The sequence below is a fragment of the Myotis daubentonii genome, chromosome 18, assembly GCF_963259705.1.
Source record: "Myotis daubentonii chromosome 18, mMyoDau2.1, whole genome shotgun sequence".
In the NCBI taxonomy this organism is placed as follows: Eukaryota; Metazoa; Chordata; class Mammalia; order Chiroptera; family Vespertilionidae; genus Myotis; species Myotis daubentonii.
In genome coordinates, this window is record NC_081857.1 from 22,127,470 (window position 1) to 22,415,827 (window position 288,358).

Below are 288,358 nucleotides of genomic sequence, written 5' to 3' on the forward strand. Positions count from 1 at the left end.
CATTTCAAAAGTTAAAAATCTGGGCGTTTGCTGGTGTGTTCAGTGATTAGAGCCTCAGCCTGTGCACCGAAAGGGTCTCGGGTTCAATTCCCGTTCAAGGGCATGTGCCTCTGTTGCAGGTTTGATCCCCGACCCCTGTTGGGGCACATGCAGGAGGCAACCAATTGATGTCTCTCTCTCACATGGATATTTCTCTTTCTCCCTTCCACTCTCTGAAATCAATGGGAAAAATATCTTCAGGTGAGGCTTTACAAAAAAAAAAATTAAATTATAAAAGAAGTTAAAAATCTGAGTGTCCTAAGAATTATAATCAGGGCACCTGGCCCTCTCTTCCGTGCCTCTGCGGTACTGCCCTGACAAGTTCTTTGGGATTCATAATTTTTTTCTCTCTGAAGAAGCTGCAAGAATTGAGTTAACTAAATGTACAAAAAGCATCCAAGAAACATCCTTTGGAAAATTTTGGTCCAGTCACAACGTGGTCTGGGCCTTTTGAAGACTCCTAAGGAAGCCAAAGGTCTCATCCATCAGATTCTGTGAAAGTATAAGATGTAATCTTCTGTCCCCTGCTAAAATAGGTAGGAAAATGAAATAGAAAACACAGGAAGTATCCTGAAATGGGGGGAGAAAGAATAAGAGGAAAACATGATACATCAATACTTATTAAAATCTTTATTAATTTTCTTTTTTCAGAATTGAAACCCATAGAACATATTAGAAATTTAGGTGTACATCTGTCTTGTTTGGCGACTTACCCAGCATGACCTCTCTTTGTGCAGTAGCTCTGGGAGGAAATCCTTGGTAGATCAAAACAGAGAGTGGTGTTCTTACACTTCCCTTTTAAGCAAATAAATTAGCTTCCCACTAAGTTATTCCCAGTTCCCCCCAAACATTCTGTATTTGTAACCCCTTAGTTCCTTAAAAACCTGTGGCAGCCCCTACCTTTCAACCCAGACTTGAGAAATTGGAGGAAGAAAAACTGGCTTTCCCGGTACAAGAAGTTCTGTGAAGTCAGGTCTATCTGGCTCTACATGTGCCTAGTGGGCTGGCTCACCAGAGTTGCTCGGTAGGCGTTTACTGAATGAATGATCTCTATGCACATAGGGTCCCCACTCAACGACTGAGAAGAGAACCTTTCACTAGCTTCAAGTTCTTCAGCAACATAAATCAGTGTTTCCCTGTGTCAAAATAAATACATTTTTTCTTGCTAGAATACATATATGACTATATACACACATATATCTTTACTCATGTTTCCTGAAGCTCAAGCTCCCAGGATACAAGTCAGCTAGCTCACTGATAGATGCTGTATTACCATTACAGAGGTGTGGTCACTTGCTGGTCAAACAAGAATACAATACAGGGACCATTGAGAAGGGAGGTTGAAGGAATATGGTGGATGGGAAGGGGAGGCCAAAAGCCTTTTGTTTCGGTTTTGAGAAAAGATGGATTTCTTTGGAAGAACATCGAAAAAATTGCCATGTATAGGATTAATCTTTCCCAAAATAATATGAAGTGGATGTACCCAAATTCTCCCATTTCTTTCTTAAGTTAAATTTGACACATTAATTCTGAATGCAAATGCCTAATATACTACTGAACAAATCAGATCCTGTCTATAATTTGTTTTGCACAGAAAATTACTTATGGCCAAACCCACAATATAGACTCACATTAATGAACAGTTTTAGAATGAAACCTCTCTCCTCATATTTCCCTACTCAGACTCTGGAATAAACATATTTAAGAAGTAGAAGGAGATAAGGAAATAGCAGTCACTTCTGGTTTTCCTAGCTCTATAACATTAAAATGTATTCACATCTACCTTTAGGTGTCAGCTAGACACACTCTACTTCGAGCTGACCAAAAACCTTTCCAATGACTTGTCTAATAGTGCTAGATTCTAATAAATAAACCATCAAGGGAACAGTGTTAGACACTTCTGAAGAGATATCTACCTGGTTTTTTCAAATAAAACTTAGTATTTCTGATTTTCAGGGCTATGTTTATGGTTTACTTTCTCTAAGGTTCACCCAAACATACTTTTCTTGCTTAATCCAATCCTGACTTCGAATATAAATTTATATTCTCAGTGTCATGTAATCAGCACAGTTATAACTTTAACCACTCCAGAGCTGAACATCTTTTAAGAGCATGAATTTTTAAACAGCAGGGAAGGAAGGAAATCATTCATTTTCGGCAATGTTTTAAAAAGGGATGAGACAGTTTCAAAGCAGCTTTCTCTCCTGCTCTTTTCTTCAGCACAGTCTTCTGCCTCAACATTATGAATAAAATTCGCAGTCTGCGAACAACTCTTATGCATCCCAGTGTGGCACACTAAAGGGACATGTGCTGAAAGAACTCTAATCAATTTAGTTCAGCGAACATTTACCTAGGAGAGTGGGGCTGACATCTTTCCCTCCCTCCCTCCCGCTGGCTCGCTGCTCCTGCAGGGTACGCACTCTCCAAGGTATCCTCCTGATCAACTGGAATTCTGGGCATGTACACAGTCAATAGCCTTACAACTGGAATCAATACCGCCTTTTGTCAACACTATTTTAGTGTTTTGTGCTAATACTGTCTTGTAAAATTCAATAATTTTTAAATAACTCAGCCCATTCTTGTGTACATCTCAAAATGTGTATACAAAGTACAAAAGTATCCTAATTTCATGCTCTTTTAAAGTAGTCACAGGATACTTAGTTATCATTCAATGCGAGGATGTTGGGACATAAATTCTAAACTGCTTTTGAAAGGGTGGTCTCCAATGGCTGGGATCAACCACACTGTTAAATATTAGTCTCTGCTTGACAGAAGCACAGAACTGGGACAGCACCCAGACAACACGTGGGACAGCACATAGCGCTGAGGACACACTGAGCGGGCACAACAGGCCTGCCGCCCTCTGGCCCTATATTTTGCTGCAACTGCTTACATGGCACAACCTCTCCGCCAGAACCCAGAACTAAGCCTGTGTTTTAGCAACCTGAAATCTGAGAATGCTAACAAGAGATAGAACACGGGTTAGAAACTCCAAACAAGATTAAATGATGAAATTAGGGGTTGACATAACTCAAAATCTTAAGGCTCTTCCTGGTACAACCTCCTTAGTTTTAAGGCTCAGAAGGCTTAAATCTTTGTTTCCAGTCATCCACATGGCTCAAGTCATAAGTCAGCCCAGCCAGCAGCAGGTTGTACACGTTCATCTGCCAGAGTGAGCTGGCTCTTCTCACAAGAAAGGCACAATCAGGGTTGCCAGTCTCTGGGAATAGCAGCTTCCAAGGCCTTACAGGCCGAGGTGGAAAGTCATCTCAGAAGAGAAACCAGGATGGCAGAGGTCACAAGTAACCTAACTGTTATTCAAGGTATTTTTTGTTTGCTTTGTTAAATGGAAAGGATTTGTCTCCTTTGGGCAAAATAAAGAAATAAAAGTCTCCCAAGAGAATCATGCTTGGGTTGTAACAATAAGTTCTCCAGAGACAAGTTTTTGGTTAATTGAAACACAGCTGTGAGAACGCAAACTTTACTCAGGTACAAGTCACATTAGCTTTTATACACCTTAAGAACTTAAATAAAACCCAGGGGAACCTGCTTTCGCTAATCCAGTCATCTCCCTGATTCCGGTCACCTTCTCTCTCCCTTCTTCTCTCCTCCAAGAATCATCAAAAGTGCTGCTGCCTAATTGCTGAAAAGCCCAAACATCTTTCCTGCTTTTGTTCTCCCTCTAAACATACCCCCTCCAACAGAACCTGCTCCTTTGGCTCCACAAAATGCCAGGTTTTACTTGCTGCCACTCCTCAGGAGGCAATAATATTCTCAATTTGACTAGTCCTGGTAAAAAAGGACTCAAGAGATTGCAAAGTGTTCTCAGAAAATCCACAGGTATGGTCAGAATGAACTCCAAATACCCACTCCAGAACCAATCCCAGCATGAACCTATCCAAACGTCACACCTGTTGTCCTTTGGCATGAGACTTAAGACTGACCAACTGCGATGCCCACTAGAATGGGCAAGGGCCGAGGACGTCAGCTAACTCAGCAGAATATTCCATGTTCTGAGCTAACAGTCCTCACTTCAGTTTCTACGATGGAAAACAATGAAATCCAAGGCCACTCTGTCCCATCACCAGAACTTGCTGCCGGACATTTCCAATCCATCTCATACCATTTGGAATCGATTGTGCTGTTTCTCTATCTTTGTAAAAAGAAGTTTCAGTTATTCTGTGCTGCAAATTACAAGTGAGAGAGAGGCATCCTGTCTTCCACCAGCACAGTGTCCATCCCAAACTGGTCCGTGCACTGCTTCACAGTGGCCAAGACACTCAGGAGCCGCTGGTCCACAGCGTCCAGGTGTGGGTCGGACAGCACTGGGGAGATGGGGTCATGGGCCATGGCAGATTTTAAGGCAGACTTCAGCACACCATTCTTTAGGTAATTCAGTCTATTCCAGGTAGAAACCCGAATGCTGGAAGAAGAAGGTTTCGAATGGGTTACATAAGACCTTTCACTAGTAAAGAGTTTAAAGCCTGCTTGGCAAACAAAAGTAAAGAAATTAGTATGTAAAATACCTCAACTAAAAAAATCAGTATGAGTAAGTCACATTATCACATTTTGATATTTTTTCTAGGTAACTAATGAGAGGTAATACAAAGATTTATACATGCTCACTGCCGTGCTATTTATAAAAAGGAAAATGTGAACTAAACTGAATGTCCAACAGTTGGTAAATAATTAAATAAGCTATGGCTCATCCACTCAAGTTAAATACCATGCAGACGTTAAAAGGAGTAAAGAAAATGTCCATGATATTGGGTGTGTGGGAGTAAAGAAGCTGTTTTACTCCAAATCTATGGGGAAAGAAAATGTGTATTTGTACACACAAAGACACACACACACACAAACACAGACGCACAATTAGAAAGAAGTCACTGTAGTGTGAACAGAAATTATCCTTACATCTTTTTAAAAAATATATTTTATTAATTTTTTACAGAGAGGTAGGGAGAGGGATAGACAGTTAGAAACATCGATGAGAGAGAAACATCCATCAGCTGCCTCCTGCACACCCCCTACTGGGGATGTGCCCGCAACTAAGGTACATGCCCTTGACCGGAATCGAACCTGGGACCCTCGAGTCCGCAGGCCGACGCTCTATCCACTGAGCCAAACCGGTTAGGGCTATCCTTATATCTTAATGGGTAATTTTATTTCCTTCTTTTTACATTTCTGAATTTTAAAAAATTTCTACCACTAATATTATAAATAGGAAAAGTTTACTATAAGGATACCAGTTTTCCTTATTTCACTGAGTAAAGGGGATCTTTTGTTTATCTCAGAAGAAAAGTACTGATCTGCCTGTGGGTACTGTGAGAACTACTAGGTATGCAGAAAAGTTGGACTCTGCAAGAGGCAGCCTGTTCGGCAACTATTTAAAAAGCAAAGGAGATCAAACTTTGGCTAAAGCATGGAAGCGATGAACAAGCAAAGAAACAGTGTGGTTTTGTATTTTTAAATCCACTACAAATGCCCCAAGCATCTGTCTGCTGTAATGGACAGATTTCCTTTAAGCATCTCTCTCTCCTAAGCTTTCTCAGCAGAGGGCGCTCGAGGAACAATGCAGAAATAAGGGGTTCTCCAGCTGCTACTGGCTGTTGCCCAGTGGGTCAGTCATGTGTGGGCGAGGTCATCATATGCAGATCTGCCCCGACCACATTCCCAGAACCGGCAGGCCATTGGTGATCTTGCAGCCTCAGCCTGGCCTGGTGAAAACCATCCTGAGGCCTGGCTGATATGGAAACCAGAGTGCCAAAGGCCACCTGGTCATTCTGGTACCCTGCAGACCCAAAAACATGCCTTGCTTGCAGCCTAGAGGGCTTCTATCTAGGCATCCATCCCTCTGTATTTCATGATGCCAGTTGTTGATTGCCTGTACCTTGCCTCACCCAGCATCTGCAAACTCATAGGCTTCTCTGCCATCCAGTGGGCTGAACAACAAAGGGGATACCCTTCCAAGTTTGTCCTTTCTTGGGTGCTCTCCCCTCAGCCCTCGTTTTCTTTATAGTCACTCCTACATCAGAGTTAATAATTCTTTACACTAAACTTTCCCATTTAACCCACTATGTTTTTTCCATCTCCTGATGGGACCAGACTGATAACACTAAGTATTAATATAAAAACATCCTCCTTGAAAGATACAGTTTTTGCTTGGCTGTATCATTGCTTCCCAATATTAAGATAATTAAGGGTTGCCTGGATAAGCTTTCTGCAGAACATTTTTGCAATTAAAAAAAGGCAAAAGCCCGGCCATGGTGGCTCAGTGGTTGAGTGTCAACCTATGAACCAGGAAGTCACGGTTTGATTCCTGGTCAGGGCACATGCCAGGTTGTGGGCTCAATCCTTAGCGTGGGGCGTGCAGGAGGCAACTGGTCAATGATTCTCTTTCATCACTGATGTTACTATCTCTCTTTCCCTCTCCCTTTCTCTCTGAAATCAATAAAAATATACATTTAAAAAATAAAAGGGCCCTAACTGGTTTGGCTCAGTGAGTAGAGCGTCGGCCTGCGGACTGGGGGGTCCCGGGTTCAATTCTGGTCAAGGGCATGTGCCTTGGTTGCGGGCACATCCCCAGTAGCGGGTGTGCAGGAGGCAGCTGGTCGATGTTTCTCTCTCATTGATGTTTCTGACTCTCTATCCCTCTCCCTTCCCCTCTGTAAAAAATCAGTAAAATATATTAAAAAAAGGAAAAAATCGATAAATAAAAGTACATTTAAGAGAGAAAGAAAAAAGAGAAGGTGTGTTGCCAGGAGGAGCAGTCTCACATGGTCCCAGGGACCCGGGGAATTGGCCAGTGGGAAGTGGTGCTGCTGAAATTGCATCTCCGTGGGGATTCCAGCTCATTCTCAGTGCTCACTTTAAAATTTTACTGCAATCATGATCTGAAAAGGAGCTTCTTAGAGCCAGTTTTTAATTTTATTTTGATTTACTTTTTCTTTGTTCTACAGCATCGACTTAAAAAAAATAACATCAGTTGCTAAATACGTATGGGAAATGTCACTTTTGGTTTATACAATTTCAAATTGAGATATGCAACCCTCAGGATGTTTGTGGTGGTGAGTGAGAGGACTTGAAACCATAAGGTAAACACAAGACAGCGACCATGGACACAGATTGTACTAGAATTTTTGGGGGGGAGGGACTATATTCTGATATTAAAACAAACATGGATATACATTACTAAATAGAATGAAGACTTTTATTCATACAGAACTCAAAATGAATTCTGAGTATTGGGTCACCAGCCTCCTCTTTTCCTTGATCCTCCATGTCAGGCCCTTAAGGGGTTCTAGGTTAGAAAAGCATGAAAAGCACTGCTCAGGTATTAGGAAGTTTTAAGGCCAAAAACACTCCTGTACTGTTATCTGAACCTGGCATATGATGTGCGTAACTTACATGCAACACTGATAGAGAGGGGCAAGAATGCTTCTCTCATCCAGCGAGGGGTTCCCAAAGCTGAAAATGAAAGAAAATCTCGGTGAATTAGGTAGAAGCATCAAAGCAAGAGCAAATTCTATAAGAAATCCAAATGTGATCCTAAATAATTTCATGCTCCTACAGCTCAAGTCACTTAAAAATAAACAGGGCATGACCAATTAGACACAGATTCCTAACAGTTTGTTCTGCAGCATCGAACAACAAATATACGCATTTACAAGACCCCTCTCTCCTGACAAAATACAGCAAGGTGCGGAGGCACAACCGTGGTACCACCGACAGAGCGGGAACCTGGAGACCGCTGACCCTGGAGAAGGTTAGTGTGGGTGGAGAAACACAGGCTATTCCGGTCAGGGTCCCGCCAACAAGCAGATGGTCATTACTTGTAAAAACAAGTTTCACTGTTCTCCTCCAAAATTACCGACCAGAAAAGGTTTGGATTATTCTGTTCCCTGCAAGTATATGAACAGATTCAGAATGCAAAAACTACTCGCAGAGGCTGAGAAAACAGTTAGTTCAAAGCAGATGTAAAAATGATCTTAGCAGTAATTCAGAGTCAGAAAAGGAGAACTGGCACTCTCCTTCCCAGGAGCACACCCTCCGGTGCCTTTCCCTTAACTCCATCACTTGTTTCCTAAGCCCATTTCTTCTAGGAATTACTTTTTCTACCTCCGTATTTTATCCAATAAATGTTCTCTTACAATTTGGGTCTTGCTATGAATTCTTTCCTAGCCAGAACCCAAGTACACAGATTGCTAGTTTTTTTTTAAAAAAAGGAGAACTGATTCTAGAAAAACTGTTAACCTCCTACTCTTCCTGGAAGCTCCTCATAATAACCAAAGGGTCTGGTAACCCAAAGCACAATGCAGGCCCTCAAATAATAAACGGCAAAGGCAACTCTTTCAATGTATATTTCCATAATTCACGTGATCTTTAAAAAAAGGATCATTTTTACAAGTAAGGATAAAAAATTTTCAGGAATGTATGTAGCACTGGCTACTTCCTGCTCTGCTGGCAAGGAGCAGGGTGCGGGGGGGAGGGCCGGGGAAGGAGGGCGGTGTTTGCTGGCCTCTCACTTTCTACAGCTGTCATCACCTTTCACAGAGCACGAGGTGCCCGTGCTCAGTGTAAGATGCTGGCATCATTAGCAAATGCTGCCCAAGTATTCTTTGCTGAGGACCCATGTCTCAGCTTAGTCTCAGCAACCAATGTTAACAGGACAATGCTGGGCTCCAAAGAAGTATTCTGTTTGGCAAACAAAAGTATTCTATTAAGTGTAACAAAAGTGTGGTAATGAACTGGGCACCATGGAAAATGCAGAGTGTAAATTGAAAATACAATGTGTTCTTCAAAGAGCCAGACTTAAAAAAAAAATGACAATCATTGATTCAAAAATAGTAAAATAATCTTATTGAAGATAAAAGTAAGTTGTCTCTATATATTATCACTAAGCAACTCCTCTTCCTCTCATGATAGCAAAAAGTCTGGGCAAACACTTCTACGAAAATAGCAAAGCAGCCTACCAAAATTTAATCTTTTAAACGGCATGAACCTTTGGGTAAAATAAGTTGAACAGTAATCAAATTTCATGTTCTATTATGTATTTCTCAAGATTCTAAATATCATAGTCAAGAAAGAATGATGTGAGTGGCGGCAAATCAAAGGCCTTGGTTTTCAGCTGTCTGTGAACAAAGCAGTCTTTGACTCCTGGGGAAAAAAACCCACTTTTCCATTTTTAGAGTTCTCAGATCCCTGAGGGTGGAAGGAGTGCAAACCTGAATAAGACAGAAGAACAGGATCGCCAACAGCAAAGAGTCCAAGTGGAAACAGGAAAGATGCCTTCTGTCAGGTGTGCTCTGGAGTTTTCCAGGATAGCCTAGAAACCGCTACCTGACCAGGTAGTCCTGTGGTCCTACCTTTTGGCATTATCGAGAAGGATGAGCATACTGGCACCCTCATCGTCTTGAAAACTCTCATAATGATGGCGGTCAGCATTGCCAATCAGGTAATCAAAAACAGCCGTGTCAATGATATCCAAGAGACGCGGGCCAGAGTCATAAGGGGATGTTTTCTTCACTGCGTCACAGTAGCTCTCATCGTACTCCCACCTGGAGGCAAGCAGCAGCACCCGGTTACTTACTAAGAGCCGACACTGCCCTGCATTGTCTCCACACAGAGGAGATGAAGCCCCTGGCCCTCCACCATTCTCTTAGTCTTGGACAGAACCCCTGGCTGCACATGGGCGGCGCCGGCCAGGCCCACGAGAGGACTAGTAGTGACTCACAGGAGCATTTACCTGGCCAGTTTGCCCTCTCGGTAAGTCCTGCCCCAGGGGTGTCGGTGTTTTTGCAGAGGCCACACATCTGGAAGCCAGAGGGTAACAGATCCCTCCATCATGTCTCCGTCGGCACAAGCTGGCTCTGTTTCTCGGCAGTAATAACACTTCCCATAGAAACAAGTATTATTTCCTAAAGGAGAGAAAGGAACCAAACACACTTAAGGGGGGAAAAAAGGAAGATTCCAAATTCTCCCTAAACAATGGAGAAGAGAGCAGCTTAGGTAAGCAGATATTGTGAAAACCAAGATCCTGAACTTATATTTAAAACAGTACAGGTAATTGAAGCACAAGGTATAAAAAAAAATTCAAAAGGTACCCAAGGGTATATATGAAAAAGTAAGTCTCCCTTTCTCCATGTCCTTCCTACCCAATCTCTCTCCAGGAGCCACTACCGCCAGTGTCTTTCTGAACTCACTTTAAGGAAAGGAAAGGAAAGGAATGCCCTCTTCTGTTTTGCCAGAGCCCTTGGAGGAGGAAGATGGCATGCACAGGGAGGGTGGGGATACCCTGGACCAGGGGAGGATTCGCACGTCCCGGGGCGCACAGAGCAGACAGGTGAGATTTCATGACGCTACTCAGAATGGTGCACAGTTTAAAACTTGAGAACTGTTTATTTCTGGAATGTTCCATTTAATATGTCCACCGGTTCTTCCCATTCTAGAGTATCTCTTAAATATGTTCCTTCTGACTTGCTGCATATGAATTCACGCCAAGAGCTCCCAGTGCTCAGGCTATGTTAGTAGCCCCCAGTGCTGACGGAGAAAGTCTCAACTTGTAGGTTGGTGCACAGGCCCTTTGGTGACACTATCCTGACCACCTGCCTTGCTCAGTCTCCAAGCCCACACAGAACCTTAACTTCAGCTAAATCACAGTCTCCTGAGCTGTCATGCTCTTCTCAACACTCTGTGTGCTCTGTCTTCCACCCCGGAACTGGATGGAAACAAAATCAGTTTTATTTTCATTGACTTCTATTTGAAACTCAGCATTTCCTTCAATTATTGCTACTATGGTAGGGAGCAAACTATAGCAGTACTGCCATGATCTGTGACTTTTTCACTAGAAGAAATCACAGTTTTCATAACATAGTAGCATTGTTGTTGCAAATACAACAGGTATCATTTGTAGACCCAAATACGGTAGTTACTAGATCTGCTACGTCTTCTTATTTAATGTGTTAAATAGCAAGGCACAAGGGACTATCACAAATTTGCTATTTGTAATTTTTTAAATTTATTAATACTTCCACATTATTGGTTTCATTTGTAAGTCTATGCATCTATTTATTTATTTTTTTTTAAAAAAACATTATTATGGGAAAGGATCGATAAGCTTCTCTAGATTGCCAAAGGAGTCTTTAGCACAAAAAAGGTTAGGAATCCTAACCTGGGATGTTCCTTCCCACTGTATCCTCCTGTGGGACTGCTACTCTCCCTTTGAGACTTGGTTGCCAGAGCACCTCCACTGAGTAACATCACCCTGCCCTGACTTCCAGGCCCCTTCCCCTCCACGGCCCTCTGTGATGTCTGGCTTCCCCACAGACAAAGCTCCTTGAAGGCAGGAAGGTATCATTCATTTTTTGACATTCAGCATAGAGTCTGCCACACAGAAGTTAAACAAAATGTTGTTGAGTGAATGAGTAAATATTAAAGAACATAAGCAAATTAAATATTTTAGAGTTTTAAAATCTGTGTTTGAATCCTGGATAACAATGAGTAGCTTTGTGACTTTGGGAAAGTCATTTAACTTTTCAGCTTCTTTCTTAAGTATGACACGCTGCTAAACCTCCTCAACTTACTGCACTTTTTGTTGAGGATCAAATACAGTAACTGCGTAAAAGTGCTTAAAATTGAACAAGCACAAGTGCTTAGAAAATATAAGAAACAAATCAGTGACACTGTATGCTTTTGGTTATTTGTAAGAACAGCATTGCTCTAGCCTTATAAGTTAAACTCTGCATGATGAATCTCTCACAATTCTTTTAAATATTCAGTTTCACCTCATTTTAAATGTAAACCCATTCTCTCTAGCAAAGCAACGTGAAGTTCATCTTGCAATGACTGTTTCAAGTCATAATGTGAAGCACTGTGTCACTGAAAATGTCACCATGAAGAGGCGGGGATAAGAGACCACAGCACCTCTGAACTCCCCCAATTCTCACTGTGCCCACAAGAACAGGAATGAGAATTTTAGCTCAGAGTGAGGTATACCAGAGAGCAGAGCCCAGAGGGACTGTAGCCAGTTCCATGCACATGAGTTACAGGCTACCCCCTGCAGAGTAGGAGAAGGCAGTGGTGATCTTCCAGGCCCAAATGCAATCCTACAAGGGAATTTCTGACTTTCACACAAAGTTGCCTTAAGGATTCCTCAATTCTAAGGAGACAGATCCCAAGAAAGTACATGTATATGAAAAAAACTACTCAGCCAATGATATACAGACAATAACAGTTTTAGGCCAAAAATTGAGTTTGAGGTCTAGCTAAGAACAAGCAGAAGGAAATAAAGTTACCAGCTACTTACATTATCAGTAAATGATCTCACTTCCTACTTCACAGACACAACAGAGTACACATTAGGGAAAACTTTCAGTTTCCTGCCATCTACCTTTAGATCCATTTCCCCCAGTAATCCAAGAGCAAGTTGCCTGGCTTGCTTCTGTATTCCCTTCAGTTCTTCAATTCCTAGAAGTCACGAACCAGCTTGCTCAATGACGCCCCAATTAACTTAATAACTATTCCACCATCTCAAAGTTCTTTACATCTTCTTACCTACAGTTAGGAAGGTGCTCAAGAGCTGCTCCGTGGCCACAGGCTTGATCTCTGTCCGAAGATTAACAAATCTGCCAACCACCAGCGGGGCTCGGCGAAAACCCAGAATCCTGGTTTGGAGGGTTGAAGAACAGAAGAGAAAAATCTTTGGGGATATAATTTAAACAGCAGTATTAAAAATTATGGTTAATTATGTTAGATGTGTAAAGGAATTGTTGACAGGTATAAATATTTTTTAGAGGTACATATATTTATGAGTTTAATATCAAGATGTATGTAACTTAGTTTAATATACACTTCAGCAAAAATGATAAGGCAAATCTGGCAAAATGTAAACTATTGTTTATTCCAGGGAGTGGGTATATGAGTTCATTATACTATTCTCTCTACTTTTGTTAGAAAATTTTCATAATAAAAGATTTAAATAAATTTTAACAAAGCTAAGAAAAACAAAACAACAACAAAAAAAGACCTGAATCTAAATCAGGGGTGGGCAAAGTTTTTGACTCGAGGGCCACAATGGGTTCTTAAACTGGACCGGAGGGCCGGAACAAAAGCATGGATAGAGTGTTTGTGTGAACTAATATAAATTCAAAGTAAACATCACTACATAAAAGGGTACGGTCTTTTTTTTTTTTTTTTTTTTTAGTTTTATTCATTTCAAACGGGCCGGATCCAGCCCGCAGGCCGTAGTTTGCCCACGGCTGATCTAAATCCATACTTGGGTTCCAAGCTTTGGATAAAACAGCACATTGACAGAAAATATGGCTTAATCTAAAAGGATAAAACCCATGGGACAAATTAAATACAGATACTTTTTTCTAATGGTCTAAAAGTAGAGCACAATAATTCTTTCTTTAAATGAAATTTCCTGTCTAGAAGAAATGTTGGAGGGGCAGGATCTGGAACACAAAGACAATTTATAATGAAGAAAATAAAGATCATCCATAATTCCAAAATCCAAAAATAATTGACATTTTGGCATATGAGCATTTTTTCTTTACAAGTATATATAAACACATACTCACTCTTGTGTATATATACACACAATATGCAGTTTTGTGTCCTGTTTTTCACTGATCATTATATCATGAGCCTTTTCTCATGTCATTACAAAGCCTTTAAAAATGGTTGTGTAGTACAGTGCTTACCAGAGAGAAAGGGGGTAGGGGGAGGAAGAAATGTGTCCAAGGGGGTCAACAGTATGATGATAAAGAGTCCTGACTTCAAATGGTGAGCACACAATGCAGTAATATACAGATGATGTATTACAGAACTACACACTTGACAAATATCTTATTAACTAATATCACCCTCAAATTTTTAAAATAATTTTTTTTAAGTGGCTATGCAATAAAAGTCCATTGTTCAGGGCTTCTGACTGACTTTGTCCTAAACTGAATCTTAGAAAAGCCACAAAAGCAGAGATCAACAGATTTGTCAAAATAACATAAAAATAGAGAGAACCTCCTGAGGCCAGAGAAAGTGGTCAAATCCTAATGAAATGAAGAGACAGCACCCCAGAGTATAAAAGTGTCAGGAGCCATGGACTGGAGGAAAAGTGGAAAATGTTTTCTCCCAGTGGCCACTATCAGGCCAAACAGCAGCCAGCTCAGTGCCGAGGAGCCAAGTCACAGAGGTGGCAGCTAACAAAAGGGGTCGGGTGACTGGCTACAGAATATTTTTCAGATTTGGAGGTAGAGAAGGAGCTCCCAAAGCACAAGTCATAAATGGAAACATCATCATATTTAATTAATATCAAAAGTAATAATTAAGTGGGTGATGTGCTGTGAAAAGATAAGGAGATACTAAATTTTGCCAATAATTGGGGAATTACAAAATAAAATACCACTTTACATATGTTAGATGAACAAAAACTGCTATGTTGGATAATATAAAGTATTGGTATGGATGTGGGAAAATGACCTTCACACACTGCTGGTGTCCATCAATAGGGAAACAGGGAGGGGTTTGGGGGATGAAGAAAATTGGAAAACAAATGAGGTCTTGGAAAGACTAATTCTGGTATTCCATCAAGTGATGAGTAGGATTTACCTAACTCTTTCCCATTAGTTCTTAAAAGAAGCAGTGAAAATTCATGGGATTGTGAACAAAACATTTTAACCTTTTCATGGCATTAGATGTTTTTTAGATTGCTACCAGCTACAGCTAGATTGTGGTATATGTATCTTTGAATTTCAAATATTTCTCCACGGTCCTTTCTAGAAACACCTTATATATTTGCATCAAAGGGTATGAATATTAAGTTTTTTGACACATAAGGCTAGAGTTCTTGAAAGATTGAACCGATTAATGCCAGAGACATCATCTGAATCTCAACAGATTCTTGCCAATGAAGGGTGTTTTTTTCTCATTTCTGCTATTTTCAGCAGTAGGAAATAGCATCCCATTGTTTAACTGGACTTTTTGTATTACTGATAAGGATGAGCGCCCTACCCCATATTCATTAGCAAGCAATAATTTCTATTCCATCAACTGTGTCCTTAGACCATTTTCTACTAGAATTTGAGTATATGTATAGATTTGCATAAATATTTATATATTAAGGCTATTAATGCTTAGATTACATTAGATTCAAGTATTTTCCTCTGGCTTGTTTGCATTTAAATTTTGTTTGATGTTTCTTGATGTGTAAGTTAATTTTTTTATTTAGTTGAGTGTGATTTTTTAAAGACTATCACTCTTATTCTTAGAATATCCTTCTTAATCCAAAAAAAGACAAAAATTTAACTTAATTTTCTTCCAGCTACATTTAAAAAACATTGTGAATATTTCTTTACAAGTCTGTCCACGTGCCTGATGAATGAATGAGCTGATCAGAAGAGCAACTAAGATAGTAGACAGTTCACTCACAAGGTTACTGCTGAAAAAATGTTAATTTCCCTAGCTAATTTATACATACAGAATTCATGTCTATTATTTTTTCCTTTGGAATTATTGGGGTTATTGGAGCTGTGCATATCTATATAATAAAAGCCTAAGCAACTGTTACGGCAAAATGACCAGAACGACCAGTCGCTATCATGCACACTGACCACCAGGGGGCAGACGCTCAACGCAAGAGCTGCCTCCTGGTGGTTAGTGAATTCTCCCAGAGGGGGAGTGCCACTCAGCCAGAAGCCAGGCTCATGGCTGGCTTCATGGCAGCGCTAAGGAGCAGTGAGCTGAGAGGTAAGGAGCAGAGAGCAGGTGGTAAAGAGTGAGGGATCCTGGGGATCAGGCCTAAGCCAGCAGTCAAACATCCCTCGAGGGGTCTTGGACTGCGAGAGGGCACAGGCCAGACTGAGGGACCCTCCCTCCCCAGTGCACAAATTTTGTGCACTGGGCCTCTAGTTTTATATAAAGGACAATAACATTCATTATATACGTCATGCTCTATGTTTCTAGCAAATGGGGATGAGTCAGTATTACTTTAGGCCAAAAAAGGTCTACTTTTTTGGTATTAGTTTAGGTCTACTTAAAAAACAAACAAATAGTGTTGCCAGGCTCAATAAACGACCAGTTCAATTTAGAGATCTGAATTCAAACCTTGGTTTTCATCCTGCCATTTTATTTACCAGTAACATCTTCATTTCATGATAATGACAAAGGAAGACCAGAATGAAATAACCAGGAGTTAATGTACTTTGGGCCCGGTTGGTGTATCTCAGTGGTTAAGCATCGACCTATGAACCAGGAAGTCACAGTTCAATTCCTGGTCAGGCACATGCCTGGCTTGCAGGCTTGATCCCCAGTAGGGGGCCTGCAGGAGGCAGCCGATCAATGATTCTCTGTCATTATTGATGTTTCTATCTCTCTCTCCCTCTCCCTTCCTCTCTGAAATCAATAAAACTATATGGAAAAAAAGAAAAATGTATTTTGGTATTCCTAGTACCACCTGAATTATGACGGACTCATCCACATTTCATGGAATCAGTCAATCAGCTCTCCAAAGTAGGTAACAAGTCAAAGTTATTAGTGTCACAGCCTTTATGTGGGTGAGGGGGAAGTCCACATGCCCTCTCCTTCCAGGATATTTTTGAAAGGAAACAATGCAAGTAAACCACTGTGACTACACACATACCTGTCCAAGTGAAAGGCTGCCACCTCTGCATTGTGTCTGTCATAACCAGCATAGGGTTCGCCTTCTACCACGTAGTCTCGGTTATACCTGCAGAGAGAATGGGAAGCACAGATGGAGACATGAACACATCAGTACCACAGGTGCCAGCACAAGGGGCAGTGCACAGAAACTTCCACAACACCTTCCCTGTCAACCCTGAGACGATCGTGGATGACATGAGTCAATGGTGGACAGGGTGAGGATGAAGTGGAGAAGAAACCAGTGTTCCCTCTCTACCGCAGCAATCATTCTATGAATAAAACATGCAAGATGTTATTTTACCCCATCGAAAAGACTTTCAAACTACAAGGTAATTTTCTGGAGGGCAAGGACCATCTTCGTATCTCCACAACAGTGGTAAGGTCTATAGTTGTTTACTAGAATGGCTACCGCTAAAGGCTTGTGACAGAAGTTTAAATTTCTTGGGAAATGGTCCTGAGACACCTGTTTCTGATAATAAGTAGGCAAAGGTGCATTTGAAAAGAGCTGGTCTGTTTCTCTTTATGTGTATGATGATATAGCAGAAGAAACACTGGGCTGGAGTAAGAACTGCCTGCCTGAGTAAATGAGCAAAACCCTTTTCTCTGGGCCTTAGATTCCTTATCGACAACACTAGGGGCTTGACTAGGAGGCAATTTCTAAGATCTGTGTCACCTCAAACACCATTCTACATCATATGCATGACAAAAATACAGGATAATGAAAACTGGCATATTTCTCTCCACTAATCATAAAAATAGATACAATTTAAACCTGTTAATTGAGAAGAAAAAGACACTTAATTCACCTACATTCCCTGTTTCAAAAGGAGACCTATTAACTGTATAGGGAACTGTCAACTAGAAATAAACTGAGATTGAAGTAGAGTTGCTCCACTGAGGACACATGGATCTCCAAAGCTGACAAGAATGTGGGGAAGTGGGAAATGGTACTAGAAAAGGCATGACCTTCAACATAAATGACTGTGGAATATGAAGTGAAAGCATGTCCACGAAACACATTTATCAAGGCAAAGTGATGAAACACTTATGCTACAAGACAGCCATGCATCAGCACCCGGCTGGACACCAGCTTCTCCTTAGTGGTGTCAATATACTCAAATGGATTTTTTTTTGTTTGTTTCTAGTGTCAAAGCATTGTTTAGGCTACCTGGCTCCCTCCAAATTAAAAGTCTCCATTTTAAAACAGAACCGCAGCCAAGCTGTCACTTTAAGCACCTCTCTCCCCACTTCAGCTGGAGGCTGCGGTAACACTGGGGGCAGTCCTTGGATACTTCATTTCTGACTCCAGTGGAGCCACAGGAACACATGTGGTGATGAGCAGCCTATTTCTCTCAGTGAATCAGAGGCTGTTCCAAGGGAAAGGTAAGACCAGAGGAACCCGGGAACTCTGCAATGGGCTGGAGAAGGCGGGGAGGGAAAGGACTAGGAATCAGAAAGAAAGAGCTTTACCGGAGTCAGAAAGCCCAAACCCTTAGCTCATGTTTCAGGTGTGTGAAATGTGGCATCAGAACTCTGGGTCTCATTTTTGGCCCCCATGAAATGAGCAGCTGGATAAGCTGAGCTCCAGGGTCCCCTTCAGCACTTCCTAAGACCACTCCCTCACTTCTACCCACTCCCCAGCCCCTGCCATCTTGTCCTCACTGTAACTACAGTATGTACCTGTGATAACCAATTTACTTCCAGAATGGAAACAGCTACATTGGAAAAAAAAAAATCACTTTTACAATGTAAGGCAAAATGAGTAAATAAAAGCGTCACTGTGGTCCTACATATCATCTATCTTCCATCCCCCACCTCTGAGAGCAGGACATGGACAAGCAGGTTCCAGCAAAGCCGGCACCTCAAAGGGCTGTGCAGAAAGGGGCAAGTCTCCATTAGCATTGAGGACCCAGCTCCTCCTCTCAGCACAGTGATCCATCTTAAGTCCCTGACACAGCAGCAAAATTCATACAGTAACGGCCAATAAATCACTCCTACCCTCTGGTGAAGGACATTAGAGTCTGAACAAGGACATTAATTTGCACTTACATGGGGACTAAATAGCCTCTGAAGTTCCTGGGGTCACAGTAGCAATGTGCTAGGTGCTTCAGGACTGGAGTCAATTTTTACGAGCACTTAACTGTACAGCCACCTTCCCAGTCTGCGACAGTGCCAGGTAGAGTCAGCACAGGTCAGTGTGTGCAGGGACTCAGCACTATCTCCACTGCAGGAGCCCATAGAGCTTGCTAGGTGGAGGAGAACAGTCCCCTGGAGCTGGGGGTGGACACAGGCTCTTCAGGAGGTGGTGGTGAGAAGGGGACCAGTCCAACAGAAATAAAAAGTTGGGTGCAGAGAGGAGAACTAGACTGAGGGTCCTGACCATTAGGCTGTGGACACTGGTTTGGTCTGGTGCGTAATGGGAAGTCCCTGGAAGTTTGGAAGCTGAGCAGCACAGGGGTAATATGGCATTGGGGGAAGAATAAAAGTGTTCGGCATGGTCTGGAAGAGGAAGGTAATGAGAAGGTTGTAAGAGATATGAGATGAAGCAATAGTGACTAAGGTTAGTTTATGCATTTATCTGAGACCTCCTCCCCTAGTCACCAGCCTGGCTCCTCTCCCTCCACTTATACCTCGTCTAAACACCCAGGTGTACCTGCAAAGCACCTGGACTGGTACAAATACTGCCCACTACCAGGACAACCTGACTTCTACACTTCTTGCTGTCCCATCTCATCCTCAATTATCTGGTATACAAACAGTGGGTGTGGAGAGGATATCCTCTTATTTAAACACAAAATGCCCATGACTCATCTATTTGCTTATCGCTCAGGCTACAAAACCAAGAGGTCAAAGACCACATTTCAAAACTAAGATAGTGATTTTTGATGATGGGTGTGCCATGTCATCACACTTACAGGAAGGCAAACAAGAGAATTACATGTGCAGCACACCACCAGCTGCTCACACTCCAACAGATCCAAACGCCAACTCAATTCATTGCTGCAGGGTGACCTTGTCAAGTTAGTTACTGTCCCTACGCCTCAGTTTCTTACTCCGGAAATAAGTACTATGACTGCCCACAGTTGTGATGAAGGTTACAGACATTAATAGATACAAATGTAGTTGATGCAATGCCTGGCAAACAGTGTGCATTCAATGGAAACTATACTCTTCCTTATTACCTGCCAATCAGATTTGTGTTCTCCAAAAGTCTATTGCATTTTTTAACTTTCCTAATTTCCACACCTTCCATAAATCATGCTTCCCAGTTCCAGGTAAATGCAGATCCCTTCAATTTCTGGGATCCCAATATATAAGTTCTCTGGCTGCCTATTATCTACTGAGAGTTGGGTAATGAAGGCACAAGGCGAACAACTCTGCTCACAGTTGTGTTTTGTACATCATTGCCTCGTATTTCTTCTCCTACTCCAGCAAGAGACCCAAAGTATGTGTTTTAATTCTTTCAAAAGCTCCTTCGAGAAGTGGGGAAAAAGGTTAGTCCACAGAAAATTTTAGATATTACAAACTTTGAGAAAATTCACCCTTTACTAATTCCTGGCAAATGAGTATGAATTACCATGTTAACCTATTTCAAATTCATATATTCGCAGAAAATTTTTCAAAAAATTAATTATATTACAGAACTGACACACAAATTATCTCTGTAAATCCTTACAGAAGTCCAAAGGTGCCGCTGTTTAACAACATACAGTCCACTCTCTAGTTCAAGTTTAGACCAAGGTAATGCTTAACGCAGGTAAAAGGAGCAATGAGATATCATTGTACATCTAAGAGAATAGCCAAAATCCAAAACACAGATACCAAATGCTGGTGAGGATGATGTGGGGCAACAGAAATCTCATTCATTGCTGGTGGGCATGTAAAATGGTATAGACACTTTGGAAGACAGTTTCTTACAAAATTAAATATATTCTTACCATATGATCCAGCAGTTGTGCTCCTTGGTATTTACCCAAATGAGCTAAAAACTTACAACTACACAAAAACCTACACATAAATGTTTATAGCAGCTTTATTCATAACTTTGCCCAAACTTGGAAGCACTACAATGTCCTTCAGCAGGTGAAATGAATAAACAAACTGTAGTACATACAGACAATGGAATATTATTCAGCAATAAAAAGAAATGAGCTACCAAGCCACAAAAAGACACAGAGAGCCCAGCTAATGTGGCTTAGTGGTTGAGCATCCATCTATAAACCAGGTGGTCACGGTTAGATTCCTGGGTGGGGCATGTGCCTGGGGTTTCAGGCTGGATCCCTGATAAGGGGCTTGCGGGAGGGGAGGGGGGCAAGCCAATCGGTGATTCTCTCTCATCATTAATGTTTTTTTCTCTCTCTCCTCTCCCTTCCTCTCTGAAATCAATAAAAATATATTTTTAAAAAAGACAGAGAAACCTTAAATGCATACTGCTAAGTGAGAGAAGCCAATCTGAAAAGGCTACAAAAGGTCTGATTCCAACTATATGGAGACAGTAAAAAGATCAGTGGTTGTCAGGGGCTAGGGAGAGGGAGAGAGAGGGATGAATAGGTGGAACACAGGGAATGTTTAGGGCAGGTGAGCTATTCTGTATGATACTGTAATGGTGAATACTTGTCATTATATGTTTATCAAAACCCACAGAATATAAAACACAAAGTGAACCTTATTGTAAAGTGTGGGTAGTAGTTAATAAAATAATATTGGTTTATCAATTATAACAAATGTACTACACAAATGGAAGATAATAATATGAGAAACTGGGGAGAGGGAATACATAGGAGCTCTCTGTACTTCACCCTCGATTTTTCTGTAAACATAAAACTGCTTTTTGAAAAGAAAAAAAAAAAGTATAGCCCTAGCCAGCTTGGCACAGTGGTTGCAAGCATGTCAAACTCTTGGTCAGTGGGCTGAATTTACAAATGAGTCATGCCGCGAGTTTGACATGCTTGGAGAGCGTCAGCCCTTGGACTGAAGGGTCAATAGGTCTCTCTCGCATCAATGTTTTTCTTTGTCTCTCCCCCTCCCTCTCTTTCTAAAAATCAATGGGAAAATGTCCTCGGATGAGGATTGGAAAAAAGTCTATTCATTAAAATTAAAGCAAGAACAAAACCCAGGTGAAAGAATTACAGCTTCAGTGCTAAGAGGGACTTTAGTCATTGATCCAAAACCCACTACAGCACTGGGTAACTCCTTCTCTAAAACATGTAGTTATCTAGTCTCTAACTGCACAGTTTTGGTGACAAGTGGCTTATTTCCCAACTAACTCAGTTTGTATCTCTAACATCTGGAACACAGTAGATATTTGATAAATTTAGAAGGACAGCTCTAACTGTAAAAAAAAAAAAATGTCTTATATGGAACCAATTCATGTTCCTAAAATTTCCCCTACTCGAAGACTCACAGAACATTAAGACCTAGAAAAGACTTCAGAGATCGTCCAGTCTACCCCTCTCATTTTACTGAAGAGAAAACCAAAAGAAGGAGATGACCCCTTACACAATCCCAAATTACACGCATCAACCAACTAGCACATATAACTTCTAAGATGAAGACTTACCGCTTAGGTTTGAAGACAACTTTCTGTCCTCCTTCAAGTATCAGTAAGGCTTTCAGCTGTGTCCCTTTGTAACCCACATCAGCTTTAATGATTTTTTTGGTGGCCATGGCATGCATGATTGCCCCCAGCTCGGGTGTCTCGTCAGGATACACTTCCCGGGGAACCACCCACTGGGCTGCAATCTCCCAGGGAGACTGCAAGGTGTGGTCCAGCTTGGATGCCAGCTCCACCCGCAAGCCAGCTATCATTCGGTGAAAAGCCCTCTGGTCCTCCCGGTTGGCAGCCGATGAATCTAAGTTGTCAATCAGGAAAACTTTGGTGAAGATAAAGATGACAAGGAGAATTGCTAACAACACGACTCGCTGCTTCAGCTTCATGTTGACCTCTTTCCTTCTCCCCAGACCCACTCTCTCTCACGTATCAGGGAGAGCAGGTGGTGATGGTTAGCAAGGAGACTCCATGATTATACACACTGGTCCATTTCTTCACTGAAGCACCTCCCACAATTCCTGCAAGCCCAAGTATAAAGCAAAATTCAATCAGAAATCCTGTCCTTCCCCCTGAAACTTTTGCAAGCCTCAAATACATTACGCCTTGTTAATCATATGCTTGAGAAGACCTAATAATTTAAAATTAACTAGTCTGGGGAAAAACTTAATAGGTAAGGACTAGGCATAATTAAAATGTAAAATCAAATACTCCCGTCTTATAAGATGCAGAGCCATCTAGGAGCCATTTGGACCGCTACAAATTCCTAAATACCAAAACAATGAGGAAAAGCGCACCGAAAGTAAAACATTACGAATTGAGTCAATCGGCCCTGGCCAGTGTGGCTCACAGCAGAGTATCGGCCCTCGAACCAAAGGGTCTTGGGGTTTGATTCCTAGTCAAGGGTTGAGTTGCAGGTTCGCTCCCACCCCAGTTGGGGTGTGTGAGGTAGGCAACCAATTCTCACATCGATGCTTCTCTCTATTGTTCTCTTTCCCTCCATCCCTCCCACTCTTTGTAGGAATCAATAGAAAGAATATCCTCAGGTGAGGATTAACAACAACAACAAAAAAGAATTGTATAACTTAACTTTCATTTTTACCTTTCAAAATCCATAAAGGAGTTTTGAATATCCAAACCACCAATATTTGGTAGCTTTCCAGTTCTTCTCTTCTCTGAAGATAAGTTTTATGACACACTGTAAGACAGGAACTCCTAAAAATGTCAATGAGAGTACAGAGGAGACTAATAACTTCTTCTCCGAATCCAAGTTCCCAGCAGTAATATCTGTCATATGATACGTGTCATATCTGCTGATCATGTACTTACATTCAACACCCAAACACATATCTCTACTTAATCAGCCTTCCACTAATTATTTTTCAAAATTAAAATCTCTGTAAAATATGGATAATCAAATCTGGACAAGCAAAGGAAAAAATATCCTTATACCATCTGGCTATGAGTAAAATATGACTGGAACACTGATGAAACCTGGTACTATAGCAACACGATTCGGTCTGGACTGGTCAAGCACGTAACAAAAACACTGATGCCACAAACATAAAGAAGTGCTACTTGCAGTTGGGGCCAACCACATTCAGTCAATTTTCAATCTAAAATACTCCAGATACAAGATCTGTGTAAGGGTGTCAAGAGCATACAATCCAGTCTCATTTGCAAGCTGACAGGGCCATTTGAAATCATGCACAAGCTTGCTCTCCGTGTGCTTACACACAGCCCAGCATTGGGCTAAGACAAAGATGACAAGAAGATAACAGGATGTCCCCTCACTCTCCAATTCATTTAACAACATAAACCATTAACCGAAGAAATAAAACCAATACAAAAGATAGGGCAAACGATTCCGCTTGAAACACATCCACCCCAACTGGAGACTGACTGTTCCCCTAATAACAGCTGAAACACACCCCCCAACGGTCTACTCGAGCAAGCGTGTTCTAAGAACCACTTTGAGGTGAGCCTGCTGACATGCAGCCTCTTCTTAGTGATTAACCAAGTACTCTTTTCATGTTAGTTTTCAAGAAGTGGAAAAACCATAGTCAAATTCAAGTTCTAATTATCTCCAGCCACTTGTTTTGTTTCACCATCATCATTTCCCAGCGAGTATGTAACACTATTAGCTGAAACAAAGGCAATTCAAGTGCATCCAAAATATAATTGTGAGTTATCAAATTTGGTGTGACATTCAGTAAAACAGTTCCCTGTGATTACTGATAACAGCAATGCTAGGAGAACAGGTTGCAGACTTTTGCTAGTCCCAACACGACCTGAACCACACAACTTCTTCAGTTATTTGTCCAACAGTACACATTTCAGGCTACAGTGATGAAAGGGAACATGGAAACCTCACTGTGTCAGCAATCGCTTCCTCAGCACCTCCAGCTGCAACTCCCTACAGTCCTGGTACAGTTTTAGAAAAGGTGTCGGTTCAACAGCCTTTCACTTGCCATAAAACATTCTTCAGAACTAAAGTCTGGTTAACCTATAAACTTCTAATGATGCTGCTCATTTCATTTATAGTAATAGAAATTCCCTCATGCTATATAAACATATCATATGTAAACATTTAGAATAATGGTTAAGAATACTGAGGTGTTTTTTAAAAATTACCAATATAGAAAGTTCTAGCAGCTTCAAAACTCATACAAAACAAACTGTCTAATTCTGCAATCTGAGTGTGTGCTTTTAAGTTCTGCAACCTATTAACCTTTGGAAAAGGCCTTAGAAGAACACATTCATCAATTCAGGGCTGCAAACAATTCATCCATTCTACTGGGATAGACGTTTCTAGCAAGTGAACTGAAGAGTTCAACTGTCAGATTATTTCACTATTTACCACTGCAGATTAGCAGGTAGGGCAGGTTTAAAAAAAGAGACTAAGGAAGTTTTCATGCTGAGATGTCATCAGATCCGGGTAGAATAAGATCACACACAATTTGGCACTGTCCTTCATCCCCACAGCCGCCAATTTAACTTAGTGCTTATCACCTTCTACTCGATCACTGAAAGAACAGCCTTCTGGGCCACCAGGTTCTCCAATCCAGACTAGATAATGCAGCAAAACCAGTTTTCTAATCACATACCACGTCTGATTTCCACAAATTCCTTAGCAAGACATTAAAGCCCTACCCTACATGGCTTCAGCCAATCTACATGGCTAGGCACACTCTCTTCTCAGCTTCAACCTAAATGAGTGTGTATCAACTGGCGTTGGCTATCCATAATCAGCTGTCCTCCTTTTTTATTGGCAATCTACTTTTCTACCTTCACTATTGCTACTGACATTTCAGAGAACACAAAAATATTTAAGAAATGGACAATGTGGAGATTATAGTGGATTTCTACAAAAGTTTATGATTCTGCCCTAGTTGGTTTGGCTCAGGGGATAGAGCGTTGGCTTGCGGACCGAAGGGTCCCAGGTTCAATTCTGGTTAAGGGCATGTACCTTGGTTGCAGGCTCCCCCGCAGCCCGGGCTCTGGTTGGGGCACGTGCAGGAGGCAACCAATCGATGTATTTCTCTCACATCGATATTTCTCTCTGTCTTCCCCTCTCTCTTCTATTCTCCCTAAAAATCAATGGAAAAATATCCTCGGGTGAGGATTAACCAAAAAAAGAAAAAGTTTGAGTTTGCAAGACTCCTCTTCCAGAAAAAATGTATGATATGGATTAATTCCATCTTTTAATGATGGTATATTTTACTCCTGTATCCTTGAGAGGGAGGGTGCCCAAGACAGGCTTTCCATGGTATATTATCTTCTTTGAGATAGCAGCATACTATACCGTCTACAAACTGGGTTTCTAAGATCCCATTTAAGAAATTAAAGCAATTATCACTGGGTATATTCCAAATTATTCATGAAAACTTCACCTGCATTCCCAGCTCTATTTCATGTCCTCACTCCTCTTCTAAATGCCTCTAACAGTGTAACACTGCCCAGTTATAGTATGGTCATTTATCTTAATGTTTCTGTTATGTGGAACAGAGCCCACCTCAAAGAATAAATAAACTCAAGGTAATAACATATTCAAAAAATGTTAAATAGAAAAGAGGCAGTGCAAACGGTAGTCTTCACACTAAAAGTTGGCATAAACTCCCAGATTCGAGTTCTGGAAGGTAGACCTTTATAAGGAATTTTCCTACGGAACCCTGGTTTCACTTTCGGTTCCATCACCCAAATGAGGCTTCCTATGGAGGTTCTATTTACTTTCATTCTCTACACACACACACACATCATCCTACATGGATGATAAACTTAGGACTGTTAAGATGTTTGGGAGAAGAGTGATAGATAATACAGAAGTAAGGTCCTAGTATAAAGTCCTCTGTTCAAGAGTCTGGAGAAATATATATAGAAAAACACATCGGTGCAGAGGTCTCTAAGTCATCGTGTGATAAAATTCAATGTGTGTGGCTGCAGAGGAACATGAGAACAACTGGCCCAATACACTACCTTACCATGGGCGCTCCCAAGCTACCAGCGAGATTCCGATCCTCATTTGTAGCAATGTCCCTTGAGTCTCCCTCTGGTCAAGTGACACCTCACACTACTTCTCTTAAGGTCACAGAGAAGAAATCCAAACCTTTGCTCAGATTAACTAAAAGTGAAAGCTTCAGTAATAACCTTTCTGTTTGTTTCCAATTCGATGGTTAAATCAAGTTCTTACCACATAAATGGAGCATAACATACCTTAAAAGTGTCACGTACCATAAGGAAAACGATCAGTATGAACAATTCAGTGAGAGGGCAATTGACAAAGGCAATGTGGCAAAGGGGGTGGAATTTATTATATAAACTAATATATGATCATGTCTACTCACACAAGCTCCCTGCCCTAGATTCTAAGTAGAAATTACAAGGGCCGTTTTACAAATTTCTTTGGTAATTGTTGATTTCAGCAAACCTCTGAAGGTTTGGTGAGCATAAGAGAGGTAAGACCTGAATTTAATTAAGTTTTTGATTGTCTTTGAAGACAGACACCAACAAACAACTTCTGCCATCAAGTGGTGGAACCTTTCCCTGAATCTGAGCTAGCTTTGTAACTTGCTTTGACCAATAGAATGCTGTGGAGGTAAGTAACTGTGTCGGTTCTGGGCTTAGGCCGTAAGAGACCTAGCAGCTTCCACTTGGGACCAAACCACTGTATAAAGCAGCTTAGGCCAGACTCTTGAATGATAAGAGACTTATAGGGAGAGGAATGCCTGGCAGCCCCTAGCTCTTCTGGCCACCCCAGCTGAGGTGCCAGACACAGAAGTGCAACCACCAAGGGTATTATAGTTCCAGTTAAAATGCTATTTGAATACAGCCACACATGTGACCCCAGCCTATACCATGTGGGCAGCTGTCCTACATTATTATAAGGAATAAATCATGGTCTTAAGCCACTAAATTTTAGGGTAGTTTGTAAAATCCAACATTCTCACATATATCCTGTCCATATCAACTATTTTGGGGACCTTAATAATATGGGGGAAGGGGACATAGGGAAATAGATTAAGTGACAAAAAATAATTTGCTCAGGGAGAGGGAATACATTAAATTCACTATTAAATAAAGATTGAATGAATTGTTAGGTCATATCTGTAAATTACTATTAATGCCTTATAGCAGCGGTTCTCAACCTGTGGGTCGCGACCCCTTTGGGGGTCGAATGACCCTTTCACAGGGGTCAGCTAAGACCATCCTGCATATCAGATATTTACATTACGATTCATAACAGTAGAAAAATTACAGTTATGAAGTAGCAACGAAAATAATTTTATGGTTGGGTCACAACATGAGGAACTGTATTTCAAGGGCCAGAAGGTTGAGAACCACTGCCTTATAGAATAGTAAACTCATTATGAAAGTAATGCCATTTTGTTTTGTCACTGTAGATATTTAGGAAGACACATAATTAAGGACTCTTAAAGGTAACAAGAAAAAAACAGATTCTCAACTGGATCACTAAATCCATTTACATATATTAGAGCAATTAAGGCTAGCCTTACACATAAACTCACACAACTACACATGCCCAGTTTATAAAGCTTAACCTTTATACTTCAGCCAAACCATAAATAAAAGCAAAAATCACAACCCTTTAATGAAAAAAAATTAGAAACACACTTTCACCTGGGCTAAGTCTGATATACTGCCCTTTGGTTTTGTAATTGGTAGTGACATTAGAGCATTGTGCTATATTATCATCAGCAGCCCCCTAGAAATAAAGTAGTCTCTCCTGATGGTTAGTAGCAATTATTGTAAGTAAAAGCAAGAGCTTTCAGAAACTTTTCCACTTAGCACTGTGTGCTACTATCCAGGAAGTCAAAACCTCCAATACCAAATGGCATCGTTTATCACCTGAACAAACCCCAAGTATCTCCAGGTAGCCAGCCCACCCTGCACTGCCACCAGCTGCCCACCACTACAGCATATCACACCTCTTTTTCAGCTTCAAATGGTAGTCTTCACCTATTACAACTTATATACCAAATAATAACATTAATCGTTATCTGCATATAGTTTTCCTTTCCCAGCTAATTCTCCACTTTAGAAATGGCTTCTAAATTCACCTCCTTATTTTAACTATAAACTCAGCTGTAGCAGAGGGATTAAGGGTATGTGCTCCTATTCGGAATGCCTGGCCTGAATGCCTGCTATATCCCCTACTGCGGGACTTGTGAAAGTGATTTAATGTCTAACCATTCTGGGCCTGCCTCTCATAATGAAAAATAAAATAAGAACACTGTTACTTAACTCACAGAGTTGTTAAAAACAAATGACATTACCACATGCATTGTGCTAAAATTAGTGCCTGGACAACCCATAGTAATTGCTTGTTAGTCATTATTACCATATCAACAACTCAAAGATGACTTCCTGAGAGGAGAAAGAATTACAAAGAAAATATCCCTCACTGATTATAGTCTTCTGGGGTAGTCAGGGGCTAAATACACTTGTTGCATTACTGAGTTCAAGTAGTCTTACATCCCTGAACCAAATCCTTTCCTCAATTTGAGGAGCAGCTAAGACTGTAAGCGAGCAGGGATGTTCAGAGTGGGTGCTATGTGAAGCAGTACACTGGCTCTGTCACTCATCTGAACAACCTGTTTCTCTCCTCTACAAAGTTCAATTTCACCACATTCCATCTAAGTGAAACAGATGGGAAGCATGAACTTACTCTATTTCACAAAAAAATGTTGAAAGAATGCCGTTCACAATATTCTTCAGTTTGGAAAATTAGCTGTGTTTTAAAGATGACAGGCATTGCATGTCCTTAAGCTCTTAAGCCCTAAGAATAACTTAAGCCCTAGCCAGTATGGGTCAGTGGATAGAGCGTCAGCCTGCAGATGGAAGGATCTCAGGTTCGATTCCAGTCAAGAGCACGTACCTAGATTGCAGGCTCGATCCCTGGCACTGTTCAGGGCACAGGAGGCAACCAACTGATGTGTATCTCTTACATCAATGTTTCTCTTTATCTGTGTGTCTCTTTCTCCATCCCACTCTCTAAAAATCCATGGAAAAATATCCTGTTGTTTTGAAGATTAACAACAAAAGAGTGAAGTTACAGGCATAGAAAATCTAATGTCCATAGAGTCCAAATTGTTCTGAGTGCTAGCGGTTCCTCCCTGCTTTCACTGCTACTTAAACATGTATTCATCTCTGTAAACTCAGAATCCTTTAGGTGAAATCCTCTAACCGTTCCCTGTGAAGGAAGCCAACTTGAAATACTCACTGGGCATTATGAAGCATTAAGGTAGCCTTTCCTCCTGGGTGTGAGAGTGAAAATGAAATAGGCAACGGTGCTTGTTCCCTCTTTGAAAAAAAACTCAATGCCTGCAACCTGTCCCGTTTAAACCTTGATTTAGGGCAACGCTCTAACCCTCTTCCTTGAAAATGGAAAAGAAAAAAAAATGTTTTTAGCTCATACTGCTAGTGAAATCTGTTCTTAAAAACCAATACAGGCAGTGTTCACTGATCTAGAAACTCTGGAAATGCCTAAGAATTTGCATTCTGTTTCAAATGGGCCCAGAATAATGAACCTTCTAAGTTTCAGGTATTTCACTGCTCTGTTATTAGTGTATAACTACTGAAGGCTTACTGCGGGATGCAATTCCAATACAGTGTGGAAATATCAAATTTCAGTTAATAGAATATTTTCCCTTAGATTTTCATGTTTTCCATCTTAACTGTTCAGTTCATTACAGTTCTTGGAAAGGTATATAAACTTTATGCAACAATAACACTTCATATTTTTTAACCTTATGTTCTAGAGGGGTGTCAAGCTGACAGGCCACAAATCACTTTAGAAACAACCTCAAGCAGGTCTCTGAATTATGGCTTAGTGGCTTTAGCCATAATCCCTCGAATACACACATATAAATACACACACACACATACACACACTCGCACCTTTTTGGTTTGCCTAGCTCTACTATTGTTGAGTTCCTTAAGGACAGGAGATATGTTTTACTCTCTTTGTACTTCCAAGTAAGCTAGCCCAGTGCAGGGCACATGAGAGGTACTCAATAAAAGCTTGTTGAATAAAAGGAGTGAAGAGCAAGGAGGAGAGACCTTTATGGTCTCTGCTGAAGAATTTCTTCATCTCTTTGGTTTATAGATGGCCTCTTTTTACAGACATAGGGAAACCAAGTCCCAAAATGAATCCAGACATACAGTACAGTAAAAAAAATGCAGAAATAGCAGTTATGTATACCAATTTTATACACTCAATTCTAAATTGCTGCCTTCTGCATACCCTGCTACCAGCTTTTAAGGCAATACTACTGTCAACCTGGATACTGGGACTGGTGGGACTGGGAGTAAAGATGAGCTGGAAATGCTCCAGGAACACTGGAGATGGTCCAAGACACTGTCCATGAGTGATACAAGACAGGGCTGGACCCAGACTTTCAAGTGGTATTGCCTATGCTTTCTGAAACAAGAACCAACGCTAGTACTTGCACATCATTTTTTTTTTCCTACAGAAAGGACAACAGGAACATAAATGCACCTATACATACTGCAAGTTCACTACCTAAACCAGGGGCAGTGGGGAACCTTTTTTCTGACAAGGGCCATTTGGATATTTATGATATCATTCACGGGCCATACAAAATTATCAATTTAAAAATTAGCCTGCTATTTTGCAACTGGTCAAACATTTAATTAACTCACCCCTAATGCCTTGGCAGGGCCAGACCCAGTCCCCCACTCCTGATCTAAACCAAGGATAGGAAACAAGAAACAAGTAAAAGGTTTCTGGGCAGCCAAAGTTCACCCATCAACAGGGAAGAGGCTGCAGACCCTCATGAAGCCTATTTAGCTGTTTTACATTCAGTTGCAGGAGGCAGTTATCTGGGTTGCTACTCCACAGATCAGAAGCTGCAAATTAAAAAGAGGGCAGCAGGGACACTAAGAACAGCAAAAGCACAGCTTTCCCACCTCTGAAGGAAGAGGCAGATCGACTATAAAAGGCAGATTGAAGAATTCAAAAAGCAGACAGGGTTAACAACCTGCATATTTCAATCACCTCAAAGCCCCACTCCATTACTCTGAGTAATGGGTGCCAGGAATGACCTTGAGTCAACAAAACAAAGGTTAAACTATACTGTTTAAAAAGCAAACAAAGCACATAATACACTGTAAATTTTTTTCCACAAAAAGTATAGCTAAAGTTTTTTTTGCACATAATATCTTATTCCCTAACAGTAGTAGACAAATGAGGTACTGCTATATACATAAAGCATAAAGTCAGCATTTGAGAGAATGGAATGATGGACTTCACTGCCTCACCTGTACTTGGTTCTATACACGTTCATCATTTCACATTCCTTGGCCTCCTTTTATAATGTACTCAAATTAATGCCCTCCCCTCCATACGGTTGTTACCTTTTCAGAAAGTACAGACCCCACCAAAGTACAAACATACACCGAAGCTTACTATCTCTTGTCTATATCAGCCTCCTTTTCTTATCTTATACTGGGATAACTGACACCCCTCCCCCACCCTCCCCCAAGACATCAGGTCCAGAACCAGGCCTCTCCTCTTTTACTTTTGGGTAGGAAAGATAAAATCATTGTTAGAGCTTTGCATTATATTCTCTCCTACACTCCTCTAGCAATCATATTGACATTATAAGTTGAGCAGAAGCTAGATTTAGTTGCAAAGTAAGGTCTCCTGTTCCATACCCCAGGTCTGTGCTAATGAATTCCTTGTCCTTGGCAGTAACACAGGCAGTTCAAGGAAGGACAAGAGAGAGAGGTGTAGCATGAAGAGCAGCTGGAGAAGCACCTCAGAGAGGGTTAAGTCTCCTCTCCCACCCCCAATATAAGGGACAAGAAGATGGACAGTCGCAGTCAATGTTACTGGCAATCACCAAGAGCTATAGGTCTATTATTGCAAAAATACTACCAATCTAACTTCTCAGTTAGCCTAGGCCAGTGGTTGGCAAACTCATTAGTCAACAGAGCCAAATATCAAGAGTATAACGATTGAAATTTCTTTTGAGAGTCAAATTTTTTAAACTTAAACTATAAAGGTAGGTACATTGTTATTAACTTAATTAGGGTACTTAATTAGGCTTAAGAAGGGCCACACTCAAGGGGCCAAATAGCCGCATGCGGCTCGCGAGCCGCAGTTTGCCGACCACGGGCCCAGGCGGAGAAGGCTGAAGTAAAATCTGTGAAGCTTCACCTCCCGGAGCACCACGGGCTGCTCCCAGGCTGCAGGTGGCTATCACATCACATAATCACACAATCTGATCTCAGAGCAGCTCCAGCAAGTAACACCCTTTACAGATACTCACCTCAACCACATATTTTCAACAGGAATCTGAAACATATTTTTTTGGCTTTTTTTTTTTAACATAGAAAGAGGAATGAAACAATTTAGTATATGCATTAGAATTTTTCCCTTTGTTCATACTGTTTTCCATTCACTCATTCAACTACCAAATATTTCCTGCACATCTACTATATGCTGTGTACAGTTAGGCACAGGGAGAAGAGTACCTCAATTACCATCACTATTACAACAAACTATAGCGCCTCATTACAACTGTGCTTTCCACCCCATCTACAAACCACCAGCACTTAGTCCCTGAGTGACGTGACAGACTGTCTCCAACTATGGCCACAGAAAACAGAGCAGCCTTCTGATTGTTTGTGACTGCAGCATTCACCGAGACAACCACTGTGGTTACTACTATAAAAAGGTACCAGTTCAAGAGCTGAAGTATCTGGCTTCAAGGTTTACACCACTGAAGTGGCAGGTCACACACAGTTTGGGAAGCTGAAGACTGCCCAGCAGGTAAAGGAAAGAGAAACAGTCAGGAATTTAAAATTCAGAAAAGATAAAGAGCAGAAGTTTTAAGGCTGTGTGAAAGAGTTAGAGTCTACAAATGGGAATCAAGAGAACAGACTGAAAGTCAAGGAATCAGCAATTCAATATGAAATACTTCTATGACATAAGGATTAGATGACAGCCCTGGCCAGTGTGGCTCAGCTGGTTGGAGCGTTGTCCCGCACACCAAAAGGTCTCGGGTTTGATTCCCCGTCAAGGCACATACCTAGGTTTCAGGTTTAGTTCCCATGGGGCATGTTTGGGAGGCAAATGATTGATGTTTCTCCCCCTCTCCCTTCCCCTCTCTCTAAAAAAAATCAATGAAGATGTCCTTGGGTGAGAATTTTTTAAAAAAAGAGGATTAGATAGGAACGGTAAACAATGATTTGTTTATTCCCTAATTCAAAGTAACTAGAAAGAAAAGCAGAGCCATGTGTTTTCAAGTTCTCATTCTCATTCATAGCTATCACCCTACGGGTTCCGGAGAAACAAACAGAACAAACGAATGTCACACTTTCACCAGCCACACTGAAGGAATGCTTCGAGCTCCAAGACTTCCCCATCACTTTTTACCGCCACCCATTCCTACCACTGCTCTTTACCGTGAGGCTGAGAGTCTGAATTCCCTGCTTCTGCTTTTTTCACTCTTTGATAAGCACTTTCAAACGCAGAAGGCCCGCCTGTGCACCGAGTGCACTGCATGGTCCCAGGGGCCAAAGTCCAACACCCTCACAAACTCTAGAAAAGTTATTTAAAACAAAACGTTAACTTTAAATCTACCTTGGATTGGCTCTGCGTCTAGGCAAGTAACTTCGCTCCTTTACACCTGTTCCCGGGTTTCGGAAAGACAGGTCTTGAGGATGACAACACAAGGTACGCGGCGCGCTCTCGGGCTTGGCTCCAAGGTCCCGCCTAAGCTCCGGGAATGTGTGCGATGCACACGCACGCGGAGGCAGCGAACCCAACGGAGGGAAATGTAGGCGTGAATCTACAGCTCAAGGAGAACAGGAATAACCGGCCAACAGCAGTCTTCATGACTACATCACACGTGCCTCGAGTCCTCCCAGCCAGCAGCGAAAGGGTCCCACCATTCCCACTTCCCTTTCCAGGTGAGAAACCACACCTCCGGGGAGAGACCGGCTGGGTGGCACGACCCTGACACCTGGCCCTGGACCCCGCTCAGCGCATCGGCATCTCTCATTCCCCCCGAACGATCAACTCCCCCAGGGTGATGCGGCCACTGGGGGACCGAGATCTCCGGAATGACCAGCCCCAGCCGTGCCCTGTCCTCTCCGCTTTCCCTCCAACTTCCTTCCACCCCTTCCCTTCCCCCCCGGGAGCCTCGCAGGGAACAGACGCCCGGATAGAACTCAACTCCCATCAAACCCCACAACCAAGGACGCAGCCTGACAAGCGCTCACATTCATCTCCACCGCAACGTTTCAGGCTTTCTCGAGGGCGGGGCCGTCACACCCGGAAGTGCAATAGCAAGCGCGACCGGCTCGGGACTCGGAGACCCATCTCACCCCCTGGCCCCGGGCACAGCGACCCCGCCTCCCGCCTGGGGCCTGCGGGTCACTCGCGTTTCCCGGCCACGAGGTGGGCCCAGGGGTGCACGATCCTCTCCGTCCTCCCCCCCCCGCCCCCCCGCAACTGGCGCCCGAGGGGACATGAGGGCGGCACCGGTGCCAATCGCCTCAGGTGACCGAGTCCGGCACGGGGGTCGGCCACTAGGAGGACCCCCCCGAGGCGTCCCCAGGTAAGGCCGGCGCCGCAGGCGAGCCGAGGACACTCGGGCCGAGGCCACGTCCCGTCAACCGCCACCGCCCGCAGGACCCGGGGCGACGCGGCCGGGGCCCGGGCCGCTCTCCCGCGGGGACCCGGGGCGGCCCCTGGAGACCACTCAGGACACGGGCGCCGGGCTCCTTGGGGAGGCGCCCCGCCCCCAGGCGGCCCCGGCCCCGCGCGTGCCACGCACCGTGCGCCGCCCGCACTTTCCCGCCAGCACGGCCAGGGGCAGCGCCGGGGCCACGGGTCACGCAACCTCCGCCCCCCTCACGCTGCCCTCAGCCGCTCACCTGCGGGGCCCTAGGCTCGCTCCGTGGCCGCGCCGCGCTGCAGCCCCCGCCGCCCCCGCCACCTCCGGGGAGGGGCCGCCCCACGCAGCGCTCACCGGCCCCAGCCGCCAGCACCGCTGCCGCCACTGCGGCTCCCACCCGCCCCCGGCCCGGCCATTCCCGGGGCCTCTCCCTGCGCTGAGCCGGCGGTCCCACCCCCACCCCCTGCCTCTCGGGCTCCCCGACCGTTGGTACCGTCCTAGCGTAAAGCCTGCCTCTCGACCAATCCGAGGGCTCACTCTTGAGGCCCCGCCCCTGCCCTCCGATGGGCGGGGCTCCAGGCTCCGCTCGGGACCGCCCCCCTTAACCCTTTCAGTCCTGGGCCGGCCGCTGACCAGCCTGCTCTCCTGCGCCGCCCTGCCACCCGCCTGCCTACAGAAAGTGGCCTCTCGCTTCTCCGGCTTCCTCTGTCCTGCTTTCCCGAAGCAGCAATGGGACTGCGGGTGGGAGGCCCTCAGGTCAAGTTCCGTTTGTGGGAAGCAATTTCCCTCTTCCTCCTGCCCTTTTCGTTTGCCTGGACTTCTGCCCACCTAAATGCATCCCCTTGCCGAAGAGGCCGGCCTTTCCCCCAGAGCAAAGCTCCCTGCTACGGTCAGTTGCATGTGACGAAATTGTGATTCGCTTACTGCAGTATTAGTTGTTTAACGTCTGTCTCCTGCAACGGACTGTAAGCCCCGAGAGGGCTGGGCAGTCCTGGGTCCCCAATGCTAGACACACCCGGTAGGTAGGCTCTCCCTGAACGGCCTGAAAGGTTCTCCCTGCCCTCCAGCTGTTTCTCGTCCACTGACTGCACACAGAGCATCCACTGTGCCCTGCACCCGCATTTATCCGCCCCACACTAAGCTTGGGCTGAGTGTTCCTGCCACTGAAATATTATCTTGCATGTAGCAGCACATCATGGCCTAAGACAGTGGTTCTCAACCTTCCTAAAGGGTTCTCAACCCTTTAATACAGTTCCTCATGTGGTGACCCCCGATTTCAAATTGAACATAATTAAAGCATACTGCTTAATCACAAAAACAATATCTAATTATATATGTGTTTTCCGATGGTCTTAGGCGACCCACAGGTTGAGAACCACTGGCCTAAGATGTGTGATGGGAAGACAGAGCCTTCAGACCCTTTCAGCCGACATAGTTCATCTAAGCCACGGAGAGTGGTGGGAAAAGTCCTCCTTACAGGCTGGAGGATGGGTTTCCTCATCGGGAAAACGGGAGTTAATCCTAGTCCCCACTTCACAAGGTTGTTTCAGGACTAATTGCAGAAACGGGAGCACTTCTCTCAGAAGATCCTAGAGATCCCTGACACCAGCCCCAGGCAGTCCAGTTAGGGAGGCAGCCCTTCTGCCGAAACCATGAATGACTGTGAGGAGCACACAGTCAAAGGCAGGGGGAGTTGTCCCAGCCTTTCACTGAAAGGTCTGAAAAGGTTTGGGCGTCATTCTCTGCCCATGGAGTACATAATTCTTGGCAAAAGGAGCTGGGTGGTAATGAGTCTTCCTTATTTCTCTGCACGGGAACATGGGCCGGCCTGCAGTCAGCTAATCTCCCTGAACCTTGTTCACTTGATGTTCAGATCATAAAGCAAAAGGGCACATCGGCAGTTCCTCTAAGACCCGGTACCCCAACGGTCTCTCCTTTCTTATCTGTCACGGACAAAGTCAGCGAGGCTGGGGAGAAGGCCAGTGCGTCCTGCAGCCTGAGTTTGCTAGCGATCCCTCCTTTTAAGGATATTCCGAGAGGATGGTTTACGGTTTCCACTCCAGTGCTTAATTTCACATCTGTCAAATCCTCTATCCACCCCCCACGCTGCGGAACAGACACCTTCCCCTCTTCTGTCCTCAGAGGAGAGCCATGGGTTCGGGGCCTCTGAGTCAAAGGCTTTCAGACGGCAGAACTGCCCTGCCCCGAGTGTCCCCTCCACTAGGCCACGCTCTCCAGGCTCTGTGAGCACACACAGCACCAGCACAGTGCCCGGCCCTCCAGGATGTCGGTTTCTGCCCTCCTCCTGTGATGGGCCCATTTCCCAACCAATCGCCAGTCAGTGTAGTCTAGGTATTGTGGGGGTTGCGATCGCTTGAAAAGGGGACTCTGCCTTCAAGGAGCTAGCATGATAGCACTCAGGAAGCAGCTGCAAGGAATGCGGGGGTGTCAGTTACGCAGCACAGACTGTGATGACTGGAAGAATTCGGGTCTAGGAAGTTAGTGTGGGCTGGTACCACCAGGGAGGGAGGACAGGTGAGCAAAATCTGGGTGGGAGGAGAGAGGGACAATATGAACCAAAGGTAGGCAGTGCTAGGTGAACTTGAAGACAGACACACTCAGCAGATGATACATGATGGGAGAGTTGTTCCTCCCTCCCTCCTTCTGACCTTCCCTCCCTCCCTTCCTCCCTCCCATCCTTAATTCAGTGAATGTCTACCAAGTGCCACACATTGAGCTAGACCCAGGCCGTGCAAAGACAAGGAAGGCCTGGCCCTCATCCTGAGACGCTTACAGTCTAGCGCTGACAAACAGAATGGAAGGTCAGGCAGAGCCCCCGTTAGAAAGGTCTGAGCACTTTGCCAAGACTTGCATGATGCCTCCTGCACAACTCATGCGATGTATTGTGCTTCTAGCCATCCTTGTCTAATGTCCCCCCTTCCCTCTCTTGTCCTTGTCCCCAAACTGCAAGGCCCTTAAAGACTGATCTGACTTCACTTCAGCATTATCTCCACCTGTGGGGTGCCTCATGCAGGGGACCTTCCCTGCACTGCGGTGTTGAAGTGCATCGAGTCAAAATCAGAGCAGGAATCTGGCTGCCCCCTTCAGCCAAGGGCGATGCACACAGGCCCTCAGCAGAGGATCCAGTGCAGAACCCTCCCGGGCTGCTGAATCCAATGGCCACTCCTCTGCTCGGCACTTCGTGGCCAGTCCACCTTTCCAGGCCCGTTTTCTGCTAATTCCTTACCCTCCACCCTAAAGGGCTCACTTACTCTCAGAAGCCAGCTCCCCCCGCCCCCTAATGACTGTGTTAAAGTCTTCCTCTGGAAACTCCACCTTACCCCACCTCCAGCTCCACCTGTGGAAAACATGACAGATCTCAAATGCCATTTGCTCATGAAGCCCTTTCCTGACCTTCCTTTCTAACTGTGGCTTCTTTCCTGGGCTTCTGCACCTCAGTCCCTTGTTTGCACCTTACAGGTTGTTTGGTGTGTATTGACATCTTTGGGGATATGTCTGACCCCTTCCCCCGGATGGCAAGCACTGCAAGGCTGGGGACAGTGCTTTATTCATATCTGTAGCTCGGTAGCCCCGACACTGTACTTGGCCCAGAGTAGACACTCGATACTCAAAAGGGAAGTTTTAGGAGAGCAGGTCCCAAAAACTTGGGGAACCGGGAACTTCCACATTTCCTTCTCGGCCCCTTCATCATTGTAATCATTTTCCTTAAACTGTTTCACAATTTCCAGTTTTCTGACAATTTGTCAAGTACTAGGACTCAGATAACAGTCCAGCAATAGGCAAGGTCTATGGGGAATATTGTCTCAAGATGCCTGCGCACAGGAACGAACACACACACATACCCTCCTTTTAAGAAAATACACCCACGGTGATGGATCCTACTGAAACTAGTGAATTCTGCATCAAGAGAATTGAAGGGAGCGGGTCCCACCAGGGAAGGAGGGCAGGTGAGCCAAACCCGGGTGGGAGGAGAGCGCATGCTGTTCTAAGGTGTAGGAGGCGGGAGAAGGTGAGGGGACATTAGTGAGTGCAGGATCACACCTGTCCCTTCCCTGCTAGGAACACTGAGTAAGGATGCGGAGGTGGCTGAACTAAAGTCACCTCATATTTCATTGTGGTGCCTGTGTACCTGGTTAGTGACGTCCGTCAGTAGTAGGTAGGTTATTCTCAGGCAATGCACTTCTTTACAAGTTTGAGGAACGTATTGCTTCTATAAAAACATTTGATTCTTGTGGCTCTTCCTAGTGCCTACTTGATACTCATGTGGCACGTTAAAGGGAGGGATAGCGGGGGAGGGATTGCTGCCTGGTTAGGTCTAACGGGTGGTGGGGATGAAGTGGAGGAGGGGGAGAAAAGGGTTATTGTCAGGGGATGGAGAGTTGTTATCAGAAAGTTGCTTTTAAAGAGTGCTTACAGGAGGAAACCAACCAACCTCAAACACACCAACAAAAGCAGTTCAGTGCCCTCCTTTCAACGACCTCAAAGTAATCAGGTGGCATGCAGGGATGCCCTGGCCTTGGATTTGGTCCAGTCGCCTCAAGTTGCTGATGTAGAAACAGGTCTGGAGTTGAAGTTAACCCGCCCAGAGAAGCACAACTGGTTAGCGTAGGATCAGAGCTAGAGATTGGATTCCAAGTCCAGTTCTGCCTCCTGATACCTACTGGATGGGCTCTCTGATACCCTAAGGTCACCTTCTCTCCTCGCCCAGGCCTCCTTATCAGAAAGGAGCCATGCCTCCCTGGATCTGGCTAGTGACGAACTCTCTCAGCAGAACGCATGGCTCTTACTATACAGGGTGGACACCAGAATATGAGAATAGCAGCCACCACCCACTCCAGCTGAGACAGAGTGCCAAGGAACCCCAACCCCCGACCCCCGCCAACCCGGAGCTGAGATCCAGACACCTGGAGAGGGCACAGCCATCCTCATGAGCCAGGGTGGTGCCTCTCCAGCAGAGGCAGGGCCAAGTCCTCATGAGCCAGGGCGGTGCCCTCTCTGGATCGCAGCTCTGGGAGTGGAGGGGAGGGTCTTCCTTGGCACTCTGTCTCAGCTGGGGCAGGCGGTGGCTGCTATTCTTGTATTCTAGAAACTTCTATTCACTTTTTACTAGCTAATCCCTCCTGACTCCAATCCACTGTTACAGTTAATAATCCTTGGTATTGAACTTTCTCTGTTCAAATACTGACTAGTTTTTATTTCCTAATTAGACCCTGATGGATATAGTCCTTTTCTGATTAGCTTTTGGGTGTCTTTTTAAAAAAGTTTTCATTTGTTTAATTTTCTCCATTGTTATTATTTCAGTACAAAAAGCTCTGCCAGCTGACTCTCGCTCCTCTTTACAAATTGAAGCGTTATTTCTAACGATCTTACCCTCTTTAAGAAATCCTTCCTTGAGCTTCCCGACTTTTGTGCCCGTCATGCCTGGTCTGCCTTCACGTCACGTTGGAAATCTCCTTGGACTCTCCTGTGTGCGTCCCAGTCAGCCAGTGATCCTAAATTTTGTCATTTTTGTCTCCTCGTTCTTCCTTCCTGTCTTTGCAGGTGTTTGCCTTTAAAAAATACCCTTTGAGGCCCTAATGACAGGCTCGGGTTTATGTTTCTTTAGTCTTGCTTTAAAGCAAATTTTAATTAACTTGTTATCCTTTGTGGAGAGTCTATATTTTTTAATATCACTGCTAAGATTCTCATAAGGAAGTGATTTTATTTAGGGGAAAAATTCTTTTATTGTTTTAGTGAGGCTTGGGGAGCAACCAAAAAAAGCACACACGTGTTTATTCGAGCAACTCTCCATATTATTACTTGTTCTTTTGCTGCAATGGTTCCTTAAACTACCGTAACATTTAAAAAGCTTTTTGGTATTCTGTGCTGAGGATCTACCGTAATTTATTCAGCAGGTTTCCATTTGTTGGACATTTAGGTTATTTGCATTCATTTGCCACTGAGAAATTTTTATAAGGGTCGTGGGGCAGGCCCGTGTAACAGGCAGCTTGTCACATACACAGAACAGCGACACACTCAGAGGCTCTGGAGAATCCGTGAGCCACTGGATTTATCTTCTTGGATGCCCCATCCAGCTGCAAGGGCAGAGCACCCTGCCTGCCTTCTCAGCTGGCTGCTAAGCGGCAGCTTGCCCAAGAAAAGATGAAGTTCATGATTTTCAACTTGTCTTCAGTTTCTCCTTGTCCCCCTTCTTCTCTATTTTAAGAATTTAACTCCTAATTTTGCCTTCAATATACAAAATGAACCTATTACTGGTTTCACTTGCGTGCAGCTAACTAGTGTGCTGGTGAGTAATTTTATGCCTCTGAGTTAGCCTCTGATACCACGACACACAATGTTCCTGTGCTCGCTCTCCCAGCTAAACCAGCGTGCTCACCCAGCACCGTCCTCCGCGGAGAAATCAGGCCCTCACTTCTGGTGGGTGCCCTGCACCATCCTGGCTCATGGGGCTTCAGCACATGCGTGGGGGAGAGAAGCCTTCAGCCTCTCCGGTTATAACACGCCCCCAATAACGACCTGGCGACACAGAAATCAACAGAGGCTACTCAACGGAAAGCTAAGTTCTGGAGAAACTTCCAAGGGAAGTGAAAAGAATTTGGACCCTTCAAGTCCTTACCCGCCTCCATCCACAAACACAGACTGGCAATTCACAAGTCAGTGCGAGGTTTTCCACATCCAACGGTTTGGAGGAATGAGAAGAAAAAAAAAAAGTCAGAAGTAAAGCCCGCCGTACAGTGCCTTTCCTTGTCCTTTGTGAGGCTCAAAAGAGCCGCAAGCAACAACATGCTCCTTCTGAGCTGAAACCAACAGGGGCTGCGGCGCCCCGGGACAGTGCCCCTTTCATGGGTGTGGGTGAAGACTGGGCTTATTCATAGAGCTTGCTGGGCTGTTAGGCACACCCTTTCTGGGCGCTGCCTGAGAGCCCCAGGGCTGACCTCTAGGGGGCAGTAAGGGGCCGCTCCCGAAGGGCCTTCAGGAGGCGCACCCTGAGGCTGAAAGCCGGTATGTCCTTGGGTGTGTGGCTCTAGCTAGGCTTTCCACCCACGTTTCCCCGATGCCGCCAGGTGCCAGGCCTGGGAACAGGGCACCGGCCCTGATGAGACAGACACGCTCGCCCGGAACCATGAGACCCTTTTCCATGCCTCCGGCTCATATAACACACACCCACCCGCCGGCTATCTGTGCCCGCTCAAACAGAAGGGGGGCGCGCAGGGGAGCCCTTTGGTTAGAAGAGGAGAGCCAAGGAAATGCACCCTATGAATAAAGCAAAAATTTCCAAAGATGCTCTTATTCATGTACCTGAGATTGAGAAAATACCAGTTTTCCATATTAAATATTTCACCACCCTTAAAAATGTTTTTCGTATTTTCTTGTTATGTCGAGGTGGGGGAGGTGCTGGTGAGGGTTGTAGGAGGCAGCTAAAGCCCCCCATCAAGCTCCCCTCCCCTCGGGCTGCCTCTCACCAGGCCCTACATGAGGCACCAAGAGTGGCATCCAATACTGTCCCTGCTGCGGAGGGGGTTGCTGTGTCCGGGGAGTCAGCACACACATTTAAAAAAACTGTAATACAGGTAATGAGTGCTGCTTATTAATCCTCCCACTGGATGATTCTGTCATTGTTTGTTGAGCACCTACTGTGAGCCAGCCACAGTCCTGGGCCCTGAGAGTGAGAGTCCTTGTTCCCTGGACTCACAGCGCGGGGAGACCCTAGGAGTAGAAGTTGCCTGATGAAATACAGATGGCCAGCGACATCGAAATTTCAGAAAATCAAAGCGCAAGTGTTTAGTATGTGTGTGTCTCCTGCAGTGTTTTGATTGGCAATGTCTGCCAGCCCTTCTTAGAAGGAGGCCAAGAGCCAGGGAACCCAGAGGGAGGACTCCCTCCAGGTCCCTGCTGCAGTGGCATCTCCTCGCCGAAGCCCCCGTGACCATCCCTGCACCCTCTCGTCCTGCCCCTGAGATATTCTGCAAGGATGGTGTGCACCTGTGTGTTTATCATCAGTCTCGCCCAGGAGGATAAAAGCTCCTCGCAGTCAGGGTCCTTTTCCTCCTATTCGTGGTCCCAGTTCCCAGCGAGTCAGTGTGTAGTCACCGATTGTTGAATCAATGATTATTCCTGGGGAGACGGGAGGAGGGCATGGGGGATCAGGGAAGGCGTCACAGGGGAGATGGCATTGGAGTAGGGGCTCAGAGAAGCACATGCGCTGAGGAGTGATAGGACATGACCTTGTGGGGAATGGTGGGCGCTCTGTACGCCCAAGGCTGACTGAGTGAAGGCCCTAACCCTGCAATTCCCTGGTGGTCCATGAGGTCTGGAAGGTTGGTGTCCACGGCAGCTCACTCCCTGGGAGGAGCCCTGGGTGTAACTGGTGATACGTTTTCCTCTGTGCCCTCAAAGGGGCTCTACATACGTTGGCCATGACCCCTGAGCAAATTCTCCCTTAGGGAGTCATGGGGCAGCTTGGCCGTTTCTGAGTGGTAATGTCTACGGATTAAAGAGCAAACACACAAGGATGGGCAATGCGCAAATGGAGTTTCACAGGATAATTCCAAAGGCATGGGAACAGTGGGGTAGGAAATGAAGCTCCTGGTGTCTGCTGAGCCAGGCCCTGTCTTGTTCCTTGAAGGCCTCTACCATCGTCCTACTTGAGCTCAGAGGAGCGAAAACCAGGGTCCATGAGGAGAAGGCAGAGTTTTGGCGTGGGGTTTTCTTTGATTAAAAAATTTAAATTTACACACAATAAAAGCCACTCTTTTTTTGGTTTCAGTGTATGCGTTTTTATACACGTACAGATTTTTGTAGCCACCGCCTTAGACAGGAAACAGAACAACTCCTTTACCCCAAAAGATTTCTCTCATGCTGCCCCTTTTGTATTCTTATTTCTTATTCTTTCCCCCTTCCCTAAACTCTGGCAATGACTGATCTGTTGTCTCTTCCGATATTTTTGTCTTTTCCAGAGTGTCATATAAACGGAATCATGTAAACTTTCAAGATTGAATTTTCACTCAGCACAATGCACTTGAGAGTCCACCGTGTGTGTATATATGTGTGTGTGTGTGTATGTGTGTGTATATGTGTGTATGTGTGTGTATATGTGTGTGTGCGTGTGTGTACGTGTGTGTGTGTGTGTGTGTGTATGTGTGTATAGTAGTGGTCTTTCCTTTTCATTGCTGAGTTGTGTTCCATTGTACAGATCTTACAGCTTATCCAGTCACCATCCAAGGACATTTGGGTTGTTTCCCGTTTGGGGCCATTATGACCAAGGCTGGCATAAACGTTGGTGTACAGGTTTTTGTGTGAGATAAGTTTTCTTTCTCTAGGCCAGTGGTCGGCAAACTGCGGTTCGCGAGCCACATGCGGCTCTTTGGCCCCTTGAGCATGGCTCTTCCATAAAATACCGACTTCTGTGCATGGGCCACAAAGTTTCAATCACACTGTACATGCGTGCCTGCACGTGGTATTTTGTGGAAGAGCCACACTCAAGGGGCCAAAGAGCCGCATGTGGCTCGCAAGCAGCGGTTTGCCAACCACTGCTCTAGGCTAACTACCTAAAAGTGGCCTGTTGGGTGACAGGGTAAGTGAAAGCTTTGCTTTTTAAGAAATTTCCTGTCTTCCAGATGGATGAACCTCCTCCCAGTAATTACCCCACAGTCCCGCCAAGGACTTGCCGTCCCGACTTGAGTCACTACAGACAGTGTTGCCTGTACTAGAACTGGGTGAAATGGGATCACTCATCATGTCATCGTGTGTCTGCCTTCTCTTCATGTCACACTATGACACTCATCAGGTTGATGTGTGCGGCAGCATCAGCCTTTTTGTGTTGCTGATGCTGCTCTGTGTGAACAGGCCTGGAAATCACGTACTCACTCTCCTGTGATGGACATTTGGGTTGGATCCAGTGTTTGGCTATTAGGAATAAAGCTGCTCTGAAATTCTTGTCTGTGTCTGTATGTATGTTTGTGGTGGACACAAGCACTCATTTCTGTTGGACAGATACCCAGGGGAATTACTGGGTACGTGTAGCATTAGCAGAAAGTGCCAAACAATTTTCCAAGAGGTGGACCAGCTTACAGCCCCAGCACATAAGACTGAAAGCTGTATGTGGTCAGGAGTTTGGCCTATCTAGCCTCCTGCTATATCCCCAAAGCCTAGAGGAGTGCTCGATACATATTGGGGGCTGGATAAAGGTTTGCTGAATGGATGAACATTGTTTAAAGGGCACCAGTCTGTCACTGCTGGAACGGTTCAAGTCCCAGGTGGGGATGTGGCGCGGAGGGAGCGTGCTGGGGTGGAAGAGCAGTGAAAAAACCCAGACAAGAGTGGGAGCAAATTTGGACCAGAGGCCTCTTGCCGGAGCTGGGAAGAGAGATGAGTTGTTGGCGAGGCCAACCTCATGCCCACACCTCTTAGGTTCCCGACAGGTGAGGTCTCCGAGGTGAAGCTTACAACGGATGCCCACTCCTCCTAGCCCCAGGGTCTCCCCTCCCTGCAAACACAGCCCGGCCCCAACAGCAGGTGCCTCTCTCTGCTCTGCGTCTTCTCTAAAGTCCGCCAGGCCACCTGAAACCAGGCCCTAACCAGACAGGGTCTGGGTGAGAATAGGCTGCCCCTTCATGAACAGATGGGGGGCCTGTCTCTCTAGATCGAGCAGCGGACGGAAAAACGCAAAATCCCGTTCGCAATGAGGACCTCATGGAGGCCACCAGGTGGGAGCTGAGGTTAACACCCCACAGAAGACAATCAGGTGAAAATGTCCCTCGTTCCTGAAGCTTCAATTTCCCCACCGTTTGGGAGAACAAGTGAGTTCTTAAACGCTATATGCACACAGTAACCAAATACTTATAACAACATGGACTATGAATGAGCTTGATTAATCATTCTAGCTTGGGGGCAGAGTGAAAAATCAACACCATCCCAAGCACATTCATTTAGTTCATTGATTTTTCGAACACTGATTCAGCACCTATTTTGAGTGAGACACTGTGCTAGGGATTGTCACACAGAAAAGAGGAGGCATTGGGCCCGTCCTCAAGAATTGTACACTTAGTGCAGCGGTTCTCAACCTGTGGGTCGCGACCCCTTTGGCGGGCGAACGGCCCTTTCACAGGGGTCGCCTAAGACCATCCTGCATATCAGATATTTACATGACGATTCATAACAGTAGCAACATGACAGTTAGGAAGTAGCAACGAAAATAATTTTATGGTTGGGTCACACCATGAGGAACTGTATTTAAAGGGCCAGAAGGTTGAGAACCACTGGCTTAGGGGCAGCCAGTCAGCTTTGAATGCAAGATCACAGCTACATAAGTCTTGCCATTCTGGGTCAAAGATGTGCCGACAAAGAAGTTTGTTGCCTTTCTTGTAGTGTTTCTCTCCTGTCCCCGCTGCTAATGGCCACCGTCAGGCCTCAGAGTATTAACGCAGCACTGGGTCTGAGCAGAGGGGGTAGAAGATGGAGAAACAGCTGTGCTGAAGCTCCGAGTCCTACAAAGATAGTTCTCTATCCTCCGGCCCTAACTTACCCCTTTCGTCCATCTCAGTGGGGACCAGAGGTCACACTGCTCCATCCTCTCTTTTTTTTTTAGGTCTCCCCACCCTCAACACACACAAAACAAAACCCCCAAACACTCCTCCCCCTTCAAAACAAAACTGCTCGGCCTCTTTCATGTGGCCAAAAAACACAAACTTCTGTTAAAGACAAGAAGACAGACCCAAAATGGAGTTGCTCATGCTAAGCCCAATGTCACCAAACTGAGACTTAAGTAAATCACAACTCATTTCTCCCAGAAATGGGACCTTAAGCCAGCCAATCAGGAGTCGCCTGGTCAGCTCTAGCTAGGCCACCTGCCTGATAGACCCCTGCCGTTCCCTAAAGGAAAGTAGTTTTGCAATAACCACCCCACTTTTCTGGCCGACATTCCTTGTTCCTGCTCCCTTCTGCCTATGACGTCTTTTGCTTTGTGCAGCTCTTCAGAGCACCTATCTGCTAGAATGGCTGCTTGAATAACGCCAATAAGGTCTTTAAAATTGACTCAGTTTAATTTTTTTTTTTTTTTTTTTTTTTTTTTTTTACATTTTCATTCATATAAGCTCATGCGAGTTAGGAGAAATGGCATCTCCAACATGGCAGACACTTCGGACACTCACACACTGAACTAATATTTGGTGACCGACTGAATGAATCTACAGTATTTATGTTCCAACAGCTTTAAATCACACACCCACTTCCCCTCCTCCCTTAAACACCGCAGAGGTTCCAGTGTCTAAGCCTGCTTTCTCCTTCACCATTTGAATCGATTTTCTCAAGTGCCATTAAATCTTTCCCGGGCACAGCGGCTTTCCTGGAGGATTCCGGGAGGGACGCAGCGCGGCTGGGGGTGAGGCAGGCCAACAGGCATTGTTCTGCTTCAACACATTTTCAGTGGTTTGCTTTCCTGCTCCCTAACACACCTGGAAAGCTTTTCATTCTGTCGTGCAACAAAAATACGTTGATATTTACCCTGTGCCAATCACTCTGCCGGAGGCCAGGGTACCGAAGTGAGCAAAACACAGTACAATCTCAGGCCTTAAATCTCAGGCCCTTTAAATACAGGTCCGCATGTTGTGACCCAACCATAAAATTATTTTCGTTGCTACTTCATAACTGTAATGTTGCTACTGTTATGAATCGTAATGTAAATATCTAATATGCAGGATGGTCTTAGGTGACCCCTGTGAAAGGGTCTTTCGACCGCCGAAGAGGTCGCGACCCACAGGTTGCAGCTCACAATGCAGAGAGGTAAGCGATAGGGTGGGGCTGGGGACAGACAGGGACAGGCACTAAGGCGGTGCGGGGCGGAGGCTCCTCCACCAGGCTTTGTTATTTTTTTAATTTTTTTCTACTGGAAACTTCCAAACATACACAAATGTTGAGAGGATACTACAACACACCCTCCCGCATCCATCACCCAGCTTCGACGACTGATGACAATATCCTGCCATTCTCATTTCGGCCGCCTCCTGCCCCTGTTCCCCTGTGGAGTATTGGACAACCAGTCCCAGGCATCATCGCTTCACCCATTTCTGATTTCTTTGTGCAGCTCTAACACGACTGATGACAATATCCTGCCATTCTCATTTCGGCCGCCTCCTGCCCCTTCCCCTGTGGAGTATTGGACAACCAGTCCCAGGCATCATCGCTTCACCCATTTCTGATTTCTCTGTGCAGCTCTAACAGATGAGGCATGCCCTAGGCCCGTGGTCGGCAAACTCATTAGTCAACAGAGCCAAATATCAACAGTACAACGATTGAAATTTCTTTTGAGAGCCAGATTTTTTAAACTTAAACTATATAGGTAGGTACATTGTTATTAACTTAATTAGGGTGCTCCTAAGGCTTAGGAAGAGCCACACTCAAGGGGCCAAAGAGCTGCATGTGGCTCACGAGCTGCAGTTTGCCGACCACTGCCCTAGGCAGTCTCAAAGGGGGCAGGAAAGCTTCCTGGGGACAGTGGCACCTAAACTGAGGCCAGAGGAGAAGGGCTAGCAGGCAGGCAAAAGAAATGGGGGAGGGATAGAGAGAGAAGGACGCAGTGGTGTGGCCAGAGCAAAGGGCAAGGTGAGGCAGGCCTGCAAAGCCAAGACAAATGATCCGGCTTCACTCACACACACACAATCCCCTGTCCCCCCCCCCCCCCCCCACACACACACACAGAGAAGAGCCGTGGCAGTTTTGAGCAGGGCGCGATGGGACCAGATTTGCCTTTTGGACAGTAACTCAGCTGCATGGATTGTGGACTGAGGTGGGGGAGACAGCGCTGAGGAGACTAGAGGGGCTTTTGTTCCCTGAAAAGCTACAGGGGGCAGGGGGCTGGGTGTGAACTCTGGAGCTCCCCAGCCTTGCCTGTGTTGCATTTTTATTGTTACTGTACAAACCCCAGCCTGGCTTCTTACAAACAGAGTGGCTTTGACTTGGCACATAACGGTTCAGCTTTTCTGAGCCTCTCAGTCCTCGTCTGTCCCAAGCACAGCATTTGATTTACATGGGACCTTGATCACAGTGGCGATGAAGAGATAGAGCCTAAATGAATCAAATGCTTCAACTGCCTGGCTGTGAGCCCACTCCTTCCTCCAGCCCAGATTGCAGCATTCAGGTCCCTTCCCTTCCAGAAAATTCTGTGGTCAGAGAAAGAGCACAGAATTGGGGCTGGGGACCCAGAGACTAGAGAATTCAGTGCTCCACCCCACCTGGAACCTTCTCGAGAGGCAGCTCCCCTGGCTGCCCCCATGCATGTTCCCAAACCTGCCCACAGGCCTCTGCTCAGCCCCTTTCCCTCACCTGGAATGCAGGTGTGTGCACGCATCTGTTTACTCTGCATTGCTAAGTGAGCACTCACCATGTTTGGGACCCTGTGCCCTCTGCGCTGTGATCTGGGGGCCTGAAAATGAGTGAGAAACAGCACTGGGCTCCCCTCAAAACCCTTCCTATCCTTTGAGCTCATGCCCATCCCCTCCATGGCACCTCTCGTGCCCATGCTGAGCTCAGATGGTCCAGAAGCCACAGCCCAATAACAGCACGGAGTTGAGGGCCCTGATGGGGACAGGTCACCCGAGGAGAACCCAGCCGATTCTGAGGGGACCAGGCCCCCCCCCCCCCACGGGTCCTGTGATGTGAGTAGGACAGAGCTGGGCTGGTCAGGGAGAGCCTGCAGAGGTCCTTTGGCTGAGGTCAAAGGGCCAGGGCACCACATTGGTGCCGACATGCCTCTCCTGCTGCCGCACCGCCACAAGTGGCCACACGGGGTCAGTGTCCTTTCACGCTTCAGTTGGCGCGGTGAGTCCCACAGCCCTCCCTGCCCCCTTCTGCAGCGTTTGTCCCTAAGGCTGGGAGCCAGGTGGCCCATTAGCCGGAGGGACCCAGTGGACAACGAGGAAGAAGATTACAACCACAGTCAGGCTGTTTCACCGAGAGCAGCAGGGGCCCTGCCCAGCTGCTCGCACCGCTGGCTCCCGGCTAATTCAAACACAGAAAGCACTCGTTTGGACCGACATGGGGTTGGCAGGAAGGTCTGCCAGAACAGGGAAGAAGTCTGACTTAGGCGCGTTTAGGAAGATGGAGTGTCATGCCCGGGAGGAACATACGTTCTATTCTGTCCGTCCCAGCAAAGAGGAAAACTGACGTGGTGTGCTTAGAATGGTGCGCGCTGCATCATTAGGTATATTCCTGATGACGGGAGAGGAGAACCTCCTGGCAGAAGAGAACTTTGACATCGGCAGGAGCCGAACCCTGCCCTTTACATTTACGGCGACGGGAAGAATCTCCCGCAAGCTAGCTGCTGCCTGTGCGTTTCGAACCTTGTTTCTCTTCCACTTGCCCCCGACTGCGGGGCCGGGTGTCGCCGGTCACATGCATCCTGCACGCTGACCTTTGGTGGGCAGTAGGGAGATTCCGAGAAGCCAGGCCGACACTGGGGAAAGGCACGAGGACGTGACTGCAAATCCCACCTAGAAAGGCACCCTCAATTCGGTTCCTCTTAGCAGATACTCAAGATGCCCACAGCCACTCCAAACACGCCCAACATGAAGGGAAGTGTGACTGACCAGGGATTGCCAGTGGGGAGAGACTGGCGTCTTCATTGATTACAGTTGATGTATCTCACTTTCCCAACTGGGATGAATTTTAAGCAATTGTTAACAGCCTCTCCCTTGAACCTGGAAGAGATCCTTGTAGGTGAGGGTTCCTGACGCCGGAGCTTCATGAGCTTCATGGCAAACCCACCCTGGCCTGGGAGCCCTCACTCTCTCCCCCTTCGGTCCTTCCTCGTGCCCCCAGGAACTGGCTTGCCTTCCATGCTCCACTGCCCGGCTGTGTCGCCTCTGGGTGGAAGGTGGAAAGGTCTTGGTCCCAGCCCTCTGGGCCTTGCCCTTCCTTCTAGCGGACACACAGCCCTTCCAAGCTTTCCACCCATTTGACAGCCAGAGGCTCAGACACAGGGAATAAAACAGGTTCTTCTCACAGGCCTTTGCCTTCTTGCCACTTGGGTGCCCATGAGAGACCAAGCCCCACACAGGTGTTGATGGTGCAACTTCACCTGAGGTCAGAGGGCTGAAGTGAGGGATCATGTTTCCGAGGAAGTCAGATTTGGGATCTCCTGGGGCTTTTATCCCTGGAGGTGGGGTAGAAGATCTAGGTGGGCAGGATGGGCAGAGCTTGGGCAGCTGGTGGCTGAGGCTGGGGCCACTGCCACCTGCCCTCTGGCCCCCCAGACCCTGCCCTGAGTCGTTCTGTAGATGAGGCCCGGTGTTCCAAGGGCAGAGGCTGTGTCTTATTTATCTACTTGACCTCTGCACCCAGCATGGTTCTTGGGATTCAGTTCGTCTCAATGAGTGAATTTGAACAGCAGGATGGAGCTGGGGAATCCAAATGCTCCCAGGTGGCCCCTGGCGGAATAACCAAGGAGCATTCCACCAGGCTCTGAGGCCAGCTCTAAAAAAATACCGGTCATCTAAATAAATAGATACGTGAATGAACGAGCAGTTGGGAAGGAGCTGGCAACTTGGAGGCAAAAGCCTCTGGTCGTCACAAGAGAAAAACAAGAACTCTTGGTTAAACAAGACGGATTGGAAACCTATTCTCTCTCCTCCTTCCCCAAACTCCACGTATGAAGTTTTATTAAGAGATTAAAAAGGTGTGAGTTCCCAAGGCCAAAGATAAGAGATGTCAACCACTGTTCAGAAGACACAGTGGGAAAAATGGAAGCAGCCTGTCGGGGTTGAGGAGGCTGCAGTAGACGCCAGCTTCCTCCGAAGGTGGGAAGAGATGGGACAGAGAACCAGGGCCAGTGGGGACCCTCCTCCTCTCCCTTCCCCTCCCCTGGAAGCTCATTAGCTGCAGAAACAGACCAGGCGGACCAGGAGGATGGGGAGAGAGGCACACAGTGAAATCAGGGACTGTGAATGCAAGTCCCAGCCTGTGCCCTGAGACCCAGGCGCCCTCCTGCGCTCCGTTCCAAGCAGCCGGCGGCTACCTTCTAGGGGGGAGGATGGAAGATTCTTCTCTAGAAAACCTGAGCAGTCCAAGGGGAAAGGCTTTCAGCTACTGAAATTTGGGTCCTCTCAACACATAAGCAGGCCCACGTCCTGGCCCCACACTCAGAGGCAGCCCAGGGTCCCAGAACGGGGGACGATCGCTAATAAACACACACACACACACACACACACACACACTCACATACACACTTTGCCTTCTGCTCATGTTTTAGGGGAAATGCTGAGAAAACACTATTTAAAACAATCACCACTTTATTACATCTCCAAAGTAAGTAGAATTATTCTTATCTGCTAGGGGTTGGACTGGGTTTTGAAAACCATCCTTTTTAATGAAAAAGGCTTACAGCAACTCCGGATCACTAATATTATTCACGTAGCTGTGGGTTTATGCTGAAAGTAATGATCTAAATAAGTTTTCACATAATTCAAGAATAGGGGTGTTTACTATGCACTTGTTTTATTAAAAACAAGTTTAATGCAAATGAAATTTCTTACTTTTTATTCCTTGGGTGTCAAGAGTTTTTAATAACAGGAAAAAAAAACACCCAGTGTATAGTATATGCAATCTGATTTGGGATTTTCCCTAGCAAAGCATTTTACTGGGGGGAAAAAACCCACCCTGATTTTTTCCCTTTAGAAGGTAATATATTTTGATTAGATTTTGCTTTTTTGGTTCATGTGGTTTTTTTATCCTTATCAGACAGCCCCCAACATTAAAGACAGACATCAAAATAAGCCTCCAAAAAGAAACAGAAAAAAAGCGACCCAGGAAACAATAGTGTAAGGTGCTGAAGAAAACAATTATAATCATCTTCAGGAAGATCAAGACCCATAAAAAAAATAGAGGATTCTATATATAAAGGAACAAACACCCAGAGAAAAACAAGTAGCTCTTGGAAATGTAACATATGATAGTCAAAGTAAACTCAGTGTGTGCGGGGGGAAGAGGGGGGGAGCGATGGAATATGAACTCGTGGAACTCCCCCCCAAAATAGAGCAAAAAAAGAGACAGAGATGGAAATAAGGAGGTCAAATATACCAAAGAAGTTTCACTGGGAGAGACCAGAGAAATTGAGAACAAGGCACAATCAATAAACAAATGCAAGAAACATTTTCAGCCCCGAGGACATAAATCACCAGCTGAAAGAACCCCAAGGACCAGCCGGAGGATGAAAACCGACCCACATGGCGGTACTTCATCCTGGCTTGTCAGACCGCCACGCACCAAGAGGTGATCCTATCGGCGTGTGAGGTAGAGGAACAGTCACCACAAAGACCAGCACTGACAGGAGATGAGGCTGCTCGCTGGCAGCCGGGAGCTAAAAGACAAGGAGTGACACCTCAAAATAATGGGGACAATGCCTTCTGCCCCGAATTCTGTTTGCAGCCAAACTTACTCCTGGGAGGGCTGACTAAAGGCATCTGGTCGTGCACAACTTGAAGTTAATTTACCTCCCACCGTGACCTTTTCTCAGGAAGCTACTGGAGCAGGAGCTCCACAAAAAATGAAGGAATAGCCTGGCGGGTGTGGCTCAGTGGTTGAGCATCAGCCTATGAACCAGGAGGTCACGGTTCAACTCCCAGTCAGGGCACTTGCCCAGGTTTTGGGCTCCATCCCCAGTAGGGGGTGGGCAGGAGGCAGCCAATCAATGATTCTCTCTCTCATCATTGATGTTTTTATATCTCTCTCCCTCTCTCTGAAATCAATAAAAACATTAAAAAAATTTTTTAAGTGAGGGAGTAAACCAAGAAAGATAGGGGCTACCAGCACCTCGGGAGGAGGAATTTCCAGGAGAAGGAGACAGCCCTGGGCTCTCTCAGGCCCAGGTAGAGCGGGAGCTGAGAGCGGGGGCATGAGGCTCCGAGAAAAACAAGTGTCCCGTTACTCAGTGCCAGGTCCCAGAGAGGGGGTTTTGGAGAAAAGTTAGTGATAGGCTCCTGGAGGGTAAAGCGAACAACAAAGGCAGTTCTCAATGTGGGTGGGCAGAGGGAAGAAGCCATGCGACCCAGCGTGAGGAGGCTGAGCTGGGAACGGTGTTTACCCAGTAATAATGCAAATACTGATTTAAAAAATACATTTTTATTGATTTCAGAGAGGAAGGGAGAGAGAGAGAGAAACATCCATGTTGAGAGAGAACCATTGATCAGCTGCCTCCTGCACACCCCCCACTGAGGATCAAGCCCACAACCCGGGCATGTGCACTTGACCAGAGTCGAACCTGAGACCCTTCAGTCTACAGGCCAACGCTCTATCCACTGAACCAAATTGGCTAGGACGCAAATGCTGATTTTTAAACATTGCCACCCATTACTGTGAGGTGGGAGTGTGTGAGGGTGTGTGTGTGTGTGTGTGTGTGTGTGTGTGTGGCAGGTAAGATAAATCAATCCTTATTTTTCATGGTGGAAGTTAATAAAGGCTGTCTAAAATGAAAAAGGAATGAAGAATTAGCCTTTAAATATGGAGGTGAAAATTTTAAACCAGCTAGAAGATGTACAAGTGGTTGCCCCTGGGGCCGGGGCTTGGAGGGCGACAGGGGATGCAGATGGCTCTTGGTTTTTGTTAGAAGCCTTGAAGTACCATTTAACTCTGAAAACCTCCTTTTGCTTTTATTACGCTAAACGCAAAAAATGGCAATTCCCCAAACCTCTGCCCCCCACAAGCCCTCTGCACTCAGAAGCCAGGTTGCCATGAATCTAAGAAAGGGCTTCATGTCCCTCTCTAAAGCCCACCAGAGTTCCCCAGAGCAAAAGCACCCCCTCTGCTCCTTTGTAGGAGAAAGAGACCCGGCCGACAGCGCATCAGCGGGTCAGGCTCTGCGCCAATTCCCCCGCCTTCCTTCCAGCTGCTGGGCCTCGGCCAAGACTTGGCTCTTTACTGAATCAAAGCAGTAAACCTAAATCTCCGGCCCCACCCCCCATACCAGATCCAGCCAAACTGACTTCGCAGGATTTATTAAAACGGGAGGAATCTAACCTACGAAGGGACATATACACACACACACCTCGAACCACCAGGCATCTGCACAGTCCCTATTGTCCTCCGGAGAGAGCAGAATGGATGGGCTGCCCTGGGAGGCCCAGCAGATGGGAAACGCATTACAGATGTGAGCCTCGGCGTCGGAGGGACACTTGAAGACCTGTGCATTTGAGGAGTTCAGGGGTATTCATGGGTTGCCTGGAAACCAGAGACCAAATAGGAAACAGGAAGCCCGAGGAGAGTGAGGCTTGAATATTTCAGCATCATTTCCAGAGTGAAGGCTGCGTGCCAATGGCTGAGGGCTGCAACTCTGGTCCTTATTTCTCTTCAGCCTCAGGTCCTCAGGACTCCTTTCACCTCATCGCACCCCTTCACCCCCATCTCACTAGAGGTAGATGTAGGCTTCTTATAGGGTCCATGTTAGAGTCCGCATGTGTGTGCACACACACACACACACACACTCACACACACACACACACATGCGCGCACACACGCACACACACACTCACACACACGCGCGCGCACACACGCACATGATGTAAAGCCAATTTCTGGAAGTTTCACTGAAGTATCATCTCACACCTCCAGGTTTCCTGCAGCTGCAGGGGCCGCCTGTGCAGGGCACTGATTTACTGCTTCCATTTGTGTGTCCCTGGGTGAGGCTGGGTCTGTCTGAGTTCGTCCCAGAATTCACTACGGGAGCCGAGTGTGGCCAAGCTCGGAGAGTGCCTGGGACACAAGGGAGGCCAGAGCATGAAACACAAGCGTCCCCCAGCCCAACTCACCAACCTTGTCTTTCTGTGCTGCAGACACAGGCCTGGTCTGTGTGTGTACGTCCCTTCATCGGTTAGATTCCTGTGCCCCTTACAGTCTGTGCGTCTGTCACTGCAAACGCCCGTGGAACCCCCTCCCTCCTCCTGCCTGAAGATCTCCATGGGGGCTCCCATTCTTTGTGCTCACCCCTCCTCCACACCCCATTGACCTTTGACTGCCGTTCTCATTTGGCACCAGCATCTGTGCACTTGACTGTTTGGGACCTGTGCGTGGTGTGAATTTCAGGGTCAGGCTAACCTTGCTCCCATCACTGATTAAATATGGAGCAACCTAACCTCTCTCAGCCTTGGTCTCTTCCTCTACAAAAACAAACAAACAAAAAACAAACAAACGAAAAACATGGCTGATCCTCTCCTTCGGTGATGTTGCGAGGACTAGGGGATATGAAATCTCTGGGTCTTGAGTAGGCGATTCTCCAAAGGAGGCGTACCAATAGTCAATGAGCACATGAAAGGAAGCCCAATATCGCTAGCCACCAGGGAAATGAAAATTAAAACCACAATGAGATACCACTCCATTCCCACTAGAATGACTGTAAGAAAAGTGAAAAATAACAAGTGTTGACGAGGATGTGGACGAATTGGAACCCTCATACATCACTGGTGGGAACGTAAAACGTTAACTGCTGTCGAAAACAGTTTGGCAGTTCATCAGACAGTTAAACATGGAATTACACATGACCCAGCAATTCCACCCTGAGATATATACCCCAAAGAATCAAAACCAGACACTCAAACAAGAACGTGTACAGGAATGCTCACAGCAGCAGTACTCCCAACAGCCAACGTGTGGAAACAACCCAAACGTCCTTCAACTGATGAATGGATAGTGTCCTATCCACACAATGGAATCTTATTCAGCTACAGAGGAATGAAGTTCTGACACATGCTACACCATGATGAGCCTATACCAGTGATGGCGAACCTATGACACGTGTGTCAGAGGTGACACGCAAACTCATTTTTTGGTTGATTTTTCTTTGTTAAATGGCATTTAAATATATAAAATAAATATAAAAAATATAAGTCTTTGTTTTACTATGGTTGCAAATACCAAAAAATTTCTATATGTGACACGGCACCAGAGTTAAGTTAGGGTTTTTCAAAATGCTGACACGCCGAGCTCAAAAGGTTCGCCCTCACTGGCCTATACGAAGTGAAGGAAGCCAGAAACAAACGTTCCTGTTATATGGGTCCACTTATGAGAAATGAGATGCGGTGAATCCACAGGAACAGAAAGCAGATTAATGGTTGCCCAGGGCTGGGGCTGGGGCTTGGGGGCCGGGGAGTGACTGCTTATTGTGTTCAGGGTCACATTAAGCCAAGGAAGGAGGGGTGCCTAATCCTTCTGAAAATAGAGAAATTCTCAACATGCTTTGCCAATGGTCTTTTCAGGGGGCAGCTGCTCTGGACTTAATTCTGACCAAGCACAAAAAAAAAACCACTGGAAAGTAGAGATGGCAGAGCTTGTGAGCAGGTAAGTGTACCATCGTAGAACGCTAAGCCACCAGACAGCCAGGGAGCACCAGGACCGGGACCTCAGAGTCTAGGTTAGCCGTTGCTGCATAACCAACCAACCCAGAACTTAGTGGCTCCACGAGAACCATTTACAGATGGGAGATAACACCTCACACCCACCGAGATGTCTCCTCTCAAGGCCAACAACAAACCCAAACCGAAATGACAGAAATAGGAAGCGCTGGAAAGGATGTGGAGGAACTGGAACCCTTGTGCACTGCGGGTAGGACTGTAAAATGGTGCAGCTGCTATGGAAAACAGTATGGGAGTTTCTCAAACAATTAAAAATAGAATTACTATACCATGCAGCAATCCCACTTAATGGGTTTAGACCCAAAATAACCGAAAGCTTGGAGATATATTTGCATACCCATGTTCACAGCAGTATTATTCACAATATCCAGAAGGTAGGAGCAACCCGAGGGTCCGTCAGTGGATGAATGGATAAACAAAAAGTGATACATACACACAGTAACATATGATTCAGCCTTAAAAAGGAAGAGCATTTGGACACATGCTACTCCATGGCGGAACCTTGAAGACATTATGCGACAGGAAATAAGCCAGTCACCAAAGGACAAATATTGTGCGATTCTACTACTTATGAGAGGTACTTAAAATAGTCAAAATCAAAAGGAGAGTGATGGTTGCCAGGGGCTGGGGGCGGGGGTGGGCGGGTGGGAGTTGGAGGGGTAGGCGTGGGGGTGGAGAGTTAGCTGTTTAACGGCTACAGAGTTTCAGTTTGGGAAGATGAAGAGTTCTGTGGACGGATGAAGGTGGTGGTGGCACAACAATGTGGAATGTACTTCATGCCACAGAACTGTACACTTTGGGGTGAAGATGGTAAATTTTATCTTGTGTGTATTTTGCTACAATTAAAAAGTTCATATACAGCCCACCCAAACCTAGAGGTTGAAGAGAGGTCAGGCTCAGCCTGGATGCATGGGGAGGGTGCAACATCGGCTGTGAGCACTGGGAGGTGAGTCGCTGGGGCCATTTTTGTAGACTAGCTGTCAGAGTTGGCGTTTCCGGAACTGGGGGTCTATGGCCTCTTCCATTCTCCTCTACCCACGTGTCTGGCTGCTCAGTCTGCCCCCTCTTCTTAGGTTCCTCATCTTTTTTTTTCCAATTAGCAATAATCGTGCCTCGGATAAACCTCATTGGCTACGATATTGCCACTGGGCAAAGCTGGGTTCCTCATCTTGAGGAGTGGCCCAACCGGCCAGCCCCCTAATACTGAACCTGGACTATTCCCTGACCTCTTCTCCCTTCCCTGTTCTGCCCCCACGTACTCTGCCACCAAAATCCCCTGCCTGTTCCGCAGCCTAAAAGCCTCCACTCTTCCCCAGCCCACTGTCACGGTCTTTCTCCAGCCCCCGCCACCCCATCTGTGGGCTACCACCAGCACCCCTCTAACATGAGTCTCCTCGACTGGTCCCCTGCGTCTCCCCTCCTCCGCAGTCCCTTCAGAGGGAGCAAGTCACCATAAGTGGGTCCCGCCCTTCCTGCCAGAGGTGCTCCCCAGCTCCCTGGGTCCTCTCGGGGTACAGGCCAAGCTCCTGCGCGAGGGACACCAGTCGCCTTCCCTGGCCACCCAAGCGAAGTGGCGCCCGGAACGTTGCGTGACAGGGTTCAGTTTCCTTTCCAGCACTTCTAATCACTGCTTTCTTACGTATTTGTCCTGCTCTACCCTGATTCCTCTTCTCCTTGTTTCTGCTTCTTGTGTATTTCTCACATTTGTAGCTATTTACATGTGTTCCCTCTCCTTACGTATGGAATTATTACTGATCTTGACTGTCTTAGATCTACAAAAAAGAAAGGCCATTTCATACGGACCCGGCTGTTAGATTATGGGCTGTTTGTGAGTGACTGCATCCTGGCGTCCTCACACCTGGCACAGAGTCTTAACTAGTCAGTCTCACGCATCAGGCCTTGGGAAAGGATTTCAGAAAGTCCAGAGGACAGGCAGGCACGGCCCCCGAGACGTGAAAAAGAAGTAGGATGCTTGAAGTGGAAATTCCGAGTATGAAACCAAGAATAACCTCAGTGAGGATGAGACACACGTCTACCGAAATGGAACAGGGTGCACTTTGTAAAAGGACACACATCTGTTCTGGGATGAGGGATGGAGACATGAGCATGAACGCGAGAGAAAGGCCAGAACACTTTCTGAGCAGGGTCAGAAGAGCTAAAGCCGAGATTTTCAGGAAAAAAAAAAGTTTTTGTCTGATTGGTTTTGGTTTATCATCGTTTGTCTATTTGTTTCCTATGACTGCCACAAATTTAGTGGCGTTAAAAAAAAGCACAAATTAATCATCTTATGCGATCAGACGTCTGACCGGGGTCTCATTGGACTAGAATCAAGGTGCCTACAGGGTGTCTTTCTGTAGCCTTTCCCGCCATCTAGAGGGCGCCCACATGCCCTGGCTCATGCCCCCTGCCTCCATCTTCAAAGCCAGCAATGGCTGGTGGGGCCCTGCTCCTATCACATCACTGGCCTCTTCTGCCTTCCTCTCCCCCTTGTAAGAGCTCTTGTAATAACACTGGGCCGCCCGGACAACACGGAATCCTCTCCCTATGTCAGGGCAGCTGGTTAGCCACCTGAGTTCCATCTATGTCTCTGTTGTCATGTAACATAACACATGCACAGAGTCTGAGGATTAGGACGGGAACATCTCGGGGGGCCATTCTGCCTGTCACAGATCTTTTGTTTGTTTGGAAGATTAATAAAACAAGATGAATAAGATGGAGCGGACGCCCTGCTTGGGGAAGGCGGTAAATGTTAGTGGATGTCAGAGCTCACTCGGCTGCTATCCGCTCCATAAAGGGGAAAGCCAGCCACCGGGAGAGGAAATTGCAGCCTGCCCTGGGGTGAGGTGGTGTCGCAGGTAAGAATCTTGGTTCCCCAGGTCAAGTGGACAAGAAAGGTCACCTCTGCCCTGGCTGGTTTGGCTCAGTGGATAGAGCATCAGCCTGTGGACCGAAGGGCCCTGAGTTCGACTCCAGTCAAGGGCATGTACCTTGGTTGCAGGCTCCTCCCCAGTCCCGGCCCTGGTCAGGGCTCCTGCAGGAGGCAACCAATCGATATGTTTCTCTCATATCAATGTTTCTCTTTGTCTTTCCTTCTTTCTTCCATTCTCTCTAAAAAATCAATGGAAAAATATCCTTGGGTGAGGATTAGCAAAAACAAACAAACAAAAAATAAATAAATAAAGGTGATTAAATGGTGTTGTGTTTAAGAAAAAAAAAAAGAAAAAAGAAAGGTCACCTTTCCTCTATCTTCTTCCAATTGGCAGGAAACTCAGTGTAAATTATCACCAAGGCTCCTCCTTTCCCCAGAATTCAGGGGCTGCGCTTCTGAACAATCAATCAGCAGCAGCACAGCACAGCACTGTGGGCCAGGCACGGTTTTAAACACACGCCTACGAACTCGTTTAATCCTCACAACAATTCTGAGACAATATAAACGCCCCCATTGACAGAGGAAGGAATGGAGACCCAGAGAGGTTCAGGGACTGACCCGAGGTCACACAGCTCTCGCTCATTATGGTTGTGGCTGACGCCCTCCTTGCCCAAACTCCGAGTGGTCCCTTGAAGTTTCTGTTTCAAAGCCCCCTGTGGGGTATGGAAATCGTTGCTGAGATGGGAAACTCTGGCACCTGTGCCCTAGCCTCTCCAAGGTCATCATGCAGCCAGCTATTAACCTTCCCATGCCCACCTGTAAGATGGCAGTACTGCTTTCAGGGGGTGACTGTGATGCAGGTCACAGCACTGCCGCTGTGGGACTAAGGGGTTCGGTCTTGTGCTCTGTGACTGAGGGCACAGAGGGTAGGTTTGTTAGGAGAAATGTCTTTTTGGGGGGAGAAGGGCTGTGTCTAATTTAAATCCAGGTGGGAAATAAGAGGGAGAAGAGGCACTTCTTTTCAAAACGCTTTAAACTAACAATGCTCCCTGCCCTGTACCCTCCCCCAACAAGACCAGCACGGAAGACACCCTGACTCACAGCCGGAGCCCATTGCCCAAGACTGTGGCTCCAGTGGACCCGGCTGGAGACCAGCAGGGCTGTCAGCTGTTTCAGGACGTGACAAACCAACCTGCCCAGAAACAGCTCCACGTCCTCCCCTGGCTCCTCACGCACCCCCTCGCCCTGCATGCCTCCCCCCTCCTCCTGAAGCCCGCCAGGCTTGCACCGGCTGTCCCTCCACCCAGACCGTCTTCCTCCAGGTATCTGTGTGGCTCACTCACTCCCTTACCTCCTTCAACGCTTCGCTCCAATGTCACCTCTCAACCTCGGCCCTCAAATATTTGTTGAATAAATAAAGGAATCATCAATGAATCCTTCTGTTGCCTTCATGCTAGTAAGGTCCTGAGTTAAAGAACTCCATTCTAGGCATTGATCTACACGTCATATGTAATAATAATTACAGCTATTAATTTTTTGAGTGCCAAACACGTAAAAGTTTATGAGGCAGGTATCTGAGCATTTACATGTACTTACCCATTTAATTCTCAATCATTTAAGAATTCATTACTGAGCTAAGAGCTGCTATGATTCCCATGGATCAGCTGGGGAACCTGTGGCCCAGGGAGGTTAAGGCCAGACCCGCTGGTCTCCATTGGACTAGTTAACGTCCTGGAGCTCACAGAGGATGAACCCAGGCAGGAGCCCTTAAAGGCCCCACTCAGAGAACACAAGCTGTCCACCGGAACCCCTGGTGAAACGGCAGGACTCTGTGCTCAGACCAGGGAGGGGCAGGCAGGTTGCCAAGCTGCCTCACTGGGTGAGAGGTCACTGGGATGACTCCATGCCTGGTTCACATCTCAGGAGGTTTTAAGTGGTTTGGTTGCCAGGAAAACTCCCTCAAATATGCTTTGGGGGAGAAACACCCAATGATATAAATAAATTCCAACTCCCCTCCTTGCCCTTTAATTTTTCAATCCATGTGTATTCTTTGGAAAAACTCAATCCATATGTTCCTCCGCTTTTATACATTGAAATGTTTCCTAGGGAGTATCCAACTTCCCCAAACCTCAGAGCTCCCCCCACTTTCCCTGTCTTCCACACCATCCCATCTCTCCCAACACTGTACAAACAGCAATTCCGTTCCAGCAAGAGCAAACCTTGGGGGATGCCTGAATGGCTCTGAGCCGCTGAGATGCCTATGGGGGCACCCCCGGGCCTGCCACCGCCCAGCCTCACACTCAGACAGGCTGCGTGGCCTCCTGGGTGTCCCCTGCCCGGAGCACCGCATGTGGCACAGGGGAGGCAGCTTGCAGGGCCTCCGGATCTCGTCATGCATTTGGAGACAAGACAGCCAGACAGGACGGACTTATGTGAACCAGATGGGGCCTTGGCCGCGCGTCCGATAGCGCTGCCCACTCCTGGGGTGGCTTTCCATCGGGCGGCTGGGGACAGGGGAGAGGAGAGGGGCGCGTGCGGCGTGGCAGGGCTGGAGTGCAGTCTGCCCCGGGGCTCTGAGCCAAGCTCTTGGTGGTGGAAGTGATAATTATGAATGCCTGACATTGTGTAACACTTCATCATTTAAGAAACGCTGTCAGCAGTTGGATGTAGCCAGTTTTTTTTTGGAGCCAAGACACTCGAATTGGGATTCTTTGTCCCAGGTGCGCACCCTGGGCAAGCCACCTCGCCTGAGCCTCGATTTACTCCTTGGTGAGATGGAGACAAGAACGACTCCCGCCTCACACGCTAGCTGTGAGCCTCCTGAGAAAATGCCGCGAACACACTTGCAAATTGCGAAGCACTCACAGCTGGGGGGGCCTGTAGAGGGGCCAACACCTCATCTCAAGCCGGATGCTCAAGAGCCTGCCCTGCCCGCGGATGGTATGGATTTTCAGGTTCCCGTGGTTTTTTTCTACAAAAGAGAGTCGATGCACGCTCTGGCCTACCTTCCTGTCCTGGACGCTCCCCGTCGCCAGCAGCACCTGTGAGTCCCAGGATTCTGGACGCCAGGAGGGCCGGTGGAGCCCCCGGGGAGGACTCGTCCTAAGGGAAGAGAGGGGAGAAGGCGGCTTGGGGTGGCCGTGCGAGGAGAGGGGCGGCTCCCCAGCAGGCAGGCCAGCAGACTAGAGATGCTGCGTGATTCCTGGAAGAGCCCGGTCAGACGGGAAGGGCAGGCCACGCGTGATCCCGTGCTGGAGACACCACCCACAGCGACCCAGGTCGCCTCTTGGCCTCTGGGAAAGCCTGGCAGTGCCTGGGGCTGGGAGACAGGCACGTGGGGCAGGGGCAGGGGCAGCGCACAGTGCGATCGTGGCCCCCACTGAGACACCCCCCAGGACTCCCAGCATTCTGGTGCCTAGAAGGGGGTCCCCGATAGCAGGCGGAGGCGGAGAGAGCAGCACTGCTCATCCTGTGACCATGAAGCCACTGGGCTCTTGTGCGCGGGAGGCAGGGCCAGCGGGATGGGGCCTGAGCTCCCGAGCACGGCCCGCGAGGCGTGACCGGCCCCCCGTCCTTCCCCCGCACCACCGGGTCCCCCCACTCACAGCCCGAGCTTCTGCCCCATCGGCTCCCCTGCCCACCGGCCCCCTCCTCACCCTTTCCTCTGAGCCCCCCCACCAATTCCTCTTTGCTTCTCAGGGCCCAGCAGAGCGCTTCATAAATGTTGGTGGAAAACATGTGTGAAAAAATGAGTAAGGGGAGAGCATGAGGGACTCACCCGGGATCCCCCAGGATTCAAACCAAGGCCCAGACCCCAAGTCTCCAGCGTCAGCTGCGTTTGGAGCTCCTGCCCCTCTCTCGCCTGGGCTCCTGTGGTTGCTCCTAGAGGGGTGAGGCCGCAGACAAACGCCCCCACAACCCCTGTCCAGCCAGTACACTCACCTCGCGCCGGGGCTGCCTGCCCATCGCAGGGACCTTGGCTCGGCAGCTGCCGGGGGCACCGCTGGCCGCTCCTGTCTCGGAGCCCTCCAGGCCCCCCTTCTGAGCAGGAATAAGCCGGAGGAAGCCACCGGAGCAGCGCCAGCCCGATGCGAGCCTCTTATGCAGACGCCTCCAGGTGAGACCTGCTTTTGCACATGAGGATCACCTGGGGAGCGTTGAAAACCACCAACACTTGGGTCTCACCCCACAGCAACTATGTCAGAGCTGCTGGGGGTGGGGCACAGGCTTCGGTGGTCACTAAACGTCCCAGGTGACTCCAAGGTGCAGCCAAGTTTGAAACGAAGTGATGTAGGGAACTTGAAAGGAATCAGAACGCCCCAGCTTCAAGCCGAACTGTTTGACGCAGACTCGGGTGCCTGCGCTGCCTGGGGTTTGTTTGCTTCTGATAGATCTCCATCCAGGTGGTCCTACTGTGCGTGGGATGGAAACCTCTGACCAGGCCAGAGCCCTCATTTTGCCCCTAAGGCAGTGGTTCTCAACCTGTGGGTCGCGACCCCTTTGGCGGTCGAACGACCCTTTCACAGGGGTCGCCTAAGACCATCCTGCATATCAGATATTTACATTACGATTCATAACAGTAGCAACATGACAGTTAGGAAGTAGCAACAAAAATAATTTTATGGTTGGTGGTCACCACAACATGAGGAACTGTATTTAAAGGGCCAGAAGGTTGAGAACCACTGCCCTAAGGACTCTGCAGCCCAGAGGGGTCCAGTTACTTGCCTGTGGACGTGTGATACAGGGTGGGACCAGGATGTGAATCCAGCTCCAGGAGCCTGGGTCCTAGTCCAACGCCCTTCCCATCACAGAGGGTACACAACACACAAGGAGACACCGTCTAGCTAGCCACTCGCTTCACAATGCAGGCGCTAGATCGGCTCGCTTGGCCAAGAGAGGTGGCAAGGTCATCTTGATTTTGATCAGAAAGCTTGCACGGGGCGCACGGGGCACACGCTCCTTCCCTGACCTTCATCAAACCCAAAGGGCGAAGTCCCCAGAGACTGACTCCATTTCATGGGAACGAGTTAGAGGTTTTGTGATACTAAGACTGACTCAGATGGTGATGGTAAGACGTGGGCTAGTTCACAGTAAAAATCTAGAAGAACGAACCATGCCCAGAGAGGTTTTCTGGGCCGCACACACCCTGGAAACTGCCTGGGGTTTCGATGCCTCTTGCTGTTTCACATCACTCTTTCTGTCTCTCCCATCAGGTGGTTCGGTGGGAGCATGATGGGCCCTGGGTTCCCCTCCAGACCCATCAACAAGTGCTGGGAACCAGTACTTACTGAGTGCCTGCCACGTGCAGGCGCTGTGCTTTCATGTCCTTGGCCTAACAGTCAGGTTGGGATCATTAAGTGCCCATTTCACAGATGAGAAAACGGAGGCATGGGGAGGTTAATAGCTTGCTGCAGATCACCTGGGTAGGAAAGTGATGGCGCTGCGGTCTAAACCTAGGTTGCAAGTCTGTGCTTTCTCTCCACCATGAGCCTCCCCAGGTCACTTCGGTTAGCTCTGAGCTCTTCTTCCTGTGTCAAAATTCTCGTCTTTTGAGACCGGGGTGATTTGCTTCCTGCCCTTGTCACCCACGCTGCAGCCTGAACTGAGCCTCATCTGCTTGTCCTCTCCATGGGCCCACCTCTCATTTTCCTCTTGAGCCCTGGGTCCAGGGCCCCTGGGAGGGGCCCAGGAAAGTGTGGTGGTCTCTGCGGCCAGCAGGGCCCCGATTCTCCAGGCCTGAGAGGAGGCACAGAGGTGTTAGGACAGCAGAGACCTTGCCTCTCCCCAGGACCTCGCCTCCTGTCTCCTCTGCAGGGGGTCCCCTCCCGAGGGACTCCTTTCAGCTCCACATCACCAGGGGGAAGGTGGCCACATGCTGTGATCAGCGTGCCATGAACTCACTTGGAATGGGACAGTGGACTGGCACTTTAATTCTATGTGACGTTTTTATTATTAACATAACTTTACCATAAAATTAAAGGAATTTGGAGAAACAAACACTCTGGTGCACAATCCTACCTACTCTTCTTACACAATTTTGTTTGTGCCTCTTTCCAAACTTTAGTGAAACACAATTTTCTACTTAGTTCTAATCAGTGTTTTATAAACCATTTTGTGTTCCGCGTATTTTACACGGAACTAGCTTATAGCATGTTTCCATACCGTCATCTTCACGTTGATCCATTCAAATGTCTGTAGTCTTCTAGCGCATTTATTTTGTGCCATAAATTACTCCCCGATAGTTGAAGGTTGGGGTTACTTTATAACGTGTCCATACATTGCTCTGGAGGACAGGAAGCCAGGGCTGTCGTGTGTGGCAGTGGGACCGGAACTGGGGTGGATGGAGGAGAGAAAGTGGAGGAAGATGCCCTTTGGCCTCCGCTGTGTCTGCACCGGCCAAGCTCATGAATAAGTCTTCTCGGCCGCCACTGTAGAGATAGTTGAGTCAAAGACACCGTTAGCGATTCCTACAGCCCCTCTGGCCCTGAAACCTTGGCCCTCTTTCCTGCTCCATTTGTAAAACTTGACCACGAGGAACTCTACTTATTTAGAGCTGATGAATGTGCACCTGTGTGAGGGTCGGGGTGGGGATGGGATGTACCCAACGCAGCAATGCTGGCTTGGATCTATTCGTAAGTACCCTGTGCGGATACTAAATGCTCCATGTGAATGATGTTGCGTCCTCTCACACGATGAGGTGGATGTTTGATGGAGGGGGCCTGAGGCTCAGGAAAATGTGCTCTTTCTAGGTGAGAGCAGGTGGAAATCCCAAGATGCTCATCCATGCATGCCACATTCACATCACTCCCCACTCTAGAGAGCAGGAAGTCTTAACGCAGCCAAAACTGCCATTTCTCAGCAACCTCAGGAGGCAGCTGGAACTCTGGGGCTAGCTCTAGCTCATACCCCAGCCCAGACAGGGAAAGGGACTGGGGTGGCGGTGAGGTGACAACGAGGAAAGAGGCAGAAGCTCCTGGGAGAACGGAAGAAGGCAAAGGGCTCTTTTTCTCTGAACACCCAAGAGGGCTCCTAACTCTTCCCACTTGTATCTGTCATGTTTAATGTCCATGTTGTGTCTCCATCTGTTCAAGAAATGTTGGAAGGCAGGGTCTGGGTCACACTCTATTTTTTTTGTTAATCCTCACCCTGGGATATTTTTTCTTTCTTTTTTTAAAAATTTCTTTATTGATTAAGCCAGATATTTTTTCAATTCATTTTCAGAGAGAGTGGAAAGGAGAGAGGGGGGAGGGAGGAGAGATACATCCATGTGAAAGAGACACATTGATTGGCTGCCTCCTCCAGGTACCCAAGTTGGGGGTGAGGATCAAACCTGCAACCTATGTACTTGCCCTTGACCAGGAATCAAACCTGAGGTCCTTCGTGTGTGGGTTAATGCGCTAACCACTTAGCACACCTGTCAGGGCTCACACTCTATCTTGAGAACTGATAGGCTACAAGCAATGGAGGCTGAGCTCAGTCTCAAAGGCTGGGGGAGACCCCAGGTGGTATAAAGAAATGGGAGGGCAACCCAGAAGGAAGATGGGAGCTCAACCTGGAAGATGGAATGGGTGGGGGTTGGGGGGGCAGAGAGGAGACAGAACTGGCCAGGTTGGGTTGGTGGTAGGGAAAGGTGAGGGACGAGGCTGGAAAGGGGGCCGGCCCCTGAACGAGCCGATTGCCTGGGGAGTGTTCCTTTTCCAGGTCTGACTTTCTCTGGCTCAGAGTGGAGAACCGTGATGAGGGGGTTGATTACATTTGGCCATTTCTTATAATCAGCGAAGGGGAAAAAAATAACCCAACACTAGATGAGGCAAACAACAGAGATCCAAGCGTCCAGCCCCTGAGTGAAAACAGGCTGTCTAGCCCGTCTCAATTCAGACAGCACTCGGAGGACCACAGCCTGCAGACAGGCCCGGGAAAGAGGCCGGAGTCTTCTCAGGGTGGGGCCCAGCCGCTCCCCGGCCAAGACGGGGTCCTGGGGGCAGGTGATGCTGGGGCCAGATGCTCCCCACAATACCCACTGCCAGGTGGCTGCTGGGGCAGTGGGGGAAGGTCCGTTCTCTGCACCCCCTCCCCGATTCTCATCTCTGTGGTTCCTCCAGAAGCTCCAGAACCTACCAGGGAAACCTGGGAAGACAGAAACCACCCTCTGGGATGGCCAGGGTTTGCCCCGAAAGCCTCGGTTGCCTTGGTGGCAGGTCTCACCACCCGCACCTGGTCTTCTAGGGTTGTCCGTGCGGAGAGGTGGCCAGCCCCTCCTCAGGGTCCCAACCTCTTGGGCTCTTTGCTAATTTTGGTCGGAATACTGGTGGTAAGTAAAAACATCAGGGATTCTGGGCAAGGACTCAGACAAAATGAGAAGCAGAAAAACAGCCGAGTCTCCAAGTCTCCCGAGCAGCGTAAGCCAACAGCCCAGGCCGCCGACGGCCCCTGGAGAACAGGCCTTGGCAACAGAAGGCCCAAACCACCTGCCTTTAGCTTGGGAGGCTTTCTCGGCCTGTGGTTCATGTTAGAGATTCGGCCCCGTGTCCAACTCACTGCTGACATTTCCATCTGAATGGAAACACTTCAGACTCAATGGGTCAAAGCCCAGCCCTCCCCAGGCCCCTGGCAGGTCTGCATTCCCACTCTGTTCTCTCTCACTTAGCGGCTGGTACCACCGTCCCCGCCCTGTAGGACGCATTCTTCCATCCAGACACCAAGCAATCCCCGCTCCCCATCGCCTCCGGGTTCAAGCCTCTTGCTCTGAACTGTCTGAAACAGACTCCTCAACGATCTTCCTACCTCGATCCTGCCATTTTCAAAACCATCCTTGACCCAGCCACCAGCGGAATCCACCCCACACACAGAGCCGATCACAGGCCCTGACCCACGCTACAGGGATGCACAGTGGAGAAAACCATGGGAAACCCAATTGTTGGGGGCAGCATCCTTCTAAGGGTGAGGTGGTGGCCGAGTTTCCATCGGTGGGGAAGTAAGTCAGTCTGCTGCCTTCCCCTGGCAGGAAGGGGTGGGGAGGATAGGTGAGAGCTGATTTATGACTCATTGTTTGGGTCACGGAAGGCTCATTCTGTGAGAGAAGCAGGCAGAAGCTACAGGGCACATTGCGTGAAGCTGGAAAGAAGAGTATGAATATGTTTCCTTAAAAATAAGTGTTTTCTCTCTCTGTTACCACCAAGGCAGTGCTCCTGCCCCTGTCCCCACCTCACTCCACCTCCCCATGCTCAGCCTGCCTGTGGTCTCCAACAGCATTCTCCACCCACAGGCAGGAGGAGGATTCCGGGGAGGATGGCTGCTTCCATATCTTGAGGCAGGAAAGAAATGAGATGGGTCTGGAACATCTTGTTGTTGCCAGAAAGCAGGAATGCTTTCAAGAATGCCAGGGGCAGTGCAGCAAGGACAAGGGGCCAACCCTTGACAATTTGGGCATTAATTAGAACAGGTTGAGCCAGGGAAGGAATGTGGGTTCATTACAATACTCAGAAATAAGACAAAACTCTATAGAGCGTACAGAGAAGTGGTTGGAAGGCCCCAAGGAGGGTGAACGAAGTGGGATATGCTAATCTGATCGACTTCAGAGTAGGGTATGTCATATGTCTTCTGTTTCTTCTCTTAATTCTATTTCTGGTCATCAAGGATTGACACGTGCTGTTTCTGTCTGTGAAGGCAGGGAAGAGGAAGTGCAGGGGACTCCGAGTCAGCCCGTCCGTCCGTTCGTTCAGGAAGAGGCAGGCACTCTCCCAGAACAGGGCATCGCAGCCTGGGGGAGGGGGGGGTCACACAGGACAGCAGTAAAACAAGCGCCCTGCTTACATTGTCCCCTCCTCCTCCCTGCAGGGATGGGACTTGGGGATGGCCCCCATTAGTTGTAATACATCACCAGCAGGCGCCTCACATTTTCAATCATGCTAACACATCGGGTCAATCCATCATGCTGACAGGACACTAGATGGCACAACGCTGGCCTGGCCAGCAGGACGGGGATTTATCTCCTGTCCGGGAGAATTCCCTGCTGCAAAACCAAAGACCTGCCCGAAGGGTACGGACTTAAAAAGTCCTGTTGAAGCAACAGATATCGTTTAATGGTGAAAAGGAAGCGTCTCCCAAGGTGATTGCTTCTCCCTGGAGTTGGCCACCGGGCCTCCGTCCTGATCCAGAATCAGTTGTTCAGCCACCCGGACGTTGCAACTCCGGCGCTTCGAGGCGGTTCTTTTCCTCTTTCTTTTGCTCTGGGAAGATTGTTAAGATCCCTACGAAGGTAAAAATAGTACTTGGTGAACTCACTGAAATCCTAGTAAGGTGTCAAAATTGGCACCCCCAGGAAGGCGTGGAATTTAGGATAAGAAACCAAGTGAAGTCCGCAGTATTAGCTTTTTTATTACAGGTTTTGATGTAAGGCCGGTAAACGGCGTTGGAATCATGATATTTTGCATTATTTAATATGGTTAGAGATTTTAAGAGGATCTGCTGTATTAAATTTGTGAATTGAATTAAATGTTTGGAGGGGTTTACGTCTGCAATCAATGGGAAAATACAATTTGCTAAATTCATGAATTAAGAAAAATAGACTTTATTTTTTAGAACAGGTTTAGCTTCATAGCAACATTGAGTGGGAAGTAGAGAGTTTCCGCGTACCCCGTGTGTTCCCTCCCTCCCAGACCCCTCCTCCCCCCCATCTGTATCCCCCACCAGATTGGCACTTTTGTTATAATCGATGAACCTGCCTGACACATAATCACCCGAAGTCCATAGTTTACATTGGGGCTCTTGGTGGTGTACATTCTATGGGCTTGCTTGACAATTGTATAAGGACATGTGTCTGCCATTACAGCGGCCGCCCACCCTGGGCCCGGCCTTACCTCCCGGGTTTTAGGTTCTCCTCCGAGTGGCCAAGGTTTCCTTTCCTGGAAGGCTGAGCGTGTGCGGGGGAACCTCTGGGGCCCAGGCCAGCCTGCCATCCATCTCACCGCTGCCTTCCTGGGAACCGCTCGGGGTGGGGGGCCGTGGCAGCTCCCAGAGGCCCTTTTGCTCAAATGGATCCACCTCTGAGCCAGGTGTGCCTGCCAGAGGGGCGCGGGAAAGTCCTGGGCAGGTTTGCGCTGAGGGAGGAAAGCAATCAGTGGTTTTACAGGGTCACGGTGGGCCCTCCCCGTTCCTCCCGTCATCCTGGCCTAAGACCCCCGGGTATCACCTACTCCGGTGTCCCCTGCCCCTTCAGCTTGTGACTGACCTGGGGCTGACACAGGTCACAGTCCTGCCGCCCCCCCCTAGACAAGCCAGGCCCCGAGGCAAGACGATGGAATTCCCTTTATGACTGTGGATGCGCTGACCGCCTCCCGACGGAGGTCACAGCCCGGCACACCGCGGCCCGAGACTGTGCTGAGCCATGGATGGCACCACCTCGGGAATCTGGTCATTTCCCAGGTGAGAAAAGTGTGGCTCAGAGAGTGACTTCGGTCCTAAGTTTTAGGGCCAGGATTTGAACTCAAATCTTTCAGACTTGGGGATGCAACGCTGCCTTCCTGTAACTGGCAAATTCAGCCTGATTCTAAAGTTCAAGTCTAACTTCGACTAGTCTTTGGACAAGACGCAAACCTTCTCATGTCACTTAGCTTTTGAGAAAGTAGGACAGTTTATTTTATCATTTTATTTTTCAGCTTTATTGAGGGATAACTAACAAATACAATGGTAAGATATTTAAAGTGTACATCACCTCGCATTTTGTCTTTTTTTGAACTAAAAAAAGGGGGTAAAAACATTTGAGTTCTACTCTCTTCACAAATTTAAATGATATGATTGTTATCATACTCAGACCTTGCTCATCTTACAGCTGAAATTTTGTACCCTTTTACCAATCTCTCTCGAACCCCCCTCTACAACATTTCTATTGACACATTATCAAAAAGTTACACTCAGTATAAAGGTTGTCAGCTACTGAATTCTTCTGCCTTGCTTTCTATTACTTGTGTTTTTCCACCTCCTCTCACCTGGATAGTATTATGCTGAATTCTCTGGAATCGATGTTATTTTAGGTAAAACAGCCGCAAGTTCATGTCATTTAACCGAATAACAGACAGTACAACTTGAAAAGCCTTCTCTGTCTTTATTGCTCTGTCTCCCCCAAACCCCAATCAAGTTTTACCCTCACTGCGAGGTTCAGCTTAAATAATGCCGCCTCCTCCAAGAAGTCTTTGCTGAATTCCCATCTGGAAGTCGTCTTTCCAAACCACCGTAGCACCTTATTTGCACTTCGTGCTGCCATTGTCCAAGCACTGTGGTTATTCGTCTATTTGTGTACATGTTATTCCATGTTATTCCTCTATATGTGTACATGCTATATGTGTACATGTTATTCCTCTATATGTGTACATGTTATTCCATGTTATTCGTCTATATGTGTACGTGCTTTTTCCTGATGAAGGCACCAAGCCTAATTTATCCCTGGCGGACTGGCTCCCAGCATAGCATCTGGCACACTGTAGGTGCCTGACAAGAGTTTGCTGAGCTCAGTTATGTCCTAGGAGGGACAGTGTCTGTCCTAGGGCTCCACACTGTAGCTTTAGGGGAATCTGAGTAGAGAGCAGGGAGTGGGGGGAGGGGCAGTACCCTTCCCAACACCCCTCCTACTCCTGGCTGTCAAGACCTCCCCACCCTCCTGTGCACTCTTGTGGGGGGGGGGGGTGTGAAGATGAACCTCTGGCCTGGCGTGAGTGGTGTGGGGGCCCAGGAGCCCTCTCTGGGTCACACTGAGCGCAAGGGTCAGGTGAGGATGACACCGGATGTGCCGGAGACAAGACTCTCGTCATATCATTCTACCCAAGAAAGGTCTCCCCAGTCTGGCTTGATTGGCAGAGCCGTGAGCCATGATCGGGTCACTGCCTTGTGCACAGTCTAGGTCAGTGATGCCGAACCTATGACACGCGTGTCAGAGGTGACATGTGAACTCATATTTTTGGTTGATTTTTCTTTGTTAAATGGCATTTAAATATATAAAATAGATATCAAAAATATAAGTCTTTGTTTTACTATGGTTGGAAATATCAAAAAATGTCTATATGTGACAGGGCACCAGAGTTAAGTTAGGGTTTTTCAAAATGCTGACACGCCGAGCTCAAAAGGTTCGCCATCACTGGTCTAGGTTGTGGTCAGCAGGCCAGTGAGTCAGAGGCAGGTGGCTCTGCGTTTCCCGGCTGGTTGCCTCTGGAAAGGGTCCCCGGCCCCCTTCCCTCCCGGGCCTGGCTAACGGGAAGGGATTAGTGAAGTTGCATTTCCTCCAGAGAGGTGACGTCCTCACAGACTGGGCCCGTTTTCTCGGTGGAAAATGTGGACTGCAGCGGACTGCTGACCCTTGAGGAGCTCACCTTAGCCTCAGCAGAGCTGCGGCTCCCACTGCATACCTCCCGGGTTCCCCTGCCTCCCTTTCTGAAAGCATGATGGGAAAGAGGTGGCGGCAGGACGAACGGGCGGACAATCTCCACTTCTTTGTGGGCAACCACCAGTGAAATGAGGCGCCAGGGAAGAACTCAGGCCGGGAGTCTGGGCTCCTGGGTCTTCCCCGTCCCAGCTGCACCTCTCCCCTCTCCCAACCTTGCCCGGAGGGTAAATCAGAACACGACCGGCGCATTTGAAGACAATCTGGGCGCGAACTCCAACCCCAAACACATATAAAGGTACTTAGGACAATCACAAAGAGCTGCATGATGCGAGGGATCAGCAGTACCCATTCCTTCCTTCACTCACCCACTGGACGTTGGGCAGTGTGAGGGGTGCAAAGGCAAGCGTTCATATCTCCAAGGAAGTCTGACAACAGTGACAGACAGACAAGCAGAATAACCAACGCTAGACAAAGACGCAGGCACTTGGGAGGGTGTGAAAGAGCATGGGTGTTGAGCTGGTGAAGAGCCCCCCCTCCACTGCCCCCCAAGCAGAATCTTGAGGGGCAGGAATTTCCCACTGGAAAACAGGATGGGGAGCCCAAGGTTCTGAGTCAGGGAGACAATGCACCTTTGGGGACCTCCACCTGCTGTACCTGTGGGTGGGGAGGTGCAGGGGGAGGGGCTGGGCAGGGCAGGCCACGGAGGGCCTCGTAAGCCAAGCGAGGATCTGGGAGTGTGCTCTGGAGATGAGAGGCCGTCACTGAAAGTTTTGAGCAGGTGAGTGATAGAAGTAGGTTTGGGGTGCAGGGTAGACTGCCGTGGCTGCAGTGTGACCCCGTGCCTGGGGGCCCAGCTCCATCAATAGGGAGGGAAGGTAATGGGAGGTCCAAATCAGGTAGCGGAGGGAGGGGCCTGTGTGGATGAAAGTGGAGAAATTGAAGGAGTATTAGGAAGCTGAATGTAGAGACTTAGTAAGTAGCTGGAGGAATGGAGTTAGGGAAGGTAGGAGGCTGGGATGGATGACCACTGGCTGAGGACAGCTGGTGAGGAGCCGGTGCCGGAGGAAATTGGAGCAGGGAGGATGAGTTCCACTTGGGGTATCCTGAGCCTCTTCTTTTTAAAGAGAGAAATAGCTTTCCCCCTTTATACTAATAGTTTGTTTCACTGCAATTTGCTTTGTTGCCAAAAAAGAAAAGAGAAAAAAATTCAGGCCCTGGCTGGTGTGGCTCAGTTGGTTGAGCATCATCCCATGCACCAAGAAGTTGCCAGTTCAATTCCTGGTCAGGGCACATGCCCGGGTTGTGGGCTGGATCCCCAGTAGGAGGCATGCAGGAGGCAGCTGGTCAATGTTTTTCTCTCTCATCAATGTTTCTCTCTCTCCCTCTCCCTTCCTCTCTCTAAAATGAATAAAAACACATTTAAAAAAAAATTCAGGTCACAGAAAAGTATGGAAGTGAATAAAAAATTCCTCTTAATCCTGCTACCCTGAGATAGTCAGTTAACATATTGGTGAATGCACTTCCAAATCTATTTTCTGTGATGTATGATTTTTTAAAACAACAGAGGGTAATACTGTTTGTAAAACGTCTGATGCTCAGCAGTATCCCAGATCAATACAATCAGAACCGCTGGGGGTTAGGGGTAGGGATCCGAGTTTCTTAAAGCTCCCCTGATGATTCTAATGCACGGCCGCACGGCCAGCTGGCGTGGAGAACCAGGGCCCTGGACACAAACGGAGAACAGGAGAGCAGAGCTCAGGCAGCCCTGGACTCCACGCTGCCCCCGACAGCTCCAGAAAGAATCCCAAACCTGTGTAATAACAAGCATCTGACCAGAAGACATTTTAGACTTCGGCTCTTCACCCTGGGCGATGGAGGGATGGAGGGAGCCACCTCAGTGCTCAAATTAATAGCATCAACCCCCGGACTCGGGCTCGGTGGCTGGTCATCAGGCCTGAGGACACCGGCAGCCACGGGGCACGGCTGACTTCGGCACCAGCAGGGAAAGGGACTGTAAGCTCTGAACAGGCCGTCGCTGTCCGCGAAGGGGAAAGGGTGCCTCCGAGTCACATTAGAGCTTTGAGTCCAAGAATTGTAAACATGCGCAGGCTGCCAAATCTCACTCTAAATATATTCCAGTGACCTCATGTTTTCATACGCAGCGGAATAAAAAGAGGCACTCTTATTCATCTTGGATGACAGCATCCTGAGCTTTTATGGGTGCCTCACGAAGTATTCGTTCAACCGAGAGCAGCAGTCAACGTTCCACCCGTCCAAAGTCACCACAACAGGCACACGGAATGCACCGAACGGCCATATTTATCTCCTTGCAAGCCGGACCCTCCAATGTATCCCCGAGCATCAGCAGCAAACCCTCCACCCCACGGGGAATCTCCCATCAAAGGAGCGAGGCGGCCTGGGGAGGGAGCCGCGCGGAGTCCGAGGTGATTAACATTTGGGTTTTGGCCTCTTTATCCGCTGGGGCCTCATCTGTTACTCGTTCTCTCTTTGGCCAAAGAGACCACATCCAATGTCCTGAAGGAGAAGCTGGGAATTCTTCTGAAAGCCCTTTTAGGCGAAGCCCAGGGAAAGGGCAAATGAAGCTTCACTCCTTTTAAGGCCACATCTCACCAGGAGAGAGGGAGAGAGAGGGAGAGAGGGAGAGAGAGGAAGAGAGGAAGAGAGGGAGAGAGGGGGAGAGAGGAAGAGAGGAGAGGGAGAGAGAGAGGGAGAGAGAGGAGGAGAGGAGAGGGAGAGAGGGGGAGAGAGAAAATGCTCCCAGCCCTAAGAGGAACAAAGAGTGGGTCCCAAAACCAGGGATCGTCTTGTTACCCACAGGGTGCCGGGACCATCAGTACCCTCCGCTCCCCACTCCCCAGCGTGGCTTCACCCCTCCAGGACCCGTGCTCCTGCCCTGTCTGTGCATAAATCAAGCAGCAGGGTAGCTCGGAAACATGACGAATACCTTGGCAGGCTCCTGCCTGAAGAGCCAGGGGGAGAGGGGAGGAGGGGGATCTAAAGTAACCAGGCTTGGCTGGAGGTGCGCAGGACTGAGCGTTCCTGGAGCCGCCCCAGCTGCTCAGACGGAGCTGCCAGGGGTCTTCCCCAGGGGCAGCCCAGGGCCGCTCGCTGCAGAGGAGGAGAGGGCGGCGGTGTCTGTCAAGAACATTATTCAGAAATTCTTGGACACATCTGAGCTCTCATTGTGAGCGTGAAGACGAGGGGCTCCGGGAAGTTTGGCTCGGCTGGCAGGGCCCCTGTACCAGCCACAGGTTTGAATGCTGCTCTTTCCATGGGGGGGGGGGGGGTTCTCCGCCTGTGTGTGCACACTGGGGGCCCCCACCCCTTCTGAGGACCCAGCCCAGGGAGTCTACAGTCCTGTGTTGAGCTGTTGGGACTCCCTTTTCCCTGTTTCCTAGTTTCAATGGCTCTGGTCCCTTGGTTCGCTGTCGGCAGGTCAGGACCCTGAAGGAAGGACCAGCAATGCCTGCTCTGACCTCCCTACCAGACTGTCCCAGGGAGGGCGGGGGGGGGGGGCGGGGGGGGGCGGTGCGGAGAGTCATTCATCACCTTTCCGCCTTCTACCTGCTGGGCCCTAGGCCTATCACAGGACCCACAGCAGGAGGCGCCTGAGGGTCCAAGCCCTTCCACCAGGTGCCACGGTCAGGGCTGCCCATGACAGATGAGGCCTCAGGACGATGCTGTCTAGATTCTTTGTTTTGTTTCGCTCTTGAGAGTCATGGAGAGGGTATTCCAGGTGCCACGGACAAGAGAGCCCAGCGCCTGCAGGCAGTGGTGCCCATGGAGGTGCTCCTGGGGGGCCCAGGTAGGTCTGCCTCAGCTCTGAGCACACGTGGAACAGAAGGGCTGACCCCAAAACCACCAGTCACGTCAAATATTCCCTCCTCTCTCCAAAACCTCCTCAGCACTTCACAGCACTTTTTAATTAAAATCTTTTGTTTTTATTTTTAAGGGAAGAAGCACTGTGAGACCCTCACTGCGAATACACACAACACTACCACCCCTCCCCGCTGCTCCCCGCAAACCCTCTCCTGACCTCAGTGCGGATCCCCTGAGATCCTGGTGGAGTGATTAGCTGACCCTGTGGCTGGGGCAGATCACCAAGTCAGGCCTCCGTCCAGGGGTTTCCTGTCACCAAAGCCACACGAGTGCAAATCCATTTTTCATCAGGAGAAAATAAAACCCACGGGCAGCATCAACTGAAAAATGGCCTTTGAGAGAGAGTTCTTTCCATTAAAAGCCAAGCACATGACAGCTGGTGACTTTTAATGGAAAGTAGAATTTGCTGGGATGAATTACTATCAAACCACTTGAGAATTTGTGTTTTTAATTTTTTCCTTTTTGGAGAAAGGCAGCACTTTGAAGTCCAGAAGAGCAGATGAGGAATGGAAAGTTCTGGTCTTGTCTCTAATTGTGGCCTTAAAAGACCTAGACGATCCTCAGCAAAACCATGTTCCAATATCTAGGTACATTCATTTCCTTTCCTCTTTACTTGAAGCTCATTGAATAAGCTGCTTAGAAAACAAACCTCTTTGTCCCACTATTCCTTTGGGCTCCATACCAAAAGTTTGTGTGTACTGAAGCATACCCACCATTCACCATTTAATAGAAAATATCTGATACAAAAGAAGCTAGTGAGTATTTGCTATGGACTGTTTGTGCCCTCCCCCAATTCATATTCTGAAATCCTAACTCCCAATGTGATGGCAGTTGGAAGCCCGGCCTGTGGGGGATGAGGTTTAGGAGAGGTCATGAGGATGGGGCCCCTGTAATGGGATTAGTGCCCTTTTAAGAAGAGGAAGAGACCAGAGTTTTCGCTCTCTTTCCACCATGTGAACTCATAGCAAGAAGACTGCTAGCTGTCTGTCACTCTTAGCACTATCTTTTTGGATATGTCTCCCCAGACAAGGGAAACAAAAGGAAAAATAAACAAACGGGACTACATCAAACTAAAAAGTTTTGCACAGAGGAGGAAACAATCAACAAAATAAAGAGATAACCTACTGAATGGGAGAAGATATTCGTCAATGATACAACCGATAAGGGGTTAATATCTAAAATATATAAGGAACTCATACAACTTAACACCAAAAAAAAAACAACAACCCCAAAACTGTTTGAAAAATAGGGAGAAGACCTGAATAGCTATTTCTCCAAGGGGAACAGTCAGAGGCTGAGCAATTCGGCTCCAACCTCCGTTTCCAACTTTGCGTGCTGCCACTTCACCATGTGAGCTCTTCCCAGCCTCACCTGTACACTTGCAGTTCTGGCTTTCCGTTCTCCTCTGTCCCAAATCCTGTCCACACACTTTCCTGGTCCAGCAGGCCCGTGTGGCGCTTAAGCAATCGGGACTGTCTGTGTTAACTGCTCTGGGTTTTGTATTTGTAGAAAGTCTGTAAAACTCTGGGGGCCAGATCCAGGGCAAGGCCTACAGGGAGGCTCTGGCCTGGCACAGCCATTGGAAAAGAAAAATTACATTTGTATGTTGACAGCATGTAAATTTCTTCAGCTAGAAACTGTCATTAGCAGGAATAATTAAAACAGGAAGCTGCTGAGTTGTTCTTTCTTTGAGTCACATAATAAATCACAACATTATTTGCCAAGCGTTTGCATGCTAGCACTGGGTACCAAAATTGCAAGTTGCATCTGACAGCCAGGGTCCACCAGCGTGGAGAAGTGTTTGGATCCTGGCTCCGCCCCTCGCTGAGTGACTAGGCAAATTCCTTAACCTCTCTGACTTTTCCTGTTGGAATTTGGGAAGAACTCTTATAGGAATCAATGAGATATTTGATATAAAATGAGTAAGGTTATAACCAAAGCATCAGCGATTCTATGAATCAGATCGCTACGTGTTTGAGCTATGCACTGGGAACGTATGATGGTGTCTGTATGGATACAGTGAGGACACCCAGGATAGGACTAGAGGAGGGTGGGCAGGAGACTAGCTGCAGAGTCACCTTTGCCGAGGGTGGGTTTGGGCCCCAGGTGCAGGGACAGGGTGACGGGAGGTAGCTGCACCCACACAGGGAAATAAATGTGTCCTTTCCTCCCAGCGACCTCCCTTGCTGACCTTGATGGCTGGATGACACACTGCCTGCGGCACGCAGTGATCCCTCACCAGGCCCTCGGCTGTTCTCGCTGCCGTATTCCCGAGAGACTGAGCACCCCGGTCAGGGACTGCCCGCCCTTCCCCAGGACCTGGCAGAGAGCAGGAGTTTAGCACATACTGGTCTTTACTGGATAGTCCCAAGCACCCACTTTTCAAGAATAAGGGAAGAAAGACGTCTTCCTAGGCTGCCCTGCTGACCAACCAATGGCCAATCAAGATGTTGCAAGGGAGCCGCTGGCACGGGTTCAGGGGCTGCTTAGCTCATGCACCGCAGCGGTGCAGGGGGTATTTCTGACAGCAATTCTGCAGCTCAGGGCAGATGGAAGAACAGCAAGTAGAGAGAGAGCTTGACTCAGAGAGAGCTTGACTGAGCAAGGCTCTGGCTTTGTTTGGCAGCTGTTTACCGGATACCATAGAAGCATGTCTTGCCCGGGGTGGTGTGGAGAGAGGCCTGTTAGCCAGTTAGGGAGAATGCAAGTGTTTGAGAATGCAAGCCCAGTTATTTTAAGACACTCCAAAACAAAAGCCATGAGGGAATCAATCTGGCTGTGACAGAGTTTATGAGAACCCAGCATCACTGAAGAAGGGGCTCTGCTAACAGAGGGAGAACAGGGCCCCGGGGGCAGAGGGCCTGCCGTGGGCCCTGAACTGACCCCAGGAGGGGTGGCCATCAGCTCAGCAGCAGGGGCCCGTGTTCTGTTTACCTAAATAAAGGGACAGAATGTTCCTCAAGCAGAATTGCAGTTGACTGGTGGGGGGTGGGGTGGGGTGGGGGGGCAGGCACGCTCTAGACCAGGGGTGGGCAAACTTTTTGACTCGAGGGCCACAATGGGTTCTTAAACTGGACCGGAGGGCCGGAACAAAAGCATGGATGGAGTGTTTGTGTGAACTAATATAAATTCAAAGTAAACATCATTACATAAAAGGGTACGGTCATTTTTTTTTGTTTGTTTTATTCATTTCAAACGGGCCGTATGCGGCCCGCTGGCCGTAGTTTGCCCATGGCTGCTCTAGGGGGAGGCAGCCCTGGGCACTCTGGCCATAGCAAGGGCAGAGCCCGGCCAGGGCTCCATGATCTTGCCAGTGTACTCCAGTCTCTGGTTTGGGGAGATAGCATCTCTATGGCTTGCAGAGGTTGCAATTCCTCTTTAATAAATAACACACAAGGAATTAGTGTTTCTCTTGAGACTGTTAACACCACCTGGTTGTACTTTCAAAAATTAATATACCCGGGGCACAAGCAGAAATCTTGAGATTTCTCCATTAAGTATGTTTTGTAGCTGCGTCATTCCTTACCAGTCATTCCTTACCAGTCATTCCTTACCAGCGCATGTCAAGGTTGCCTGCTTTCCCCCCTTTCTTCCTGTTTTTCCTCCTATCCCTTTCTCTTCTATTCTTCTCTCCCTTTTCTCTATTTCCTTTTTCTTCTCTTCTGTTTTTCTTTTATTCTCTTAAAAGAAAAAAAGAGAGATGAGGATGATACACAGAAAGTGTGGAAGTGAGCTCCTAGGGTTGGGCTGATCCAGCCTCTTAGGACCCAGGTTCTTTCCATCGCTCCCTCCTGCTCTGGGAGACAGCTTTGCTGTCAGACCAGTTGCCCTCTTGGTCGTAAGATGGAGCCTCAGTTCCAGGCATGACATTTTCACACCTACGTTGGTAAAGGAAATGAGTGGAGAAAATCAGTCACAAGACTAGGAGGAGTGGTGGGGACCATGGTGAATTACAGTGAATGCCCCTGCCTAGGGCATTCAAATATAAAACATTCCCCCCACCCCTATTGCTTCAAAATAGAAATACACTGTTACAAGCTGTTGAAAGTCATTGCTCCAAGCTTGCAGCTCGCTGCCCTGAGCTGCAGAGGATGGGTGACCTGCCCCAGACAAAGAGGGTGAAGGCTTCTCCGTCCCAGCCTCCCTGCTGTCCACAGCAGCGGGGACCCTAGGCTGCCCAGCCCCGAGCTTCACCTCCTCAGCAAGGTCCCCCGCTTCTTACGAGTTGAGGTGGCGTTGTCTCCTTTCCTGCCCTCCCATCGCCCAGCACATAGGCTCGTGCTCCCGACGGCACCCATCGCATTCTCAGGGAAGCTGCACCCTCACCGCATAGGACAGACCCTCCGATGCTTTCTTCTAATCCAATCTGTAGTTTCCAGTGGTTCTCCAAGCGAACCCCGTAAACCAGAACACCATCACCCGGGCTTTCTTAGAAACGGATATGGCGGGGCCCCACCTCAGACCTGATCAGAAACTTGGGGGTGGGGGATGGGACCTGGAAACTGAGGTCTTAAGCCCTCCACGGGACTCGTGTGCCCCAAAAGCCACTGTCCTGAAGTCCCTGCAGTTTAGAGGTCAAGGGGAGCTTTAAAAAAGTATTAACGCCTGGATTCAATCCCCTCCCCCCCTAAATTCTCGAACCCACAACCTAGGTATGTTCCCTGAGCGGCAATCGAATCAGCAACCTTTAGGTCTACGGGACGAGGCTCCAACCAGCTGAGCCGCCTGGCTAGGGCTCCCCACCAAATCCTTAGGTAACAGGTCTGGTGTGCAGCCTGGACTTTGGGATTTTTAAAAGTTCTCTGGATGACGCTAAATTGCAGCCAAGACTGTGAACCACTGATGTAAATAAATGTGGAGACAATTATACTGAAAATGATTAAGCAGAAATGAAGAAAATGAGACACACATACTGACAAAAAATGAAAAGTCCTCTTTATTGCTTCAAAACACACAGCTCACTGTTCTGAAGCACTGTCGCATTTGTTATGTTCCCTTAGCTGCCCTTGTCCCTTTTCTGTGAGTTCAGATAGAGTCGGTAAACCAAGCTTGGACGGTAACAGAGAGCCTCCAATCACCCTCACGCAGGAGGAGAAGGGGCCCCCTTGAAAGTCCCCTTAATGCACCAGGCCCTGCCGCCATCAGCCAGCTCTCGGGACAAAGGGCATCTTGGGCTATTTTAGCCAAAGTGAAAACGGACCAGGAGCCACTTCTTAACGAAGGAAAAACACGAAACCTTTGGAGGGGAATCAGTTTTAATTTAGTAAAACTAAGGACTCTCACATAGCATGTTTGTGACCCAAGAGCAGTAAATGACATGGAATTGGCACCAGACACAGACCTCCTTAGATGGATCGTGGAACCAAAGGTCTCAATTCAAATTGCACCAGGCCATAGTCTGGACTTTTTCTGAGGTTGTCTGTCCCAAAGATCCAGGGAGATATAACCACACTCAAAAGTGTAACTGTTTCTCTCTCTCCAAGTAGAATTCTAGCCCAAGTGTCATTTAGGGTGCATAAGGCCATCAACCTTGTGGGTGGTAACGGTTCATTGGTTGTCTTTATTGTGTAAGATGGAAGAAGCTCACGGTGAATCTCCAGGCTTTTCTTCCACACCTAACGGAAAAGGGTCCCGTTTTACATTAAAATCTCAGAAGTCTCCAGCAATACAAACCGCAGCTTGCTTATCGTCCTGCCACAATAGCTTACTAGGGACGATAACAGTTTTTGAACCTAAACTGGATGGAAAACTTGGCTTTTCATTAATTGTTACTTCCAGTTGAGCTTGGGCTGTGGACAAGTCAGCCCAAACCAAATTCAAATTTTATTGTGCACCAGGCACTGCCCTCAGATTCTGAGCGAGCCATTCTGCAGTGGTGTTCAGAAGTCATCATTTCAAACAAGCACCCCCAATGAAATACTGGTCTTAATAACCAACAGTAATAAGTGGGGATTCTTTGATAAGTGGCTTTTCTTCATGTTTTTCTCAACTTGCCAGTTTGTCTAAAATAGCTTATTTATTTGACTGAAAGGTTTATAAGATAAAGCTCAATGGTTGCTGAATGTAAGGACTGCTAGGAAATGTAATAGGAAAAAGGTCATATTCATAGTAAAAACAAAAACTAGTTTACCTGGAATAAGTAAATAAAAGCTGTGTGAAACCAGTAGAGAGAAAACTGGAGAGCTTTGAGGGACAGTAAAACCCTAAATAAATGGAGAGATATATTTTATGTTCATAAATGAGAGGAATAAACTTTTCAAAACTGTAAATTCTCAAATTAATCCACAAATTAAAAGCAATTCCAATAAAAATACCAACAGTGTTTTCATTGAACTTGACACACTGATCGTAGGGAAGATCATAGGTAAGGGAAATTGGAAGAACAATGTTATTAGCTCATCAGAGAGCAAAGCCTAGGTAGCTGCACAGTAATGAATGTGGTGCTGGCTCTGGACAAACCGCTACTGAGACAGGAAAGGGAACCGTAGCAGCTAGCATTGCACAGGTGACACTGCGTGAGGGAAAGACAGAATAACCCTATCAGAGAATTGTCCCTCTTTTGGTTACAGGATAGGGACAGTGAAAAAGTTCAAGGTCACTAGAGACTTAAGAAAATCCAGTCCTGTCTGGAGGTTTCCCATCGAGGCAAGGACATAACCAACACCCTAGCCCAGTGGTCGGCAAACTCATTCGTCAACAGAGCCAAATATCAACAGTACAACGATTGAAATTTCTTTTGAGAGCCAAATTTGTTAAACTTAAACTATATAGGTAGGTACATTGTTATTAACTTAATTAGGGTACTCCTAAGCTGGCCTTTGCTAAAAAAGTCCTCCATCTGACTGAGGTACGTTCGCTGAGGTCGACCCCTTCCAACTCTCCCATCCACAGTTGTCTTGTGTACTTGTTTCAGATAGACGAGTGTGGATGGGAGAGTTGGAAGGGGGTTGACCTCAGCGAACGTACCTCAAAACAATGTACCTCCCCTGCGCTGCGTCTCCCGACCGACCAACACCCCCCACTTCTTCTAACGCCACTTCTTCAAAAGAGACTCGCCCAGGCTGAAAACCGACTTCTGCGCATGGGCCACGAAGTTTCAATCGCACTGTACGTGCATGCCCGCACATGGTATTTTGTGGGAGAGCCACACTCAAGGGGTCAAAGAGCCGCATGTGGCTCGCGAGCTGCGGTTTGCCGACCACTGCCCTAGCCGGTGACTTATAGGAGACTCAACGCAGGTATTTTTGTACTTCTTCCAATTGAAAGCTCCATGGGGTGCCTGGCCAGCATGGCTCAGTGATTGAGCATCTACCTATGAACCAGGAGGTCAGGGTTTGATTCCCGGATAGGGCACATGCTGGGTTGTGGGCTCAATCCCCAGTAGGGGGTGTGCAGGAGGCAACCGATCTCTCATGGATGTTTCTCTCTCTCCCCTCCTCTCTCTGAAATCAGTAACAAACAAAAAAAAGTGAAGGATAAAAATGTAAGTATGGTAATAAATTATCCCCACACAACCTATATTTTTAAGTAATTTATTTCAATAGAAATATTTCAGAAAACTGTACTTAAATTCATTTTCAAGTTAGCATATGCAAACACACCGAAGATCTCACACTCACATTTGCATATTGAACAGAAACAAAAAGTGAGGGAGGAACCGAGCTGCACATCACTCAAGGAGGTCACAGTGCAGCCGAGTGCTTCGTCATGAGTACTCAAGCTCACTGGGGCAAAGGGTAAAAATGGCTTGTGTTTTCCTGCATATAATCATCACAGGGTACTTCTCCCCACAGATGTTTACCTCCTATAGAGAACACTGTGGATGGGTCCCCCCACCACTCACCCACACTTCAGTAGCCTGTACAACAATGAATTTGTCAACAACCAAAGTGTAGAAACTATTGAGAGCCTGGTGACTTCTTATCGGCTATGCTGTCAGACCTAAGTCAGTAGTTACTGGACTATCTTTGTGAATAGATCTAATACACAGTATCTTCAGGGGAAACTTAGTATTTCTGACCTAGTATCTAAAGCATGGCTAATATTTATGAAATTTTCTATTTAAAAAACCAGTTTAATCTCAAAGCACTCTAATTATGTATTCTTCGAATCTCATCACTACTTTGCAGCCCAAATGACCAGATCAAAATTTAAATTCTGCTAATTACTCACCCTCAAGGACCAGTGAGTTAACCCTTCATGTGGCTTTAAAGGCCATGTCTACAAGCCCTTTCATATTTGTGAAAATAGCATCTTGACTCAGTTGAACAACATTAGTAGTTCCAGATCTTGTAATAATCATAGAGGAGCAAAGTGTTTCCAAGCTTTGCTTTTCCTGAGAAATTTCCTTTAGTCTCTTAACTTCCCTTTAATTTATATACTGGAGTTGTTTTCACTTTCCCATCATGATGTTTTCAAGTGAACAATAACTGGTAGGTTAAGTGGCTGCTTGTTCGTTCTGAGTCTTATTTAAATATAAGAATGAACCAAACGAAATTTCATTTCTGACCAAAAGGATTCTCATCACAATAGCTTTCATAAAACCTGAACACATCTTTCTGGCTGCATCATATTCTTTTAGAGATTTCCTGAAAGGCCTTATAATTAAGTATATGCTCATAGCAACTACAACAACAACAACCAAAAACATCAACACAAAATAAACATAAACTCCGTGACGGGTAAAGAGTGCTCATCCAAAGAGCGACTTGGGTGGATTTATTTTTAATCTCCTGCCTGGAAGGAGAGGAGCAGGAAGGAAGCTTGTCTAAAAAGACTCAAAACCAAGGAGGGCTGCAACAATTACCTAGGAATATCTATACAGACTTTCTTAGACTGGATGTGAGACAGAGTGAGCTGGTGGAGAGAGGGGTAGATATCACTCCTGAAATAAAGGAGTAAGAGGGGTAGATAGCACTCCTGAAATAAAGGAGTAAGAGGACCCATGATTATTGTCATATTCCATGCCTATAATTGGTCTTCAAATTGATAAGGCACTGACCAAATTTTCCCCACACTATGACTTGAGATACCGTGTAATGAAACTGCTTTCAATAAGCTTAAGAGTTTGAACACAGAGATCTCTTTCATTAGAATTTTCTAAGTAGAAAAAAAAAGTCACTTTAGACACAAGCCATTTTTTGGGGAGTAAAAGCAAAAAATACTTGAATCATTTTGAAAAGGCTGACTTCACATGAAAAAAATTATCATCAATGCGATTAAATAACAGTGTTCATATCTGAAAGCTTAGAAAAAATCAGAATACCACTCTGGCTGTAAAAATCTTTGAAAGAAAAAATTACAAAAGAAGAGAGAAAATAAAAGCAAACCTCAAAAGATCACGAAATCAGGCAAACCTCACCATCTGCTCATGCATCAGCAGCGCTAATACTGTTCCACCGAGACACGGGCGAATGGATCTTCATTTCCAAAAAGGGATCCAATTATTTTGAAAGCCTTTGAAGCAGAGGATTTCTGTTATGAAAGATTATCTTCTGCTGAGCAACACTGGTACCCCTTGTTTGCAGAAGATAACATGGCAGTTTAAAAACTGGTTGTGAAGGAATGTGGCTCAAAAAACAGGAACCATGTCAACAGTAGATATCTTCTTTACAAAAGTAGATGGATTAAATGTTTTGATTCCCAGAATTAATATGATGCCTTAAGTTTTGTTTTCAGTAGCAAAGACATACAGCTTACAGATTTAACCTAAAAAATGGGGGGTGGTGTGGGGTGGGGAGAAAAAAGACCTCTGCTCAAGTAATTTGCCAGGTAAATTTTAGTAATCCCAACAGATCAACAGACCAGCCTGCCCATAGCGGGCCCCTGTTTCAACTAATCTACAGAGTGTGTACACTATACACTGTAAACATTTTCTCCTTCCATAACAATAATGCTCCTTGGTCTCTTTTATAAACCTTCTAGAAGAGGAATAAAGCTACTTATAAAAACTTTGCAGCTATAAACACTGTAACCCTTGGTGCACAGAAAGACTGAATACCAGAACAGTCCACACAGAAGGTAGTGCAATAGTCTATGGCATTTCCACACAGGAAAAACATTTGTCATCGAAGCACAGGCCTAGGAGAAAAAACATTCGAACTCAAACTGTTTGGATCCCTTTTTGTAATGTTTACACAAATGACATTTACATAGTGAAGAAAATGAAATAGGAAGGTGTGTTTGATCAATTCTCTTTCAATTCTTACATTTTGGAGATTACAGTAAAAAAATAATAACTGTGAAAAAATAAGCAGAGCTCAAACACACGGGGGCATGAAACCAAAAATAGTGCTCATTATGCAGTTATTTTTATAGTTACATTTTAAAAACTGGTATGTTACTTCTATATGAAAAATAAGCTTCCGTTCAAATAAACTGTTACATGCGATGTGTCTGAACTGTATTCTGGCCAATATTATATTCTACTATCCTGGGCCATATAATATGCCAACCATTATGCGTATCATAAACTAGCTTAAATTTAAATTATTGTTTCTATGAGCTCTTCTTGGCCTAGAGAGAAACAGATGAACTTAGTATTGACGGAAATTTCAAGCTTCTGGGTCACGAATTTACTAATTTATAAAGGGCAGGCCTAATAAGAGGGAAATAAATTAATCATCCCACTAATAAACTACCTAAATATTTACCATATTTTGGAGACATATTTTCTTTGCATGAATTATTATCAGATATCATTTGGTGAATTGCAGATAAAACATTCACCTACACTAGTTTAATCCACTGGTTTCCATTAGTTTCAAATGCTACAATAACCTCAAAAAGCAATGACTAATCTTTTGAAAGGACAAATTTGAAGACAAAAAAACAATGGCAACTTCTATGCACAGTTATGTTAAGAGCTTCAGGCAAAAGGACTGTTTACCAAATTGAACACTATTCTTCACCTGTGCAGGCATTCATTCATGTTTAGAGCTGAAAACACATCTTCCAGTTTAGCTCCCTCTTTGGCAAAACATCAGGCTCTGACTTCCAGGTGCCTACCTCCACAGACGTAGTTCCCCTATGACATATCTACTGTAGCTTATTTACAACAAACAAAACAAAGCAATAATTAAAAAAAAATCCACAGGGTTCTCATCCATAGTATTTTTTAAAAAGCACATACACTATTAAACACATTTCTTTCTGAAGAGAAATAAACAAAATAAGAAATTTTTAAAAATGCAAAATAAAAGTCAGATGTGCAAGGTCTACACAGTAATACTGCTGGCTCCGCAGGAGGTGTCCCTCCATGTACCCAACGTGGGTCAAGCTCGGGAGGTCATTCATTTAAACATCACTCAGCACAGGCAACACTGTCCTCTCCAGCCTGTGCCACTTTCTGCAAAACCAGAAACGACGGCCTTTCTAACTCTGCCATAAGAGAAAAATATCTGCACTCTTAATATCCCTTGGAAACAGAGCTAAATGGAAAAAGCTCTTCTGCTTCCTTTTGGATAGATTTTTTTTTTTTTTTTTTTTAGCTAATTAGTCTGTGGGCAATATTTTCTATTGATGTTTCATAGATTCAAGAATGAAATACTTATGATAAAAAAGTACAATGTTTTCTAAGAATACAAATGCACACAATTTTACGTAAGGCCCAAAGTAACAGAGCCTGGTAGGAGGTATCAGACAGAAGGCGTTCTTACTCTGGGCCAGTGCTAAAACCTATGATGCCTCATGAATTTATAACATCCAACATAGCCTTTGTTCAAATGCCATTTTTTGTTAAAACTCTACGGTATCTTATCTTCAATCTTCTTCTTCTTATTATTTTTTTAGTGATTCAACATTTTGGATATTAAATGCATTACTGCATAGAAGAGCCCTCATGAAACTACTTGGTCAACTACTGATTTCATAGCAAGTTTTCAGGAAAATGTTTTGCAATAAAGAAAAGTTGTATAAGGAGAGTTTTGATACTTTAAATTCTCAGAATCTCAACCTCTTACCTTTTCCCCTCTTAAAATTATTTTGTATACCTTATAATAAAATGAACACATACATATATGGAATCTCTTTTAAACAAATGTGACCCTGAATCTCATATTGAACAAAAATAATGAAAATGAATTTTAAAAAAACCTGGCATTGTGCACAATAAACAAGGTAAAGGAAAACATCAATTTATCTCCTTGGTGATAAAAATCACCTGTGACTGGTAGAAGAGCGAATCCAACTAAAATGAAAAAAGTAATGACTGTAAAATCTCAAGGAAGTTTAGGTTGGGATGCAATCCCTACTACGCAGATCTGTGGCCCAACAATGAATTCATATAGAGGCTAACCTTAAACGCAGTTAAAAACAACCATGTTTTCTGGAGCCTATGTGAAAAGTGTCTGGCAGGTGAACACTCGGCCTTTATACCCTTGCAGGAAGTCGTGTTCCCCATACAGTACTAAATCTCAGAAGTTTAGTGTTTAAAAATATCTTTCCTCATCCAAAACCAAACAAAATCCCTCCCAAAGTCCCAAACAAAGTCCCAACAACTCACATTACAACATTTCTAGTTCCTCGTGCTATGAGAGCATGAGGCGGCAGGCGAACGGAGGCCAAACACACTTTCGGGGAGGCTGCTGGAAGAATGCTGCTTATCAGAAGATCTTTACACTTCGGTTCAAAAACATTAATACCTTTATACCTTGGTTCAAAACCAGCTCCTCATGTAACCCATTAGAATGACGTTTTTCCTTTTTAAAGTGTATCTGAAAAAGGCGATTCCCCCCTCCAAAATTAACACAAAGTTAAAAGAAATGCAAATGAGCTACAATCTATTCCAAGCACAGCACCGCCAGGAGATCACACACACTATTTGGTGTTTGGTGTTGGTTTTCCTTGCGTTCTTTTAAGGCAGTGGTTTCCACAGGTCAGTTCAGAAATAAGAAGCGTGGTCCATGGCAGTTTGTTTTGCAACTGCAATTGGTTCTCTGGGAATGTCTCACTTCATTCCCTGGAATTAGTGCTTTTTTGGTTCAGAATCTGGAGGCAGAGAGGGAAGCTCGGCTCCCCTGGCACAGGACTGGTTTTCGCTGGCGCTGGTCCCCCAGGGCCGCGCTCCCACTGTGGAGCAACAATTCACCTCGTCTTCCTTAGGCTGTTACTCAAAAGTCATCAAGTTTGTAGGAACCTAAAAAATACAAGCATTACAAACATTTATTTTTATTAAAGTATTTTTCAATTACAACTGATGTTCAATATTTTATTAGTGTCAGGTGTACAACCCTGTGATGAGACATTTTATAACATAGGAAGTGATCCCCCGATATTTCTGGTACTCACCTGGCACCACCCAGTTATTAGAGTATTAGTGGCGATATTCCCTATGAGGTACTTTACATCCCCATGACTACTATGCAACTACCAATTTGTACTTCTTAATCCCTTCACTGTTTTCACCCAGCTCCCTATTCCCCTTCCCCTCTGGCATATGTCAGTCTGTTCTCCCTATCAATGAGTCTGTTTCTGTTTTATTTGTTCTTTTGTTTTTTTAGATTCCACGTATAAGTGAAATCATGGTATTTGTCTTACCCTGTAGGTCCATTCACAAACTAACAGCATTTAAAAGTTGTCCTTCAAAGTACCTTTTTAATCTTTCCTTGTCATTTTAAGTGAGCCCAAATGTTAAAATCTTCCTGACCTAAAATATCTTTTTGAAAAAATTATATTGGGGTGACATTGGTTATTAAACCTATATAGGTTTCAAGTGTACAATTCTATATACATCATCTGTATATTGCATTGTGTTTACCACCCGAAGTGAAATCTTCTTCTGTCACCATATATGTGACCCCCTTAAAGTATCTTTTTTTAAAGGTTTTTTATTGATTTTTATATGTGAGAGTGAAACATCGATGTTATGTTTATGTCTGTTCAACCAACTGGTGACTCAACTTTATTTATTTATTAAAGTACATATTATTGATTTCAGCGAGAAGGGAGAGGGAGATAGAAACATCAGTGATGAGTGAGAATCACTGATTGGTTGCCTCCTGCATGCCCCCTACTGGGGATTGAACCTGAGACCCTTTAATTCGAAGGCCAACCGTACTCTATCAAACCAGCTAGGGCTGTGACTCAACGTTAAACCTGTAGCAGGGATTGGGGAAAACAACACAATGAATTTATTCTCGTTGGCAGCTGAAAGCCTTTGTTTCAGTAAAATAAAAACAAAAAGATCCAAATGGTTTTGGGTTTCACTGCAACCACAGAAACCCACATCAACCTGTTAGTAGAACAAATAAAGATGAATCAGAATATATTTTATTAATTTGAAGTGCCCCCTCTTTTCACCCCTCTAGAACTACATTCCCTTGCCTCTCACTATATTCTACCAGCCCGGCTACATACTCTTATTTTGAACAACTGAAGCTCATTGCAGCTTCAGGGTCTTCGCATGGGGCGGTTCCCGTGGCGGTTCCTTCTTATCATTCAGGCCAATGTCATCACTTAGGGAGATGTTTGCTGCTCTCTCCTATTTATTTAAAGTTGTCTCTACTCCCATCGCTCTGCATCACATAATTCTATTTTGTTTTCTTGTATAGTTTTCACTATTTCAAAGTTTATTTGTTCATTTGTTTATTGCCCATCTCTCTAAAATGGGAACTACACATCTTGTTGATTGGTGTCAACAAGAAAAAGAATAAGAATAAGAACATATTCCCCCACTCCATTCAGAAAATTAGTCGACTTCTCTTTAGAACTCTTAAACACATGCCCAAGTTAGGGACTATTTGAGGATTAAGAGAAATGCTCACCTGTTGCTTGTTACTTTGGCAGGCAGCACTCAAATGCTTAAACCACAGCATTGCATTCATCCTATTGCCAGCTTGAAACTTGTATGAATTTCCTAAAATCATAAAAAACAAAGGGAAAATAATAAAAACTTAAGGACTCTGACATATAACAATTCTGCCAGCTACCAAACCAAACTAAAACAAGACTAGAGTTCTCCGTTTCAGAAGTCTATTTCTCCAACACCCGATTTTCCAGCACAAACAGTTCTCTCTGATACATTCACATGACGTCACTTATGCAGAAAGTAGCTGTTCTGCTGTCTGTGAATTGGAAGAGACGTAAATGCATTTCCTTAAGTGTTCGTTAGAGTAAACGATACCTAAATAAAATGGTTTGGCTTCTGTAGATGTGTATGTGTGGCTGAGTGTGCAGAGTATCGGTTCTCAATACTGCTTGGACGATCTACTAGCAATGTTAACGTGAGGTTTTTACAGGCCACAGTGCTTTAACACTAAGTGACTAACACTCGGACATTAGCTATTTAATGTGAATAAGGATTAATTAGCTAACATCAGTATCAGCTACCTTTTTAGTTACATCTGTTAAAAATTATTATAGCTTTCTAGGCCTATTGAGGGCCCTCAGGGAAAATATAAGAAGGCACCCTTTTCTCTTAGAAAATTAGAAATTCATCTGTGTTGTGTATATTTAGTACACCTTATGTTAACTCTAATTCAAGACTGACACGTAATTTTTATACGGTTCTATGCACTAAGGCAATAAACTGAGAAAAGAATGAATTCGCGTACTATAGAGACTGCCTTAAGTGGAGCTTTACTCCCTTTTCTCATTGACCTAAGCTCTTGTTACTTCCCAATTCTTACCAACTTCTACTTTCCTTTATAACTGCATTCAAGGGCCCAAGAGCCTAATCTATATTTAGACATTATACAACTTTTCTTTGCGATGTTAACATTCAAAGAACTTTTTCACTTTCAGAAGCAATGGTTTGCCTTCACCACATATTTAATTATTCCAATTAAAATACTGTTTTGCTTGCTCAACTGAGACGCAGACATCAGATTAATCTAAATAGAAAGCATTTCTACAATGGAGTTTGGCACAATTATTATTTTTTCTGTGTTCAACATATTTTGCTTACATTTTTATTTGAAACACTTCATAATACTCTAAAAGCAGACTACCTGTTGACATGAAATACATTCTGAATAAACAGAGGTCAAACTATAATGTACAGCCCATAAAAGGTAACGCTGCGTTTCCTTGCTGGCTTCCTGGGGTGCTTATCAACAGCCAGAGGTGGTCTGAGGAGCAGCAGTCATGCTGGGACCTGTTCTGACTGCCACCGGAGGTAGGACCCGCTGGCATGTGATTCTACAGCCACCCTCCAACATCTCTATAATATTTTTATGAGCAAAGTATTATCATTAAAATTATACTTCTTTGGAAAGTGCTGTAAGTCAAATAAGCAATTAATTTGATTAAAAGTAATGGAATAAAAATCATTTAAAGGAAAACCTCTGCCACATATAGAACTTAAGAATAACAATTTAATTCCGGGTACAAATGAAGGGGTACTATGTATATGGCAAACCACTGAGATTTTAAAGCAACAGTGAGCCATACAGAGATTCTCAAGTTCCCTCCCTCCCTCCCTCCCTCCCTCCCTCCATAAGCTTATTAAATAAGCATTTAATAAATATTGATCTCATTACTATATATTATGTGACAGAAATATTTCTCAAGAGATAAAACTATACACATCTTCCCCCAGTCAAGTATGAACCCAGTGACACAGGCTTTGGTTACTATAAAGTTACCTATAAGCCCCGGTTACTCTAAAGCAGTGATGGCGAACCTTTTGAGCTCGGCGTGTCAGCATTTTGAAAAACCCTGACTTAACTCTGGTGCCGTGTCACATATAGAAATTTTTTGGTATTTGCAACCATAGTAAAACAAAGACTTATATTTTTGATATTTATTTTTTATATTTAAATGCCATTTAACAAAGAAAAATCAACCAAAAAATGAGTTCACGTGTCACCTCTGACACACGTGTCATAGGTTCGCCATCACAGCTCTAAAGACTCACCTTTCTCAGAGTCAGTCAGCAGGAAGAGGTCAGGATGTTCTGGGTCATCAGCCATCATCACCATCCATCCTACCACAGACACATTCTTATTTGATGTTGATTTGAACTGAGAGACAGAAAGACAATGGTTATCTTGATGGCTCATCCTCTGCAAAGTTTACGTGTCAGGGAGAGTATCTTCAGTTTCTCCCAGTGAGAGATGAGACCTGTGACTTCGTGCTGGTCAGGTGTGCTCAGGGCCTCTTACGACTAAATCGGCCCCTGTGGAGACACTCGCCTGCCTTCCAGATCTTTCTTAGCTTCAACTCTTTGTCAACACCTAATTGTCCCACCGTCCATTCCCAAAGAGCAGGACTGCTAGTGGAACAATAAGGTCATCCATGTTGTTTGGTCTGTTACTGTGCTCCCCTCTCCCCCCTTTCTTATAGGAAACACAGCTGCCTTTTAATACAGATGTTATCTTTCCCCCAGTTTATGGAGATATACTTGACTTAAAACATTGTGTAAGTTTAAGATGTACATTGTAAGAGGGGTGTTCTCTTAAACTGAGTGTTATCAGACACTTCTTTATATCTAAATATTTAGACACACATTTGAACAAGAACTATATATATGCAAAAATATTCTTAGCATGTGTTTATTTTTCTAGTTTTTTTTATATTTTTATTGATTTCAGAGAGGAAGGGAGAGGGAGAGAGGGATAGAAACATCAATGATGAGAGAGACTCATTGATCAGCTGCCTCCTGCACGCCCCCTACTGGGGATCGAGCCCGTAACCCAGGCATGTGCCCTTGACTGGAATGGAACCAGGACCCTTCAGTCTGCAGGCTGACACTCTATCCACTGAGTCGAACTTGCTAGGGCAGTTTCTAGTTATTTTAAAGTTACACTTTAAAGATAAATCCCATTCATGAAGAGGCTGTGAAACAATGCTAACCATTTAGAGAAGAAATACTTACATGTTTTCTTTCTGTAGCTTTTAGAGACTTGGCAGTGTAGTAAAAAAGTTGTGTCCCACACAAAGCTGCCCAATATTTTGTCCAAGAGGCTACCTGGAGAGGACAAACACATGAATACATGACGGAAATGCTGCCGACTCCTCAGTGCCATGGTCGTTAGCTCTGCTCTACTTCAGCCCCCTCCACCTAACCTTAGAGCACAACTTCTGAAATCTTTAACTCAAGCACTACTATCACTTCCACTTAATATACTGTACTAGTACTTGCATTCAGATAATTATCCATCCCATCAAGAATCCTGTCACTTTTCATATTGTCTAGTACTGCCATGACCTTCCCATCCCATGTCCCCCTTCTCCTTTCTTCATGTTCTGTCTGTATTACATGGGTCTGCACTATACCCATTCCCTTCCAAATTCTTTAATCTCACTGCTTGCTCTCCTGACATAACCTTAACCCTAGTTAATCTAACCATCTTTTCTTCCCCAGCAACACTTTCTCATAGATCATCCATCTCACCAGGCCCATACTTCAAATACTATCTATATGCTAATGACTCTCAAATCTCCATCTCTGGCCATCACCTCCTCTACTCAACTTCTGAATTGTACTTATTAAAGAGCCAAACTGACGTCTCCACTTGCAGCCCCAGCCTTTCTCTGACTTCATCTCTTCCACCTACTGCCCGCTCAACGCTTCAACTACACAGGTCACCATGTCTCCTGAACTCAAGGTCTTCTCATGGCTAACTCACCTTCCTCACTCAGACCTCGGTTCAAATGCCTCCTGTGGTGACAACTCTCCTGACGCCATCACTGTCCATCCCATCTCCTCACTTTAAGGGCTATTTCTCCCACTGGAACGCCATCTCCATGAGGCAGGCGCTTGCTCACTGCTCTATTTCTGGCATCTGGCACACGTTAGTTGTGGTCAGGCCTCAGTTGCTATGCTATTCTTCGTTCACTAGCTAGCTGGTCTCGTGTAGCCTCTGGATTATAACGTAAGCAGCAAAAATCAGATTGCTTAGGTGCAAGAAGCCCTCTTCATCTTCAAAAACTTTAAGTGCAGCTATACATCAAAGTTTATTCCAAACTAGATGTAATGTTATTTGAGAAAAGAAAACAAATCTTTCTTTAATCATCAAACTACTGTGCTGCTGTTGGGGAAAAACTACTTCTTAGTTACATGTGAAAATCTTTGTTCCACCAAACTTTTTTTTTTTTTTAAACATAATTATGGTTTGGAAGACATTTAATATCTGGGCTTATTTCACGTGGGAAACAAACCTGCATTACTGAGTTCAACAACTAAGAACCACCACCACCACCACCACCAACAAACTAACTGAATTCCATTTTAGGGTTAACTTTCTTTTCTCTATTTTTCCTGAACTTATTACTAAAATACTCCTGTACAGTATGTACCTCAAGGTTCTCTGAGAAACAGTTTTGAACAAGAACTATATTAGAGGGCAGAGAAGTACAGGCATGCTTTAAACTCCCTACATGTATGATTCAACTGAAATCTAAATTAAGAAACATGGGGAGGGGGGCGAGATAGGGGAGGAGGAGGTCAGGGGTGGGTGGGAAAGGGGGACATCTGTAATACTCTAAACAATAAAGATAAGTTAAAAACAAACATGGAGAGGCAAATGTGTACCTTAAATCACTTCAAGTGAACTATGTACGTCATTTTATTTCAATTATCTTCATATTTCTTAGGGTCCTGGACATTTATATATTTTTAGAAGTGTTAAAATATGAAAAAATCTTACTGTAGGCTTTTTGCCTTCCTTTAACAAAGTTTTTCTCTTGAGAACACCTTGAATAGTAACAGCTCCTGGATATAAATGTACTGCCAAATCTTCTGATTCTGCAGAACTATAATAATGAAACGAAAAAAAAAAAAAAACAGGTAAGAAAGCTTTTGTGTATAGTAGTTATCAAATAGGTACTTAAATGAAATTTAATTATTCTTTTATTTCAAAACTTTGTTACTTTATTCAGAATGAGAAGACACTGACAATTATAAAGGTTTACTGATCTGAAATTTATAAGCTGTTACAAAAGTTAATCTGGAAGTTATTCAAGTCAGCAGATGGTTAAAAACACACACTTTATTACATATTTGAACAAGTATAATTTAGAAAGAATAGGGTAATTTAATTTAGTAAAGATCAAATAAATTTAAGACTTTGCTTCTTCTTAACATGCCACACTGCATCACTGCTGTAAACTTTCCCCCCATTAGAAACCTTAAGTCCTGGTAGGAAAGATGAGGATTCTATTTGTTAAAAGTATTTAAGCATGTAAAACTCAAAAATAATAAAAGCTCAAAAAAAGAAACAAGAAACACACACACATTTAATTCCAAATAGTTGAAAGTAGTAAAAAGCAATAGAAACATATGTTTTTAAATTGGCTTTCTGCAATCAAGTTTAATTACATTTAAATGCTTCTAATGCATAAATATTTGATTATAGCCTAACTCCCAAACCCAAGATTTCCTTTCCATATATCTTAAGAAAACCATTAAAAATAACCAAACATTTAAATATGCCTCCCCAACTGACTCAAGTTCCTATATTTAAAACAAGAGTAATTTTCATAGTAAAAATCTGGCATTCTCTGGTGATCTGATTTGAGTGACAGAATTCCTGTAACAGTGATGAAAACTAAAGTTTGCCAATTTATTCCTTCATGATTATTTAGGTGTCTTCAAAGTGACTTAAACGCCTAGAAACCATCAGAAATTTCAGGCTAGAGCTATTTATATTCAGGGAGGTATATAAGAGGAGATTAGACACCATCAAAATGACACAGGTTCACTTGTAAACTTGGCTATTTTGTTGTATTATCCATTTGTTGATTACCCATTACCACTAACCTACAGTCCCCGAATCAATGCGCATTACTCTTATTTTCTTCTGCAGCTAATACAGGGCAGAAAGAGGACTCAGTTTAACTAGATGAACAATGGAATGAACATGCATTTAAATACACAAGTATTATTTAATGAGACAGACTGGTCTAAATTCAGCACTTGCAGTTTATTAAAAAAAGTTCTTTCAAAAGGCAAATCTGACTAGCAAAGTAAATTCTTTGATTTTAGCATTTGAATAAGGCTACAAGTGGATTTTTGTATTGCTCATCCAATAACTTAACAGTGTTAGAAAGACTTGTGCAATTAAAAAGCTACCAACTTGGAATTATTTTTAAAACGTGACATAAAGATGCAAGTTTTAGCAATTAACTTTGTGGATCAGAAAGAATAATTCAAATTAATCTCTAGATTAAATCTTGGAAACTTTCCTAGGCATTTTTTTCAGTCTTTGAATCAATTAGTTGAGAAAGAACAGAAATGATGTGAGACCACACCCATGTAAGCCAATCACCAACACCAGAGGGGAGTTCTGTGGCCCCTGAAGGCAGGGGAATTGTACCTGCTGGCCTTCATGTGGCTTCGATAGCCATTTCGTGCCACTCGTGTCATCGGGCCGAGAGAATGGTACAATCTGTTCCTGTTGGATTCCATTATAAATTGTATATATTACATATACTTTAATTCACACAAACATCATCAGTACCTAGAACAGCATAATAATTTTTGTGTAATAAAGCTTTCTAAATCTTACAAAAGGTTAGTCTGTGATTGTTTCTGATCCTTTTTAAAACCATGCAGCATCGATTTAAAAAACTTGTTTCTTTTACTATTGATGCTAGAATTAATATAGCTGCTTAGAAAACATCATACATTTATATATACATTCACTTTCACAAATCTGCTAAAATAATTAAAGAGCAATTTATAACCAGGTACTACCAAAACTGAAAAATACTCCAAAAATACTTTTGTTTCTATTCTAGTGCTTGGATTCCAGTTTAAATATGACACCTGGATTCATATAAATAATTCATTTTTTATTATATGTCCCTATGAAGACACCTAAAAGCAATGTGGCCAGTAAACTTAAAAAATTAATGTTGCCAAAACACCCTATTTTCCTTCCTACCCTTTGTGTTAAATCCAAGAAAACGAATAAGAGAGACAAACCGAGTAATAAATAAAGGCATTATTTTCCTTCCATGTCAACTGAAATAAATGATAAAGCCAGTAAGTGATAACAATGGTATGAATTAATATTTACCCAAAATGGCGTATAATACTTAACAAAAGAAAATCAACACACACATAGACACTGATACTTCTTTGCCTGGGAAAAGCCAAAAGTTGATAAATGATATTTAAAACAAAAAGCATTATTTTAGCAACTGAAGCAGCAACCTATTTGATGTCTCTCCAGGAAGTAAGAACAGTAAATGGCATGTTTAACATTCAGAGTACTACTTTTAAGTTCATTATCTATAGGTAGTATTTTAAATCTTAGTTCTTTATTCATTTATTATTATTTCATGTCTGAGTCTTCTGGGCAGCTTCAATTTGCTCTCAAAATGTTTCAAGAGCCACTGATTTAAACTTGGCATGAGTATAGCACAGGGGTGGGCAAACTTTTTGACTCGAGGGCCACAATGGGTTCTTAAACTGAACCGGAGGGCCGGAACAAAAGCATGGATGGAATGTTTGTGTGAACTAATATAAATTCAAAGTAAACATCATTACATAAAAGGGTACACTCCTTTTTTAGTTTTATTCATTTCAAACGGGCTGGATCAGGCCCACGGGCCGTAGTTTGCCCACGGCTGGTATAGCAGATTTTTTTTGCTGCAAATGTCTGCAAAGCAAAACATTTGTCATAAAAAAAGAATTGCTCTGAAATGTGAAGGTAACAGCATTAAATACTGTCTTTGAAAATAACCTGCAGGGATGAGAACAAGTTACCCACACCACTCTGGTTATTCACTAATATCTCAAGCAATCTGAGAAACAATTTTCTTCATCAATATTTTTTATCTAAAGATTACAACACACTCTATAACCAACATGATGGTATTATGCTCTTTCAAGAGGGAAAGAACTAAGACAATTTGTATATATAGCATGTGCTAGAGGCAACTCTTGTGTTTTTCCCATTTCAGGCAAACCCAAATAAAGAGATAGAAAGTAAAAGTTGGAAGAAAAATAATATGCAAGAACAAACTGCTAAGAATCCCCCAAACAAAACAAACAAAACTTGGGAACACTGATAGTGTAGAAAGGCTTAGGAATACTTTAATATATTGGGTTTCCAAGTAAAATCTTAATCATATAATGGTGAGAATTCTTTATAAAGTGTCATCGAGAATGACGTTATAATTTTCCAATTAAACAACAAAATTCAAATGTAGTTTAATTTTAAGTATGTATTTAGTATAATTGTTTTCTATTAAAAGTCACTGATACGAAGTTAGATAATTAAATATTTCAATTCTATCAATTTTAATATGACATTCAAAATTCAATCTAAATGATATTCTCGCTTAGAAACATAGCTTGCTTAGTATATATAATAAATTACAACTACTTCGGTCAAGAGTCAAGTGCCGTATAAGTATGAAAATGGCAGGAATGAAATGGTCAGAGACAACATAAAAGCCCTAATGAACATTTAATATATAACATGTATTTGCACTGTTTGGCTACATTTTTAAGGTCATCTTATTTGGAAGTTCAATATAACATGACGTTTGCTGCAGGTCAGTGACCGCTTTTATAGCTTAAAGCAAAAGGAAAGGAGAATGCATGCTTAGTATCTCTCTATATAAAAGCCTAAGCGACCCTTACGACCATTGACTGGTTCACCAGTCGCTATGACACACAATGACCACCAGGGGGCAGATGCTCAACGCAGGAGCTGCCCCCCTGGTGGTCAGTGTGCTTACATAGCAGGAGTGCCGCTCAGCCAGAAGCTGGACTCATGGCTGGCAAGTGCAGCTGCAGCCACGGGAGCCTTTCCGGCTGCCTGCCGCTTTAGCACTGCTACATCCCTTGGGGGATGTTGGACTGCCGGCTTCACCTGATCCCGTAACAGGCAGTCCGACATCACCCGAGGGATCCGGATTGCGAGAGGGCACAGGCCAGGTTGAGGGACCCCACCCGTGCACGAATCTGTGCACCGGGCCTCTAGTTTCAGTATAAAACTGCTTCCTCTGTGCAAACTTAGTGACAATTTAAATTCAAACTTTAAACTGCTTTGCTTACAGTATAATTTAAAATTTACTAAGTCATTTTGCCCTTGACAAAGCAGCAGAGAAGGAAGTTGATCATTCTACTGAATGTCTTAAATTACTTAAATCACCCAGGATTTTAGAAAATAATTTTACTTTTCAACACATAAATAGATCCACCAAATAAACATGTATTTATTAGGTAAAACTCAATTCCAGACTTAAATATCAACTTCTAATTTTTGTCACCAGCAGGAAGTTCAAATAGTCCCTTAGAGTTATGTAATAAATATTATCTCTTAAATATCATACTGTCATAGGTGAATTATATTATTCATATACTTTCAGACAGACCAAAAAACAAAAACTCAGAGCGGTTCAAATGGACAATTTTCTTACCTTTCAAAAGCAGGCCATGAGGTCTCTTCACTTAGTTCAGAACCATCACTGCTACCTAAAATTACAAGTTATTCTATTTTTTAAACATCAGAATTTCAGTTTGAGTTTTTTAATTTTAAAAATAGTTTCTCTAGCTGTGCTTCACCCACATATTAATTCTTCATTCTAATATTATTGCTGCTAAATTTATTTTACAATATATTGGAATATAGTTGATAAGAAATCAAATTAACATAAAAATATTTTTGCATGTCTACTTATAACTCAAATTCATTCTGTTAGTAAACAAATTTCTTGTATGATCAGAGAATGCATATAAGTACAACATTTTTCCTTACTAGGTCTGTCATAATATAAGACCAATATAATTATGAAATTCTTAGAGGTCGATGGCATTACTTTGAACCAGGGACCTCTCGGTGCATGGGACAACGCTCAACCAACTGAGCCCCACTAGCCAGGGCACCATCACGAATTATTAACTTCAATATTACTAATAAGATGAACATATGTCTAATAGCTACTTTGCTTTACTCAAATTTTCTGTACAGTAGGTCCTTGGGTTATGTCAGAAATCCGTTCCTACTGTGCAACATAACGCGATTTTCACCGTAAGTTGGAACCCACCTATATAAGCACCTACGTCACTCACGTGGAACACATACACAGCAGTAATAAAGTGAAACAGTAAAAAAAATTGAAAATATAACAATTCCTGACCTTTACTTGTGGCAAATAAATAATAAAAAACATAAAGCACTATGTACATACGTCGAAATGACGGAACATTTTTTTTTTATAAATGGGAGATGGCGACATAACCATGAAACGACGTACGTTGAGTCCAATGTAACCCGAGAACTGTCTGTATTTGTAGTAGGGATAATGATATTTTTCCGGCTGAATTTTGTTAAACACCACATTTTAAATAAGTTGGAACCCTCCAGAGAAATATTTCTCACCTATTGATATTCCACTAGACAGAGTTGAACTTTCAGCTTGACCTCGAGATGGTGCGTGGGGCTCCATGACGCTATCATCTAATAGATGTGTTGGCCCTGCATTTGGGAATGTCGCACTCTTAAACTCTGCTGTGTTCATTTTATGAATGAAACTGGAAAGAAAGAAAAATATTTCATTACTGTTACTAATTCAGGATATAAAAGATACTCCTATATAAAGATCCAGGAAATACTAGTAAAAGATTTACCCACTATCCTGAACTTCTGAACTTTCATACTAATAAACACACAGATTTTATTTAGCACGAAGGTCTCAAACTAAGAGTGTAGGGAAAGTATTTTAGGAAACAAGGCCATATCTACTGATGTAATAGAGAATGCTTTAAGTCTCCAGTCTATTAAAAAATTGTTTTCACACTCACTTTCGAAAAATAGGTATTATATTTTCACAAAAATCATGGCAAAGGTGAGCCATAGGCCCTGTTTTGAGAAAAAAAAAAAAAAAAAAAGATCTTGCAAAGCTTAAGAAATTAAACATAAAATCATTCCCCACTGTTTATATTTAGGAATAGAAAGAATAATTTATATAAACCTTAATTTATGGTGACAAGCATTAATTGTCTTGATACAAATAAAGGTTATAATTTAAAAGTAAAATAGTATATTGCTTTCCTGATTTCATTTATGATGATGCTCCCTGATACTCATTTATCTCCCTAAAATGTGAAGGCACTGTTGGGGAAAAACTCATTTCCAAATTAAGGTAAAGAAAGAAATAAATGATTTTAGGCAAACAAGATATTTTCCTGTATACTGTATACTATAGTATACAAAAAATTATGAGGATACTATTTTCTGTTTAATAAAATAAATAGAAAATAAATCAACTGAAAATGATTTAAAAATTAGAAAGAGAAAATGAAAAGTGCTGACTTATAACCCAGGCTATGGCACTTCCTATGTCCATGAGGAATCAGGTTCCGAGGGGATGGCAGTGTGTGAGGTAACAAGGCTCCTTCCGCTGCCATACTTCTTCCACTTTGTGGAGATCCCAGTTCAGGACCTAAGGGGTCAATTTAAAAAAAGGGGGGGGGGGAAGAGAGAAATTTTTAAGATTGTCCTCCTATTTTAATCCCTTCATATAAAAAGTGGTTTAACTTTTAAGATGTTAATTCTACTTAATTAACTGAAGATGAGAAATAGTTCTTCTGTAAGTCTTAAAACACAAAATCCCAAAGCACACAAAATCTACTGATTTCTGTCTCTCTGATGTGCACTACGTAGGCAGTATAACTATTTCCCCCGTGACAGAGGCAGAAGCAGAATGGACAGAGTTGGTTGGGCTCAGGGTCTCCCACCACAGGTGACACCTGGACTGAGCGCTCAGGTCTCCCCGCTCTGGTTCACAGCTCTATTTTTTAGTTTACAGGCAGCTTCTTTACTCTTACTTCCAGCTTCCTTTTAGGTAAGATAAAAAACACAACTCCAAAGTACACAGATTTGCAAAATATCACTAAGAAAAGCAAATGTAAGAGATTTGGATAGAAATGTTTTCCTTGGCTAGGGATACTCTCCCCATGAAACACAGCCATGGCTTGTTCTCTCGCTTCCTTCATACATTATTAGATGGCTCTTCAAATGTTTTTTAGAACACAGAGTAATATGAAGCTTATTACCAAGGTCTGTGATTGAAATTTTAAAAAAGGCACTTATCAATTATTTACCAAATAATGAGTAGTCTTCAATTTTATATTTTTAAATATGTGTGGTATATATGTAATACCCTCATTATAATGCAACAGGTAAATTAAGGACTATGACTATATTTTAAAATATTTCAGTACTTAACCCAGTATTAAAGTAAAATTTAAAAAAATTAACTCACTAAAATTGACTTAATTATTCGAAATAGAATTTTCCATTTGACCACAGAAATTTCTAATGTAATCAATACTCATAGTCTAGCACAGTGTATTCTTAAAAAAATAAAATAGATATTTATAAACATTTATCTGTTATTTTCTGTCTGTGGTATCTATTTTCCTTGATTAGTCAGAATATCTTTTTTTCCTCTTTTTAAATTAAATTTATTGGGGTAACACTGGTTAATATGACAGAATATCTTTTTTTTACATTATTGACAAACTACAAGTAACAATTTTTTTTATTAAAAACCAAAAAAGCCCAAGCAGAAAAAAACATGTATTTTAATACTAAAAGTAAATGTTGCATGCAGTATAAAATGTGCTAAGTATTTACTTACTTTGCAGCATTTTCCTTCCCATTAGGTTACCTGATTTATTACGGTAACAAGAGAAAATGCACTAACCTACTAAGTCTTCCCTAGAAGCAGCAGAGCGTGGTGTGCTTGTCCCTGGTTCTATCTTTAATGAAAGCCTGAATTCCAAAAAGAAACAAAACACATAAAATGACCAACATTTGACAAGCTAATATTAACATCATGTATTTTCCCACAAATTAACTAAAAACATTTTAATAAAAGAGTCTCAGCTACATATTTTTCTTTGAACGCAAACTTGAATAGTTAAGTCTCCTATCTCTTTCACACTAAGCTGATCTTATGGTTATTCTAAGAAATATTAGAAAGGGGCATAAACATTAAAAAGTCACATTTAAAAACAGAAAAATCTCCCCAAACTACCCCAATGTTGTCAAACAATTCATCACTTTTAAAGATATTTGATGAATGACTAAAAGGTGATTTACACTGGAAGTTATAGTGATAACTGATACTTAATTCAGGAACTTTCACATATATTATTAAATATATTATGCAAATTCTTCCTAGAATCTTTACTAGAAGGGCTAATGACTTCTGTAGCACTAAAAGTTTAAAAAACACCTTATTTAAAACTCACCATACAAAAAACTAACCAACTCATCAAAAGACAGGTCTATACAAATAAAAAGGGTTGCTTGCAAAATTCCTGATAAATCCCTGCCCTAAGTCACAGTTTATTAGTTGGTACTTAACTTCCATATAGGATCACAGGCATAGTTTTGAATTCCACAGCAAAAAGAGATTATGATTCCTATCAATGGAAACTATTTCATGAAATAGGATACTAAAGCCATTGTGGAAAATTCTTTGGTGTAGTCCACAAAGCCTATTAGATGCATTTGTCTGAAAATTAATGAAGCCATTTTATTTTTAGCATTCTGTCAACTGGATTTATGAAATTACATAATACAAGTGACATTCATAATGATAAATCTATTATAGGTCTTTAACTTATCACTTCTTTGGTAACCTAAGAGGGGATTACATATACTTATATTCCAATCATTGGACAGTATTAAATGCATGTGTTGAATATGATTAACTAGAACTCTCTGCTTTTTCTTTTTACAGAGCAGTTTGATCACTTGGGCTGCAGACTACACTGAACTCATTCACCTAATAGTTATTGAGCATCTGCTTTGTGTTGGGCACTTTGGTCTCATGGAATAAAATAAGAGACGAAGGCAGACATGGTGGCCCTGCCTCCTGAAGATCATAGTCAAGTAGGTGTAAGACAAAGAAGTAAACAAAATAACTACATTTCCTGACACAGAAGCAAAATAGAAGAAACAGCAAGGAAGCTATGGGTGAATCACAGGGCTATCAGCAGCAGCAGCACATCACCGGCAGCAGCACAGAAGTGGAGCATCATAAAAGTGCAGCAGTGAAGGCTGGCCAGTGTCAGTGCCTTTATCATCATCAAAATACCGTGAGATAACAGTGATGCTGAGTCAATGAAAAAGATGTATCATCATCAAACACTACGTAAGAGCAGTGATGCTGAGTCAATGAACAAAATTATGTTCAGTATTAAAATGAAAGCACTTCTATAGAATTCCATCCTGATTAAATCCTATGCGTGTAATTTGTAATATCCACATTGACTGCCTATATAGATGAAGTTGCCCAAAACAGAGGCATTTGGATAAATGAAATGTCATTTTTATTTAAATCTCTTTCATCAGAAAGATACACTTTTCCCCTAATTACTTTAATGGCTCCTATCTTAAAATGCTCTGATTTTCAACACATTTAATTAGTAGGCTCACGCAACATAATTGCAGCTTTAGAAAAACAATCTATCTTCTTCAGTATCCCATCTGATGCCCCCCCACCACCAAGTGGGTTGGAGTCCTGCAGCAAACTCAATGTTTGATCATTCCCTCCCTGGAACACCTTTCCTTACCCTTCAACACGGAGCTAATTCCTACTCGGATTCAGCCTCAGGTGACACTGTCTCCTGAAGCTGTTCAGGTTTCTCTTCACTTCTCCCACATAAAGCTGAGTCGGGTCCGCCCTTATCTATGCTCCCATAACATACTGGGTATATCTCGATTATAGCACTGTTTGAGCTGTTTTGTAACCATCTGCTATGTGGATGTGTTTTGCATTAGATTGCGCCGCTTAAGCATTTTTCAGAAATTGTAGCCTTTTACTGGTATTAATTGTATTCTGCAAAATTCTTTAAAAATTATTGAAGTTATGGAACAAGGAAGTTGATCATCACTATCATCTGAGATAAAAGCATTTTTATATAATGCATTAATACTGAAAAGTAACCTACTCTTTCAATGTGATAAAATTTTAAAGACTTTGATTGGAAAAAATATTGGTGGAAGACACACCAAGTTAAATTTTAAACTTAGGAACAACTGGCATAATAAAGCTGAACACAAAATATATTTTTTTAAATTAACAAATGAAGCAAAAAACCCTACACAGAGTCCTAAAGGGAAATAAGTTCTTTACTCTCTCATGTTTAGAAAAAAGCTGGCAGCTGTGATGTATAGCATACCACTGAAAAATACAAAAGGTTAATTCCAAATTCCCTCCCACCTTGGTCAGTACTGTGGATGGTAATGAGAAGGAAATGAACACTATTTTAATAATGATTTTTAAAATCTTTAATAAAGGACTTGCTCTAATAAAGAAAAGGGTAAGTGTGGTGCTATATACAACTATATATCCAACCCAAAGGCAAGAAGGTTCAATATTCTCTCAAATCACAAAAACTATTCCAAGAAAGTTCAAAGATGTGTCAAATATCATCATTAAAAAAGGAGTAACTTTTCTACTTGTAGACGGTTTTATTAATTTTTCAGTCTGTTAAAAGATAAATTTCCATAAAGATTCAATGCTTGAATATATAACGGAAGACATTTAAAACTAGAATTATCAAACATAACTATTAACAATCTGAGAAAGATGGAATAGTTTTTAATAAAAGGATAAATGAGCCATGGCCAGTGTGGCTCAGTTGGTTGAGCATCGACCCATGCACTGAAGGTTGCAGGTTCAATTCCAGGTCAAGGTACATGCCCAGGTTGCGGGTTTGATCTCCAGTTAGGGGGTGTGCAGGAGGCAGCCGATTGATGTTTCATTCTCACATTGATGTTTCTTTCTCTCTCTCTCTCTAAAAATCAATTAAAAATCTTAAAAAACACACAGATGAAATATTTGTACATTGACTCAATCATGTCAAGTGATTAAAGAGAAATACATGTAAATACCTTTACCACACCACTGCAAATATATGGCTGGATTAGGCATTTGCGTGATATGATAGAAGACTTAGATGTTTAAATAATTGGGATGAGTGGGGGTAGGACAGTTATACAAACCATTTTTGAAGATCCAACCTACTTGTAATTATCATCTTCCACAAACTTTTGTAGTTCTTCTATATACTGAACAGAGTTCAGATATTTTTGGACGTGAGGCAACATGGGGATATCTAGGCAAAATGTAGTAAGTAATTAAACATCTGATAAAGTACATCTCAAGCACAGTTTTAAAAATTAAGCTGAGAAAATGATATTTAAAGGTGAATTAAGGCCACCTGGCTCCAAATTTAAATTAATTTTAGAAGGACATTACTGAGGAAAATTTTATTTAAAATAAGAATGAAAGTTGTATGGATTAAAGAAACCTCCACAAAACCCAAATAGCCCCATTTACAAAGTCCATCATATTTGAGAAATTTCTTAGAAAAAAAAAGTCAGACGTCATTGTGACTTATCTTAAAATCTCATCTAAAGGCAAGATGTAAGGCAGTTTTGTTTTCTTTTAAAGAAGCCTGGCTCCCATTTGTAAATGTAGTTTTTCCTCCCCTACTTAGAAATTTCAAACATTAATTTAACATTATAATTTGGTATATTTAAAAAAAATGAGAAAAGGACAACAGATAGTTTGATTTAATTTTCAGTAAGATTCACCCCCCCCCACTCCAACTTGTAAGAAGTTTTTGAGGTTTTCTTAAAAGTTTAGACATAGTAAAGTTAGCTTTAAGACAAATTTATTTTAAAGTAATTAACAGTGTAAACTCACTGTTTTATAATGCCGTAAAAATTATGTCAGTAGCCTATATTTATTTAATTCCCTATCAAATTAAAAGAATTCCAACATTTTTAAAATATTAAAAAACACACACAACCTTTTCTAATTATCTGGGCTTGTGTAAGCTGTTTCTATACATGTGCTTCCACAAAGTATAACTTGGAAAAAAATTATTTACTCAATATCAGGCTCAAGAAAAGTGAATAAACTGCTACCAAGGTCAAGGGTCTTAGCTCCTTCCCTAACTGACAAATACAAGAACTGTTTCCATAATAGATCAGGGAGATCAAATGGGATGAATAGAAAATAATTTTGTAAATTATGTTAGCAAAGTTGTTACAAAATAGCAAAAGAGCAAAGAAAAAACTTAAAATTTTAACTATAAAATACTTTGAGATCTTAAACTGGATGCTAAATATTAAACGTGAAATAAAACAGTCACTGTCATCCTTTGTGTTAAGATGTTTCCTGCTATGTGAAAAGTGGCCTTCACTGTGTGTAAATGAATTAGCAGAATCACAATATAATGGCTTAGTATCATCCTTCAGAAACTTACCATATTCACAAGACTGCTGTAAATCAGATATTATTCGAAGGATGTTATTCATCAAATTTGATCTCTGCTCATTTTCTAGAATGCTGCCAGTTGACGGGTATGCTGAATCAATGTAAGTTAAGTCTGACAAATAGATACCTGGAATGAAATTAGATAAATGAGTTTTCCTACTTGTAGTCTGGAAGAGTATGGCAAAGTGAAGGGGGAAAAAGCTGGCTTATCGAGGTATCTCAGTATATGCCTGCCATATTTAGAATGTAGCATTATGAATACACTGCAGCCTTGTAAAAACACGGCCACTGCGGCCTACATTTCCATGGCATTGGGGCCAAACTTGGAAATACAGGGGGGACAAAATCAGGTTCACAGCTGTTCAAATGGAAAATAATACAATAATTAATGAATAATAATACAAGAATAAACTCTGTGTTTCACATACTCACAACTATAAACCTACTTTTGCTCCAACCTTTTTTTTTTTTTTTTTTTTGGTAGAAGTCTTCTTCTGATACTACCTTAAAGTATGGCTTTAAAAAAAATTCTCACCCAAGGATATGCTGAGAGAGAGAGAGAGAGAGAGAGAGAGAGAGAGAGAGAGAGCGAGCGCAAGCTGGCTCTTGAGCAGTATCAATCAGTGGTCTTCCGCATGTGCCCTAAATGGGGATCCAACCCCAAACTCAGGCATGTGCCCTAATTGGGAATAGAACCAGCAACCTTTTGGTGCATGGGCTGATGCTGCAACCAACCAATCGAGCCACCTGGGCAGGGATCATTGCTTTGGTTTTTAAAGCTGTATCAATTCATACTTCCACTGACAGTATGTAAGTTTCTACTGATCTACACTTGATATTATCAGCTCCTTAATTTTTGCCAATCTTGTGAGTGTAAAATATTCATTTTCATTTCCTTGATTAACAATGATATTAAATGTTTATATTTCTATGAAATGTTTTTTGTCCATTTCCCCCCTCTGGGTTGTCTTTTTCTTACTGATTTCTAAGTTCTTAATATACTGTAGAAATGAACCCCCTTGGCAGTTAAATTTTATCCAGTTACTCTTCAACCTACAATCTAATCTGAAGTCAGTATTTATATCTCACTGCTGGAACTTATTCTGGTAAAGGGATAAATGGCCTCCTCATTATTAGATCTTTAAACATTTCGGTCTCTTCCTGTCTCTCTGTAGTCTTTTTTTTTTTTTTTTTTTTAATATATTTTATTGATTTTTCACAGAGAGGAAGGGAGAGAGATAGAGAGTTAGAAACATCGATGAGAGAGAAACATCGACCAGCTGCCTCCTGCACACCTCCCACTGGGGATGTGCCCGCAACCCAGGTACATGCCCTTGACCGGAATCGAACCTGGGACCCTTCAGTCCGCAGGCCGACGTTCTATCCACTGAGCCAAACCGGTTTCGGCCTCTCTGTAGTCTTTTTACTATTCCCTTTGTTCCTTGGTCTTAACTGGCTAGAACCTTCCTACTCTCCTCTGTTCTTGTTTTTTTTCCTCATGTTCCCTGGAATTTGGTATTCCTCATGGTTCTTTCATTAATCTTCCTACTTTACATGTACTTTTTCTGGATTATTTTACTTCTGCAGCTTCAACTACCACCTACTTGCCAATGACTTCCCAAATCTCTCTGTAGACCTGATCTCCTGACTTATTCTCCAGCCAAACTAACTGTTATTTGTTCCTAAACACTTGCCATTCCAATTTCCTGCTGTGCTTAGTGATATTACTAATTGCTAAAGTTTGAGAGCTCAACTCACTCTAGAGAAAAAACTCAGGAGGAATTTACTACTCATATTTTCCCAGATTAAACGACTAGTGAATAAAACATGATCGCTGAATGCTCATGCAACGTGTTACATAATATAAATCAGAGGCCAGAAGCTGGCAGTCCATCTGTCCCAGTGTTTGTAAAATCAGCAAGTACCACAGGAAATACCTCAAAACTTTCTTTTCCTAAAAAATGGGGAGATCTGCAATAATGAGGTACAGCAGAAAAGGGTGCAGACTCCACAACTATAATAATATCAGTTTGTCATAATCCTCATTTTCCTGTTATGGTCTGATTTACTTCACTTATTACATCACCTACTTCATTCTTGCTCTTTTTTAAAAAATTGATTTTTAGAGAGAGGAAGGGAAAGAGAGAGGGGCAGAGGGAGAGAGACACACATTGATCGGTTGCCTCCCGCACATGCCCTAACTGGGATCGAACCTGCAATCTGGGTATGTGCCCTGACTGGGAATCGAACCACTACCTTTTGGTGCACAGGACAATGCTCCCACCAACCAAGGCACACACCAGTTAGGGCTCTGCTGCCTTCTTGTAGTGAGCATTTGTCTTTATAGGCCCTTGAGTTTGCAACCCTTGGTATCTATGTATGTCACAGGAATTTAAAGAAACAATTCTGCAAAAGAGCCAGAAGCTAAGCTGATTTTAAATAAGGATATATGGATTAACAGTTGATGGTAGAGTATCAGAAAGATAAAGTACAAGCTACATCAGTGATGGTGAACCTATGACACGCGTGTCAGAGGTGACACGCGAACTCGTTTTTTGGTTGATTTTTCTTTGTTAAATGGCATTTAAATATATAAAATAAATATCAAAAATATAAGTCTTTGTATTACTATGGTTGCAAATATCAAAAAACTTCTATATGTGACACGGCACCAGATTTAAGTTAGGGTTTTTCAAAATGCTGACACGCCGAGCTCCAAAGGTTTGCCCTCACTGAGCTACATCAACATTGAGGGGAAAGCACATGGTATGTACACAAGAGGGAGCCCAAAGGTATTACCTAGCAGCAGCAATCAGCAATTATATACTCCAGTGAGAGTGTGGCATAATGCTCTGGAGTTAAGAGTTTAATCCCCCAGTCTACCACTTAGTGCTGAAGTACTAAGCAGAGTCAATTGAGATGCCTAAATTTGTGTTTCCCCAGCTACTGAGTTATCGAATCACATTTCCTGATTTAATGAAATATATTAGCATAGTTATAGTGCTCAACAACTAGTAATTCTCTCTCCAGCACCCTAATTTCATAGCAGAAGCACTGGGCCAGAGGTAGGTAAAAGTGACTTGTCCAAGTTTACAGTGTGTGTGTGTGTGTGTGTGTGTGTGTGTGTGTACCCCCGCCCCACAGGCCAGAGTTTTGTTTGCATTTATATCATATCAACCATAAGAATAACCTTATTCAGACAAGAGGCGCCATGTTGTAGAACAGAAGGAAGTGACATAGAGCATCAGAGTTTAGGTTTAAAAAATGTTAAATTTTTGAAATAATTTTATACATAGATTTCCACTTACTTTTGGTAATGATAAGCATATTACAACATTAGGTTTCTTATAACGTTTAAAATCTTCAAAAATGGAAACTCAGTGAAATGTTTAAAACTTCTAGGCTATAAAGAGCATTACATTCTTTAGGCGGCTGCCTCCTGACCCAGTGCAACTAGTTCTTTGTAACAAAAGACAAACTCATTAGCCTGCAGCTACTTCTAAGTGAGGTTGAGTACTGTGTTTTTTCAGTATTTAACTTAAAGGATCTCTGGCCAGCAGACTACAATGTTTGTTTCATAATTGCCGCTGAACTAGGATAGTTTGTTTCCAGATGGTGCCCTTCCTTCAACCTGCACAGTCTCTCCTTGTTCGAGCTATTCCACCCCCGCTGATCCCACTCCCCGCACTCCTATTTTAAGGCCACAGAGAGGAAATCCTAGGGAGGAGACTCCCCCACGCCCCCGTCTCCAGCAATTTTTTGGTGACGTAAGATGTGGGCTGAACCCGAGTCTACTGAGAAAGAGGGAATCACTATTCAAGGGCACTGTATATACAGTCTGGGTCAGCTGCAGCTGGTTACAGCGTTTCTCCATGTGGCAGACGGAGCAAAGCCACAATGCTTTCTCTGCTGGATTAAAGGCAGCCCACAGACCAGAACTTCCACTCCACTACTTAAGATTACATAGGTGGCTTGTCAAATTCGATTGATTAGTGTTGTAAGAAGAAAAAGAAGTTCCTTATTACAGCCTGGATTCAACAGCCCCAAACAAAGATGCAGTTGCCATTAAAGTCACAGATGAACAAACTCCTACACTGATTTTTAAAAGCAAGAATAAGAGCGGCAAGTTTCTGGCTTTGCTTTATCAACAGATGCAAAAGGTATTTTAATGCTTTTATTTTTACTTAAAAATTCTAATGTATGTCAAAAGGCATAATTATTTTACATCTGTCATAGAAATTTCAAAATCTCTTATTAAACAAAGAATTTTGGAATACACTAAAATTTATTTAATCTGGAAAAGTTTTTGTTTTTCAACTTTATGTAAAACCTGGTCATTACGTACTTTATGATTAATGTGTTATTTTTTAATTTAATGATCTTTAGTGACATGCTTATAGATTAATGTATATATGCTGGGTTTCAGAAAACAAGTGCTATAGTGACACAAGATAGAAAATTTAACGTAAAGATTTATGTGTAAGGTTTATATGTTTGGCATAGTGATGAAAAACAAAGGAATACAAACTTAAAGAAAAGTTATACACATTAGTCTTCACATATCTACAGGGTGTGAAGATTTATATACCATTAGATATCTTAAACTACAGCTAAGAAACACAGAAGATATAAAATTAACTGAAAGTCTTTGCAACACACCTCAATTATGGTATAACTAAATGTCAGCAAAAATTCTTGTAATGATTTAAGACAGGTCTATGATATTGTTAAAACTCAAAATTTTAAATATCTTCCCAGGTTTACATGTAACAGTAATTTAACTTGGGTAACAGAAATAAAAACTATTATAACTAAATTAATTAAAAAAGCAAAGTTATCGATACATAACCCTCCTAAAACCTTATAGATTAGGATTGGGGAGAAAAAGAAAAAGTGATATAAGTATTATGTAAGTCAGCATTAACAACAGAAAGTAAAACCCCAAAGATACAGTTACTTAAATACATGGTTAAAAGATAGAAAATATATGAATGTTATATAGAAATAATTTTGGTAACCATAAGCAATGACCTCAGGTACGCATGCTATCATTCTTTCAATATTTCATCTGGGGGCTTTAATTGTATTGTGAGAATTATTAACAATAAATGCCTGGTTACTAATTAGTAAGCTTTAACACCAAAAATACTTGTTATGATTTGGGGATCTTCTGTCCTTTTAAACATTCAAGATACTAACTGTAAGTATCTTCAATAAGCAAATAACAGTAAAGCTAAGATTTCCCCAACTTTTCATGTCCTTTCCGCAAACATTCTTAACTCTAAACACTGGGAAGATCTCTGTGAAATGTGTTTCACAAGAGATTCTGATAAAATTCCCAGCAATACTGGATCTGAAATACTTGACATCTTTTCATCGTTTGCTATGAAAAGTGCAGGACCTCATTAAATCTCAATTCTTACTGAAGCCTGAGGGTAGCATTTAATCTAAAACCCAAAGCACACAGATAGCTAGTCTCTTCCTAGAACACAATACACAATCTGGAAGTTCTTTATCTAAGGTATCTTCAATGCTTCCTAAATTCAAGTTGGCTGCCTCCTGCTGTTTTCAGGGCATGACACAGGCAGCGAGGTGCCTCTATCCGTTTCCCATCTGAAAGGAAGTCAATCCTGCTTATGTCTTCTCTCTACTAGCCGACAATGTAGCAACTATGAAGAGGAAAAAGTACCAATAAAGTTAACACAAAGCATGGAAGACTTTCCCCCAAAAAAACAACCAAGCTAAGACAGATTTAAACTCAAGTATACTGTAACTAATTTATAACATTCTCTGGGGATCTAGGAAAATTTTTAACATACACAGAAAGGTTTTATGAGGTAACACAGATTTATGGATCTTTCACTTTTAAACCTGAACATATGTGGGAAAATATTAAATAAGAGAATGTTTCAGAAAATGTAACAGTAACTGTATTTTTAAAACCAGTTCTTTACCCATGACGTAGCTCAGTCTACTACTTAAAAATTTGGCTCCTTACTCTGTTTTAGATGACAACAAAGTCAGTACACTTTAGTAAGGATAAGGGTGTTGTATTTATTTTTTAAAAATTTTAATTGCCTCCTTTAAATACAAATTGAGGTCAGATTCTCTTATGGTAGACAGTGACTTTGGTTATGATTTCATTGTACAGGAGCCCATACAGAGCTAAAGCAGACAGAATACACCTAAAGGAAGCTAGTGCTATTTTAATTTAGATTCGTATTTTCACATCTTTGTTCTTCTGTGAAAATAAATACTGATGTAAAGTCACAACAGTCTTGGATTATACGCTTAGTTGTTCTAAAAAATCTGTGTCTGGAAGGAACTCAAGCTTTTCAAATAGAATACTGTTCATAAAATTCTACTTGTTTTGAACTTCACACTACTTTCTAAATTTTTCTTGTTTTGATACCTTATTTCATAGCAGATTATGAAAATGATTTTATGATCTAAGAAATGAGAGGACTTGAGCACTAGGACAGTAACCACAGGAGAAATCTGTGCATTTGCCCAGGAGGCTGAGGGCTTCTATTGTACTGCCCTCAGTTTGTTTTATTTATTTTTGCCCTCAGGTTTTAAATTAAACCACATCTGAATTTCATGAATCTGTAAATATAATGAGAAATCTTGCATTGGTTTTTGGTGTGGGTAACTCTATGTAGTAAAGTCCTTTTAAAAATAAAATAGAAGACTCTTAAACTCTAAAAGATCAGAGGCAAAGTATGAAAACAAAAAACAAAGTATTCATCGACGTATGCTTTTGGTGAGCAGTCAGCAACAGAAGGTCTTTAATATACATATGGAATATTATTATGCTCACCCTTACTATCTAAACTATTTTGTTAAAAACCAATAATTCCCCACACTCCAACCATTCTTTATTTTCATTACCCTTCTCCCCTCATTTTGTAAAAAGAAACACAAAGTTATGACTCCTCTGTTGTTATGAATGACCAGGATAAAAACCACGGGTCTAGAGAAGTCACAAGAAGATCTGAATTCCACTTGAGTGTTTTAGCGTCTCCACAACTTTATTCCTTTGCAAAATGGTGTGATGCAAATAGTTAACATGTGCCAAGCAGATATAAATATAGGGGATTGTTGTAATGCTGCTGACAGAAAAAGGAAAGAACGTATTGCCATGTGATGTAGTGGTTAATGAAAAATATGGACCCTGGAGTTTCTGCCTGGGTTCAAATTGTGGCTCCATCTCTTAGGAGCTGTGTGACTCTGGGTGAAGCGCGTAACTTCCGGCTGCCAGTTTCTTCATCTAAAAATGAAGATCATATTAATCTACCTCCGAGGTCTGTAATGAGAAGCAAATGATTTAATACATGTGAAGGGCTTTAAACCATGCCTGGCATTTGTAAGTATGATGGCGTTGTAATTGTCGATAGCAGGCATAAACAACCTGGGCCCTAGCTTCTCCAAGAAATGACACTTGGGTGGAAGCAGAAAAGCTCTGTGTTAGTGTATCCACTGCCATCCTTCCAAAAGAGCAGACAGGATTGCAGTTTACACGAGAGGTGGGCTATACACAGCAGGTGCTGATGACCTGATGGAGGGACACGTTCTCTCTGCTGCTCCTCTTTAGGGAGGTAGCTACAGAGAAAGGGAGAGGCTCCGGTTCTTGGAACTAAACTAGTTCTAATGAAAGTTTCCACAAAACTATAGCATAGAGGACAAGTATTTCTCATCTGCCACAGCAAAAATGAAACATCCCGGGCAAGCACACAGTCAGTGTGTGTGCCACTGCTACCAACCCTCACTGAAGAGCCCGGGAACCTGAGTTCTTGACCTGCCTCCAGCATCACCCGCTTGTGCGGCCCAGGCCTTCACCATGCACTCGGGCCCAAAGAGGTTCTCGACTGGGGTGCTCTCCGAGGCACTTTCCAACTTTAACAACCACACTCAATTCCAGGTAGTTCCTTGCCTTGGTAATGGTTATAGAAAGGTAACATTTTACTAAAAAGCAATTCAGGAGAACCCGAGAACGAACCTGCTGAAATATATATAAGCTTAAAGCATATATAATATTATGGTTGAGAAACACGATACCCACAATAATGACTATACGCATGCTATCATTCTTAAACTTGTCCCCAATCCCAAAAGGACATCCTATAAAACAACAACAACAACAACAAAACGATGCCAAAACTTTCCCATTTTAGATTTACCTAAAAATGTTTATTGAATTTGATAGTTTATAAAGGTATTTAACCAGAGGGCTAATTTAATTGAAACTGCACAGTATAAAAATATAAAACATCGACTAGTAGTCACCTAGTAACTTTAACACTAGTTAGGGAACAATGTTTTAATTAATGCCTTACAAATATTGTGTGCCATTTTAAGAGTTTTCAGGTAGTAAGTGAGCTTTTTAAAAGTCAGAAAAGTCTCTGATTAGGTGCCTCTGCCCACAGTGGGCAATCACTGAGCTGGGAAGAAAAAGCAGGAAGGTGGCACTTGGAAAGGTAGTCTCTGAAACAAACGCGAAGGTACTATGATACTGAACTTAAGAAATTAATAACTTTAATTCTGGTCCAATTTATTATTAGATATTCTTTTTTACATCACTAACTTTAAAAGTAGATTACTATTTATTCCTTTTACTTCTTCCCTTCATTGGCTTGTTTTTTAGAAGGCGTTACACAAGCTCATTTCACAATGAAGGCTTTTATCTGGACCCTAATTGTGCTCCTCTTCCTATTAACGGGCACCGAACACTGTAGAGGAGAGTTCAAAATAAAAAAAATAACCCAGAGGAGATATCCTCGTGCCACAGACAGTAAAGAGGAGGTAAAGAAATGTGCGTACACGTTCCTGGTACCTGAACAGAAAATAACGGGGCCGATTTGTGTCAATACCAAAGGGCAAGATGCAGGCGCCATGAAAGACATGATCACCAGGATGGACCTGGAGAACCTGAAGGACGTGCTGTCCAAGCAGAAGCGGGAGATAGACGTCCTGCAGCTGGTGGTGGATGTGGATGGAAACATTGTGAACGAGGTCAAGCTGCTGAGAAAAGAGAGCCGGAACATGAACTCGCGAGTGACCCAACTCTACATGCAGCTACTACATGAGATTATTCGGAAGAGGGATAACTCACTTGAACTTTCCCAGTTGGAAAATAAAATCCTCAACATCACCACAGAAATGTTGAGGATGGCAACAAGGTACAGGGAGCTAGAAGTGAAATATGCTTCCTTGACTGACCTTGTCAATAATCAGTCTGTGATGATCACTCTGTTGGAAGAACAGTGCTTGCGGATCTTTTCCCGACAAGAACCCCATGTGTCTCCTCCTCTTGTCCAGGTAGTGCCGCGACACATTCCTAGCAGTCATCAGTACACTCCTGGGCTACTGGCAGGTAATGAGATACAGAGGGATCCAGGTGATCCCAGAGATTTAATGCCACCACCTGATCTGCCGACTTCTCCCACCAAAAGCCCTTTCAAGATACCACCAGTAACTTTCATCAATGAAGGTGAGTTACCACTTACTGTTACAAATGGAAGGTGTTAATATGTTTTATAGTTGAGGAAACAATACTCATTTTGGTGAATTATACATAATATTAAAATTTCTATTTTTATTTTCTACTAAGAATTGAAAACTAGATCTCTCAGCTCTAAGACTATAAATAAGTTTTCACTAGCAAAACCCGCCCCAAACTCCAAACCTAGAATTCATCCTAAGATCTCTACCTCTCTTCCTTAATTTCATTCTTTCCTTCGTTCAGTATCAGTCACTGATCTAGGTGCAAAAATAAACCATTCATCTTTGTTTCAGTTTAGTAAGCTCATTGCTAACTCATTTGTATTCAGAGTCAGAACTCCAGTTTTGATCCAAACTATTTATGGGAGTCTAGAGGATAGGAACTTCCTCAGTTACCAGCTGTGTGGCCTTGGGTGGGGAGGCAGAGAATTGCTCCATGCCTCCTTTTCTTCATCTGTAAAATGGAGATAACAACAGTGCCTGGAACTCAGATGTTATAAGAGCCTGTCAACTGGCCTCCATAGCTCCATTTTCTCTCTCCATGAAAATATATTCTACATTGCCAAAAAATTTGTCTTTTTTAACCACCACTTTGATCACATCACACTTCTGCTTGTATGTTCCCCAACTGCAAACTGAAAAAGTCCAATTTGTTTAGCCGGGTAAGACTAATATCCTCAAAAGATCCATCCTACTTCTTTAGCTTTCCTTCTGTTGATTTCCTTTACAAAAACCGCCCGCTTCAATAAAATGGATCAAGTCACTGTCTTCTTACTATTCAAATTATAAGGCCCAGACTAAAAACGGGAAAATAAAATAATAAAATAAAAGTAGCTACTCCTCCTTGAAGGCCCTGTTGACTCCCATAGGCTTGAAGTGATTGCCTCCCTCTATGAATGTCTCTTCTCTTTGTAACACATTTCCCATTAGCTCTTGCATTATCAGTTATCTTCACATGTACACACAGGACCTATACACATCTAAAAAGATGCCTTCCTACTATAAGCTCCTTCCCGATCGATGGGTATTGTGTCTCATTTGCAGATGCTAAATAGATGCTGATTGACTTGATATTACATTCTTATACAGCTTCTTGAAGTTGTGTCATTTCAAAAACCTTCAAGAAAGTACTTTATGCAATTCTATATACTGGATTCATTCAGTAACAATAGGCTAGAGTACCATTAAACTGTGCAAGTGCTGATCATTATTACTATCTCCACCACCTTTGTTTTCCAAAGGAAAGATATGTAAAAAATGATCCACTGAATACAGAAAGAAAAAAATATTTATTTTGTATATTCTTTTAAAAATGTATATATTTTTGTAAGCTCTTAATGTACACAAAATCAGTTGTACATATGATTTATGAATAAACATAATTGAAGTGTGTGGATTTTAATAAACTGGTGGGTGCATAGTTATGCACACATGGAGACAACCGTCATGGAGTATTTTCTGTGGGTGCTGAATGTTAAGTGGATGGCATCACTTAACATTGAATGAATGTTAAGAATGAATACTCACATATTCATATGCTGACACACTAAACATGCTTATCTGAAATGAGATATCAGTTCTAGGTTTTATTATACATTGAGCTGTAGTGCAAGAAAAATCTAGTATTACAGAATTAAATTCCATGCTAGGGATTCAGCATATCAAAAGTCCCATTAAACAGACTTTTGCTTTAATGAAACAGTGATATATATCCCTACTAAACCAATACTTAATGTAAAAAATAAGAACAGGCATAACTTTTTTCTGTTATTATTTGTTGTTATAAGCAAACATTTTTAGTTATTTTATTCTATAAATGTCGGTCTCTGAAATCCAAGGACATATTAATTACACTATAAGAATGTTCAATAGTACACTAATGAATATATAAGAAAAGTGCACAGAATTAAGAAAATGTGTTTTCTTTGTTATTGACCTTGGGTAAGTCACTTTGCCTGTCTCTGTTTACTCATTTGTACAATGAGCATTGGTTGGACTGGATGATTTTAACACCCTTTCTAGTTCTAATATTCTGTGATTCTTATCAACTATAACTTACTACAAGAAACAATAAACTAGTTATTTTCTTTTCTTAATAATGTGCTAAACTCTCCTAATATCCTATGCCAGACTGGAAAATATGCCTAAGCTGTTTGGGTACTTGCACAAAGAATGCAAAGATGGGGGGCTATTGCTGTACTGACATATGCTTCCAATACCAAGAAGCTCAGATTACTGGTGTCTACATGTAGGTTGTACATTATCATTCTAAAGGCTAAATACATCATTTTATGTATTATTTAAAATGTGTCTTAGCCAGTCACAAAAAGTCAAATACGTGTAATTTTATTTTTTTGAGGTACTTAGAAAAGTCAAATTCATAAGGACAAAAGGAAGAATGGTGGTTGCCAGGGGCTCGGTGAGGGAGGGAATGGGGAGCTGTAGAATGGGGCATAGAATTTCAGTTTGCAAGCTGAAGAGAGTCTGGAGATTGCTTGCACAATAATGGGAATGTACTAATGCCACTGAACTGCACGCTTACGAGTGGCTAAGTTGGTAAATGTCATATTATCTATATCTTACCATCATTTTTTAAAAAAGGTTTTTTAATGACAGTCAGTTTTATATTTTCTTTTAAATTGGTCTTTAAAAATTGACAAACTTATTATGAACTTACAGCAAGTAATGGCATAATTTTGTTAGTTCAACATAAATTATCTCCAGGAAAATAACCTTCCCTCTACCTTAAAAACAAAATGTTTGGGAATGACTACACACTGGCAAATTGCCATCAATAAAACTCTTAGCTGTTAATGATATTCAGTGGCTGCACGTTAGGTCAGTCTTTTATAGAAGAAAACATCACTCTTTCACAAATGGTAGCATTATAAAAAATAAGTTTACTCCTTACAGGTAAAGGGAGTTGGGAGTTTCTCTACAGTGTGTTAGAGCATAGACCTAAAAGTCAAGAACCTTGGATTCGGGCAAGGCTTTTCTGAGACCTGGCTGCCCCTTTTGTAAAAGATATTGTTGTGATGATTAAATGAAATGAATCATGTGAAAAAAATGATTTGTGTGTGGTCTGACCATCACTGATTATTAACTTTTGTGGGTGCACTTCTCTGTATGTGCTGTGCCATGACATGTAAAGGGATATAAAAGGTGAGCTTAAAAAAGTTAAACTTGAAAAAAATAATTAGAAACTAAAAATATGCTGTTAAGTGCATAATAAGCTAATTTTCAATGATTTAAAATGTTTCTTATTCGTAAATTTTAAAGATGCAATTGGTTTTAGTGGAATACTTATATTAACAGTTAAAACAAAAAAACTAAAGAAGTCTGGTTAATAAGCAAAGGGCCCATCCTACATAATAAAAGGCTAATTTGCAAATCGACTGAACAGTGGAACAACCAGTCACTATGACATGCACTGACCACCAGGGGGCAGACGCTCATCGCAAGAGTTGCCCCCTGGTGATCAGTGCACTCCCACAGGGGGAGCGCCACTCAGCCAGAAACCAGGTTCACGGTTGGCGAACACAGCGGAGGTGGCAGGAGCCTCTCCCGCCTCCGCAGCAGCACTAAGGATGTCTGACTGCTGGCTTAGGCCAGCTACCCTCGGGGAGAGCACACCTAAGCTGTCAGTCAGACATCCCCTGAGGGCTCCCGGACTGTGAGAGGGCACAGGCTGGGCTGAGGGAACCCCCCCCCCCCCAGTGCACGAGTTTTGTGCACTGAGTCTCTAGTTAGAATATAATTCTATTAACTAGTTATGAAAAACAATAGGTTAAGTTCTTTAATAATTTGAAAAATAAAAGCCCAGGTTGGTAACTGCATTTTGAATTTAAAGATTAATAAACAAAGTAAATCATATTATTACAAGAAAGAATCTATTATCACTTTAGCAAGTATCTGCCTCAAACTTCCCATTCCAGAAATGCTGTCAAATATATGTACCTTATACTTAACTCACAACCCAATTAAAGAGTTTACCTTTCAAAAGATTTTACTTGCTTAACAATTATCTGAAAGCTCTAAATTGGTGGGTGTTTTTTTGTGTGGTTTTTTTTTTTTTTGTCCTGTTTCTTCTATCACAAAGAGAACAGTATTTGGACAAAGTAATGAGAAATTTAAAAACAAAAAGGGCAGGAGTCTCCTTTTAACTTAGGTAATTAGTTTGTAGAAAAAGGGCAGGTATGTTAAAGTTGATTCCTAGCACAAGTGCTATTCAAAGTATGACATCTTTTTTTAAAAAAATCTTTACCTGAGGATATGTTTCCATTCATTTTAGAGGGAGAGAAAGGGAGAGGAAAGATAAATCAGCTGCTTCCTGTACACACCCAGTCCGGAGATGGAACCCGAGACCTTCCAGTGTACAGGAAGGTGCACCAACCCACTGAGGCACCTGGCCAGGGCTGAAATCTTTTATTTAACCCTTAGAGTGCCAACCAATATCCTAGGAACTATGCTAAAATTGCCAAGGCATTTTTGCTGATTTTACAGCAATTTAGGAAAAAAATTATGAATTGCAAGTAAATGAAGTTACTTACATATTCAATGTCTTCCACAAAATCGTCATTTTCACAGCAAGAATTGACATATTTAGCAATATCATCATCACTAATAAAAGCAGACTTAGAACTGGACACTGCAGGAGGAGCGCAATTGCGCTCCCCGGCACTCTAGGGGTTAACCCACTGCTTTGTTCAAAATATGGGTTCTTCATGAGACATACTCACTGGGAAATTACAGGTCAATATTTTTCTTTCTATGAATCAGATCTACTAACTGGAGTTTGTTAGCCCTGTACAAACTTTAATCATCAAAAAAACTGAGGAGGAAGAGACTGGTCCCTCAAATTCCATATACAGAATTCCAGTTTCTTGCCTAGAAAAGAATCAAGTTGTGTGTCATGGAAGATGAAGAATATCACAAGATTATTCAATACAAGAAATGGGTTAATAAAATTCCTATTTTAAAACAAAGGTACTTCTATACCCATTAAACCACTATGAATAAATTCCTAAATCATGTCAATTAATTTCTGATAATATTCAAATGAACAAGTTATACTTGATCTCTCAAAAAGAAAACTGGTCCTTCTACTAGTCATTTAAGAATTCCCACTCTGTACTGTTTTTTACAGTACAGAGAAAGTAGTAAAATATGTATTATAAGAATGATTTACAACCTTATTCTAGAGCAGAAAGTAAATGAGATATGTAAGTAATAATGAGAAACTATTTCTGCCAAGATCAACAGTGCACAGATTAATGGCTAAGACAGATTAATGGTTTATTTATAAAAAAAATATAAACAAATACTAAATTCTTATATTTACTATCTTTACTGAGGAGAAAAAAGGTAACAATAAGCACTACTTTTATTAATTTTATCCACATGTACTGGAGAAGAATTAACTAATTTTTCCTGAGCCTCTCTTTATATCAAATAAGTCTAACAGGCATCCACCTTGTAAATATGAAGCCCACTGAAAAATTCTGGGTTGAAAATCATTTTAAATTTGCACAAATGGAAGTCTTGTCAAATCAAAGCTGGATTTAGAAAACCCAGAACTCTTTGATTTGCTTCAATATCCAAGGGCATATTAAATAGCAGAAAGAAAAAGGTAATTTATAAATGTTCTGTCAACATTCAAAACCTTGGTATTTCTAAATATTTTATAGCATTGCCCTGGCTGCTTTGGCTCAGTGGACCGAGCATTGGCCTATGGACTGAAGGGTCCTAGGTTCGATTTCGGTCAAAGGCATGTACCTCGGTTGCAGGCTTAATCCCCTGCCCTGGCCGGGGCGTATGCAGGAGGCAACCAATGGATATGTCTCTCTCTCACATCAATGTTTCTCTCTCTGTCTCTCCCCATCTCTCCCCATCTCTTTCACTTCTCTGAAAATCAATGGGAAAATGTCCTTAGGTGAGGATTAACAAAAAAAAATAATGATAAATCTCTTACAGCATTTCAAATAACCTCATGAAAGTCAAAGTCATGAATATATACTTAAATATAAACTGTCCAAACTATACTCCAATGCATGCAGAGTAAATATTTACAAAGATGATATTCATGAACTAAACAATACAAAGGAAACTAAGCAAATTTCGGAAATGAGAGAGGTATGTGTACTGCAACAAAAACACTTCATGCAGACAGTAATCACACCACTAACAGGTTTTAAGACAAGAAACTCTGTCTGACCACTCTGAGTGACAACCTAGAAACCCTGGCTAACTTTGGAAATAACCATGCTGACTACTTCTAAACTGAAAGAACACGTTTCAGCTCCAGTGTCCACCTCACGGGCTCTCAGTGGCACCATCAGTCACTCCTACTAGAGGCACGCCAAACCCGGAACTCCTCTGTGACACGGAGCCCTCCCCTCTCCGCCTCAGCACATGACTCATGTGTGGCCTTGATCAGACTTCCTACCTCCACCAGCCTAACTACTAATCCATCTTTGAAACTCAGCTCCGATTTAGGAAGACTCTGATCTCTTCCCTAAAAATCTGGGTTAGCTACTTCTTAGCTAGTGATCCCATGTGCATAACTGTGCACAACCTGGATGTATAACTCCATCAAAGCACTTGCTATGCTGTAGCGAATTCTCTCTTTACTTGCCACTTCCCCACTTTCCCACTACACTCTATGGCTGTTTCTTTCTTTTTTTTAAAAAAAAAACACTATACTTTATTGATTTTTTACAGAGAAGAAATGAGAGGGATAGAGAGTTAGAAACATTGATGAGAGAGAAACATCGATCAGCTGCCTTCTGCACACCTCCTACTGGGGATGTGCCCTCTATGGCTATTTCTTTACCGCTTGAGCCAAAACAGTTTCTAGCCTATAGCAGAAGCAGCAAAGACATTTCTGGAAAAATTAATGCAGAACTGAGGAAACCACTGTGGCTTTTTTTCATTTAATTCAACAAATATTTGAGTGCCTAAGTGGGTTGAAACTGCTGATACACAACCAAAAGATACAGTTCGTGCCCATGGGAACTTCCATGAATATATAAATGAATATGTTACCATGCATTACACAAAATAATCTAAGAATGGACTTGGAAATCATACTTCACTTTTCCTTCCATTTCATTCCCACATATGAAATTTAAATTATCTAAATTTCATCCTATCTGAAATACAACTTCCTACCTTTCTCTGACTTGACTACAATGCATGTTTCTGTAATGTGACGTAGCTCATATGTGACTAGCAAAAGGGAGAATAGCCCTGGCCAGGTTGGCTCAGTGGATAGAGTGTCAGCCTGCGGACTGAAGGGTCCCAGGTTCGATTCTGGCCAAGGGCACATGCCTGAGTTGTGGGTTTGGTCCCCAGTAGGGGGTGTGTAGGAGGCAGCCGATCGATGATTCTCTCCCATCATTGATGTTTCTATCTCTCTCTCTCATTCTTCCTTCCTCTCTGAAATCAATAAATAAACATTTTTTTTTTAAAAGGGAGAATAATATCAGTAAAACAAAGGGGTCATTTTGGTTCATATGGGATTTTCCCAAGCATTTCATCAGTTTTATGCCACAAGTTAACTGCAACTGATGACAAAGTATGCTAACAGCTAACACTGGCTGTTATTTTCAGTGCATGATTTTGCAGAACATGGATTTTTCAGAAATACAATATTTTGCTACAATAGAAATTTCTACTGCTACAGTAGAAATGACTGTGTGTTCATCTTTGAACAGCCACATTAAATCTATAAATTAAATAAGCATATATTTATTAAATTATTAAATACTTATATTATTAAATAAGCTATTACTATGTGTCAAGGTTAGAAAGGAGAAAAGGAGAGAACTAACAGTTACTTATAATGACTACTTTAAGTGTTGTATCAAAAGGCTCTAATAGCCCTGGCTAGTTTGTCTCAGTGGTTAGATCCAAAAATGTGGGTATCACAAGTTCATGAGTCAGATATTCTACAAATGATTTTACAAAATGTTTTGTCATTTGAAAAGACATGAAGAACTTATCAGTGAGTTAAAAAATGAGAGATTCCATAAAACTCTGAAATATAACAGCACGTCAGAGCATGGACTCTGGGATGAGAAAGAAACAGTTTTAAGTCCAGGGTTTACTACCATATTTGATACGGGACCTTAGTCTATAGTAAACTGTCTCATCTGTAGAACATCTGTAAACTATCACAGGGTCATTGTGTAGATTAAATTTAAAGATTACTATTAGTCATAAAATCGATACAACTCTTTAGAAAGGCACACTGCCAACATTCCTGAAATGTATTCTCACGGACTATTTGTTGCATAGGAGGAAAAGTTAGAAGATTTTATAAGTTTGGGAAACTATGGTTTATTTCAGGGCTTTTCAGTATTTAAGGTGTGAATGTACAGTGTGAGTTTCCAAAAGGCTAATGGAACATTCAACAATTCTAAAACTCATCATGGCATGCTGTTTTTTACTATTTCAAAGAACTAGTGTATTCCACTGAAATCAAATTTTAAAAACAGTAAACTGGGGCCTATGTGGAACTGTAGAAGTTTCACACTCTCCTGATCCAGTAGATCAATCCCACAACATTTTTTATAAGAAAATATGAAAAAATGAAACCTAAGAAGACACTTTGTGAAATGTTATTTCTCACAGCAAAAATCAGATAAAACCTCAATGTCCAATGTCAGCGGAATAAATAATATGTCAGCATCATAAGTACCTAAATGCAGACTATGGAAATGCTTGTTAAAATAAAAAGACAGAATCCAACGTTCTGTATGTGTTATGATGATAACAGTACAAAACCGTGTGTATATGCACAAAGACTTGCAAGAATTGTGGGAAATGACACAAGTTAATGTTCTGGAGAGTGGGGCTTGTGCTAATCCTTTTACTTAGTTTTTAACTTTTATAGCATTGTGTATACAATAGACAAAAAGTGGTTTCTGTAAAGAAAGATACAAAGGTAAGGCTCCTGATTAAAAACTATTTTAATATGGCTGTTTTCTCATTAAGTTTCCAGCCAATCAATAATATTTTACTTACAGGTCCATTCAAAGATTGCCAGCAAGCAAAAGAGGCTGGCTACTCAGTCAGTGGAATTTATATGATTAAACCCGAAAACAGCAATGGACCACTGCAGTTATGGTGTGAGAACAGTTTGGACCCTGGGGGTTGGACTGTTATTCAGAAGAGGACAGATGGCTCTGTCAACTTCTTCAGAAACTGGGACAATTATAAGGTAAGTCAGTGAATCAGACAAGAGGACAGTAGCCATTCCATAAATTAGACACACAGGTAAAAAAAATAACTATCCATGTTTTTCGTTAGTGACGTTTGTCAAAAAAGATGATTCTCATCTCTAGTTTTAAAGTAAAAATTAAAACATAAAAAGGAAACTGAAGATGCATTTTAAAATGACCCCTTTCCATCTGGATGACTCATACATAATATGTAAGTGGTTCTTTGCAAAGACTTCTCCTAATTCCATTTTCTAAGGCAATGACTGCTTGTTTACAACCACATCTGTACCCATCATCAAGTATATTTAAGCAATAATATAAAGTATAGGACTTTAAAAAAATTACCCCTTTTCTAGGACTAATTACCTCTGATAAGCCATGCTAATGCTTTTTTTTTTTTGAGTGGTATATATTTTTTAGTTTAAGGATGGCAGATGGTAGAAACTATTATTTTCTAGATGGTTAATAATTCAGTCAAAACTGTGAAATGACATGTGATTATTTATTCTTAGGTGATATTTTACTGGCAGCTAAAAATGAGACATTAATATATCCATGTCAGAAGTATAAATTATTAAACAAATACTAATTAGAAAAATGAAATTCTGCAGCACAACCTCCTTGAAAATACATTTAGTGTTAAGATAAGGTTTGCTGAACTTAAACGCAATGGGAAGTGCTTACTGAAATGGGACAGTTATTTTTTCAAACATTAATCTACAATTTTTCAAAGGGGAAACTTTGGAGATTACTATTTGATCTTCTTATATTTACTTATAATAGAGCTAAAGAAGATTATTTGTTCTAAGAGATACTATCACTTTTATAGAATGATCATAATGTTAGATATCCTTTTGTTTGACTATGGTGGGGACAGTATATACTTTTAGGAAAAAATTAGCTCTTTGTATAATGAGAGCTATCAGGAACCTGTTTCAAGGATCTGGGTATTTCATTAGTTAATGTTTCTAGCAGCTCTGAGTCACTTTTATTCTCTTTTGCCTTTGTCTTATTTGTAGGGTTTGAAACTAGCTGTGCAAACAAATACTACTGACAAATTAAGAGAAAGCAAAACAAAACTAAGTGACTATGTGGGGGCTCATAAAGATTCGGTGACCTACTAAAATGGAATTTCACATTACCACTTAAATGGCCAATATCATTATGCTCAACCGTTTAAAACGTATCTATTAAAACATGTACTATCACTACACTTATTTATGTACTCATGCTCTTTCTTAATGAACAGAAAGGGTTTGGAAACATTGACGGAGAATACTGGCTTGGATTGGAAAATATTTACATGCTTAGCAACCAAGATAATTACAAGTTGCTGATTGAATTAGAAGACTGGAGTGATAAAAAAGTCTATGCAGAATATAGCAGCTTTCGCCTGGAACCTGAAAGTGAATTCTATAGACTGCGCCTGGGGACTTACCAGGGAAACGCAGGGGACTCTATGATGTGGCACAATGGTAAACAATTCACCACACTGGACAGAGATAAAGATATGTATGCAGGTGGGTAGGAAAAAAGCTGATGTGCATTCTTTGTAGAATCACCACTTTCTGTGCATGAAATAGAACCTGTCAGTAAAGTGTACACCACTAAAAATCTTTCTAGAAAGGTCATTTTGGACTCAGTCAAAAGGAATATAATCTGGAAAGGAACAGCTTTAGAATTTCTTCTATAAGGCAGCGATTTTCAACCTTTATCATCTCATGGCACACATAAATGAATTATTAAAATTCTATGGCACACCAAAAAACATACACTTTTGGCCAATCAGACAAAAAATAGGGATAATTTTGATTCATTCACACCGGACAGCTATTGTTGTATTGGCTGCTGTCATTTTGTTATTTGACAATCTAAGGGAAAAGAGATCAGTGCCCCTGACTAAAGAATCAGGTACTGCCTTTTTAAAAATTCTTGCAGCAACTGGTTGAATATCACTGCTATAAAGAAATCTCAATGCATGACCTCTGTGAAGAAGGTTCTGTTGGTCTAAGTTGGAGGGACTGGAAATGGAAAACAAAACAAAAAGGTATTCATCTTGAAATAAAATTGTCAACTGCCTAAAATTCATAACAGACACTAACTGGATACCTCCCATGTGCCAGGCTGGTGCTGGGGACACAGCAGTGAATAAAGTTCCTGCCCTTTGGAGCTTACGAGGGAGACAAATGACTTGCCAGATGGTAACAAGTACTCTAAGAAAAATGGAACTCAGAAAGGGAAAAGAAAGTAATAGGAAGCAGGGGATGGGGTAGGTGCTCTTTTCTGTGAGGTGGCCAAGGAAGGTTATTGTGAGAAGTTATTTCTGAATAAAGAACTGTAGGGAGTGAAGGAAGAAGCCACTTGGGTATATGGGGAAAGGCATTTCTTAGCAAAGGGGAACAGCAAACAATTGCGACATGTAAAAAAGGAACAAAAACGAGCTTTATTCAGAGGGGAAATTAATATTCTTCTCAAAATCAATTAGGCCACCCACATAAGATAATTTTTAATTTAATTTTCATATATTTTTTGCCTCCTTAACCCAGGTTTGGGGGGGAGATATCACCCCCCAGAATTGATATATATTTCTGTTCAGCTGTATCCTGGAAAACAGCCTTTTTTTTTTTCTCACATAGGCAAGAGAGGAAAAAAGGATGAGTGAAATAACTATAATGTATGCATTTTTTTATAGAAACCCATTTAACTGACAGTCATACTGTTTTATATTATTTCTGAGAATTCAATTTCCCCCAAACTTTACTCTCTTTAGCAACTTCCTATCTTCCCTTCCAATCTCTCTCTTATATGCAAACAATACTTGCATTTTATTTACCCTGCTACTTGGAAAATTAAATCACTTAACAACAACAACAACAACAAAACAAATCCTAAGCAAGCAGAGGGCAAGATAAGAAAGTTCCAGTGATCTTGCATGTACTTAATATTTAAGCAACAGTAACAGAATAAATGAAGAAACAAAATTATGAAGATAAAGGCTAATGGAAATCAGTAAGGAAAATGTACTGTTCCACAGATAGAGTTAGTTAGGTTCTGGATGGTGTGCAGAGTACCACACTTAGAAGAAACTTACTCTGATAACTCTCTTTTTCCCTCAAAGGAAACTGTGCGCACTTTCATAAAGGAGGCTGGTGGTACAACGCCTGTGCTCATTCTAACCTGAACGGAGTGTGGTATCGAGGAGGCCACTACAGAAGCAAGTACCAAGATGGAATCTTTTGGGCCGAATACCGAGGCGGGTCATACTCCTTGAGAGCAGTTCAGATGATGATCAAGCCTATTGACTAAAGGGAGACAGTCTACAACTTAAATAGCACTCTGTATTTTTCAGTCCCTGAAAATGTACATTTTATGCGTATAGTATTTTGCACAATTCATTTCTACAGATATAGTTTTTTAAACAAATTTTACCGTACCTATAAAAGAGAATTTATGAGTATGGTTTCATTTTCCCTCAATATACAGCAGAATATTATTAGTTTCCATAATCTTAGTTACTTTAAAAATTACAATGATAAGTATGGGCAAGGCTTGTTTTGTACAATGTAAATATTTGCCACAAAGTAAAACAAACTTCAGATTTTAAATCAAAATGGAATACATGTTTGACATCCATAACCATTTATTTAAAAACTTTATGAGATTTTTCTTACTTCCAATGAAAAGATATTTTTAAAGATTTCAGTCAAGTTATACATTTTATTTATAAAAAATAGATAGGAGCCCTGACCAGTCTGGCTCAGTGGATACAGCGTCGGCCTGCGGACTCAAGGGTCCCAGGTTTTATTCTGGTCAGGGGCATGTACCTTGGTTGTGGGCACATCCCTAGTGGGGGGTGTGCAGGAGGCAGCTGATCGATGTTTCTCTCTCATCGATGTTTCTAACTCTCTATCCTTCTCCCTTCCTCTCTGTGAAAAATCAGTAAAATATATTTTTAAAAATAGACAGGAAATTAGAGAAAACTCTAGTTTTGCCAATAAAAAATACATTTTGCATTAAATAAAAGCTATTTCAAATGGAATCTGTGCCTTTCACATGAAATAATTAAGTCTAAATTTGTAACAATATTATTTTATGCCAATTTCCCAAAAGAATTAAGTGACCCATAGTATTAAAATATATTATTTTAAAACAAAAAAAAATAAATGTAGACAATATTTAAATGGTCAATTTACAGAAACAGAAATATACAAATACTTTTTTTTGTATTATCTTCATATGATTTGCTGGACAAAATCTCCTGAAGTGCATTTTATGTTGTTATATTAGTAAGATACTAATATTATACAAATGCAGAACATTTAATGAGCCAATGGTCTAACAGAGATCTAAATTATATTTATAAACTAGAGGCCCAGTGCACGAATTTCATCCACGGGTAGGGTCCCTATGCCTGGCCAGTGATCAGGGCCAATCTGTGGGGCAACTGGCGGGGTGATGGGGGGCCCCTGCTGGCACCTGCCGTGGCTGGCCTGGAGCTGCCTGCTCGCCGGCCCCACCACCCCCGCTGCCGCCGCCAGTTGAGGCCTGCAGGCCAGGGGCAGCTCCTGTGTTGCGCGTCTGTCCCCTGGTGGTCAGGGGGCGTCATAGCAACCAGCTGTTTGGTTGATTTGCATATTATGCTTTTATTATATAGGATACTTTCCCTCTCTAACTTACTGAACCTTACTATTTGGAAATATCCTGCTATTCAAGTCAGGAAGCTTGGACAGCTTTGCAACAGTACTGCATACTTACAGGTAAGACTAAAACAACTGTAAGAACTTTAGGTGTTCCCCCAATACAGAGATTCTGAGATTCAACTGCTTCAGAGCAGAATCCACAGGGGTTTGGATAGTCCAAATCATTAATTCCATTTTATAATGTGTATGTCTTTAACTCATCTTTGCAACAACTTTATCACCAACCTTCTGAAACAACTTCCTTCCAAAAACATGTCCATGGCTTAGAGCTGACCTTCCCTTAATTTATTTGTGAACTACTAGCAAGATTTTAGAGAAATCTCATCAGACTTCTGCTCAAACAAAAAGAAAATCCAATCAGAACTAAAGACTATCATTTTTTTGAACAACTTAAGTCCACTAAAACATGACCAATGTTTTTCCTCTGGCACATCTCAAAATAAAACTTCTGGAGAGAAGGTAAGAGAACATTAAAACCTTTTTGTGGTATTATTCTTTATTTTACCTATTCCTCTTAGAATGGTTTTCAAGGCCCTCCCCACCATCCCCAGAACTCCCCCCACCCCTGAAATATCTGCTATAAGATTTCTGGGAGGAATTAGATATCTAATTGTTATATCAAATGTTAGTTAAATAATACTTCACTAGGGTATTTCATTTTTTGACACAAATGTAGCATATCATGTGAACATCCAAAACTCAATCAAAGCAAGTCTTACAGAATTTTCACAGAAGAGGAATATTAGTAACACTAGAATGATGTCAAAGTCAACCAACAAACTAGAAAACTGGGCTGAATGTTAGACTGCCTTGGCTGCTGGGCCTTCTCCTCTCCTTCGGAGAGCTGACACAGCTCTGTTCCGGAGTGTCCGGAGAGCTAAGGACAACGTATGCGAGTGAGCTCCTTGAGAGGAGGGAACAAGAAGCAGTGTTATGTAAGGACTGAGGGTAGGTTCTAAAGCCCAAACTGCTTGCATTTGCCCAACTCTACCATCTACTAGCTGGGCTACCCTGGCCAATTTATATATCTTGCCTCAGTTTTCTTATCTATAAAATGGGGATAACAACAGTACCTTGCCTAGACCACATGATTTAGTGTGAAAATCAAATGACATAATACATGTGGCAAAACATTTAGAATAATGCCTGACACAGTATGGACTCAGTGGACTGTAGCTATCAGGTTACCACTCATCTACGTACTTTCTGTAATACTTATTATGGTGACTTGCATAGAGTAAGTGATCAATACATGTGCTAAGAGAAATAATATCCAAGTTTTCAGGCACAAAATTACACTGGCCTATGATCTTCATTATAACCTAATAGAGCTATGTCAGCTATTATGGCAGATAGGAAAAAGACTGAACCATAAAAAAATAAAAATAAAAATTAAGGCAAGAATAGCCATAGTAGGAATTTCAGCCTAATGGGGATCTTTTGTTGTTGTTTTTTTAATTCTCATCCAAGGGTATGTTTTTCATTGACTCTAGAGAGAAAAAAAGGGAGAGGAATAGAGACAGAGAAACATCGACTGGTTGCCTTCTGTAAGCACAATGACGTGGGGATTGAACCTGCAACTCAGGTAACATGCCTTTGATGGGGAATCGAACTCATGAACCTTCCATCCACGGTTGATGCTCTAACCCAGCCGTGGGCAAACTACGGCCCGCGGGCCGGATCCAGCCCGTTTGAAATGAATAAAACTAAAAAAAAAAAAAAAAAAAAAAGACCGTACCCTTTTATTTAATGATGTTTACTTTGAATTTATATTAGTTCACACAAACACTCCATCCATGCTTTTGTTCCGGCCCTCCGGTCCAGTTTAAGAACCCATTGTGGCCCTCGAGTCAAAAAGTTTGCCCACCCCTGCTCTAACCACTGAGATATACAGGCAAGGGCCTAACGAAGATCTTATGAGAGAGTCGACAGGTTGCCTATGTGGCAGGAAAGGCCTAGTAGCTAGCTACTTCACAGGTTACCTGGAATAAAAACGTGGTTGCCTTACCTTCAATAAGACTGAGCTATAACTTTGGAGCTGGCTTACCGACTTTTTTTTAAAAAAATTTTATTTTATTTTATTGCTTAAAGTATTACAAAGAGTACTACATATGTCTCCCCCCCCCCCCCCGCCGCCCTTGACAATCCCCTGGCCTCCCCTACCCCCCCAGTGTCTTATGTCCATTGGTTATGCTTATATGCATGCATACAAGTCCCCGAAAGACTCTTTATGTCAGTTACTCTTAATAAATGAAATGGGGCTTATCCTAGAAAGGATTTAGACTCTGCCATTCTCAGTGAGAGGCCATCAATGCCTAGGAAACTTGGCATCTGTGAAGTCGACTTTTAAAACTTGAGATTTTGGATAATGCCAATATTAGACACGACCTTGAAATTTAGTTAATATCTATAAATAAACATATCCTTAGGTTTCAAGCCTGGTAGAGTATAAAGACCAAATTTTCGATCTAATGTTCACTTGAGAGTTATGATATGAGAATGCTAATTCTTCTAGCATTATTGTTCTTAGGTCTCCTCCTGGTAATAATATAAAAAGCCTGTAAGAACTTCTGCAATCATGAAAATGTTTTAAATTATTTGTAAATGTAATGTAATACTATTTTTATATACTTAATAGTAAGTTAAAGATTATTACACCCTAACATGTTTTTAGTCTTTTATTTTAGGGTCTATGAAAGATAACCAAGTAAGAAAGGATTGCTTCCACTTATAATGCCATAATCCCACCCTCTACCTCCAAAAAAGCCATCTAAAAATAAGCTCACTTTTCAATTTTATCAGTGGGGTTAACAGTTATTATGTTGTAGTTCTATAAATAATTATAAGGAAGAGTAAAGAATGAACTGAAAGTTTCAATCTACATACAGCTGCCAAAATATTGATATAATTTCATATTGTTTTTCTTGAACTATAAATGAATTACTTAAAATGCATATCTTTATAAGTCAATTTAACCTCTCTTGTCTAAGTTTCTCCACTTGTAAAATATGAATAATATCACTTACCTTATAAATTGTTAAGAACTAATTTATGTAAGTACACAGCATCAGGTATATAGTATTAAATACTGAATAAATGTTAATTATTAAGATTTTTATTATTTCCCGATTGGTGTGTCTCAGTGGTTGAGAATCAATCTATGAACCAGGAGGTCACGGTTCGATTCCCAGTCAGGGCACATGCGGTGTTGTGGGCTCAATCCTCAGAAGGGAGTGTGTAGGAGGCAGCCGATCAATGATTCTCTCTCAATATTGATGTTTCTATCTCTCTCTCTCCCTCTCCTTTATACTCTATGAAATCAATAAAGATATCTTAAAGGAAAAGATTTTTATTATTAATCTCCAATTTTTTGCTTAAAAAAATTACAAATTATTGAAACATCAACAGTTGGAAGCACCACTGGCAAAGCTGCTGGAGCTTGGGAATCACATTATATTTATGACTGAGATGCAGTACTGTATAGTTGCTATGCATTATTATTTTTTTAAAGAGATAGGCTCTTAAAGAAAAATATGAACACAGGAAAGAAATTAATGCAACCCCACCTCCAGCCTTTTTATATCATAAGCTAATGAGTGATCTAAAATAAACTTCAGAAATTATGTATACCATTAAAGAATGTTAGAGGAATTTTAAATATATAAAAAGAATAAGAGATCAACCAAAGGACTTGTATGCATGCCTATAAGCCTAACCAATGGACACAGACAATAGGGGAGTGAGGACATGAGTGGAGGGTTGGGGGGGGGGGGGGAAACAGGGGGATAAGGACACATGTAATAATTAATAAAGAAATTAAAAAGAAAAAGAAAACTGGCAGGAAAACAAAACAAAATGAAAAGAATAAGGGTAAAAACGGATATAAGTGAGGTAATGGAAAACGGGGATGTGATTCTGGCCAGAGAAAAAGCTAGGCGAGCTGCCATTTGGTCAGAGCGCATTCTCAAGATTCAAAAGAAAACGCCTGAGCGCGCTCGGCTGCTGTTCTCGAATACAACATGTAATCCACTGAGAAGGATAAGGTAAAGCCATCCATGGTGTGCATTACCCACAAACCAAACCACAGACAAGGAAAATGGAGTGACACTCTTGAAATACTGAATGCCAGTGACATTTTTTAACCATCAGGCATTTTTGAGATCAGTTCAGAGCCTTTTGTACTTTCCACCAAGTACGATTCTACCATAGAGGAAGGAGAAAAAAAACACACCTCAATACTCATAGAGCTGCAGAAAGCTTTGGACTTTGTTGAAATTACCTGCATAAAAATATGAATGCAAAGCTATTATTTTTGAAAATATTTGTACATTGGTTAATAGAAGTTTCTAAAACGAATGTAAACTAAAGAACCATATTTTACTGGGAGATCAAGATAGAAAGAAACTACTGAAAAATAAAAGGATCAGATAAAACCTGAAGTTCCTTTTAAGTTTAGGCATGCTTTAAACATTCCATTGGCTAAGATGAGGACACCTCAAACAAGGCCTGGCAATGACATGTATGTACCACTTCCATGAAACAGGAGATAGGAGAGAAGATTCACAAGGCTGTAATAGCAACCTGAGCCATGGTATTAAAGAGCTGTGATGTTCCATAAAGGCAGGGATAAAGCCCATTTCATTCACTGCTATGTATCTAGCACCAAGCCTACTGCTAAGCAAATACTGGTTAGTCAGCTGATGCAACAAAAGAAAACTGGAGTGGGTAGGAGTTAATGTATACAAAAATGCCACACAAATAAAATTATAGGACCAGTGGGAAGAACCAGAAAAGAATCATTTAATTAATTAATACAACCAACAAATATTATTAAGTGCCTATTTTTGTTCTAGATGCCAAGGACAAAGCCTTGAACCAAGACAAAGAAAGGCTTACAGCCCTGGCTGGTTTGGCTCAGTGGACAGAGCATTGGCCTGCAAACTGGAGTCTCAGGTTTGATTCTAGTCAAGAGCATGTACCTCGGTTGCAGGCTCCTCCCTGGCTTGGGCCTGTGCAGGAGGAAACCAATTGTTGTGTTTCTCTCACATCGATATTTCTCTCTGTCTTTCCCTCTCTCTAAAAATCAATGGAAAAATATCTTCGGGTGAGGATTAAAAAAGAAAAAAGAAGAAGGGCTTACACACGGCTGAGGGGGACAGAGATTAATGCAAACATCATGATGAAAACAAAATGATGCTTTTCAGAGAACACGGGATGGAGAGGGCACTGCATTACAGAGGGCTATTCTAAAAACAGCTTTTCTCTTCTCAAAAAAAATAAAAGGGGGAGCTATTATGAAAATCTAACACATTAAATAAAAACTAAGTGCATGTGGGAGGGGGAGCTCTCTCTACAAGAGCAAGGAGTCATACCTAGATACACCAAAACAAGGTATCTGTGTCCCACAGAAGGGTAGAAGCTTAACAAAAACTGGGCTTCCACTTAATAGAAAGCAATCTATAGAACGGCAACAATTTACTTATCGCCAGAGTTTTAGAAATACAGAGTGGGGCAAAAGTAGGTTTATAGTTGTGAGTACGTAAAACTTGAATTTTATTATTGTATTATTATTTATTTGTTATTGTATGATTTTCCATACAAACAATGTAAACCAACTTTTGACCCACCCTGTATGCTTTCTTTCCCAGAAAACATAAGCCAGTTGAGCTACTGCATCTTCCCAAAATTACGTAAAATAGAAACGAGGCTAGAAAATGCACATGAAAGATATCAGGTTTCATACAACTAAATTATTTTTGCACAATGTTCTGCTTTTCTTCCTCTCCAGCAAAGTAAAACTTCCTATGCCAAATTCTTCCATAAACCCCTTAAGATTGTTCTTCAATGACAAGAACAAATGAATGCTGTTAATGATTTTCAGATTTTAAGCAATAATTCTCATATAAAACAATTTTTTCCTTGAGATTTGCCAAACTAGTCCTCTCCAAAAAAACTGTATCCTTGCTCTAAGAATTATTTACTGTATTGTCTGTCCAGGCTAATTTTTACTTTGAATGAGAACCAACAGAAGAGACAACTTTTCAAGGGATGATGAATTGAAAGCCAAAAAAACATTTTCTACTTTGTAGAATTGAATCCACATTGAATTATGGATAAATCTGGCAGTATCAAAGTAAAGAGTTTGTCAGCATATAAATCTCCACCTCCTTTTTCAAGTTTCACAAAGAATGGTCGGTTTTGATCATGATTTTTAGGGGCAAACACCATGCGTTTGGATCACATCTCTCATGTTGAGAAACATGCCATGAGTCGTTACCTTCTCTCTAGGCACTACAGATTCCTCTGGTTGATACATCTTTGCAAATGAACCTTTGCAGACATAAAGAATAAAGGGTAGCATTATGCAAATTCAGTATGCTTGAAGAGGGACAGTTAAACAGAAACTACCAATTTCCATAATAAATATTATCTTTCAAATGTCTTCAGAGTAAATTCTGTCCTATCAACCATACAGCATCTTGTAAATGTTGACATTTTTGGCAATTGTTTCTTATGAGGGGTAAAGGATTCTAAAATCAAGACAAGTTAAATTAAAAAATCGTGACCCTAATTCATTTTAAATTAGAACAAAATATGAACAAAGTAAATATTACCAAGATGTAAACTATTGTTAAATCTTCATTCTTCAGAACACTCTGGAACTGAAGATCAGGAATGAAAAAAAGAACCAGCTGTCTATGATGTAAATAAATCAGGTAGTCACGGCTGTATAAGTTGAAAATGCTTCACATTTCCTTAAGAAAAGCATGTGTGTTCTGATAGATGAAATACATTTAATTTCAAGATCTGCTTTATAAAACAAAATCAACACTATATTAAAAAGATTTTCATGGTGGAAATAAGCTAAACTGAGTCACAATAATTTATCTGACAAATGTTTCATTTTCCTTTCACAAGTCTACCAAAATATTTATGCCAAATGTTGCACAATTACATCACAGCCTCAGATGCTTCACAAACCAATAAAGGGATGAATAATATATGAAGACTTCCAATATATAAAATTATATAGATATTAAAATGTATATCCTCTAAGTACTTTGCCATTTCCCCCCTTTTGATTTCAAATTTTGGATAACCCTCAGAAAGACGCATCTCATTTCAACAGAGAATATGAGAAGTAGATGAAGAGGGGAAATTCCGTAAACCCCCCAGGTTTCTAGTGTGGAGGAGTAGTGTAAACAATGCCACACCATGATCACTGGTACATGAGGCTGGGAGATAAGATGGGGATCCAGTTTGGAGGAAGGGGAAAGATGATGAATTTATTTCTGGACATGCTGACTTAGAGTTAATACAGGTATCTCATGCAATCAGTATCTGAATACCTAAGATGCTATCAGGCCTCAGGAATTACATAGGCAGCTAGATATAAAAGTCTAGTCTAGATCTGAGAGTCATCAGGTGATATGTGGAAAAATCTGAATGAGACCACTCCAAATGAGTGTAGAGAATAAGAAAAAATGTAGACTGAGACACCTCTAGAAGAACAGATTTAAGACAAAGGCAGAGAAAGAGGAGCCATTAAAACAAAAGCCAGAATATAGAAGGTAAACCAAGAGACAGGTGCTACGAGTGGAGAATTTCAAGAAGCAGAAATAACTAGTATCAACCTCACAAATTTAAGATGAGGTTTGAGAAATACTTATTAAATACTTCAACGTGGAAGTCAGTGGTGACCTTATTGGGAAAATTTCTACAAGTGAAGAGGGATACATGCTGAGCAAAAGAAAGCAGCAAGGAGAAAGGAGGAATAGGGTGACTTTTTTACTGGCTTAGGCATGAAGGAGAAATTACATGGTGACAGTGAAAGGGAAGATGCTGGGCCAGGAGAGCATACAAGACTAAACAAAACCAGAGAGAAGAAAGTCAATGGACACCAAACTAAAGACACAGGAAAGATAATGGTTTTACTGTTTTCTCCAAATTAACTTCTGCACCGCAATATTTGCCTCCTTTGCTTTAACCCACAGAAATAATTACGGTGTTTGTTTCAGGGATCAGTGTTTGGAGAAAGCAGGTATATTCTTTAATGGAAAACCTTTCCAGATTCCACTAAACTCCAACCACGCTTCTCTCTCTGTATGCGCATCAAGAGTACATGTATATGCACACACAGAGACAACTTCAAATCCTGCCTGAAGTCTCCATTGTGGAAAATATAAAACAAGGCCCTGAACTAGACGTGAGAGCACCAGAATTATTATTATTTTGCCATTTTCTCTTTTTCAATAGAAAATAATACTGATTTCCATTTCTAAAAGATACAAATTATGGAATTTGAGAAAAACATTTCAATGATAAAAAAAACAATCACAGAACCAGCAAATTTTAGAACAAGAGCTTCGCAGGTATAATTGGAAAGATGCTAGATCAAACCTTCAGATTGAGGGTCTGTAGTAACTAGATTTTAGGTCTATGAGTCAGGTCATCCACCTTCTGGACCTTTGTGTTCTAAAACGTAAAGAAGAGATCACTGTGGTCCCATTCAGCCTTAAAAAGACCATGATTCTGGTCCTGTGTGTATTTCTAGGGAAAGAGAGCAGGGCTCCAAGAAGACAGTTCAATGACGTGAAAAGTTAGTGTGGTGGTGCCGTTTTGGAACTGAGGGTTGTCAATTGTCAGTTAAATGCTCTTTATGCTACAAAAGTTTTTATAAAGTTTGAAGACGTTGATGATATTTTTTAAATGCTCTATTCCTCCTCTTCCCCAAATTACATTTTCAAGACTGACACAGCCAAGGCTACAGTAAAAAGTGGACCTGTGCAGAATGTCTCTCCTAATATCCAGCTTAGAGGCTCTCTGGTACAGTCATGCTCACGATGGCTCTGAGTCATTTATCAAAGAAACAGGACACACTGTTCTGGTATGTAGTGCCATTATCTACACTGTGTTTAGGGGTATCTGCCTTCGACATAGGGTGCACAACATTCCCGATTTCACTGGAATCCTAGGAGGTCCCTTAGTTCTCTGACAAACTAAGCCTGATGCTCTATAGCGGCTGAATGAGTATCACTGCCTCTGGCTCTATTTTGTCTTCCACGTCACAGTATGTAAAGGCATCAAAGATGACACTGCAGCACCTCCTGAACACATAACAGGCTTTTCGATTTACTTTCAAAAATAGCTATCAAAAAATCGGTATGAGTAGTTACATAAAAGACAGAGTGGAGATGGGAGAAAAGGGATATTAGCAAGAAAGAAATGTTTACCATTTCATTACTCTCTATATAGGATCAAACCAACTTAATTTTTGCTAGACATATATTCTATAGAGCATTTTCTATATTTAAATTTACACACACATTTTTTTAAAGGACAGTTTGAAACTTTTTATTTAAACATCTAAAAAACATTCATATTTTGTTAAAAATAATCTTATAATGCTATCGTTTAAATAATTCTTGGAATTTATAAATACTGTAAAATATACAGTAAAGAGGTAAATCTTTAGTCAAGTGATATATCAAATACAGATTTATTTTGTCTTAGCACTAAAGCAAAATTCCCCCAGCCAAACAATTCATTTCATCCAGAAAAACAGTAACACCAATATTACTGAGACTACTTTTCAAAATACACCCTAAAACATCTGCCAACTGTATAAAACATGAACTTATGATATTAAAAGTAAATTCAATAAATCTCTTGGTCAATTTCTTTAGTTAATGCTAAATATTGTTACAGCATTAAAGTTCACTGCAAACTACTGATTTATTCTTTAAAAGCATTACAAAATAGCTAAAATGTATTCTTTTACCATACGGGTCTATTTTTAACAGAAAATGATAGTCTATGAAAAATCTTTAGGGCAAAGGCTAATTTAATATAAAAATACATTCCAGGTAATAACACATTCCTTTAGTCAATCTCTTCAGCCTAATAATCCCAGTAATTTCTTTAAAGGTTACAAACACTTTTAAACTATCTTGAATTTTATATAAATACTGATTAAGCAGAGCAACAACCAGGCATAATGAACACACGGTGATGTCAACTCACCTAAATAGGGAATGCAGGGTGTCATCTTTAAGCTACTTATATAGTCTCTGAGTCTTTTGTAGTTATCTTCTTTACTCATTACATATTCTAATTTTTCAAAGGTAGTTTTGTCTTTTCGACTTAGTAACTAAAAAACAAACAGAAAAGCCTAAGTTATTTCTAAATCCCATTTTATTATAGCAAAGACTTGAAGTTGTGTTGTATTTACTGTAAATTTAAATTTAATTTCAAAGTTATACATTCTTTAATTATATTTTGGTAATACATAAGTGACAAAATCAGACAAGTACATAACATCATTAAGTTAGTAAATTGTAATACATTATTTCCCATCTTTGCTATTTTAAATGGTTAAGCAATTTTTGTTGACAAGTTTTTCTTGACAAATTTAACTATGGCCACAATATTTGTAAACTGGTTTACATTTTTGGATTTTTGACATTTTTTCTTTTATCCCTTTGACCACTGGCTGTATCCACACAGTTGAATAATCAACTGAAACTGTTTTAAGAGGCTTGAGGGTAGATTTGTTGTGTGCGCCCTTTGAAAAACATAAAGATAATCAAGGAGAGTAAAAGAAAAGCAAGGTCAGTCGCCCAAAAAATATCTACACTGCCCTGAATATCAGCAAATAGCATCTCCAATATCTAACTCGATGCCATCTCCCACATCAACCACTCCCTAGCTTACTCCACTGTCAACAATGACCACCCTGCTATTCTTTGAACATTATTGGGGGCTTTGTACTGGCTACTACCTCTGCTCGGAATTCTCTTCTCCCAGATATCCACATGAATGGCTCTCTCAATTCCTTCAGGTCTCTCCCCAACTCTCACTTATCAGAGACTCTCTTACAACATATTATATGAAATACTTCCTTCCTCTTCTGTCCCATTTACTCTGCTTTATTTTTCTTCAGAGCGTTCATCACTATTTATGATACATCATTTATTTATTTACAGTTTATCTTTTCCCAGTAGACTGTTAGCTATATAAGAATGGGACTGTCTATATCACTTACTGTTTTATGTCAAGCAAATTACACAGTGCTTGGTACAGTATGGATTATTTTAAAATTTAATATAAACACCAAAAATTTTATTTAGATTAATAATGGAGCTGTTATTGAATTTAAAAAAAAATCTTTTCCATGCAAATACATGAAGGAGACAAAAAAATATCTTCAAGGAAAATGAAAATTAACTTGAGGAAAATGTAGCTCATTTCTAAACCACAATATAAATCAGAGTATAATTCTTTCCCCCAAAACTTCAAAGATGGAATTCATAACTGCATATTTATAATCATTTCCATTCCTCCATGAAATTCAAATTAAGAAAAGAGAATAAGGACATCATTATTGAAAAATAAATTTTAAAATAGGAAAACCCTTCACCCAGGTGTTTCTAAAATATAAAGAGGAGTGTAAATTCTTCCATACTAATGTTTTTCCAATATAGACATCTACCCTGGTTTTCACGAGAAACATCTGTCTGCAGACACTATGAAAAGTGAAAGTGACACTAGGCTAACCCCTTTAACATTGAAGAACAGTATTAAATATGAACACATTTAATTAAATGTAAAGTTTTACTTACATAAATCTAAACAAAAAATACCTAGAAAGCTTGAGGTCAGTATCATGTCACTCAAAGATGAAATATATAAATTTGCAGATGTAAAAATTCACATCCTGACCTTATCACGGTAATAAAACCAAATATGATTAACATATCAGAATGTGCAGCAACACTGCATAACAGCATGCCAACTCTCAGGCTTTCCATTATTCCTAAGGAAAACCCCCAAAGTTGACTAAAAATTAATGGAAACTAAGTATATTTTTTGAAACTTAAAATTTAGATTTTCCTTAAAATTTCCCAAAAGCATAGTTTTTACATGATTAAATGTATTTACACTTCCCATCAGTAAACATGAAAGACAGTATTGTCTAGATGCATAAAGACAAGCACCAAGTTGTAATTTATCCCAAAATTATCAGATTAGCCTCCTGAAACACTTGAGACATAAAAATGTAGGTTTCAAAGAACAGAGGACAAAGTAATTTAAAAATCCTTATCTATTATCATAATATTAACCTCACTAAGGACTACAAAAGAAACGAATACATCTTTACTTCCAATAGGAAGTCTAACCTTTCATTAACTTAAGGAGGATTACTCACCGCCCATGTTTTCGTCAATCTAAAAATCGGGGCGCTCTGTAAGCCAGAAACCACTGCCATGAGTGCATGGAGGTTATTCAGCTCATACAGTTTCTGAAGATTTAAGAAAAAGAGAAGAGGCGACAAATAAAGAGCATTAATACAAAAAAAAATCTTTAGATGAACAACAAGTAAAATCTAGGCATTGGTAGTGTCCATACTTAGCACCCTCATTGCTAAGATCTATCTTTAGAACACCTCAATTTTACCCCTAAGTTGCTTTTGGCCCTCAACAGAAATTCTGTATTCTAACCTGGCACTGCCCCCAAGCTCTGGGAACCAATCTACTTCTACTTGGGTAATATAATAACAAAAACAAAGATATGGCTGATATCAAGTTCACCTGGTATGATCATGCACCCTGGTATCCAGCAAGCAGTCTCCTTCCTTATACTAAAATATTACTAAGCCTCTGTCCTAAGATTTGAGTTTCAAGAAAAGGATCCTGATTTGGTTTCCTACTCAATACCACCATTATTCAGGGTTAGAGCTCAAACCTGCTTTCGACAGTCCTCTTCACTTTCCTGCTTCCTCCTGCCTGAATCCCCAGATCCAGGGTTCTTTGTTCATGCTTGGACATCCACCTGCTTCCCAGGACCAGACCTTGCTTTTATAGTCTCCTTGCAGACAACTTGTACCTAACAATAGGTTCCATCAGTTTGCCAAGACATCTACTCGACACTTTGTGATTATTCCCAGACTTCCTCATACTATGAGATGCTGACATCCCAAGAGCCCTATATAAAAATCAGTCATTTAAAATGGTTCTACGCCCTATTAAGCGACTCCAAGACAAAATGCCTGTTCTGAACATTAGAACAAAGAGAAGAGAAGGGTTCTGTTTCTCTAGAAAACTCAACCTAGTATGCCACCTTAACTCGGGTCTCAAAGAATTCCCATAAGGTTTCAAGAAATATAAACACAAGTAAAAAAAAAGGAAAATGAAAAAACACAAGGAAATAGGAACTCACAAATGGAGAACAACATCAGATATGTTGTTCTCAAATAAAATGAAGATTAAATGTGAAGGCCCTATCCAGAATGCAACATAAAAGCCAATGAGTTTTAAAAATTCTTAAAATAAGTTAAGGGACATGAAAGGTACAGCAAAAAGGCCAACATTTATCTCACTTTTTAGGAGATACTAAAAAAAATAATGGGGTAGAAACAATATTTGTGATGCAATGGCAGATTATTTTCCCAAATTACTAAAAGACAGTCATTCCTAAGGCCAGGAACTCAAGGAATCCTAAACAGAGTAAATACATTAAAAAAACAAACAAACAACCTGTAAGTCCGAAATAGCATTTTTTCAAGAACAAGTGTGATAAAAAGATGCTGTCAGACAAAATAAAATAAAGAAAGCGTTAAGAAAGAAGGATTTTTAAGAATGCTGCTGGAATGATTATTCATGGAAAATTATGAACTGGAATGTATAATTCATTCATATTATATATTAAATATACTCCACATAGAGGAAATACTCAAGCTATGAAACTTTTAAAGGCTAATTAAAAATCCATTTTTTTAAAAAAATTCTCAGAGCTTTCTTAAATGAAATATCCTTAAAGAAGACAATAAAATTAAGTAAAGATGAGTATGTTTTATTACTTAGCTAAGAACATCTATGTCAAAAGATAACATGAAAAGAGTAATGATAAGACAAGCCACAAATAGGAAGATGTATGCAAAGTATATAACAGAAAACTAGAAATTAGTTACATATTAAAAAACACTCCTAAAAAAAGAAAAGACCAACACCATAATAGAATATTATTCAAAGATCTTGAATAGACATTTCAGAGGAAAAAAACAACAACCCTAAATGGCCAAAATATAAAAAATGTTCATTCTCATCAGATTCAATGAAAGGTTACTGGTCTGTCATTTCTTTGAAGGTAGACTTTTCTCTATGCATTTCTAGGGTTTCACCTTCACATAAGCACCAAGAGACCCACACAAGAATGCTTTATAGCAGCAGTGTTTATAACAGCAATAATCTAAAAACTACCCAAGCTAAAACATACTGAACAATTTGTGGTATATGCAAACAACAGAATACAACAGAGATATACCCAAAACCACCCAGTAACACTGCTGAGTGAAAAAAACACATACCAAGTTGTGAAAGAATAACGTATCATGGAATAATTCATTTTAAACAAAATTCAAAATCATATACAACAATATATTATCCAGGGATACACGCACACATATAGTAAAAGTATAAAAGAGGAGCAAACAAAATTTACGGAAGTGGTTCCTTTTGTAGTGGGAGGTTAGGGGATTGCATATGAAGAGATGGGAATTTAAAGTGGGCAGTGGGCACAAGGCAATTCACTCTATCATTGTTTTGATACCTTAAATAAATTTTATAAATACTCTTTTGTGTTTATGGATAATTAGTTTTATGTACCAACTTGGCTAGGCTATAGTATCCAGTTATTTAATCAAACAGTGATCTAGGTGTTGCTATGAAAATACTTTGTAGATGGACCATCTACAATCGGATCATTTAAATTAAAAGATTATACTCTATAATCAGGTAGGCAGCATCACATCAGTTGAAACACCTTAAGAGTAAAAACTGAGGTTTCCTAGAGAAGAAATTCTGCCTCCAGGCTGCAGCCTCAACTCCTGCCTCAGATGCAAGGCTGTCTGCCTGGAGGCAGACATCTGCCCTACAGATGCCACACTTGCCAGCCCCAACCCCAAACCCAAACCCAGGAGTCAATTCTTTAAGTCAATTTATACATTACATATTTATACATATTTTACTGTCTCCAGAGAACCCAAACTGATACAATCTACTGAAAGAAGAGAAGACCTGCCAGCTTTGTAACAAACTTAATGTAGAAGGCAGAGAGTCAGAACAGGATTTAAGAGACACTGAGAAACAAAAAGTTATGAATGTAGGGTTTGGGATCAAAACAAGCACCGTCAAATGTAACTCAAAGTCTAAGAGCCTAAATTGGAACTAAATGCCATTTGACGAGCAGGATAATGGCAGGTTTGATGGGCAAAATTTGGTGGTTTTGAGTAGAATATACAAGCACATGAAAAACTAACAAAATTATGAGAAAACAATAATGCAAATTCATAATCTACGGAGAAAAGTCATGAATTTCTATAAGCTAAAACCCAATATTTACCTAACATACCACAAAGAATGTTTTAAAAATTTTATATGACATTTCCACAGAATATCAAATTTTAGAAGGCTAGTTCTGCCATCTAGTGCCACAAAATGTTAGAATACAATTGTTCCATGAGCTCAAGGAAAATAAGCAAGAGGTATGACTTACAATAATTGTAATTTTACAGTTATTACAAAACTTAAAACTATTAAAATGGTATACTTATTTTATTCTATCTTCCTTCATCACAGGTGAGCTAAGTTATATAATTATTACAAGAAGAACGATGTGGCTACAAGTACACCACTTTTTAGTGAACCTAACATAAATTTGGAGTTGTTACAAGTTTTATATTCTTTTTTTTTTTTTTTTTTTTTTTTTTAGAGAGGAAGGGAGGGGGAAGAGAGAGAGAGAAACAATGATCAGTTGCCTCCCACTTATGCACAGACCTGGGATTGAACCTGTAACCTGGGGAAGTGCCCTGACCAGGAACAGAACCCGCTATCTTTTAGTGTATGGAATGACACTCGAGCCAACTGAACCATCTGGCCAGGACAGGGAGTTGTTACAAGTTTTAATAAAATCTTGGAATCTTCTTGTGGAATGTTCATTCCATCCTCCTCTCTAAATTCTGCTTGTCCTTTAAATCCATGTTCCATTTCTCTTGCTGCATTTATTACCTATGCCCCCAATAACTACGTAATTAACGTATTTGGTTAACATCCTCATTTATACTATTCTTTTAAAAATAAAGTCTTATCATTCCCCATATGCGTGGCAGAATGATCTATTTCAAAAGCAGTTAATTGCTATACATTCTCCTATTGAATTCTATAAGGCTTTCTTAATTACCTGCAGAATAGTCCAATATTTAAATATAGACTTCACCATAATCTGACCTGTCTACTTATTCAGTTAAATAAATAAAGTCATTCAGCTATTCTAAGAGAGGGAGAAAAAGGTATGAAAGATATAAAAAATAGAGAAATAAAGGAAAAAGCGGAGAAAACAAGCATCCAGCTTAAAAAACTGGCTTATATGAATCAATACATCTTACTTTCCAGCATCAGTAAATAGTAAATAAAGTATCACAGGCAAATATTCACAAACATTGCTGAGTGGTTGAACTAAAAAACAGAAACACAAGTTTTTCTTACCTTCGCAGTTTTAATATAGTGGCTCAAAACTTCTGCTCTAATTTTTAATGTTTGAGCATGAAGAATCTCTCTAACAACCCAAAAGCTTACCTGCAAATAAAAATTAAAAATAGGTGAATGGCAAGATTCTTTACTCACTAGGATCACAGTAATGACAAGAGCTACATGAAGACCCACCTAGAGCTTTCTCTTTCCCTTCACTCACCACCAGGACATAACTAATCTTCAAATGTTGTATACACGTCACATATATAGACAGAATAAGATGCACATGTATGTATATGTGTGCACACACATAAAAACACCACTACTATTTTTAATTGGTAGAAGCTAATATAAATTTTGAAGGAAAAGAGTTGAGAGAGTGCAATGAAGCCAGAGTGATGCAACATGAACACTATACAAATACAAGTGTTTTTTGCTGTATTTTGAAATACTTTGGCAGAATTGGGTAACCTCTAAGACCAGACACTGGAAAATATGCTAGGTAGAGCACGTTTTCCATGGCTATGTAATCCCACTTGTCATTTATTTATAATGAACAGAATCTTAAGTGTGGAAAATCCCAAGTACAGTTTTCTTGGTCTGAATAAAATGAAAATACCATAAAAAATACATACAAGTCATTCTAAAGTGAAGATTGTATTTTAGAAGTTATGCAGTGCTTTCTAGTTCGGTGAAACCACGGTCATGATTTCTTTTAAAAGAACATTTAAAATCATTCATCAGAAGGTGCATTAGATTTAATATTACTAAATGTTCTATACAGGTGAAAATAGTATGATTATATGATACAATGTAACACGCATATAACATATTAACTCATGTACAATAAAAATAAAAATCAAAGCACTATCGTTTGGCTCAAATTTATATAAATCTAAAAACAGGATGTAGTTAGAAATCTTAGTGTAAAAGATGATGCCACTACCTCATGTTTCTTCACCTATTTTTAGTGAGAAATATTTCAGATTTTCCTTGCTATTTTCATCAGTAAACTGTCAAAATATATATATATTTTACAAGTGTAGATGTAAAAGAAAAATGTATATATTTTACAAAGCCATCTTTATATCTGTTACTATATTTGCCCTAGTAATGGCAATAACTATCCCTAATTCTAAGTTTAGTTCTAAAATATATAAAAGGTTATATTTTAGATATTTTAACAATAACCTTAGCAATTATCAACTGAGAGTGCAATCTAAACTGCATAATCATTGACTTAATCAATTTTAATGTGAGATAAATATTAAGACAAATATGATTTTTAAAAATGGAAACAACAACAACAAAATAAATAAAATGTATGTCCTAAAAAAGAAAAAAAGAAAACATGACCACAAATTCTTTGTCATTCCTCTCATCTAAAGTTGTCACCTCTCACTGGATCTGGACAGGCTCCTGAGCGCCTCGATGAATACAGAGTTAAAGAAATGGATGCTGACCTCCTGGACAAGGTCATGCTGGAACAGTCTCTCCTGGCCCCTGGGCTACCATGGAAGAGGTCTAGCTTTGCTCAGACCACCAGGCGGGAAAGGCTAAGTGTGGGTGCTCCCCAGTCGGCAGTCCCAGCTAAAGTCAACCCCCCTAAGAATCCTGACCCAGACAACCAATACCAAGACATAGTTTAATAATATTACTGTACTTAAAAGAAAAAAAATATTTGGCCATTGAGACAAAAAGAGAAAGTGATTTTTTAGAAGAAGGAAATTTAATTGTCATCATACTTTTCAACAGCAACACTGAGAGGGGAAAAAACTGAGTACAATATCAAATTTTATACAGAAGACAGGTAAACTTGCCAACATATTAAGAGTTCAGGAATTATTGTTCCAGTGAGTCTTTCTTGAGTAATCTACTTGAGGACGAGCTTCAGACAACCAAAATGACTAAAGAAACATCAACGTAAGGATGGTTGTTTTAAATATACACTTACTAATAGAACCAAGAGGGTTAAAGGAGAGTGAGTGCACTGTACAATGTCTATATGCTCTGACAATATATAGTACAATTATAAAACAACTTACCCACTGGCAGAGGGAGGACAAAAATAAGTCTTTTATGAGAATTTGCAACCTGCCCTTTTAGTTGGATTTTGAGTTTAAATGTTCACTACAGAGAAGTAGATGTTCTCTAAACAAAACACTTAATATAAAGAATAGTCATAGTTAGTCCTAATTCTGTGGTAGCCCTTGGAACTAGCAAACAAAAGCCTCTCATCAGAAGGGATATACCCTCAATCTAGGTCAGTTATGGCGAACCTATGACACGCGTGTCAGAGGTGACACGCGAACTCATTTTTTTGGTTGATTTTCCTTTGTTAAATGGCATTTAAATATATAAAATAAATATCAAAAATATAAGTCTTCGTTTTATATGGTTGCAAATATCAAAAAATTTCTGTATGTGACACGGCACCAGAGTTAAGTTAGGGTTTTTCAAAATGCTGACACGCCGAGCTCAAAAGGTTCGCCATCACTGATCTAGGTGGTGGCAAAATCCCCACAGATAAAGCTTCAACAGACTGAGCTCTCAACCCAAAATTACAAAATGCCTAAGAGGACAAACCATTGCGAGTAAGGATCAACAGAAATAACAGAGATTTATTACCCACAGATATGACACTTGTGAAGAGAATCAGTGAACTAAATTATAGATCTGAGAAAATCACACAGAATGAGCACAAGGGGTAGGATGCAACATATGAAAGGTTAAGACAAGTAGGAAAAAATGTCAAGTTCTTACAAATTTCCAATAGAAATTACAGAAGAAAAAAAGAAGAGATTATGCAGAGAGACAACATAGGGGCTGAAAATATTCCAGAATAGATGTAAAGTTAAACTACATCTTTATGAAAAATTACATACCAAGGAATTATATTTCAGAAACTAAACATCAAAATGAAACTAAACATCAAAATTTTATAATTAACTCACATGATTAAATCTTCTTGTGAAGGCAACTGCATTTGGTGCAGAACTATATTTTTCTTTTTTATTCCATCCACAACTTGAAAGCTCCTGGAAAATTAAGTTGGAAATTAAACATAAACTCAAGAAATAGCCAGGTTTCCCTGTCATATTAAGGCTTTCAAAACATTAAAGACAGTTGCATCCCTTCCCAGAACTGACTTATTCAGTAAGAATAGGTGTAACAAACATTATAACCATTCAGTTAAATCACAGAAGCGAATGTTATTAGCAGATACATGAGGGCGAACACAGATGACTTGAGTTCTGCTCTACAGGCAGGTTGATGGATCCTCCTCTGACGAGGCTTGAATCCCGAGAGGAAAGATCCACAGATCATGAAAGCCGAGCATCCCGCAGCCCAAACAAAGTAAAGCCTACCAGTTGTCAAGCCCCATTCAGTCAGAGCTTCCAATGGATGTGTCTCTCTCACATCGATGTTTCTCTCTGTCTCTCCCTCTCCAGCACCTCACTCTGAGCTGACAACCAAAGACCAGGCAGTTTATGAAACCTCTGATTAAGGGATTCTTGATCCCCCAAAGGGTCTGCTAATAGAATTCAAAGGGCTCAAGAACTTGTATGTAAAAAAAATTAAATTTGTATTTTGTACTAACCTCTAACTGTAATGACATTCCTTTTCATTATAAATGAAATGGAAGAATTAGCAATTATTGTGATTACAGGTTACAGAAGAATTATTGTGACTCTGTCACTAATAAAAATAATGTATTTTCATATTGCATTACAAGATACTTCAAAAACACACTAATCATCAATATTATGATCTCTCACCTCTAGATCTTATTTAATAGATTAAAAAACAGGTACATTGCTATGTAACAGTTTAAAAATACTTTGATATGTATTTTAACAAAATTTATTTCCTTTCATTTAAAAATAGTGTTCAGCCCTGGCTGGGTGTCTTGGTTGGTGGGAGCGTCGTCCCATACACCAAAAGGTCTCGGGTTTGATTCCTGGTCTGGGAACATTCCTAGATTTTGGGTTCAGTCCCTGGTCGGGGCACGTTGGGGAAGCAAGCAAGCAATGGTTCTCTATCTTTCCTTTCCTCTCTTTCTAAAAATCAATAAACATATCCTTGGGTTAGGATAAACATGAATGAATGAATGAATGAATGAATGAATGAATATAAATAAAAAAGTGTTTAGTTCCACAGGTTTGTCTGCTGAAGGGGTCCAAGATTCAAAATAAGAGCCGTGCTGGAACACCAAAGCCCACCAGAAAAAAACCCAGAATCTATAGGAAGAAATAAAAGAACTCAGGAAACTGAGTTAGGGCAGGGAACAAAAGAAAACTGAGAAAAGAAAAAGACAAAACCATGTAATTAATATTCTCAAATAGCTAAGAATAAACATTGCTCCCATTAGAAAAACCAGGAGGATTAAAAAAGAAATAACCAGAGAAAAAATAGAGCTTTTGGAAATGAAAAATAAAATTTAAAACATATATATATGAATTGTGAGATAAAATCTTTTAAACAGTAAGCTAAGAGTAGGAACAAAAATGTTATGTTAATTAGAAGAGTCCATAGGAGTCAACATCTGAATAAGAAAAATAATTTTAAGAGAGAACAGAGAAAATGGGAAAAGGTAACTTACACATACACAAAATAATTCATGAAAATGCCCTAGATCTTGAAGGACAAGAAAAGATGTGTCTAGGACCTATTACAATGAATTAAGAAAAAAAGACTCAAATGAAGGCCTAGCACCAAAAAAATTACAACATGCTAGACACAAAGATCATAAAATCTGTCAAATTAAAAAACAAAACAAAAATATATCACACACAGAAAAACAGGAATCAAATATCTCAATAGCAACACTGGATGCTAAAAGACCACTGAGACAGTGCCATCAAATTCCTAGAATTCTGCCCTAACTGGTTTGGCACAGTGGGTAGAGCCTCGGCCTACAGACTGAAAGGTCCTAGGTTCGATTCCGGTCAAGGGCATGTACCTTGGTTGCAGGCACATCCCTAGTAGGGAGTATGCAGGAGGCAGCTGATCGATGTTTCTCTCTCATCCATGTTTCTAACTCTCCAGCCCTCTCTCCTCCTCTCTGCAAAATACCAATAAAATATATTAAAGAGAATTCCTAGAATTCTAAATCCAACAAAAATATACATTAAGTATGAAAGTATACTACAGACATTCAAGTCTCAGAATTTTCCTTCTATGCACCTATTCTCAGAGAACTAGTAGAATGTGTTCCATCAAAACAAACTAGCAAATTAAGAAACAAAAGAGATAGGATCCAGGAAACCAGAAGCCAACAGAGAAAGAAAATATTTGAAATTCCCAGGTTAACAGTAAAGGGAGGTCCTGGAACAAAGCTTTGAGCACACCTTAAGAACAACAGTCCAGACAGTAAGTACCAAGAGGACAGCGATTCTAAGAGGCTTGAGTCTCTGAAAGATGAAAGATATCTGAAGTGTTTAAACACATTGAGTGGACACACTCAATACATTCACTTCTGGCAGAAAAATTAGTGAAAGTACAGAGAAAGCTAATACAAGTTATTAGCTTAAGGAAAACAGAATTTAAGAAATCATGGCTCAACTGTAAAGAATAACTGAGCCAAGAATAACTTGTTCTTTACAACTAAGCCATGGTTTACTGATTCATGTCAAAATTGTGACACAACTATACGGGAAAAAGAGGAAGTGAATTGTGTAAATGTGAGGGGAAGAGAATATATGAGAGTGAAATAATCTTCTATAGTAGAGAGTCAATAAATCATATCCAAAATTTAAAAAATCACAAATAACAGACATTTAGATTTTGAAAACTGGACATAAACTCTTCCAAGGAGGAAGAGCTAAGAGACTTGGTGTGGGGCTCGAGAGTGGAGGCTGGAAGGGTGGGAGCAACTGGACTTGAGTATTGCTATATTATGTTCTCTTATGGCAGCGGTTCTCAACCTGTGGGTCGAGACCCCTTTGGGGGTCGAATGACCCTTTCACAGGGGTTTCCTAAACACATCCTGCATATCAGATATTTACATTAAGATTCATAACAGTAGCAAAATTACAGTTATAAAGTAGCAACGAAAATAATTTTATGGTTGGGGGGTCACCACAACATGAGGAACTGTATTAAAGGATCACGGCATTAGGAAGGTTGAGAACCACTGTCTTATGGAAATATTTAATTTCTTAAACATGATGCATACATATATTCAATAAGATTTAAAATGAAATAGAAACTAACACAAAGGAATGGACTGAGTCAGGGAAAGTTTGAGGAAATAAGATACTACAATACTCCCAAGAAAAATGTAGTTCCCTCGACTAGAATGGGTCAATGGATATTGAAAAAAGTGATATATTCAAGTTATTTGGAGGCAGACAGGACTTGGTCAACAATTGGATTCACACAGTGTAAGCCAAGGATGAGGTATCCAGAAGTACTAAGATTTCCAAGTTTCTGACTGGAGCAACTGAGATGGGAATGCTGAGGGAAGAGATGACGTTGCTTCAATACCACTGATAAGCAGTAAATGCTCTGAAGATACAAATTACTAACATTTTTAAAACCTAAAATTAAATTATAACTATCAAATTTGAAATTACAGAAGGAAAAAATAAAATGACAGAAGCAACTCTACAATAAAAAAACTACTTGGTACTCAGCCTAGATATATGCTCATTTCATATTATATTCTAGTACAGCCAAAAATATTTAGTGATAGCATATTAACATAAAAATAACATTACATGATAATTGTATTAGAAAACATCCACCTGCTAGAAAATATTTTTGTTCCTCCTAAAAATCAGTCTTATACAACTATATAAAAATGCCATATTTTCAGACAAAATTCCTGAATTAAATCCATAAATATCAAATTTGTTTTTAACCAAGTAATACAATTTCCAAATTTATACTAATGCTATGATCAAAGTATCTCTACCAAATTGCTGTTAAACTTACTAATCCAGTCAATGCAGCCATTTGACATGGAGTTCAAACTTAATTATAGAGCTTTACACATAAGGCAAATTCCATTTTCTTGCTAAAAGGCTATGCTATAAATAATGAATATCCTTCTATCTTTCCGACATTTGTGATCATCTCCTAAAAATATAGTACTGGGAGTAAAATCACTAGGTCAAAGAGTATGAACTTTTTCAAGGCTTTGAGATCTAATTGCCATCCTGAAATACTGAATTATTTATATTAGCACTACACAACAGTTGTATCAAAACTGAGTATATTTAATTCCCCTTATATATATTATTACTTTAGTTTCCCCAAATATAAGAGTAATTATGGTACATCTACACAATGTAATACTACGCTGCTGTAAAAAAGAAAGAACGCTTACCATTTGCAACAGCATGGATGGACCTGGAGAGCATTATACTAAGCAAAATAAGCCAGTCAGAGAAAGATAAATATCACATGATCTCACTCATTTGTGAAATATAATGAACATAAACTGATGAACAAAAATAGATCCAGAGACATAGAAGTATCAAATAAACTGTCAAACCTCAGAGGGAAGGCAGGGGAGGTAAGAGATCATCCAAAGGATTTGTATGCATGCATATACGCATAACCACTGAACACAGACAGTAGGGGAGTGAGGGCCTATGCTGGGGGCATGAGTGGGCGGGGAGAGGTCAATGGAGGAAAAAGAAGACATATGCAATACTTTCAACAATAAAGAATTAAAATAAAGAGTAGTTATGTTTGTTAAATAGGGAGAAAATGGGGAGTGGGGGACTGTGAATCACCTATAAACCCACCACCTGAAGAAAAACTATGTAATAATACACATCCTCCCAATCTTCTTGACGTGCCTATGGGACCTGGAATTTTATTTCTTTAAAATAGCCATTACACCTGTGTGATTTAATCTATTGAGATTTTTTGCTTTAAAACTTCTTCTCATTCTGAGAACAGATAACTTAACAGCAGCAATAAAAATAATAGTTAAGCCCTGACTGGTTTGGCTCAGTGGATAGAGCATCGGCCTGTGGACTGAAGGGTCCCAGGTTCGATTCCAGTCAAGGGCATGTACCTTGGTTGTGGGCACATCCCCAGTAGGGGGTGTGCAGGAGGCAGCTGATTGATGTTTCTCTCTCATCGATGTTTCTAACTCTCTATCCCTCTCCCTTCCTCTCTAAAAAATCAATAAAATATATTAAAAAAAATAGTTAACACCAATTTAAAGATCACTATGTGCCAGGCACTATTCTAGGTGCTTTATACATACCAACTCATTTGATCCTACCTTCACCATTACATTATGACTAGGTGCCCAGTGCATGAACATGTGCATCTTGAAAGGAAATGTGGGCTGTGCCGCAGCCGCTCCCACACTCTGATGGACCCAGCCTGCTCACACCGCTGATGGCATAGAGTGATTGGGGCCGGGGCCAGCAGTGGGTGTGAGTGGCGGCTGCTGCCCTGATTGCCCCTCAGGAGCAGGGGGAAGTGGAGAAGCCCTCAGGGGTGATCAGGCCGGCAGCCACTGCTAGCACCTGTTGATGGTGCTGAGTGATTGGGACTGGTGCTAGGCACCGGCAGTGGGTGTGAGCAGGGCTGGCGCTGGTAGTGGGTATAAGCGCTAGGCAGGACTGCAGTGCGAGGGAGCAAAGAATTTTTAGTAACCAGTGCCCCGCCTGGGTCTGGCGCCCTTGCTCACCTGCTCCACCATCCCACTGCGGCCAACGCCCGCCATGTTTCACACATGCCCCCTGGTGGTCAGCACACGTCATGGCGACTAGTTGTTTGGTTGTTCCACCATTCGGTCTATTTGCATATTAGCCTTTTATTATACAGTGGGGCCTTGACTTACGAGTTTAATTCGTTCCGTGACAGAGCTCATAACTCAAATTACTCGTATGTCAAATCAAAAAGTGAACGAGTGAGACACGTGATGCTGGGCTGATGTTGTGGCGTTCACTGTGATGTTTGCTGCACCAACTAGCGGTGGGGTATCTGAAGCTGGCTCGTAACCCGAATTTTAGCTCGCAACTCAAAGCAAAAAATCGGCTGAGAGGCGGCTCGCATCTCGAAAAACTCATTAGTCGGGACACTCGTACATCAAGGCCCCACTGTATAGGATAGGTAAGGAACTTAGACAAAAGTACTGGTGACTTATGGCTTTATGTTTCACATTTTTCCTCAAATGAAAAAATGCTAAGAGGTTTTAAAAAATTTAATTCTTAGAACATTTCCACATCATTAACTTAACGGAAAAATGGACTGCCCCTTTAAGAAAGTTTTATTGGAAGATGGGTAGAGGGGAATGAATGAATCTGTTGTCATATTACTTGGGGAGCAAATGGATTAAAATTCAATTGGAGACTTCCATTAAAAAAGAAACGTATAATTAGAAAATATCAAGAAATAAGGTTTTTTTAAAAAATTACTTCAGATGGTAGTTTCTGCTACAGAAAATATTTCCCCTTTGAGACAATGTTACATTACTAGTCCATCTAACACAATAAACCACAAGAACTATAGAGATGGAGAACAGACTGGTGGTTGCCAGGAGTTAAGGATGCTGGGGGTGGGCGCAGGAGTGAGGGGAACGTAGCATTAGGGAGAGATCCTTGTGATAGAATTGCTCCGTATCTCAACTGAGGGGGTGGTTAGACAAATATACACATACAAAATGTCACAGAACTGGACTGGCATGTATTGAACTATATGTCTGTAAGATGTAACTCTAGGAAAAACTAGGTGAAGGGTAAATGGGACTTCTCTGCACTATTTTTTGCAACTTCCTATGAATCTATAATTACCTCAAAATAAGAAGTTCAACAACAACAACAAAGACCCAGGTAATGGATTATGAAACTGAAAGGGCATGGACCCCACCACTTCCCTCTGAAACCCTGACATGCTCTTATGGTTAACTGGCCTTCAAGGTATTTTGTCCTGCCCCACCTCCACCTCTCAACAGTCACTAAATTTCTCCCTGAGAAAAGGAAATTGCCTTTTCCTTTGTCTTTACTTCTTTTTGTCTCAGACTCTAGGGCAGGGGTGGGCAAACTTTTTGACTAGAGGGCCACAATGGGTTCTTAAACTGGACTGGAGGGCCGGAACAAAAGCATGGATGGAGTGTTTGTGTGAACTAATATAAATTCAAAGTAAACATCATTACATAAAAGGGTACGGTCTTTTTTTTTTTTTTTTTTTAGTTTTATTCATTTCAAACGGGCCAGATCCGGCCCGCGGGCCATAGTTTGCCCACGGCTGCTCTAGGGTCTTCTTCCAAGTGGCATGAAAATACAATCTAAGAAATAAATTCTACCAGTGTCATCTTGTACCCTGGTCAAGAGTTACTGTATATTAAAGCATCTCCCACAAACACCAAAAAGTTGAAGTAATTAGTGACTCAAAGAATGTTTCTGACTTAAGAACAGAACTGATGTAACGAGTATACTATGTAAAAAGCCTCTGTTTTAGCAAAGGCTCAAGGAACTATAGCATCTAACTTAATTTTTAAATCAGGCAGCGACGAGAAATCCTCTAATAGTAACCCTCATATAGAAAGGCAATTTCTTAATGGTCATTAAAAGTGTAATTGAAAGAGTATTCATGGACTCATCTGTTCAAATATCATTTTGAGCCATGAAATTGTTAAGCCCGATTTTCAACTGCATTTACTTTGGAAGCATGTGGGAAGGCAAACACCACAACTGAGGACCACCTACCCTGTGAAAGAATTACTGAATTTCACAGGAGCCACAGCTTCTCTTATGTCTTGTAGGTTTGCTCTGTAAAGTCAAATTCTTGATCTAACTTTCATCCTGTAGGTTCCAACACTCTTAAAAGGACTGCTCTAAGGGTGATGTTGTAGGGATACCTAAAGATAGAAGAAGAGAAAAGGCCAATATAGACCAGCATGTAGACAGAGACGGAGGAAGAACAGAAAAAGTGATGGAATTTGTAAAGACTGCAGGGGCCCGGGGATCCTCACAAGATGATAACATCTGCCGAGGTACACTGGCTCAAAAGTGGGGAGCTTTAAAGGGGTAGAGTACATCCATTAGCATTCAGCCTACATGGCTATTTAGAAAGGTGTCTCAGCCACAGATGAAGTCCTCACTATGATTCCTGTATTTTTAATCAACAGAATAGCTTTGAAACTAGCATTCTTCCTCAAATTATATAACTCCAATGTAATATGTAAAATAAAAAATATCACTTCTGCCCAGCTAGCATGGCTCAGTGGTTAATCATTGACCTATGGATTAGGAGGTCATGGTTCAATTCCGGTCAAGGGCACATACCCAGGTTGCGGGCTCGATCCCCAGTGTGGGGCATGCAGGAGTCAGCCAATCAATAATTCTCTCTCATCATTGATGTTTCTATCTCTCCCTCTCCCTTCCTCTCTAAAATCAACAAAAGTATATTTAATATAGTGTGTGTGTGTGTGTGTGTGTGTATATATATATATATATATATATATATATATATATATATATATATATATATATGACAGTCACTTTGCATACACAAGAAAATCTGCAGAGGGAAAGCTCTTTCTACATACTGTCAGGAATATCTCAATTGAAAGTCTTTAAACAATGGTTTAAGATTCAGAATTTCCTACTATGTACTTACCCTCATTTTAACCAGCATTCTTCCTCACTCTCTAGTGCACCCCAGTTTTACAAGAGGGGCTTATCGATCCTTTGTATTTAATGTCTGTTTGCTGACAATCTATACATACGCCTTACTGTACTGACGTCCAGAACAAATAAAGTGTAGGCTTTTTCTTTGAATGGAATACAAGTCAGAGGACTTTCAATCAGAGCCTGACACTTCAGGAACACTTGAGAACCTCAGAGAGGCAGACATTATCTAATGTAATGACGAACGCACTCTTCCCTCCTTCCTTAAGACTTACAAAAGCACCACAGAAATGCCCCTGAAGAGGAAACCTAACTGCACGCAGGTTCCTGTCATCACTCATCCTGCGATGAATGACAATGCTCATTCTGTTTTAGTACACAGGGCAATGCCTTCAGCAGAAACACAAGCTTTAGAGAGCATCAGAGGTTATAATTGACAAAAAAAAAACCAAACACCCTATGAATGCAATAAACATGGAAAAACCTTCAGCACACAGTCACTGCTTCCTCAGCACGGAAGGACTCACACAGGAGGGAAGCCCTCTAAAGGGGTAAGAGCTTTCTGCAAGAAAACAAGCCGGCAGGATCAAAACAGAAATCACACTGGGGAAATCTAGACCTATAAGAAATGTGGGGAAAGCTGAACAACAGTTGAGCTTCGACTAAATACCCAAACATTTATTCTACAAATTAATGAATGTCCAGAACCATTAAGCTAAACTTCTGCCCTTACTAAGTCTTGAATAACTCACACTAGGGAAGAAACCTGAAAGTGTTCTGAATTGTGGGCAGGAAGAAAAACCCCTCCTGTTCCCACAGAATATTACTGAGTGTCCTCCCCATCACTAAGAGATGGCTACTTACTGGGAGGAGAAGAGACGTGGGTAAAGAAGGTTTTATGTAAGGGAGATGACTATCTATAGAAGCTTCCAAAGTTGGCCATGCTGCTGGGGCTAGTGGGCAAGTGAAGATTCTTAGGATTTCTGTAGCACGAGCTATGGGATCAGCAGGCCATGTGCTCAGATGGAGGGATCCACTGGTAAACAGATGACCCACTGAGCTGTCTCAGGCCTAACAACATCCAGACACGGAGGGATGCTCATATTTCTAGAGACAATGAGTTGCAGCCTTGTAAAAACATTGTACTCTTAATAAATGTCCTTCAGACTTGATAGGGAAGTAGAAGGGGAAAATTATTTAGGAGGTAAAATCAATTGGCAATATTGGAGAATAGGGAAAACAGGATAAAGGGAGAAGGAAAAAGAATGATTTGGAGGTTTCTGATTGGAATGAAAAATGGGAAGATGGTACAAATCTCTCAGACAGGGAATCTTAAAAAGTAATACCAAAGCAAACCCTTTTTCTGTGTAATTATATTCCTATTAAGTATTTTTTAAAATTACCGGAGAACTTTCCTTTAATATTAAATTCTTTTATTGGTAAACGTATTTTTTCCCTACCATGAAACAACAACAAAAAAAAACCCAATAAGCCAAGTATCAAAATCTGTTCCTTTGCCCTAGCCGGTTTCAGGGGTTAGAGTGTCTGCCCTCAGACTGAAGGATTGCATGCTTGACTCTGGTCAAGGGCACGAACTTCAGTTGCAGGGTGCATACGGGAGGCAACCAGTTGATGTGTCTCTCTCGCATCCGATGTTTCTTTCCCTCTGTCTCTTTCTCACCCTTCCACTCTCTCTAAAAAATCAATGGAAAAAATATCCTCAGGTGAGGATTAACAACAACAAAAATCTGTCCTTTTGTCTTCTTTCAATCTGAGTTAATTTCAAGCGTGATACAGGGTTGGAGAGAAACCAGATTAGCATTATGTTTGATCCAGATCTGCTCTTAAAGACATGATTTTGATTATGTATAGTTTCAATGAGTAAAGACAGTCTCTATATAATAAAAAATAACTTTTCACATTTCAAAGATAAGGCAGCTAGTTCCTACAGTGAAATTAAAGGTTTGGAACTTTTCTTTTCCCCTGCGCAATTCTGAAGTACATGGCACATCAGAAGTGACCAATAAGCAGCTTCACTAGAAAGTGACGGAACTTCTGTAGTTGCCCCTTCCTTCCTACAGGTCAACAACAAGGTTAGGCGGAACATTGAGCTAAATTCTGCTTGACATGAAAGCCCCGGGAATACAGACAGGAATTCCACAAACTGATGGGAATTACAGGGCCCTATGTAGGGTACTGAATTAGCAATAGGAGAGATCTATTTTAATAAACGGAAATGGTCTCTAGTATAGGTAACTGAGACCTGTGTGGTTTAATCACCAGCCTGCCAATAAAATCACTAAGCCACACAGGATTCAGACTCTCATCTTCAAAGTTCAAATTTAGTACACTTTTAGTTTCAGAAAATGTGAGTAAATCATCACCAGCAATAAAGGTACATATGATTATACAAATATAATAATAAGCTTTAATTTAAATAGTTCTGGTGTAACTTCACTAAAGATTTTACAGTTTCATAAAGTACACACACAAAACACAAAAACACAGCTTTTAAAGTTTTTTGAAGTACTGAGACTTGGTATAGTGGACAAAAACAAAGATAAACTTACTAGATTCAGTGATAACCACTATCTTTTCATAGTATTTTGCTAAATTTTAACAAAAAGAATTCCTTAATTTTTAAAAGAATTCCTTCATACTTTAAATGAAGCTAATATTCTAACTACATAATGAGGTAGATACCATTTTATGCTACTAAGTAAGATGAATTCATTAGACTGGCTGACATCATGGCTTAAGTAATATTTTGTCAAATTATTCCGTAGCAATGGTTTTTGACAAAATAAGCAGTATCTAACCAAACACTTTGGAAAACAATTTGAAGATGCTTATGCTCTACAAACTCAGTAACTAATGTGCTCGGAGTGCAGGTATCAACATGGATGCTCCTCAGCAATACTGAACACAAGAAGCATGCTAAAGACGACAAAAAATAGGATTCCATCTACATAAAGAATGTAAAACCTGCAATAGCACATATTGCTAAGGGATATATGTGCTTGCAGGAAAAATATATTAAATGCACAGGAATGACACAGATCTGCACTGGATAGTGGCGGCGTTGGTGGGAGGAGGGAAGAGAGGAGGTGAATGTAGGAGAATGCAGCGTGGCTTCAACAGTACGGGTTGGGTAGGTACACAGGAGTTCATCTTATTGTTCTTTATGTCTTATGTTAAATATCTCATGATAAACTAGAAAACATTTTTCTGCCAGATGACAAAGTCCAGTTTATGCTGCCAAATGTCATGTAATCTTGGTGATTATGAGTAATGGTTTTCGAGATGGCATACCACCTAGCCCTTCCTCGACTGCTCACCTTCTGCTATCTGCCCACTATAAACTCACCGTAGCTCGCTGGCCTTTGCCCTGGGTTTCACAACTCACTCCAGTAATACTGGTAGTTCCCCTATGTAAGCAGAAGTGGCTTACTTACAGTGGGTAGATGCATGATAAATGTTAGTCTCCTTCTTTAAAAATACAAAACAAAAGTGCCGTTTTTGATTCTCTCTCTTCCCTCAAATATGCCAACATAATGTCATATTATAAAGTTATAAAATAAAGGTATAAGGGAAAAGATAACTGGAGTAAGTTGTGAAACTGTGTCTTATTCTCATGCTCCCATTAAAAAGCTTCAAAGCCTTGGGTAAATCATACAACCTCTTGAAGTCTATTTTCCCCCTTCACTAAAGTGAGGAAGCCAAATTGACCAAAATGACTCTTATAGTACTACCTATGACTGAGTGATGTATAGCTGTGAACGCCACATGAGTTTCTGAGGCCTGAACAATATACAGACAAGTAACATCAAGAGCTTTAAACCTTTACAATTTAGGAAGCACACTTTGACAATTCTAAAACTTCTTAATTAGGGATTCTATAATTGACTATTTTGTATATTTAAAAGAAAAGTTCTTTAAAAGTACTCACATCTGGTTGAATGGCTTTAAATACTGGGACATCCATTAGTGTTATTTGACCCTGAAATAAAAAGTAAAAAAAAAGACCATTTCTTCTTTGGAATTCCATGATAATGACATATATTCTAAATAAAAGTGATATTCTATACTAAAATATATTGAATAACCAAGTCTTTACCAGGAAAATATCAATTTATAAGGACTTAAAAAAATGAAAATTTAGTCCTAGTACCATTAAATAAATGTATTTCTAATTATTTCATACCTATTCATTATTTTCTTGTGAGATAAATGAAGTAAAGTTAGAAAATAAAAATAATTTTGAAAAATTTGAACACAGTTATACTTGAAATCAAAATCAAAACCAAAAATCAGATCTACTGGTTCATGGAGCAGTGTTCAATATCAGGAAATCATTATATTCTGTTAATAAGTTAAAGGAGAAAGAGAATATAAATAAACATTTATGTCATTTAAGAAATAAAAGTTTTTCTGGGTAGTTTTCATAATATTGCAATAATGCCTTCAACTTTCATTTCTCAATTTTTTACTTTCCAAAAAGTAAAAATACCCCTAACCTGTCAATAAAGTACAGTTGGTTTGGGGAGGTGTTACAAGTAGGGACCACGAAAGCAATTACCAAGAAGGTAAAATACTTATTATTACTTACCAAGCTAAACAAAAGTTTATGTGCTGCTCTAAAAATATCTACAGCTCTTCTTACCTTCCCCATTTCATCCCTCTGCTTGCTCCATCCTTGGGCTACTCTCCCTTTTAATTCTCACCCCCAGCTTTGTTTATTTACTTTTACCAGGACCTCCGCTGATCCTATAAATTCTAACTCAATAGCACCAATATATAAACTATGTGCAAAAACTGGAGCAAGGAGGGGGGAGGCTTACCGCATATTCTTCTGGTGTAACCTTAAGAATATCAAATACCACGGCATCAAAGCTTTTCTTCAATTCAGAACCCTTGTCACTTAACGATTCAGAACTGCTACTTTTCTGTTAAAGTAAAAGAAAATGCAGCCATTTTAATACTATCTCATAGTCAATGTCACAGAAACGAGATTGGCATTAACAACTGAGGAAACCTTACCATTTGCAACAGCATGGATGGAACTGGAGAGCATTATACTAAGCGAAATAAGCCAGTCAGAGTAAGATAAATATCAAATGATCTCACTCATTTGTGGAATATAATGAACAACATAAACTCATGAACAAAAACAGATCCAGAGACAGAGAAGCATCGACCAGACTGTCAAACCTCAGAGGGAAGGTAGGGGAGGGTGGGGGTAAGGGGTAGAGATCAACCAAAGGACTTGTATGCAAGCATATAGGCCTAACCAATGGACACAGACAGCAGGGGGGTGAGGGCATGAGTGTGGGGGTTGGGGGGGCACTAGGGGAATAAGGACACATATGTAATACCTTAATCAATAAAGAAAAAAAATTTAAAATAAAAACTGAGGAAACGGAGTAGAGTGGGTTAACAGATGCTGCAGGGAAGTTGGGCAGAATGTGTTGCTTATCTGGAAAAGCACCAGGTAAAGGGTCAGGCAACTAGAAGCCTAATCTCAACTTCAGGTTTTTAGGTTCCTGAGTAAGTCATTTTGTCGTCTGTCAGTTTCCTCACCCTGACAGCCCTATCATTTCTATAAAAATAAAAGACTTTAATAAGTTAAATGATTTTCAAATGGGTTGAAAAGGAAGTTTAGAGAGAAGGATACACCTATTTATAATTTTTAAACTTATTTTTACAAAGAAAATGGAAGATTATTTTCATAACATGAACCACAAGAAAATGTTCAGAACTCTATTATTAAATAATCCAATACTATTTGTGAAGTGAATGTATGTGATACTGTAATTGATACTATTCTTCCTATTATATTACAAATTTAAGTGTTTTCTACTTTAAGATTACTATTTTATGTTTGAATATGCTATTGTTACATGTACACCAAAAAGTGGCTTTTGGCTCTGAATATCTTACTTCTGGTCAGTTTCCATTTCCTTTGTACCACATGATAAAAATGTACTCTGCATCTTTTGGCTGAAATCAGGGCTTCATCAACTGTAACAATATTTAGATTATGCTCTACTAAATGGAAGCAGGAAATCAGGCACAGTTAATGACACAAAAAATTTCACCAAAGTTTCAATTACCAAGGTATAAAATGTTAGCCTACTAGCTGTTAGACACCAATTTTGAGCACTTGTCCTTATGCCACATTTTTACTTTTCCCCTCCCTTTCAGGAGCAGCTAATTATCAAGACAGTTAAAAGGGAGGGATCCATCATTAATTCTGGAAAGCTCTCAACCATAATTATTTCAAATATTTCTCCTGCTCCCCTTTCTCCTCTGGCAGTCCCACTATGTGTATGTTACACCTCTGGCACTGTAACACAGTGCTTGGATAATGTTCCACTTTTTCATTCCATAAATGACCTTTCTACATAGTTTTATTTGATGTGTTTAATCTCTGTAACTATGACAAGCTTACAGTATGTCAACATTATTTTATGTCCTAAGACTAATATAGAAATTTATTCATAATGTTAAGCATTCAAACAGAATTCAGTTTAGCAGTATACTAATCCAGTAACTGCCCAGATAGCTAATTACATCAGTCAAGTACTAACCTGGTAATTAAACATAATGGTAATTTTTTCCAAGTTTTTAACTGCTTCAAGGCAAGCTAGCAAATCATAATGGTAGTTTCCCTGGTCATGAAAACGAGTAATCACTTTCCTTTTGTCCTTACAATTACAAGGGATGTGCTTCTATCTGCTTCTCCAATATCAGGAAATACAACAGTGAGGATAAGAAGCTAAGCAGTACTTAGCATAATGCACTGTGAGAGAGCAGTTAGTAACTCTTTATTCAACACAATACTAAACAAAGTACACATTTCTAAAAGTCTGAAACAAAGTTTACTGTAACTCTACTGCTATTGGAAGCTTTGAGAGCTCAGGTTAAGAATAAAAGTATGTAATACTTTCAACAATCAAGATAAATTTTTTTTAAAAAGAGTAAAGTTACTGAAAAAGAAGAAGTCAATCACCCAGAGAAGTATCTTGTTCATTCTGTAAGCTTATCATATTTATGAGAAATCTGCATTTTAATATATTACTAGATTGTACTTTAAGAGAAGGTGAAAACTATTTTTATATCTGAAGCCTGATGTAATTCATTCACTTTTAGGAAAGTCAACAAAATTTTGTATATAAGTGAAATGATCTATTTTATTTAACAAATAATTGTGTACTGCTTCATGTAATTATTAGACAAATGTTTCAGGATATATAGTTATTAATATACTATACATATACACATATACTTAACTAGGGGCCCGGTGCACGAAATTCGTGCACTGGGTGTGTGTGGGGGGGGGGGGAGTGTCCCTCAGCCCAGCCTGCCCCCTCTCACATACTGGGAGCCCTCAGGCGTTGACCCCCATCACCCTCCAATCGCAGGATCGGCCCCTTGCCTCTGACAGAGGTGTCAGGCCTGGGCAGGGGACCCTCATTTCCCCCCATCACTGGTTCTGCCCCCAGCCCAGGCCTGATGCCTCTGGCCCAGGCATCAGGCCTGGGCAGGGGACCCCCAGACCCCTCCGATTACTGGCTCTGCCCCTTGCCGAGGCTTGATGCCTTGGCCAGAGGCGTAGACCCCCATCACCCTCCGATCGCCTGATCGGCCCCTTGCCCAGGCCTGACGCCTCCGCCAGAGGTGTCAGGCTTGGACAGGGGACCCCCATCTCCCCCCATCACTGGCTCTGGCCCCCGCCCAGGACTGAGGCCTCTGGCCCAGGAATCATGCCTGGGCAGGGGACCCCCATCTCCCTCTGATCGCTTGCTCCACCCCCCGCCCAAGCCTGACGCCTCTGACCCAGGCTTCAAGCCTGGGCAAGGGGACCATCATATCCCCCCAATCCCCGGCTCCGCCCCCCACCCAGGCCTGATGCCTCGGCCAGAGGAGTTGACCCTCATCACCCTCGGATCACCAATCACCGGATCGGCCCCTTGACCAGGCCTGAGGCCTCCGGCAGAGGTGTCAGGCCTGGGCAGGGGACCCCCAGCTCCCCGCGGTTGCAGGCTCCGCCCCTGCCCAGGCCTAACGCCTCTGGCTGAGGCGTCCGGCTCGGGCAGCGGGGACCCACAGGTGCAGTGGCCCCGCGATCGTGGGCTCCGCTTTAGGCCCAGGCAAGGGACCCCTAGCTCCTGGGACTGCCAGCTTCGACCGTGTCCAGCTCCCATCGCTGGCTCCACCCCTACTTCCTGCTATCACTGGCCAGGGCGGCAAAGGCTCCTGATTCTTCAATCATGGCTGGGGGGCAGGGCAAAGGCGGCCCCAGGGCCGCCTTTGCCCTGCCCCCCAGCTCTTAGCTCCCCCCTGGGTTTCCGATCACTGTCAGTGGCAGGGGGCTTCTTCCTGCTTTCCCTTTCGCCTCCCTGCATTGTGCCTACATATGCAAATTAACCGCCATCTTGTTGGCAGTTAACTGCCAATCTTAGTTGGCAGTTAATTTGCATATAGCCCTGATTAGCCAATGAAAAGGGTATCGTGTACGCCAATTACCATTTTTCTCTTTTATTAGTGTAGATGTATTAAAGTAATATGGTTATTAATATACCAAATAAACACACTTATAATACAAACATACATAAACATATAATCCCTGAGGAAGAAAAGCTATGTATAAATTTGTGAAAAAATTATTAAAAAGTATTTTTTTTTAAGTGATAGTTTCAAAAATAAAAAAGCTCCCATCTGTTTAAGGGATCAGGAAAAGACTTTCCTGAAAGTATAGCATTTGAAACAGGTTTTGAAAGACAGACAAAATGTATTTTTTTGTGTAGTGAGAAGGAGGGACACATCAGAAAGAGAAAAGAAATTCCAGGTAAAAAATGACATAGGCAGGTATAAACAGAAGTAGGAAAAACTAAGGTTTATATATATTCTTTCATGAGACTATAAATTTCATTTTATAGAGGATTAGCAGCCGTTAAATCCATTAGAGAACAAATTTAGGGCCATTTTGAGAAAAGTCTTGAATGCAAGGCTGAAGGTCATTTGTATTTAATTAGGCAATGAGGAACCACAAATAGTTTGGGGGTACAATAAAGTTTAACAGCTATATTTTAAGAAGACTAAAACTGAACTACAGTCAAATGGACCAAACCCAGCTTAGTAGAAGTACAAGATCAAACTAAAAAGCTGTTGCAATAATTCAGACAAGAAATAATAAATGACCAAACGAAGACAGTGCTAGCAGAAATAAGGAGGAAAGGACTGGACCCTAGAGATAAAGTGTGGGGGATAGACTGTGAGGCAGCTGCCAAGGATTTCTCTCTTTATTTTGTAATCTTCTCAACTTGAGTGGGAGCAGGACCTATGACCTGTTTCTAACCAACAGAATAAGCAGAGATGAAAGGATGGTACTTCCAGGATTACATTACAGAAGACAGTTAACTTCGGCTTTGCAGTTAATTGTGATGGGCAAAGGGGAAGCAAGTTAATGAGAAATCTAAAAATTCAAACTTAGATGGCTATAGAGATGGAGATGCTATTAACAGAAGTCAGAGAGAGGGGATGGACTATTTTCTTTACAGGTTGTGCAGCAGTAACTTGATTCTGTTCATTTTGCAATTAAAATGTCTGGTCCTTCAGAAATGTTTAATAAAATTTATGAGGGAAGCCAGAGCTAGAGATAAAAATATGGAAATTATTTTTATAAGACAAATAATAAATACATGCTTAGAATAATTTCAATAGCAAGACCCAAATAATGGTTTGGGGCAAAATGAAGTTATTAAAGAAATTTGAGGCCAAATTTGAGGCCATTATTCTCAAGCTATATAATAAGAGAAAAATAAAGAGCACAGAAACTGGATGCTAAAGTAATTAAGGAAAGCAGGCAAGTACCCTAGATTTATAGACAAAAGAGAAATAAAAGGTGAGGCAAAAATAAATTGAGATATTAACTAGAGAGGTGAGCACTGGTTCCATCTTCATCTCCGTCCTTAACACTCTAAGCTACATCACCAGAGTAGCCCTGCCTAATCCAGCCTCATGGCTCTATAATCTCCTTCAATGGGCTTGGAATCAAGGGATCTAGATAGTGACCAAAAGTTATACGTACAATTCCAAATAAAAGAATCTTTATTTGTTCCACTTTACTATTGCCCTCAAGGTTCATGGCATATAAAAACACCCATAAAAGAAATTCTAGGTGTCCTATAAAACTAAACCCAAGAAAGGATTTTAAGTAATCATTATCTGTCAAGCACTTTAAGTAGATAAGGATTAGCTGTTTCTAAGATGCACAGTGAACATCTAAATGGCACAATGAAAACGTTTGGTTTTTAAACTAAAAAAATTTTAGCCCTTTTTCAACTTCTGATTTAAATCTGTGAGCAACGATGATACTTTAAAAGTTAGAATACCAGGTAAGAAACTTTACAAGGCCGAAACCAGTTTGGCTCAGTGGATAGAGTGTGGGCCTGCGGACTGAGGGGTCCCAGGTTCGATTCCGGTCGGGGGCATGTACCTGGGTTGCGGGAACATCCCCAGTGGGAGATGTGCAGGAGGCAGCTGATCGATGTTTCTCTCTTATCAATGTTTCTAGCTCTCTATCTCTCTCCCTTCCTCTCTGTAAAAAATCAGTAAAATATATTATAAAAAAAAAAAAAAAGAAACTTTACAAGGCAACTTCTTCAATGTCTTACCTCCGAAGCAGTAGCAGCAACATTAACACTGCTTGCCTGCCCGTTCAGTAGGTCCATGCTTCCCACAACATCAGTCCTGATGCTATGTTAACAGCACAGAAGACTGACTGACTGCTTCACGTCCAAGGCCACAAATACATTATTATTCCTGTAAAAAAGAAACAAAATTTTAAATGTGTGTTTAAGAAACCAAATCAATGCCTATCACCATGTCAAGAAAGACATTTTTTCAACTTTACCGAATTCTTTCTTATTCAGTTAAATCACTGAAGCCAGTTTGAGGACAATCCTATATGCTATTTTCACATGATCAGAAACACCAAACGGACAGTGTTCAATGCATGTTACTTTATGGTTCTTCATCATCAAAGCAGAAGTGCAATTTTTCACTTATTGTGAGAAAAATTCAAAACTTTTTACTTTTAAATAAATAAAGTATAAAAAAACACGTGGCAGAGTAACACATGGCCTAACAATAAATTTTTAGAGTTCTAAATGACATCCTTAAATCAACAATGAGTAAGTTTACCGTGGCTGATAATCTAGTTTATGAAGATATTACAAATAAAGTATTATGGAATGTGTAATAAAAATACCACAATATGTATTTATTTGTATAGGGTATTAAAGTTTATTGAATATCTTCAATCCACTGTCTCACTTATCTTCACAACTACCAATAAGACTAATTAAGGAAGATATTAATTAGAAACAGCCTCTGAGGACAGAGGATGGTATAAATGAGCAGCCAAGAATAAAATTCAAGCTATCTAAAATTCTGGTCAAATATTCTCTCTACAACACTGCATTTCTGTCCACTTCACTGGAAGTCAGAATATTTACCTGACTGAGGTAAATAATCCCTTTCCACAAATAGCTTCAACGATCTAGGGCAGAATTTCTTCCTCTCTGAAAATTAAAGGAGTAAATGGGCCTTAAGTTTCCTTTCCAACTATAAATTTCTATGATGGTTTTTGTTCATTTTTTAATTTTATTGTTCAATTACAGTTTACATCTAGTATTATTATGTACTAGAGGCCCGGTGCATGACATTCGTGCACTGGGGGATGTGGGGGTCCCTCAGTCCAACCTGCACCCTCTCCAATCTGGGAGTTTCTGTCTGTCTTTGCAATCATATGAGTGAATTGTCTGAGACCCCCAACCCAGTTTGGTTTGTTGCTCATAGAATAATAGAGACATTTTTTTTCTTTGCTTCATTGGTGGAGATTTCCTGGAAGTTTTAGGATATCTTCCCTTTAATTTTTCCTAGACACTCTGATTTTACTTACATCTCTCACCTTTGCTTTCCCTCCATCCCCCATCGCAACAGTAACTTGCTCCAGGCTCGCTTTGCTCTAGTGTCTAGGAGAGCCATCTGCCACCAGAACTACGATTCCCAGCATTCCTGGTGCTCCCCGTGCTGCTGGGAACAACCGAGGGAGCCACATCCCCCCAAGCCTCCGGCTCTCCCGCTCTGCTCTCCACCCAGTGCCTGTGTATGCAAATTAACCTGCTATCTTTGTCAGGTTAATTTGCATACTCACTCCTGATTGGCTGGTGAATGTAGTGGAGGGATGGTCAATTTACATATTTCTCTTTTATTATATAGGATTGTTTCAGGTGTACATCATAGTGGTTAGACAATCATATACTTTACGAAGTGGTACCCCAGATATTTCCAGTACCCACCTGGCACCATACATAGTTATTGCACTAAAATAAATGAATATATATACACACACACACACACACACACACACACACACACACACGGCTAATATACTAAGTGTCCACCTGATCGATCACTATGACACATACTGACCACCAGGGGGCGCATGCTCAATGCAGGAGCTGCCGTGACTTGGAAGTAGTGGTTCTCAGGTGACACACCCCGAAACCAGAGAGGAGGGAGCCCGATTCCTCGTGGGGCCACGCGACCCCACCTTCGGCCATAGGTTATGTTGTTGCTGGGGCACTGTTGCCCCGAATCTGGTTTACTGCACACTTCCCTTTGCGTTCTACACCCTGTATCACAGCAACTTTGCAGAGTGCCCTCTTGCACTTCGGGACCCCTTGGGGGATGTCAGAGAGCTGGTTTCAGCCTGATCCCCGCAGGCCAGGCCGAGGGACCCCACCTGCCAGAGGGACCCCACTCACTCCGCAGATGCCCTTCGAGCCACAGTGCCACCCCAAGTGTTGCTGGCCAGGGAGGGACCATGGGAGGTTGGCTCTAGGGCATATCTAGCCTGTCTTGCCAGGTCCCGCCCTCCCAGCCACCTTCTAATTAATTTCCTTTCAATGTGCACGAATCCGTGCACTGTGTCACCAGTATTGACTATATTCCCTATGTTGTACTTTACATCTCCATGACTGTTTTGTAACTACCAATTTGTATATCCTAAACCCTTCACCATTTTCACCCAGTCCCCCAACCCCCCTCTGCTCTGGCAACCACCAGTGTGTTCTCTGTATCTATGAGTCTGTTTCTGTTTAGTTTTTTAGATGCCATGTATAAGTGAAATCATATGGTATTTGTCTTTCTCTGACTGACTTATTACACTTAGCATAATACCTTCTTGGTCTATCCATACTATCACAAATGGTAAGATTTTATTCTTTTTTACAGCCAAGTAATATTCCATTGTATATATGTACCTTAGCTTTTTTATCCACTCATCCATTGATGGGCACTTGGGTTGCTCTCATATTTTGGCTATTGTAAATAATGCTGCAATGAACATAGGGGTAGATCTATTCTTTTGAATTAGTGTTTTGGGTTTATTTGGATATATACCCAGAAGTGGAATTGCTGAGTCACAGGCAGTTCCATTTTTAATTTTTGAGGACCCTCCATCCTGTTTTCCATAGTGGCTGCACCAATGTGCATTCTCACCAACAGTGCATGGGGGTTCCCTTTTCTCCACATCCTCCCCAGCATTTGTTGTTTGCTGATTTAATGATGATAGCCATTATGATAATGTGAGGTGATACCTCATTGTGGGATTTTTAAAAAAATTAATATTCACTGGAAGATATTTTTTCCATTGCTTTTAGAGAGAGTAGAAGTAGGGTTGGATGAAGGGAGGGAGAGGAGGGAGAGGGAGGAAGAGAGGAAGAGAGAGAGAGGGAGGGAGAGGGAGAGAGAGAGGTGACAGATACACATATCAATGTGAGAGATACACATTGACTGGTTGCCTGCTGCATGAGCTCCAAGGGGTCAGGGATCGAACCTGCAACCTAGGTACATGCCCCTGACGAAGAATTGAATCCTTGGGTGTGCAGGCTGACGCTCTAACCACTGAGAAACACCAGCCAGGGCTCATTGTGGTTTTAATTTGCATCTCTCTGATGATTAGTGACACTGAATATCTTTTTATATGTCTCTTGGCCATCTGTATGTCCTCTTTAGAGAAGTGTCTATTAAGGTCTGCCAATTTTTTAAATGGATTGTTGTTGTTTTTTTGGTGTTGAGTTGTATGATTTCTTTATAAATTTTGGATATTAACCCTTTATCAGATATATCGCTGGCAAATATATTCTCCCATTCAGTTATTTATTTTTTGGTTAATCCTTACCCGAGGGTATTTTTTCCATTGATTTTTAGAGACAGAATAAGGGGGGGAGGGGGATAAAGATGGAGGGAGAGGGAGAGGGAGTGGAAAAGGAAGGAAGGGAGAGAAGGAGATCAATCCTGCAACCCAAATATGTGCCCTTGACTGGGAATTGAACCCCTCAGGCCAAAGCTCTAACCACTGAACACAACACTGGCCAGGCCTCTCCCATTCAGTTCTCTGTTTTTCATAAGAGAAATGCTAAATGTCTATAAATTAGGTACTTTAAACTAGGTCCACTTTTAAAAGTTTGACATATCAGTAACAATTCTTTTGATGCTAAGTTTCCTCTCTCTGGAGTGCATTATGTGACAGTGATTCAGAAGCACAGACTAGAACAGACTGCCTAAGCTTGTGCACTGCTGGACTTCATGCTCACTTTCCTTACGTACAAAACAGATTTGACAGTGAGTACTTACTTCACAGAGTTGTGCTGAGGAGAATGAATTAATAAAACAGTGCTGACACAAGGTTAAGTGCAATATTATAATGATGCATATTTTGTCTACTACCTGCTTAAGCTACATAAAGCTCACATTTAATGGAGCCTTCTAATTAAAGACGACAAAAACCTTAGAAATATGCCTCCAGCAAAATATCTGTTGGTGGACATCATCAAAAGCCTAACTGCAGACACTTGAATGCTTAAAAATTATTACTAATGACAGCACCCTTAGTCACATCTTAAGTTTATATTCATTTCTTTAGATATATTCTCAGTACCAGCTAAGAGCAAAACATTGTGCTAGAATTTTTTTAAATGAAAAGTGTATCAGAAATAATGGTTTTTAGCCTAGCCAGCATGGCTCAGTGGTTGAGCGTCGACCTATGAACCAGGAGGTCATAATCCGATTCCTGGTCAGGGCACATGCCCGGTTGTAGGCTTGATCCCCACAGCATGGGGCATGCAGGAGGCAGCTAATCAATAATTCTCCCTTATTATTGTTTCTACCTATCTCTCCCTCTCTCTTCCTCTCTGAAATCAATAAGAATATATTTTTTAAAAAGAAATAATGATTTACAACCATTTAGAATTCATTTAGAAAATCAATGTGAAAATGAATAGCACAGAGAAATATTTTAACTTTCTCCAATCCACAGTAATTCATTTTATAAGCTTTACTATCCTTAAAAATCCAAATTCTCTCTGAAGGCAACACTCAGTTTGTAATGAAATATTTTCAAATAATTTCACTTTATTCTACATTCTATGCATAAAGATTTAGATATGAATTCATGTATCAACAGTGCCCCCTAGTGTTAAGGAAAATATTTTAATTAAATAGGGAATGTATTCTTAATCTACTTTATATCAAATACATAAATTTTATTACCACTATTTACTTAAAAATAGGTAATAGAGACCAAGAATTAACATTAATACAGTTGTGAACTATAATAGCAAGGCCAGAGAGATTGATGATCTATTTCTATCAAGATTCAAGTTTTCTTGACCTGCTTTTAAATAAAATGTCATTCATATTATTCCTCAAGAATTAAGGTCATATTAAAATCAATTACGTTTTTAGTAAAAAAAAAAAAAAAAAAAAAAAAAAAAGTACAGCAAAGCATACCTCAAAGAATATCCTATTCATAACTGTTTATAAATGTACTACATGTCAACAATATTTAATACTATTTAAGGACAACAAAACCTCATATAATACCATAAAAACACTGTAATTCCTAAAAGACAGTTTATTTTTTTATTATATGCTTCAAGACTTTCCTGGGTGAAGATTAAAAAAAATAATTCAAGTGGACAATTATAAAAAAACATGAAAGTAGGCGTGACAGGTCCAACAGAAACTAAAACTTCTTGTTATATTTTTATAAGTTTTGTGAAAAAAAAAGTCATAGGCAAGATTAAAACACTGTATTTATAATTCAGTATGTATATCAAAGTTATTTCAAAGCTTGCTTTCCTTTAAAATTATTAATAAAACATTAAAGATACATTTTATATGACATTCATAGAAGGCCCAAAGATTTAAATGGCCTATATATATCATAGTATAAAGGCTCGCTCACTTCAGCACATGTGACAGCTAAACTTGCATGGCCTCCTTAATATTGTTGATCTAAGAAAATGGTATATTAGTCCACATGGGGGCAGCCATCTTGTGTTGGAGTGATGGTCAATTTGCATATTACCTCTTTATTATATAGGATCTTCTTAAAAACTCATATTTATAACAAAACACACGAAAAAAAAAAACACACCATTTTTTATTCAGGCACATAAACACAATTCTTGACCTCAAATTTAATAAGTATCTGTTGAAAGAATGAGTGAATGACTGAACAAAGCAGTCATTATATGAACGCCTGATTAACAATAAGAATATAAGGAAAATGGCAATAAAATAATCAATACACACAATACTATATTATATTTAAATACTATATTTAAAAGAATATTATTAAGAGTTCGATTTCCAGCACCATGGCTGACAAAAAAATACAAGAAATCTTGACTGGTGTGGCTCAGTTGGTTGAGTGTCGTCCTGTGTACCGAGAGGTCACTGGTTCATTTCCTGGTCAGAGCACATGCCTGAGTTGCTGGCTCGATCGCCAGTAGGGAGCATGCAGTAGGTAGCTGATCCATGTTTCTCTCTCTCTCACCCTCTCCCTCTCAAAATCAGTAAAAATAAAGAAATTCAGAATGTGGGCTTGATTTTTGATACCAGTAGGATAGCAAAGAAAAACCAAGAGAAGATAATGGAATTGAGACCCATACATTCTCTTCCTACCCCATTCCCCCATTCCTACCCCTTTACCTAGACTAAAACCAGAGACTGACAGTCTACCTCTATCAGTGAGATGATATTCTATTCTTAAAAAAATGGATACTGGTACAGGAAGATAAGGAAACTTACATGTCTTGGCTTGGGCTTCACACAGAGGCTGGTGAAGGGCACCTATAATTTGTCTACAAATGTGTAATCTTTGCCATGCTTCAGCACAGACATGGAATTTGAATTTATACTACCAGCATGGTCCAAGATCCTCAAGACAAGAAATTCACATTTAGTATGTTCACAAGACAATGGGACTCCCAAAACCCAAGGCAGATGAAAGCAACAAAAATATGGGGGAGGGACATTCTTTTAAACCAGGCAATGTGGGATTTTCACAGATAAAGCCCCAGTGGCCAGATCAGAATAAACATTTACCAATTCTATAAACAAACAATCCCACTACAAGTAAAAGCAGGAAATTCATCTATTATTAGGATTATCACTTGAGAACTTTAGATGAGAAATTATTAGATACAAGGCTTTCAAAGAGGAAGATTAAAATCAGCACCCTTAAAAGGAGACACTGAAAAAGACAAACATTTGTAAGAAAACCAAATATTTTTTTAAAAGAAAAAAAGGTCATTGGAGAAGTAAGCATCAGATTAAACAACTGAAGAGAGAATTTGTGAAGTAGAATCCTATATAATAAAACCCTAAAATGCAAATTGACCAAACAGTGGAACGACTAGTCGCTATGATGTGCACTGACCACCAGGGGGCAGATGCTCAATGCAGGTGGTCAGTACACTCCCACAGGGGGAGCACCACTCAGCCAGAAGCTGGGCTCACAGCTGGCGAGTGCAGCGGCGGTGGTGGGAGCCTCTCCCACCTCTGCAGCAGCACTAAGGACCCCTCGGGGGATGTCTGGCAGGTGGACATCCCTTGAGGGATCCCACAATGCAAGAGGGCACAGGCAGGACTGAGAAACCCCCTTCCCCCACCAGTGCACAAATGTTGTGCACTCGGCCTCTAGTAGAAAAATAAAATTATGCAAAAATTCTGCATAAAGAGTTAATGAAATGGAAAACTGTGAAAAGAAATGAAAAAAATAGAATAATAAAATGTAACAGCCTAAGAGTAGTTCCAAGAGAAAGAGAGATAATGAAAGACACTCTTTAAAGAAATAAAGGCTGAGAAGTTTCCAGAGCATGAGAAAGACATATACCTTCATATTTAGGAATCACAAGCCTTGAGCAGGATAATAAAATTTAAAAAGTTGTGTGTGTGTGTGTGTGTGTGTGTATCACTTTAAACTGCTTAAAAAGCAAGCAGAATAGGCACTTTGCTTACAGAGGAACAAAGTTAAATGGAAAGCTTCTACAGTACCAGAAGACATGGAAGAAAATAAAATATCTTCAAAGTGCTAAGAGAAAATAACCTAGAATTCCATACCCAGCTGAATTCTCATTCAAGATAAAGTAAAATAAAGGTATTTTAAACAAAGAAAGAATTTACCACAAAATTAGTTCATAGTGCTAAGCAGCTGGAAGGGAGAATAAGAGGACAGATGAAGAGAAAAACAAGACTGGACAGATGGATAAACAGATAAGAAGAAAAAAAAACAGGACAGAATGGGGAGTGGGGATGGGAGGAGAGGGTAAGAGAAAGGGAAAGGGGGAGGAGGAAGAAATGAAAAAAGGAGGGAAATAGAAAAGGTTGTTCCTACTCAGTTCATTATATGGCTAGAGGGAGAAAGAGCAGGAAACGAGAAAAAAACCCAAACGCAGAATACTACAATCCATCACACCGATTCAGCTTCAACAGTCACATGATTTCTGCAGGAAGAAATGATGTTTAGGTTTATAAAGAAAGACAAGTTGAAGGTCAAGAAGAAAGGAGAAGTAAAAACACTATAAGCAAGGGCACACATTTAAAAGTAAAGATAGTCCTAAGGAGGTGCAGTATGGAGCTCTGGAGAACCTTTCTGAGAGGGTCAAAGAAGCAACAGATCATGAAGGGTTTCATCTGTCACATGGCGGAATTTAGACTGAAAGGGTCTGGCACTAGGAATCATTAAAGGTTTCTGAGTAGGGCAATGGCTTTAGGAAATCAAAACCAGTATTCCAAGGTTTAACGTGCCAGGGGCACGCCACTGGGCTTTTAAAACAACAAAGTATCTGAAGTGGTGAGCAGGCCCCTTTCCCACCCACGCTTCTCCAATCTCTGCTCTCCAGAACCCTCTTCTAGTTTTTAGTTGTACAAAGCCTACCATGGTCACATTCTATCTCAACTCCAATCAGATCATCCTACCACCACCAGCTTCCATTTCAGAATCCCAAATTCTATAGAAATGGCAATTTCACTTAGATGATACTTAAATGAAAACAAAAACAAGACAGAACCCCACGATCCCACCATCCCCTCCCCCGTCCAAACTTCGGCCAAGGGGTACAGGAAGGAGATCAGTGGGAAAAGCATGAGACAGGAAATACTCCGTATAGGACTTTAAACAGGTGTGTTATGTTGGGTAAATTATTTAATCTCTGAACTTTGGTTTATTCATTTATAGGTAAGAGATGATAAAATGTACCTCAGAGAGAGTTTGAGAGAAATGAAATCATATAGAAAGACAAAATCAGTGCTCGCTTCGGCAGCACATATACTAAAATTGGAACAATACAGAGAAGATTAGCATGGCCCCTGCGCAAGGATGACACGCAAATTTGTGAAGCATTCCATATTTTTTATACTATGCTGCTCTAAAAAGGAAGGAACTCTTACCATTTGCAACATCATGGATGGAACTGGAGAGCATTATGCTAAGTGAAATAAGCCAGTCAATGAAGGAAAAATACCACATGATCTCACTCATTCATGGATAATAGAGACCATTATAAACTTTTGAACAATAATAGATACAGAGGCAGAGCTGCCTCAAACAGATTGTCAAACTGCAGCGGGAAGGCTGGGGAGGGTTGGGGGGCAGGAGGTAGGGGGGTAAGAGATCAATTAAAGGACTTGTATGCATGCATATAAGCATAACCAATGGACATAAGACACTGGGGGATAGGGGAGGCTAGGGGACTGTCTAGGGCGGGGGGGGGGGGGAAATAGACACATATGTAATACCCTTTGTAATACTTTAAGCAATAAAAAAAAAAAAGACAAAATCAATGCTTCTAGAAATGGTATACTATAATGGAAAGAACACAAATTTTGGAGTCAGAAATCCTGGGTCCAAATCCTAGCCTAGGCACTACCAGCCAGCTGTAAGGCCTGGGCAAAGAACTTTGCTAATATTTAAGTCCATCTATCAGTGATGTGATTTAAAAAAAGAAAAAAAAAAGAAAAAGGAAAAGAGAAGACAGAACTCTTCTACTTCTAAATTCCAGAAGCATGTGAAAATTCCAACATCAATTAATGGATTAAAAGGGCAAGTAAACTATTCCTCTAAATTAAGCATTTTGAAAGTATATTTTAAGATACAGGTATACTGAAGGTTTACTAAATAATCCAAAAATGTTTTTACTTTAAAAAGTACTCATTTTTTTAAAAGAAGTCCTAAATGAGTAAACATGTTACCTGATAATAATTGTATCTCTCAGGACAAGGAGATAAATGTACAAATAGTTTGCAATACTGAATCATTGGATTTAATGGTGAGAGGTCCCTTAAGAGAGATACCACTTTGCATGTTAACTATTTTCTAAATGTAGATTAAACATAAATGTTATATTATTTTGTGCATTTATTCAAAAGTACACAACTTGAAAATATTCCACGTACCCTTAGTAGTACAGTATTTAAGTAAATAAAAAATTCTAAACTTCACTTAATTCTTAAAGGATAGCAATCATTTTTCAAACAACAGTAACTTACAACCTGAAACTAAAAAGACAAGGTCTGAGAAACTTCAACACTATAAGCCAAACACAATGACAGGTTTAGCAATTTCACATACTACTCAGGTTGCAAAAGAAGAAAAAAAGTGATAATGTCCAAATTAATCTACATATTTAGAAGTCTCACGTCAAAAGAACTAAATAAATTATATTCCAGCAAGACTGCTTACTAGATCACTTAACAAATTATAGTCTAAAGTTAAATATCTAATATATAGTTTCCAGGACATATATTTTATTTCTAAATATTTTAGTTACATATTCAAGGTGTGTGAGAAATTTGATTTCCAAAATAAAATAAGCTAAGACCTTAAATTAGAAGAAGAAAGATAAGGATAGCAGAAAGTTTTCACATCACATGCCACCTTAATAACACCACCTGAAGTAGAATGCTTATATTAAGGCCAATGAAAAGAAACTGGTCCATTTAAAAACCTCGCCATCTATAAAAATAGACATTATTTCTGTAAGTAGAGAAAAGCTTTAAAATAGTGAAGCTACTTTTAAAAAATTCACTTGGATTAAAACTGTTGTTACCTTAATCAATAGAGACTCTACACGTAAGTCTTTCAGATACAGTTTTGTTACACTTGTATTAAACTGTAGAAGTGATGAGGTAATCCATTTATAAACTGGCTCACATCTACACAGATTGTTTATATTTCCATGTACCTAATGGCCTACGTAAATACTTATAGTGGAAGAGAGACTTTCAAGTTACTAAATATTAAACAGTGGGAAATCTATTAAATGATGCCTTTGAAGGTTATATTCCATCTCCAGCACAGAAGTTTGCTGAAGATAATTTCACAGGTGATTCTAATACACAAGAGCTGCGATCTCCTATGTGACCTCGCCCAAAATAGAAATGTAGGTTAACCAGAAATTCAGATAACAGGAAGTTCCAAGCAAAAAGATAAACTGTGCTCCAAACTTTTGTTTGTTTTGTGTGTTTTGTGTGTGTGTGTGCATACTCCACTAAGGAACACTAGCCCATAAGGGTATTCATTTAACTCATAATCCTATATATTTGAAATAAAACAACAAAAACCAAATTCTGAACATACTGAATGATATTAGCAATTAAAACATGAAAACTATCGAACTGAATCAGAAAGAGATTTATATATTTAGCAAAGGTGTGCCACTGAAGGCCCAGGAATGGTCAGAGAAAGGAACTCAGCCTGTTAATATCTAACTAGAGGCCTGGTGCACAAAATTCATGCACTTGGTGTGTGTGTGTGGGAGGGTCCTCTCTGCCTGGCCTGCGCCCTCTCACAGTTGGGAAGCCCTTGGGGGATGTCTGCCTGCCTGCTTGATGCTCCTTAGTGCTGCTGCAGAGGTGGGTTCTGGACCGGAGGGCTGGAACAAAAGCATGGATGGAGTGTTTGTGTGAACTGATATAAATTCAAAGTAAAAGGGTACGGTCTTTTTTTTCAATAGTTTTATTCATTTCAAACAGGCCGGATCCGGCCCGCGGGCCGTAGTTTGCCCACGGCTGGGTTAGGGCTATAAAGATAATTTAATTAGAAAAAAGTAAAAAACAGTGTTTTCACACAGATTGCTTACTAGTTGCAAGAGGGAAAATAAGGAACTACACTGTGTGGATCAAAGTTACCACCACCAATGAGGAGCACAGGCGCCATGTGCCTCTGACATGACACATGGGAAGTAAAGATCACTTGTGATCACGTCCACAAGCTGGGACTGCATACCCTGAATCTAATCTCGAGGAAATAGACAAACATAGCCTGAGGAACTTTCCTTATCTAATTTCGAGGAAAGAAACAAACATACCTGAAGGAACCTTCCCTAAATGCATTCTTTTAAAACGTCAATGTTATGAAGCACAAAGAAAGGCATTACACAGAAAAAGAGGCATACCAACTAAAGGTCCTACATTAGAGGGCAGTAAATGCATCATGAGATCTTATCGGGACAACTCACACAACTGGAATACAGATTGTAGATAAAAGTACTCTATCAGTTCCTGAACTGGTAACTGCACTGTGGTTACATAACTGCACTGTGGTTACATAAAAGAATAATTTTGCTGGTAAGAAACATAGTTGAAGTATTATAAGGTAAAGGGGTATGAGGTATGCAAACTAATCTCAAATACTTCAGAAAAACGGTATGTATATGTATGTGAGAGAAATAGGTGATGAGAAAGCAAATGGGACAACACGTTAACAATTGGTGAATTTGTATAGAGAGTGAACTATTTTATTCTCTTTATTACTCTTAGAACTTTCCTGTTAGCTTGAAATTATTTCAAAGTAAAAAGTAGAGGAGGAATCCTATAAATTATTCTGAAGTATACAGAAGCTCAACTTAAAAACCCATAACTTGCAAAATTTCACAGGAACTAAGAAAACTATACATCCAATCAAGAGGACAACTCTCCCCACCAAGAGATGGCCTCAGTGGTCACTGGTTTAGTGTCACTTTGCCCTTCAGAGCCCGCTTGGTGAACAGCCTTTGGAACTAAACTGTGTAGATCCAGAAATACTTGTGCCTCACGCTAATACAAAGAATAATAGAGATGAACATTCCTTAAGAGGTGAAAGGTAATTTGAAGATCTCAGCTTGGGGTACATTTCAAATCCCCAAGTCTTCCCTTATTTTAACACATTGTATGCGGGAAACGTATTTATACGTTCTACCAGTGTAGTAGAGCACAGCGCGGGACACGTATTAACACATTGTTTGCGGGTAGTTTTTATCACGCGCTAACAGGTGGCGCGGGCCATTTTTGCTAATTTTTTGTGCAAATGGCAACATTCAGTAAAATTACGATAACTTTAGTTTACGTATTTATACGTTACCCGCATTCTACCGCTAGTCTATAAAAAACGTATTAATACGTGTCCCGCGCTCTACTACACTGGTAGAACGTATAAATACGTAAAACGTGTGAACACGTTTCCCGCATACAACGTGTTAATACGTTTTTTATAGACTAGCGGTAGAATGAGGGTAACGTATAAATACGTAAACTAAAGTTATCGTAATTTTACTGAACGTTGCCATTTGTGCAAAAAATTAGCAAAAATGGCCCGTGCCACCTGTTAGCGCGTGATAAAAACTACCCACAAACAATGTGTTAATATTTGCCCCCAATATCCCAGGGCATACCCTACACTCCCACTCCTAAAGGAGAATCATGGCTGTAGCAATCCTATCTAAGAAAAGAGTAATATGCAAATTAACCATCATTCCATCACAAAAATGGCGGCGCCCATAACCACAAGATGGAGGCGTCCAGTCCCCTCAGCCCTGCTGCTGGAGTGTTTGGGCCTGTCAGCCTGGCCAGGGGTCACGGGGACCAAGCGGAGAGGCAGGATCCACCCAATCTGGTAGCGGATCAAGCCTCATTGCTCTGCCGCCTCTGGAGTGTCTGCTGCCAGCACCCAGCAGGGCCTGCTTGCCCATCACCATGGTGTGGAGCAGGCAGGCCCCGCAGAGAGCAGAGAACCACGGGGAGCGGGCCCAAGCCGTCAGTAGCACATCCCCTGAGGGCTCCCAGATTGGAGAGAGTGCAGGTTGGGCCAAGGGACACCCCACCCCACGTGCACGGATTTCGTGCACAGGGCCTCTAGTTTACTATAAAGAGATGGGGAATGCCCTAACCAGTTTGGCTCAGTGGATAGAGTGTCGGCCTGTGGACTGAAAGGTCCCAGGTTCGATTCCGGTCAAGGGCATGTACCTTGGTTGTGGGCACATCCCCAGTAGGAGGTGTGCAGGAGGCAGCTGATCGATGTTTCTCTCTCATCGATGTTCCTAACTCTCTATCCCTCTCCCTTCTTCTCTCTAAAAAAATAAATAAATAAATGAAATATAAAGAAAAAGAGAGAGATAGGGAAGTATCCTTCATATGCACAAGAATGAAAGAAGGGAAGAAAAGAGGAAGTAAAGAAAAAGGAAAGGGGGGAGAGGGGTTGTAAGTTTATCTACTGCTTTATTCCAATCCCCTGATTTTACATAGACAACATTCCAGTGGGAGGTCATGTGATCTGGCCAGGCTCACATAATCAGTTAATGGCAGAGGTGTGTCTTCAGTTTGCTAACTTCAGCACTTTCTACAAAGCCAAATTACCCTCTCCCCACCAACTAATTAAATGTTTAAATACTGTGGAAATGTGGAGGTGGCTGGGGTGAAATATCTAGTTTCCCTCTTCACATCTAATAAAATTCCTTAGATGAACAATATGACAAAGGAAAGAACATGTACAAAGGCTAGGAATAGTCAAATCTTTTGTCCCTGGCATTTAGGGAAGCGCCTATAGTTAAATATGGTATAATTAGAGGGCAAAATATAAATGAGACGGGAAGCATCAGGAACTGCGTCTGGAGAAGTAGGTTTAAAGAAAGGACAATGTTTGTCCCAGTAAAAAGAAGAGGCTGGACTTTATCCTGTAGGCAATGAAAAGGTAGAGCCCTTATAAATGGACTAGTAAATTATATGATCTTATAAGTTTAATTCAGGAGGAGATATACATACATACTGAGACCGTATTAGTATTCATTTCTATTGAATTCAAGTCTCAACAAATGTGATAACTCCAAGTACAATGACCTTTGATGTTGATTACCAATTTGTCCCAAAACATCTTGAAAAATCCCAAAATTTAAGAATATTACTATGGCATATAACACATTAAAGCATAACTTTTTTTTTTTTTTACTCCTACAGACTTTTTAATGATTCTAAAAATACTGAAATAATTTATACTTATTTACATTATCATAAAAATTGCAGAACAGACTGATTTACACCAGGAACTTAAGCCACCAGTGTCTTATATTTCACTTTTTAATTTATCCAAAATTCCTCTTCCTAGACCTATTCAGTGTTCACCAGCACTAGGAGTTGGCTCCAGTAGCATAGAGTGCTGGCGTAAATAAAATTGCTGTACAAAAAAAGCAGAGAATAATGAACTGTATTGAGGTTTGCCTACTGGGTAGTGAATTAGGATCAAATCTGTGTGTGCTTAGCAAACTGATAAACTATCATATGTCATAACCTTCCCAGTCATTCATGGAATAGTGAAAACTACAGTGTTAATCTGTGAAACAGAGATTGTTCTATCAGCAAATGACTAGTCAAAAAAGCATCATGTACTCTCATAGTAAAGATTCCACCAGTCTTTTAAAAGTGACAATGCCTATAACAACAAAAATATTTGCATAGCAGTTTATAGCTTACACACACACACACAGCTTAAAACAATTTCAGCAGAAGGATTTCAAGATATCTTGTTTTAGCTCTGGCTGGTGTGGCTCTGTTGGTTGGAGTGTCGTTCTGTATACCAGAAGGTTTCAGGTTCGATTCCTGCTCAGGGCACATACCTAAGTTGTGGGTTTGATCCCTGGTTCAATCTCTCTCTCCCTGCCCCCCAAGTCAATGGGCATGTCCTCAGTTAAGATTTTTTTTTAAAAAAAGGTAATATATTTTAGTAAATTTACAATCTAGTTTTCCATTATAACATTTTAGTAAGAATCAAGAGTACTGAGTGTCTGAAGATGTTTACTCCTGCATAAGGTCCTGGGACCACCGAATGACCAGATGAAGAGAATTTCCTGTATAAATACTGAGGTGTTATGGGGGTTACAACTGTTCTTCATTTATTTTAGCAGCCCCCTAAGATAAAAATGGTTACATCAAACTTAGGAAACGAGGCTCAAAGAGGTTAAGAAGAGGGATATCTCTTAAGAGCAAAAAAATCTTTCCTAGAAATTTTCTCCTTTCATCCTTCCCAACCCAACGCCCCAAAATGAAGATTTCCCTACATGTTGCATTTGCTACAATTCCTTCCTATTTACTATGTCTGGCAAAGAGGAAATGTCAGGAAATCTTCACAGAGACCTGATCATTGAGATGAGTCTTAATGAGTAGAAACTGGGCAGACGGAGGGGAAATGGTAAGGACATATCTGCAAGAAGAAGAAAAAAAATTATGAAGACATCAGAATAGAAAAAATTGATTGGCATGATAGGATGTTAGTTAATTCTTTACAGAGAAAGCACAAGTGTGAGTGAGCGTGTGTGAACATGAACAATAAACTACAAAGACAGACTGCAGCCCTGGCCAGGTAGCTCAGTTGGTTAGCACATCATCCCAATATGCCAGTGATGGCGAACCTTTTGAGCTCGGCATGTCAGCATTTTGAAAAACCCTAACTTAACTCTGATGCCGTGTCACATATAGAAATTTTTTGATATTTGCAACCATAGTAAAACAAAGATGTGTATTTTTGATATTTATTTTATATATTTAAATGCCATTTAACAAAGAAAAATCAACCAAAAAAATGAGTTCGCGTATCACCGCTGACACACGTGTCATAGGTTTGCCATCACTGCAATATGCCAAGATTGCAGGTCTGATCTCTGGTCAGGGCACATACAAGAATCAACCAATAAGTACATAAATAAGTGGAACAAATCGATGTTTTTTTTCCCTCTTTCTCAAATCAATAAATAAACCCTTTAAAAAATAAATTTTCCTGGATTCACAACTATCAAGTGATTTTCAAAGGGACTCAGGAATAAAATGTTTAAGAACCACTATTCTGAGTGACTGGGAGTCACAGTGTAATTACAGGCAAGGATGTGTGCCGTAATACTTTTTAGAAAAGTCACTGGCAACACCAATGGCGGTTGATAGTTAGAAATGGAAACTCAAAATCAAATACAGCAATAAAAAGGTTATTGCCCTATACCAACCAAAAGATTATAAGTATTTTTTAAAGAAGCATTCTTTTAATTTTTAAAAATATGCTTTAATTGACTTCAGGGAGTAGAAGGGAGAGGGAGAAAGAGGGAGAGAAAGGGAGGGAGGGAGGGAGGAAGGGAGAAAGAGAGAGAGAGAGAAAGAGAGAGAGAGAGGGAGAGAGGGAGAGAGGGAGAGAGAGACATCAATGAAGAAAGAGAATCATTGATTGGCTGCCTTCTGTATGCCCCTGCCACTGGGGATCAAGCCCACAACCCAGGCATGGGCCCTGACTGGGAATTGAACCATGACCTGCTGGTTCATGGGTCCTGGTTCATGGGTTGATGCTCAACCACTGAACCACGCTGCCTGGGTTATAAGTACATTTTTAAAAATGTAATTCCAAAGACTTTCCAAAGGTAAACTTGCTATAATGTATTGGCCATCTGCATGTGGGTTGTGAGCAAGAAAGGAACTGAGCATGCCTTATCATTCTACTTCCCATTTAAAGTTCATGCTATTCACTTATTCCACACCATCATCAGTAAAAGCCATTAGTACAGCGGAGCAACTGCAAGTGGAAGGGAACCACTTTCTTCCATGTGCAAACATCCACCAGTAGGAAACTAACCAGAAAATGCCAAATGTCTCACAGAGACAATGCTGATGGTCTAGAACAGGGGCTGGCAAAAGTATGGCCCATGTGCTGAATCCTGCCCCGTTTTTGTGAACTGAGATGCATTCATGCATTTATGTTGTTTATGAAGATAACCATAAACAACATATAGGCACACAGAGGCTTTAGGGATTGAGAAGGAAAAAAAAAAAAGGCCTAAAGTATTTACTATCTGGGTCTTTCCAGAAAATTTGCCAACCCCTGGTCTAGAACAAAAACAAGAACAGGTTCTACCCCAGAAAATACTCCTTAAGTACAAGATTTGGGAGCAATATGCAGGTAAGGCTGTATGTGGACCAAATTCAGCCATGGAACATCAGTGCCCTAGGAGCAGCAAACTACTCCTAATCAAGTCGAATATACAAAATTCCAAGGATTACTCTATCTGGAAAAAATACAGTTCCTTAGCCCTGACCAGTTTGGCTCAGTGGCTAGGGCGTCGGCCTGTGGACTGGAGTCCCAGGTTTGATTCCGGTCAAGGGCATGTGCCTTGGTTGTGGGCACATTCCCAGTAGGGAGTGTGCAGGAGGCAGCTGATCAAGTTTCTCTCTCATCGATGTTTCTAACTCTCTATCCCTCTCCCTTCCTCTCTGTAAAAAATCAATAAAATATATGTATTAAAAAAATACAGCTCCTCATAGGCAACATACTAAGGGCTAAAGCTCTCAACCCAATTCAAATCCTTGTCCTTCTTCCTCATCCTTCCACTTTTTAAATGGAAAACCAATGAGGTATCGGCTCTGAGAACCAGGGTCCTGGCCTATCTGTGGAATACTGGCAAAAAGGCAGCTAGATACTAGGCCTTTTAAATTACTGAATCTTAACTCTGAATTTCTGACTTCAAGTAGCACTAATTATTTCAAAAGCAAATAAAAACTAAATTTTAGTCCATTGGTTATAATTAAGCTCCACTGGTGGTGATATTTTAAGGTTTTTTCCAAATGATATAAAAGCAAATACTGCAACATATCCAAATAGATCAACTCCACATGGCTATACAAAAATAATTACTTCAAAAGTGAAAGTCTCATAAACACATCATCCAGACAATCCCAAAAGTTCAAGACAATTTTCTCCAAAGGTTTTTGTTCAGCAACTTGTTTTGTCAATATGTTCAATACAGGATTCAGATAATAAGAGCTAAACTGACTTTAGACACTCTAAATCAGGGCTTCTCTCCTATGGCACATTGTCATTTGGGACCAGACAATTCTTTGTTGAGAGGGGCTTTGCTGTGCATGATAGGCTGTTTGGTAGTATCTGTGGCCTCTAGCCATCAGATGCCATCAACAATTTTGGAATCAGAAGTCTCCGGTGCTGCCAAATGTCCCTGGGAGGGCAAAATTACCCCAGTTGAGAACTGCTGTTCCAAATTAATTAAATTTCTTAATAATCTCTAAGAAAAAGATTTCAATAAACTTTTCTTTGTGTATATATGTATATTTTTCTATCGATCTTCAGAGAGAGAAGGGAGAAACAAGGAAGGAGAGAAAGAGAGAAACACTGACACTGACTCAAGAGTGAAACATTAATAGCCTGCCTCCCACACACTCCCCGCCAGGGATAGAACCACAACTGGGGCATGCACCCCAATCAGGAATCCAACCAGCAACTCCTCGGTGCAAGGGATGACACCCAACCAACTGGGTCACACTGGCCAGGGCAGCTTTGTGTATATTTAAATAACCATGTGAAAGACGCAGTAACGATACATGTTATATAAAGTTTTTCATAAATATTTTATTAATATCATATCTATATTAGGATCTTCACTACATCTCTTTGATAAGCAGCTTTATTTATATGTGAGTGGCATGCAATGAACTGCACAGGTTCAAAGTATATAGTATATATCCGTGAAAAAATCTCCATCATCAAGATAGTGAACATATCCTGTCACTCCAAAGTACCTGGCTTCTTTCAATCAGCATATTTATTTTGAGATTCATTGTGTTGTATCAATAGTTCATGCCTTTTTTATTGCCAAGTAGTGTGGATATATCATAATTTGTTTATCCATTCATCTATTGATGGGCATTTGGGTTTTAGTGGTTATTACAAATAAAGCTGCTGTGAATATTACTGCACAAGCCTTTCCAATAAGTATCTAGTCTAGGCGTAGAATAGCTGGTAGGTCTATATTTAACATGTTAAGAAACAACCAAACTGTTTCTAAGAACTGGTCGCACTATTTTACAGTCTCAACAACGAAGTACTATATCGAGTTCCAGTTCTTTCACACCGTGGCCAACAGCTGGTAAGGCCAGTCTTTTTTCTTTTAGCCATTCAATATTATATAAACAATCTAGTTTTTGAGAGTGATATATATATATATATATATATGTGTGTGTGTGTGTGTGTGTGTGTGCGTGTGTATATAATCTCCCCATATACATATATACACATACACACACACATATACACATACACATATACACACACAGTAGATATAAATCCTTATTTCGATAGATATTTGATCGACAAATATTTTTTCAGCTTGTCTTTTCATTCTCTTAATATCTTTCAAAGAGCAAACATTTTGAATTCGATGAAGTTCGTTTTATTTTATGGACTGTACTTTTGGTGGTATATTAGTACCTAAAAAATATCTGCCCAACTCAAGATCACAAAAATTTCTTCTGTTTTTATCTAAATAAGTTTTATAATTTTAGATTTTACATTTTGGTCTACGATTCATTTTAATTTTTGTATACAGTGCAAGATATAGACTGAAGTTCATACACTTGCGTATACGGACAGCCAATTGTGCCAGCATCCTAAACAAACTAACCTTTCTTCACTGAAATTGCCTCTGCACTTTGTTAAAACTCAACTGTCCATGCATGGCATGTATTGGCTTAATTTTTGGACTCTATTTCTCTATCAATGCTTTGTTTAGCTTTATAATGAACTATGGTATCAGGTAGTATTAGCTCTCCAATTCTGTTGTTCTTTTTCGAAGTTGTTTTTGCCATTCTCGGTCCGTTTAATTTCTGCATGAATTTTAGAATCAGCTTGTCAATTTCTTCAAAAAAGCCTGTCAAAATTTTTATTAGGACTGCAATGAACCAACAGATCAATCTGGGAAGAATTGTCATCTTAGCAGCAATGAGTCTTCCAACCCATGAATAAGGAGTATCTCTCTATTTAAGTCTTCTTTAAATTATGTTCAGCAATGTTGTGTGGTTTTTCGTATTTCACACAAGTTGCTATTATCAATGGCACTGGTATTATTAAATTTCAATTTCTGACTGTTCATACACTGATATTTATATAATCATGTATCACACAACTTACTTCTAGTAGTTTCATAGGTTCCATCAGATTTTCTACACAGTCATGTCATCTTCAGAAAAAGGTACTTTTGTCCAGCCAGTGTGGCTCAGCAATTGAACGTTGACCCATGAACCAGGAGATCACAGTTCAATTCCTGGTCAGGGCACACACCCGGAGTGGCAGGTTCAATCCCCGTAGGCGGTATGCAGGAGGCAGCCGATCAGTGATTCTCTCTCATCGATGTTTCTATCTCTCCCTCTCCCTTCCTCTCTCTGAAGTCAATAAAAACTTTTAAAAGGTACTTCTTCCTTTCCATTCTAGATGCCTTTTCTTTCTTTTTCTCACTTGGCTGCACTGGCTAAAACCTCCAGTAAACGGTGGAACAGAAGTGATGAGAGTAGACGACCTTGTCTTATTCCCGATTTTAGGGAAAAGTATTTGATATTTTATGAAAACTACATTATCTGTAGTTTTTTCAGAGAGGTGCTTTATTGGATTGAAGTTTCTTCCTAATCCTAATTTGCTTACAGTTATTATCTGAAATGAAGGGCAAGATTGTAAAATCCTTTTCTTTTTGCATTTATTGAGATGATCATGTGGTTTCTTTTTTAGTTGGCTGGCAGAGTGAATTACATTGAATGTAAATGTTAAACTAACCTTGCATTCCTAGAATAAACCCCACTTGGTCATGATGTATTATTATTTAAAATAAGTTGCTGCGTTCAATTTGCTATACTTTGTGTAGAATTTTTGTATGTATACTCATGTGAAATATTTCTGTATAGCCCTCTTTTCTCATAATGCCTTTGTCTGGTTTGAACTTAAGGGTAATACTGGCCTCACGAAGTTAGTAAGTAGTCCCACCTCTGCAATTTTCTGGAAGTGCTTGTGTAAAACTAGTACAATTCATCCTTAAAATTTAGAATTCACTTGTGAAGTCATCTGGGCCTAGAGTATTTTTTTCTTTGGTGAGACTATTTTAATTATAAATCCAGTTTCTTTAATAGATACTTGAGGTATCTATTAAAGATAGGGTTATGCAGGCTGTCTATTCTTGATTGAAGTTTGGTAGTGTGTATCTTTTGAAGACTTTGTCCACTGTAGCTCTGTTGTAAAATGTACAGCCATAAAGTTGTTCATAGTATTCTTATTATTTTTTTATTATCTGTAGAATCTGTAGTGATGTCACCTGTCATTTCTGATACTAACCAGTTTGGTTAGAGCATTATCAATTTTACTGATCTTCCCAAAGAACCAGTTTCTGGTTTCACTGATTTTGTCTATTGTGTTTGTTTTCTACACATTGATCTTTACCGTTTCCCTTCTTCTAATGATTTTACCTTTTTTCTCATTTTTAAGGTGGAAGTAGAGGTCATTAATTTGAGATCTTTTTTCTGTTCCAATATAGGTATTCGGTGCTTATAAACTGACCCCTAAGTACTGACTGCTTTACTGGCATCTTACAAAATCTGATATGTTGTGTTTTCATTTTTATTCAGTATAATATATTTATTAATTTCCTTTTGATCTCTTCTTTGACCCATAGGTTATTTAGAATTGTATTACTTAGTTTCCAATTATTAGAAAATTTTCCAATTTTCTGTTAATTCCTCATTTAATTCCATCGTGATTGGGTAACATAAAATCTCAATCCTTTCAAATTACTGAGACATGTTTTATGGCCCAAATTATGGTCCATCATGGAAACTGTTCTGTGTGGACCTAAGAAGAATAAAGAAGAATATTCTCTGCTGTTAAGTGGATTTTCTATAAACATTCATTAGGTAGGTCAAACTGGTTGACAGTATTGTTCAAGTCCACTATACCTTTGTAATTTTCAATACTGAGAGGGTATTGAAATATCCAACTAAAACTGAGGATTTGACTGTTTCTCCTTGGAAATCCATCAGTTTTTATTTCATGTATTTTAAAAATTCTGTTATTAAAAGTACAAATGTTTAGAACTGTTTTGTCCTCTTGATGAACCAACCTCTTTATCATTATGACATCCTTTGTCCTTGGAAATATTCTTGGCTATGAATGAAGTCCACTTTGACATTAATATAGCCATGTCAACTTTGACTATTGTAAATATGGTATTTGTTTTTCATGCTTTACTTTTAACCTATTTGTATCTTTATATTTAAAGTATGTTTCTTAACTGTGGTGCATCTACACGATGGAATACTATGCTGCTGTAAAAAGGAAGGAACTCTTACCATTTGCAACGGCATGGATGGAACTGGAGAGCATTATGCTAAGTGAAATAAGCCAGTCAATAAAGGAAAAATACCACATGATCTCACTCATTCATGGACAATAGAGACCATTATAAACTTTTGAACAATAATAGATACAGAGGCAGAGCTGCCTCAAACAGATTGTCAAACTGCAGCGGGAAGGCCGGGGAGGGTTGGGGGGCAGGAGGTAGGGGGGTAAGAGATCAACTAAAGGACTTGTATGCATGCATATAAGCATAACCAATGGACATAAGACACTGGGTGATAGGGGAGGCTAGGGGACTGTCTAGGGCGGGGGGATAAAATGGATACATATGTAATACCCTTTGTAATACTTTAAGCAATAAAAAAAAAAAGAAATGAATAAAACTAAAAAAAAAAAATAAAGTATGTTTCTTATAGGCAAGGATATAGTTGGGTCTTGCTTTTTTATACAATCTGACAATCTCTGTCTTCTAGCTGGTGTGTTTAGGCCACTTATATTTGACATGATTATTGATTTGTTTATGTTCAAGTTTATAACCTTGCTATTTGTTTCCTTCTTATTATGCTTTCTTTTGAATTACATGAGTATATTTTCTGATTCCATTTTATCTCTTCTGTTGGTTTATTACCTGTAACCTTTTAAAAAATATAATTGCTTTAGGATTTATTGTATACATCTTTTAACTTACCACGGTCTACCTTCAAATAACATTATACCACTTCATATATGTATTGTATAATCTTAGGCAAGATGATTAGCTTCCCTGTTTCTCAGTTTTTACCTCTTTAAGATGAAAATAACAATAGTACTTACTTCACCAAGCTATCGTGACTATCCAATGAGTAAAATAGGTAAAATTATTAGAATAGCACCAAGCATCTATTAAATGCTTAATAAATAGCAAGTCCTATTATTCACGTTGAATAAGACTGTATTTTTAATAAATTCCCTTTGCACTACTAAAGTAATCTTGCTTACCCAGCCCACATACTGGTTTGCACTGCTCTAATAGAATCTGCAAGCAAATTAACTCCTTAGCTTACAAGAAATTAACTCTTTTAGTTACAAGAAATTCATTCAAATGACCCCAAATAGCATTATGTATACTATTTACTGAACATTTACTATGTGCTTAGAATTGTTCTAAAAGCTTTGCATGTGTCATCTCATTTAATCCTCACATCAACTCTATGAGGAAGGTATAATATTATGACGTTCATTTTACAGATGAAGAATGACACAGAGTTAAACAACCTGCCCAAGGTTACACAGCTAGTAAATGATAGAGCCAGAATTCCATTGCCAAAAGTCTGACTCTTTCCTGAGAAAAAAACCGAAATGAGCTCAAGAAGGGGAGGAGCCACAGAAGACTAGAGTAATGGAAGAAGAGTATCTACAGAGCCAGAAACCAGAATCTTCAATCTCATGCTCTGCCCGTTTCTCTCTCTTTCAGACCACAGGGTTTTGCTCTTAGAATCGTGTGCTTCTCTTGGCACAGATGCTCTATTCTTTTCTAGTTACTAATTGGCTTCCTCATCTCCTGTGTCATTTCTGTAACTCATAGCTTCTGCTTATACTGTACTTCCTTTCCATAAACTTTGGTTTTACAGGCCTGTACACTGATGCATTCTTCAAGCTTCAGCTCCCATGGCTCAACTGCAAATAAACTCCATGTTTCCCATAAATGGCTATAATTTTCCCCACTAGGACAAGCCTAGATTGTTAGCTGGCTTACAAATGAGTAGCCCTTAAGTAAAATGCCCACTCCTGGACCAATCAGTTGCTATACAGTTTACATGGTAAAAAACAAAACCAAAAAAACCCCCAGAGCTATTGAGGGTTCCTCTGCCATGTACTACAGAAAAATTAGATTTCCTTCAAAGAACTGTGGGCAGACCAGAATTATAAAACACATGTCTAGGACAGTGAGTCAGCTAAGTCAGCACTCATCACAGGCTCAAAAGTCTTATCAGTATTACTAACTTATTTAGTTATAATAATTATGCAGTTATAAATACAAATTTTGGTTGTTAAGGAGATTACAAAATTTACAGTGTCACGAAACTATGACATGAGTCACAGGTCCAGCTATTGTTAAATCAAAGGTTGCCATACTATGTCAACAGTACAACCCATGAGAGAAGGAAAACCCACTGTCACCTATCATGCTCAATTCTGCTCAGAAAGAAGTAGTAAACATCACTGCTCCTGTCCATTCCTACAGCTGTATCTACAGCCCAGTCACAGGTGCCCACACTGCTTAGATAGACAACTGCAGCACAGAAGGCTTCAACAGTAGTGCTAGTTCCCTTAAGTTCAAACCTCCAAGTGAGATCTTTAAAACCTTTTTGCAGGTGGGTTTTATCCTACACCTTTGGTTTTCTTAATGGCAGAGAAAGGCTTTAAGTTTAAAACTTTCTGCTACATAATTAGCTAAGGTCAAGGATAGGGACGGAAAGGATAAAGTAAACATAATACTTATTAATAATACTTCCCCATAGGGAAATTATTTTGTTTTAAGCCTTTTGTTGGGAAGATTACCTAAAATTACCTAATACACAAAAAACTAAGGAAGAAAAAGGTAGGTTCTAAACTAGATTTTTCCTCCAATCTTCATTTACAAATTTTAAAAAGAACAAAGGAAATAGTGAGAAGCTAAAAGTTAGTAATAATATGTACTATCATTTTAATTCTAACCTGTTTTATTTCTAAGGGCTGAGTAATCTGGTCCCACCTTATCAAATGTAATTGTATTTTGCACCCCATCCCAAATAAACCCTTCAATACTAGAGTTCTTGTGGCTGCATTTTCAGTCATGCTACTCCCCAATACTACATGTACTCTCCACCTGAATGAAACGTTCCGAGGACCATTCTCCGTGCCCTCACTGAGCCTCTCCTGTGAACTGCACTGCAGTATGACATTAACTACATATGGTCTTACGTTATTTACTGTGATTTCATGTATAAAATTTCATGTCTCACCAAGATATAAATGCATGTGAAGACTAAGACTTATACTTCTATGATAACATTTACAAGTATTATGCTCACAGAAAACATTCAAAAATACTGCTGCCAGAAAGAAGCAAGTCAAAAGAGAAGTTTCTTATCCATAAGATACCCTCAAAATGTTTCTCTTTTAGAAGACTTACTCCTATCCGCCAGCTTTAAGAGATAGGATCTAAACCACACAGGCCTATAAAAAGATTATCTGCAAATCAAAACTAAAAGAACAGCAACAGAGGTTATCTTAGCAACAACATACAGAATAAAAAACTATATCAAACCTAAATTACATATTAACCCATCTACGACACCCTAAAATATATGAAGATCTATAAAGATTCCAGGACATTCCGAAGAGAGCTTAAAAACAGCAAAAGAAAACATACAGATTTGTCATGGAAGCTAATGCCAGAAGGCCAGGGACATTCTGTCAAATCCTGGGAATCTAAATCAGGATGGGAAGTGGTCTGAAGAATAATTGCTCCAGTAATCCAAGAGATCTAGAGTAACCCCAGATAGAAGCCAGGATATGATTACACTTGCTCTTCATGGTCCTGAAAGAGGAAGAGTGAAGAACTAATTCAGTTGAACACTCTGCTTATTATACTTTCTCATTTAATCTTTACAATGATCCTGTGAAAAGACACTCTTATACCCACTTTATAAATAAGGGAGGCTGAATAATAAAGAAATTAAGTAACGTGCCCAGACTCCTACAAGTCTTAAGCACAGGATTAAAACCACTGTCTATATCACACACAAAAACTGACTTTCAATTTAACTTAGTAAACTATTTGATGGATTCCAAAAACACTCAGATATATTTAGAAATTTAAGGCAACATGAAATTGTAGTTTTGACATCCTCATTTCTTTCAATGTATATTAAACTATAGGGTTTATACATTTGTTAGAAAATGCAACTGATAATTTTTAGACTAGATGAAACCAAACAATGTTTCTCAAACATGCACATTTGAGTCTGCCACTCCTTGTTCAAAACACCGTTAACTTTATGACAGTTAGCTACCCATTTGAATAAAAAGATGAAAAATTAGATCTTACTAAAATAGGATGAATTAAGATGAAAAACTTTTAAGCCATAATACTAGAAGTAAATAAATACAGGTAAATGGCTATTCCTGTCTTTTGTCCAATTGTTTTAAAATTGGCTGCGTGTGTGTGTGTATGTATCTCATCCAAGGATATGTTTAGAGAGAGGAGAGGAGAGAGAGGAGGAGGAGGGGGGGGGGACATGGAAGTGAGAGAGAAACTTTGATCAATTGCCTCCCTTACCCACCCTGGCACCCTGAGGGGAATGGAACCTGAAACCTAGGTATAGAACCAGCAACTCTTCGGTGCATGGGATGAGGCTCCAACCAACTCATCTATCTGGCCAGGGGAACATACATTTTTTTATCTGGTATGATTACAAGTCCTCTGTAAGATTTAAGTATTACAGGCATTTTTTAGTGTGTTACTTACTGCCTTTTCACTGTCTTAGGAGTATCTTTTGATGAACATAATGAAGAACAATTTATCAATCTTTGCTTTTCTGGTTAAAACCTTTTCTGTACTTTTGAAAACAAACACCTTTGCCTACCATAGGGTCATGCGGATATTTTCCTGTTTTCTTCTAGAACAGTGGTTCTCAACCTTCCTAATGCCGCGACCCTTTAATACAGTTCCTCATGTTGTGGTGACCCCCAACCATAAAATTATTTTCGTTGCTACTTCATAACTGTAATTTTGCTACTGTTATGAATCGTCACGTAAATATCTGATATGCAGGATGTATTTTCATTGTTACAAATTGAACATAATTAAAGCATAGTGATTAATCACAAAAACAGTATGTAATTATATATGTGTTTTCCGATGGTCTTAGGCGACCCCTGTGAAAGGGTCGTTCGACCCCCAAAGGGGTCGCGACCCACAGGCTGAGAACAGCTGTTCTAGAAACTTTAATTTTCACCTTCCACATGACATCCACACTTCCCTGCAGGAGCATATAATTCCTGTGTTATCTATTTCAAAAAAACAGAAAAAAAAGGGGCGGGGGAGCTTCACAATTCATTTTATATAGCCAGCAGAACTCTGAAGCTACCATACATACATATAAACCTTTGATAGATTTATCTACTGATAAATGTGGATTTTAAAAAACTGTAAAACAATGGTAAATCAAGTTCAGCAGTGTAGAAGGAAAAAACAAATGCAACACAGCTAAGTAGGACCCAATTATACAAACAGGAGATAATTTAAGAATGTAATAGATCTTAACAGATTAAGGGAGGCAATACCTATGATCAATTCTGCCAATACAGAAAAAGCACTTAATAAAATTCAATACTTATTCATGATATTTTTTAAAACTCTAAGACTAAGACTAGAAAGTATCTCTTAATCTTTTAGTTATCTATCAAAATGTATAGTAAATTGAGGAAAACGGGGAGAGATTTGTAAAAAGGTACAGATTTTCAATTATGAGATGAGTAAAGTCTGAGGATCTCATGTATAACATAGTAATTACCGTGGATAACACAGTATTATATAACTGAAATTTGCTTAAAAAGTAGAACTTAAATGTTCTCTCTCACACACAAAGGGTAAATATGTATATACATATCTCAAATAACCTCACTGTACACTTCAAGTATCTTACAATTGTGTTAATTATATGTAAAGTTGAAAAAATAAGTTTAGTAACAATATATTCCCTCTTTTCTCCGCAATGTTCCTTTCTTAATCATGTTTATGTGTGTATATAGTTTACTATGTTAAAATGTAAATGTAAATAAAGGCAAGTATTTTTGTCTTTTTGTTTATTGTTGTATTCCCAGCACCAAAAACTATTCCTAGCACATAGAAAGTGCTCTATGATGTGGTGTGTGTGTTTTTTAATGAATAAATAAATGATTTCTAAATCAAAATTTGCATTTGGGAAAAAATTATAGTACTTTCTTTTGATATTTCTGTATAAAAAAGCAGTTATATAGACTAAATATGTATATGTAAAAATACACATACACATACATATGTATATGTAAAAATACACGTATATTACTTCTGAAAATATTTTTAAGATTAATAAAATAACCCTACCTAATTTAAATAAATAACCTATGGTGAGATATTCTTAATGATGAGATTTTAGCAATATTCCTATTAAAGCAAGAAACATGAAATTTAAACCATCTAAAGTGAGCCCTTAATGCTGCCTGGCAATCACACTATATTTCTCTATTTTATTCCCTTTTCCACTCTGGGGTAGGTGATTATGTCATATATTTTTCCCTCTTCTCAAACCTCAAATACATAGTCCCTTTTATTCCCTACTCTCAGCTAATGCCCATGCTTCCCATTCACTAAGGTAAACAGAAAACCTCAGATGGGAACTTCCTCAGACCACTATCATCATGCCTCTGTCAACGTATTTTGTCTTCTCTCCCTACCTCTATCCTCCACCTGTGCATAGATCAGGGCTCAGCAAACCACAGCCCAAGCTGCTTAAGGCTGCTTTCATGCTACAAAAGCAAAGCTGAACTGTAGTGTATTGCCCATAGAGCCTACACCCTACTATCTAGCCCTTGAAAGAAAAAATGTGCTGACCCCCACACTAGATCATCTCTCCTCTCATCTATAATGGGCAGTGCTGGTTGGAAGGGCACACTAAGTGCCATGCACAAGAAATGAGTAAGATCCACACAAGACATGGACAACATCAGAGACCTATCAGATATACTGAAGACAAAGAAAAGATCTTAACAGGGCAGGATGAGGACTAGGAGACATAAGACTTTCCAACAACCACCTGAAGCTAGATAATTATAATGGGATCCCTTAAATTTTGAGGGAAAAACATTTCACCTTGGAATTCTATGCCCAGATCAGCCAAATAATCAACCCAAGTGTCAGGGTAGAAGAAAGATATTTTCAGCAATACAAACATCTCAAAAGTTTTACCTTCTCATACATTTTCTTGAAAGTTACCAAGGGATGCATTTCACCAAAACAAAAGTGTAAATTGAGAAAGGAAGGCAGGGATCCAGAGACCACAGGCTCAACACAGGGAAAAGGCAGGGAGAATTGTCAGAATCTCAGTGAAGGGCAATCACAAACTAATGTGTTGCAGGAGTGAGAGCCACAATGCAAATTTGAGCAGAAGGGTAAGAGTCCCTGGACTTTCCCAATTAAAAAAAATTTTTTTTTTTGAACAATCAATTACTTGATATGTTTGAATATAATGGGACAGTTTCTAGAAAAAGTTAAAACAAACAAAATTAATGGTTTTCGTAACTCTTCATACCTATTAATTCAGTCACCCCGCAAGTATTATCTGGGTATTGACTATGGTGCCAGCTACTTTTCTGGGTGTTAGGAATACAACACTAGTCCTTGCCTTCATGAAGCTTACATCCAGAGGAAAGCAGATAATAATATAAACAAATCAATGTGTGCTATAATATTAATGTTGTGAAGAAAAATAAAGGTAAGGGTAAAGTGTGATAGGGGTGTTATTTAGGTACGGTTTTCAGAAAAGGACTCTCCAATCCCTGGCCAGTGTGGCCCAGCTGATTGGGTGTTGTCTGTGCACCAAAGCTTGCCAGTTTGATTCCTGGTTAGGGCACCCCAATTATGGGCTCTCCCCGGTAGGGAGGGTATAAAGGAGACAGCCAATCAATGTTTCTCTCTCTCTTCTTCTCCCTTCCTTTCTCTAAAAATCAATTAAAAATCTCGCCCTGACCGGTTTGCCTCAGTGGATGGAGCGTCGGCCTGCGGACTGAAGGGTCCCAGGTTCGATTCCGGTCAAGGGCATGTACCTTGGTTGCAGGCACATCCCCAGTAGGGGGTGTGCAGGAGGCAGCCGATCGATGTTTCTCTCTCAAGATGTTTCTAACTATTCCTCTCTCTTCCTCTCTGTAAAAAAAAAAATCAATAAAAATATATCTTAAAAAATAAAAATCAATTAAAAATCTTGAGAAAAACAAACAAAATGAATGAATCAATGAATTGAAAAGGGCTCTCCAAGACACAACCAAAAGGAAAAACCAACCTAAAAAGGAAAATCTGTTTTGAGAAAAGGTCATGTAAGTAAAATAACAGAAGTGTACCAATTACTAGTAAATTCAAGGTAGGATATTCTTTTTACGCCTCTCATATTCCAAAGCAATGGCTCACTGAGGAGCCAGTACTGAAGGTTCTCCATAGTGGCATATACAAATTGCCAGGCACCCTCAACCTAATCCATTACTTATTAATGTGACTGGGTACATTTATACGCAAACTCCTTTCTTTCCATAGATTAGGTGGATGTTACACATTTCAAATTTCAGTGTTTTATTCCTAAGTTTTCCTAAATCAAAAGCTGAAGACATTAATCAAGAAAGATTCCAGGTTAATTTCAAGTTAATCAAGAAAGATTCCAGATTAATTTCAAGTTACCAAAATTTATCACATTTAATCTTCATTCCCTCACTAAAGAGGAACCCTAAACCAATGGGAATAACACACATTTAAAGAAATAATTTATGGGGTAATGCAATACATTCACTTTACTCTCCAAGGACCCTCACTCAGGCTGAGGTAGTGTCAAGCTATTGGAATTATCTTTTCATTGAAAATTGAGTAACTTAAAAATCACATATTCAAAAAACAGAATTGATTTTAACACAGCTTATTCTAAAAACACTTATACCAGGAGAAATAAAATCAAACTATCTCCTTTAAATAGCAAAATAAGCAATAATTCTAGATTTAAATAGGTTTGAAAGTTTAACTCACAAAAAGAAAAATTCAGTTAACTAAATTTCAATTACTAGTTGAGTTTAAAGTTTAAAAGTTTAGAGGTTTCTGGACAAGCAGCCAGGAGCTATACTCTATGCTGAACTGTGGTAGCACAAGATGTAGATGCTCTTTCCACAGCTCTCTACACTCCAGCGTGGAGCATCACAATTATAGCCATGGGGGTTGGGGTTCTCTGCTTTACCTGTATGCCTACCATCTCCAAACCCGTTTCCTCATCTAAAATGGAGATAATGCCTGCATAAGGGTCCTGTCAATGAAAAGTATCAAAGTATCACTATACAGAAAAACTGTGATCTGTAAAGAATGACACCAATATTTGTCATATTTTAGTAAAAAAAGGAACCAATCACTTTCAAACTTTTCTGATTTCAGCTATTAATGGTTATAGATTCTTACAGAAGAAAAGTAGGACACTGGTCCACTCACGCACACACAGGCAGATGACGCTTTTTTAAAATTTAGACTTGAACAAGAATTAGACTCTCCTATAAACAAGCACCAAGAGGGAATATTTTTAGCAAACATTTCATTTAAATAAGCCAAAAGAATGAAGCTGTTCAACCACATGTAAACTCTGTGTCATCTAATTTCAGGTAGGATGTTTATTTTTGGTATAGTTGGGAACCAGACACCCAATGTATATAAACATTAGCATATTTTTAAAACAACTGTCTTACTGCCTTTGTTCACTCCGTATTAACTCCCACTATTCTTAGAAGGAAAAAACACAAATAATATCTTAATCAAAAAAAAAAGAACCTCATCAGAGTTCGTGCTTCTTAAAGTAACATTAAACAGTGTTATTTGACAATGAAGTTGTAGACTAATTCCCCACTTACCCTTTAAGCTCCATCAGGACACAGACCTGTCTTTTTCTTTGTATCCCTCACATTTAGGCACCAAGCAGGTACTCAATAAATATGTATAGAATGAATGAATGAATGGATGGATGGATGGATGGATGGATGGATGGATGGATGGATGAATGAATGAATGAATGAACGAACTAGTGAACAAACTGGGCCTCTGGACAAAAGCTTCAATGTTTGAAGTTGCAACAGAGCAATTTCACATATGGCCATCATTCACTACAAACAACTACTCTCTCAAGTATAAGACTACATGTACTAGATATTTAAACACACACCAATATGCTACTCACATGTGTAACAGAAGTACATGAAAGATTCACAAGTCCAGCTTTTTAGTTGTATTTTCTCTCAAAAAAATTTGGTGTGTTCTGATATTAAAGGATGTTGCAATCTTGATAATGCAAGCACTATCTTTAAAGTTCTGTTGCAATCTTGAATAATTTAGGCAAGGTGAATAGTATTTCCAGAGTCCCACCAATGTATTTTTATTAAAAGTCAAATTCCTAATTGAAAGAAAATTGGAATAAAATGAAAAAAGATATCACCATTTCAAAATTATTATATTTAAAGAGAAAATAAACTGCTTAAGTTACAATGAAATTATTTATTCAAAAAACCATTTACTGTCCTTATATTTGATCTATAAGCTAATACGACAAGTTATTTTCCAAATCTTTGAAGCTAGATGATAAACTTTATGCTTACAAAGAGTGAGTTAGAGGGTTTTTTAAAAATTAAAATTATAGTTTGGATAAGTTCCTTCATAATTCTAAAGTCTACAGCAAAACATTCAGCAATAACATTATAATAAACATTGCATGTATGATTCTACAGCACTTGTATAAGCATAATTATCTGGGTGGAACAGGCTTTTTTTTTTTATGAACAGCAAGGTATGATCTGTGACTGCAATACTATGCGTGCACGGATCAAAAAGTTTCTCAAATTCTGATGGTCATCTTCAAAAAAACTTGAACAAGTCAATCTGAGGGTGAGCACAAAAGAACACCAAAGTCAACTCATAAACACTGGTAGGAAAACAGAAAACAAGGGCTCTCTGTAGCAACTACCCCGTTGCATTTTAAAAACCCAGGGCATATGAAAGATAAAGCTCAATTAACTGCTGGCTGGGTTTCCTACTTTATGGTCTGAATCACTGGATATTAGATAACTCCTTTTCAGCGCTTTCTTAAACAGAAATTTAGTGTTTCCATTGCCCCTCCTCCACAGCTAACATCAGTGCCCTCTCTTCCTCCTCCCTCACCCCTCCCAGTTCAAACAAATTAACATTTGTACAAGGTGCCTCCTATCAGCTCGCAGCTTCTTCCCAAACACGCCCACGTACACTGAAACTCGCCTGCGTCTACACAACACTCGGCTACAGGAAAGGAGTGGAGGGGGGCTGCGAGGGGCCAGTTCACCCCGCACTGGTTTGCGGCTCTTTCCCGGAGAGGAGCTCCTCACTCGGGGCTCGGGTGGCTCCCCAGCACGGTGTTTATGAGCCCTGCTAATCCGATACTGCAATGGAATTCCGGATATTTGCAGACAGATAGCCCGGCTTTGCAAGTGTTTGATCAGAGCGGTCCGGAATCTCCTTTCCATCAGCCCGCTCCGAGCAGGGCAGCCACCCGACCGCGGGCAGCGGCCCCGGCCCCGCACCGCGCCGCGCGCCGGGCCAGAGGCCAGCGCCGCACCGGCCGCTCCGGGTCCGAGGCTGCCGGGCGCCCAGGGCTGCGGCCCGCTCCGCAACAGGTCACCCTGACGGCCGGTGTGCGCTCCGCAGGCGGCCGGCTAGGCGGCCGGGCTTCGGGGGCGCAGCGGCCAGGGCCGGGAGGGGGTGTGGCTCGCTCCGCGGTCCCCGCGCCGCTCACCTGGAGGGAGGCGGAGGCGCCGCTGGGCAGCGCGGGCAGAGGCAGGGGCTTCAGCCACCCGGGGAGGGAAACCCGGCGAGACGGGCTCGGGGGGTCGACTCGCCCCCGGCTCCGAGACATAGACCGGGCGGGGGGACCCCAAGGCCCCTCCTGACTCCGAGAGCGAGCCGCCGAGGGGGGTGCGCCCCGGGGCCCCTCCTCCCTCTGCTCCAGCTCCGCCGCCCCTTCCCCGCGCCGAGGCCGAGCAGCCCGGGAGTTCACGCCGCCGCCGCCGCCGCCATTCCCCGCGCCGGCGCCGCGGCTCCGCTCTGCTGCGCCCGGGGGACACCGCGCACCCACCTTCCCTCCCCCGCTCCGCCTGCCGAGGCTCCGCAACGGGCCCGCGGCCAGCGCACCGACCTGTGTAGCCGTGGCCGTCGCCTCGGAGGATGGAAAGACCCGCCGGCCTCACGCTCCGTCGCCACCGCCGCCGCCTAGGCTAGCGCTCGGCGACCCGACCACTCGGCGTCTCTCATTTAGCGCCCGCCGCCACCGCCGCCGCGGCACTCGGGGTAGGGGAGTGAGCAGGATCCTCCCCGTCCGCCCGGGGCTGGGGGAGGAGAGCCGACCTGGCGGGGACGCGCGCCGAGCGGGCGGGGCGGAGTCGCGCTCGCACACCAACCGAGCGCGCTCGCGCCGGCCCCGTGCGCCGCGGCCGGTGGGGTCTCCCCGCGCGCGCCCCCGCCGGCAGCTTTTCTGCCCGCGGAGCCCAACTGCTGCCCGGCGCCGGTGGCCTCGGCGCGCTCGCGGGAGGGAGGGGCCGCTACCCGCCAAACTTGGGGGCGCGGAGTGGGCGGAGGGCAGGCAGGTGGGGCGCCCCTCCCCGCACCGGCCTTCCACGGAGAAATCCACGGTGCTGTCCGTCGGCGTCAGCGCTGGCACCTCACCTTCAAGGCCAGAGAACAAAGTCTGGAAACCCTTGGCCCCCAGATCAAACGTCCTGTCCGCGCCAGCAGTGTTTTTAGAATTCGCTGCGGGCTGGTGAGGGGGGACTCCGAAAGCGAACACTGCCTTAGGATCCCACATGATGGTCGTCAGTATGCTCACACATTAAGATTCGGACAGTGTTCGAAGCAGCCTTTGCGAGTGTCCTGCACGCTACTGCCCTTGGCTTAATGAGCAAACGGCAGAAATTTGGCATCCCCTGGGTCTCAGATTGATGAGTTGCAGGTGAACAGTATTTCCACGTCAATGCACGGAGATTCTGAAATATTAAATACTTCCAGTGAATGAAAAAGGAATGGATTTGGTATAAATGGTAGAAAGGTGTGGTTTCAGCGGGTGCAGTACATGGGGTGGCCTACTTAAAATTAGCACCACTTGATGCCTTGTGACTAATAAATGGATGGTTTTAAGTGAGCCACCTTTGTACCAGTATACGTAGCCATTAGCCCATTTGCAAATGGATGATTATTTGACGACCTGCAGCTCTTTCTCTAGGTAATGTGCAGTAGCCTGGGGAAGGAATACTGTGTAGTAGCATTGGGTATAAAACATGAACGGACCAAAATTGTTCCCACTTGGTGTCTTTCCTCTCTTTAATAACTACTAAACAGAACTGATTAATCCTGTATATTGAAGACCACTATTTCCTCTTTTGGCTGCCTTGTGTCATAGCCCTTTACTAGTACTCTAGTTAGGGAAGCTGGAAAGTCTTTCAACCTCCTTCTCTTAAATAGAGACCCACCCACCCAAAGATAAGTTTAAAAAAGGAAAAAGCAAGGATAGGCAAAGTTCTTGGTTTTTCATTGTTATTCCTACTTTTAAAGAAGGTCTTTAAAAGAATCATGATGAAATCACTGGGAGAAGTAAAGAAACCAAAAGAAGAAAAACAAAACAAAAACAAACAGCTCTCAAGTGAGAATAGACTGACAAAACAAAAAGGAAAACAGGCTATTGATACAAAGTGGGGAGGAAATGTATTATGTATACAGAAGTTTTCCCATAGATGCTAATTGCTTCAGGTCCCAAAGAAACAAAAGGAAAACAGAATTGGCACTTGGAGGAAAAACCCTTCTAGTTATCAAGTTGGATAAATGTTTAGGTTTTTTTTTAAGTGTTAGTAAAAGATTAAGTAAACGGGGGTTGGCTGTGTGCCAACAATAATACTTACAACAATTATACATATATATTTATAAATAATTACAATGGGCTATTTCTTGAGTATATCCCATTATCACTGTTGTTACGAAATAGGAAAACTGAGTAACAACAGGGAGTCCTATTTTGTATAAATGTCTTAACAATTACTTTAAACTTGAATTGGGGTTTTATAAAGTAAATGAGCCTGTGTTCCTACATCTGCCAATAATTTTCACAGTTTACTGTAAGAGCAGAGAAATTTCATTTGGTCTTTGAAGAGAAAAAGTCATGTGACTCATGAAGCTAGGCCGCGGATATACAAATTCTTACACAGAATGAATTTCTGAGTTTGGAATAATTTACTCAAAATCTATTTCTCATGTTGATAATTTGTCACACAATTTTATTAGCCTTTAGCATTCTGTTAAGTTCACATTTCTGAACTTGATAAAATTAAGAGTTTTGTGTTAAAAATACAGGGAAAAAAGCTCATTCTCTCTTTTTTGGTCATAGCTTGAGAATTATTTGAGAAAGTAAATGTCCCTTTAATTCATTGATATGCAAATAAAACAATAACTTTTTATAATTAGAGAGGACAAGTAGCAATTTTTCCTTATCAGGGCATCTTTTATTACAGGTACATTCTGTAAGTTGCTTTTTGTACTGCATTTGCTTTTGCCAAAAGACAAAATATATGTAATGTCTTAGTATAACAAAAAGTACTAATGTATAAAATAGAAATGCCATTATGTAAAATAGAATCAATAAGAATTCAATATGCTTAAAAGTTACTTCAGAGGAATCACCATTATGTAGCAGTTTTATTACTATCCATCAAAATTATTTCCAAGGGGTAAGCCAAGAACTAATTTAGATAGAGAACAAGCAGTTTCAAAATCTAGAGACCACCACTGCAAAGAACAACTAATCTCATTATAGCTGCCAAGACAAAATCAAACTGGTATGGCAAGAAAGCGCATTATTTCAGTAACACCTAATTAGTTCTATTACAGCCAACAAAATTTCAATAATAACATGTACCTCTATTATTTCTCTAACCTTGAATCTAGGCATTTTGAGAACATTTTTCAGTTATGTTCTGATTTAAGATATAGGCAAACCCACTTTTAGGGGAAGGAGGCACAGGGGACACTGAAGAGATAGAGAATGGGTGACCCCAAGGTACAAAGTGAGCCAGCCATGATTCCCAGTCAAGGGAGACATGCCAGAGACATTAAGGTACCGAGAACAAAAATAATCACCAGTCCATTCAAATATGAGCATCAACTTTCAAAAAACACAAGACCTTATTTTACAACTGAGCTGTTTCACAAGGGCGACTCTGTAGGGCAGGGATCAGCAAAAATGTATTTACTTAGTAACGGAATAGCTCTCAGGGAGATCAGCTAGTGTACAAATAAATGTTTGCATGAACTAGTGACTTTCAATATTAACTTTCAAGACAATTTCAATAATGCCTCGTAAGGAAAGGAAGCAGTGAGGGATTGAACATAGATATTCTAGATAACTGAGGTTTTCATCTTAAACACTAGAAACTGTTTATATCACTTGTATTGATTTTGTTTTTCCTGAAATATCACCAGTTTCTCTGCCTTCGACTAACGAAACACAGTAAAGCTTAACCTATTCCTAAGGACTCAGAGATGTCTTTAAAACAAAAGCTATAATACCAAGATGTCCCCAGGAGCTTGGAAGTACTCAGTACCCTCCACCCTATAATAAACTAGTGGCTTGGTGCACAGATTTGTGCACATTGAAAGGGAAATAATTAGAAGAAATATTTTAATATTGCTATTTGCCCTTTCTCCCTCAGCACCTGGGAGCCTGGTGGCGCCCCCCCACCACCACCACCACTGGTCACTGTCTGCGGGGCCATCAGCAGGGCAAATGGTCTCCCCCCCTACCCCCCACTGCTAACACTCGCCTTGGCCTGGCGCCACCTGCTCACCTGCTCTACCATCCCACCGTGGTCCTGCTCTCATTGGGGCCCATCAGGGCTGGCAGTGCCTCCACTGCTGCCCACTGCCAGCACCGGGTCACCAACACCCACTATGTTCCACACCACCCCCTGGTGGTCAGCACATGTCATAGTGAGTGGTCGAACTCCCGGTCGAACCACTGCCCAAAGGGACAATTTGCATATTAGGTTTTTATTATATAGGATAATCATGTTTCTGTATTCTTTGAGTCTGATTGATCTGGAAGACACCTTCAGGCCTTCCTTTCGCATCACTGCACCTCTGTCATAGCACTGCCTGCATGTGCACACACACACCTCTCTTAGCATGTTAGCCTAGGAAACCAACTCACTAATATTTTAAAATATATTCATATTTATATAAAATAAGAGTAAAGATGCTAAAACAACTCTGATAATTGTGGCATTTCATATAAAGGCCATTTTCCTACTTTCCTATTTTCCTCTATATTTTGGATAATTGAGTTTACCAGGTAAGTGAATTCTTTTTGCATCATACTTTCCTTATAAAAATTTTAGGCATTGCTCTTCTTGCTTAATGGAAGGTCAGGATCTTTTTCAATAATGTTCATCAAAGTAGTTTCCTTATATAGCCTGCATTCAAAATAAGGTTAGAATTTATAAAAACATACACAGGACTTCATAAATCCATTCCAGTAATAAATAGAATAGAGAAGAAGGAACTACTCTTGCTTATGGTAGCATGTTGAATGCCAACAGGTACATATGGAGGTTGTGCTAGAGTTGGACAAACATCATTTTGCAACCACTATAGCAAAGATTGGATAAGACAAGAACCACCAATGGATGCTCAATGTAGGAGAAATTTTGATGAGGAACAGGATATTTGCATCATCTTAAACTTGTTTCCCACAGACTTCTGATTGGTTGCAAGAAAGGAAAAACTATATTTATAAACTGGAACAATTGGATAAAACCTTGACCAGGCAATCAAAATTAACATCATGAAGGAGGGACAGATGGACACTGTTTGCCTCAAAATGTGAGTCCCACTGGATACAACATCTAATGAGGAAATGAGAAAACCTAAGGAGGAATCCTATATAATAAAAGCAAACCGACTGAACCCGGAAACAACCAGTCAGCAGGGGGCGGGGCCGGTGCGCGAGTGGTGCCAGGCCAGCAAAGGCAGGTGCCAGTGAGCAGAGGGAGTGGACAGCGATCAGGGGGTGGCAGTGACCAGTGGAAGTGGGGCAAAGGGGGGCAGGGCCGGCCCCTTGCCAGCCGGCGCTGGACCGATTGGCCCACTGGTCGCCTCCCTCAGAGGGAGGCCAGGCTGCAGCTTAGGCCCGCTCCCCTCAGGGCACAGGCAGGGCTGAGGGACTCCCCAAGTGCATGAATTTTCGTGCACTGGGCCTCTAGTCTAATGATGAAATATCAGATAAATCCCAAATTAGGAATGTTTTGCTGTTGCTTTTAATGGGGGACGGACTGTATTTTTCAAAAACATCAGTGCCATAAAAGACAAAGGCTTTGAGAATATTCCAGCTATAGAGCCATGACAACTAAAGGCAGTATGAGATACTAGACTGGAATCTTTACTAGAGGGGAAGAAGTCTATGGAACACATTATTGCATTAATTGGAAAACAGATAGTAGATTGATTAAAGTATCAATGCTAAAATTACTGATGGTAACTATACTGTGGTTATATCCCCAAATACTGCAGTATTTAGGAACAAGGGACTAGGATGTATGTATGGTTAAGAGAAAAAAAAGTGTGCGTGTGTGTGTGTGTGTGTGTGTGTGTGTGTGTGTAGACAGACTTGGGGGGGGGGGGCTAGAGAGAAAACAAAAGTAATAAAACAAGTAAGTAAAATGTTAACATAGGGGATTCTGGGTAAAGGGTATTTGGTAACTTTTCTATACACTTGAAATTATCCCCCCAAAAAAAGCTTTTTTTAAAATGTTAGAATTTTCAAAAGAGCAGCAGCAGCAGTAAGGAATCCATAGACTATAGCATCATAATTATTTTAAATGACCACCCTACTGCCAAATTCCACATGCTTTCTAAAATTGTCTACCTCTCCCATGAAATTGTCTCATATCTTGGGCTAAAAATAGAGAGGCAATGAATTTTATAATGTAAGAGTCATCTTTTCCAACCTTTCATTTTATGAATGAGGAAACTGAGGCTCAGAGATTCACCCAAAAACCCCTTGACCAGTTAGCATGACAGAGCACAATCTTGATTCTACTTCTATCCCTGTAACTGCTGAGCTATCACTTTCCCCTTTCTTCTTCCTAACTCTGAATTTCCTAAGAGCCTTCTAAGTCTCTTCTTCTTATACAGGGAACGTATATGACCTTATATTTTCAACTATCACTGCTCCACTGTAATTATGACCTAGACTTCTGTACCATATGTCTCATTGCCTCTGTGACATCTATATGAGGACACTCCACTATCTACTAAATCTTAACAAGTTCAGAACGGAAACAACTACAGGGGAAAGAAATTAAAAGGATGAAAAAATTAATAAAATATGTCCATCCTTACTGTTCACCAAAGAAACACATACTAAAATAACATATGTTTTGCCTAATACAGAGGTGGGCAACCTTTTTGTGAGTGCGTGCCCAAACCAGCAAAATCTCTAACTCAAAATTCTTCTGCGTGCCAACCCAAATTTTTTGAGAACATCTTACACCTACTTGATATCTCTTAAGGTGTACATATGTGAAGAACCTTGAAGAAAGAATAAAATTCATTCGAGTGACAAAAACACAGTATATGATGATGAAAAATACATTTATTTTTTAATGTATACATGTATGCTGATAGTTCAACAGAAAACTTTATGACTCCGTTTGATATTATCAGTGGGACTTCTGCTGCTGCATCACTGATGACAGAGATTTTACATCAGGTTTATATTTTGTGACCTTCAGAGATATGCATGAGCTACTAGTTTCATCCGTCAGGCTACTCCTATTACTAGACTTAACAAAATGCATCACTGAGAACAAAGATTTACAAGCGTATGTGGATGAAACCAAAACACTGGTCGGATCTAGGAAGGCAGGGAGAGTTAAGGCAGAGGCATAGAACTTGCTCTTCCCCTCTCTCGTCAATCCATGTCTATGGTCTTTAAGATAACTTGTTCTGTAAAATTATTTATTTATCTAAGATGCACCTACACTGAATTTATCTGAAAAAGAAAAAAGTCTATATTAAGAAAAAAAATTGTAAATGGAAGATTATAAGAGAGGGCTTCACATGTCAACTTTGGCGTGCCATGTTTGGCACGCGTGCCAGGGGTTGCCCACCCCTGGCTTAATAGATCAACCAATTAAGATTTATAATATTCAGGAATGGCCAAGATGTGGGCAACAGACTCACACACTGATGGTGGGAGTGTGCATGAACATGTATCAAATTGCTAAAACGCAAGGAAAATTTTAAATGTACACATCCTTTGAACCAGCAATTTCACACACACACACACACACACACACACACACACACACACACACACACACAATTTGTCCTGCAAAAACACTGTGACAACATTCAAAGAGCTATGGAAGACTGTTCATTACGTAATGCTTATAATAGCAAAAGTTGGAATATTTAATATCAACATGTGAGTGGGTAAATGCCATTATATTATTTTCTTACAATGAAAAAATAGCTCTGCCCTAGCTTGTTTGGCTCAGTGGATAGAGCATTGGCCTGTGGACTGAAGGGTCCTAAGTTCGATTTCGGTCAAGGGCACATGCCCAGGTTGTGGACTCAATTCCCAGTAGGGGGCGTGCAGGAGGCAGCCGAACAATGATGCCCTCTCATCATTGATGTTTCTCTCTCCCTCTTCCTTCCTCTCTAAAATCAATAAAAATATATTAGGAGAAAAAGAAAAAAAGAAAAAATAGCTCTATATCAGTGGTTCTCAACCTTCTGGCCCTTTAAATACAGTTCCTCATGTTGTGACCCAACCATAAAATTATTTTCGTTGCTACTTCGTAACTGTAATGTTGCCACTGTTATGAATTGTAATGTAAATATCTAATATGCAGGATGGTCTTAGGTGACCCCTGTGAAAGGGTTGTTCGACTGCCAAAGGGGTTGCGACCCACAGGTTGAGAACTGCTGCTCTATTTGAACCAATATGGAAAAAAAGCGAGTTGCAGAGAAATATGTACACTAGTTTTCGTTTCCTTTTCTTTTAAGTTGGGATGCACATAGAAACCCGCCTGGAAAGCTGTGCCAATTTCACAATGGTTACCCCAAGAGAGTGGAATTGGGGGTGGAGAAGAGAACTTTCATTTTTCTACTTTGTATATTTCCATCATTTGCTGTTGCTGTTGTTATAGTTTTCTTTACTAGAAGCATGTCTATAATCTATGAAAGCAATGACAACAACATAAAAGGTATTGCTTTCTTTTAAACCTGAAAACTTTTAATTCCTTAATCGGCATCCCGTCTGACATCGCTGTTTTCATCATTTTGTCTCTCTCCTAAGCTTTAGAATCAGTGCTAACGTTTATTTTCTCTCCTTCATCGTTAATCCATTTTGTCCTGATCTTTATATTTTTGCAATTTTGAAGGGTAATTATAAGCCCAAACTATGTATGCAGAATGGTACTCCTAACTGATCTCTTAAATTTAGCTTCTTTCCACATACTTTTCTTTTTAACACACCTTTTCCTACAGTGTTTTCACTGTGCCACACATCTTTCCCACCTCCACTCATCTCCAAGTTAAAAAAATCCCCAGTTGTTCCTTGTGGTTTACCAAGGTGGCATGTAGGGACCTCCATAACCTCAGTTCACCCTACTAAGGCACCTCATCACCACTCCACATACTAGCAGGCCATTCTTTGATTTATTTATTCAATAAACAATTATTTCTCCTAATAAGCCCCCAGTTTGGACCTACTCCTATCATTCCATTTCAGCACACCTCTTCCTGTACTTCTTGTCTGTCTGTTCCAATCTTTTCTTCTTCTTTTTTTAAAAATTTCTTTATTGATTGAGGTATTACATATGTGTCCTTATCTCCCCATTACCCAATCTTTTCTTTAGAGTCTGACTTAGGACCTGCCTCAGCTCCTTCCATGAGGATATGCCACTTGGTACATCCATTTCACACTAACATCTCCCTTCGCCAAACCCTGCTGAGGTTATCATTGGTATCACTCTCTCTCTCTCTGAAAATTTATTATATAACGACTTACAGTTTTACCCGATGTGTGTTTTTCTTATATTGCCCAATAGATTATAAGCTCCTGGAAAGCACAATACAATCAATCAAGCTCTCTTTCTCTACTTCTACTTCTCCTTCTCCCTCTCTCCTATCTCAATTTGTGTTCATTGAGCATTTATAATAGACAAACAACACGTTAAATGCCAAGGCTGCGTAACCTAATTTTATCTCACAAAAATCTTGAAAGATAGATATTGTTATCACATTTTGAAAATGAAGCTTAGAGAAGTTCAATGACTTGCCCAAAGTCCGACCCACAGTCCATGCTAGACGGCCTCCCTATAAAACTGTGCTTCGTATATGTTCTTGTCAGTCAACAGCACAATGTCATGTACATCAATAAAACTTCGAAAATACTTACTGAATATAATGTACTTTATGCTAACAATGAGCAACTGGACATGTGATACCCAATACATATTGCACTTAAGAATAGTATTTTCTACTATGTTGTACACCTGAAACTAATATAATGCTGTATGTCAGCTATAATTAAAAATAAAAATATTATTTTCTAAATTTAGTTTGGTTATAGAAGCTTACTCAGGAGTTCCAGAGTAAAAGTACTTTCAAATATCTAAATACTTTTAGAATAATAGAAAAGTTAAATGGGGGTTGGGGGAGGACATTAGGTCCAATTCCTCCTTTTGCCCAATGTATTAAAAAATAATATTGCAGGAGATAATTTTCTACCATAGTAGTGCAGTAATAAAGTTGGTTATCATATTACAGATGGAAAAAGCTTACTGCATAACCACTGAGTCCATTTCCCTGGAGACATGCAATTCTATCTGTGGTTTCACATTCCAGAAAGAAATATTCTTATTCCTTATGGAGATTAGTAACATAAGCATTTTAAAGTACTTCCATTAGATCAACCTATACATTTAATGTAATATTTTTACTATATTTAATCGAGACTTCACTTAGCAAGAGATATTTTCTTAAGACTTAATCCTGTATATACAGATTTGAAACTCATTGTTGAATACTGGAAATTTTATTTATCTAAAAAAAGCCACGGTATCTATAACATACTAGTTATTATTTAAGAGTATTCAGCCTGAGAAAGTTTAAGTGGTGACAAGATTAGTTATAGATTGACTTTCAAATTGTGACCTCAGTTAAAAGCACAACTTTAAAAAAAAAAACACAAAAAATAGCCTAGCCCTAGCTTGTTTGGCTCAGTGGATAGAGCATCGGTCTGCTGACCAAAGGGTCCCAGGTTCCATTCCCAGCAGGCTCCTCCCCCACCCAGTCAGGGCACATGCAGGAGGCAACCAATCAATGTGTTTCCCTCACATCGATGTTTCTCTCTGTTTTTCCCTCTTTCTTCCACTCTCCCTAAAAATCAATAGAAAAATATCCTCCAGTGAGGATTAGCAAAAAATAAATAAAAATAAAAAATAAATAAAAACAGCCTATGTTAGTTACTTTTCAAAAGATTGTCTTCAATTTACTGATATGTACTATACTATGAACATCACCAGCCCGCTTACATACTAAAATAAAACCACTTACAACTAAAATAAAACCACTTTATTTTTAAAAATATGATTTTATTGAGGGAGGGGAGAGGGAGAGAGAAACGCTGATCACATGGATCATCTGTCTCCTGCAAGCCCCCTACTGGGGACTGAGCCCACTACCCAGGCAGGTGCCCTAATTGGGAATGGAACCCTTCACCTCTCAGTGCATGGGACACACTCAACCAACTGAGCCACAGCAGCCAGGGCTAAAATAAAACCACTTTAAAACTAATGGACTTTGGGGCTGAGTTATCCATAAATACTTTCAAAGACTTACCTATTTTCAGTCTCCTTCTTTCTTATCAACATTATTAATTTTGAAATATAACTGAAAGAGAGGTGTTGGGCTTCTGATAGATTAAAAACAAATTTATCGACCATCTTCTAAACTTGGTGAATTGAATATATATGTTTTTATCTGCTATCTCTCAAAACTCTCCTAAAACTACCATAAAGGACAAAAAGAATGGGAGAGTATAATAAAACAACAACAACAACAACAACAAAATTGGAAGATTAAAAAAAAGGGTAGATTTAACTAAGCAGAGAAAAATGAAATTAACTGCCTGTAGAGGGAAAAGGCAAAAAGAAGCCTGCTGATTTATGCAGAAAAACTCTAGAAAATTTGGGAATTGGAGACACCAGGTACTGAGATATCTCTTCAATTAACCATATAAAATTTGTTATGTAATCAGCAAACAGAGTCAAATTTAAAAATACTATTCAAAATCCAGGAAAGAGATGGAGACAAAAAAGAAGATGATGAAATAATTCAACTATTATGTTAGTATTTGCTTTCAACAGTCAACTTTCCAACATAACTCATCCTATAGTGGGATTTAGAAAATACTGATAAGAAACCAAGTTTCCTCCCTTAATGTCATCAGGAAGAAACTTTAAAGTTTCTTTTTTAAAATGTAGCCAATATAAAATGAACTATACACTTAAAAATTGTAACATGCTAACATTTTTTGTTCAGATGAAATAGGAATATGTTATAATAGAAAAGAAATGAAAAAAGAAGAGTCTAGAAAAGTAATTGTCCAGATGCAAAATTATAATTAAAACGAAAATATTCTCAGAGTGAAAAATGTCAATCTATCTGACTCATACCAATCACTCCCTTGATCTGTAAGTTATTCCCAAAATGATTCTATTGAGCAGGAATAATGAGGGTGAAGGGGGGGGGGGGAGAATCAGAGGACATAGAGATAATCAGTCCTGTTGTCTGGCTAGATTATTTAATAAACTAGAGGCTCGATGCATGAAAATTCATGCATTGGATGGGGGGTGGTCCCTCCGTCTGGCCTGTCCCCTCTCACAGTCCTCAGGGTCAGGAGGCGATTTGGCGATCAGGGGAAGGCGACGCCCCATCACACCTCTGCTGCTGCCACTCCTGGCAGCGCGAGCCTCAGCCGGCCCTGGAAGGTTACCTGAGCCTCGGGCAGCCCTGGGTGGCTGGGGGGCTGAGAGGACTGGGGGGGACTCCAGAGGCAGGTGCACGGAGCAGCTGGGCCCAGCTGGGGGTGGGCCCAGTCTTGCCGCACGCCTGCTGCCCCAGCGGGGCTGAGGGGTCTGGGCGCTGCCATCTTGTGGGTGTGGGTGCCACCATTTTTTAGGGTGTGATAGTCAATTAGCATATTCCCTCCTTATTGGCTGTGGGTGACACCATCTTTGCGATGGTGTGTTTGTCAATTAGCATATTCCCTCTTTATTAGATAGGATTCTCATTCAGATTCCTCTCATCATTTAGTGGGGTTTCCTCAGCTTCTTTTTTTTTTTTAAATAAATCTTTATTGTTCAGATTATTACAGTTGTTCCCCCTTTTTCCCCCCATAGCTCCCCTCCACCCAGTTCCCACCCCACCCTCTGCCCTTACCCCCCACTATCCTCGTCCATAGGTGTACGCTTTTTGTTGCCAGGTCAAAGGTCATACACATGGAAAATGTAGCTATTTCCATCTGCGATGTGTCCCTGTGTTCGGAAAGGTCTCTCACGACTTGTTCACGCTCTACTCAGAAAGGGTACGGAGATACGTAATGGATTTTTAAAATAATGTGTCCTCTTATGTTTAAAATGAGGATTTCGCTACCATTAAGTGAGGAGAAAGCAACACTACAGCTGCTCTCGCCCCTCTCGCCCTTCAGGTGATAGTTGTGCATGGAGCCGCGCTGGTTTGCGGGCCGTCAACGAAGCCGTCTAGGCGGCTCGCGAGGTTCCACCGGCTTCCCAGGGGCCGTCGCAGCTTCGCAGGGGCCGTCACAGCCTCACAGTCCTCAGCTTCTTGATAGCCTGATTAAATTTCTCATCTTACAAAGCCCAAGGAAGACCAGTCCCAATACCTATTGTACACTAGGAGGCCTTTCCAAAAAGACTAAGATCGCCCTCATGTGATTTAGGCATCTGGGCTCCTTTGTGCACCAAAGTCTAACCCATTTTTAATGTAATTGATAGAATTTCTGGAAACTATTGTGTTGCCTACTGGTGATGCCTTTTCCATGGTACTTTCCACCTTGTGTTCTGTTCGTATGTAACTTCTTATAACAGATCTTAATCTCCTTATGGATAGCGCTCCTTCAAATTTGTAGTCCTTCATTACCACTAACCAAGAAAAACAATACTAAGCTTCTTGCACAAAGAACATTTTCATTAAATACATAACGAATCAAGATTAACAATACTGATGATGGACAAGTCACTTTTCCAAAATCCTTGAATGAAACTGTTTATAGTGGTAAATCATCAAGTCTTTCAAAATCCAGGTCATAGCTCACTTTCTCTTTTCTTTCCTTAATTCTTACTTTCTTAATTTTCAATAGTGATACACCAGTGTATACCTTGATGAAAGGAGATGTGATGATGTTGTACCTGTTTCTAAGACATGCTATATATAGATGCTTTCTCTTCCCAGCTAGTTTCGAAGTTCCTTGAAAGCAAGGACTATACCTTTAACCTCATCACACCATTCATACAGTATTCTGACACAGTATTTACTAGTATTGACCAGGTGCTCCCCATGGATCTGGTGCTTTCTAAGCACTTAACAGGTATTTAATCATTTAACCCGCATGCAGCCCTATGGGGTAGTAGTAAACATAAGCAGCTAGTTCAGGGTCACACACTAGGAAGTGGCAGCATCAGGACTTGATCTGAGGCAGTCTTGCTCCAGGAGCATGGCGGTCTTAACCCTTCTACTTAGTGCCTTCTACACAGAAAACATTAAGTGGCTTTTTGAACAAATGGCTTAATCTAAAATATTTATTAAAGACATGATTTTTAGTAAACAATGGTTCATAAAAGTAGGCAGTGTAGACTAACAGAATATTGGATTTGGAGGAGTCTTGAGGCTCTCCCCATTTTCCACCCCTCTTCCACCTCCTCAAAAAAATGGCAGGTGGTCATCCAGCATCTGCGAGAAATGTAGAAACCTGGAGATGTGGGCTCTAGTGCCAAGTGTGTTACTAGTCAGACAACCCAGCCACTGTAAACTCCAGTTTTTTCTGTTGTGAAACACTGACTCTCTATCTGACCTGCCCAGCTGCATCCTCCCCTCTGCCACCCATCCCAGGAAACAAGAGGCCCCAACTTACAAATGGATCCAGTTCCAAAAGATCCCTGAAGCCTGTTATTTGGAACTCACAAAATATTTCCTGTACAACATTATAAATGACTAAAGGCCTGGTGCATGAAATTCGTGCAAGGGGGGGGGGGTATCCCTCAGCCTGGCCTGCACACTTTTGCAATCCTGGATCACTGGCTCCTAACCGCTCGCCTGCCTGATTGCCCCTAACCACTCTTCCTGCCTTCCTGATTGCCCCTAAACACTCACCTGCCTGCCTGATTGCCCCTAACCACTTGCCTGCCTGCCTGATCGCCCCTAACCACCTCTGCCTCACCCCCTGCTACCGCGGCTTCATCTGGAAGGATTCCCAGAATGACGTCCAGAACATCGTCCAGCTGTCCGGTCTAATTAGAATATTACTCTTTTATTATTATAGATGGTTGGGACTTCAGGTTTGTCCACAGCACTCTATTTCATTTTCATAATGAAATTAACTTATGATACTAGTGCAAGAGTAAGAAGTAGAAAAATAACTTCTTCCCTTTTCTGGATGCAAGTCAACCCTGGACACGGCTTTGAAATGTGTACTATTTACTTTGGCACCCTCTCACTTCCTTTCCTTTCCCTCCCTTCCATCTTCTAATATCCTTTATTCTAGGGCCCAAACACCCCAGCTGTAGCATCCCATCCAGGCTTACTTCACCCTGCACAGTCCTTCACTCTCTTCATCCTCTCTATTCCCAACCACAAGCCTGATTTGCAACAACTCTGGTCCCCAACACCCCACCTTGCCTTCCCATCAAACTTCCACTACCTCAGCAAAGCAGTTCTCAGCTAGATTAGGGAGAAGAAAATCTGATTTAAATGATCTATGAACACCTAAGCATAAGAGATAACACTTATATAATGCTTTCCTGTGTGCCTGACACTATTCTAAGCATGCATAAATTCTTCAAGCCCTTAAGGATTCTGGGCTATTATTAGTATTACTAGCAGCCCAGTGCACGAAATTCATGCACAGGTGCAGTCCCTAGGCCTGGCTGGCGATTGAAGTGCAAGCATCTGACATGGAAGGTCAGGTCCCAACCAACCTCTGGGCCCTGGGCAGCACCTGGGCCCCTGGGCCCCTGCATGCCCCCATCTGCCTGAGTCACAGCGCCTGAGTCCCCACATGGAGATGCGGTGAGCGTGGCCAGATGCCACAGGCCAGGGCAAAACTGGGCCCCTGGGCCGCCCAGCAGTGCAGCACGGAAGCCAGGCGGGCAGTGCATTCTCTCCCAGCATGTTTTGCAGACCGGCTTCTGCGCGAACACACAGGGAGCCCAACACAGTCCCTGTGGTCCCAGCAGCTGTGGCCCAGCTCACCCAGAAGATGCTGCGCAGGTGTGGGGTGGGCTCCTTGCGGGCACCCAGCACCTGAGTGTGGGGGGCCGTGGCGGGGGGGCTTCCCAGGCAGGCGAGCCCTGGAGTCCCGGAGGAGGGTAGCAGGGGGAGTGAGAGCGAGCTCCGCTGACACCCTGCATTGTCACCGCATCTCCTTCCCCATCACCCCCACCTTCACGTAGTCGGTGAGAAGTTGCAGCGTGTTGCCGATACCCACCATGTTCCACGCCGCCCCCTGGTGGTCAGTGCACCTTATAGCAAGCGGTCAAACTCCTGGTCAAGGGGACAATTTGCATATTAGGTTTTATTATACAGGATTATTTGTTGTTGTTAATCCTCACCTGAGGATATTTTTTTTCCCATTGATTTTTTTTTTTTAAGAGAGTGTAGGAGGGAGGGGAAGAGACACAGAGAGAGAGAGAGACATGAATGTGAAAGAGACACATCGATTAGTTGCTTCCTGCACTCATCCTGGACAGGGCAAGGGACCAAGCCTGCAACCGAGGTATGTGCCCTTGACCCAAACCATTCAGTCCATGGGCCAACACTCTAACCTCTTAGCCATACTGGCTAGGGATAGAGCTGCTATTATTATTATTTGTATTTCACAAATGAGGAAACTGAGGCACAGAGAGGTTAAGTAACTTGCCCAAGGTCACTATGCTACAGTCAGTAATGGGGTTGGCCTTTGAATCCAGGCAGTCTGACACTGAAGCCTGTGCTCTCATACTAAACTTCCCAGAGGGACTTGTATTATTAGTATGGAATCCTTCTTAACCCAAATGACTCTCCACCTTTCAGCAGCATAGTAGACAACTGAAAATACTCAAATAGTATTGGAGAAGATATTCAGGGACAGGCAGTCACCAAGCCAGGTGGCAAATGCCCGAGGAAGTGATGAAAATGAATAAAATAGTGGACTCACAATGGTGGCTTAGACTGTATTGTTTCCTCAAGAGTACAACCAGAAGAATGTTCTTCCCATCCACAGAGAAAAAGACTTGCTCCTGTTTTTCATGGGTATCCCATTCTACCTCTTTCTAATGTTGATATAGACAGAGAGACAAGAAATGGTTGGCATTTCTCATAATACACTGCTAAGAAAGACAACAGTGTCCATGGTGACTGAGGTCCTCTCTGTGACAACTGGGGAGCATATGTGCCCTGTAGAGGAGCTGTCTTTCCCAGCCTCAACTAGTGATTAGTCTGCAGGCCAGCACACAGTATGACTCCAGAGCCTAGTCTCTTAGTTGCTTTGAATACTGCCTGGGTTCAAGTGACACACCTAGATCACATTTTTTAATGAACTCCATTGTAATATATTCACTTTCATGGTTGCATCTATGAATAAATTAGAAAGATGTCTATACTTATCAGGACTCCTTCAGCTGCAAGTGCCATAAACCCAACTCAAATAATCTTTAAAACACACTCACACCTGGCCAGTGTGGTTCAACAGTTGAGCATCAACCCAGGAACCAAGAGGTTGCCAGTTCAATCCCTGGTCAGGGCACATGCTTGGGTGGCAGGCTTGATTTCCAATAGGAGGCAAGCAGGAGGCAGCCAATTGATGTTACTCTCTCATTGGTGTTTCTACCTCCCTAGTTCTCTCCCTTCTCTCTCTAAAAATCAATGGGAAAAAAAAAACATATTTAAGAAAACAACAACGCACATGTGTGGGGGTGCAAGGACGCAATGTAGTACCTGAACTAAATCTAGGGGACCAAGCAATATAGTCAGGTCCCCTCATTCCACCTCTCAGATTTTCTTCTATTGGAAAGTAGACCTCTTCTAGTTCCACAGATGAGGAGATAGAGGTCCATATGCACCTCCTTCCAGCCCCATAATCTAGAAATGAGAATAGGTTTCCACTCTATCTCTGGCTGAAAAGTCCCAGGGAAGAACTTTGATTGGTTCATCTTGGGTTGTCTGTTCACCTCTGACCTACCACTTCACCTGGGGAATTGGATTACTTTGATTAGCAGGCAACTTTATTGACTTGTCACCATGATAGGCAGAGAGCAGGTGGCAGAGTACTGTGATTGACAGCCACCAAGCTCTAGTAAAGTACAAAGGGACAGTTCTCTAGATAAAGGGTGGCTCTGACAATCAAAAACTACAGCTGCTCACTATAATGTCCAATGTTATGCCTAGCTTGAAAATTAGGGAAATTAAAGACACAAAAAATAGCTTACATTGGACAACTCAAAAACACAGAGCTAGCTTTAGTGTATTGTGACTTAGTGTATGTCTTTAAAATTACGATCAATGTCTAAATAAAAAGTGAAAAATTCAGTCAATCCTATAGACATTTCTAAATATTTACTTATTTTTGGTGTTTTATGAAAAATATGGATAATTGACTGATTCCCTTTATTTTTCTATCTGGATGCTTTAATGCTATATAAGCCCAGTTAAATGTCATTTAGAACCTAGAACATGTAACCTGGTCATGATTACATAATAAGAAAAAACCATTAGATTTAATAAGTGACTTAGTGTTTTGCCACATGTTTACTCTCAACAAATTAGAGCTAAACCAGAGAATTAATATCGGATAAAATGGAGAAACTGTGTTACCATTACATTTCCATAATAGTTGAATAGAGAACTAAAATCAAGATATGTTCTATTTAGCCCTGGCTGGGTAGCTTTGTCCAGATACACCAAGGTTGTGGGTTCAATCTCCAGTCAGGGTACATATAAACAGCAACCAATGAATGCATACGTAAGTGGAACAAATTGATCTCTCTCTCTCTCTCCCTCTCCCCTCCCTCTCTTTCAAATCAATCAACAAAATTTTTAAAAATATATATGCTCTATTAAAAAATTAGAAAATCATTTAAGTCTTTATATCTATTTACTCTCCTTTCCCACTATATTCAATTGGTGATTCATGCAATGAAATACGAGGATGTCAAGGGAATTTTCTCTTCAAAGTTAATGCTTTGCCTGTTTCTCTTTCAGCATATTCACCGTCAGTACAGCATATTAATGCCCAAATTCCCAGCTGTAATATGGTGTGTGAAAGTAAAATAAGCATTTAACTTTGTATTGTTAAGACAGACTTCTTTCCTTACTTGTTACATAAAACACATTTGTTGAAGTCATCCCGTGAGACAGGTCCTGTGCTGAACACTGTTCACATATAATGAGTTGAGTCCCCACAACCACCCTGTGAGAAAGACCATCTTACAGGTGCAAAAACTGGGGCATTCATGTCATCCTAAAACATAAGTATCTGAAATAAACAATGTTTGGATCCTCTAATTCTGATGAGGAAACTGAGGTATAGAGTGGTGTTGAAAATTACCTAAGTTTAGTGAGGTAATTAGAGGTAAAACTGGGATTTGAACCCAGGAAGTCTCTAGCCCTTGAGATTAAGCTCTTTAAATATATATATATAATTTTTTTAAAGAGAGAGAAAGGAAAGGAGAGGGATAGAGAGATAGAAACACCGATGACAGAGGGACATCATCGATCAGTTGCCTCTTGCACAACCCTCACTGGGCATTGAGCCCACAACCCGGAAATGAACCAGCGACCTCCTAGTTCCTGGGTCGATGCTCAACGCTGAGCTATACCAGCTGGACTTGAGCTTAAGCTCTTAATCACCATTCTATATCTCCTCTAATTACTTAATGGTTAGTATAGTAAGTATAAACTTATAACTGATGATAGATAATATTAACCATAAAATATGTATTAAACCTTGTAGTACTAGGATACTCCTGGCCAAATTCTTCCCTATAGATCTAAAGTAAACATGACATTTTCCCCACATTTCTCCCTTTTTGAATAAAAAGTAGAAATAACTAATAGTAACACTAACTTATTATTTTCAAGTGAAATACACCAAGATCTGTATGCACATTTCTCCAAAAGAGAAAATTTCACAATATTGCAATAATAGAACATGTAAGCATTACATGTTCTTATGCAAAAAAAGAGAAATCTTTGTCCAGACCCGTGTCCATTGCCTATTTAATGCGACAAGTAAAGAGCTAAAAAAGGAGGTGGCCATGAAGGTCATCTGAAATTTTGTTGTTGGGCAAATGAAAGAGTAGGGTAATGACTGGACCTCTTCACAGCCAATTAATTTTGCCCCAAGAAAAAGGACCTAAAGCATGAAGGCATGAAACAGACTGACATACTTCAATGTGGGGGGGGGGAGGGGAGGGAATTGAGGAGAGAGAAACCAAAGAACTTACATGCTTATATGCATAGCCCATGGACACGAACAACAGGGTAGGGGCTGGGCGTAGGGGAATAAAGAGGGGAAAATGGGAGACAATGAAATATATATATATATACTAGTGTGTGTGTGTGTGTGTGTGTGTGTGTGTATAAATATATATATATATATATATATATATATATATATATATATATATATATATAATAAATTTTAGAAATATTTATTTTTTAGGATTCCCTCTTGGTAAATTTTTAAAAGCTGAAAGATACCACACACTCACAAAATATTGATTAAAAAAAGATGATATCTTTATTAATTAACCACCTAAAACACTTCTATAATGCTATTTTTCCTGCATTTTAAAATTTGGATAATCTTTATATAAAAACTATTTTGCCATATCACTTTATATAGAGAAAATAGGAATATAATTTATTCTACTGGCTTGGTTGATCAACAAATTTTTTTTTCTTTCTTTTTGTTAATCCTCACCCAAGGATATTTTTCCATTGATCTTTTTAGAGAGAGTGGGAGAGGGGAAAGACAGAGAGAAACATCAGTGCGAGAAACACATCCATTGGTTGCCTCCTGCACGCACCCTGACCAGGGCCTGGGCCGAGGAGAAGTCTGCAACTGAGGTACATGCCCTTGACTGGAATTGAACCCGGGAGCCTTTGGTCCATGGGCTGACCCTCTATTCACTGAACTAAACTGGCTAGGGCTCAACAATTTTTTTTAATATTGATAATTGGGATGCATGAAGTACTCAAATTCCCTTACAGATGTATTCATAGTTTATAATACTACCCTACAAATACAGGATTCTACTATGTTCTATCTTGCCCTATTTCCATCAAGAAAGGGAAAAAAAAATGTGACATGTTTATCATTGCATGTACTGCATAATTATGTATATTCCTGATGGGAAAAACTTTTGTTTTGATAGGCATTAAAGATAACTGAATTTTCTACTTAGAATTTCATATGTGTGAAGATGAAGACATTTCCATGAATTTGCTTCTGACTGTATATTTCAAACCTTTGTTCTCTTCCAATCTCCACACAGTTTTGATGCACAGGACATGCTCATATTGTAATATGACTTCTGGCCCTGGGCCTTCCCTGTCTCATTGCCGGGTGAGAACAGACTCAGTGGGCTGCAGAATCATTCCCAGAAGCTGTTCTGATATAGGGAAGCCAGCAATGACTTAACTATTTATAGAAGTGATTGTGAGCCGCTAAACCCAAGCAAAATATATCCCTAAGTCAACTCCTCCTTTTCCAGATTCCAAAAATGCCTATGACAACTCCAATGCCACCCAACTCAAGAGGAAGTATGATTGCGGAAACGTAAAAGGACAGAGATGAAAGCCTTAACTGACTGCATTTAAAATACCTGTTTTTGCATATTTTACAAAAGTATATGAATGTGTGAACATATTATGAAGGCTCCTCCCACAGTCTTGAGAGGAACCAGGAAACTTATGTTTTAATACTTTTAGTAAGAGTGCTGGCAGGCTTGTTAAATGTTTGCTAAATGAATAAATGAACCAAACACGAGACACTTGCATTCCAGGAATCTCTCTTGTGAAGTAGGAATTGTCTATCTGCTCCTGTCTATCAGGGCTAGGATAGATTCTCTTTTACTAATTCCATTCTCATCAAATCTTTCGATAAAAAGCTTTTCCCCATACACCTTGCTTCAGGGGAGATGGTGAGTACACATAGCGGTATTCTGGTTATGGGGAAAGTATGTTTCCCATTGCAAACAGAGAAGTTGTCAATTTGGTTAGACACCAGTCTCTTGTATAGCTGAGTTCTGAGAATCTGACACCTCAGAGCACAGAAAAGTGGCACTCCATTGTACTGCCACTTGCAGTCATCCAGGCTGGCCCTTCCCAGGGAGATGCATATAACTCATTCAGCCATCTCTAAACTGACACTCTGACAACTCTGTTGACTCAAAATAATATTCAGTTGGGTGAGAATTATTGATTAACTGGTTATACAGAGGTGAGGTTTAAAAGGGGAGGTAAATGCCCTTTATCTACTATCTTTTTATACTTAAAAAATTAATGCTATTTTTGTAATAACTTAAATGATTAAAAAAATTACTTGCCAGTATGTGGGATTAGGAAATAATGTTTTGCAGCCACAAGACACGCAGTTCTTACACTCTCTAGGACAATGGCAGCAAAGAGCAGAAACTGCTTATCACCATTTCACAACTGACCCCATTGTTCTTATGGAGTTTTTTAGGGCTGAAAGCGCCCAGACCCCACTGACCTCCCATTGTACAGACAGGAAACCCAGGACCACGGGTAAGTTACTCCTGCAAGGTCTCACGGCTAGCGATGAATGTGGGGACTCTGGAATGGGTTAGGATATCATTTTTGGGAATTTTAAGAAATTCAGACTCAAGTGTCACAGAGGCTGTAAAGGAAGATATATAGTGAGCCAGCTGCTGTCCCAGATGGTTTGCTGAAGGGGAGGCAGATCCCCCCACATTAGCCAAGTTAACAGCTGGGAACAGTTGGAGGCAACTGTCAGTTCTTAGGATTTTGAGCTTGCAAAAATCTTGCAATATTAGGGAATGGTCGCTCCTCCTGGTCCCATCCATCACTCACTGGAAGGTGACTGGGCCCACCAGCTGTCACATACAGACTTATTCCTAGCTAGAGCAAAAAACTGGAGTTCCAGGGAAGATAAAACCAATGTCAACCAACGGCAAACTGGTCTTTGGAAGAAAGTCCTCAGGGGAGGTTGGCCTTGTCTTCTTTAAGAAGAGATAGGAAAGAGAGGAAAGCGTGGCAAGATAAGATAAAGAGTCTTAAATACACGCCTCCAGGGGAAAACAGGGCAGTAAAAAATTGATAATCTCTGGAAGGATAAAGAAGGGACACTGTCTCCCAGGAGGGGAACCAAGTCTTGGAGTTTTAGGTGTAGGAAGACTTTTCACTGTGTAATCTTTTGTGCATTTAGGCTTTGGAATTATGTGAAATTTTAATCTATTTTTTTAAAGAAACATTAGATTTTAAAAATGAAAATAAGGGAATCTTCCTTAAAATTGTAGCGGTTATTTAACAAGGATATGAGCAGCTCAGTAGAACTGGGGCCTTTTGTGGGGGTCCCAGCTACGTGGCCAGGCTGTGCTGCCTCAAGCCTCGGGTAGGAGCAGCTGCCACGGATTCTGCCATCGCTTTCTAACAGGAGGCCAACACACGTCCCTCATCCTTTTCTAATGTTTCCTGCTGTAACTACTAGATACCTCCCTGAAACTAAATATTTCCTTTTTTGGAGAAGGATTAAGTATAGGCAGAACCCTATTTTAACAGCTATCATCATGCTGTCTAGTTCAATATAACAAAGGTCCTGTCTTGGCCAACAGCCCATACGAGCAGGGTTTTGCTCATATATTTGTATACATGAAGGCAATAGTAAGGATTTTATATACACACACATGCATATATCATAAGTAGGTATATATATATTATTTTTGTATATATGTGTGTGTACACATATATACATACTTTTTAAGAAAAATTTTTTAGAAACACAGCATTATAAGAACTCAGATCTATAGAGGACGGTGTCAAATAGGATATGAAGTAATCAATGTAGCATGTTAGGATGTAGCAACAGAGATGAGTGTGCAGCATTGAAAAACACAGCACTCGAGTGGCAGTAGAGCATAGCCATTTAAAGATGGACTCTGGAGCCAGGCAACTTATAAACCCAGATTCTCCACCTAAGCAACAATGCAGCTTTTATTGGGACACTCAAAATCCCAATGTAGTCTCAGGTTCAGACATACAACACTGCATTCTAATCAGGGCTCACGAGAGAACCCCCGTGACCTGCACTGGCCAGGCTCCATCTAGAACAGTAGGTTTTGTTCTGGGAGCCTGGTGAGAGGGTCATTGGCAAACTGGAGTCTGTCCAAAGGAAGGCAACCATAGGAAAGAGCTATCTCGCACGCGTCAGTCAGGATATTTTTGGTTGCGAGTAACAAAACACTAGAATCAGACTGGGCTAAGCAAAAAGAGTACTTATTGACTCATGTAATTGAAACCACATAATTCTGAAGAACTGCTTTCAGACAAGGCTTTTCTGGGGGTTTACATCAGGCGACCAGAACTCAGGTTTTCTCTCCATCTCTCTACCAGCTTTTTGGATGTTGGCAGCGTTTTCAGGTAGGCTCTTCTTTTTGTGGTCCAAGGGAGATGTCAACAATTCCCAAGGTTCCATGCATCCTCAACCTATCCCATACTTTAGATCCAAAGATCTGAAGACCTGAAATTTACTCTGATTGGATGGGCTCACATTAAGTACCCACCGCTGATGCTATCCCAGTGGCCGAGAATGGAATGGACTTCATCATAGGAGCAGGGGTGGAGTCAGCTTCTCCAGACCATATGGAGTTCCACTTGGAAATTAGGATTCTTGAGAAAAGAGAACAAATGGATGCTGCAGAGTTGTAACAAAGGGGCACGCTTCATACGAGGAACATCAAAAGAAATAGGGGTCCTTAGCTTGAAGAAGAGCCGGCATAAAAAGAACAAGGTAATTGTCTCTGAAGATTTGAAAGTAGCTTGTAATTGGCACTCTGAGTTGGAGGGGGTCCCTTCAAATCTCCCGTCTGTGGTCAGAAGCACAGGTAAGAGCCTGGGCTGTGGCTGTGTTTGGATTGGGGAATGGCATTCTTCTGGGACCGAACTCTTAACCTGTGGAATTTGATGCTACCTCCAGGTAAATAGTGTCAGAACTGAGTTGAATTCTTATACCTTGCTAATGTCTGGGAACTGTTTGTTAATGTGGGGGAACAGCCCCGCAACACATTGGAATTGGGTCTAGTTACTCAAAGAAAGTTTAGTTACTCATAGAAACAAATTTATCCAGGGGAAAAAATCATTGCAAAGAAATAAACATGCCTATGGGATTTTCAGAGACGTCTTTAAGTTCTTTAGTGCTAGGTATGTGAAGTACAGAACAGCCCCCCACCCCCCTTATGGATTTGTTTTTGATGAGTTGGATAGCAATGACACATTTCTTAGGCTTGTTTGGAAATGTGTACTGAAATCTTGTGAACTCTGCAGTTCCTATGGTCACATATTTTTTCTTAATGATTGTTAAATGATGTGTTTTTTCCTAAAACTCCTAAGGGAGTATGACCTCCTTTAACCAGCAAGTCTCAATGTTCAAGAAATTTCCTTCATTTTTACACTAAGCTAGACATTCCATTTCCCAGGTTCCCTTTCAATTTAGCAAACCTTCATATGCACAGCTTCTATACTGAGGCCTGTGAGGGATTCATAAAGAAGACACAGTGGGTTGGGTAATTTTTACATTATTAGTTCTTCAGAGGGGCCACCCTTCCCCATGTCTACCCTCATTATCCTCTTATGGTTCTCTCGTTATTTCTTCTCAGAGCCTATGATTCTTTCATTTATCTACTTGTGTATCAGGTGTCATGCCAACAGGATATACGTTCTAGAAGGCAGAGACTTTTCTGTCTTCCTCATTGTTGTGTTCCCAGCAATTTATAACAAGGTGCCTGACAGAGGAGACTGAATAAGTGTTGGTTGATTGCTGGATGAATAAGGCTATCTCCAGAACCTCGCAGTGCCTACCACGAGACGGGTGCCCTGTGGCTCTTTCTTCATAATGAATGACCAGGCCTGAAGGGTTAAGGAAGGAGGCAGGGTTTGATCTGGTCCTACAGGGAAACATTCAATATTTTGTCTGTTCAGAACAGACGTTATTTTGGGACATGATCCTTAACACCAAGTGGGGGCTCCTGTAACGGGAAATGCTTCGGAGGAAAGGCACATGGCTCGAGCTGAGCCAATCACTGTTCTCCACTGCCCTGGGCACACTGATCAGTCCCTGCAGAGGCACAAAGCCCAGCCAGGTCAGTCACTGTCCTTTAACTAATATTTGTCAAGCTTGAGCTAGAAGAGAGATACTCCTTTTTTCTTTGGTCAGAAAGCTGGAAGAATGTGTGGCGAAGGCAGTGGTGTCTTCCACTCCAATGGAGGAAGCCGGTCTGGGAGGATGACGCCAACAGGCAGAGATTCAAAGGCATGAGACGGCCAGAGAGCCCCAATGGCCGGGCTCCAGCTGACACGTCCTTTTCAAGGCTTCACTGTTCAGCTTCAAACCTGTGAGCCAACCCAGTCTTCTCTCATAAATAATCCCCTCAAAAACAAAACACTTGAGCAGCTAGGTTGAGTCTGAGACTCTCAACTAATACAAATGTGAGTGGGTAGACAGGAATAGGGAGGGGTTCTGGACAAAAGCACAGGAGTAGATTAAATAGGATTTTTAGGAAAGCTCACTTTCCCTATTGAACACTTACATGATAGATAGTGATGACCTTCAGCCAATGCATCTTACCGCTCTCTCTAGTATGGTCTGCATTTGCAGTTACCTTTAGCCTTAAAATAGGAAATGAAATGTGATAACATGAGGAAATAACTAAAATATAAAGCTAAGTGGTAGGAGGTGGATATGAATAAATATAAAGCAAGAGGACAACTATAAAGCCCAATGATATGGTGAAACTGCACAAACTTTAGAGTCACACGCTTTGATTTGAATTCAATTTCAATTCCTAGGAACGTGACCTTGCACACATAGCTTTGCATACATTGCTTAACACTTTGAGCCTTTGGTTTTCTCATCTGTAAAACAGGAGTAATATCACTCAGGGTTGCTGACAGATTAAATAACAGAAAGTATGTAAACTCCTTAGCACAGTTCCTGGAACTTAATAAATGCTGCTTTTCCCCCTTTATGTTAAAAATAAAACTCACTGCATTACAATTTTAAAAATACTATAAGAAACACATCTAACTAAATGTTAATAGTACTTGTGTTTGAATGCATTGATTTATTCAATGACTATCTACAGAATGCTGACAATGGACAGGGACGAGGCATACAACAATGAACAAAATGGAAAAAGTCCTTGACTTCATGATGCCCAAATTCCTCTGGATAAAGACAATATGCAAATAAATATATTACTGTGTGGGTCACATGGCCTGAAGTGCTATAGATGGGGAGTGCCTGGTGTTTGTGTGTGTGGAGGTGGCTGTGCAAGAACTTTGAACCCAGGGTCCTAAAAGCCTCACTGAGAAAGTGATATCCAAGCAAAGACTTGAAGATGAAGAAGGATGGGAGAACTATGGGTGGTTTTTTTCTTTTTTCCTCATATCTACTTTTCTGATTTTTTAAATGAGTATTTGGAAATTGATTTTTAAAATAAAAAAATTTAAATGGAAACTAAAATCGGAATCTTTCTAAAAGCATTTATTATTATAGCTAACTTACCTGTGTTGTTTGGTTTTAAAATGTACTTTCTTATTATTTATTCTCAAAACACCATAACGCTATTAAAGGGCAAGTAATATTTTTATCCCTGTTTTACAAATTGAAAATGAACTTCTGAAAGGTCATACAATGAGTAAGTGTTAGAATGGATTCCTGAAATTCAGATTTTCATGCTCTAGATCCCACATTCTCTGTTACGTTCAGATTTCTTACAGTACACATACATAGCATCATCTATCTTTTCTTGAAGTTTATCTATTCATCTACACCTTCACAGGCACTGTTGAATAACTTCTAACAAGTCAACAGTTATTCGTTGTGATCACTCCAGTGGGAGCTGCAGCAATTGAATAGTCCTTACACATATGAGAGTATATGGAAATTGAGTGGGGTATATTATTGAATAATATGGGTGTTATTTAGTATGATGCTTTTTAAATATTACCCTATCCTATTATTATTTTTTTTTTTTGCTAAATTGTTTTGTCTAGAATCGTAATCAATGACATTACCGCTAATGTCATATCAAGGTTATGTTCTGGAGTAATCTGTGTGTAGCCATTGTGCTCAGTGACACTTTTTAGCAAAAATGAGAGTTAGAGGGGAGAACCAAGATGGCGGCATAGGTTAACGCCAGAGTTTGCTGCTTTGAACAACTACTTCAAAAGTGAAACTAAAACACGGAACGGACATCACCCAGAACCACAGGAACGCTGGCTGAGTGGAAGTCCTACAACTAGGAGGAAAGAGAAACGCATACGGACACTCAGAGGAGGCGCAGTGCTGAAGTCAAATTCTGAGGTGCGGAGTGCGCGGAGCGGGCTGGCGGCGGAGGGTGCGATTGTTGTTTTCAATCGGGAGGGAGTCACAGACTCTGAGCTCCAGATACAGGCGAGTCTTTAGGGACCCAGGCTCAAACGGGAGAAGCGGACTGTCGGGCTTCGGTCAGAGCGAGTGCAGCTTTCTCTCCGAGCTTTGCAGCGGGTGCTGGAACTCAGAGAGGCAGAGCCCCTGGGGACAGGACTGAGAGCCGCCATAACTGCTCTCTCCGGCCCACCCTGTTGATCCTGTTCGACCAGCCCTGCCCAAGCCCTGCACAGAGGCATTTGCCGGATAGCCTCAGGCAAAGGCTAGATTAGCACCTCCCTAGAGGACAGAAGTTCTCTCACTGCTGACACAGCTGATTCTCATAGCCACTTGGCCTGGAGGTCAAACCCTCCCTGGAATTAGCTACAACAATCAAGATTTATCTATAAGACTGCGAACAAAGACCACTAGGGGGTGCACCAAAGAAGCATAACAAAATGTGGAGACAAAGAAACAGGACAAAATTGTCAATGGAAGAAATAGAGTTCAGAACCACACTTTTAAGGTCTCTCAAGAACTGTTTAGAAGCTGCTGATAAACTTAATGAGATCTACACGAAAACTAATAAGACCCTCGATCTTATATTGGGAAACCAACTAGAAATTAAGCACACACGGACTGAAATAACGAATATTATACAGACACCCGACAGCAGACCAGAGGAGCGCAAGAATCAAGTCAATGATTTGAAATGCGAGGAAGCAAAAAACATCCAACCGGAAAAGCAAAATGAAAAAAGAATCCAAAAATGCGAGGATAGTGTAAGGAGCCTCTGGGACAGCTTCAAGCGTACCAACATCAGAATTATAGGGGTGCCAGAAGATGAGAGAGAGCAAGATATTGAAAACCTATTTGAAGAAATAATGACAGAAAACTTCCCCCACCTGGTGAAAGAAATGGACTTACAGGTCCAAGAAGCGCGGAGAACCCCAAACAAAAGGAATCCAAAGAGGACCACACCAAGACACATCATAATTAAAATGCCAAGAGCAAAAGACAAAGAGAGAATCTTAAAAGCAGCAAGAGAAAGAAACTCAGTTACCTACAAGGGAATACCCATACGACTGTCAGCTGATTTCTCAACAGAAACTTTGCAGGCCAGAAGGGAGTGGCAAGAAATATTCAAAGTGATGAATACCAAGAACCTACAACCAAGATTACTTTATCCAGCAAAGCTATCATTCAGAATTGAAGGTCAGATAAAGAGCTTCACAGATAAGGAAAAGCTAAAGGAGTTCATCACCACCAAACCAGGATTATATGAAATGCTGAAAGGTATCCTTTAAGAAGAGGAAGAGGAAGAAAAAGGTAAAGATACAAATTATGAACAACAAATATGCATCTATCAACAAGTGAATCTAAGAATCAAGTGAATAAATAATCTGATGAACAGAATGAACTGTTGATTATAATAGAATCAGGGACATAGAAAGGGAATGGACTGACTATTCTTGGGGGGGAAAGGGGTGTGGGAGATGTGGGAAGAGACTGGACAAAAATCGTGGACCTATGGATGAGGACAGTGGGTGGGGAGTGAGGGCGGAGGGTGGGGCGGGAACTGGGAGGAGGGGAGTTATGGGGGGGGGGGGGAAAGGAACAAATGTAATAATCTGAACAATAAAGATTTAATTAAAAAAAAAAATGAGAGTTAGAAAAGGTGACTTGAGCTTGTTGGGGGGCGTGGGGGGCGGGTCGAATAGTCCATTCTTCTGAGCGCCGTATCCCCAGTTGGTAGTTCTCATCCTGACTTCCTTTGCAAACTTTCTGCACACCCTTGTGATAGTTTTAGCTCAAACCCAGCATTTTTATTGCAATTCAGAATCAAAACATACAATTAAACTAAGCACAGTAGTGATGTTCTAACTAAAATGTGTAGTTATAACAAAATATAGTTATTAAAAATGTTGGCTTAGAGATTGATATAATTAACCTTATAATCTTTCAACAAAAAACATGCTTTTTCTGTTTGTTAGAAAACTAAAAAATGTGTCTGAGTTTTAGAAGCAGTAGATTAAAATAAAGTAGAAATGGCTTCTTGTTCCCATAATTCAAAAAAGAAATGAAAAAAGAGTGAAAGAGAGAAAATTACTTAGCTGAGAACCAAATCATTTCTCTCAAAAAGAGTATCTTGATGTAGAGAGATGTGGATATGGCTATAAGTTAAGTGAGATAAAATGTGTAAAAACACTTCAAATAGTACAAAGTAGGCATCCATGATCTGTTTGTTGCATCTTCATCTGTACATTTGTATAAAAAGCAGAAAATTTGGAAATGATGTAATTCATCATTTCTGCCTTCTACAAATTCTTTTATCACTATTTCCACAATTATATTAGCTCATTGACTTTGGTGTTAAATTCAATGAAATGCTTTTAAATTGAGCATCCAATATACTCCTGGCATCATATATATTTTTGAAGGCTTACATTAATGAGCACCCCTTTAAATTTTGCTTTTCCTCCCAAACCTCAGAGAAGAGTCAGCATTGGGATGGAGGCTTTCCTAGATCAGGGTTGATTCATAAAAGGCATGGTGTATTTAAACTTATGTCATAATCACAACTTGTACAAAAGTATTCAAATATTTAAAAAGCAAACTAGAAATCCACACATGAAACCTATATGTACACGCTGACCAATGTCACTCCAATAAAATTTAATTAATAAAAAAAGGCAAACTAGCCCTAGCAGGTGTGGCTCAGTGGCTAGAACGTCAGCTTGCCGGCTGAAGGGTCCAGGGTTCAATTCTGGTCAAGGGCACATACCTCAGTTGCAGGCTCCTCCCTGGCCTGGGCCCTGGGCAGGGTGTGTGCGGGAGGCAACCAATCCATGTGTTTCTCTCACATCCATATTTCTCTGTGTCTTTCCCTTTCTCTTCCACTCTCTTTAAAAATCAATGTAAAAATATCCTCAGGTAAGGATTAAAAAAACCCCAAAAAACTAGATAGTTTGAAGGGCCAAGAAAAACTGCTTTGATCCGTAATGATTTTACTGCGTGCAGGTTCTGCCTTGCATTGGTCTGTACATTTATTAGCTGTAGCTCACAAAGTATTTTGTGAACAGTAAATGCTTTAGTGAACAGAAAACTCCAAGCAGAGATGATTAATATAGTTATTCTATTTCACAGAAAGTCCCTGAGCTGTAATTCTTGCTTCTGTGCTCTTCAGACTTCATCACTGGCAAGAATGAACTCTTCACTGCTAGGGAAGAGAACCTAGGAACCGAAGTGAATGCAGTGCTATTCAAGGGGCAGTTTCTAAGCTCCCCATTGCCAGAGTACATAAGTACCCAGCTGAAGATGGATGACCAGAAATGCTGGCAGAAAACACAAATTAATATTTTTTTCTACCTTTCCCTGGGGGAAATGTGGAAAACAAAACTCTTCTATCATGAATTTTAGAGTTCGAGGACTCCACTCTTCAACTCGAGGGTGGGAGTGAGGGTGCCTGGGAAGGAAGTATAGTGGGAAAGGTTATTTACAACCAAGACAGGCTGCTATTCTTCATCCCCCCACTGCCCACCAGAAAAACTAAAAACTTGAGTCAAGGGGTTTTGAAACAGACTGATCCTCCATTAGTTCTTGGGATGAGGAACTGGTCTAGGCTGATTAGAAGACCTACTCAGAGAAAATCTATGGAGACAATTTCAAATACAGCAGCAATTCAGGACTACCCACGCCAGATGACTTTAAAATTTTTCTTCAAGTGGCAAAATATAGCTGACATAAAATGTACTGTTTTAACCAATTTTAGGTGTACAAGTCAGTGGTATTACTACATTAATTACAGTCGTGAATAAGTTCATTCATTGACTCAACAAATCTTAATTGAATGCATACTATGGGGCAGGCAGCATGTCTGTGAGTGCAACAGAGATCCTGGCTTTATGGGAGTTTTATTCAAAAGACCACAGAGATGCAGAAAACAGACAGCAAACATAATAAACAAACAGACTATGCGGCATGTCAGACCATGATCAGGGCTGGTTTACGGCTCCTGTGTTTTCCAATAGCTCAGAGACCTTTGCTCATCTGCCTCTTCCCCTGCCTTCTATGACTGCTAGTGATTTTGGAGAGTCCACTGGTTACCCGATTAGGTAATTAATAAAGGAGATGTGTTCATTTGAACTGATCATTTACTTTATGCAACAAACTCTGAGGGCAACTGGGCCGTCGATAAAGGAGGGTAAAGGTCTCTGCTACACATAAATATTGTGCATTACCCCAACAAAACACTTCTCACTTGGAGAGTAAGTGTCAAGGCACAGAATTTAAACAGAAATACATACTTTCAGTAATGTGATGCTTTTTTTTTTTTTTTAAGAGAGGGGCTTGTATAGAAATACTTGCATTTTGAAAAGCCTTTCTCTCAAAAAAACTAAAGTGGCCAAAGAGGGAAGGGGTGCGGAATAAAGTGGTTTATTGTGCTTGGTGAAATGACAATGGAAATGGGGCCTTGAAATGGTTTCTTTTTTCAAGTGCAAGAATGTCATCAGATGCTCCCTAAAAATGTGTAGCTTCTGCTTAGGCTCTTTCAGGTTGCCAGGGGCACTTATATACTGTAACAGAAGTTTACTTGAAGAGTACATGGGGAGGAAAGGAGCAAGTTCATGATTGTGAAACTGGGCCACACCTTGACCATGATTAAAATTAGCATACCCATGTGGGGCAAAGGGACACCTGTGCCTCCATGTGCAATACGCCAAAAGGATGCAATATTACTAATGCATATTCCAGCCAGAAACGCCTAACCTGGGAAAATGTCAGGCAAAATAAAATTGAGGGGTATGCTATGAAATAACTGAGCTGATTTCTTTAAATATGGCAATGAAAGACAAAGAATGGTGGAGGAACCGTTACAGATCAAAGGAGACTAAAGAATAGGCTGGCCAACTGTCCCCATTTGCCAAGGACTGAGTGGTTTTCCAGGACACAGAACTTTCAGTGTGAGAACTGCTAAGGTCCAGGTAAACAGAAATGAGTTGTTCCTTATGTCACTCATAAGGAGACCTAATGATTAAATGCAGTATGTGAAATGCATGATCCTAGACGGGGGGGGGGGGGGTGCTATAAATAACATTATTGGGATAATCCACAGAATTTGAACATGGGCTTAAAAATTGTATTGATGACCATTTTAACTATTTTTAGGTATCTAGTTCAGTGTCCTTAAGTACATTCACAATGTTGTGCAACCATCATCATTTTTCATTTCCCGAATGTTTTCACCTTTCCAAACAGATACTCTATGCCCATCAAACAAAGCTGCCCATTTCCCTTCCCCAGCCTCTGAGAACCACCATGCTACATTCTGTCTCTATGAATTTGACTATTCTAGGCACCTCATATAATGGAATCATGCAGTATTTTCCCTCTTATGATGGGTGTGTTTCATTTAACATGTCCTCAAGGCTCATCAATGTTATAGCATAACTTAGAATTTCATTCCTTTTCAAGGCTGGATAATATTCCATAGTATGTATATACCACATTTTATTTGCCCACTCATCTACTGATGAATGTTTGGGTTGTTTCTTCCTTTTAGCTATTGTAAATAATGCTGCTATGAACACTGATGTAGAAACTTGGACTTTTAAAGTATTACATCAATGTAAAATTTCCTGAATTTGATACTTGTATTGTAGTTGCATGAGAAAATATCCCATTTATGACAGTATACACTGAAATATTAGGAGGTGAGGAGGCATTCTCAAATGCTTCAGAAACAATGGAGAGGCAAAGGAAATGTGGCAAAATGTTAAAGTCGGGTGAATCTGGGTAAAGAGAATGTGGGTTCTCTAAAAGATTCTTGCAACTTTTCCATAACTTAAGAATTTTAGAAATACATGGGAAATTAAGAAAGAGAGCAACTGCACTTGGGACAACCAGGCCTTGTAGAGAAGAAAAATCTATGAGTAGTGGGACCTCACAGAGCTGAAATGCAATGAGGAGAGTGGAAGGTAACTCAGCATTTGTCACGGCTTCATTGGTACCCAGTCCCTCTGAGCAGAAGCTGCCACTGCACCCTTTTCTAGGGCTCTGCTGCTCTGGTTTCTCAACTGCTCTCTGCTTCTTCTTTAGCTGCTGCTGTTCCTACCAATCAATTTCTAGTATATCCCGTCCTTTCTTCCCCTTGCCTTCAGCTGGCTCACGGTTTTTGCTTCCTCAGGGCTTTTGCTTCCTCTTCTCTACGTATGTGCATTGGCCGCTGCTGTCATCTTCTGGTCCCGGCAGCTGCGGTGGGGTCATGTGGTACAGAGCATGACAGTCTTTGCCTAGAAAGAGCTGCAGCCGTGCCATGTGAGCACGCTGCTTCGCCAGTCCAGCCCAGCTTCAAAGACTATGCCTGGAATGCTTGGTGTGGTTTAGGGAACTGGCATTGGGGGGTGGGGAGTGAGGTAGAGAGGAAAAGCAATCCATCAAATCTCACCCCAGGCCTTATGATTCATAATTGATTCATCTTGAAAATATGTGAGAGAAATAGAAACTATGTGTAAAAGTTCAAGAGAATTGGAGGAGACAAGATGTCATTGTACTATTGGAGAAAGTTAAGATTGAGTATCAGGAAGCCTCCCTCTCTTTCTCCCTCCCTCCCTTCCTTCTCCTTCTCACTCTTAGCATTTAGCCGGCCAGCATGCCCCTTCTCTCCACCCTTCCTGACGCTCCTTGGTGGAGGCCCTGTGTAATTTCTCACTAGTTTCTTGCCCTACCTTCCTGCCCAGTGTCCCTGTCCCCAGTCTGGTTTCCTGACTCCTTCCCAAGTGATTGTCCAAAATGCTAATATTATATTTCTGTTCCTAGTTGAAAACCCGTCGATGGTTTCCCACTGCTTTCAGATTAATGTCCAATCATAAGAGTTAGAGTCTTTCTTAATCCATCCCTGCTGCTTCTTCAGCCTCAGGCCGTCAATCCTCTCAGCCTCACCTCAGGCTAGAGCCATGGTTCTCAACCTTCCTAATGCCGCGACCCTTTAATACAGTTCCTCATGTTGTGGTGACCCCAACCATAAAATTATTTTCGTTGCTACTTCATAACTGTAATGTTTCTACTGTTATGAATCATAATGTAAATATCTGATATGCAGGATGTATTTAGGCGACCCCTGTGAAAGGGTCGTTCGACCCCCAAAGGGGTCGCAACCTGCAGTTTGAGAACCGCTGGGCTAGAGGTACCAACTAGCTGTGGTTCCCAACAGCTCAGGTGCTCTCACATTTCACTGACTTTTACTCCTGCCTCAAATAACTTTCTTTGCCCCTCCACCTGTGCCTAAATCCTACCACTTTCCTGGACACAGGTCCAGTGTCATCAGGTCTTGGGACCCTTTCTGACTGCCCTCCAAGGCTTCCCTACCGTCCTGGGCACACAGCCATCCCAGCACCAACCAAGCTGCACGGTCACTACTGTTTGGGTGGGCTCGATGGTGAGCCTGCGAACAGCAAGGACTCTGTTTTGTTCATCTCTGACGTGTACGGCACCGACCAAACATTCGTTAAAAGAATGAATGAAGCTGGAATCTTTTATGGGACTCTCCTGATTGTAATAATCATGTAGTGATAATGTTAAATCATTTTTGCAAATGCAGTCATTTTTCAAGTCATGAGAACTAGAGGTTTACTGATTGGACAGATGCGCTTTGTCTAATTCGGATTAATCATTCCCTTTCCCACCACCCCTTCTCTGACTGGTTCCTATAACTCGAGAACAAGAACATTGCCATCTGTTTGTGGAAACATTCAGGAATTCTTCCACCAACAGATCTGTTGTTGTTGTTATTGTCATGTTGTTGTTGTTATGTGTGTGTTTAACAAAAAAGAAAAAGAAAAAAAAAGAAGGAAGGAAGGAAGGAAGGAAGGAAGGAAGGAAGGAAGGAAGGAAGGAAGGAAGGAAGGAGGGAAGAAAGGAAGGAGGGAACCGGCTAGAGAAGGAGGCAAGAAGGCAATGTGGGTCATGTTTGCTTCACTTTAGGCCTCTGTTTGTCCTACTGTCCATCTGTGTTGGTTTTTAGGCCTTAGGGAGGAAGGCCAGGTCCTCTTGTTGCTCACCTTGGATGGGAACCTGCTCAGAAGCAGGGACCTGGCCCAGAGTGACTCAAGGAAACTTCCCGTCCACTCTATACAGCAAGGGCCCAACGCCACTATATGAATTCACTGGCCTCCATAGAACCATTTCTTTTTCTTCCTACTCCAGGCACTGGGGATATAGTGACAAAGAAGATGTGGCCCCTGTCTGGAGGAGGAAAGGACAAGGGTTTTTTTTTTGTTGTTGTTGTTCTTGTACATATTCTTTTATTGTTCTGGACTTTTTTTGGGGGGGTGGGGGGTGACATAAGTGAGATTTAGCCATTTCTAAGTTATTAATCAATTTTGTCTCAAAGGGTTTTACCTCCATGTGACTAGGCAGAGCTATTCTTTTCTTTTTTTTTTTTTTCAATCCTTACCCAAGGGTATGTTTAGAGACAGGGAGGGAGGGAGAAAGGAAGGGAGGGAGAGAGGGGTGGGGGAAGAGAGAGAGAGAGAGAGAGAGAGAGAGAGAGAGAGAGAGAGAGAGAGAGACATGGATCGGCTGCCTTCCATGCACCCTGATTGGGAATCGAACCCACCACTTTCTGGTGTATAGGACAACGCCCCAACCAACTGAGCCACCCCGGCCAGGGCTCAGTAGAGCTATTCTTAATGCAAAGATTTGGAGCCCAGAAATGGGAGGTCCAAAAGTCAACATATTACTTATCCAAAATAAACCGGCTCTAGAGGCAAAATTGTTCTCTGAGGTGCACTTTTTTCATGTGACACGAGTGGGATGTTACTGTCTTCACATGTGAGGATTCGCTGAGCTATGAACTATGTGAAGTACCCAGAGAGGTGGGACACCCACTGGATGGAATTCCCCTTCCTCATGCATCAGAAAACAGAGGGGACACAAGACCGAACCAGGAAGAGGGCGGCACAGCTCAGCGTTCCCACCACCCATGTGAGGCTGTGGTGTGTGACACAGTAAAGGAACAACAAAGGGACTTTTTTTTCAAGGGGAGTAAATAGCTGAGTTACAAGCTTGCAAATAAATGCTGAAGCATTCTTTAAAGGGTTGCTTTGGTGACACATAATGTGCTTTTGTCATCTTTGAGGAGAGGTGGAAGTCAGGGAACTGTAACAGGTTTCACCAACTAATTAGACACTCGATGTTAATAGAAAAATGATTGGATCCTTTGGGTTTTGCTGTACTCATCTAGGTCATTTCCAGCTTTTTTCTCACAGCAAGTTGATTCTCCACCACTGCTACAATTAGCAACATCTGGAATAAACATGCTTTCTCAAAAGGTCAGTATGTGCATCTTTAGAGCAAGGCTACAGAGATTCACTTAGAATCAGGACAAATTATGATTTTAAGGCATCTATAGCAAAATTAGGGAGGGATTCACTTGAAATTCTGTTGTGGTCATTTTTTGCGTCATCAAAAATCTGACATTTTCTCAACAGTATCTCCGAGGTGTTTTCAGAGAGTTTGAAATTCCCATGCCTCCACACAAGAGCCACTACTTCCTAGATTCTATGGCAACAACTAGTCACTCCCTGACAACTGAGTATTGAGAGGTCCTCCCGGCGGGCCCATTCTCAGATTCTATCCTGACCTCTAAGTTTCTGAGATACATCCCAAGAGCAAAGGGGGTTTCTTCCTGGAACTGTTACTCAAGCTCTGGGGGAAATATGCCTGTGGACCCTTTATCTTTTCCCAAGGCTTTGCCTGACTCTTGTACTGGTGGCAGAACTCTCCTTTATTCCCAGTTTCAGTCACCACATCATGCCACACTCGTCATTGACACCTTGCCACCCGCTCGGGAGAACTCATGTCCCCATCAAATAATTCTTCCATGCGACACATTCAACAGTTGCTCTGGTCTGACCCTTTCCTACCTGTTCAACCTCAGCCTCTTTTTTCATCTTTTATTTGCTCTCTGCCTCTATCAGGACAGTTTCTTTTTATTGTCTCACAAACACTGTGGCCATACCTGGCTTTGCTGGTGCAAGTAGTATAGCTTCAGATTGAGACACGTGCTATGAGGGGGGGGGGGGGTGGAAAGGCAAGGTAAGGGCTGGAGATGACTATGGGAGTGCAGGCTGTTTTCTACAGCGTGATCAGGGAAGGCCTCTTTGAGGATGAGACATCTGATATCTGAGCAGAGACTTATGAGAAGAAATCAGCCATGAGCCAATCCAAGAGAAGGGTGCTCCAGGTAAAGGGAAGAGAAAATGAAGTCCCAGGAGCAGGAATGTTCTAGAAAGATGAGTGGTGTTTTACTACAGCTAAAAGACTCATGTGGGGCAGAGTGTAGTAGGAGATGAAGATGGAGAGGAAGCAGAGGCAAGAAACTGCAGGATCTGAGGGAGAGAAGAATAAAGGTGAAATGCAAAGTCTGCGTATCTGGTAGGAAAAGCTTGGGGGAGGAAGTGAGTGCCGATATGCGTAAAGAGCTGTCAGATTTGGAAACAAGTTCATTTTTAGGCGTATTAAGCTCGAGATCTCTTTAGGGACCCCAGTGTAAATGCTGAGTAGACAGCTGGCTATATACAAGTCTGAAACCCAATGAAGGTCAGGCTAGAGATACAAAAAGCCAAGGGCCTTGGTGAGATCACCTAGGAACTGAGTGTATATGGAGAAGAGGCCAGAGCCCTGGGCTCACCAGCTTTTAGAAGTCAGGAAGGAGGAGCCAGAAAGGAGATCCTGAACTTGTGGCTGCTGAGGTTTCCCGCATATCCAAACGTGTCCATGGTATTGTGTGATATGCTCACTGATTGCAAACTTCTTGTGACCACTCAGATCTCGCCCCGAGAGTGGGGGGAAAGGTCCAATGTGTTTCATCAGTGCCTACAGTCTTGGCACAGTCTTCATTTACCATGTATTTCTTACTGCTCCAAACTTTCTCACGGAGCAGAGCAAACACCACCAGGCCATTGGGGCAAATGTAGCCACTTCCTTTCTCAAGGATCTATGAGTTGGTTAAGACTTCTTTTACCAGCAGTAAACTGATGCATAGAGATGGACTAATGCGTGCACAGCCCAAACTGTGTCAATAGCTAGCCTGAGGTCACACTGCAGTGTTCAGTCAAGTGTGGGCTGAGGAGTGCCAGCATCACAGTCACCTGAAGTGCTGGCTTATTAAAAAAAATTGTTAACAACTATGGGTTATCTACTAAGTGCTCTACAGAGAGTAACTGTTAATCCTCACAGCTGCATGTAATAGGAAGTATTCCCATTCTACAGATGAGGAAACTGACCCTGAGAGGGTGCCATAGGTCACAAAGTGGCAGGTTGGTCTGGCTCCTGCATCCATACTCTTTACCACAGTGCTACACAGCCGCTGAAACAGAGTCTCTGGGAATGGCACACAGTGTAGTCTGTATTTAGAAAAATCTCTGGGACATTTTTATGTATATGAAAGTTTAAGAACCCAAGGTTCATGGGAACTTGAGTTTGTTCTTTGAAGCTCAAGGACATCTTAATATTTGCTCTTCTGGATTGTTTATTTTTAACATTTCTAAGTATCAATGATTCAGTTAATTTTTTAAGAGTCTCTTGGGAGTAGTATTTTGTTAAACTCAGGCAAGAGTGTACCGCACAGTTTGTTAATTCCAGAGAGGTGAAGCACCTGACTATACATTAAACCAGCCTGCATTGTCTAATATGGTGACAATATTACCTAATAATTTAAAGCCTCCTGCCATGGACATTGACAGCCTATTCTCGATACCAATAATGTGTCCCTCCCCTCCCCCTGTATTTATGATCGACTCCACACATTTGCCTCCCCAGACCCATAAGCAATAATGTAATTAATCAATCATGTGGCCAGCAGAATAGCATGAATGATTCCAGGGTGCTGTCTGAGAAGAGATGGTGGTAATGGGGCACCTCTTAGCTCTGCATTACTCAGACAAGTAAAGATAAAGCCTTCTGAAGTATGGAATGGCCCAGGGCCCTCAGAGAAGTCATCCATGGAGTACTCTCTCTGATGGCCTGAGCGGATGGGGTGAAAGGGAAATGAAGTCACTGAGATTTAAAAAAGGAAAAAAGAAAGAAAGAAAAGGAAATGAATCCAGCTCTCAGGTGAAAAATGAAACATGTTGAATACACCAGGCCTTTAGATCACAGGAGATAACATTCAGCAGACACATTTCTGTTGACAAGGAATAGTGTTTTACTGTCACAGGTCTCCACCCACCCTGACCCTGGAGCTTACTGCATTTGCACAGTGATACTGGTTTCACCTGTTTACAGCTGTTAAACCATTAGTCATCAGTTCAGAGGTTGCTGAAGCCAATTTCCCGAGCAGTTTTAGACACATTTTTTTTTATTCCAAACAGAAACCAACAAGGGCTACAACCTATTGTATATTGTCAAAGGGGGAAAAAAAATAATAATTTGGAATAGAAATGAGGCCATCACACTAGGGAGGACTGAAACCTGAGTGTTTTATCTGAAAAGAAAGAAAACAAATGGGATGGAGGATGGAAAAGAGGGCCATTAGGGGTGGAAGGGGGAAATGGGGACGAACTTCTAAGGCTTACATCTTGGGTTTAGGGTTGTTAGGTTAAAAACAGAAAGAGAAAGAAAAAGAGAAAGAAAGAAAAAAATATATAAGATGCTGAAATAAATTAGAATTTCAGATAAACAATGGATAATTTTTTAGTATAAATCTGTCCTATGTAATATCTGAGACATATTAACACTAAAAATTATTTGCTATTTATCTGAAATTCAAATTTAGCTCAGTGTCCTGCATTTTATCTGCCAACTGTACTTGAGTCGTGCCTTTAATCTCAGTTTGAAAAAAAATCCTTTTAGAAAACAGATGTCTTCAGGAAACTAGGTCATGAATTCAACAGCATAAATACTTGCTAATTATGTTGTGTGAGGTGATGGGGTTATATATTTATTTAATATAAATAAACTAGCAATAGTAAGGACTGAAACTTAGCTGTTTCAATTGAAAAACCATCCATTTTATTTATCTATTTGGTATGAGTAGGAATAAACTAAAAACAGACAACACCAATTCTAAGACTTATGGACAAGAAAAGATCCATCCATTCATTTATTTTATTTTTTTTTCTTTTGTTAATCCTCACCCAAGGATATTTTTCCATTGATTTTTAGAGTGGAAGGGAGGGGGAGAGACAGAAAAAGATAAACATTGATGTGAGAAAGACACAAGGATTGGTTGCCTTCTGCATGGGCCTCGATCAGGGCCAGGGATCGAGTCTGCAACCAAGGTACATGCCCTTGACTGGACTCAAACCCAGGACCCTTCAGTCCAAGGGCCAATGCTCTGTCCACTGAACCAAACTGGCTAGGGCCATTCACTCATTTATTCATTCTCTGTTTACTTTTTTTTTTTTTTAATATATTTTATTGATTTTTTTACAGAGAAGAAGAGAGAGGGACAGAGTCAGAAACATCGATGAGAGAGATCGATCAGCTGCCTCCTGCACGCCCCCCGGTGGGGACGTGCCCGCAACCAAGGTACATGCCCCTGACTGGAATTGAACCTGGGACCCCCCGAGTCCGCAGGCTGACGCTCTATCCACTGAGCCAAACCGGTTCGGCCTCTGCTTACTTTTTATCTGTACAACTTCTGCTGGTAGATAAGTTTTATTTTAACGAGCAAAATAATTACCAAATATGGGACTCCCTGATCCGTTTGCTTAAATAATTTTGCATGGTAATAATTTAAATTTAAAGAAATAACAGACCCAGCCTAAGACAAAACAAAGCCCCCCAAGAAGAGCCGACACCACCTCCTTGCTACTATAGCAACCTGTCCTACTCCATCTTGTCCAGGATGACAATAAGCTAACACAATAATCAAACACAGAGATTGAAACAATATAGGCTTAGAGTTGGGAGGCAAGAAGGGAGATATAGCCTGAAGAAGAAATAAAGTCGAAGTAAAAGAGTCCAAATGTGTCCAACTCTGAAGCTGAGAAGGGGTCAGGCAGGGATGGGGGAAGATAAGGGCAGGAGGTCTGATCCGGGTGTGGTGAGGGAGAAGGGGAGATGGCAAAGATGAGGGGTAAAGATGATGAGTTTGTATACTGACTAATATTAGAAGGGCTGTCAAAGGAAAGAAAACTTAATCTATTTTGTCTAGCTCCAGCGAACAAAACCAAGGCCAATAACTGGAAAGAGCAGGAAAACAGATTTTTGACACCATTTAGGCAAGAGCTTTCTAAGCATCAGGGTTCACTACTGATAAGTCAGGCTACCCCTGGGAATGGGAAGTGGGGGCCGGCTGAGTGGCGGTCAGGCTGGGGTGGAGAGGACTCTGCCTCGGATAAAGAGTGGACCTGATGCCCACTTATGGTGCATGTTCCAACCCAACAGGGCCTGTGTCTTTTAATGATTGCTATGTCCTCAGTGTCTTGAATCCTGCTCGACACACAGTAGGGTCTCAGTAAATCTGCAGGATCATTGGGGGACTGCTTTTCAGAGGAGGTGGTGCTCTTCTGGGCCTTGGTCTTGATGCAATGGAGAAAGAGAAAATAGCTTAAATTAAATCAACACACAGTGAGCATCTACATTTCCAGGGGTGGGGAGGGTAGAGAATCTGTCAAATTTGTCCAGGATGGCAATAAACTAGCATAATAATCAAACACAGGGGTTGAAACAATATAAGCTTAGAGTTGGGTGCTAAGATTGCATTGGGAGGCAAGAAGGGCTTTGGGGCTTTAGTTTGTGAGAGCTACAAATACGTAATCCATGTTCCTCCATTCCATAACAACCTGGAGAGAAAAGTGAGAATAAAATCATAGTCAAAGCAATACTTCTCTGGTACCCCCATTCCACTTATTTCACTTAGCATGCCCTTAGTTAGGTCAATCCCATGCAAAACCGAGGGGAGGGTATACTTGTGTCAGGCAAAGAAAATGACCCCACCAAGGGGCCCAGCAACTTGCCTCCTGGCTGGTGATTGCAAAGAGGTAAGCCACGCCCAGCTGGTGTAGCTCAACGTTGACCTGTGAACCAGGAGGTCACAGTTTGATTCCTGGTCAGGGCACATGCCCAGGGTGCAAGCTTGATCCTCAATGGGGCACTTTCGGGAGGCAGCCAATCAATGATTCTCTCTCATCATTGATGTTTCTAGCTCTCTTTTCCTCTCCCTTCCTCTCTGAAATTAATAAGAATGTATTTTATTAAAAAAGAGGTAAGCCATAGTGGATTCTTCTGGGATTTCTTGTTGGTTGCTTTTTCCTTGGCTTGTTTACTACAGTGCTTTGGAGCTAGAGAATCAGAGATGGTGGCAGACTCAGAGAGAGGCTGTGTGAATAAAGTAAAAGACTGTGACTCATTTAAAGCAGAAGGAGTAAATTGTCACCAAGGTGCCCTGTGCCCAGTTTGGCCTCCTACTGCCAATACTGTGGCCCCCTCTGTATCCTCTACCCACTGGGTGAGGAAGCTGCACAGATACAAGCCAGAACCCAAGCACTGTGAGAGACTGGAGGTACCAGCAAGCACAGACCTCCTACCCCTACACTGCCTTTCCAGAGATTGGAGACAAGGTCACACTGAACTTGAGAGTCAACAGGGAATCTGAATGCAGCCCTCAATGTGCTCCAAAGTTGGGGAGGTATGCCTGGAGAGTTTGTATGAAGGTGGCAAACCTTGTGCCATCCAACAGAATCACACTCATGCCCAAAGGGCAGCGGGCCCTGTGCATACCGGGCAGCAGGAGTTGAGTCCAACCACTTCTGATGGAACCACTGAAAGCACTCCCGTGGTGCGTCGCAGCCAGTGCTGTGAGACACTGCTCTTTAACTCAGGACTGTTTTGTAAGGAACCATTTCTATAATACACAGCACTTTTACTGAAGTAGTTCCGTCTTTTCCTCAGGAGGAATCTGAAGGCATGACTTTCACAGGACTTGATGTCACCCAGGCGTGACAAGTTGCAACATGCAGGCATGGGCGGATGTCTTGTCGTGTGCATGTTTCTGTAGGGAAGTGACTTATGGGTGGCTCTGAAGGCCCTAGAATTGCTACAAATGTACAGGGGGCTGTTTTGGGATACAATGTTTATAACTTGATCTCAGTATTGAACAATTGTTCAACCTGTTAAATCCCATCAGATGTCACTGAAACAGAAGGTGTGTGCTCTTTACCCCTCACCTCCACCTCAAAGAAATGTACATCTTAACGGAAGTTATCACTTCCATTTTCCTTTAGGAGGAAGGGGGCAAGGGGGTCCGGGCAGCTTTAATAGGACATTCACACTGGCTAGTACAGCGAGGAGCTGGCATCTTAACATTGTTTTGCCCTCGCAGAGAAAAGCGCCACAGAGAGACGCTGGAGGCAGGGGGTGTGCTTACGAATGTGTTAAACATAAATGTTTATGCTTTTTTCCCTTGTTACACATGCTCATTGTAAATATTTCTAAGATCACAGAACTATAACCCCGTCCTGTTATAGACAAGCAGGGTTAACGGCTTAAATATTCTTGAAATTTTAGATACACAATCGCATGGATGATGAAGAAACTACTACCCATAAAAGGAGAGGGAACATACAAATCCCTGGGAAAACACATTCCCCGTGGGAGGGATGAGATAAACGCCTGTAAGGAGATGTAGTAACTATTCTCAGAGACAAGATGCAAACAGTCAAAAGCAACAGCGAACTGGGGCGCGACCGCCGTGGGCAGCGAGACGTCATCCTTGCAGGCAAAGCAGAAGGCACGAGATTTACCGAGCTCCCCGCGCTGGCGCATCTGTCCCTTCTTTAAATCCGATTTTCTTACCATCTGTTCGTTACTCCAGCCTTGGCTGTAAACAAAGGCTATGCATTGTGCTCCCAGGCAGCTCTCCTGGCTCCTCTAAAGCAGTCAGTTCTGGCCTGAAAGACCGTGGGCCCCATGATTGTCCATTTGCTCTAACAGTACAAACTGTGAGAGGGTTGAAAGTGATTTTAGAAACGGGATTTTTAAACTTCCTTTGGTAAGTGTGGTGGGACATAACTCTCTGGTTTTGGAAATCCTGTAAGGAAACATCTAGATGCGTCAGGAAGGGTTAGCTCACAGGAGAGGCGTCCTCTGCCCTCCAGGACAGCAAGGACGCTTGGGGGGCAGTCCCTACCCCACAGTAAAGGGTCAAGGAGACACCGACCCAGCAGCTGCACTGAGGTTACCATTTGACAAGGGGGAGGAGTGGAAGATTTCTTACAGACATGTATCTAGGATGTGAGCTTGTGGCTCCGAGAATGTGCTGGAAGAGCCAAACCATCTGGCCGCTCCGGAGAGGGATCTGCTGACCTCTGGCCTCCAGCTCTCAGTTTACAGCTATATAATATTTATCATGCATTCTTCCTGGGAAAATCTGGGAGCACTCCACATCTCTGAATGGATGCAGGCCATCCTTTTACCATCCCAGGAGTAATTAGAGAAGTGGAGAGGAGCTAACAAGGGGGAAAAAATTCCACATCGAAAGAGGTCACTGCCATGGCAAAGAAGAAAACATTCACTCTGCTAAGCAACAACAGGAAAAGGAAAACTTGTGATTCTTCACTGAACCTGAGTCCAGGCAGTGGCACAAGTGAGCAGAATTCACTCAAAAAGTGTGCATTCTGGTCATGCCGGTCACTGTTGATTAAAAGTCTCTTCATGACAGGGGAAGAGATTTGCCTGTTTGGGGGGCCCATGGTGAGGGAACAAGGTTTTCACCTGTGAAGTTGGCGGACTGGTGACATAGAGGGATGACTGAGAAAACATAAGCAAATGCATTGAGGATTTCTTGCTGTCAGAGGGAATTACAAATACGGAAAGTGAAATGCTGGAATAAACCCTGTGGTGTTAGATGGGAAGCGGAAGAATCAATGTGAACTCATGGATTTATGTAGACATAGATACAGAAATAGAAATACGTGTGAAAGTGTGTGCAGATGTTTATGTGTGTGTGCATATATATACACCACAGATATATATACATACATGTATACACACATATACATGTAGGCAGACATATACTTATATTTCCTAGTTCTACCTGAGATGGCTAAAGGCAAAGATAACCTGGCAGCAATAAGCATTAAGAGTTGGCTACTAAATATTATTTATTCTCCATTTAAAGGAACCAGGGTTCCTTAGAGAAATGGTTAACTGTAGGGCTGGAGTAGGGAAAATAAAAGGTAAGACAGGACCATCTTGTACTACAAGGTAAAGACGCTCAAAGAATAATGGGGGCATATCAAAAAGACACAGGAACTGCCTTAATGAGCTCCCACTGGCCAAGTCTGGGATGACTTGATTACCACAATAAATGACAGTTTCTGATTTTAACCCTTTGAGTGAAATAGGAATTCATGAGTCCTCAGTGATAAAACTTAAATTAATAAACGGAAGACAAAGGGAAGCTCTATCTTACAACAGAAGTCGTGAGGCATCTCCTCACATAGTCCTTAGAAATGAGTCAGTGGAGAACCCTGTACGATACTATCTTTACCAAAATGTGACAGAAAACCAGGAATGGGACAAATTGATGTCCTATGTTTCCTGATGTGATAAAAGAGCAGGGGATTACTTCTGAGGTGTCCTCACTACAAATGCATAAATCACAGAGAAAAACATCAGATAAACCCAAGCTGCACAGCATTCCACAAAGTAACTCTGTGCTGCAAAAAATGTCACGATAAAGAAGGAAAAGCAAAGTATTTTTCCAAAATGAAGGAGATTAAAGAGAAATGGTAACTATAAGGGACATAGACCTTTATAAGGTATTATTTGGACAATAGGTGCAATTGGAATGGGATCTGTGAAAAACATGGTAAATCTTGGATCAATGTTAGTTTTCTAAGCTTGATGGTTGTATTGTGTAAGAGAAGATCCTTGTTTATAGGAAATACAAAAAGGCATGTGGAAGGATAAGGAGTAAGGGGGCATCATGCCTGCAACTTTTTCTCAAATGGGTTCAGGAAGGAACTTCAGTGTGTGTGTGTGTGTGTGTGTGTGTGTGTGTGTGTGTGTGTGTGTGTAAAGAATAGAGGAGATGTGAAAAATGATAATAATTGGTAAACTGAATGAAATATAGAGGGAAGCTTCAAGTACTACTTTTATGGTTTTTACAACTTTTCCATAATTTTTTTTTTTTTAAAGAGGGAGGGAGAGAAAGAGAAAAAGAAAAAGAGAGCCAGGCCTATGTGGCTCAGTTGTTGAGCATCAACCTAAGAACCAGGAGGTCACGGTTCCATTCCCAGTCAGGGCACATGCCTGGGTTTCGGGCTCAATACCCAGTATTGGGTGTGCAGGAGGCAGCTGATCAATGATTCTCTCTCATCATTGATGTTTCTGTCTCTCTCTCCCTCTCCCTTCCTCTCTGAAATCAATAAAAATATATTTAAAAGAAGAAAAAGACAGAAACATCAATTTGCTGTTCCACCATTCATGCATTCATTGGCTGATTCTTGTATGCGCCCTGACCCGGGGTCGAACCCGCAAACCTGGAGTATTGGGATGACACTTCAACCAACTGAGCACCTGGCCAGAGCCTCTATAAATTTTAATTTTCAAAATAAAAATATAAAGAGGGGGAAAATGCCCACTCTGGGTCTCTATGTACATAGATCAGAGTGAATCAAACGGAGCAGGTCGATTCAAATGGAATAATGATGAAGCTTAGGCCCAGCTCTCCCTTCCAGAGACCCAATCCCTGCCCTCGGCTGCTCCCCAGGAGTGCTGGGAATGCAGTGAACTGAATGGGGTGGGGAAGAGGCTGGGAGGGCAGGATGAAAGGCACCAACAAACTGCTCCAGGAATTCCAAGGAGCGCTTCATGGAGGAGGTATGGCATGAAGAGGCCCCGGATGGCATTGGGCAGGACAGTGGTGGTCCTGCCTAGCACATCATTTAGGCATTTTCGAGAATTCTGACTGTGCTTTCTTTTTTATCATCATGCAGCTGGTCTGTTTCTTACCTCCAAACTCTTGCTCCTAATGCTGCCCCTGCCTGGCAGGTGGGCAGTTTATCAATTTGGAGGAGCCATCACATCCATTTTTTAAAATTTAGCTCAGATCCCTTTCTTTGCCTTTTTTTTTTTTTTTTTTGACGGGCTTGCTCCTCTCCTGATAGAAAGTCCTTTGCTCTTTTGTGCCTGTACTGTGTTTAGTACATGCATCATGGCACATACGGCTCCTTTGGCACTTGTCAATTCATCTGTCCCTCTCTCCCAGCCTACAGGCTCCTTGATGACTTTGTATCTTTGAATTACCACCTTCTGGCCCATAGTGGAGCCTCAATAATTGTTCAAGTAGTCAGATTAACCTTAGACTTCTCCAAACTGTATTTCTTCCCTCCTTCCCATTTTTACTCCTAGGCTAACTTAGGCTCTATATTCAGTGAAAACATTTCCTGGACTTTTTGATTTCAAGTAGTATGAATCCAAATTTGAGGGAAAACATTTTCTTCTCAACCCTGAGACCACCAGTGAAGGTGAAGGAGGAGATGGGCCAGCATGTTGGGAGTAGCAATAAGATTGCCACACCAGTGGCTTAAATTCTCAATTAATGACTCTGCCTAACCCACACAGAAATACGTGAACTGCTCCTTGGGTTATATTAGGGGAGGCACCATAATGACCACAGCTGACCGTAAGAGCCAACCAAAATTATGTTAACCACTGATGCTTGGGAGCTTCCTACATCAAAGCAGAGTATTTATACGAGCTGCTATCTGCTAAAGGCCAACAGACCTTCTATCCACAGTACTATTATAATAGTAATTAGTGATGGCTAACATTCCTGTAAGAACCAGTACTCCTCAGCCAGGCACCATAAGCACCCAACAGATGTCACAAACTCTGCGTCCACAGGTGACCCCGGGCCCATCTACACACGGAGGCAGCGTTGGGAGCGGAAGGCAGCTGCTCCCTGTGACACAGCCATACTTGCGCCCTAGGCTCAAGTTATATTACTGAAGTTCCAGTTACAGAGCCAACACCTCCTCCCCTCTCCATGGCCATTGAGTTTTCAGATTTGAAAGACCGTCATTTGTGAGTCCATTCATGTCCCACCTCTTACTATATACCTTAGCAGCCCTAAGTCACCCACCTGCTCTGGAGGGTTGAGGGGTTTCTGCCTGGAAAACACTTCTCTTTGCTACAGTTCCCGCATAAGTGCTAAAGCCATCCTTTGTGTGCTGTCGTCACCAGTTTCAAACATTTGTTGGCAGGACTGCTGCCTCACCCTTGCGGGAGGCAGCCTCCCCACCTCGGAGGCAAGCTGGCAGCTGTTGGAGGCGTTTTCAGCACCAGATTATTTTAAGGCATCCGTAAAGTGAGTGAAAACTAACCCCAGCGAACAATTCTTTTTTTAAAAAAATTGTTAAAAAAAAATAAGAATAACAGCCAAGTCCCGAAGAAACACTGGCTCTGCAAACACCTAGAACACCACTTAGTGCTCAGGAGTGTTTGCAAGATTCTATCCTGAACACCGTGCCATGGGCCACCCTTTACAAGGAAGAATATGAATCTCCCATTTTCACATGCTGTTCAGCAGAGTGAAATCTGACCAACAGAAGGACAGCAGAAAGATTGCCCTAATTGCAGTTTCTATTTTCAGCAATTTTGCACTGATATGGTAAAATAAGAAAGCTCATTGGCACATGTTATAGAATTTTTAAATATATACTTAGTAGTAATATCAGCTTGATTTCATAGCTTGTAGATATGGCCTTAAAGAAAATTAGAAAAACAAAATATTTTTGTTCCTACACATTTCTCTAGTAGTACCACAGACCAGTACTGCTTAATATGGAACCAAAGTACATGGAACGCTCACAACTATTACTACAGTACCTGTGTCTACAGATGAGGATAGGAAGGCCCAGGGAAGACGCATGGCAGCTGAGCCTACATCGTGGTTCTCATGGTTGTAAATTTAGCCCATCAAGTCATGACATCTCTTCTGGTTGGGGATTATGGTTTTAAAAATGATTGCTCATGCAGCAAATCTTTATTATAAATACTCTCATAATTCATGAAGAATGAACTAGAAAACCAGGGCTAACAACAAATGTGTGACAGCTTGAATTTTTACCAGCTGTGGTCACTGGCCCCAGGCCAGGATGCTAGTTGGCCTTCAAGCTGGCCAGGCCTGTCGGCATTTCTTATCAATCCTCAGAACCCAAACATCCCTGGGATATTCTAGTGATACAGAATTCCCTCGGGGAGGGAAAAGGGTGGAAATCATAAAGATGCCACATGTTTCAAATCAGACTTATTTCTCCTTGGATGTGACTCTGAGGGTGAGAAGAATCAATGATATTAAGCAAGTATTTGTTGAGCACTTACTTATGAGTCTAGCCCTGCGTGTAGATTGTATGGAGAATAAGAAAACGTTAAGATACAGATTTAAGCTAAATGGTTTTCTGCCTAGTTTTGGAGACTATGCACATATGAGATGCATCCTGAGCAATGTTGGCAAACTTTAGCCCGAGTGTCAAAACTATTTTTGACCAGAGCATGAGCTAGAAATGGTTTTCATCTATTTACATGGTTGGGGGGGAAAATTAAGAAGAGCAATATTTTGTGGCGTAAAAATTATGTGAAACTCAAATTTCAAAGCCTGTGAATCAGGTTATATTGAATTCCAGCCACACTCACTCACTCACTCACTCACTCACGTCTTATCTGTGGCTGCTTTTGTGCAACGGTGGGCAGCAGAGTTGAATAGCTGTGACAGAGGCCATGTTAGACACAAAACCTAAAATATGTACTATCTTGCCCTTTAGAGGAAAAGTCTGCTGGCCTCAAGGTAGATCATACTTTAATGGTGCTAAGTGGGGTAGTTCGGAGCCAGTTGAACCAGAGGACTTCCACAAGGGGAGAAATGTCTTTGGGTAAAAAAGCTTCAAGGAGGAAGGGCCTTCAATGAAGGATAAAGATACTGAGCATGGTGTCCAGGGGGAAAGGCCACCCAACTGTGACTGTCATCCACCGCTGACAGCAATGGGACCTGGTGAGTTTGTTACCTTCTGGACTTCAGTTTCCTCAGCTATTAAATGGAAGTAATAACACCCACTTCCCAGGACTGTTGTAAAGCCCACAGTTCTAGTAAGATCCCATTCGCAAAGTTAGCACAGAGGTGGCACTGCCCATTACAGAGCTAGTGTCTGCCAGTGTTAGCTGTTAATAGCGGTGATTGCCATTCGTTCCCACCTGTGGGCATCTATTAATAAAAATAAGTCAAATTCCACCTAAAAATTAAGTCTTGCAGAGGTGATTAGTGAATAAGTTTTTAAAATTTTTCTTAGAACATAAATTCAAGCAACTGAATCCTATGAAATTGTGAAAAATGGTGTCATAAAAGAATTATAGTACAGGAAAATATTCCCAATGTGTTCTCTGAAAATAAGTTTTATAAGCCCCCCAATTTTATTTTTCCAGGACATCCAGATTTGAAACTGTGTAGGAAAATCTGGTAAAAGCTATCGACCCTTCTCCCTCACAAACACACACTGTACACAAATGCACGCCTTTGCATACAATCTTAGGGCTTAACGGATCTATGGAAGCCCCATCGTTGGTTTTCAGGTTAAGAACTTCTGTTCCAGCCCTAGCTGGTTTGACTCAGTGGATAGAGCATTGGCCCACAGACTGAAGGGTCCAGGGTTCGATTCCTGTCAAGGGCATGTGCCTTGGTTCAGTTCTCTCTCACACCAATGCTTCTCTCTCTCTCTCCCCCTCCCTTTCACTCTAAAAGTCAGTAGAAAAATATCCTCAGGTGAGGATTAACAAAAGAAAGAACTCCCGTTCTAGTTGCTCACTCATACTTATAAAAGCCACCAGATATTGATATGTGAACCAGATTGCTAAATTATTAATTTATGAAGAAGAAATAATGTCAAGTGGGCTAAAATCCTTGCGTTGGCTCATCAGCTCATTATCTTGCTATACAAAAGCCACATGAACAGCCAAGGCACAATTAAAAGTGAGTAAGGAATCGCAGCAAAGGGAATTGGAGAATGGTCTTACTGGCTCCTGTCACCAGGCTCGATTGTCGGATGCACCCGCTTCTGCCACAGAGACACACCCCTGTCAGGCTGCTGGAACAGCCAGTCCAGCCCTCTCCTCTGGACAGTTCTCGATGCTGTGCTCTCTGCTTGGAGACGCAGCGAAGGTTAAACTCCTCCTGTTATCACTCGGGTCAAATAAAGGCACAGGACAAGCAGCCAGACCGCACATTCAGACATGCTGATTTTCTCACACTACGCTTGGGCCTTCTCTATATAGAATATTTATACACGTATATCCCCAAATATAGATTCCAGCTTAGGGTAGGTTTGTTGTGCTGATTTTTTCATAATTTCCTTTTCATAAAGAATATTTTTCTTCAAATTTAGGAGGTTCCTTACTGTCCCCAACCTCTTCACTATCTACAGGAGAAATGGATCCTTCGACTGGTCCTTTCTTCCTTCTTTCTTAAATAACCTTTTATTTTGAAATAGTCTACCACTTTCTACAAGTTTCAAAAGTAGTACAGAATTCCCATATACCATTCACCCAGCTTCCCCCAATGAAAATACCTTACTTACATAACCACCGTACAGGTCAAAACCAGGGAATTACAGTGGTATAACACTAGTAACTCAGGTACAGCCCTTACTGAGATTTCACTAGTTTTTAAATGCACTCTGTGTATGTGTGTGTGTGTGTGTGTGTGTATGTGTGTAGTTCTATGGTATTTTAGCACATGTATGGATTGGGGAATCAATGCCACAATCAGGGTACCACAAAGAAACTCCCTCATGTTACTCCTTAACAGCCAGTAACTTCCTTTTACAAATACAGTTGACCCTGGAACACAGGTTGAACTTCATGGGTTCATTTACCCGAGGATTTTTTTCATCTTGTAAACAGACAACATAAACTTATTGTATCGATAAATATAGTACAGTACTAAAAATGTATTTTCTCTTCCTTATGATTTTCTTAATAATGTTTTCTCTAGCTTACTTTATTGTAAGAATGCAGTATATAATACATATAAAATACAGAATATGTGTTAATTAACTGTTCATGTTACCAGTAAGGCTTCCAGTCAACAGTAGGCTATTAGTAGTTAAGTTTTGGAGGATTCAAAAGTTATACACAGATTTTCGACTGATTGGGGGAGGGAGGAGAGGTTTTTGTTGACTGTGTGTGTGTGGGGGGGGGGGCGGGCAAGGTGGTCTTTGGTGCCCTTAACTCCCTGTGTTGTTCTTGTTTTCAGTGTTAGCAATCTTAGTCCAGCAGACTCACTATTTCAGTCACCTGAAGTTCTTATGAACGTGACCTCAAGGGACAACAGTTGTGACCTCACCAACCCCTTCCCTTGAGTGGGTAAATGCAGTCAGTATTACCAAGGCCTCAAGGGCAATGTTTAGATTTGAATTGTCTTGAGTTTTATTTCTAAATCTCTGAATATTTTCCATCATTGAGCAAAGTTTTTGAATGTATACGCTTGCTATTGTGTAGAAGCAGTCTACTAGGCTTTTAGAAAAAGTTAGAATTTCTGACCAAATTTCCTTTGACTATAGTTGCATAATAGAAAACTTCTTAACATCTGTGAGACGTGTTGGTGTGCACCTTCACGCAACACTGAACTTGTTTTGTTTCTCCCTAAACTTGTTTCCTCTGGCTGGGCTCTGAGGTTTCCTCTACTTGTGTCTTTCATATTGACTTTTCAGCGTAGTGAGTTTCATGTGGACAAAGTTAGGGTGGCTGTACCCTTCTAGGAGATACCATCTTGGGTTAGACTCTGGAAATCTACTTTCCGGGAATTCAGTTACCTGGTGGATCTTCTGAGCAGTATGCTGTTGTCTGCCTAGTACTTTTGCATGACCATCTCCTGAGACAGTAAATAGCTAAATGATATTGGAGCTAGTCTAAAGAACTGAGTATTTTAGATGAATAAATAATGGCACATGTACATATCAAATGTAACCGTCATAAATGTCTACTTAAGGTCACTATAGAGAACAAAGCATAACTCAACCCAAGAGAGCATAGCTGAAACATTTGCAAGGACCTAATTAATTCTTAGACTAAAAAAACTGGGAGTTGATCAATGATTAGAGGATACCTGTACTATGACTTGGGGGAGGAGAAAAGAACCTGAGATTTCTCATGGGAATGAAAAACAGGAAAGCTGCTTTTGAAAGCAGTTTGACAGTTTACAGCTGAAAGTTAAACATAAACATAAATATTTTCTACTCCTAGCGAGCTACTTCAGAGAAATTAAAACATATATCTGCACAAAGATTTGCATGCAGGTATTCCTGGCAGCATTATTTAAAACAGCCAAGAACTGGAAACAAATTTAATGTCCATCAAGTGGTGAAGGGATACGTAAAATGTGGTACACCATACAATGGAATACTACTCAGAAATGAAAAAGGAATAGACCGCTGACATGTCACATCACAGAAAACTTCGAGAACATGGTGCTCGGTGAAATAAGTTAGACACAAAAGACCACATATTGCAATCACATTTGCATGACATATCTAGACAAGGCAAACTTACAGAGAGAGAAAGTTGATTAGCAATTGCCTGGGCTGGGATGGGAATGAGATTAGGGCACCAGGGACCTTGTTGAGGGGATGAAAATGTTCTAAATATATGTACAGTGATGGTATTTGCTACTACAAATATCTTAGCAGTACACTTGACATGGGTAAATGTTTTGATATGTAAAATACATTTTGATGATTTTTTTTAAAAAAGGAAACTAACCCACATTTTTTCTGGAAGGTAGAAGGATCAGCCTTGGGCAAGTGTCCTAGGAAACCCTGCCTTGATAAAGGACTTTCCAAATCTCAACTTGTGCCAAAGCATACAGAAGATACCACTCACTCTCCAGGCCCAGCTACCCTCACTGTATTTCTCTCTTTAGAATGTGTTCTTCCCCTCTGGTTTCTACTTTGGGAATAGAAAGCATTTATAGTGCTGGCTGGTACTTGTGTGGAAGGTACTTGTTGCCTCTTGTATCCTCTGCTTCCCTAGATGAGAAGGGCCAACTCTGCAGACTTCTGATGGAAAATTTTAGTGAGAACAAGAAAAAGTTGTCAGTCCAGTGTTAGAAAAGGGAAGGGCAGGGCAGAGGCTTGGAGAGAGAGTGTCCTAGAGTCACAGAGGAGGGAAGGGGCGGGGGGGGGGGGGAGGTGGTTGCAACTGATTCCTGGTGAGGAACCAGGGGTGTGGCGAGCTCCCAGCGCTGGAGAGAACCTCACACTGATGAGAAGCTGCCCATCTTACCCAAGGACTTTTGCTGCTCTCAATAGTCTCATCTCACCCAGGACATGCTCAAGACAGCAGGGCTAGGGAAAGCCAGCTTGGTGGGGAAGTGATAGTGAGGAGGGGGTATCGTGGAATAGACCAGGAGAGGAGCCAGGGAAGGGGAGTTAACAGTCATCGTGCCCACCTATCATGTCTACCACTCAGCAAGTAGTCACTGACTATCTGCTTTTATCATTATCACTGACATTACTATTGTTACTAGTATCATACTTTGCCCTCAGGTTTAACAGAGTATAGGGGGATATGAGAGTGGGAAACCAGGAGGGCCTAATCTACGAAGACAGGACAGACTTTCTTGAGAAAATGATGGCTCAGCTGAGGTCTGGTAGATAAATGAAAAGTGTACTAGGCTAACGTGGTCAGTGGGAAGAGCATTCCAGGGGAGGGAACAGCTTGTGCAAGGGCCCTGAGGTTGAGGGACTATGTGGTAACTACCACAGCCAGGAAGACAGATGATTATACAATGTTGGCATTGCAAACCTAGCGATGTCCCCAGGGTGTCATGCACAGGCCCACCTTTATCAGTTGCAGGGCCCAGGGCAAGGTACAAAGAGAGGCCCATAGGCTGTGTGTCTAGGTATTTAAAATTATAAGCCTAGCTAACAAACTATCAATAAAATAGGTTCTATCCTCCTACCTTCTCAGACCTACCCCTGAGTCACTCCTTTGAGTTCCCAACCCCAGCTTCACCCTGTACTGTGGGGGTCAGGTTCACATGCATGTCATTCCCCTCCACCCCCATCCCAAGCCCCAGATTGCATACCTAAGCCTCTCCCCAGCAGCAAATAACCACTGCCTAGCACACACCCTGGGGTGTGTTCACCAGCTGTGTGGTCCACTTTCAGGATGAACTTAGGGAGGAGGGCTGTAGGCCATTCAAGAGGGCATTCTGGGGCTTTTGGTACCCAGATTATAGTCTAGAAGGGAGGGCACAGGCTTTGAGTGGGCACATCCCCTTGGTCCTTGGGTTATTTGTCCTGTAAGGAAGACCCATTCCAAAGAAGGGTCAAAGGGGAGCCCCTAAAACACAAGGCCCTAGACAGCTCCCCTCGCACTGAGAACAGTAGTGGTTATGGAAACACTGGAAACATAACAGAGGCCGGGGGAGGGGAGGCCAGGTCAGGGAAGACTTCCTAGAGGCGGAAATGCCTAAGCCCAATATTTTCCTGCAGAGGAAGCATCTGCTGCGAATTGAGGTACATGGCCTAATAAATCTAATGTTCCTTAATCAAATATGAAATATTGCAGCCAGGTGGCAGGCGTTTTAGCCTTGGTTAAGCAGCCATCTCTCTTTTAACCCCTTTATTTGGCAGGATTACAAGCATTCTGATCAATGGCAAGTTCAGTTGAGAAGTCTTCTCTACTAGGCTCAAACATGGCTTAGGATAGAGCACTTAGAGTTCTGTGCACTCATTTTGACTTGTTATTAAGGGGATGAGAAATATATATTTTAATTTAAATGCTTTTCCTGGCTGGTGATGCTAGATGGTTAGAGCATCATCCCTCCCACCAAAGAGTGCCAGATCAGGGCACATACCAGGTTGCAGGTTTGAACCTCAGTCAGGGCACATGTGTGAGGCAACCAATGGATGTTTCTCTCTCACATCGATGTTTCTCTCTCTTTCCCTCCGTCCTTCCCTCCCTCCCTCCCCCTTTCCCTCCTTCTCTCTCTCCCCCTCCTCCTCCCTTCCCCTCTTTCTCTGGAATCAATGAAGAAAATGTCATCTGGTGAGGATTAAAAAGAAAAAATTAAGTGCTTAATTATAAAAACTTTTTAAATGACTCATGATTAGATTTAAATACAGTCCTTGGTATAAAATTTGCTAAGAATTGAAAGGCAAAAATATAGTTTATTGAATATAGATCAGAATGCAGAAAAGTGAGCATCTGCACGGTCCTTTCCCTTCTAGTGAAATGTTGGCCCAGGGCAGTGAGGCAGTCCTTCATTCACATCTCTCTTCTCATCCCCAAGGTCAAGATGGCTGTCTTTTATTATTATTATTTTATTATGCAATTACAGTTTATATACAATATTATGTTGTATTAGTTTCAGGTAAACAGCATAGTGGTTAGACAATCATATTTTACAAAGTGGTATTTAAGCACTAGAATATTTGACAGACAGGATCTGTTCGTGTGTGTGTGTGTGTGTGTGTGTGTGTGTGTGTGTGTGTGTGTCTTTCACTGTGAAAATAAGAATTACATTTGTTTGTGGAAGTCCAGGATGGGAAAAGTAAGCTATTGTGGCAGGTTAGATGCACTAAACAGAGCCAGGAAACCTTGTATTTTAAAATATAACAATCTCAGTCATTGGACCCAGGGGGAAACAGCAATGTCGGGAATGAACTACTAATGAGCAGCAATGTCCCAGAGGAGAGCCAAGGAGAGTCCATGTGAAGGGGCATGGGGCAAGGCGTGTGACCCATCAGCTGAGTCTCCTCAGCAGTCTTGTCCAAGAGCCTTCGCATGAAAAGGGCAGCCTCCCAGGGCATTTTTGTCTCATTCCAATGGCCCAATCCAAATCCCATCAAGAAAGGAATAATATAAAGCTAGATGAGCCAAAACATCTGGGATGAAGAGAAAGGAGAGAGGAAAAACATGAACTCTAGAGTTGCCAATTTGGAAGATTGGGGGGAAAGGCAAACCACACCCAGTTATTTAATTTAAGCAGAGCTGATGATGATTACAGGGTTATCAATAATGAATTTTTACTGAGTGCTATTGGTCCAGCAGTACTAAAGTTTACAAGTAATGGCTATACAAGGGATATACACACCCTATGAGGAAAGCGCTATCATTATCCCATTTTACAGATGAAGACAAAGAGGTTTAAAGAGTTTGGGTTCAGGATAATGGGGAAGATGATAGTTTTGTTTTGGACAGAGTATATTTCAGGTGATGTCAGTTCTAAAAGGGAATCTCGGGTCCTAGCTGGTTTGGCTCAGTAGATAGAGTGTTGGCCCACAGACTGAAGGGTCTCAGGTTCAATTCTGATCAAGAGCATACCTCAGTTGCAGGCTTGATCACTGTGCGGGAGGCAATCAATCAATGTGTCTCTCTCACATTGCTGTTTCTCTCTCTGTCTCTCCCCTCCACTCTCTCTAAATATGAATGGAAAAATATCCTCAGGTGAAGATTAACAAAAATAAATAAATAAAATGTATTCTAGATAGTAGTCTTTTAAAAAAAATAATAAATAAATAAAAGTGGATACCCAAGATTGTAAAAAATCAGCAATTGAATCTGGAGGATGGAGGTGCAGGGGAAGAAGGAAAGTGGGCATGTAGATTTCTCCTATATGCCTTTTTGTCTCATTTGAGTTTTGAAGTATATGAATGTGTTATTCGTTCAATAAATAAATGAAAATGTAAAAACAAAAATAAAAGTCAGAAATTGAAATTGAGGAAAGGTCAGGACTGAAAAAGTAGCTTTGAGAGTCAGGTGCTGTTGAACACAGGGAGTGAAAGCAAGTGGGCGACCTCCAGTGATAGGAACAATCCATAAGCCAAGAAGGGGAGAGACTTTTGTTTGTTTTTAACCAGCCAATCAGAGCAAACTTAATACTCTCTTGGGTCACAGCTTAGACTCCTAACAGACAAGAGTTAACACTGGACTGGTTAACTAGAAGGTGCTAGAAGAGATTCTTACCATCTGAGTATTCCAAGAAACATTTATCCTGAAGAGAAGGTTAAGGTAAACTTTTCTATAGCTAGTAATAGAAACTCACAGGAATGATTTACAGCCCTGCTCCTTCTAGAAGCAACTGGCTCTAGCATTTTAATAACAGACCAAGGCAGATAAGCCTCTAAGTGGAACTTAATTATGCATCACTTGGTTTCTGTAATGCTTCCTGAGCAAGTAGGATTATTAAATGTTTTACCTTTAACCTGTACCTACTGCAAGCAGAGGTTGGGTCTGAATGCAGGGGAACCATTCCCCTGAGTTTCCTGGAACTTCCGGATCCCGTGAACGCCCTTTGTCGGCACCAAATAAAGGATGAGTGAACTGGGAGCAAGGTTGTCCTCAGTAGGAGAGACACAAGAGAACCACAGACACTGAAGCTAGCAGAGACCTCAGAGATGGACCAGGGCAGAGGTTCTCAAACCTGAGCCTGCATCAGGACCTCATAAAGGACTTGTTAATACACAGGCTCCATCCCAGAGTTTCTGATTGGGGTCTGAGGTGGGGCCTGAAGAATCTGCATTTCTGACAACTCCCAGATGATGCCATTTTAGAGACCACACTTTGAGGACCACTGATCTACTGCAACTTCTTCATCTTACAAATATGCAACCAAAACCAGAGGGTTTGAATAACTTATCCTAGGTCTCCTGGTTAATGGTAAAGCTGGAACGAGACTCTCAATCTCTCTCTCTTCTCTCATCTCTAAATATTTCAGCACATATTTCCTGAGAGTAAAAACACTCATAACCACAGTACAGTTATAATATTGGGAAATTAACATTAAAACAATACTATAAACAAATCTACACACCTTAACTAAATTTCCTCACTGTCCTACTATTGTCCTTTATCTGGGTCAGGATCCAATCCTGTGTCACACAAATTTAGTTGCGATATCGCTTCAGTTTCCTTGAATCTGGAACAATTCTTCAATATTTCTTTGTTTTCAGGACCTTGGTACTTTTGAAGAGTACAGGTTGGTTACTTTGAAGACTCCCAAGATTTGGGTTTGTTTGATGTTTTTTTCATGATTAAATTCAAGTTCTGCATTTTGGGCACAAATAGCACAGCAGTGATACAGTGTCCCTGCCAGGGCATCATGTCAGAAGCACATGGGGTCCATTTGTCCATTTCTGGTGACATGAACGTTGATCACTTAGTTAAGATGGTGTCTGCCAGGTCTCTCCATGACAAAGTTACCATGTTTTCCTTTTGTAATTAATAGGTATCTTGTGAGGAGATGCTTTGAGACTACATAGGTATACTTCACAAAGTAATGTTATTATGAATAAATGATTCTTGCCTGAAGCAACTATCAATGTGGTGGTTGCCAAGTGGTGATTCTCTAATTCTATCCTTTTGCCCACATTTATTAATTGGAATCCTACTGTAAGGAAAACTTTCCCTTTCTCATTCATTCATTCATTCATTCATTCATTCATTTACATCAGCATGAACTCACTCATGGATTCTTTTTTTATTCTAGAATCTGTATCTCCTGCTACTTAAATCAGTTATCTTTCCACTACATGGCCCTCTTCATATAATACTGTTATTTCAGATATGATTTATTAGTTTATAACATTGGTTCAAAAACCAAATTGAAATGTTTTTCAGGCCATAATCTTGGTGATAGTTCTCTTCTTTCTTGCCAGTGCAGGTGCCAAGCTAGTGTCAAGGGTACCAGTAGTCTAAGGGGTGCTAGAGTTATTGCTCTGGGCCATATTTTCTAGAGTCATAATAACAATTTAAAAATTTTTTCCTTGGCTCTGGCCGGGTAGCTCAGTTAGTTACGGCATCATCTGGATACGCCCAGGTTGCAGGTTCAATCTCTGATCAGGGCACATATGAGACTAATGAATGCATCAATAAGTGGAACAACAAATTTATGTTTTTTTTCTCTCTCTGTTCTATCTCTCCCTTTCTCTAAAACTCAATTTTAAAAATTTGCATTAGCCAAAGCCTTTATCATTCCCCATCCACCTTAATTCCTCTTAGGTCATGTGGGTAATGAGTCTGACTGTGCTCATGTTGTGATCCCTGAGTTAAAGGGGAATCCCATCCTCATGCTCAGATAAGGGAACATGGGCAGACAGAGCTGGCTATGGCCAAACCTAGGTTCCTGTGAAGAACAAAATGACCTTAGTTGGCAGGCTGCCTTTTTTCATGCTCCCACTCCATTGTTCCTGGGGTACCATAAAGAGGGACATTTGCTTGCATTGGTATTTGGTTGTAGAAGTCCAAAAGAGAATGCCAACTCACAAGTAAATATTTGCCATTTTGGAGAACTAATTACATTAGACAGTGTAGGGCAAAAGTAGGCTTACAGTTGTAAGTACGCAAGACAGAGTCTATTCTTGTATTATTATTTATTAGTTATTGTATGATTTTCCATGTGAACAACTATTAAGTTACTTTTGTTCAATAAAAAAGAAACATTTAACACATCCTTTAATTTTACCACGTCATTGTGCAAGAAAAATAAATTCGCTATTTAGCGGAAGCAAGATGTGACTTAAAAAACTCTAAACTCATTTTGTTTCAGAAACAAATACAGCAGGCTCAGAATCATAAAGAAATAAAAATGTCATTCTGAGTTCCACACGCCTCTGTCCTTCAAGATGTATTCCAAGGGAAATTCCTCTTGGGGTTTAGCCATTTATAATCACTACTAGAATTCTCTAGAAATGAGACACCAAACCGGGTTAGGTTGGAATGTCTAATGTAGTGGTTTTCAAACTATGGTGATACTACCTGTCAATGGGGCTTTTGGTAGAGGGTGGATGCGTTTTTATGGTTGCCATGAACAGTAGGGTGGGGGTGCTACTGGCAGTTATGGGCAGGAATCAACATGTTAAACCTCCTTCCATACATGGGACAGTTCCATATGGCATGAACTGCCCTGCCCAAAATGCCAGTAACATCCCACAGGGGGAAAAAATCTAGGAGTTTTCCCAGGAATTTGGAATTAGGCTAAGATTCCGACTCAGTACAACTGCTCTCTTGAATTGAAGTTACAACCTGAGGAGCCATCGGAGGTGGCCATTATTTCCTTTGTGGATTGGGGGACAGAGAGCTACTTTGACATACATATGTAGAAAGAAACCAGGAAAAGGGACCGTCAGGCTCTTGCCCACATTATTCAAGTTCTTGGCTCATTACACTTTAGGCCAGGGGTGGGCAAACTTTTTGACTCGAGGGCCACAATGGGTTCTTAAACTGGACCAGAGGGCAGGAACAAAAGCATGGATGGAGTGTTTGTGTGAACTAATATAAATTCAAAGTAAACATCATTACATAAAAGGGTACGGTCTTTTTTTGTTTGTTTTATTCATTTTAAAAGGGCCGTAGTTTGCCCACGGCTACTTTAGGCCCATTTATAATCCTATTGTTGGTTTCTCTGACACCCTGTTGCTTGCAAACAGAAATCTTAATTTTGGGGAGTCTGTCTCTTCTATCACATGGACTGAGCAACAGAGAAAGCTAGTGTGTAGAGAGAAAGAGAGAAGCAGAGACGTGCTGCTCAGGGTGCTGCCTGAAGGCCTTATAGTTCCTGGTCAGTTTCTGAGGCCCAGCTGCCTCTGGACCCATCAAGTGTGGCATGAGAGGCGGGTCCTAGGAGATGGGTCTCTCCAGAAACTGCACTGTGATTGGATAGAGCTGTTCCAAAAAAGAAGGAAATGGTGGGAGGCAAATTGTACAAGCAAGAGTCCACTGCACCTCACTGGAGGTCAGACTGGACTCAGACAGACTGGAAGGGACCAGCATGAGTTTGAATGAGGAGAAGCTGTCCAGTCTAGACTTGACTGCTAAGGGGTTGCATCTATGGATTAGGGGTCAGTTGAGAAAATACCTATGAGTTGAAACTACGAAAGTCACTTTTGTTAAAAAGAAAACAAATATGAAATCAAAAGCCCTCACCCTCAAGGGAAAACATCCTTTTCAATGGTGGCCTTGCTTTCTTCATTAGCTTTTTCATCTGCTTCAGGACACTCATTTGTATTGAATATGGTAGGTTTCATTTCTGTTACTATTGTGAGGAACACAGTGGTTTCGTGGTGTATTTCTGCGGGCTGGGGCTTAATAGCATGGCTGTAACTTCTTTCACTCAAAAGAGAAGTTGGAGACAAACACTATAATTCCAAGAATTTTGGTTTTGCTAGCTAGCAAATTATTTAAAAAAATGATAAATATATGGCTTCAGAAGAGGCAGTTCCCCCTTTCAGCTGCCATTTACAGGCAGTGAGTACACAGATGAAGGGAATGTGGTAGGTGTCAGTGTTCTGTGGCTGGAGTGAGGTGTGAGATCTGAGTTGTTCCTTGCAAAGCTCCCAGCCCAATCTTGCTTTCCTTGGATTTCAGAGATGACTGGGATCCTGATGATTGATCAACACTTCTCACCAGGGGTTTGTACCCTTGCTATCTCCCCACCCATCAGTCCCTTAACCCAGTCCTCTCGTTCCTACAGCTCTCAACATAGGATTTAGATGGAATTCGTTGCTTTAAAATGTTAATTATTCTAAAAATGTATCTATTTTGGGGATGGAAACATTTCTTAAAACAAGGCAAAAATCAAGTCTTGTGAAATACTCATCTGAGTAAACCCACAGCCGTCTAAAGAAAGCTGTTTCTTAGCTTAACATGTCTCCAGCAGTCCCATCTCACCAATTCTGTCATTCTTATTATTCAACCCTACCAAGCCTGAAGAGCTCTGGACTGACAGGCAGGGAATAGTCCTTGACACATGGTGGGCAATCAGTAAATAAGAGCTGAGCTGAACCGAAGTTAAGCCTGAGTTCTAATACTATCTGTGCCAGCAGCTGAGTGAGCTGGCCCTTGTTTTTTGCATTAGTGCTCCTGCCTCTGAGCAATTGCTCTTGCTGTTCCCTCTGTTTGGGATGCTTTTCTCCCACACTCGACAGGGTTGGGTGATTCTTATCACTTGAACCTCAGCTGAAATGGCATCTCCTAAGAAGTCTTCTGTGACGACTTACTAGAGCAAGCATCTCCCCCAGGCCAGCACTCTCCATTACATCCTCCTCTTTATTTCTATGCAGTTCTTATTACAAATATAATCACCTTATATGTTTCCTGGCTTATTATCACCCTCTCCCCCCAGACTAGAAGCTCCACAAGGGCTGGGGATTGTCTATATCAGCAGTCACCAACCGGTGGTCTGCAGACCACTGGTGGTCCGTGAGGTCCAAAAGGTTGGCAACTACTGGTCTATATTCTTTTTCACTATATTTTTCAGAGCAAGACTGCTAGGAATCCATATATGTATAAAGCCTTTTCCAAAATAGAAAAGGCTGCCTCTTCTCTGAAGACCAAGCCCTGTGCTGGACCCCTGGCTTAGAGAGCCTTTGGGCCGCTTGACTAGGTACCCTTGTTCAGTGAACAACATATACAGCTGTGTACACTCTTCCTGCGCAGCAATATGCAACGTGCCTGCAGAAACATCACACTAGTTGGATGAATACATCAACTTTATTGAGGTTTTAATTTACTTCCAATAAAACACACCATTTTAAGTTTCCAGTTCAATGAATTTTGGCAGATGCACACACCCAGGGAACCACTACCACAATCAAGATATAGAAATTACATTATCCCCCAAAGTTCCTGCATGTCCTATTGCAGTTTTCTCTTCCCATGCACCCCCAACCTCAAGCAATCACTGCATCTTAATGTCATTTCATTTAGTTATATCTTGCCTTTTTGCAAAATGAACAAACAACAGCTTTAAAAATGAATAAAATATCAAAATCAATAAAAGAGAGGGGATAAAGAGTAGAAAAGCAAGATTGAGAGGAGCAAGAAAGATATCCCAACCACAAGGGTTAACAGAGCATTTATGACTGAGCTTAAAGGCTGAGGCTTGGCTGCAGCCTCCTTAGAGCCAAGGTAAAGAGGGAATATTGGTTCTTCAATTATCACCTGAGAAGAAGAAGCATTTCAATTCCCAGGGGAGACAAAGTTTCCCTAGCACAAGATCAGAGATAGCCCTCATATGCGTCATCAGATAGAAATTTTTGGAAGATGCTCTGAATGGTGCTAGTGAGAGCTTCATAGTAAGCATAGCAGGAACACTTACTTGTGTATTTCATCTAGACCAGCGGTTCTCAACCTGTGGGTCGCAACCCCTTTGGTGGTCGAACAACCCTTTCACAGGGGTCACCTAAGGTACCCTTATTCAGTGAACAACCCTTTCGCAGGGCTCATCCTGCATATCAGATATTTACATTACGATTCATAACAGTAGCAACATTACAGTTATGAAGTAGCAACGAAAATAATTTTATGGTTGGGTCACAACATGAGGAACTGTATTTAAAGGGCCAAAAGGTTGAGAACCACTGATCTAGACAATCTTCCATAATCATTCCTACAGCAAATATTAAAGTATCTTCCCTAAATAAGATGTTCTCACTGGGTTTTTCAGAAAAGCGGGGTAGTAAGCAATTCAAAATTACCTTCCCTAGCAGGGACCTGGACTCAGGGCTCCTTACTGTCCTTATAGGCAGAGAGAGGCATTGGCTTTGAAACCCAGGTGGGCAGATGGGAAGGTTAATGCTCAGTTATGAAACTTAAAAGAACCTGGCCAGGATCCCTGTCTAGATCAAAGGCCTCCCCATCTCTGCCTGGAGCTGGTTGTGGGAGTAGAAATGTGTCTCAGGAAAAGCCAAGATTTTCTTAAGGAATCAGCCTTGGAGATGGGCCTACAAGAGCCAGGCCTCTGTTGAGATGCCAAACTTCTACACACTAGAACATTCCAAGTAACACTTGAACATGAAAGGTATTGTGGGCAAGTGTTGACAGCTTCTCACCACAACCATAGAGATTTCTTGGTAATGACCCTGGAAGGGTGAGTTCTAAGCCACATCACCCTGGCCTATTGATGGGTTACAGCTGCCCTGAAGCTAATAACCACCTCCCTGCTGGATTCTGAATCAATTGAGAAATAAGACAAATGGGTAAGGTAAGGGAGCAAAAATGCATGTTGTTGGGAGATGAGGCTGGTGTCTGTGGGCAAGTGAGTGTTTTGAGGTCTGAGCCCCAGAATTAGACAGCCTTTTCCACCTGATCCTAGGCAATACCTGGCCAGAACAGGCTTCTCTAAGAAGTGGGACAAGGAGAAACTGAGAACGTGTGGTCCACAATGGGGACTGGCTCCAAATCCGGAGAGCGGGGACTAGGTAACCCCGCCCAGTTTCACCTTTTAAACTCACCAGTCAGGTGAATTGCTCCTCCTCCTCTGGGCTACCCAACCTCTTCTCTTTCTTTTAAAAGAGATCTTAATGGCTGATACCATTTTTAGATAAACATAGACACACCTCCTGCCAAAATTAACAGCAGGTCTAGTCTTGTAGAAAAGCAGAGAGAAGAAAATAGAGCTGGTATCTACCCATTTTCAAAAAGAAGGGTTTAACCTCAACCGCCAGATACTTCCGTGGTTACACAAAATGCATTGTGTGGAGCAGGCAGCCAATATCAAGCAAATTCACAGTATAGTCCACAATATACTTTCAAGCCCTTCAGTGGTACTTTTGTGGGATGAATTAGCTGTATTTTTATTTTCTTATTTTCCTATAATAAGTTCACCATCTAATATGTAACATTAGAGAACAAAGGGGATGATCCTTTTCCCCCTAGGTTTCTGAGACAAACAAACCAAAAAAAACCCACAAAAATGATCCCAAATCATAGCAGGCTGTGTATCCCTTAAAGTGGTAAGGACCCCGAAAAGTGACCTAGGATTCTTCATCAGTTTGGTCTATTTGCTGAGTTCAAGGCCATTTCAGGTTCAGCAGAATCGTCACGCTGTTTTTCCAGCCCTTGGACAGCAAGCGAATGCCAAGCCCATTTTATAGATAGGTTTTCAACACATAAGGTTCCAAGTTAAATTCAATACATATGTTCTGATTCATTCACATTTTACTCACTAAATCACTATGTGATATCTAAGACTTCAGAGTTTTAATGAAAAAAGTCACTTCAAAGTATTTTTTCCTTTGAACCCAGGAGTCATATTTTCCTAAGAATTAATAATGGCCAGGAGAATTGTAGGTGTTTGAAATATTGCCAAAATGCCTCTTTTCTCATGTTCAGGGTGCCTTCAAAACACCTACTGCACACAATCATAATTTTTTTAAATGCACATACATGGTGTGTGTAGGTGTGTGTAGGTGTGTGTGTGTGTGTGTGTGTGTGTGTGTGTGTGTGTATCATGTGGGTGTTCCAGGGACTGTGCCAGACACTTTACACACATTGTCACTAACATTTACAAAGTCTGAAGGGTGGTAGTCTCTCATTTACAGGCTCGGAAGCTCAGGCTCGGAAGGTTGTATGATTTGCCTACCGCCAGAGCTGACAAGTCACAGAGTTCAAAATTCTATTGAACTCACTCTGAAAAGTCTTAATTTTGTTCAATTCAGCAAATATTTATTAAGTGGCTCTAAGTTCCAGGTACGTGAGCATGCTATAGTACATACAGATATCAATTTATAATATTGCATACCTGATACTTATATGATGTTATAAACCAATGTTACCTAATTTTTTAAAAAAGAAGCAAGCAAATAAATCCCCCAGCAAACATCACTATTAATAGGAAAATGGCAGCATTCCATTAAAATCAAGAACAAGGAGGCCCAACACTGTCAAGTTTGGAATGTCATTCACAAGTGATTATTATCTGCACAGAAAACCCCAAAAGCTTATAAACAAATTATTAGAAATGATAGAGTCTAGCACGGAGAAAAGAAGAATGCTGAGGAAGTGAAGAATGCTGAGGAAGTGAAGAATGCTGAGGAAGTGGAGAATGCTGAGGAAGTGGAGAATGCTGAGGAAGTGGAGAATGCTGAGGAAGTGAAGAATGCTGAGGAAGTGGAGAATGCTGAGGAAGTGGAGAGTGAGTGCAGTGACTTAATAATTTAGCCCAGGACAAGTCCTATGCAACCCATCCGGAATGACAAAATGCTAACCACTGGATTCTGTGGCTGTTGAGAGACAGCAGCTCTATTACTTCCCATCGTGGATGTACCAGTGGTTGCCAGAATTCTTGAAGCTTTGTTTCTTACTCATCCATCTGGCCTGTGGCATGCCCACATGGCTCCGTACACAGCCTTGTTAAAATGACCAGAACTCCATGAGTCTCCCCAAAGAGGAAAAGAACAACCAGAGGGAGGGCATTCATTCGGGACAGAAATCACGTCAGAGGAGTGAAGCCAGAAACAGGGCCCCAAATGGGACTGAGGGAGAGAAGTTACAGTGCAAAGCAAAAGCTCTTTTCCATTATTTTCTACCAACTCTAAAATAAATTCTACAATAAATATCTTTTTCTGTAGTAAATTCATTTGGGTTCTATCTTCCAACAGGCCATCAGCTCAGTGGCCTTTTTAAGCTTATCCAAAGCTGTCAGGACCTAACTGATTTCTTCTGAAAGGCCTATGGACGAGAAAGGGCCACATGCTAACCTGACTAACTCAGGGAAGGCCTGTGTGGCGGCCTTGCAAACTCAAGAGACCTAAAGGAACCACAGAGGATGGTCTGAAATTAAAACCTTTAATTAAAAAGCAGTTTATAATGGATAGTCATGTCTAAGCCAGAATCTTCCCTGACAAAGATCAACTTAGATCTTTACTGAGCTTACTGTCTTTTTGCATCTAGATAACATACCTGTGGAATGTCAGGATAATTTATAATTTCCCTTTTTCCGGACCCCTCAGAGCACAACAAATGGTGCCAGGGCAGAGACCACAAATTCCCTCATTGTTATTGTTATCTTGTTCATTGTTGACTGGTAACTATCCTGTACCCGCCTATGTAAAAGATGCATGTGTCTATCATTTTACTTTTTATCCAATCCCAGAGGTTTCCCCGCTTTGCTTTCTCCCACTTCCCTAATCTATCACCAATGGATTTCATGTGACCCACTTACATCCCCATCTTTGATGGAAGGTATAAAAATAGGTGAAAAACGACCATTCTTGGAAGTGCTATCTCAATATGTTGAGAGTCTGCTTCCTGGCAACTGTCAACAGTTTGGCTCAAATAAACTCACAAAAATTCTTTACAGGTTTGAATGTTTTTTATGTTAACAGGCCATTCTGAAGTGGTTTATTTCATTCTTCCATCAGTATGTCTCTGTCATCCCTGGACCATTCATATATAATCACATGGCAGGAGAAGGGTGGTGGTAATGTCAGATGATAAAAATTTAGACTGCTGAACTCTACCCAGAATCTACTGAACTAGACTTTATTGGAGTAGGGCCTAGAAATGAGTATTTTAAACCAGTAAGTCACATGATTCTAAATGTACTCTAGGATTTAAGCACATTGATTCCAAGAGTGCCATTAATATTACCTTACAGTTTATGGGGCTGTGCTTTACAAAGGCCTTTGTATAATACCTCAGTTGAGCCTTACCAGGAGGCTCAGGGAAGGATGTCAAAGCAGGTGCTACAATTTCCATTTCACATGAGGTCACATATGCTCATAAATGGGGTAGCCTCGTAACTCAGGTCTTACAGCACCAGGTTCAGTGCTCCTGCCACTACCCTGACTGAATGTGTAACCCCATCTTGGGCTGCTGCTGGGAAAGAAAACAGGCCTAGTCTGAGCGGCCACAGGAAGGAGCATCCTTTGTTGGCAGAGAAAACAAAACTATAAAAAGTTGGACTATGTCAATAACCAGCATCCTTAAGGCCATTAATGGTCTAATCAAAATGTTGAACTTGTTCAAACTACAAGTATAATTAAAAATTAATTTTATTACATACTGAAATTTGACCTGGTTAACTCAATTAATTGGAGAAGAACGATCAAGTTTTCACACTAGTGAGTCATGTGATCAGAAATTCAATTAAGTGAATGCTAGTATAGTCATTTACTTTTAATGATAATCATGTTGAATAAAAATCATGTGACTCTAACATGAATCAGGGGCATAGGAGGAATTATTCTTAACTACTTTCCTTTTCCCAGTGATCCATGATGTCTCCGTTTCATTCTGAAATTTAGTGGAATTAATCTGAGGAATTAAAAAATTTATATCATGAACTACAATTTGGTTCAGTTACACTATGAGCCAATCTAAGCCTGCTAATGAGACACACATTGAGAATGTTTCAGAGTCATAGTGTCAGGCAGCTGAGTAATCTCTGCTGATCCCTGCATAGTTGTGTGATGGCTCATTTTGTGTGTCAACTTGACTGGGCCAAGGGATGCCCTGATACCTAGTTAAACTTTACCTCTGGGTGTGCCTGTGAGGGTGTTCCTGGAAGAGATTTGCATTTGAATGAGTAGACCGAATAAAGCACCTTGTTCTCCCTAATGTGGGTGAACCTCATCCAATCTGTTGAGGACCTGAATAGAACAGAAAGGTGGAGGAAGGGCAAATTCCGTCTCTGCCTCACTATCAGCTGGGACATTGGTCCTCTCCTGCACTAGAACCGGGACTTACATCATTGGTTCCCCTGCTCCTCAGGACTTTGAGTTTGGACTGGAAGTACATTGGCTTACCTGAGTCTCCAATTTGCTGATGACAGACAGTGGGATTTCTCAGTCATATGAGCCAATTCCTTATAATAAATCTCTCTCTGTCACACACACACACACACACACACACACACACACACACACACACTCATGAAGAACAAACTTTAAATGGAGTAAATTTAAATATTTAATTGGGCTTATTAAACGATTCACGAATCAGGCTGCATCCCTATCTAGTAAATAAAGACATGCACAAGAAAGTTAAAAGAGTGAATAATTCCAGACCAGAACGCCTTCCCTTGGGGCAGGGGTAATTTGGGTATTAATAACATCATTCGTGGGCCATACAAAATTATCAACTTAAAAATTAGGCAACTATATTTGGTCAAACATTTAATTAATTCACCCCTAATGCCTTGGCAGGGCCAGACCAAATGATTTCTTGGGCCTTATAGAGCCTGAGGGCCGGATGTTCCCCACAGGGGGTCTAATCAGGTCGTAACCTCAGTGGAGCTGGCCAGGAAAACCTCTCCAGACAGGGAGGTTTAAAATTTCACTCCTGGGTGAGGATGAAACTAAAATTAGGTTAGGTATTAAGTCTTGGTGGAGCTTAGCACAACTAACTCAACTTTGGGTTTGTTTTCTCTTTTTAACTATAGCTGTATCATCTATACCTATAGCTACATCTCCTATTGTTTCCATTTCTCTGTAGAATCCTGAGTAATACATTGTGTAAACTTTTTTTTAACCTCAAAATCTCAGTGGCCAAATTGTGGGGTCAGAGGGGGTCACATTTAGCCTTGACTCCTTGCTAAATGGGTTAATCAGAGGAGACCTAGGTTATGTGTTGGGCCCCACTGGAATCGTTGGCTTGGCTTTGTTTCAAGGCATTAGGCTTAGCTCTGCTTCCCAGGCAGCGTCTTGTGGTGTGAGAGAGCATGACTGTTCCTAAGAGTCAGACGGGTAGACCCCTCCAGCATTGCTTCAGGAAGAAACCTCAGGTAAGACACTGTATAAGCTAATTATGTCCATTGTTCACTTGGACTCGGAATGACTTTTTATGTCAAATGTAGTGCAAAACACATGTGACACTGTTGGCCTTATACCCCTGTCATTGAAACATTTTGCTAAGAGTCACTGATAGATTAAATACAGCTGATCCTGAGTTAGAATAATTCCCAGGGCATTTGGGGGCAATCTGGGTACAATATGTGATTGTATTTCTCTAAATGCCAGTCAGGCTATACATTTTTCTATGACCTCTCTGTCTAATCGTCTGTTGTTGTTGTTTTTTTTTAATTTTGATACCCAGAAATGCATCTGTTCTCTACTCTTGGGATAAGTATACTAGCTTGTTTTCTAGTTTTCAAAAATAGTTTGTGGTTGTTGTGTAATAATTCTTTGAAGCACCTGGGTTTATCGAAATGTATGATGTGTGTAATGAGTATGAATTGTGTTGCAGTTGAGGTGCAAAAACTATCACTTTATTTTTCTAGCTCAGGATCGGGCTCTTGGAGCCTACTAGTAATTATTCAGGGAGGGGTCCTCGCTTTCCCTCCCCCTCCCTGGGCTGTGCCAGGCCCTTGGGAGTCACTCACTCTAGGGGGATGGGAAGAGGCCACTGTCACTAGTCCAGCTGGTTACCACACAAGATGCTGCCTTTCTAAACCTACTTAGGCCTCTGGACGGCTGGTAGGTTCTGCAGCTGCACTGTCTCCTCACCAGGCCACACAGTAATGGCAGTTGCTCTCAAACTGAGCAGCTTGGTGTCTCTGGCCTTGACAACATCCCTGTACCCATGCCCCACTCCAGGTCTCATCACCTCCAGGGCCCTGTATGCTCCCTTCTCCAACCAGAGAACCAACCATCCCCTGCCTGGCTTCAAGCCTCTCCCCAACTCTAGAAATCTCAGGTCCCCAACCCAGTCTCCTCCTGCCTGGAAACCAGTGCTCCCCAAACAAGGCTTGTTTCCTTGGGAACCAGGAACACAGATTGCTTGGCTGCCTTTTCTGAGAGAGGGAAGGGGAAAATTCCCTTCAGTCTTTGCTGATGAGTCTACAGTAGGAAAACAAGGCCCCACAAAACCATAAACCATGTCAAAAGGCAAGACACCAGATACTTTCTTAATAAGTCACCCTAAATAGAATGACATGTACATATATATAATTATTCCCGTTTTCCTATAGATTGTTTAAATAATGTTTCTTTTTCCACTGTTATACTGCTATATTCCCTTCCCCCACTCAAACATTTTGTCCCTAAAGCTGTTGAATTTATTTCTATTATATCCACTTTATTCAATTAGTGATTTCCTTCCTCTCCCTGTTTTGATGTCAATACCATACAAATTTCATAAAGATTTAGTTATGTTTCAATATCTAACAGGATGCATCAATAAACTAAAAAAATATATTTTGTTAATTTTGTTGTTTTTTGTTAATCCTCACCTGAGGATATTTTTTCATTGATTTTTAGAGAGAGGGGAAGGGAGGGAGGAAGGGGAAGAGAGGGAGAGAGAAACATCAATGTGAGAGAGACACATCAACTGGTTGCTTCTCGCATGCACTCTGACCAGGGCCGGGGATCAAACCTGCAACCCAGGTACTTGCCCTAGATGGAAAATCAAACCCGCCACCCTCTGTGTGCAGGCCAATGCTCCAACCACTGAGCCCACCAGCCGAGGCTATTTTGTTGTTCTTGATCGCTCTTTCTTTTGGACTGATTTGACATTATTTGTCAAGTTGTATACATTATCTTAGGGGAACTTCAATAGCATTAAACTTACATATTAATTTAAGATATAATATCTTTATTGTCTTAACCAGAAGCAAGTGAGATTTTTGTCTCCCTTGATTTTTCCTATTATGATGTTTTACATTTCTTTCAATAAGATACATTTTTTTACACCAAGTTAAGTCAATACTTAAGAATTTGTGGTATTTTGTTACTTTTATATAATGGACTCCCTTTTTACTATATGTACCACTCGTATAAAGAATAATACCACACTTTGTGAATTTGTGTTATACTCCATTGCTCTCTGTCACCTGTCACTCTTGGGTTTTGTAACTATATAATAATATCATCTTCCAAAGATACTTTAATTATTCCTTCGCTGTGTAGATGCCTGTTTCCTGCCCTTTTCAGAACGTTGGTGTCAGGACTTCAAAACCATGCAGAGTGTAATGATGGCAGAGGGTACACTAGCTTTGCTTCTGCTTTGAAGGAATTTTCCATTTTAAATAATACTAGTGGCCTGGTGCACGGATTCATGCACGTTGAAAGGAAATTAAGATAAATATTTTAATATCGCTATTTGCCCTTTCTCTATAATAAAAATGTCAACAAAAACAACCAAATTCACAATCGACAATGACAGATCGAAACACACACATGCGATTGGCGCCAGCAAGAGCTTTATATGTATCGCTCATGTGCGAGTCTACGTTTATTTTTAAATTGCCAGTGTGTGTCATATGTACCGACGGGCCGGCTGGTCAGTAGGTCAGACAGACGGATAGTCACTTAGCCTTTTATATATATACTAGGGGCCCGGTGCACGAAATTCGTGCACTGGGTGTGTGTGGGGGGGAGTGTCCCTCAGCCCAGCCTGTCCCCTCTCACATACTGGGAGCCCTCAGGCGTTGACCCCCATCACCCTCCAATCGCAGGATCGGCCCCTTGCCCAGGCCTGACGCCTCTGGCCTAGGCGTCCGGCCCAGGCAGCGGGGACCCGCAGCTGCAGCGGCCCCACGATCGTGGGCTTCGCATTAGGCCCAGGCAAGGGACCCCTAGCTCCTGGGACTGCCAGCTTCAACCATGCCCAGCTCCCATCGCTGGCTCCACCCCTACTTCCTGCTATCACTGGCCAGGGCGGAAAAGGCGCCTGATTCTCCGATCATGGCTCGGGGGCAGGGCAAAGGCGGCCCCAGGGCCGCCTTTGCCCTGCCCCCCAGCTCTTAGCTCCCCCCTGGGTTTCTGATCACTGTCAGTGGCAGGGGGCTTCTTCCTGCTTTCCCTTTCGCCTCCCTGCATTGTGCCTACATATGCAAATTAACCTCCATCTTGTTGGCAGTTAATTTGCATATAGCCCTGATTAGCCAATGAAAAGGGTAGCTCGTACGCCAATTACCATTTTTCTCTTTTATTAGTGTTGACATTGGCTCATAGTTTTATTTATTTAGGAAAAAAATTTACATATTTTTATTATTGATTTTAGAGAGAAGAAGGGAGAAAGAGAGAGAGAAAAGAGAGAAACACTGCCAGAACCGGTTTGGCTCAGTGGATAGAGCATCGGCCTGCGGACTCAAGGTTCCCGGGTTCGATTCTCGTCAAGGGCATGTACCTTGGTTGCGGGCACATCCCCAGTTGGGGGCGTGCAGGAGGCAGCTGATCAATGTTTCTCTCTCATCGATGTTTCTGGGTCTCTATCCCTCTCCCTTCCTCTCTGTAGAAAATCAATAAAATATATTAAAAAGAAAAAAAGAGAGAGAGAGAAACATCAATGTGAGAAACATTGATCGGCTGCTTCCCTTATGTACTCCAACCAGGTGTCGAACCCACAACCTGTTTATGTGCCCTGACTGGGAATTGAACCTTCCACCTTTTGGTGTACAGGACAGCACTCCTACCAACTAAGCCACACAGGCCAGGGCTAAGAAAGAAACTTTAATACAGAAGCCCTTCTTGTTAAAAAGTTTAGTTTTCAAAAGGAATAAATGTTGATTTGACTTGAATTGTTTCTTGATGTCTATTTCGAGGATGAAATCATTTAACAAAGTTTTCTTATTAGCATGATAATTTAGCACTTGTCCCTTAAATGGATGTGTGGGCAAGGCAGTATTATCTATATTCAGCTCAGAACTCAAATTCAAACAAGCAAGCAAGTAAACCAACTAACCAACCAACCAACCCACTCAGTAGCATGGAAAGGCCCAAGCTTCCTTCAGAAAGCAGCTCAATTTATTTGGGGTTTATTCACAGGAGGCCCAGCATTAGCCCATCCCAGATCACTTCTCAACCCCTCCTGCTCACAGCTGCACCTGACTGAGCTGTGGATTGTGGGCAGGCCCCTGCCCTGCCCTGAGAATGTCCCTGTATAATCTTGTTTTCAACTGACCTTTGCAACCATGGTGAATTTCTTCTGGTCATTCAGTCACAGGAATGAACATTTTAGTTACTGCCTCACACTGTGAACCACAGCAAGTTTATGTCATAAGATGACTTTCATGTCCTACTATAAAAAGGATGAGCTTTCATTTCTAGATATATACAGCATAAGGAATATAGTCAATAGTATAGACAATTAACAATAAACAGTAGTTTTTTTGGTAAATGGATACTGGGGGAAATATTACAAAGTTGAGTTACATAATCTTGGTGAAAAAAAAGTGTATGTGATATATTTTGGACTGTGACCAATATACTCTGTATTAGACACTGATGGGAAATTTTTTTAATTTCTTAAAAATTGACGAGAGAGAGAAACACGTTTGTTGTTCTACTTATTTATGCATTTATTGGTTGCTGCTTATATGTGCCCTGACCAAACATCGAACCTGCAACCTTGGCATATCGGGATGATGCTCTAACCAACTGAGCTAAGTGAAATAAGCAACTCAGAGAAAGACAAATACCATGTGATTTCACTTATATGTGAAATCTAATGAAAACAGAAACAGACTCATTGATACAGAGAATGGACTGACAATTGTCAAAGGCGAAGGGATTTGGGGCTGGGTGGAAAAGGAAAAGGGATTAAACAGTACGAATTGGTAGTTACACAGCAGCCACAGAGATGTAGATTACAGCATAGGGAATATAGTCGATAGCATCAAAATAAATATGTATGGGACCAGGTGGGTACTTAAAGCAATAGGGGAACCACTCTGTGAAGTACATGATTTTCTAACCACTTTGCTATATGCACATCTGAAACTCAATATTGAATGTAAACTGTAATTGAAAAGAAGCCAGCCTTACCTCATTATGATGGTATTGTGGAGATTAGATGAGGAATCACAGGCTGTGGTCTTTGAACTATGAAGTCTGATAAGAATCTACCCATTGCCTGCTCTCACCACCTTCTCCCTACCTGTCACTCAAAGAACCTCACAGTCTGGACCAAACCCACATTTCTAGCCCCATCTGCTGATCTTGCCAGGTTGGCACCATCTCTGTCCCTTCCATGCACTTTTACATGGAAACTTACTTCCCAGGTATCTTGTTGATCTTGCCTTCCCCTAGAATATCCTTTATTTTCCCATGTGCCTGGCAAAGTCATGCTCATCCTTCAAGGCCTAGGTCCAGCATCAATTTTCCTGTGAAACCTTCCCTGACATCCAAGACTAAGATAATGTTTTCCTCCTTTGGCTCAGCTGTTGCTGATCTGTACATGTTTACCACATGACTCCTGTGGTATAATTATCATCTTTGGGATGGATGTCTGCCCATCTCATGATCCAATCCCATTTTCCTCTAAGACCTGCCTTCTTGTGCAGCAGCCATATTTGGCCATAGCTGATGAGAACAGGGGTGAATCCTTGGACCAATATGAATATCCTTTCTGGGACTTTGGAATTGATATTTAGGATGCTAGTCAGAGTTGGGGCAAGACAGAACATGTACCTTCAGGAGCTGAGCCGCCATTGCTGAGTGGCCATTTTTGGACCATGTGGACACACAGGAGAAGAGAATGTTGTCTGCTAAGAAGATCCAGAAGTAATGAAGAGAGACCAGAGGCCATATAACCCCAGGGAGAGTGACAGAGAGGAAGTGCATCTGTCCCAGGCAGTTTTCTTATTGAGGGTTCCCGTGCTCAAGAGCCTCAGCTGTACTTAGAGCTACGTTGGGCTCCATGAAGTAACCCTTGGTAAATGAGTAGCTCCCTTTTGCTTTTGAAGATGAGAACATGAATTTCCATAAAGTAGGTGATGCAGTGCCAAAGACATGCCCAAAGTTCTACGGAGCACCAGGGAGTGAGGGAAGGTGCTGAGGTGGGTAGTTGGGAATGGGAGTCAGGGCATGTTGGTCCAGTAGGGAGGGTGTGTCAGGTTGTGGGAACAGCATGAGCAATAGTGTGTGGTGGGAACCATAGCAGTTCAGTGTCGCTGAGCACAAGGGATGGAGAGGCAGGAGTGGGGCTGGCTGGAGAGATGGGCAGGGTCTGGTCAGGGAGAGTCTTGGGTGCCACGGAAGGAGCTTGGACTCCTTCCTGTAAGTCAGTGGTTCTCATTAGAGTTTGCACTTTTAAGAGTTTCCTAGGGAGTTTAAAAAAGAAATATGGATGCCTTCTCCAGTTAAATCAGAATCTCTGGGGTGGAAGCTGGACTCTGAATTTTTTTTAAAGCTTCCCAGGTGATCCTAACATGCAGATAGCATGGAGAATTTGGCAGGAAACCTTGGAGGGTTTTAAGCTAGAGAGAGATATGGCTTTAGAAACTGTCTTGGTGGTGGGACTTAGAGTGCATGAGGAGGAAGGTGGGGAGACTGCTGGGCAAACTGTTGCAGGGTGCAGGTGAGAACTGAAGAGCAGCTGAACTGGACAAAGGTTGTGGGAATGAGAGAAGTTAATGAACACCTACTTAGGAGATAAAATAATGTTAATTTTAAGACAGTGATTGGAGAAGAAGGGAAGGGAATCAAGATTACCCCGAGGCTCCTTGTTTAGGTAACCGGAAACGCCTCAGACAGGCAGAGACAGGAGGACAGTTTTTGGAGGAAGCAGAGGAGTTCCACTTCGGACAAGTGGAATGTGAGGTGGTACCTGGATGTCCAGGTAGAGATAAAGCAGCTGGGTAGTCTAGCGCTTTGGGGCTAAACCAGGTGGACGTAAATGAAGTTTGATTGAGGGCTGTTTTTCATGTTGATCATTTACTGAGCGTAGCTTCCCAAAAAAGTCACTTTTCTAGCTTACAAAGGTGTTATGGGTGTTAAAAGCAAGGAGTGGGCCCCACCCCAGATCACCTCCTGAGATAGGGTGTGAGGTGCATCTCCAAAGCGCCTTGAAGTCAGGCGGCTGCTCGGAGTTTAAAAATAGCAGAACAGCTGTGCGTGGTGGGTGGCAGTGCCCTGGCCTGCTCAGCCGAGCACTGGGCCTTCCTGCCGTGGGCTGTCTGTGTGAGTGGGTCGGGGATCAAGCAAGACTCTGTTTCTTTGGAGAATTCTTCAGCAGCTGCGTGTCATGCCAGGGTGCTCCAAGGGGACAGGAAAGGTCTTCTGCTGCCAGGTGGAAGGAAAAGAATGGGGAGGGGGTATTGGAAAGGAGCCTCATGAGAGGATGATTTTTCAAGAAAGTTCACTGTAGAAATGACATCCTGAAAGACAGGTGAGGAGGTGGTTCACACTGGAGGAGTCAGAATTAGGTCCGAAACTGGAAGCCGGCTGTGGGGCTGTTTTGCATAGAAGAGTCCGGTGTAAATGCCTCCTGGTTGTGGTTTTGACTCTCTGGGGTGGTTCAACTTGGCCTCCAGATTAGGGCCCTGCTGCCAAGCAAAGGGATCTGGGAGGGGGGGGACAGGAAGGTAGAAGTAGGAGTTTTTTCAGTGCACCTTTTAATTTAAAAAATATATTTATACAGACATCAAATTTCAAAACAGATAAGTGGCTGGGGAGGAGGCTGGAAGGGGTAGGATAGTAAATGACAAGATATTTCACCGAGGCTCCATCATATTGGATTCTTCCTTGAGCCTCTGTCTGCAGGCCATTACACATGTAGAGGAAGGAGGACTGAGGAAATTAAAGGTGGCCAGGTATAGGATGTGCTACCTAACTGAAAAACAAACCAGTGACAGGCTGTAGGGTCATTATAAATCCAAGAGTATGAATTTCCATAGCATTTTCTAGGAATACCACCACAATCCCAGATAATACAAAAGAGATTTGGGTTAAGGTCCTTGATTTGCACAAGGAGGCCCCCCAGCCATCGCCATAACTATTGTGGGGGCGAGGCCACCTGAAGTGGCAGTGGAATTTGACCTAAGGACTGAAATGGAGGACTTCTTGGCTGCCCGAGAAGCTGTGTCAGTTGGCCAGTGTGCCCAGATGTGTGTTATCCTAGGCCATGCTGTGTCTGCACTCTGAAACACTTCCTCTGCTTGGAATATTCTTTTTTGTTTGTTTACATCTTTATTGTTGAAAGTATTACATATGTCCCTTCTCTCCCCGCCCCCCCCCCCCAATGACCTCCTCCAGCCCACCTCCATCCTCCACCCCAGGCCTTCATCATCCTACTGTCTGAGTCCATGGGAAATATTATTTTTTGTGATCTTGTGTTTTCTGGGGAATCCTGGGACGAATATAAAGAGGGCTTCATAGGTAGGAGGGCAAGAGAGCAGCAAGTTCCCCCATGAGGGAGGGCAGAGTCCCAGCTGGGAAGAAAAAAAACACGGGCTGTGGGATGGTGGGAAGTGAACCTTAGAGGTAAAGACTCTGGAAGGAGAAAGTTGGAGGCAGTGGGACTGATGATACCATGCAATGTCTTTTTAAAAATACCTTCAATCTTGTTTTTTCCTAGTTTTGTTGAATATTCAACGTTCAGTCCATTTACTTTACTTTTTATAGCTGGCAAAGGCCTTTATAGACCTCCTCCAGTGGCCAAGAGGCACCACTGGGGCCAGGGCACTCTGTGTCTCTTCCTCACGTCTAATGAGTTGGGCCAGGGCACCTCAAAACAGGCCCCACGCCCTGGGGCCTCTAAAAAAGCTCCCAGGGATCCCTGCCTCCTGGCATTCTTTCCCTTGAGTCCTTTCCTCCCTTGGGTGTGGGCTGGATTCAGTGAGTCAATTCCCAGGGACAGAACAGAGCAATGGTGGATGTCTCAAAGACCGACTTCCTTCTTACCTGCCCTCTCTTGCTCATGCTAAAGAAAGCCAGCTGCCATGCTGTGCACTGCTCTGCACAGAGACCCAGGTCTCTCCCCGCCAACAGCCAGCGAGGAACAGAGGCTCTTATTCCCACTGAGACTCTTATTCTAGGATTCAGGAGGGACTGCATCCTGCCCACGACCACTTGAGTGGCTAGAAAGCACGTATTCCCCTCGCCGAACCCGGGGATGACTGTGCCTCAGAGAGACCCCAAGTCCAGGACCTGACACACAGGGCCTGCGTTCCTGATCCACAGAATCTGTGAGATGTAGGGTTTGTGTTTTACGCCGCTAAGGTTTGGGTTAATTTGTCACATCAGCTTAGGTAATTGATACTTATTCCAGTGCAACCTCTGTGCCCTCGGTGAGCTGTCGGAGACCTGGGGAGACCTACTCTGCCCTGGCTTCCCACAGACCTGGCCCACAGGTGGGGCTCTCACCCATTTACCATGCCCTCCTGGAATGTGGCATTATAAAGAATTGCCTGGCATGGCCTCCTTGAAACCCCCTTTAAATGAGGCAACATTTACTAACATTATTAACATTTCCTAATAGGATATCTTCATTTCCAGCAGGTCAGAAAGAAGACAGGGTAGAGTCTGGAGGGCTGAGCTTGAAGCCAATTCCCAGCTCCCCCTCCCCCATAGCCCCTAGCAGGGACCCCCCTTCCTAA

At 41.6% G+C, this 288,358-nt stretch overlaps 3 protein-coding genes, 1 long non-coding RNA gene, 1 other non-coding gene and 1 pseudogene across 11 annotated transcripts; 3 read left to right on the forward strand and 3 right to left on the reverse strand.

The window, feature by feature from the left end:
• Positions 1-3,481: 3,481 nt before the first annotated feature.
• FAM20B (FAM20B glycosaminoglycan xylosylkinase) lies at positions 3,482-35,807 on the reverse strand. Of its 3 annotated transcripts, none has more exons than XM_059674221.1 (8): positions 35,672-35,807; positions 22,256-22,764; positions 16,676-16,762; positions 12,592-12,701; positions 9,785-9,956; positions 9,405-9,596; positions 7,447-7,506; positions 3,482-4,462 (listed from the first exon to the last, which is right to left on the reverse strand). In XM_059674221.1, the coding sequence occupies exons 2-8, from the start codon at positions 22,630-22,632 to the stop codon at positions 4,231-4,233; spliced, it is 1,230 nt and encodes a 409-aa protein (XP_059530204.1). In that variant the 5' UTR covers positions 22,633-22,764; positions 35,672-35,807; the 3' UTR covers positions 3,482-4,230. The 3 variants fall into 3 exon arrangements, with proteins under 3 accessions (XP_059530204.1, XP_059530205.1, XP_059530203.1); XM_059674222.1 differs by lacking the exon at positions 35,672-35,807 and adding an exon at positions 34,374-34,905; XM_059674220.1 differs by lacking the exon at positions 35,672-35,807 and adding an exon at positions 23,346-23,458.
• On the forward strand, positions 35,156-42,185 carry LOC132220729 (uncharacterized). Its single transcript, XR_009449847.1, has 2 exons — positions 35,156-35,352; positions 41,792-42,185. It is a non-coding gene; the product is annotated as an uncharacterized LOC132220729 (long non-coding RNA).
• A 16,722-nt stretch (positions 42,186-58,907) lies between these two features.
• LOC132221480 (U4 spliceosomal RNA) lies at positions 58,908-58,981 on the reverse strand (annotated as a pseudogene).
• A 26,505-nt stretch (positions 58,982-85,486) lies between these two features.
• RALGPS2 (Ral GEF with PH domain and SH3 binding motif 2) lies at positions 85,487-207,655 on the reverse strand. Of its 5 annotated transcripts, none has more exons than XM_059673725.1 (20): positions 207,511-207,655; positions 172,407-172,554; positions 166,569-166,673; positions 165,677-165,727; positions 153,079-153,162; positions 150,140-150,229; positions 145,807-145,899; positions 143,622-143,748; positions 110,163-110,300; positions 108,914-109,004; positions 105,578-105,645; positions 104,182-104,311; positions 103,249-103,400; positions 102,287-102,341; positions 99,226-99,303; positions 97,558-97,663; positions 95,784-95,876; positions 94,824-94,929; positions 92,731-92,822; positions 85,487-91,103 (listed from the first exon to the last, which is right to left on the reverse strand). In XM_059673725.1, exons 2-20 carry the CDS (start codon positions 172,461-172,463, stop codon positions 91,074-91,076), a joined length of 1,746 nt encoding a protein of 581 aa, XP_059529708.1. In that variant the 5' UTR covers positions 172,464-172,554; positions 207,511-207,655; the 3' UTR covers positions 85,487-91,073. The 5 variants fall into 5 exon arrangements, with proteins under 5 accessions (XP_059529708.1, XP_059529709.1, XP_059529710.1 ...); XM_059673726.1 differs by lacking the exon at positions 207,511-207,655 and adding an exon at positions 205,531-205,743; XM_059673727.1 differs by lacking the exon at positions 207,511-207,655 and adding an exon at positions 198,948-198,970.
• On the forward strand, positions 114,008-133,070 carry ANGPTL1 (angiopoietin like 1). Its single transcript, XM_059673731.1, has 5 exons — positions 114,008-114,333; positions 118,818-119,663; positions 128,704-128,897; positions 130,148-130,418; positions 132,017-133,070. The coding sequence occupies exons 2-5, from the start codon at positions 118,844-118,846 to the stop codon at positions 132,202-132,204; spliced, it is 1,473 nt and encodes a 490-aa protein (XP_059529714.1). The 5' UTR covers positions 114,008-114,333; positions 118,818-118,843; the 3' UTR covers positions 132,205-133,070.
• Positions 181,397-181,503, forward strand: LOC132221487 (U6 spliceosomal RNA). The gene has a single exon (XR_009450017.1). It is a non-coding gene; the product is annotated as a U6 spliceosomal RNA (small nuclear RNA).
• Positions 207,656-288,358: the final 80,703 nt, after the last annotated feature.

What these genes read in the sequence shown, in the direction of transcription:
- FAM20B (XM_059674221.1), bottom strand. Translation starts at nt 22,632, where the DNA reads ATGAAGCTGAAGCAGCGAGTCGTGTTGTTAGCAATTCTCCTTGTCATC. An exon ending in GCAGCCTTTCACTTGGACAG is followed by an intron (nt 12,702 to 16,675) that starts GTATGTGTGTAG and finishes CCTCCAAACCAG; the next exon opens with GATTCTGGGTTTTCGCCGAG. An exon ending in CTTCTCGATAATGCCAAAAG is followed by an intron (nt 7,507 to 9,404) that starts GTAGGACCACAG and finishes TTTCATTTTCAG; the next exon opens with CTTTGGGAACCCCTCGCTGG.
- ANGPTL1 (XM_059673731.1), top strand. Translation starts at nt 118,844, where the DNA reads ATGAAGGCTTTTATCTGGACCCTAATTGTGCTCCTCTTCCTATTAACG. An exon ending in AGTAACTTTCATCAATGAAG is followed by an intron (nt 119,664 to 128,703) that starts GTGAGTTACCAC and finishes TTTTACTTACAG; the next exon opens with GTCCATTCAAAGATTGCCAG. An exon ending in GAAACTGGGACAATTATAAG is followed by an intron (nt 128,898 to 130,147) that starts GTAAGTCAGTGA and finishes CTTAATGAACAG; the next exon opens with AAAGGGTTTGGAAACATTGA.
- RALGPS2 (XM_059673725.1), bottom strand. Translation starts at nt 172,463, where the DNA reads ATGGACCTACTGAACGGGCAGGCAAGCAGTGTTAATGTTGCTGCTACT. An exon ending in TCACAAGAAGATTTAATCAT is followed by an intron (nt 150,230 to 153,078) that starts GTGAGTTAATTA and finishes TTTTATTTGCAG; the next exon opens with GTAAGCTTTTGGGTTGTTAG. An exon ending in GTGGAAGATGATAATTACAA is followed by an intron (nt 105,646 to 108,913) that starts GTAGGTTGGATC and finishes TTTGGAATTCAG; the next exon opens with GCTTTCATTAAAGATAGAAC.